The 286,473-nt window shown below is 50.3% G+C and overlaps 3 protein-coding genes across 19 annotated transcripts in view; all 3 read right to left on the minus strand.

The window, feature by feature from the left end:
* Nucleotides 1–210: 210 nt before the first annotated feature.
* On the minus strand, nucleotides 211–124,592 carry Fhad1 (forkhead associated phosphopeptide binding domain 1). 13 transcript variants are annotated; one of them, XM_006975497.4, is made up of 33 exons: nucleotides 124,434–124,592; nucleotides 120,910–121,016; nucleotides 110,389–110,595; nucleotides 97,013–97,274; nucleotides 90,167–90,276; nucleotides 87,205–87,459; nucleotides 80,255–80,378; nucleotides 78,253–78,383; nucleotides 76,305–76,394; nucleotides 74,016–74,120; nucleotides 68,040–68,147; nucleotides 65,726–65,809; nucleotides 64,465–64,617; nucleotides 61,753–61,948; nucleotides 53,595–53,665; nucleotides 52,548–52,688; nucleotides 46,168–46,275; nucleotides 43,136–43,243; nucleotides 42,057–42,161; nucleotides 35,159–35,332; nucleotides 32,784–33,009; nucleotides 31,064–31,148; nucleotides 28,610–28,716; nucleotides 26,735–26,894; nucleotides 26,297–26,423; nucleotides 20,399–20,528; nucleotides 19,639–19,766; nucleotides 16,042–16,137; nucleotides 15,397–15,617; nucleotides 14,344–14,509; nucleotides 9,636–9,701; nucleotides 7,045–7,098; nucleotides 211–1,180 (listed from the first exon to the last, which is right to left on the minus strand). In XM_006975497.4, exons 2-33 carry the CDS (start codon nucleotides 121,000–121,002, stop codon nucleotides 1,070–1,072), a joined length of 4,302 nt encoding a protein of 1,433 aa, XP_006975559.3. In that variant the 5' UTR covers nucleotides 121,003–121,016; nucleotides 124,434–124,592; the 3' UTR covers nucleotides 211–1,069. The 13 variants fall into 13 exon arrangements, 10 of the variants coding, with proteins under 10 accessions (XP_006975559.3, XP_076421725.1, XP_015849822.3 ...); XM_076565610.1 differs by having other exon boundaries at nucleotides 31,064–31,181; nucleotides 124,434–124,581; XM_015994336.3 differs by lacking the exon at nucleotides 46,168–46,275.
* Nucleotides 124,593–147,583: 22,991 nt separating this feature from the next.
* On the minus strand, nucleotides 147,584–203,400 carry Tmem51 (transmembrane protein 51). 3 transcript variants are annotated; one of them, XM_015994332.3, is made up of 4 exons: nucleotides 202,940–203,400; nucleotides 156,289–156,361; nucleotides 153,433–153,961; nucleotides 147,584–148,708 (listed from the first exon to the last, which is right to left on the minus strand). In XM_015994332.3, the coding sequence occupies exons 3-4, from the start codon at nucleotides 153,771–153,773 to the stop codon at nucleotides 148,297–148,299; spliced, it is 753 nt and encodes a 250-aa protein (XP_015849818.1). In that variant the 5' UTR covers nucleotides 153,774–153,961; nucleotides 156,289–156,361; nucleotides 202,940–203,400; the 3' UTR covers nucleotides 147,584–148,296. The 3 variants fall into 3 exon arrangements, with proteins under 3 accessions (XP_015849818.1, XP_042128196.1, XP_076421731.1); XM_042272262.2 differs by lacking the exon at nucleotides 202,940–203,400 and adding an exon at nucleotides 202,516–202,719; XM_076565616.1 differs by lacking the exons at nucleotides 156,289–156,361; nucleotides 202,940–203,400 and adding an exon at nucleotides 202,516–202,718.
* A 14,388-nt stretch (nucleotides 203,401–217,788) lies between these two features.
* Kazn (kazrin, periplakin interacting protein) overlaps nucleotides 217,789–286,473 on the minus strand; it is a 1,014,985-nt gene continuing 946,300 nt past the window's right edge. For all 3 annotated transcript variants that reach the window (XM_076565617.1, XM_076565620.1, XM_076565619.1), the window contains 13 exons: nucleotides 275,388–275,524; nucleotides 270,977–271,147; nucleotides 267,047–267,236; nucleotides 263,485–263,615; nucleotides 259,644–259,694; nucleotides 258,057–258,180; nucleotides 234,869–235,074; nucleotides 234,074–234,192; nucleotides 228,616–228,847; nucleotides 226,583–226,684; nucleotides 226,002–226,168; nucleotides 222,407–222,521; nucleotides 217,789–220,433 (listed from right to left, as the gene is read on the minus strand). In XM_076565617.1, the coding sequence (XP_076421732.1) occupies nucleotides 220,269–220,433; nucleotides 222,407–222,521; nucleotides 226,002–226,168; nucleotides 226,583–226,684; nucleotides 228,616–228,847; nucleotides 234,074–234,192; nucleotides 234,869–235,074; nucleotides 258,057–258,180; nucleotides 259,644–259,694; nucleotides 263,485–263,615; nucleotides 267,047–267,236; nucleotides 270,977–271,147; nucleotides 275,388–275,524 (1,910 nt within the window). In that variant the 3' untranslated portion in view covers nucleotides 217,789–220,268. The remainder of the gene's footprint in view (nucleotides 220,434–222,406; nucleotides 222,522–226,001; nucleotides 226,169–226,582; nucleotides 226,685–228,615; nucleotides 228,848–234,073; nucleotides 234,193–234,868; nucleotides 235,075–258,056; nucleotides 258,181–259,643; nucleotides 259,695–263,484; nucleotides 263,616–267,046; nucleotides 267,237–270,976; nucleotides 271,148–275,387; nucleotides 275,525–286,473) is intronic.

Below are 286,473 nucleotides of genomic sequence, written 5' to 3' on the forward strand. Positions count from 1 at the left end.
TGAACTGCAGTAGAGTAGAGAAATTGAGCTGAGCACAGCGAGTGAGCATGCATACACACATTTCTCTCTGCCCTTGGCTGTGGGTGTGACGTGACTGGCTGTTTGAAGTTCCTGCCTTGACACTGGCAAAATAACTTGAAACAAACCCTTTATCCCCTAGGCTGCTTTTTGGTCTGGGTATTTTTATCATCGCAACAGAAATGAAACTAGAACAGAATATGAAAATATTTTTATTGTGGCTTTTAAAAATAAACAACAACAACAATCAATCTATTTTGTGTCCTTTGGCTCCTTCTCCACCTAGGTGTGGCTGGCTGCAAGGCCAAGAAAGAATGTCAGTGAGGAGGTGGACAGAAGGCAGTACACTAGAGAAAAGAGTGTCTCTGTGAACACCATGGAAACACAGAATGTGTTCTTTGGTGACTGAGTCCTTGGTCTGTCCTGTAGCCAGAGACAGAGAAGACAAGGGTCACTTGGTCCAGCAGAATGGACAATGTGACAGAATTAGACAGCCAGCCTCTGAGGCCAGCTCTTGAGTTTGCCGGCTGAGAGACTGTAGGCAGGCCAGTCAGCCTCTCTGGGGTTTGACACCCAGCTCTGTGAAATGGAGGAATGAAGGGCTTGGGAAAAGAATTCTTTGAGAAGTGATTGAGAACTGCAAAGTGCTGTAGACATGTCAGTCAGGATTACAGAAGTGATGGAATTTATTGGCATTCTAAATTTATTATATTAAACTCAGATATAAATTCAGCTTCCCCTTTGCCTTGTGGCTCCAGTTGGGTCTCCTGGAGCTCCTGAGAGGGGCCGATGCTTGGGTACACTGTAACCCAAAAGTGAACCACACAACTGTGTCCACAAAACTAGGAGTCTGGGTTATAGACATATTCTTTATATACCTGCATGTATATACATTTATAGATATTTGAAAAAAATCTTCTCTCCACATAATCCAAAATACATTCTGTGCAAAATATCAAACCATCTTTAAAGTGCTATAAAAATCCCTCAGTTACTGGAGAGTCAAACCGACTCACTCAGGACCATCTGAGGCCCTCGGTCAGTGTGTTTCCTATTTCTTTCCACCCTGCTTAGCAAACGAAAGACTCTGGCTAGACCTGCATGCCTCCTTCTTTGTCTCTCTTTCTTGGCCCGTCTTCAGTGTGGCTTTCTTGGCTCCAACCTTCAATGAACAAAGAAGAACAGATACACAAAATTTGTCAGTACAGTCAGGGACCCAAATGAACTATGCATTTTTTGTAAAGATTTACCTTTTTTTTTAAAAAAAATTTCAAGACAGGGTTTTTCTGTGTAGCCTTGGCTGTTCTGGAACTCACTCTGTAGATCAGGCTGGCCTCGAACTCACAGAGATCCGCCTGCCTCTGCCTTCTGAGTGCTGGGATTAAAGGCATGGACACCACTGCCCAGCGGATTTACTTTATTTTTAAATTATGTGTATGTGTCTGTATGTGTATGAGCACATGCATGCTTGTTCAGGTGCCTGAGGAGTCCAGAGGCAGCAGATGGCTCCTGGAGCTGGAGTTACATGCGTGTGTGAGATGCCTGACGTGGGTGCTGGGAGTCAAACGCCACTCCTCTGCCAGAGCCGTACAAGCTCTCCGCCGGTGAGCCGGCAATGCCAGACCCTGTGCAGGTTTTGTTTGTGAGATAAAGTAGAATGCATACACAGGCAGCTCTGAACAGGGGGTGCAATGATCGGTCAGGGCCATGCTCCCCGAAGATAAGCCTCATGCTTGGATGCATCCTTGCCGCATGAGGACGGCTTTCCTCCTGCCTCAGTTTACATGGTATGTCTGAAAATGGGAGCTGTGTGATTGGAGTTGCTCCTCGGGGCGGGGTTTCCTACTCCTCGGGGCGGGGTTTCCTAATCCTCGGGGCGGGGTTTCTCCCCCTGAGCTGTCACAGGTCTAAAGGTGTCCTGTGGCTCTCATGGTTTGGTAAGAGAACAGGCCGACTCTTCAGGAGACCCTCGCTCCTTTCTGCCTCCTGACTCCCTCTGCAGAGGACACCATGGTAGCCACAGGCCTGGTGCTGCTCCCAGGCCACAGCTAGGCTTTTTGGATGATGATCTCCAAGGACTGGGGTTTATGGACCCTGAGGCATCATTCACTTGCTTCCTGTCACATGACTAGGAAGAGGTCTGCAGAGGAATGGGCAGTGAAGTGGAGTGTGTGTGTGTGTGTGTGTGTGTGTGTGTGTGTGTGTGTGTGTGTTGGTTTTTACAGGACACCCATCTCTGCTTCTATCTACACATCTCCCCTTTGTGGGTTGATGACCACAGTTCCAGAAACCCTCTCACACATGGTCCTCTGTGTTCTGTAGACACCTTGGCCTTTTGAACTCCTATCTAACAGGATTCATGCTTCCCGCTGTCTCCTACACATATGTGACTCCAGACATTAGTATACACATACATCCAAGGCAAAGGGGAGCTGGTTGATGTGGTGAGTTTCAGCTGTCCCTCTACAACACCCCCCCCCCAACCTCTGTCAGATGAAGACCAGGCTATGGGGCCTGTCTTCCTCAGAGACTTGTGGAGTCATTCTGGAAAGGCTTATTGTTTTTTAATTTAATTTATTAAATTAATTGATTTAATTTTTAAATTAATTTAATAAATCATTTTGTTTATTTGGGTGTGTATGCATGTGTGTACATGCATGTGCATGTCTGTGCATGCCATGCATACAGTCAGAGTACAATTTGCAGGAGTCTGTTGTCGCTACCTTGTGAGTATTGGGGACTAAACTCAGGTCATGAGGCTTGGTATCAAGTGCTGTAACATGCAAGGTGTCTCTCCAGTCTCTGGAAATGTCTTAACAGGAATGCTATGTCTTGATCTCTTTGTGCAAGGGACAGCTTTGAAATTAGCCGTAGAAGGCCCAGACCAGTGGCAGATGGGAGCCTTAAATGTTTGTTTTAAATGATTTTATTATTTTATGTGTGTGAGTGGTTTGGTTGCAAGGATGTATGTGGCCATGTGCATGCCTGGTGCCTGCTATGGTCAGAAGAGGGTGTTGAATGCCCTGGAACTGGAGTTACAGATGATTGTGAGCCACTGTGTGGGTGCTGGGAATCCAACCCAGGTCCTCCGCAAGAGCAAGTGCTCTTAACTGCTGATCTGACTCTCCAGCCCCTTGTTTTTTGTTTTCTTTTTTAAAGACAATATCTTATGTAGTCCAGGCTGGCCTTGAAATGGTGAGATAGCCCAGGCTAGCCTTGAATTCCTGATCCTCCTGCTTGTACCTCCCAAGTGCCAGGATTACAGACATGTGCTACCTACCATACCTGGCCCTTGAATATGTTCTGAGAGCCTGTGTTCAGAATCCGTTCAGGGGAGGAAAGCCTATACAGTAGGCCACTCAGCCACCACTGACCTGACACCAGGGAGGTGCAGTAGGTCACTCAGCCACCATTGACCTGAAACCCAGGGAAATGCAGTAGGCCACTCTGCCACCATTGACCTGACACCAGGGAGGTGCAGTAGGCCACTCAGCCACCATTGACCTGACACCAGGGAAATGCAGTAGGCCACTCAGTCACCATTGACCTGACACCAGGGAGGAAGAAACCAGACAGCAACCGAGATCCTCTTCCCTCTGCGAGGTCTTCCCTTCATGCTTCTTTCACCAGATTTTTCAATAAAACTGCCACCTGCAGATGGTTCCCAAATGTCACTGCCCCAACCTGTTGTGGCACCAGAGCCAGAAAGAAGCTTATCAAAAATAGACTCCCAGGTGCAGGTGGTGCCACCCCCGTGTCTGCCAAGAATAGGGGGAGAAAGGACGGTCTGGTGTCTATTTGACCCAACAAGAAGAGGCCCTGCAGAAGGCAGATGTGTCCATTGACCTGGGTAGAGGAGGCAGCTGCCAACTTTGGACCAGCCAATGCAAGCAGGAAGGGGTGGAGCCCTGGCAGAGCCCAGCCTGAGCTGGCCTCCAGACAGACAGGACCCAGTGTTCAGTTTGACATCTTTGGGATCACAGACCACATCCTAAAGGACAGATCCCAGTCTGCAACAGTGCCGCCAGGTGGAAATTATACTCTGGGTTGGCTTTTTCTGGCAAACCGCAAGGCCCAAGCTGTTCCCAAGCAGCCACGGGTGCCTTAGCCATCTCCCCACAGACCTCTGTGGCCTCAGACTGGGTGGGACCCCTTGAAGGAGGCTTTAGAGCTCTGCCCACCAACCTTTGCCTTCCCAGCACTTTGACCAGAGTAATTATTAGCACTTGCATTTACTTAACAAAAAAATAGTTCCAAGGCTAAGCCAGGAAGGCAAGGATTTTTATGAGTGTTCTGGTTTAGTTCCCTTGTGAACCCTTCATTCATTATCACCTCTTGCTGACACTGTGGATGTCTTTCCATAACCCCTCTCAAGTATATGAAAATGTATGATATTCATGTATATATATGTATTATGCATGTGCACACATGTATACATACATGTCAGTGCTAAGGAAGTTTGTATTTTAGATCTTTAGATCAGGGATACCCAGCCTGTGCAGGCACATGTGTGCATGCATGTGTGTGTGTTTGGTGTATGTGATTTATACATAAAGAACTCATTTTTGCTCCCTTGGAGGTGGCATTGCCCCTTTGGGGATGTACAATTAACCTCCACACTTGTCCTCACCTGCCACATCCCAGGTTCTCAGCTCATGTCTGTCACAGGGTAGAACCTGGTGGCTCACGCTTCCGACCCCATGCAAAGCAGTATGGTAGCCCAGCCTAAGCAATCAGCAAGTGGCTAGGAGATGTTTTAGACCATAGAAAACTTGAAACATGTCCACTTTGGTATATGGCCCACAAACAATGACAAAAGACTGTTGGCTGCAAAGGAACGAGAATCAGCCTATGACATTTTGGAGGGCAGAAGACAAAGCCGTGGGGCCTTGACAAGTGGAGCTTCTGAAGCTATGGGGGGACCTATGAGTGGGCAAGCCTAGAAGAGACTTCGCAGGCCCCGTCTCTTTCCCAGAGACCATGCTGTCTCTGTCTCCCTCAGAACTCCAGGCATGTTAGGGAGGGGACCCAGCAAAAATTTGCAAGAAGCCTGGATGGAGCAAAGCTTTCTGTGCCATTGAGTCCTAGACCCCAAAGCTTGAAGCGATGCCTTCATGGCTGGGAAATGAGATTGCTGCACTCCTAGCAGAAGTACACTTTGTCCCAAACTCTGCAGCCCAGAGGACGCCTGACATTCCTGGATCTCCATATCAGAGAAGCACGACGTTCCTGTGACATCTGGGCCCCCTAGATATCTTTGTCTGCTTACATCCTCAGGCAGTTCTCAGACAAAAACTAGCAGCCTCTCTCCCAGGTTTGTGGATGAAAGGCAAGTCTGCTCTTCACAGCAGGCAAAAGTCTCAGATCTAAGGGACCCCAGGATACTCTCTGTCCTCCCAACATCTACCTGTCTAGTGTTGGGATAAAGATATTGAAGAAGAGATTTTTTGATCTTTAATAATATTCCTTTTGGCCAGGCAGTGATGGCATACAGCTTTAATCCCAGCACTCGGGAGGCAGAGGCAGGTGGATCTCAGTGACTTTGAGGCCAGTCTGGTCTACAGAGCGAGATCCAGGACAGTTAGAGCTGTTACACAGAAAAACCGTGTCTTAAACAAAAAAGAACAAAAACAAAAGGCCTTTATGACCAAGCATGGTAGCATATGCCTCTACACTAGCAGACAGAGGCAGGCCAGATCTCTGTAAATTCAAGGCTAGCCAGGTATACATAGTGAGTTCTAGGTCAGCCAAAGGTATATAGTGAGAGCCTGGCTAAAAAAAAAAAGTTCCCTACATAGACTATATGCTTTTTCCAATGTTAATTTTGTTGTTTTAGACTATTGTAACCTTTCAGAGACCCGGGGCACAACAAGAGAGAGAAATTATGAGAGGGATAGGAGCATCTCATCCAAGGGTCTGAAGCTGCTCACCAGCAGAGATGCAAGAAGCTAGCACAATTAACCGATCTATAAAGGCTGCTGACCCGGAGTCCACAGTCCTCTCGTGCATAGACATTTAATGTTAAAGCAGCTAAAAGCCTGAGTGTGTCTGACCCTAGCTGGGTCTCATGCTTTCCCCAGACATTGCCTGCAACAGCAAGGCAGCCTACCTTCCTGCACCCCTGTAGGCTGGACTTCAGCCTTATCAACTGTAATCCTGTCTTTTGCCTCTCAGGGAACACCCACTGATAAGATCGTCAATTCAAACACCACCCCAAATCCTATATATGACTATCATAAAACATGGGGAGAGCCTTGACTCTCCCCCGAGGAGCCCACACCCACACTTGGGCATGTCTGACATAACCCTTGTGCTTAAGCTTATATGAAACTATCTGGAATAAAATCTAAAATCTCCAATTCTGCTTTATAAACTGGCCTGCCCTGAAATGCTTTTCGTTCATCACTGATGCTCTGAATCCCAGTTTAGCCTGAGTCGAGGTCCCTGAAGCTCTCAAAGGTGACAGTGTGAGTGTGTGTGTGTGTGTGTGTGTGTGTGTGTGTGTGTGTGTGTGTGTGTGTGAGCTATGGGGAGGCCAGGCTATATTGGGGAGTGCTATGCTTCCTTCATCTGTACCCCTGAAATGCTGACAAACTTATTTCCCTGTTCATGAACAGAGGAAGCAAGTCTACCCCCAGGCCTCCACAAGCTCGCCTCTGCTTTCGGCAAGGCAGAGTGCGGATTGGGGCAATTCCAGGAAGGGCTGGATCACAACTGCGATGGTTCGGTATATTTAAAATGTCAGCCTTGTTTTCCAGCTCTTACAAAAGAACATTTTAGGTGGTGTTCTCTCGGAATTTAAGAGAAATGCTTACCCAAACCGTGGTACACTCAAAGTCTCCCACCTGTGCTGGGCTCCACGGAGCTCTCTTCATTAACTGCGTGTGGGGGCACCTCAGTCTCTGAGCCTGATTCCCCCCTCTGTGGGCTAGGTTAACTCCTGCCCCAGAGGTGAATGAGATGTCATGGCGGTAGCAAACGCAGAAGTGAGGTAAGTGCTAACTGCTTCCTCTCTTTCTCACTCACCTGGAGACTTGACTTCTGCGTCTTGTTCTTGACCATGTCTACAAATATGCGTCTCTTTAATACAGAAAGGATAGTGACAACGTTTAGTTTAGACTGAAACTGCCTTTTGCCTCAAAGAGGAATGGGTTCTTCTCTATTTTAAAATGCTGCTCATTTGGAAGGTTGGGCCCATTTTGGGGGGCCAGGAAGTGACACATAGGCTTCCAAGAGGGGGTCCTACATAGCCATTTAGGGAGAGGGAGTTCCCAGAGAGCTCTGAACGCCCAGGGTCACAAAGACTGATGCCTTCAGAGCTCTGGATGGAAGAAAAGGAAGGGAGATTGGGTAAGCCATGAACCGGGAGCCTGGTCCTTCCTAAGGAGCTGGGGAGGTGATGGCGGATGGACTGTGGGTCTTGTGTTCTTGTCTCACAAGTTTCTCAGAGAAGCTAGAAATTCAGCCTATCGAGATATTACTTAAAAAATATAACAAACAACAACAAAACCCCCAGAGCCCCAAAACACCACCACCAAAACCTCAAAGCCAAACGCATCCCATGAGTCAGCTATTTGTGACGCTGCTCCTGAGCCTCCCGCCTCGGCAGTGAGCTGGTGTCAATACTCAGTGGTAGACTGCCAGAGAAAACGGTGCCCAAGTCCGTTCAAACTTCGTAATGAAATCACATCTCTATGAAAATATCTCTCCATCCAGTGTTTGGGACATACTTAGACTAAATTACTAGTTGTTGTTCCCCTGAATTCGAAAGGCAGAGGGTGTAGCTCTGTAGTAGGGCGTGTTCCCAGCAAGCAAGGGGTCCCCGGTTCTGTCCCCAACACCGAAGGAAGAACAAACAGGAAGTTGAGCTGTAACTGGGTGTCCTGTTTTACCTTCCCCTCCTACTCTGGCAGCCCCACGGGTCCTCCCCAACACCCACGGGGGGTGGGGGTGGGGTGGGGAGTGGCACTGTCTCTCGGGACAGGGAGAGTGAATGCTTGTCAGTCTCTGCCATCCTCTCAAAACAGCTGTCCCCAGAACTCTTTGAGGCCTGAATTTAGCTGACAGTTGCCCTCTGGGCATTTTGTATTTAGAAGGCCTTGAGCGTGCAGCTGTTCCATATTTATCACGTTGGGGCTGCAGAGATGGCTGTTAGCGCCGGCTGCTCTTCAGGGGCCTTGAGTGTGGTTCCCAGGGTCCATATCGGAGGTTTAGGCCTGTAACTCCAACTCCAAGATACATCCCATGCCTTCGGGCCTCCAAGGGCAATTGCACATGTTCTCATGCCACATACACACGTGCGTGCGCTTGAAAAAACGCACGTGCAGACACGCAGGTCACAAACCTGGCTTAGAGGGCCTACGCTTGGACAATGACCACCATCCAGAGTCTGCGGTATTATAAAGTGGCAATTCAAAACCTTCCTTTCCTTCCTTCCTTCCTTCCTTCCTTCCTTCCTTCCTTCCTTCCTTCCTTCCTTCCTTCCTTCCTTCCTTCCTTCCTCCTTCCCTCCCTCCCTCCCTTCCTCTCTCTCTTCCTTCCTTCCTTCCTTCCTTCCTTCCTTCCTTCCTTCCTTCCTTCCTTCCTTCCTTCCTTCCTTCCTTTCTTCCTCTCTCTCTCTCTTCCTTCCTTCCTTTCTTTTTTCTTTCTCTTTCTTCTCTCTCTCTCTCCCTCCCTCCCTTCCTTCCTTTGGGGATGGAACCCAGGGCTTTTTACACACTAGGCAAGGACTCTACCACTGACCTGCAGGCCCAGGCCTTGTCTGGGTACCTTCTTCTTTCCCCGTTTTCTCCTCTTTCTACAGCAGAACCCGTTACCCAATCCAAGTCCCACGAGTATGCTGGTATATAAAATATATGTAGTAAAGCCACGCTGGTTAATGTGGGGTTGGGGGTGCCAAGAGTCACCCCTTCCACAGGACCCAAGGACTCTGAGGAACCCTAGCTCACTGCTCCCATCAAGAGATGCTCTCAGGTGTGACTCAGTGGACACTATGTGCTGCTTTTTCACCAAGGCTGCTCTTAGGGATATGGCACGTCGTGTCACATGAGGCTCCCCTAGGGGAATACGCTGCATGATCCTTGTTCTGAGGACACCGGGAACAGCTCATGTACTGTATTTGGGGATCAGCGTGAACTGGAGACCAAGTTGGATGGATCTCTGTTTCCTGGCTGCCAGGAAGCCTGGACTAAGGCGAGAGCTGATGCCAGTGTCATGGCTGCTATAGTCAGGGACTTTCATCTCCATTCCGGGTCCCACCTTGTACCTACCCCCTTACCCTTTATCCTCAGGACAGAGGTCCCGGGATACCCCACTCTCTCCCTTTCTTCTTTTCTCATGTCTCCAAATCCCCAAGCCATTTAGAGATGTTTTGTGCCATCAGCCAAAAGTGCACTGGGATCTCCTACACCTTGGGACCCTGGGTTAGACACTTGCCTGTCTCCTAGGTCCTTTGCCAAAGTGCCAGTAGGCAGCGGGCAGGGTGAGGCTGGGAGGGAGGATGGGGAGGGGTGCCTGTGTCCCTGGGCAGTGTGGGCTGCTGTTCATAGCTGCAGGGTTATCATCCTTGCAAGGATGGGCTACTTTGCATGTGGCTGCCTGCTCTCGCCTCTCCATACCTGCTTCTCACTGTCTTTGAAGGGACAGCTGCAGGATGCGTTTCTTTCTTGATCTTCCACTCTGTCCTGAGTGAAAATACCAGGGGAGGGAGAGAATGTTTAGTCTGTCCTGTTCCAGTCTGGAGCATACCTAGGAGGGCTTCTGGGAGATGCTACAGTTCACTGCCCAACACTCTCTGAAGAGGCATGTGGGAGGATGGGACCCTTTTTCTTCAGCACTTTGCATCCACACTCTGCACCACTTACCTACGCTTCATTTTTCGGCCTTTCATCCCTGTGCTCTCAATCCATCCCCATCCAATGCATCTACTGACTTCTTCATACATTTGTTTATTTATTTAGTTTTTGTCTGTGGGAGCCATGAGCTCATGTGGAGGTTAGAGAATAACTCCAGAGAGTCTGTTCTGTCTTTCCACTTTATAGGTCCTGGGAATCTAACTTATGTAGTTAAACTGGGCAGCAGGTGTCTTTATCTGACAAGCCAACCTCACCTGCCCAACGTTTCTTGGTTTCTACTCCTTGGCCACAGTGGGACAGAGGCAAAGAGGATGTAGACAATATTTGGGCCCAAGCCAATCTTAGGAAGCAGTGAGTTAGACAGATAAGGGTGACGGTGGTGACCAAAAGCATCATTGGACATCCTGCTCGCTCAGGCTTTGTACCCACGCTCTTGTTGAACTCCGTGGGCCATGGCCTGATTATATTCTCACCCTGAGACAAGAAATCTAAGGTAATTACCTAGGAGGGGCTTGGGGCTCCAGCTAGCTGATACCACTCCTGAAAGCAGTCACCAAGCCCCCTGGGCTGGGATTTGACAGGCTGGAGCCTGGAAAGGAGTGAAGTTTTCTCCCCCGGCCAAGCAGCCAGTGATAGCAGCTGTTCTCACACTTCCAGCCCCGATGAAGGCCGGGAAAGGGCTCACAGGCTTCTCAGAGGGCAGCTCCCGAGCGTTTAAAAGCTTTCTATTGAAAATTCCCATCTGAGCCATTCACGGAAAGTATCTGCTCTTTCTTGGCCCGGGCCCCAGCTGCATTCACCAGCTAGAAAAGAATGCTTCACAAAGGAGCTGCCAGCTTTGTGGGAGCAGGAAAAGCCTCAGGGTTTGCTGGGCTCTCAGCTGTGGAGGGGGCAGGACCAGCCCCCACCGTCTGGAGTTGCCTGTCTCTCTCTCTAGTACTGAGTTTTCTGGGGTGCTGCTGGCCTTCTGCCATGTACCCCTCCTCACTATCCTGCAGAGTGGGTTCTGTGTGCCATCGCTGTTGTTGAGAAGCGTGAGACATGGGATGGTCACCTGCTTGTCACTAGGTCTCAGAGGTGGGCACAAAGCTCTATCGTTTGACTCCAAAGTTGACCTCTTAATTCTGAGACAGGTGCCTTAATCTGGGAATTCGGAAACTGGACAGGACTGAGCACGGCCAGGGGTGTTGTCATGGTCCTGTTGTCCACAGAGAGAGCTCTGAGGTCCCAGGCTCTGTGTGTGTCACACCATGGTTTTCTTAGCGTCTCACCACACAGTCAAAGGTGTTAGTGTACAGACAGTTAAGCCCCTCTCAGAAAGACAAATAGTGAATGTTCTCCCTCACACGCACTTCCTAGGTTTTCCATAGACACAGATTATAAAATTGTGTATGTACATAAGACAGGAGAGTAGGAGCAGAAATGTCGTAGGGTTGAGAAAAGGGAATATAGGAGAAAGTGAGTGTGTGTGTATAATGTGTAGTATATACATGAGATATATGTCCTCACATAACCCAGTGCCGTGCGCAAGGCCTATACATCAATGAAAAGTCAAGAAAAGAAAAAAAGAGTTAGTTTGGGGGCATGGCTTTTGATTCCGCAAAGTTCTGTATTGTGAGGAGGTGCTCAAACATTAAAATACATTGGTGTATGCATGTGCATGGGTATGTAGTGTGTGTGTGTGTGTGTGTGTGTGTGTGTGTGTGTGTGTGTGTGTGTATGTTTTGTGGAGGAACATGGTTCTGAAGCTCCAAACGAGAAATTTCCCTCCTCAGGGACCCAACCAGTCTATCTTTATGATATTACACAGGAGACTTTGAAAAATGTTAAGCCTCCTTGAGAAAAAAATTAAACACAAAATTTAAAGAACAATTGATTTTCCTTTAAGACTCTCTCCCTTAAAAACAGGGTTTCACCAGGCTGGCCTCAGACTCTTAGGGATCAACCTGTCCTGCCTCCTGAGCGCTGGGATGAAAGGGGTGTACCTCTACACCCCACCAACTATTCCTTCCTTCCTTCCTTCCTTCCTTCCTTCCTTCCTTCCTTCCTTCCTTCCTTCCTTCCTTCCTTCCTTCCTTCCTTCCTTCCTTCCTTCCTTCCTTCCTATGAAAATACCCTCCTAGGATGGACAGATGATTTAGAATTTCTTTTCCCCCAGCAAACAGGAGTTTCTGACAATATGTAGCATCACAGGCCTTATATGAGAACCAGAGCCCTAGAATGACACCCCCACCACCCTGGCAATCAGTGGGGTGAAGAGGTTACAGGGACTGTGAGGCAGAGGGCTTGATGGGAGTTCTGTGTCTGTTGCTGGGCTGCCAAGCATTGTGACCCTTTGTCAGGCTCAGGTCCCCTCTGAGCCTGCTGGCCCCGGATGAGCCCCTTGCAAGCTGTGGAACGCAGCAGGTGCAGGATGGAGTAGGCGCGCCCAGCCAGCAGGCACACGTGAGCCTGAGTGGAGCGTGACATTTATCGGCACAATGTGGCCATGCTGCAGCCCCATCTATTCCATACTGTAAAACCTGAGAATTTGCAAGGCCCCAGCCCTAGCTCTGCTGGGACCCCTGATGCAGGTTCAGCTGGGCCGTTTCAGGTCGTTCATGCAGGATGTCTGGTGCCAACGGGCCTGGGTGGCTGCATTGCGTATGAATGAGGCAGCTCATGAATAATGCATGAGACACTGATTATGCAAATCCTCAGGTTCTTAGATTCTCAGCCAGCACACCACAATGGGCTGCTTGGGGCCCTCTGAGGTCCTGTTCTATGGTTTTGAGTCTGTTCTCGAGGACCCGGGCTGCCAAATTCCAGGGGGCACCTTGGGAAGAAGTGGGCACCCTGGCAAGTCCAAACTCCTATCACTGCTTCAGCTGCCCTGAAGCGGCTCAGTGCGGAAGGCCCCGGCTTTCTGCCTGAGATAGCCCATGGCACACACATGCGGAGGTCTGTGATGTTTAATTCAGAGGGTGAGTGTGAACAGCAGTGTTTGGGGCTGCTTTCACTACTGGGCTGGGACTTGGCTTCTACAATGACCCCTGCCCCAGTAGGAGCTTCGTGGATGGGGAGGGACATCCTTTTCTCATGGCCTGGCCTCATCAGAGCACACACACACACACACACACACACACACACACACACACACACAGTCACATCCATATTGATGGACACAGAAGAGTCATGTGTATGCCTATGCCAACACAGACACAAACACTGTTACAGTCACACATTTACACACATATGCAAGCATGTCCATTGTCATGCATATTTGAGCACTTATGCACACAATCATATACATACAAACACTCATGCACATATATGTGCATATACATCCATGCATGCACACATAAACATGCAGCTTCAAAGTTGAAAAAGATTACAGTTACCACGGAGGTCCTGGGGGCCAGCCCAGCACACAGCACAGGGATCAGGGGAGATGCTTGGGGCATGGTGTAGCCCTATTTACCAGCCACTGTGTGAACCTAGCAAACCTCCCAACCCTCTGTTTTCACTTTTTTTTTTCTTCTTTTTGACAAGAGCTCATCTCATGTGGCTCGGGTGAGCCCCAAACTATGCACTCTGAACCCTCCTGAGTACTAGGCTCACAGGCAGGCACCACAACACCCAGTTTATGCAGTGCTGGGGATCCGAACCAGGGCCTTGTGAGTGCTAGGCAAGTTCTCAGCCAACTGAGCTTCATCCCATCCCCAGCCCTGGTCTCTCAACCCACCGAGGCTCCATTTCCTGATCTGTAAAAAAACCTTCCCCAGGAAGGCCCCTTAATGGCATTACTAAATGGCCATGTCTGCAAAGCACAGACCGAGCCCTGGGCCTATGGAAAGTCACAAAGAGATAGATGGTGGCAGGGATTAATTTCCTAGTCAGCCTGCTCTGAGACTGAGGTCTGTTCTGTCTCCCCAAGAGTAGAGGGGGCTGCTGAGATGGCTCAGTGGGTGAAGGCATCTACGGCCAAGGCTGACACCCTGAGTTTGATTCCCAGGACCCACATGCGGAAGGAGAGAACTGACTCCTGAGAACTGTCCTCGGACATCCACATGCATATTGTAGCACACGCACACTCATGCACGTGTGGGCAATGAAATAAACAGCTGTGATAAAAAAAACAATACAGATGGACACTGGGGGTCAGTGAGGTTAAGAGCCTGCTTAAGATCTCAAAGCAGGTGGTAGAGTGTAGAGTGCAGATCGAAACCAGGTCTGTCGACCATAAAGGCTATTCTGCTACCATCTGCATTGTGGGTCTCCCTGGGATTATTATATCATTCTTTTTTTTTTTTTTTTTTAATTTTGAGACGGAGTTTCCTGTGTAGCCCTGATTTCCTGGAACTCACTCTGTAGACCAGGCTGGCCTTGAACTCACAGAGACCCACCCATCTCTGCCTCCCGAGCTCTGGGATCAAAGGCGTGCGCCTCCATTCCCAGTTGTCCTGTCTTTCTAAGGGGCCGAGTGGCTCACCTTCTGCTGCTTGAGGGCCCTGTTGAGTCTCTTTTCCTGGTACAGCTGCTGCTCTGTGCGCTCCAGGGCCTCCTTCAGCAGCGCCTTCTCCTCGGCTTCTTTGTAGACATCGTCCTCCAGCTTCGCCACCTGCGTCTGGTACATCTGAATGGACACTTTGCTATGCCTGGGTGCATGGAGAGACAGAGTCCCTTTCCCCCTCACCGTCCCCATTGAAGGCCCTGGCCTCTCTAGATCCTTCCATATGGGGTTGACTTATGAGACCATGACAAAGCCTTGGGGACTAGAGAGTGCAGGACACATTGGACGTGGACAGCGTCGGATGGCTCAGGATGTGCTGCTGGCCTTTCCAAGGGCCCAGGGTGTGGGTGGGGACCTGCAAGTCTTCGGGTTCGGGAAATGATGGACCTTCAAAGCCGCACAAGTGCTAAGTCAAGGTTCACGTGTGTGTGTGTGTACACCCATTTATTTGTGTGAACGTGGGCATGCATGTGTGGGGGCTGGAGGACAAGCTCAGGTGTGGGTCCTTGCCTTTAACCTTGTTTAAGGCAGGATCTCTTTGTTGCTTTTCTGTTTTGTATACCAGAACAGTGAATCCCATTTCTGCCTCCCATCTTCCCATAGCAACACCAGAATTATAGGCATTCCTACTACTGCTTTTATGCGGAGCCTGGGGATTCAAACTCAGCTTCTTACAGCTGTGGGACAGATGCTTTTACCTACAAAATCACCTCCAGGCTTTTGTTATTTTGAGACAGGGGCGTATGTTGCCCAGGTAAGCTTTGAACTTGCTGTGTAGTAGAGGATGGCCTTGAACTCCTGTTCCTCCTGCCTCTACCTCCTGAGTGCTGGGGTTATAGACGTGAACAAGTTTTATGTGCTGCTGGGGATGGAACCCAGGGCTTCATGCATGCTGGGCTCCAGGAGGTCATGTCCCCCAACTGGTGTTTGTGCTTAACCTGAGTCCCGGCCTCCGCCTTGCCCCGGCCCCTGCCTTGCCCCGGCCCAGCAGCGTGTTGCTGTCCATGCTTAGGCGGGGAACCCGTGCGGTACCTGAGCTGCTCTAGTTCCCACTGGCACCCTCTCAGGAGTTCTTCTTTCCTCTGAAGCTGGTTCTTGAGCTGAGTGATCTTATCAAACACCAGGTCCAGGTCCTTCTGCCGGAGGTGGTTGACCGCCTCCCGCTCTTTGGGCGAGAGGTGCTTCAAGTTCACATGGCCCAACATGTCCTTGATATTCATCAGGCTGCCAAGCGTCCTGCTCATGTCCATGTACTGCAAGGAGATGGGTTGCCGGTAAGAGCAGCGCCCGAGGCTACATGGAGGCCATCAGGAGGCTGACGTCTGATTCCAGCTCATTCTTTGCAGCCGCAGGAATCAAACGAGCATGTTGGAAGCGACTGCAGTTAGGTTTCATTTCCCCCACAGCCATGAACAATAAGTCTTTTCCGGAACGGGTGGGAAACGACAAAAGAAATTAACATTCAGAAATTCTAACGATGGAGCTTTCAAGGAATTGGGCTATGTGCTGGTTCCTGGCCCATGCTGGGTAGCAGCGGGTCTTGCCGAGTTATTAGAACAACTCAGTGTGGCTCAGAGATTGAGACTTAGTAAAAGACCCTGTGGTTAACGGTGATGACATGTGGGGACCAATGCTGGGCAGAAAGGAAGGGGAAGGGAGGGGACGGCGCGCACACACCAGCTTCTCACTGAGTTCTAAGGCTTCTGTAGCATCTGTTCGCATCGACTTCTCGATGGCCAAGTTGGAGCCCGAGTTTAAAAGGCCATTCTGGGCCTGAAATAAAAGAGAAACGGATACTCTCTTGGCGTTCTGGTGTCGGTGTCAGGCACGGGGAAGCTAGGACCCTGCGTGACTTTGGAAGAGGGGCTCCACAGGCTTCTTATCTCTCTTCCTGACCATCTAGTCTGGATTCTTGGTCATCGGCTTTGTTATACGCCTGCCGGTTCCTCCTCTGATGCCTTCCCTCTAGAACAGGGTCTCAGCTGAGCCAAGTTTGCACCCCACTCTAGAATAGCGTCTCTCAGCTGGGTGAAGTTTGCCTCCCCACTCTAGAACAGCGTCTCTCGGCTGGGTGAAGTTTGCACCCCACTCTAGAATAGCAACTCTCAGCTGGGTGAAGTTTGCCCCCCCACTTTCCCAGGTTGTTAGTGACGTCTAGGCTCTCCTGAAGAGGACATACTACCGGCATCCAACAGGAGGATGATGAGGCTGCCACTGAGTGAGACAGTCCCCAGTCAAACTAGACGGGAGTCATCTGACCGCAAATATGCTGTGTGAGTGGAGAGAGAGGCCAGTGGCCAACCTTGGGCGCCATTTCTCAGGAGCTGTCTGTTTCCCATCTTGTTCTTTGATACAGTGTCTCTCACCAGGTCCTGAGCCTTGTTAACCCCCAGAAATCCTTCTGTCTTTACTTCTCCAGCATTGGGTTTGCAAGTGCATGCTATGGTGCTCAGCTCTTTTTTTTTTGGAGACAGGGTTTCACTGTGTACCTCTGGCTGGTCTGGACTTACTATGAGGACCAGGCTGGGCTAGAAATCACAGAGATCCACCTGCCTCTGCCTTGCAAGTGCTGGAATTAAAGGTGTGTGCCAGCATGTTTCCCTCTTTTTAATGTGTGTTCTGGGGATCAGACTCAAGTCATGTATGTGTGAGACAATTACTTTATCAATTAAGGTATCCCAGCCCTTGACCCAAAATATTGTGCCAACGTTGAGAAGCCCTGGCCAGAGCGACAAGCTCCATAGAGATGGGGACCATGCTGCTGTCTGTGTATACTCCACTCCTGTGCCTAGTGTGGCACTCACTGGTCACACAGGGGCACAAGATGTGCCTGAGGAATGAATGAATGAAGGCTACACAAGAATGATGTGTTCTCCTATTTTTGGGAGGAAATTCATTTTCATACAGCAGAAATGAGTTCTTCAGAAGATGTGGCTCAAATGTTCTCTGGGTGGGTGAGGCTCCCTTGGACCATTTCCTGAGATGATGTAGGCTGGGCCATCCATCTGTGCACTTACTATGCCCTGCATCAGTCAGCTGACCTCTGGAAGCTCTGGCTGGAAGCCTGGGACAGCACCCAGGCCAGGCAGAGAACATGGAGAGCCATGAGTAACTGTAAAAGACCTCATCAGGACCCAAGTGGACTTCAGTACCCAGCAGGTACATCATGGGCATCTCGGTGGCCCTCAGCATCTGCAGGTGCTGCCAAGTGACCCTGAAGACCAAAATAGCACCACCAAACCCTGACCATAAACCAGAAAGGTTTTACAGTGCTAAGTGTGGCTTGGCACAGTTATATATTGAGATAAGAAAAGACGTGTGTGTGTGTGTGTGTGTGTGTGTGTGTGTGTGTGTGTGTGTGTGTAGGCCAGAGGAAATTGGTTGTCCTGTTCTGTCACTCTTTACCAGCAGCCTAGCAAAGCCCCCGTGAGCCTCCTGCCTCCATCTCCCATAATGCTGGAGTTAGAGGTGGGTGTGCGCCATACCTGGCTTTTTCCTTGGGCACTGGGGATTTGAACTCAGATCCTCATGTTTGAAGAGCAAACCCATTGAGCGGTCTCCCCAGTCCTGACAAGGGGAGGGTCTTTGAGGATGACAGTAAATTAAGCAGAGTCCTCTGCACCCCTCTCCGGGACTCCCCCTTTTCATCCTTCTCTGTGGCCTGGCAGGGTGCCAGAAGAAGACAGCCAGGGACAGAGTACAGGCTCCCTCCTTCTGTATCGCTGTGACCTTGGATGAGGCACTTGGCTTCTGAAACCCTAATTCATAAACTGTCAAATAGGGACAGTGGACATGCTAAGGCCCAGCAAGGATTCACTGAGCAGGTGAAGGGCTCAGCTCAAGCCCAGCACAATCCACGGGGGCTTTTCTTCCTCCTTACTCTTATAATTCAAAAGGCTTGGAGGATCCTCCAACCTTGGAGGATCAAGGCTTTTAAAAACTGAGTCGGGCCTGGCGGTGGTGGCTCACGCCTTTAATCCCAGCACTCGGGAGGCAGAGCCAGGAGGATCTCTGTGAGTTCGAGGCCAGCCTGGGCTACCAAGTGAGTTCCAGGAGAGGCACAAAGCTACACAGAGAAACCCTGTCTCGAAAAACCAAAAAAAAAAAAAAAAAAAAAAAAAAAAAAACTGAGTCGGGAGGTCCCCTGCTGTGTAGAGGCAGTGGTGGGTCATGAGCAAGGGGAAGGCCTGTCTGGGAAGCACAGTCAGGCCATGAGATCCAGCTGACCTCCCATCTGGAGACTGTCCCTCCACACCCAACCCTGGAGACTGGGTGTGTGATTTTTATTAAGAAAACCAGCTCACTTCAAAGACCTTCTGCTCCAATGCTAATAAAAGCTCAGAAAGAGAATTAGATAGGATACTGGTTCACATAAGGTAACCTTGTTATTCATTCTAGAACCTTCCATGTGCTTCATTCCCAGTTGTGTCAGCTGGTATGTGGTCAGTGGGTCCTGTGATTGACACCGACCTGAGCTGTCCGTTGTCATGTGTCCATTAACTACTCAGTCTAACATCCTTTGGGTTATAAGGTCACTTCCAAAGTCACAATTACTCACTCCTGAGAATCTTGACATCTATGTGTCAAGATTCCTTGGATTATATTATTTAGGAATAACAGCTACCTATTATTTAGTCTAAATTCTGAGTCAGGCACTGGGGGGAAACATTCATAGAGTTATCTTGATTTTTGTTGTTGTTGTTGAGAGGGTCTGGTAGGCCTAAAATTTAGCATGTCCTCAAGTATGACCTGCACCCCTGCTCTTCCTGCCGATCCTCCTGAGTAGTCCTGGGATTACAGGTGTGTGTCGCCACACCTGGCAGCCTCGCTGGAGGACACACAGCATTCAGGCTGGACTCCGTTACAGGACCCTCTGGCCTCTCTCATCTCCACTTCCTTCCAACTGTATGTGTTCATGTCTTTCAGTTTAGAGGGAACAGCCGCCTTTGGCAAACTCATGGCATGGCCTCCTCCACCGGCCTGTTGGACATTTTCTGCAGGATGGGACATCTCATAGGAAGGGGACGAACCCTCTGTGCTTCAATGACCAATTTGGCCCAGAGTCAAAGCAATGACAAATATACTGTGCAGATGGAGGCCACTGTCTGTGCCAATATCTGATGACTCACTGGCGAGTGATGGAGACAGACACCTGCTCATCGGGGAGGCCCTGGCCCTGAACCTCCAACACACTGACTTGCAGCTCGGCTCACATCAGCCCTAATGCCCACCCTCTCATGCCAGTCACTGCAGAGGTAAATGATTTTTGGTTACCGATCGGATCTCTATTCTTGAGATTGGCGTCAGGTCAGGCTTTGCGTCTAATAATATTTTCTGTACATTTTTTTCCATTCTGAGGGTCTTTAGTTCTACGAACGATTCATTCACGTGGTCCTTATGATCTACAAAAGAAATAATTTAGACTCAGGAAGACATCATTTCACATCATCACTGCAGCTACGACTTACAGGACACTTACCACAGGACCGTTTTAATCCTCACGACCTCCCTGGCAGAAGAGGAAACCCAGGCCTAGAGAGATTAAATGATTTGCCGAAGTTCACACAGTCAGTGTAAGGCTTTGGCCACAAAGCTGTCACTGCAGAGGTGAACTTCACTTAAGGCCTTTCAGGCACAGAGATGAAGATGAGACTTGTACTGGGACACTTGGTGCCCAGTGCCTTGCTCAGCCCCCAGCTGCCCGTTCTGAGCCAATTCCAGCCTTTCTGAATGGGGTGCTCTAAGAGGCACCGCCGGGGCTCATCTTCAGGTCGCGTTAGACCATGACAAAGTTCCCACCAGGTCACAGCGAAATAAGGAGGAGGACAGTAGTGAGTTTTTCATGTCCTATTTATTTAACATCAGGGCCTGCGGTTGACTCTGAGGTGGGGGAGGGGACTGGCCCATCATTGTTAGTGTTATAATGTCCTTCCGATTACGAGATGATGGGGACATCCTGGCCAAGCAGCCAGTCCCCAGGGTGTCCACCAGGCTCTGGGGCCCCCAAGCTGGGACTAAGGAGCAGAGGACTTACTGGGAGAACGGCCCTTCTCCAGCTCTTTGATTCGTATCCGGAGTTCCGACAAGGCCTTTTTCTGCCGCTGAATGACTTCCTCGTGTCGAGACCCTTTGCACCTGGCCCCCAGGTCACTGAAGGACTGCTCCTGGAGACAGGGTGGTACAGACAGCAGCTCCATAAGGGTCCAGATATTTCCCTCAGATTCCCAGGGACATGAACAATTCCTGTTCAGCAGAAACCCTGTCATTCAGCACTTCTGGAAAATATCATAAGAGCTTCAGTAGAGAAGGGATTTAAACTTTTCATCACAAAAATCAAGTCCCATGTAGGAGGATTTCCAACTCTCCTTCCTACTTAGTGTCCTATAAATAAAGCATTCCCTTCTCTGCATCCTTTTATGTTTTTTCTAGTATTCTTTCATGTTTTCATCTCCATTTTTCTTCTTTTCTTTCTTTCCTTTTGAGACAGGGTCTCTCTGTGTAGCCCTGGCTCTCCTGGAACTTACTATGTAGAGTCAGGCTGGCCTTGAACTCAGAGATCCATCAGAGTCTCGAGTGCTGGGATTAAAGGTGTGTGTGTCAACACGTCCAACTTTGGGTCTCCATGTGTTAAAAGTCTGATCTTGTTCTGAATAGTAACTTTTTAAAAAGAATTATTTACTATTATTATTATTATTATTATTAATTTCCAGATAGGGTTTCTCTGCATAGTTTTTGGTGCCTGTCCTGGATCTCACTCTGTAGACCAGGTTGGCCTCGAACTCACAGAGATCCTCCTGCCTCTGCCTCCTGAGTGCTGGGATTAAAGGTGTGCACCACCATGCCCAGCAAGAATTATTTTTATTACTTCTAAAATTGTGTGTGTGTGTGTGTGTGTGTGTGAAGCCCAGAAGAGAGCATCAGGTCCCATGGAGGTGGTTGTGGGTGCTGGGAACAGAATTCAAGTCCTGTGCCAGAGCCACAGGTGAACTTAACTGTTAAGCCGTCTCTGCAGCCTCTCCAGTTCTACTCCAGGGGAGGGGATTTTACTGTTTTCTTTTCCTGTGGTGCTGAGGTTGGAACCCAGTTTTTGCTTTGTTGCTCAGCTGTATGCCCAGCCCCAGAAGAGCATATTAGATGAGACTTCCTTTTACAGGGGTAAGAAGGATGGTTTTCTCCTGTTTGCTTCAGGGGAACTGGACAGCCTGGCACTTGAGTGGTCTGGAGAGATCTCTCTCTGCGACTCCAGGATCTCTAGAGTGGCAGGTCCAGCAGAACTTTCTGTGACAACAGGATGTCCCATACCTGCCTCATACAGTATGATAACTCCTAACCCCATGGGACCGTTAGAGACTAGAGTGAGGTTTACCCAGGGCACAGACAAGGAAGGTCTTTGAAGGTCATGCTCCTTTTAAGGATGAATTCAGAAGAATTTAGGTTTTTTTTTTCCTCTAGAAAAATGAGGAGATGCACCCCAGTAACGCAGAGTGCTTCCCCAGCATACACAAAGCCCTGAGCTCCATCCCCAGCACGGTAGAAACTGAGTGAGGGGGCACATGTCTGCGATCCCAGCACCTGGGAGGACATGGAAGGATCGATCAGAAGTTCAAGGTCCTTCCTGGCTACATAGTGAGTCTGAGGCCAGGCTGGGTGACACAAGATCCTGTCTCGGTTCTCTCATCACTCATTCAATCATTCATTCATTTATGCCACACTTCGGACTGCTAAGCTTGCTCTAGGCTCCGAGGCTCCATCAGTGAGCGACTCTTGCTGTCCTGGATTTTGTGCCTCAGTGTGAGGAGACAGACAGTGGGGAGGGTAAACAGGGAGAGACGCAGTGAGCAGTGACGAAGGTTAAGCAGATAATTAAGTGGGGACCTGGGATGGGGTGCCGCAAGTGACTTTCAGTTGTCAGATAGTTGCTAGGGGAAGACCTCAGCCAAACCGGCAAGAATGGGAAGAGACTAACGATCTCTCTTCCATAACTATTTTTAAAATAGCAACTTTTGGTTCATTTTTAGATTACAGATATAGATAATGAAGATAACATATACATAAGATGAAGTGAACTAAAATTATTAAAATTTTATATAGTTAGGCAGCTCGGTCTCTATTTCTTTTTCTTTTTTCTTTTTTTAAAATGTTTTTCCTTTTGAAATTTTTCTTTGAGACAGGATCTCACGTGACCCAGGTTGCCCTCAAACTTTCTATGTCACCAAAGATGACCTTGATCTCCTGGTCCTCTTGTCTCCACCTCCTGTATGCTGGGATTTCAGGCATATACTGCCATGCTTAGTTTCTGTGCTATTACCGTCTAGGCTCAAGGCTTTGTGTGCTCTGTCAGCGCTCTGCCAACTGAGCCACATGCCCAGCCCCGGCTCTGTTCCTAGGTATATATGCATCTGTCTATCAAACCATCACTAGCAACCCATATTCTCATTCATATTCATTGCCTCCCCACCCCCTCCCCCCCACTCTAGACACTGTTCCAGGCACCTCCATCAAAGAGCCAAGCTAAGCTCTGCCGTGGATCTGAACTTGGTGCACCAGACAGATGATGAGCAGTTCGGCATATTAGACACCCTAGCATCAGCGAGTGAGAAATCCACCCACAGACAGAGCAGAGGCCAGGAAGAGAGAGTCATCTGTTCTTCCTCTGCTGACTCTGGTTGCTTCTTTAAGGCCAATAGGATGGTGGGTCCCAGGCTTGGTGCTGGGCACACTGGCTCCCTAGGGGGTCTTCAAGGCCCTCAGGCCCCTTCAAGGCCCAGCAATGCTGTCTGAGGCCCCCATGGGAATGTTCCCCTCCCTTCCACATTTCTGTCACACTATTACTCCCTGCCGACTCTGCTTCAGATTTCTCCTTGTGGAGGCCTCTTCCCGCCAGTCTGAGAGAACCTCTTTCCCAGGATGCTCTTGTCTATTGTCCTGGTCAGGTTTGTTTGTTTGTTTTTTGGTCACTGGACACAAACCATGGTCATTTGGGAAGAGGGAACCTCAATTAAGAAAATGCCTCTATCAGATCGGCCTGTGAGCAAGTCTGTGGGGGCATTTTCTAGATTAATGATTGATGTGGGAGGGTCCAGCCACTGCGGATAGTGCTACCCCTGGGCGGGTAGGTGGTTCTGGGGTGGATAAGAAAGCAGGGTGAGCAAGCCAGGAAGCAGCACCCCTCCACGGCCTGTGCGTCACTTCCAGCCTCCAGGCTCCTGTCTCGAGTTCCTGCCCCGACTTCCTCCATGATGAACTGTAAGCTGTAAGATGAAATGAACCTTCCTTCCCTGAGTTGTTTTTGGTCAGAGTGTTTATCACAGCGATAGAAAACTAGCTGGGACAGTCTCAAGTCCTGCCATAAGAGTTCCTCAAGTCACTTGACCCCGCCTCGTCACGAGGATATTTTATTCTATTCGAACTTTCTGTTTCCTCCTTTCCCACACACAGGCTCCATGAGGGCAAAGCATGCCTCCTGTGGAGACTGTGGTCCTCCCAGGCCTGAGCACGGTGCTCAGCATGTGCAAAGTCTGGAAGCAGTGAGGGGCCTTCCCCAGCTTCTGATCCTGCCAGGGCTGCCTGGTGGGGGAGGGGACCTAACTAGTCTGCTGTATTGCCCTGAAGCTGGACCACCTCAGGGCTTGCTTCTGTATAGGTCCCGTTCCTCTGCTGGAGGGCATCTGTCTGTCCTGGAAGGAGCCAGCTGAAGGCTCCCTCCCGGAGAGAAGCAGACAGATGCTGCGCTGGGCCGGAGGACAGGCTCAGCAGCCGGGCCAGACTCCCCTGGTCCTTCATGGGAGAGGAAGCACCATGTGACCCCTCCTCACCCTCCTCTGGGAACTCTCTTACTGAGAGAGGACACGGATTCTTTCTCACACAACTCTTGAGCCCTCTGACCCTCTCTGGCGCCGGAAACAGGAAGTAGCTTGGGTGAGGACCACTGTTCCAAGAAGGGATGCTTTTTGCCTTTTATCTTGTGTCCTCCTCCCCCATCAGCCTCAACTTTGAGACAGAAACTAAAAGTCACCATTCAGCAGGTCTCCCCATGGAACACATGTAGGGTGTGTGTGTGGGAGGGGGGGGTGCACGCGCGCGCGCGCACACACACTTGTGCTTGTGCACTGGTGTGTGTGGGGCACCCATGAACCTTCCCCTGTCTTTAGCACAAGGCCTGATACACAGCAGGTGCTCACAGTCGCTGTGGGTCAGGTCCTGCTTTGATGGCTCAGGATTCCAACAGGAGTGACTGACATTTCCTGCTGCCCAGTGGAGCCTCCAGACACCTGGGCCATTGCATTCCTCCTCCTCCTCCTCCTGGTTGCCCTGAGCAACGGGATCCCCTTCTATTAAAGTGCTCTGGACAGCACTCAGTGCCAGGGGCAGCTGGCTGGACCTCCAGCCCTTTCATCCTGGCTGTCTGAAGCCCTGGCTGGCTGCTGTCTGGCAGGGCTAGTGTCTTGGTTGACGTATTTGGCCTTGTTTCTTTTGCAGATGATTCATTATCTGGCTTCCCAAAGTGAAAAGAAAAGGTTGTCCTGGACTGGACTCTAGGAATCGGAGGCTTCAAGGAACCAGCATGCCCCATGATGATGGCAAATGCCACGGTACTGGGCATGGGGGCAGCGTGTGAATCAGCCTTGAGGACCACCTGATGGAGGCTGTTCTCACTCAGACATGTTTCCTGCAGGATGAGCATCTGGGACTTCCGGTCAGTCACACAGGGAGACCTTATCCAGCGATGCCATGGTCTCTGTGTGTGTGTGTGTGTGGAGGGTGGGGCGTGTCACATTAACCGCACGGTTCTCTGGGAAGGTCATTTGGTTCTGTGCCATACAATTTAGGAAGCCCCTTGGCCCCAGCAACTTCACAGCCAACAGGAGTTCTACATATGGGCAACTTAGACTAAATACAGCACCAGGTTAGGGGAGACACAGCTGAAATCCCCATCATCTGGGGACTGGCTGCTGGATGAAACGGACACAAAGTGGGATTCTAAGCAGCTGTTTACACAAACAAAGTGGATTTTTACAGACTTAGTTGACAAGATGTCATCAGATAGTGTTTGTGGGCTGGGGAGACGGGCTCAGTGGTTAAGAGCACTTTACAAGCATTAGGGAACTGAGTTCAGGATCTCCAGCACCCATTTAAAAAAGCTAAGCATGGCTGCATGCACCTGTAACCCCAAACTGGTGGGGACTAGGGGCAGGTGGGCATGGAAATAGGAGGATAATTGTAGCTTGCTCACCAGCTCTGCAGGAAAAATAAAATGATACACTCAAGGTTCAGCAAGGGACCCTGTCTCAAGTGTGGTAAGACAATAGAGCCAGAGAGTCAATAACTGATGCTGATGTCCTCTTTTGGTCTCCACACATGCGTATCTCACACACACACACACACACACACACACACACACACACACACACACACACACACACACGAGAGAGAGAGAGAGAGAGAGAGAGAGAGAGAGAGAGAGAGAGAGAGAGAGAGATTAATAAAAAAAGTAGCAGAAAATTTCCTACCAGATGTGTTTGTGGGTATGCATAAATAAAATGTATTTCCCAACCACTCTTTGAAGGGGGACTGTCACTCTCAGAGGAGGGAACTGGTGTATAGTGACCTCCTTAGGCCCACAGACTTTCTATGATGAGGGGCTGGGATTTGAACCCAGGACAACTTGATCCAAGGTGGACAGTCAACCGCTACCCAAACACTACTACAATTCATGATCGTAGAAAGACCTGGTTGTCTCAGAGGAGAGAACAGCTGGTACTGTCTCCACTGTTGACAGTGTAACCATGGAGACTGTGATCATGGGGCAGGACTCTGTCTTACTTTGTCGTTTCATGGGAATGAGCAATACTTTTAGAAGCCTTTAGCCCTTGGGTTTTTGATTGCCACCCAAAGCCTGGACTTGCCCGGAGCCCCAGTCACAGACACTGACCTCTTGGAAGCTGGAGAATGTATCTGGGTGAACTGGTTCTATCTGCAAAGAGATGTCACACTTCTGGTTCAGATTCCTAGGCTTCTGCTCCACGCTCAGGTGGGGTCTATGTTTCTCTTGGGAAGTCCTGGGGCAGAGAGGGACGTCATGGGTGTCAGGCAGCTCCGGTTTCACGGACCTTTGCCTCCCTCCGTAACCTGGAGGTAAAACTATTTTCACAGGCGACTGGAGACTTTCAGACTTCCTGTATTTAAGCTGAGCCCAGTCACCTGGGAGAATAATGCCCATTCCAGAACAAAGCACAGCCCTGTTTTCATCAATGAGTCTCTGAAGCAATGAAACACTCATTCACTCACCCAATTCAACCAGCATTTACTGAGCCCTCCCTCTGTGCCAGAGGCCTTGGGGTGGTCATGCCACACGGACCCCTTCCCACACCTGAGCGTCTCCCTGAGGACCTTCAGTTCCCTGTCTTTCTTCTCCACCAGGCCGTTGGTCTGGGCCACCTTCGCTTTGAGCATGCTCAGCTCTTTGTTCTGCTGCTGCACCAGGGCCACGTGTCGCTCCAGCTCCATCTTCTGCTTCTCATTCAGCTCCCCTGGGAGTGACAGGAAGTTGGTTTTCCACCTCAGACCTCTGTCATGGCCTATGTGGCAGCCCTATGAGAGCCGTGAGGCAGGTCTGTCCCAGGGTTCTCAGGGCGCTCAGGTGCCCCCAGGAGCTCTGCCAGAGCCTCAGCATGTGCCAGTGGGTGGCACAGTAAGGCCCTTGCTTCTGCCTCACTACAGGGTTACACCAGCAGCCGCTGTCAGGGCCCTACCCATGTCCCCCTGGTCTTTTAGGGCACTCTGGTCCATGTTCAGCTACCTGCTTCTGAGTCTTTTTGTTTATTTTTTTGTTTTCTGACAGGGTCTCATGGATTCTAGGCTGGTCTCCAACTCTTTATAGCCGACAATGACCTTCAGCCTTCTGACCTCCCCATCTCCACCTCCTCAGTGGCGGGATCACAGGTGTGTGACACCAGCCCACTTTCATTTAGTGCTGGGACTTGAACCCAGGGCCTCAATGTAGGCTAGGTAAGCACTCCAGCTGAACCACATACCCAGCTGCCTCTGTATCTTTTGGCCCAGGGGTGTTCTCAGGCCCCCGGAGTCTTCTGGGCTACACTGGGTACAACAGTGTTCCGTCCACACCTGGCACAGACAGCTGCCCCCGCCCCTAGCTCTCTCTGGCAGCATTAGTTCTGGGTCCCTCAGTGCCCTCTCGATCGACAGCCTACCACACTTCATTTTCTTTCCCTCTGCCTCAAGCTCTAGCTCACTGTCGGCGTTTACTGGGGTTATGGCGTGAACAGACAGGCTGTGGTGGAGGTCCAGGTTTAGAGTCCGCTGTTGGGAGAACCCACACTAAGACCTTTGCATTGCCTTAAGACTTCACTTGCAGATTACAGGGGAATTACCGTTGGCACCCCCACTTCACAGATTCGGACACCGCGGTTCAGAAAGGTAGAGTCTTGTCAAGGACCTAATGGGGATCAGGTTCTGGAATTGGGTTCTGACTCACTGTATTCTCTATTATTACTTTCCTTCCTATTGAAAACCATTGGGATGGCTTCAGGGAGGAAACAGGCCTGAGGGTTTGGGGATGTCAGAGGCTGGGTGAAACAGTCTCCCTCCCTCCCTCCTCCCCTCCCTCCCTCCTGCTCTCCTTTTTCCACCTCCCACTTCTGGAATCTAGTTTTGTTACCTCTCAAGTCCTATCTGCCTGGACTTTTTGTCCTGCCAGAGGCTGGGGATGGGAAAGAGAAGGAGTCGTTTGAAGCAAGAGGAAGGATGGAGAAGCACATGCAGGAGGGGCTGAGCCCGGCTGTGCGTCCGTCCATGCAGGAGGGTGTGTGTGACAGCCGGCTTTCTCTTCCCTACCCTGGGTGGCTGATGAGGAAGGGGGTGTGTGGTCTTTTTGCATGATGATGAGGAGGCTTGTGAAGCCCCTTCACACTGCACCCAGGCTCCTGCAAAGGGCCCAGCCCTGGGGGAACCTCACTACTGCCCTCCTAGGGGTGAGAATAAGCTGCAGCAGAAGATGATGTTGACCCTCAAGGTCCACCAGGTGAGTATAACCCGGGGTGACAGGTCACACAGGAAAGCAGGACGATGTTGACCCTCAAGGTCCACCAGGTGAGTGTGACCCAGAGTGACAGGTCACGCAGGAAAGCAGGTCCACAAGGGGCTTTGAGACCAAAGCTGCTAACTCTGCTGTCCCTTCCTTCCTGAGAGGGCCAGGGAGTCAAGTGACCCAGGAACTCATACCAACCTCTCAGGTCTGACATCCTGCCATGGGCTTCATTGAGGTCTGTCCTCAGCCTCATGATGACCTCCTGCTGAGACAGGATTTCCTTCTGAGCAGCTAGTAAGTCATCTCTGTAGTGAAAACACAAACAAACAAACAAAACAACAGGCCGAATCAGCTGTGTTCAACTTCTCTGGTGACTCCTGAGGGGGCTGAGAAGGGGCCCAGAGAAAAGGCTCCAAATGCCCAGGACCTTGGGACCCCAGCGCTGCTGGGGGACAGGCAGCCTTCAAATACTCGAAAAGAACATCATTTTGATGTACTCAGCACACTCTGAGAAAGAACAAAGGGTCTGGTTGGGCTGGGCTGAGGTCTACTGTGTCTCTAGTGAGGGTGTCATCTGGTCCTGCATGGGACCTGTCAGCATAGATAGGCCAGTGATTTTGTGGAAAGAGGGTGGCAGACCTCGGTGCGGGGGGATGGGGGGGTCGGGGTTCAGGACTTCCAGGAGGATGGGGAAGGAGAGGAGGAGACAACGAAAGCTTTGTTTGTTCCCTGGCATGCTGGGATCCTGGGCACTGGACCAGAATGAAGGAGGTGCAGGAATGGTAAGGACAGACGGCACGTTAGACTCCACAAGAACTGCTGTTCTCGTTGGAGGGGTGTTCCACAGGACAGGCACTCTTTAGGGACCACAGCATGTAGGCCTAAGGAGGCAAAAGTTAATGGAAGCTGGGTTGTGTTTTTGAGGGAGTACGAGGGACCTGGATGGGATACACACTTCTGTGTGCAGTTGTATTAGGGGAAGAATGTATGGAGTAGAAGGCAGTATTGAAGTCTGTCACTTGTCACTCTCTAGCGAGCTCAGAGGTTTTGGTGGCCCAGGCCCTTTACACACACACACACACACACACACACACACACACACACACACACACACACACACACACGTATGAGACAGAGGCACCCACTAAAAAATATTTTTAGGGTTGGGGATTGAGCTCAGTGGTAGAGTGCTTGCTTAGCAAGCACAAGTCCTTGGGTTCGATCCTCAGCTCAAAAAAAAAAGTTTATATATGTATATATATACACACACATAACATGGGTGTGGTGATATATTGTGTACCCTAATAAAATTTGCCAGAAGATCAGAGAACAGAACAAGCCACTAGATTAAACATAGAGGCCAGGCTGTGGTGGCACACACCTTTAATCCTAGCACTCAGGAGGCAGAGATCTGTCTGGAGTTCAAAACCACCCTGGACTACATGAGATTGACCCAGTCCAGGAGAGAAATAGAGCCAGGCAGTGGTGGCACACACCTTAATCCCAGTAATTTGGGAAGCATACATGTCATTAATCCCAGCACTAGAAAGGAAGTAATACGGTGGGCAGAGAAAGGTATGTACATAAGGCATGAGGAGACAGGAACCAAGGCTTTTGGGCTGAGAAAGGCTTTTCCGACTGAGGAGTCCTAGAGGTAAGAGGTGGTGGCTGTGGCTTGTTCCTTTGTCTCTCTGATCTTCAGGCTTATTTTATTAGGGTACACAATATATCACCACACATGGGTGCCTCCGTTTTTCTTGGATTGAAGATTTAACACCTCCTTGTTCACATACTGCTCTGCAGAAGCCTTCTGGATTATTCTCTTCATCGCTTGTTTAATTTTTGGTGGTACTAAATCCACCCCAGGGCCTCCCACGTGTAAGTACTCTATCACTGAGCTACATTCCAAGGCCCTGTTTTGTGTTTTGGAGTCATTCCATAGCCCGGGATGGCCTCCTGTGTATGCGCCTGAGCACTGGGATCACAGGTGTGTGCCATCACACCTGGACACGGATAGGCTTTGTTTTTTCAAAAACTGTTAGTTCCTTGAGGCTCCATAGACTCCTTGACTGTTAAGGTTGGAGAGGAGAATTCGTTAGTTAGGGTCACTTGGTGCAATCCTTTTTTTCCTCCTTATATTTTATTTATTTATTTTGTATGTGTGTATGGGCCATGCTGCGCTTGTGGGAGTCAGAGGACAGCTCCAGAGACTGTTCTCTTTCCACCATGTGGGTTCTGGGGATCGGATTGGGGTTGTCAGTCTTGGCAGCGAGTCCCCTTACCATCTCACAACCTTCCCAGAACTCTGCCCTGTAAGTGGTCTCCACTGGCAGCATGGATCATAAGAATGAGATCTTCCGGGGGTCGGGGTGGTAGTTCAGGGAGGAAAGCGAATCACAGCGCCTGCGCACAGTCACCAAGCTGCAGGCGCGCACCTCCTACAAATGTCGCCGCTCAGGGAGGCAGCCCAACTCCCCCAGGGCTGCAAGACCACCAGGGGTGGACTTGTGATCTGAGCAGACAGCTGCCTGGATCTCCCCACCACATCATCCTCACTTGCAACAGGAACTGGGAAATCTAAGCAACCTCGAGAACACAGACCTGGCCATGTTCCTGCTCCTCCAGTGCCCTGGGACCCTCCTTGGTACTCACATCAGGTGGTCACACGCTGCTTCTTTGGTACTGCTGTCCAGCGGGGGGATTTCTGCGGGCTCCTGGGGCACTTCCTCCTTTTGAACTGCATCAGAGGGATGTGTCAGCATCATCACAGCTGAGGATAACTCTGAACTTCTGATCCCCCTGCCTCCACCCCCCCCCCCCAGTGCTGAGATTACAGGCATGTATCACTGGATCCCATTTATGTGCTGACAGATTGAACCTAGAGTTTCCTGCATGAGAGGCCAAGACTGAACCAACTGAGCCATACCCCCAACTTTGCACACCCCTTGTCTCTTGACATGTGATCCCCGGGGCTCTCTCAGGACTCTGCTGGCAAGGCCATCACCAGAAGCAGAGCTTCCACCTTGAACCTAACCTCTGACTAAACTCCTTTCCTTACTTGCCCACTCATGGAACTGGGCCAGCAACAATGGAGAATGGGCTAATACGACGAAGAGCTCTTCCTGGCTACTGAGTGAGGCAGGGGTCACCAGCGACATTTACAGACAAGGAAGCAGTATGAGGATGAGTGGTCTGACGGCAATGGACCGGCCAAGCTTCAAGAGCTGCAGCCTTATTGGTGGGTCACACCACCTGCCCTTTTCTCTTTCTAGTGAAAAAAATCTTTAAAGAATTCATGGTTTCTGGCTTCCCATCTTCCCCGCTGACTCCTTAGTCCACTGTCCTCTGCTTTTCAACTTTTACTCAGTCGTTTACTCACTCAACAAACGCTTGTTTGATGCCTGCTTTATGGCGGACACTTATCTAAGGGCGGAAATGACAAAGACACTGTCACCCTCAGGACCCACTGAGTATCCTCACTCTTACCTGGATTCTGGCTTAGGAGACAGAGCCTGCTCTGCGTCCTTGTTTGGAGTGGGGGGGGGGGAGCTCGCTTACCCCAAGTCACTGTCAGGGCCCTAACTCGGTTACTCACAGGGATAGCGGTTGGCTTGTCTATCATGGATCTCCATGATAGGAAGTTGGGGCATCATAGATGTTCAAGTAAGAGCAGAACAGGAATGGTACACGAGGCAAGCCTGAGGTCACCTACGTGTCTCCCACCAGAGGCTAGCTCTCCTCTGGGAGGACTTTGGCTATGTCTGGAGACACTTGGCCATGTGTGTGTGTGGGGGGGGGGACTGAGGCCAGTTGTGGAGGTCAGGGATGTAGCTAAAGCAGGCACCCTGCCCCCAAGCAAAGCTTATCCAGCGCCAAACACCAACAGTGCTGACGCTGAGACCTAGGGCCTGAGGCCTCGGCTTCCAGAACTTTCCACCCAGAGCTTAGTGTCTGTCATGAGTGACCCAGGTCATTTAGGGTGAGTGAGCCGCATAACTCTGATTGCTGTTTTTAGCTTCTTTGGGTTTATTTTGTAGGAGGCCAGTCCTGGCTGCCCAGGAGAGCTGTTAGTAAGGTCACAGCGGCCAGTGGCACAGAGAGGGCCCCAGATTGATGTTTTCATGTGGAAAAGACAACTCCACTAATAGCTCTGGCTGCCCGTGTGCCTCACCGGCTCACTGGGTTAGCATAAAGGATGTCCTAACTCATTGTTGTTGCTTTGGTTCCCTTAGGCCTCGGAGGGCTTCTAGCATCATGTGCACTGAGGAGCAAAAGGGGCCAACATAGAGTGAGGGAGCTCTTAGATGGGGCCCAGCCTGCGGCCACGCAGGAGCTTCTAGACACCAGGTTTCTCCCACAGCTCCAGCCCTACCTGGCTCATTGTCTTTTAGTGTTGCGATCTCCCCATCTATTTTCCTGTGGTGCTGAGTCACTTGGTAGAGCCTTTCCTCAAGGTTCACGATGGTCTGCGAGTGCTGTTTGATCTGTTCTTTGTACTCCATGATTTCCTCCTCGAAGCCGTGCTTCTGGGATTCCCGTTCATCCTGCAGGGCCTTCATCGACTGCTGCTGCAGCCTCAGCCGATCCTCTGTCATGATCTGGGGGAGCATTGAGGGAGATGTAGCCTCAGGAGCAGGATTAGATGGCAGCCATCTTCCTCCTTTGCATGCACTGGTGCTAGATGGCATCCTACCAGAGAGCCTCTGCACACATGTTCCTGCGGGCATCCTTCTCCCTTTCCTCCCTGTATGGCTGACCTGTCTGTCTTCCAGGTCTCGGCTCCAGCTAACATTACCTCCTTCAAGGAATCTTCCTGGACATGTGTTCATGGATGAGTCCCAGGCAATTTCTATTTCATTTGTTTTCTTTTTCCCGAGACCTTTATCAGCACCTGAAATGGTCTTGGTTTCTTGTTTTCTTTCCCCTGAGAGTCCCTCAGCCCCACATAGCGGAAGCCTTGCCCACAGCATCTAGACACAGATGTTTGATGAGAATTAATGAACGGGGTGTGCGGATGCTGGAGAGATGGCTCAGCAGTTGAGAGCACTGGCTGCTCTTCCAGAGACCTGGATTCGATTCCCAGCACCCACATGGTGGCTCACAACCATCTGTAACTTCGGTTTCAGAGGGTCCAACACCCTTTTCTGCCCTCCATAGGAACCAGGCACACATGTAGTGCACAGATATAGGCAAAACACGCATACATATAAAATAAAAATAGATGCATCTTTAAGAAAAGAATTAGTGAGCCGGGCGGTGGTGGCGCACGCCTTTAATCCCAGAACGCAGGAGGCAGAGGCAGGCAGATTTCTGTGAGTTCAAGGCCAGCCTGGTCTATAGAGCTATTCCAGGACAGCCAGGGCTACACAGAGAAACCGGTCTTGAAAAACCAACAAAACAAAACAAAAAACTCAACCCAAACCAACCAAATCAAACCAAACAAAAACAAAAACAAGAATTAGTGAATGGTTAAACAGTTGGATGAGAAAAAAAAAAGAAAAGCAAGCTGATGTGTATTTCTTTGTATGTGTGTGTGTGTCCTGTGCGTGGAGGTCAGGACAACCTTAGTGACATCCACCCCTTGTACTGAGACGGGGTCTCTTCCTGACCAGGAACTTACCATGTAGGCTAGGCTGGTCACTGAGCCCCAGGATCTGACAGTCTCTGTCTCCCCACTGCTGGGATTACAAGCGTGCACGCAATTCTTATCAACTAAAATGACCAACAAGCCTCTTGGACAGAAAAGCAGACCCCCCACCTGTGACCACCCTCTGCTTTCTGAGCCCTTTTGACGCCTCCACCCCAGCCCCTCCAGCCCCGTCTTCCTCCCTGCTCTCCCTTCTTGTGGATATGCTCAACAGCGGCCTCCCGGCTCTCCGTAAGTGTGGATGTTTCGCAATCTCTCCAGATCCCCAAATTCATTTTATTTAGAGACGGTCCTAATCAGGTTGCCCTGCTGGTCTTTGAACTCACTTTGTTGCCCAGGCAGACCTTGAATGTGTGTTTCTTTTCCCTCAGCCTCCAGGGTAGCTGGGATTACAACCCTGTATCACCAGGTCCAGCAAGATGATCTTTCTCAACAGGGGTGATTTTTGCCTCTAAGGGACATTTGGTAGGGTCTTTCTCAGCTGGGGGTAGGGAGAATGCTGTTTACTGTCCACAAAGCACAGGACAGTCCCTGAGAAGAAAGGTGCCTGGCCCGGAATGTCAGCAGCCGGAGGCTGGGCAGGCCAGGTCTCAACCTTGCCCACCCCCCACCCCTGCATTCTCCTGCCACTGTGTCATAGTTAGGATTTCTATAGCTGTGCTGACATACCGCAGACAAAAGGGATTTGTGGAGGAGAGGGTTCATTTCAGCTCCCCACTCTGAGGTCACCCTCCACTGCTGAGGGAAGTCAGGGCAGGAACTCAAGCAGGGCAGGAACCTGGAGGCAGGAGCTGATGCAGAGGCCATGGAAGGGTGCTGCTTACTGGCTTGCTCCCCCTCGGCTTGCTCGGCCTGTTTTCCTATAGAGCCCAGGATGAGAGGCGGCACTGCCCACAATCGAGCGGGGCCCTTCCACATCAGTCATCAATCATCAACCAAGAAAATGCAACCTAGGCTTTCCCGCAGGTCAGTCTGGAGGGGGCATTTTCTCAACTGCAGTTCCCCTTTCCCAGATGGCGTGTGTGTCAGGTTGCTAGAATACGAGCTAGCACACGCTGCGGTTCCGTGGGGGGAAGCTCACCGTTTTCAGATCAACCCACCATCTTTGTCTTGGTTGTTTCGAGCTCGGCTAACGTTTCTTTTAACTTGAGGGCAAGGTTCTCGGCTTTGAGACTCTCGGCTGTCTTCATCTGCTGCGCCTCGCCTAGCAGGGCCAGGGCGTCGTTTAATTTAGTATTTAAGATGTCCTCCTTTTGCCCCTTTAATTCTATCTCCTAGAAAACCAGCAAACACCAAATTAGCAACGGAATTAAATATTTATTCCTCTCCCCTTACTCCCTGAGCCGTTGGCAAGGACACAGACTCCAGTCTGTTGTGCTTCTTAAGTCCAAAGCCCAAGGATTTTCTGGAAGGCTCCAAGTACTGCAGAACTCTTTTTTTTTTTTTTTTTTTTTTTTTTTTTTTTTTTTTATCATCAGCGGAGACCTGTCTCCTTGATTTCTGGTCTTTGAGCTCCATTCTGTCACCCGGAGCCTTTGACTCAGTTTTATTTCTCTTTTATGAGACAGCCCTTTAAATATTTGAGGAGGGTTGGCATGTCTCTCTCTAAATCTGTTTTCCAGGATAAATGTGCTAAGTGCCTTCACCCTTCACCACATGACCTGCCCTGGAGACACTCTGTTCCCCCCTGCACTCCAGGTCCCTGGCCGGAAAGATCCCAGTTGCCAAGTCCTTGGCATAGCTTATGCATCCCCTGGAAACCCCTTTATCAGCCATCTTTATCACAATCCTCCTGTCCCCTTGGAGACCCTCCTCCAAGGACTGGAGAATGGGCTCCTGCCAGGCCCTATCCTGAGATCTCAAACATTTTTTTTTTAATGTGGATGTGAGTATGCATGGGTGCACATGTATGTACAGGTGTGTGTGTGTGTGTGTGTGTGTGTGTGTGTGTGTGTGTGTGTGTGTGGCGAGCATGGAGGCCCCAGGACAACCTCAGGTGTCTTTTGACACAGGGGCTCTCTCTAGCCTGGAGCTTATCAATTAGGCTAGACTAACTGGGCAGCGGACATCAGGAATCTTTGTTTTTGCCTCCCAGAGCTCTCTCTCCCATGCCCGGCTTTTCGATGTGGTTTCTGGGGACTGAACTCCGCTCATCATGCTTGCTTGGCTGAGCTACTACCATAGCCCCATGAATATAATCTCGAGACACAGTCCTGGGTGCTCTCACAAACTGCTGTTGCTAGTGTGGATCAGCTTATCATTTCCGGGTGGGGGGAGGGGGAGGTCAAGTGGCAGCAGGGACTGTGAGCGAGGATGCTTACATCCTGGGGACCAGCAGTTACCCTCACGGACAGCACTTTCTCCCAAGGATGGAGAGCAGAACATGCAATTGTTCAGCCAAGCATCTTTTACTTGTGTATTTATTTGTTGTTGTTATTATTATAATTGTTTTTTTAATGACAAAGTTGCAACAGCCCAGGCTGGTTTTTGAACTCATGAGTCTGTGTCTTGGCCTCCTGAGTGCTGGAATTACAGGCACATGCCACCAATCATTTCCTATACCCAGGAAAAGTGGGAAACAACCCAAACCTAACAGAGGGAGGGACCAACAACCCAGGGTCTGTCCCACCCAGGGCAGATCCAGGACATTCTTCTGTGACATGGAGATGTTTGAGAAATACCTAATGGATCAAAATAGTTCCTGGAGCAGTAGGCACTATTCCACTATTTTGGTAAGGAGTTAGCATCACCCACGGTTATCACCCACAGCACAAAGGCATCCCAGACAGCATCACATCCGAATGTCAGCGGTGATAGCTCTGCTCTGCAGAAGCAGCGTCAATGTTGAGGCTCTTCTGAGCGATTTCCTGTATTTGTCAAATACTCTAGAGGGAATGGAGCTCATTTGTGATCAGAAAAGAAAACAGGCACCTTTTGGAAAAAGAAAAATGCAAGCACTACTGCTCCCAGGCTGTCCCTGCACTCCACTGGGAATCACTTCCTGATCTTTGTGTCCGAGGCTTTGTGAGGGGCTTGACATCACATTGAGGGACTTCATGGGACAACTGACTTTGCCTAAGAGGACGTAGATACGGAGCCGCTTGTCACCTGATGCTCATAGATTCCTCCAGGTGTCCCTGAAAACCTGCACCATGAAGCTGGCCAGTGTGCGGTGAACGGCTGTCAGCCATCTTTGCTCCATTATCCACAGATACTGTAAAGGCCCAGGTCGGCCATCTTTACTTCATGCTCATAGGTCTAGAGAAGACTCGGTGTTGGCCAGCTTTGCTCCACACCCACAGAGCTGGAGCTGTTTTTCTTTTATATTTTCTCTTTTATCTGTTTGCCTGTGACATCAACTTATTATTATTATTATTATTATTATTAATATTATTATTTTTGAGACAGGGTTTCTCTGTGTATCCCTGGCTGTCCTGGAACTCACTCTGTAGACCAGGCTGGCCTGGAACTCAGAGATCTGCCTGCCTCTGCCTTCTGAGTGCTGGCATTAAAGGTGTGCGCCACCTTGGCCAGCTTGACATCAACTTTTTGATTGCTCTATTGTGAATACAAATAAAATTGTGTGCAAATAAGCTCTAGGTCTGAGTAGGGTTATTTTCCTTTCTTTCTTTCTTTCTTTCTTTCTTTCTTTCTTTCTTTCTTTCTTTCTTTCTTTCTTTCTTTCTTTCTTTCTTTCTTTCTTTCTTTCTTCTTTCTCTCTCTCTCTCTCTCTCTCTCTCTCTCTCTCTCTCTCTCTCTCTCTCTCTCTTTCCTCCCTCCCTCCCTCCCTCCCTTCCTCCCTCCCTTCCTTTGAGATAGGGTCCCATGTAGCTCAGGCTGGTTTTGAATTCCCTCAGTGGCTAAGAATGACCTTGAAGTCCTGATTCTCCTACCTCTAATTCCCAAGTGCTAGGATAACAGGTGTGTGCCATCAAGCCAGGTTTATGAGCTCCTGGGGATGGACTCACGGCTTCAGGCATACCTAGCAAGCACTCTACCAGCTGAGCTAAATGCCCTGGTTATCTTTCTGAAAGTGGCTATTCTGACAGCCTTGGAGTCTTCTCCTTCCATGTATCTGCTAGTTTTTTTTTTTTTTTAAATCTTCCTTTTGAAAACAACGGATGGAGAGACAGTGCAGTGGTTAAGAGCACTGGCTGCTTTCCCAGAGGACCCGGGTTTGATTCGATTCCCAGCACTCATATGGTAGGTAGCTTGCAAACATCTGTAACTCCAGCAATGGCCTCTTCTGGCCTCTGCTGGCACGAGACACATATGGTGATATTTTATTTTTACTGAAATGTGATTTTAATTTTATGTTAATAAATAAAGTTGCCCTGGGGTCAGAGCTATTAGAGCCATAGCAAGAGCGTGGTGGTTAGAAGAGCTAGGTAGATTTCTGTGTGTTCAGGGATACAGCCAGTATTGGAGACATATGCCTTTAAGACCTGGAGGGCGGTACTTACAGGCAGTGATGAGGCAGTCATGTGGTTGGGTTTACAACCAATGAGAAGGCAGAACAGAAAGACTATTTAAAGACAGACAAACAGGAAGAAGCTCTCTCGGGGAAGCTAGGAGCACTGCAGGAGGTAAGATTTTAGCTCTGAGCTCTGACCTCTCAGCTTTCTCTTTTACATTGGCTTTGTGTTTCTTATTTTAATAAGACGATTGGTTACATCTACAGACACACATGCAGGTTAAACACCCATACACACATAAAAAATAAAATGACAAAAGAAAAATACCTACTCAGGCCAGGTGTGGTGGTGTCAGCCTATAATTTCAGCTACTTGAAAGGCTGAGAGGCAGGAGGATGGTAGAATTGAAGCCAACCTGGATTACATAGTGAGTTTGAGGTCAATTTGGGCAAGTTAGTGAGACCCCATTTCAAAAATAAAATAAAATAAAGAAGTTGGATGTGGCTCAGTGGAAGAGCACCTGGCCAGCTTGTGTGAGGTCCTGGGCTCCACTCCCCAGTAGCATAAAACAAAACAAGCCAGTTTGTCAGGTACCTGTGTGTCTCGGCTGGGCCACTGGCTGTCTTTCCATTGAGCTACCTGGATTCCTCAGATGGTTTAGAGATGAACCAGACCTGTGTCTGCAAGTCTTTCCTGTCCAATCCGGGAGATGCGTCTGCACACTGTTCTCTCTGCCCGGTGGAAGCTTTTAACCTGTCCATTTTCATTTTTGTTTCCTGGGTTTGGGGTGGGGGAGTTGGCCTGCAGAATACCTGCCAGAGCCACACTCGAGGGTTTGCGTGTGCTCTGTCCTGGTGCATGGTGGGTCCACACTCGAGGGTGTGCTCTGTCCTGGTGCATGGTGGTCCCCTCGGGGTGGGGCGTTACTGCTCCTCCTGATGTGATTGCTGCTACCCACCACCTGAGGTCTCCCTCAGTGGAGCTCTGGTGGGGTTGGCACCTGGAGGGACTTTGTCTCCATGTGCTTGTTTGACATTTTTGCTGTGGGCTCGAACCCAGGGTCTTGCACATGCTAGGCAAGCACTGTATCTTTGAACTCTAAGCTTTCTTTTTACTTTTGATTTTGAGACGGGGTCTTTCCAAGTTTCCAAGCCAGCCTTGAGCTCTCTGCAACCCAGACTGGACTTGAACTGCCTCAGCCTCCTGAGAGGCTGAGATTGCAGGCTTGCACTCACAGCCCTGCTGCGCGTGCTCTACCTTTGTGTGGTGACTGCACAGCCAGCAGGGGTTCCTTGCCCTGTGACTGCTGGAATAAAATTGTAGTTTATGTACTGATTCATGACATACTTACAAGATTTACTTTTTGCTGTGGGATGGTCTGTATGTCAAATTGCTCTGATTGGTCAATAAATAAAACACTGATTGGCCAGTGGCCAGGCAGGAAGTATAGGCGGGACTAACAGAGAGGAGAAAAGAAAGAACAGGAAGGCAGAAGTAGTCACTGCCAGCCACCGCCAGGACAAGCAGCCTGTGAAGATGCTGATAAGCCACGAGCCGCGTAGCAAGGTATAGATTTATGGAAATGGATTAATTTAAGATATAAGAACAGTTAGCAAGAAGCCTGCCATGGCCATACAGTTTGTAAGCAATATAAGTCTCTGTGTTTATTTGGTTGGGTCTAAGTGGCTGCGGGACTGGCGGGTGACAGAGATTTGTCCTGATGGTGGGCAAGGCAGGAAAACTCTAGTTACAACTTTTATTTCATGTGTGTGGGTATTTTATGTCTGTATACTACTTGTGTGCCTGGGGCCGGTAGAGGCCAGAAGAGGGCATTAGATCCCCTGGAACTGGAGTTATAGATGGTTTGAGCTGCCGTGTGAGTGACAGGAATCAAACCCAGAGTCTTTGTAAGAGCAGCCAGTGCTCTTAACTGCTGAGCCATCTCTCCAGCCCTGATATACACATATGTGTGATATGTATATGTATGTATATGTGTATACATATATATGTATATATGTGTTTCATTATATATATATATACATATATATATATATTACATTAGTCTCATTACTAGCCTATCTTCTCTAAACAGTTTAAATTCTCTTCTTCACCCACACTTACTGACTCATTCTCCAGCATTCCAGGGTGCATTATTTGGGAAATAAAGTAAAGAGACAGCTCCCATGGTCAGTTCTCAGTCTGAGCTCCAGGCACCCACATGGGACTGTGGCAGCCCTGAGTTCTTGGGCCTTGCTTGCCTTACTTTGCTGGATTCTGCCTCCTCTGGACACTCATCCATCAGTTAAGGCCTCCCATCTAAGTGGGGTCCAGAGCAGCTGTGCCATCCCCAGAGCTTTGTTGACATTGTTTCTCCTTTGGTGGTGGTGTTCCAAATGCTCCAGAGTCATTCTGGTAGCTTCTTAAAAACATAGATTCCAGTCGGGCAATGGTGGCACATGCCTTTAACCCTAGTACTTGGGAGGCAGAGGCAGGTGGATCTCTGTGAGTTCGAGGTCAGCCTGGTCTACAGAGGGAGCTCCAGGACAGCCAGGGCTACACAGAGAAACCCTGTCTCAAAAACAAAAACAAACAAAATACAGATTCCAGATCCACCCTATATCCAGGGCACTCAAAGCACATGCATGACAATGTGTGGGTGCCTGTGTTTAAAGAAAACCACACAGAATGCATGCACAGACACCTTCTTAGACCAGCAGGCCCTGAAGATCCTTTCAACGCATATTTATCTATTTAAATCTAACTCACAATTGCCAGGTTTGGTGTTGCTCACTTACTTTGACTAAGATATTGGCCAAGGTGTGTGTGTGTGTGTGTGTGTGTATATGTGCGCGCGCGCACGCGCGCGTGTGCACATGTGTCCTTTACATGATGGGAACCCAGGATGAGTGAATATCTGCAGTTTGTGAGATGTATGAAATCACTTCCTCTTTGCCCACCATGACAGAATTGTGGATCTTTTTTTTTTTTTTTTTTTTTTTTTGGTTTTTCGAGACAGGGTTTCTCTGTGTAGTTTTGTGCCTTTCCTGGAGCTCACTTGGTAGCCCAGGCTGGCCTCGAACTCACAGCGATCCGCCTGGCTCTGCCTCCCGAGTGCTGGGATTAAAGGCGTGCGCCACCACCGCCCGGCAGAATTGTGGATCTTAACAGATTTGGAAGGTCATGACTGCTGTGACAAGCTGTCAGGAAGGGACATGGAGATGACTGGATGTCCCCTCTCTGTCACCACTGCCTTACTCTACACAAAGCTGTAGTACAGTGGAAGAAGTGGGTGAAAAGGAAAGGTTTGGGATTTCTGGGTACGGAGCCTGCCCCCCGCAATTCTGAGCCAGGAACTTGTAACAGTCACACACTGCATGGGTCTGTCTGTGTGCTATGATCAACAGTTGTGTCTCACCACAGAATGAGATCGACCTGTTTCATATGTGGGAGCATCACGGTCCAGAGACAGCAAGTAACTTTCCTAAAGTCCCCCAGCAGAAGAAGGATTTGAACCCTGACTGCCTGGCTGCAGGGCCTGGCAGGTCCATGGGAGCAATGGGTCTCTCGTCCCTGAGACTCGTACCTCTTTTTGCTTGGTCAGGCGATTCTCCAGGTCCTGTATTCTCCTTTTTTCTTTCTCTAGGGTGTCCCGAATTTTGAGTCTCTCGTGGGTGATGCTCTCTGAGATCTGGAAGTCAAAGAGGGATTTCAGGGGGAGCAGAAGCAAGAGGGTAGTGGTTTGAGTAAGAGTACCCCCACACACACCCGCACCCCCACCCCATAGGCTCATGCAGGTGTGGCCTTGTTGGAGGAAGCGTGTCACTGGCTGTGGGCATTCCAGGCCCAGTCTCTCGCTCTCTGCCTTTGGATCAGGCTGTAACTCTCAGCTACTGCTCTAGCACCGTGGTGAGTGCCATGCTCCCGCCATGCCCTCCGCCCACATGATGATAACGGACTAACCCAATGAAACTGTAAGCAAGCCCTCAATTAAATGTTTTCTTTTTACAAGCGTTGCCTTGGTCATGGTGTCTCTTCACAGCCACGGAACAGTGACTAAGACAGAGGGCAGACTCACTGCAACGGGAAGCCAAGGAGAGTCACCATGGAACCAGTGACTCGGGGTCTGGGGCAAGAACTCAGGGAACAAGGTGCCTGCCGGGATGTGAGGTGAGAGGAAGTGATGAGGCTGGGGAGCAGGAAGCCGTGTCTCAGTTAGTCACAGGAGCATAAAGGAAGGAGGGGCTCCTCCTCTCTGGTTCCCAGGCTGGCATCAGTCCCACCCCGGGTGCTGACATTGTCTAACCTGGTAGGTGTTGGCACCAGGGCAGGTTCACCCTGGAAAGTCCCTGGCTTTCGGGAGGTGGAGCAGAGTGACAGTGCTGGGAACACGTTTCCTCCTCCAGCAGCCACAACCCCGGGCTGCTTCAGAGAAGAACGGTATGTACTTTACGTTCAGTGACTTTTGTCCCACAAAGAGATCATTTCGATTTCCATTTTTCCGAGGCCCTGGGTCTGAGCTCCAGGGATCCTCCCTGGCTGGCTAGTGAGTGGCAGGTGTTGGCCACTTCCCGGACAGGTGCTGCAGCAGGGTGACCCTGGGGCTGCTGGGCTGTCAGGCACACCTGGCTGGCTGTCCTCCCGGAGGGCCCTGGCTGCTCCTACCTCCTTCTGCTGGGTCAGCTGATTCTCCAGGTCTTGTACCTTCCTCCTTTCTGCCTCCAGCACTTCCCGCATTTTCCTTTTCTCATGAGCCACACTGTCCTCCAAGACCTGAAAGGCACGGCCAACAATACCAGCGTCCAAGCTAAGACGGATGTCACCCTCAGGATGACCTCACCCCCAGAGCACCCCTACCAGGAGCTGCTGCTAGGAACCCATTTTATAGACAAGGGAACCAGGGGCCGGAAGAGACGAGGGCTCAGGGCCACATGGTCTGTCATCAGGGAGGCCAGGGTCCTGAACAGAGCAAACACACAGGCTATGTGCAGAGGGTCTGGGAGGAGACCGGCAGGCGGAGGGGCCCAAGTTCTGAGGCAGAAGAGTCCCGCGGATGGTGGACTCTCCAACTAGGGAAGCAAGTTTCTGAAGAAAGGAGATTAGGGGATGAATGAGCCAGTCACCACCTCCTGGAAGGTTCACGAGCCTTGCAGGGACGCGCTGGGACCAGGGAAGAGCTCTGGGTTAGTATGCTGCGGTCCCTAGCCACAGAATTTCATCTGGTCCATTACTCTGCTAATGGACTCACTGCAGATTACACCCCCAGAGGATCGAGTCTGTGGTCCTGGCACAGTAACTGAGATCCCGAGAAAAGTGTGGCCTCGGCTTTCACAGGGCCTCCCTCCAGGGCCCAGCTGGGCATCAGGTGTTTGGAACTTGCAACGTGATTTCTACTGGACTCCATAAGAGGAGGGGATTAGCCTTTGGAAGGCATTTAATCTCGGGAGATGGCCAGGAGCTACACGGAGACAGTTTTATGTGGTTCGTGCCTCTGATCCCAGCACCTGGAGGTGGAGGAAGGATCAGGAGTTCAGAGGTCATCCTTGTCTGTATAGTGAGTTGGAGGCCAGCCTAAGCTAACAGATCCTTTGTCAAAACAAAACAAAACAACAACCAAAAACCAAAAACCAGAGCCAAAAACCCAAGAAACAAACAAATGAACAAAAGACCCCCCCACCCCCACCCCGAGGTGGCTCAATTCTTTCTGGGAAGAAACTACGACCAGGCCTTATCAGAGGTGACCTGACCCCCAAGGACTGGTTTAACCAACGCCAGCTCCCCTCTGTGTGATGCTTTTTTTTTTTTTTTAAAGGCAGGGTCTTATGCTGTAGCCCTGGTTGGTCTACAGTTCTGCATATAGACCAGGCTCACCTCAAACTCACAGAGATCCATCTGTCTCCGCTGTGTGAGTAGAGATTACAGCTGTGTATCACCACACCTGGCCCAGAGGCTTACATTTTTCTGACACACCCCGTCTGTCACCTTGGAATCTCTAAATTCAGGGGCCTGGCCAGCCCTTGTTGATTCCTGGATGCCATCTGACTTAAATGACTCCATGGAGACCCAACGTACCCACCAGCACCTCCTCACCCTGCCTGGAGACAGGACTCAAGGCAAACCTTGGTGACACTGTTTACAGAGTGCTGAGGAACTGCTGTGTGAGAAACCACATGTAAACATCTCCCTGGGTCACATCTGATTGTTTGGGTGGACTTGTATGTAGGGGGATACTTTCTCTCTCGTGGAGGGCAGGCAAGCACTCTACTTGAAGAAGGTGGGTTGTCAGGAAGCAGGGGTGGGAGGGAGGGCGCAGGGGGAGGGTGCGGGGGCATGCCCAAGCGCCGGGAGACCTGGCTGTAGTGATAACAATGACAGCTACCACAGATCAGTGACACTTCTGGGTCAAACGCTTGGCTGTGCTTTATCTCTAGCCTTCATGGCTCCCTTCCAAGAAGGGAGGTATTGATAGACTCAAACTCGCATCCTGTGTGGCTACAAAGCCTGTACCCTTCAGGACTGAGGGATTATCGAAGGCACCTGTGTCAACGGATCAGGGGTCTGAGACTGGCCACAGGCTAAATGCAAACTGACGATGTATCGGAGCTTTCCTGTGAGCCAGAGTCTGGGCACATCTACAGAAACAGCATCCCTCTTTCATGAGGGAGGGGAACACCCTTTCCCAGACTTCCGTGCCTGGAGGATGGTGTTTGGTTCTGGCTCCTGACTGGACTTTAGCAAGAGGACAGGTGGTGGACTGCAAACTTCAAAGCTTAGGAGAGCGCAGAAGCTCAGGGGACCACCCAGCTGCGGCTGCCGGGATCTATTCCAGACCCCCTTTTCTCCCCAAGAGGAAATGAAGGCCAGAGGTTTTTTTGACTTTTCAAGAGAGAATGGAGATCTGGGTTTTCAAATACATTTTCGGAGTCCGAAGTAAAACATTCTAGGTATAACAACACATCTGCAGACCCTGTCATCCAATGAACTACAGGTCGGTGGCTTCTGGAGCATAAAGCGGGCATGAGGAGGTGGTGCAAGCCAGGCTACTCCCATCCTGCTGTGCATGACAGGGGACCAGGGTGGAGTGGGATGGTGGCTGGGAAGGACATAGGAGCTGGTGCCTGGCTCTTCAGCATCTGGACTGTTATGGGAAGAGGAAGCCTGAGATGGGTTGATGGTGGCCACCTTTTGGCCAGAAAGAGCTTGACTCACCCCAGCCTAAGAAAGACTTCCTGCAAGCCCTGGGCATCCTTCTGCACAGGGCTGAAGAAAACTTCTGGGTACTGGTTCTGAAGATGGGTGAGTTTAGGATGTTGTTGAATCGTTCTCTCAAGATCCTGTCATTCTCCATTCCATGTTTCGGGGCAGACGTGTGTGAATGCTGCCCCACCCTGTCTCAGCCTGTACTTTATGCTGTCACCCATGAGACAGAGCCTTTGTGCAATAGCCTTCATCGGCCTCAAACTCACAGTGATCCTCTCAGCTTCCTAGTGTCAGGGTGATGGGCAGGAGCCACCATACCTGGCTTATCACGTCACATTTTTTTTTTCCTCAACTGGTCGGCAAGGCTACATCTCCATGGCTCTCTCCCAATTGTAGAGCCCAGGCCAGGACAAACAGCACAGAACAGCGCCCCCATGCCCCACCCTTCTTCCATCTCCCCACAATCCCTTTAGCAGACCTCCACCAGCTGGGTGTACCTCCTTTTGACAGGCCAAGTGGCTCTCCAGATCACAGACTCGACTTTGTGCCTTCTCCAGTGCCTCCTGTGCTCTGTGTTTCTCCCGAATGATGCTCTCCTCCAAAGCCTGCAAGCCAACCCCTGTTGTTGAGTCCACCTGTTGCCATGGCAGGAAGTAACCTCTCCCTGGGCTCTGCCTGGTTTGCTCTTCCGTCCTTAGCATGCCTCACGCGGGTCCGGGCAGAGGATCCAATGACTCAGTGGGCTCCAAAGAAGCAGGTCTGCGTGAGAACTTCAGAGGGACCCTGACAACTGCATGCCTTGAATGACAGTGCTGGATTGATGACTGAGCCTGGCATTTCTTTGGCCACTTAAAAAAAAAAAGTTCCCAGAGCATCCAGGATTCTTTGGAGGGAGGCTGAGGGATGAGCTAAAACTCGTGTATTTTTAGAGACAGAGTAGAGGAGGAAGGATCACTTAAAAGCCAGGACGGCGACGGGAGATGGCCCGGTCTGTCAGTAAAGCACTTGTTTCCAAAGCATAAGGAGCTGAGCTGATGCCCAGCATTCACTTAGAAACAGGTGTGGGGCTGGAGAGACTCCACAGCAGGTGAAATTCGCAAGTGAGAGAACCAGAGCTCAGGCACCCAGCACCCACATCAGTGCTGGGTGGGTGTGGCGGGCTGCCTGTAATTACAGAGCTCTGCAAGCAGAGAAGAGGGGGCCCTGGAGCACGCTGGAGTTAGCTGTCCTCTGAGCTCTGGGCTCCACTGAGAGACCCCGTCTCAATTGATAAGGTGGAGTGTGATCACGGAGGACTCTTGGGTTTCCACACTTCAGTGCACACACATGCATGTATTTGGACTCACATAGGCACTTGCAGTCACATACATATTACACCCCCACATGCATATGAATATGCATGACCACAGGCATATATACCACATACAGAGACACAGAAAAGAAAAAAAAATGCCAGGCGTGGTGGTGTGCCCTTGTAATCCCAGTCCTGCGGAGAAGGAGACAGGCAGATTCCTGGGGCTTACTGGCCAGATAGTCTAGCTTATCTGGCAAGTTCTAGGCCAGAGAGAGACCCTGTCTCAAAGAACAAGGAAGGGCTGGTAGGATAGTTCAGTGGGTAAAGAGGCTTGCTGGCCAAGCCTGACAACCTGAGTTTAGTATTTGAGAGCCACATGGAAGAAGAGAGCTGATTCCTGAAAGTTGTTTTATGACCTTCCAACATGAGCCATGACATGAGCATGTCTACACACACACACACACACACACCAGGACTAAGGCCCACAAAGTTTCTTTCAGATGAATCTCTGGGGTCCAGCTGGTTGGGAGCCAGGATGCACATGACAGTGGCAGTCTGTCTGGGTGGGGATGTCACTTTGTCCGGCTGGTACTCTGTCCGAGGTTTCTACGTTTAAGGGGTTTGAAGCAGCACTTCAAATGCCGTCTATCAGGAACAATTTTACAAGGGCTGAGAAGGAGCAGGCTGGTGACTTTGGGGGTGGGTGTCATGCTGGCTAAGGCCTCACATCCCCAAAGGGAAACAGCCAACCCCTAATTCAAACAACCTGCCACAGGGCTGGGAAGGGCTGGTGCTAAGTGGGGATGTCAGTCAGGAAGCAGGAGCAAGAAGGAGCATTTGGGAGGATTTTGAAGACGCTAGGTCCTTTCTGGGTTTACTTCTCTCTGTGGAATGAAAGGTTTGTTTTTTTATTTATTTTTCCTCTATCCAGTTGTTCTCCAAAAATCTACCACTGTGAATTTTGCTTCTGTGTTTTGAATCTGAAACACAGGTTCCTGCTGAACGTGTTTGGTCCCCACCTGTGCTGCCATCTTAGAAGGTTCTGGAAACTTTAGGACGTGGGGCCTAGTAGCAGAAAGTTGGTCAGCAGGGCGTCTATACTAGTCCCTCATCTTTTCTCCTTTCTCTACTTCCTGTCTACCATGAAGTGCAGAGTCCTCTCTGCCACATGCTCCTGACCCCATAATGTTCTGCAAAGTGCACAGGGTCCAGCAAACACACAAACCCTTCCTTCCTCTTAAAAAGCTAAACACAACTACCCTATGACCCAGCTTCTGAGTGAATCGAAGCCAGCGATGCCTGCACATCCATGTCTGTCGACTGTCGACGGACCGTTCGTAACATCCAAGACACGGAACAGGCTGGCCACCCCTCAGCAGGCAAACAGGCATGGAAAGAAAATGTGTCGCGATGCATAAAGTAGCCATAGGGGAGAATGGAATTGTAGTGTTTGCAGAGAAATGTGTGGCATTGGAAATCACCATGTTAAGTGAAAGAAACCAGACCCAGAAAGACCAACATCATGTTTTCTCTAATATGTGGGACTGATGAGGTAGGTCCAAGCTTTGGTCCACAGGTTACATGAGGAGCTATGAATCCAACACTAACTTATACCTTTACTTTAAGCATGGTGAGATTTTTTTTTTTTGAGACAGGATTTCTCTGTATAGCTTTGTGCCTCTCCTGGAACTCACTCTGTAGCCCAGGGTGGCCTTGGATTTACAGAGATCCGCCTGGCTCTGCCTCCTGAGTGCTGGGATTAAAGGCGTTCACCACCACTGCCCAGCTGAGGTTTTTTTTTTTTTTTTTTTTTTTGAGATAGGGTCTCCTATGTATTCCTGGCTAGCCTGGGTCCTATTATGTAGACCAGGTTAGCCTCTAGCCCCCAAAGATTTGCCTGCTTCTGCCTCCCAAGTGCTGGGATTAAAGGCGTGAGTCTCCATGTTCAACCCTATTTCATGGTTTTCCCACATCTGTGGAATGTAGATTGTAGAGTGTGACATGCAAGTCAAGGGGACTATTTGGGGGAGAGGGGGACTGAGGGGGAACATGCAAGGGTAATGGGGTGAACAGGGTCAAAGTAGAATGTTATATAGGTGCAAAAATATCATCATGAAACCCATTGTTGTGTACACAAATACTTTTTGAGGATCCTTCCTTCTTTAGGACTTTTTTTTTTTAATTTAAAAACCTCAGGCATTCTATCAGAGCAAGGAGAAGGCTGATAAACACAGCAGCCATCATTAATCTTGCCTTTGCAAAGGTCATGCACACGTTTCGGCTGTTGGTTCCCCCATTTTATGTTCTCCACTCCACAAAAGGCAGAAAGGGGGCTAGTGAGATGGTAAGGACGTCTACCGCAAAACCTGATGACCTGAGTTCAATTCCCAGAACTCACACTGTGGAAGAAGGGAACTGAATGCCACTGTCCTCAGCCTTACAGACACACAGACACACAGACACACAGGCACATACACACACAGACACACAGACACACAGACACACACAGACACACACAGACACACACACAGACACACAGACACACACACACAGACACACACACAGACAGACACACACACACACACACACACACACACACACACACACGCACGCACGCGCACACGCACTGAGTAACTAATAAAAAGAAAAGGCAGAAGAAAGGCAGAGGGAGGAGACAGAGATCCCAAAGGAGCTGGATGTGGACTGGAGGTTGGAGAGGGGTGGGGAGCAGGTACCTGTGACAGAGACGGACTGTCCCAGTCAGGGGTCACTGAACTGGAGCCAACAGAGGTGGCAATGCTGTGGAGGGCCTCGTCCTTCACTGAGGAGAGGAGATGGAGGCAGCAGGTAGGAAGAAGGGTACCCTGTGCCCGGCCTTCCACGCCCACCCTGACTGTGGCTACCAACTGTGGCTGTGCTTTGGAGTGTTACCAACCCCAGAGCCTGAGGTACATTCCCACAGTTGTCCTCAGAACCTAAGTGACCAAATGTGGCCAAGCCATGGGGTCACGAGCCACTGACCGAGGAGGAGAGCGAAGAAGGAATCAGAACGTACGGCAGGTCTTCAAGTGTGACCCAGGAGAATGATGAGAACTGGCTTCAGAAACACATTCTCTACCTTCTCCACAGTCTGACACAATAGGTCTTGGGTGTGGGCCCAGACTACTTTGTCTCAAATGCTTGTTTACTAGCACATATTAATTATGAATAATAATGGGTTTCATTGTAACATTTAAACACACGTATATAATGTATTTTGGTCGTATTCACCCCCATTCCCCTCTCTTTCCCCTCCGGGATTCTCTCGGATCCCTTTCCTCTTCTCAAGTACTCCCCATTGTACTTCGTACCCTCTGCTCTCTCTCTCTCCTCCCTCTTTCTCTCTTTCTTCCTCCCCCATCTCCCCCCTCCCCACTTCTCTTTCCTTGTGACTCAATTTGTGCCTTCAGATCTTGCTTACAGGAGCATGGGGGGGCGGGGCGGGGCACCTGCCACAGAAGAAATTCCTCTCTCTGTCCACTGGCTACACCACTGAAGAAACTCTCTTTTTCCTCTCTCTCTGTCTCTCTGTTTCTGTCTCTCTGTCTTTCCCATCAATCATTAATTGCCTAAGGATCCCCAGAGAGGGGCAGAGCCTTGTGTGCTGTGGTTGATATATTGTGCACCTCAATAAACTCATCTGCGGGTCAGAGAACAGAACAGCCACTATATTAAACATAGGTTTAAAAGGACCAAGCAGACGCTGTAACAGACTGTCAGTCTTCTCTCAGAGATCAGGCCTCAATCTCAGTTTCCCGAGACTTGAGCAAGCAGTTTCAGGGTGGGGGGCATGACTTAGTCCTTGTAGTAGCTCTCTTTCTGCACGTATTCTGACTGCTCAAGGTTCAGCCAGTTGTTTACTGTCTGGGACCCCTCACAAACTTAGAGCCACATGCATGGGTCAGTGTGAACATGCGAGGCCAGCCAGCCTCCATGGCAGTTCAAGGACAGAGCCTGGGACCTGTCCAAGACTGCCCCAAAATGGTAACTGAAACCCCCAATCAGTATATTCAAAGGTTACAAACCCTCACCCAATCATATGACGCCAAGGCTTGTACCACCCTGCTTGCGAGTTTTTCCCTTTACAAAACCCTCATCCTGAGAGCTCAGGGCCATCCTCATCTACCCGCTGTGTCAGATGTTGGACAAAGACCAAGTCTGGGCTTGCTTGTTATCAATAAACCCCTGTGTGTTTTGCATGAGATATCGGCTCTGTGGTGGTCTTGCTCGGGGGTCTCACAACATAGGCAGTGATAGCACACACCTTTAATCCTAGCATTCTAGAGGCAGAGACAGGCAGATCTCTGTGAGTTCAAAACCACACTGGAAACAGCCAGGCATGGTGACACATGCCTTTAATCCCATGAAGTGATGGCAGGAAGCAGAAAGGTATATAAGGGATGAGAACTAGGAACTAGAGCCTTTTTTTAAGCTTTTAGCTTTTAGCAGCAGTTCAGCTGAGATCCATTCAGATGAGGATTCAGAGGCTTTCAGTCTGAGGAAACAAAATCAGCTGAGGAATTGTCGAGGTGAGGTTGGCTGTGGCTTGTTCTGCTTTTCTGATCTTTCAGCAATCACCCCAATAATACCTGGCTCCAGGTTTGTTTTTATTAATAAGACCTTTTAAGATTCAGGCTACAGTGGGCTCCTTGTCCCTCCCTGACAGGACGTCTACAGGCCCAGTCTTGCACAGACTTTGTGAAGGTGACCACAGCTGTGAGTTCAGGTCTGTGACATAGACCATGTTTAATAAAACATCTGATCAGAGTTGCTTTCCTTGGGACATCTCTGGGAAAGCCTCAGGTACCCAACACTGTGTCTAGAATGCAGATCTGGGGTGTCACGACCCTCTAGGGGTTGTCAGAACTGTGACCTGGACTCTGCATCTCAAACAGACCCTCAGATGGTCCACTGCACCTTGGCGTGTAGACATCGCTGCAGGGCTTCTATTGGCCTGGGTTCTAGAAGGGTGAGCCACAGTTTGGGCCAGTTTGTTTTCCCAGCTACATATCTAGAGAAAAAAGGCTGGTGCGATCTGAAATCGGTTTTGCTTATACTTTGTCAGGCACAAACCAGGATCTGCAGTAATGACTCCTTTTGGTATAGTCAACTGTAATACAAAATAAATAGAGTAGCATTTCCCAAAATGTCAACATGCCTGCCTTTTCCAGTTGATCTTTCTGTGACTTCTTTTTCTTTTCAAAGATTTATTTATTTTTACTTGTATGGGTGTTCTGCCTGCACGTATGTGTACTATCTGTGTGTAGTACCCACAGAGGCCAGAAGAGGGCATTAGACCCCCAGGAACTGGAGTTACAGATGGTTATGAGCTGCCATGTGGGTGCTGGAAAGCAAACCCCAGCCCCCTGCAAGAGCAGCCAATGTTCTTAACCACTGAGCCATCTTTCCAGTTCATTGCTGTGGGTTTAGGACCCAATCATTCACCCCATGTAACTCACTTAGAACCAGTATACCAATCAGGAAGCACTTCAACCCAAAGTCCCCAGTGACCCAGGCTCAAAGGACTGCCACAGGCCACCTTACCTCCTTCTCTTCCGTCAGCTGCTGGATTCTGGCTTTCAGCTTCTCCTCTTGTTCCAGCTTCTCCTTGTTCAGCTTCTCCTTCTCGGCCAGGTGCTCCTGCTGCAGAGACTGCTGAGTTTCCTGAGAAGTGCTCATCTGGGCCTGCATGGAGAGAAAAGCCAAACGAATCCCACAGGGGAGAGACTGGAGTCCTTTTCCTATTTCCTTCCGAACTGTTTATCTTCCAGGGAGCAAAGGCCCCCATAAAAGTTCCTTAAGAACATGGCTGAACCACACTTGGTCTAGAGAGGTGACTGGTGAGGACAGCAGGAATGTTAAGATGTCACACTCTGGTTTTAGATAGAAATCCTCGCTCTAGTTAATTCTACGTGTGTCCCCACTCCGAACAGGAGGTGTCACTGTGCCTGCCTCTGACTCATGAGATGATGGGGGCTTTTAGTCCCGTGCATGGTGTGTAGTAGATGCTCAGTAAACAGGAGCCAGACTCATTGGAAGGCTCCTGCTTTTGATTCTTTATCCAAATAGCTGTGTGGCAGTCAGATTATCACCAACCTCTCGGAACACTGATGTCCACATCTGTAGAATGGGATGGATGAACTGCCGTTCATAGGCCATCTTTATGTGTGTGTGTGTGTGTGTTGGAGGGGGGGCACGTAGCATGTATGAGTAGGCATGCATGTGCCTGGCATTCATGTGGAGATGCGAGGACAACCTGACAGAGTCAGGTCCCAGGGATTGAACTCTGGCCATCAGGCTTGGCGGCAAGCATCCTGATCTGCTGAGCCACCTCACTGTCCCCCTTTTGGAGATTTTTTTTTTTTTTAAACAGAGGAAATCAAGCACTGTGGTTATCCCAGGAAGCCAGACAGGGGAAGGTGCTCTGTATTTGTCTATTCCTTTGTGGGCCATCTCAGACACTGGGCTCAATCCCTTTGTGCGAATGGAAAATCCTGTCACCAGCAGAGGGGTGGGGCTGACTCCCCCACAGCATGAAAACAAATTCAAATTCACAATTGGGAAGGGGGAGAAAAGAACTTAAAGAATCACCTGAAGTTCCTTGGTCTTGCTCATGATTTTCTTGTAATGTTCCAGAAGATATATTAGATACAGAGAGAACCCTTAAAAAGGGGGGCAGGAAGAGAGGTGGGCATCAATTTATCTCCTGTCACTTCCTCCCTCCCTCCCTCCCTCCCTCCCTCCCTCCCTCCCTCCCTCCCTCCCTCCCTCCCTCCCTCCCTCTCTCCCTCCCTCCCTTCTTCTCTGCCTTCCTCTGTATGTCTTCCTTTGTTTTTTGAGATGGGGTCTTGCCCCTTGGTGGTAGTGCACACCTTAATCCCAGCACTTGGAGGCTAGCCTGGTCTACAGAGCAAGTTCCAGGACAGCCAGGGCTACATAAGGAAACCCTATCTCAAAACACACACACACACACACACACACACACACACACACACACACACAGAGAGAGAGAGAGAGAGAGAGAGAGAGAGAGAGAGAGAGAGAGAGAAGAGAGAGAGAGAGAGAGAGAGAGAGAGAGAGAGAGAGAGAGAGAGAGAGAGAGAGAGAGAGAGGTGGTCTTGCTATGTAGCCCAGGCTGGTCTTGAACTTGTGACCTTTCTGCCTCAGCATTCTAACTGCTGACAGTACAGACATGCATCACCACACCCAACTATGCATGACTTATGGGATCTGCAGACAGGTGGACACAGGTACTCTGGCCCTCTCATCAAGACAGGACAAGCTGTCAAGCAACATTTTTTTAAAATGGTTGTTAGATGGGCCCATCACAGATCCCAAGTGTGGATGGCTCTGTTTTGGTAGAAACTAAAAACCTATCAATAAAGCATCTATTTGAAAGACATTTCCTGTATACAAATTGAGAGTGTGGTCTGAAGTGACGGGTCCAAGCTGACAGATTAGAAACACACAGGGACCATGGGTAGCATGCTAGAGAAGGGGAAGACAGGAGAGTGTGAGGGTCTCAGCAGAGGGGACATTTGTCTAGTGTGGGTGGGGTGGGAGGGAGGGCATTCTAGAACAGAAGCTGAGGCTGGCTGAGGGATGATGCCACCAACGGCTGGGTCCTCGTTCCTGGGGCCTGTGAGTACACGGAGAAAGGGACTTGACCAGTGTGCTTAGGTTAAGGATGCTGCGGTAGAGAATATTCAGGGTTATCTGTGTAGACTCAGCATCCTCACACGGACTCTTAACAAGGAGACAGAGGCAAGGTAACAACTGGTCTAGATTGTTGGCCTCTAGTGTAGTGGGAGAGCCCAAACATGTTCAAAGGGCAGTGGTGACCTGTTCGGGCAGCACACAGCAAAAAGATGAGAGGATGAAAATATATGGAGCACATCCCCCGTGTGCCTGGTGCTCTGGGAATCAATGAACGCCTCACCACAGCCGCAGCCTGTCATCGCCCCAAATGATGGATGAGCTTTGAGCTTTGGCCACTGGAAGGTCCAGGACTCAGTCAGTGTGACTGCAGGGTCTGAGTCACGAGCTGCTCAGCTACCGACTGAGCAGTGAGCTGCTCCGGGAAGAGCAGGTTTGCAGAATAAAAGCTGGGAGGGTTAGAGAGGCGCGGGCTGACAGGGCGGCTTTACCACAGTGTTGCTGCCATGGTAGACCGGCTCCTTCCTTGCATGAAGGCCGTCTTATGCCCTAGAGCGGTGGTTCTCAACCTTCCTAACGCTGCGACCCTTTAATACAGTTCCTCATGTGGTGACCCCCAACCATGCAATTATTTTGTTGCTACCTCATAACTGTAATTTTGCTATTGTTATGAATTGTAACGTAAATATCTGATCTGCAGGATATCTTATATATGACTCCACATACACAGGGGTCGAGACCCACAGGTTGAGAACCATTGCCATACAGGGTGTTTAGAAGCTTCCCTGGCCTCTGCCAGATGCCAGAAGGATCTCTCTTGGTCAGCCCATCATCAGAAGAATGAGGCCTCTAGACATGGCCAGATATCCGTGAGATGTTAGAGGTTCCTGATCATAGTTAGAGGCAGGGGACTTGCTTGTAGCTAAAGGCGAGCCCAGGTGGTCAAGGGTGATGTTCTGATCTAGATTGCAAGAAGCAGGCTGAGAGAAAGGATGAGGGACAATGGCTAGCTCTGAGACACCTGGAATCAACTACTGGAAGGCCCCCACAGGGAGCTAGTCAGGAACTGGACACCACCTGTGGCCAGCGCCAGTCTAGCCTGTCTGTCACTCAGCCACCCCCTGTGACCCAGGGCCAAATCACGGGTGGGATCTACAGAGGACCATGGGGAGAGGGAGTGCCAGATTGTGTCTCAAGATCCGATGGTGAAACGTTGGGATTTTACCTTTGGGGACAAGAGCGAGGTTTCATTATATTTTCAGTTACAAAAGCTTTAAGTGCTCATCACAAAAATCCAGAGATTACAGAAGCTGGTCATGGGAAGAGCTCATGGCTCTGTCTTCAGTGTTCCACACAGCGGCTGGCACCCAACAGCTGCTGAGGTGGGGGGTGCGGCTCAGTTGGTAGAGTGCTCACCCAGCATGCAGGAGGCGGCCCTGGGTTTGATTCCCAGCACCAGTGTAAACTGGATGTGGTGGTGCACACCTGTAATCCCAGCATTCAGGAGGCGGAGACGAGAGGACCAGAGGTTCAAGGTCATCCTCAGCTGCATATCAAGATGGAGGCCAGCCTGAGTCACATGAGATGCTGTCTCAAGAACAAAAACAATCACAAAGCCATTGGATGACTGAGTGAAAGTAAAGGGCGTCTGTGACCTGCCCCGTTGCCGTGACATTCCATAGTTTCGGTTGTGTGCCACCCCCAGACTTTTCTTTTGGTCAGCTGCTGACATTAAAAAAAAAAAAAAGAGGAACATAGTTTGCATATTGTTTTGCAACTTGTTTCTTTATTTCTTCTTTAGACAGGGTCTCACACCTGCTGCTCTTCCTGCTGAATGCTGGTCTAACTGCTGGGTCTTCCTTCCTCCCTCCCTCCCTCCCTCCCTCTCTTCCTTTCTTCCTCCCTCCCTCTCTTCCTTCCTTCCTCCCTCCCTCCTTCCATCCCTCCCTCCCTCCCTCCCTCCCTTCCTTCCTTCCTTTCTGTCTCCCTTCTCCTCCCCCCCTCCTTTTTTCTTTAAGAGTCTACATACTTATTACTGAACTAACCAGCTCACTCATGTAAAACAGATGAACAGCAGATCCCAGCCCCAGCTGAGCCTAAATCTCCAGTCATAGAAACTTGGAGTTGTGTCTGGTGACCAGATCGGCCTGGGCATTCAGCATGAACAGGCTTGCTGCTGTGAGTCCTTCACAGGGTCTCCTCCAGGGTCTTCTCCTGGAGTCGCGCCTGACCTTGTTACTAGTTTTCAGCCCATACCCTTGGGACAGTGGGATGAGTTTGCTTTGGTTTCTCGGCCAGGGATCCCTTGCTTCTGAATGTCTTGTGAGAATACTGAGGCAGGGGAGCATCTCAGTCACCTGACAGTCCACAATGGCAGCGATGAGGATGGCAGAGGCAGAGAGGAGAGGTTTTTTCTCTACTCTTTTCCCACTTAAAGGTACGGCATAGCTCAGCTCTTCTAGAAGCGTGGGTCCCCTCCCCACCCCCCAGTTGCAGAAATGGACACAGACAAGCGGGTTTGCAGAGATAGCTCTAAACAGTCCTTTCTTTCCCTTATCAAGGGAGCCTGAAAGACAAGTGGGGGCAGCTGACTTTCAAGGCTTCCCCTTCAATGTTTCCTGTCTTCCCAGCATTCCCTTTGTCAATCAGATAGGAAGCAGCGCTCCCTGGAAGCCGAGAAGCAAGACTTCTAGGCTCCCCCACACTAGGCAACCTTGACTGCCCTGGAGTTTATCTCAGGACTTATACACTTGCTCTGTTTTCTCTCTTGGAACGCTGTTGTAAAGGGATGTAGGAAGCATGGTGATTCGGAGCGGGGCTCTGAGGTCACAGGGACTTGGAGCAGGGAAGGACTCAAGGCCAAAGAGCTACACAGATGTCTTTTCTTTATAAACTGTCCAGACTCAGCTGTTCTGCTGTAGTAATGGAAATCTGGCTGAGACACTAGGGCATGACTCAAATATGGGTGGGATGAGGTTCACCCGGGAAATGACAGTGGAGACCCGTCCGTCTCTGTCTGGGGTCACAGCAGGACTTGTGCTGTAGGATGGAGGCAGGACCTGGTGCCCTGTTGGGCCTTCAGAGGAACTGGGGGGCCATGACAGAAAACACACTGACCTCAGTGCAAGTTCTGACTACTATATGCCCGTTTTTAACATTAGTGAAAATAAAGACAGCATTAATACCTGCCTCATGGAGCTGGCGGGAGGATGCAAAGCACATGGCTTATGAAACACCTAGCAAGGATTTAATGCCCAGGAGTGAAACACATATCACAGTGCTGAGTACCCAGCAGTAAACTACTTAGCACAGTGTTAAGTACCCAACAGTAAACCACTTAGCACAGTGTTAAGTACCCAGAAGTAAAACACTTAGCACAGTGTTAAGTATCCATCAGTAAAACACTTAGCACAGTACTAAGTACCCAGGAGGTGTCAGATGACCTACAACTCCCCTTTCTGGGCAGGGACTGTGACTACACAGGCTCTTGCACGTTAGTGGATGGCAGTGAGCAGACGGTAGATTAATCACAGGAACTGTTTCTGAGTGATGGCTTTCTTGTCTTCCAAATGACAAACATAAGCTCTGCCTCACAGAGCTGTTGTAAGGGTGAGCAGGGGTACACAAGGACATGTTGGGAAGGTTGTAGCAAGTGTGAGTGCTTGAAGATGACTACTATCCTCACCATCCTGTCACTATCGACATCACCACCACCATCATCATCACCACCATCATCACCATTATCACTATCATCACCATTACCACCATCACCATCACCACCATCACCATCACCACCACCATCACCATCACCACCATTATCACCATCACCATCATCATCACTACCACCACCATCACCATCATCTCCACCATCATCACCATTATCACCATCACCATCATCACCATCATCACTTTACCACAGCAACAGGAAAGTCACCAATACAGCCACGACTGTTGTTTTTAACTAAGTTTTAATCACTTGATTTTATCAACACTCAGGAGCCGGATTGGGGGGGGGGTGAAAGCCCGCTAGCTTAGAGAGGCAGAGAAAGCGCCCCGCTGATGTTCCTCCTCAGTCAGCGTCCCAGGACACTCCTTCTTCCCCCAACAACTCTCCTTAAACTTTATGTCCCCCCTTCCACTTCCTGTGCGTCTCTCTGTCTGTCCTCCCGACTCCCTCTTACTCTATGGTTTTTCCTGTCAATGGTTGCTCGCTCTGCCTTTTGATACACCGTTGACTTTATTTAATCCTGTTTACAACATTCCAGCAGAAAGCTCTTGGGTTAAAGGTGTGAACTAAAACAGGTTTTTCCAGGAAATAAAAAAATCTTGGGGTTCACAGTGTGATCAAATATCCTGCAACACACCACTACCTTCACCACCACCACCGCCTTCATCACCATCATCACCTTCACCACCATCATCACCATCACCTTCACCACCATCACCTTCATCACCACCACCACCTTCACTCCCAACATCACCTTCATCATCACCATCATCACCATCACCTTCACCATCACCATCATCACCTTCACCACCATCATCACCATCATCATCTTCACCACCATCATCACCTTCACCACCATCATCACCATCACCTTCATCATCACCATCATCTTTCTCACCTTCACACTACCCTCACCACCATCATCACCAGCACCACCCTCCCTCTTCCCCCCTCTCCCTCCCACTCCTCCTTGTGCAGATGGCTCTGTGCTGGAAACAGAGGTGGGGTGGAGAGAGCAGAGGCTCCCCAGCTCGCCTGTTCCTTTCGGTCTTTTGGACTCTCAATCTAACACCTCTCATGCCGAAAGAAAAGCCACTTTGCCATCCACTTCCTCTTCCCCACTGCTCCTCTTACCACTCTTGGTCTGTTCCTCTCAGCTTTGCAGAACCTAGTCACTGTAATCACGAAGCACAGCCAGTACCCCATCTCACCAGCGATCCACAGACCATCTCTCCAAAATAAATAAATAAAAATAAAAAAGCAAGCCGGGGATAAGGAGCACAGAGGAGCCCGCATCGGGGACTCTCCCACCCTATACCCTGCACACACAGTGTGTGAACAGAGGAGGGTTCTGCAGAGCCCAGCATGGCATTGCTCAGAGCTCAGGGCTGAATCCAGGGGGGAACAATGGCGGGTCTGAAAAGTGCTGCCCAAGGCCCGTCTTTTCCCAGCCTTTCTGGAACGGCTGCCTCGACAGCTTAACTTCACATCCATATTTCTTTACAGTAACAGATGGCTCCATTTACAGACACAGACAGCGATGACAGAAATGGTCTTGGGAGTGAGGAGGGGACAGTGTACACACAGCTTGGTGCAACTGTTACCGAGGGAGCGGTCGGGATCTGCTTCTTCTTGGTTCCAGCCTGGACCACCAGCTGGAAGCCTGGACCACCCTCCCCTGGCAACTCTGGCTGGCGAGCCACCGCTGGGTGGGAACACATCAGCTCCCTCACCCCTTGACCCAGCCCTCATCTCTCATTTCTGTGGACACACTTAGATAAATCAAGCTTATTCTAACTTTTGCTTTATTTTTTTTTTAAGAACTTTCTCCTGCCTTATGGATTACACTGGAGACACCCTGTCTGGGAGACGGCAGCATCAGAATGCAAACATCTCTCTAGTCTCATCATGGCTGTATGAACGCTGTATTTATGCAGCCTTTTTCGTAGCAATTTTTCAAGGAATGGCCACAATTTCCAAAATGTTGGTGCTACAGTGAGCATGTCCTCGGGAGCTCTCTCTACTCACTCTGTATTGACTTTTACATACCATCCACATCTGTGGCTTTATTCATTCATCATTCATCATCCACCCATCCACCCATCCATCCATCCATCCATCCATCCATCCATCCATCCATCCATCCATCCATTTGCCCATTCATTCACTGACCCACTTATCCATCATCTACCCATCATCCATTTACCTATTTATCCACCACCCATCCACCTACCTGCTATTTATCCACCCCTACACCTACTACCATCCATATATCATCCATCCTTTTATCTATCAACCATCTATTCCTCTACCCACAATCCACTTATCCATCCATCTACCCATCTACCATCCTTCCTATCTACCACACCCATCCTTCCTCCCTGCCTCCTCCGATCTGCCTTTTCTTCCCTCTCTCTCACTCACTCCTTTCTCCCTCCCATCTCTCTTCCACAGCCATTTAGGAACCTCTCCCAATGTGGCGGAACTCCCCGTGTATGGGATGAATCACTGGTCTCTATTTCCGGACAAGGCATCCAGGTGGAGCTGCCTCCCGAGCTCCATATCACCTTGAACCCATCCTTTCCCTCAAACCTAGGCTGCATCCAGCGTACCAGAGAGTTAGCGATCATGTAGATGTCTTTTGCCACTTGCTGACTATGTTCAATTCTACCACTTCCTAAAGACACCGGAATCTTTTCTCCCCTCCACCCCTACCCTGACTCTAGTGTGGCACTGTCACATTTAATGATAACTCACTCTGTAGACCAGGCTGACCTCACACTCACAGAGATCTGCCTGTCTCTGCCTCCAAAGTGCTGGAATTAAAGGTGCGGCCCCCATACCAGGTTATACTTAAAATGTTTTTTCTTTAAATGTTGTTTGTTTATTTAGTTTTATGTGTATGAGTGTTTTGCCTGAATGTAAACTTGTGTGCATGTGTGGTGCCTTTGGAGGTCAGGAAAAGGGACCAGATCCCCTGGAACTGGAGTTACAGATGGCTGTGAGCCACCATATAGATGTTGGGAATCAAAGCTTGGTCCTTTGCAAGAGCAGCCAGGGCTCTTAGCTGCTGAGACAGTTCTCCAGCCCCTCTACTTAAAAAAAAAATCAAGTTATATTTCATGTTGGTTATATATGAATGTTTATATGTAGCAATCAGAGGATAACTTTTGGGAAGCTGGCTCTTCCCTTCCGCCATGAGTCCTGGGGATTGAACTCACTCAGCTCACGTGGCTTTACCTGCTGAGCCATCCTGCCAGCCCGTATGATTCACAAATCCTTCCTCACCAACATGTTCTATTTCGGGAGGATTCATGGTGATATTTCAGACACATGGAACCGTATGTGAGAGAAAGGCCCAGGTACCTTTGTCAGAACCAGAGAGCTGGATGCTGAGGTCCCTAAGCAGCTGCTCTGTTTCCTCGAGCCAGGACAGGGAGACGCGCAGGATGTCCAGTGCAGCCCTCTGCAGCCCTGACACCGGTGGGCTGAGCTGCAGGTGCTGAAGGAGTCCCATTTCCCTCTTCAGGTCGCTGCTGCTGCAGGAATCCCTCATGCAGGCCTGGGAACAGACAGGTCATGGGCAGACAGACCCAGCGTCTATAAATGGCCCTGATGTGACTGACCTGCGAGGGACGAGATCTTGGACTCGGCGAGGAAGCAGGCATGGCCGTCCATCACTGCCCTGGCGTGTCCCAGTTTCATTCAGTTTCTTTTGGCAGCTTTTATTTTCCCCCATTTTAATTTGGTCTTGGTGAGTGTGTGTGTGTGTGTGTGTGTGTGTGTGTGTGTGTGTGTGTGTGTGTGTGTGTGTCCCTGAGACCGTGTCTCTCAGTGAACCATCAGCTCACCCTGTCAGCTAGGCTGACTAGTCAGGGAACTCTTGGGATGGCCTGTCTTTGCCCCCCAGTGCTGGGTTACAGGCACTTGCTATTTTACGTGGGTGCTGAGGATTTGAACTCAGGTCTTCACACTGGCACAACAAGCACTCTCGCCCACTGAGCCATCTCCCCAGCCCCCCCCCCCCAATTAGGACTTTTGATAGGCACAGGGATCTCCTTTTTAGGCTGTGTAATGCCAAACTGCCGCGTCAATCTGTCTGACGTGAGAACCAAATCTGGCTACTTCGAGTCATCAGAATTCCTGTCAAGATCAAGGCACAAGCTGGACAGAAAGTGCGGTTTCCTGACTTGTTTGAAAGAGTGCTGACAAGCCAACATTCGCACAAAACTCCCCAAATAGTAGCTTCTGATTGCAAGAGAAAGCAGAAGCAGCTGCGCGCTCTGACATGCTGAGGGTGGGGGCAGCAGGGGGCACCCCGGACCTTCGTCCTGCCTCTTCTAGAGGGGAAGGCAGTGAGCTGAAAATAGCCTTCCCTGCTGGGCCCAAAATGAAGATGTTGAGCAGAAACCTCTCTCTCTCTCTCTCTCTCTCTCTCTCTCTCTCTCTCTCTCTCTCTCTCTCTCTCTCTCTCTCTCTCTCGTTTGTGTGTGTGTGTGTGTGTGTGTGTGTGTATGTACATTCATGTGTGTACACATGTGGGTATGGAGGTCTGAGTCTCAGGTGTGGTTCCTCAGGAGCCATTTACTTTGTTTTGGGGTTGGGTTTTTTTTTTTTTTTTTTTGGTTTTTAGAGACAGGGTTTCTCTGTGTAGCTTTGCGCCTTTCCTGGAACTCTTTATGTAGACCAGGCTGGCCTCGAACTCACAGAGATCTGCCTGGCTCTGCCTCCCGAGTGCTGGGATTAAAGGCGTGCCCCACAGACATATCTGTCTCCACTGGTGCTGGGGTTACAGGCACTCACTGCCATGCTCAACTTTTTTATGTGACCCAGGGGTCAAACTCAGGTCCTTGCTCGCACAGCGACCATTTTACCGGAGCCGTCTCCCCAGCTGTGGCCGCCCGCTCTTTCTGTTTTTAAATTCCAGAGCAGGGGACTCCCCAGCGTTGGTACAGTCATCTCTTCCTATCTGCGGGGAATCAATTCGTTCCACGACACCGAGGTCAAAGTCGGAGGAAGGTTCAGATTCGTTCTAAGGGGCGTGGCATTTGTATCCTGCCCTCACACATCCTTCTGTACACTTTAAATGGGGCCTCGGCAACTTACAAGACCCAGCACAATGTACAGGCTAGGAGGAAAATGACGAGAAAAATGTCGGAGTGGAGAGGAAGTCCGGTGGTACAGTACTTGCCCACCGTGCACAGGGCCAAAGCGTTCATTCCTTGCACTACAAAAGCAAACTGCCCACCCAGAACAAATTCAAAACTTCTCTGGTACATGACTGACTTCTGGGGCATGTGTATGCAGACCAGAGGCCAATGTTGGGGTCTTCCTCAACAACTCCCCACTTTGCTTCAGGAAGCTTTTGATGTGTTTGAGATAAGGTCTCATGAAACCCAGGCTGGCTTCAACCTTGCTGTGTAGCTGAGAACGACCTTGATCGTGGAGCCTCCACCCCTCAAGGACTGGGATTATAGCCCTGCCTCAGTATGCCCAGTTTTATGTGGTGATGTGGATCCAACTCAGGGCTTCATGCATGTCAGGTCTTAGCTACACATCCCCTGCCCTGCTTATTGTTTGTCAGGGCCTCTCACTGAACCTAGAGCTAGCCTATTTGGCTAGATGGGGTGCCACATATGCTCCCAGAATCTTCCTGCACCTGCTTCCCCAAGCACTAGGGCTATAGGCATGTGTCATCCAGCTTTTTAATGTGGGTGCCAAGGATTCGAACTCAGGTCTTCATGCTTGTGCAAGCAAGCACATGACTGACTGAGCTATATTTTGAGTTTGATAAAGTAAACCTGAATGTGTTCAATGTGGGTGACACTCTTTTTCTTCATGTTTTTGATCCGAAGATGTGAAACGTTGGATACAGAGGGCTGACACCGCCTGAAAATACTCAGCCATCTCTTTCTGTCCATATCAACTTTCCCTGGGAGGCATTTTTGAGTCAAAGGTGGATTTAAAAAAGAATGTTTCTCCCCAACCTGCCCCAGAAATCAGGGCAATTTCTTGACAAGTAGCAGAGAGGGGGAGGGCTAGTGGCCGCCTGTGAGGCTAGAGGCTACCTGACAGTACCTGGCAGTTGTTGAGCAGAGTCCTCAGCTTCTCCACGCTCAGTGCGGTCTCCTCCCGTTTGGAGCTGCCCAGATGGGCATCCTTTTGCAGGGTCCATTTCCTCTGCTGGAAGCTGAGGCTGTCCTCGGTGACCTGGATGATCCTCTCTATCAGCTGGTCAGAGGACAGAGAGGAAGACGTCTCAGGGCAGCATGCTCTGTGAGGCAGTGGCCGCACAAGTCCTGCCTCAGTGGGCCGGAATGAAGGCCCTGAGAGGCTGGCTCTGAAGGAACAGGTGCTCTGTCACCTGGACACATTGCCCAGGAACTGGAGGTCTGTACTGCTACTCTGAATTTGTTCCAGATCTTCCACACTGGTAGCAATGACTCTTGATACTAAGCTGGGTGTTCTGTGTGCCTTCACAGGTCAGGTTCTCCTGTACCTGCCCGCCTGTGTTTCTCTCTCTCTCTCTCTCCCTCCCTCCTTCCCTCCCTCTCTGTGTGTGTGTGTGTGTAGAGTGCAGTACAGTGCACATATGTGTAGGTGCACCTTTGAGAGTATGCATTGTGTACGTATTTTGTGTGTCTGTGTCTGTGTGTGTGCATGTGGCCAGAGGACACATGCCTCATGTGCCACCCACCTTGTTTTGTTGAGACAGGGTATCTCACTGGCCTAGAACTTGCCAAGCAGGCTAACATTGGCTGGTGAGAGACCCCTAGCCCCCGGGATCTGCTTGCTATGCGTCCCTAGCACTGGGGTTACAAGCATCACACTACCCAGACCTCTGTGTTTTATTGTGTTTCAGGGATCGAACTCAGGTCCTCACACTTGCAAGGCACACACTTTACCAGCTGAACCGTCTCTCCAGCCTCCACCTGAGGCTTCTTATCTGCTCTTGGCCACAAAGGGCTGAAAGATAACAGGCAGCATGGCAGAGGCCTGTCCACACTGCTGTGGCTATCCTCCCCCTTTGGAAGGGATCAACCAAGGTATGTGGACCGACGCCAAGCCACCCCTCTGCTCACAGAGCATCAGTGTGTCTGGTGACCAGCCGTGACCGGCTGGACTTGATTTCCACTAGTAACATTTCAAGGGAGTTTAGCCAGCTTTCACTTCAAAAGCCAGGAAATCCCCTAAAAATCAAAACAAATCTTTATGGTGTAGCAACAGTGTGAAAAATATGTGTCACTAACAAAAACAGAAGCATATGCTCTCAGGGTCTGGCATCCAGATCCCCGGAGACAGAAGCGAACGAGTCACGTGGTCAGAGAGCCACACTAACCTGCTGGTCGGTGACGGGCTTGTCACGGAATGGCTTTGCTCTTCCAAAAGTAGCTTTGATGACCTGGCTTCTGAAGTGCTCTAGCTGTGGCACAAAGGGGGTGACAGGTCAGCGGGGGTTGTTGAGACAGAGGCAAGGCTCAGATGGCGTCCCCACCTCTGGGTCCAGGCCACATGCCTGAACAGTCGTTCAGAGTTACGAAGCACTGGGGTGCAGAGCCACAGACAGAACAGAACAGTCTGCTTCAAAGTACGTCTTAGTGCCCAGCCTGGCCGGGGCACATGGTCCCTGAACATGTCCCAGGCCCTCCAAAGAGCCCCTTGCTATTCAATTATCCAATGGGAAAGCCTGGGCCCGGGAGCTCCTTCTCATCATTGCTGGGCTGTGGAATAAATATGGAGGCTGTCAGCCCAAATAGTTTGTACCCAGCATTGGCAATGGGAGAGGAGAAAGCAACTCCTGTCCCCAGGGGCCTTGGACATCAACTGTCCCAAAGTCTCTGTCCATTGTAATTCATTTCTATGTCCCTAGAGTCACCACAGTGCAGGCACGGAATGGGCACTCGGAGGGTGTTTGCTGGGCACTCGGATATGGAAACATATAGGTCAGGCCTGTAGCTGGTACCCAGTGCCTCCCATGAGCTGGAGTTTTCAGCTTCGGGGAGAGGGGATCGCCCTGTGTGTAAAGTCAGAGCCTAGAGAATCCCAAGTCTAAGGTGCCTCCGACTCCATCAGGAAGCAGAGGTTAAGAAGCCTGGTTGAGAATTTACTCCCACGGCAGCCCATGACCTACATCTGTGGTCCACTGGACAGATGTGGGCATCAAAGACTATCATACATCCCCAAGCGGACATGGAAGGCCACCGGATGAAGCCAGAGTCCAGGAGTTCATAGACCTCCGGACTCCAGGAAACCAGACATGGAGACAGTAGCAAAGACCTTCAAGCCAAGAGCTCTGAACTTTCCTGGCCGAAGGAGGGGTCAAGCTGCCCAAGAAGTTGGTGATGTTGGGGAGGCCCTGCATTCCAGGGCCCCCTGGTGCCACTGAGGGACTGTCCATGGGAATGACTGCCTCCGGTGAGCGGGATATGGTGACAAGAGATTGGACGGTGTGCTGGGTGCTAGTGACCCTGGGCAGGGCCTTGAGGTAAGGGGACAGTGAGGAGGCCGGGAGGGAAGAGGAAGGCTGGTTCCCGCCCTCTGGAATCCAGCGTGGGGCTGAAATGAAGGGCTCTGAGCGCAGGCCATGCCCTCAGATCAGGTGCATTTTCAGGGGAGATGAAGGGGCACACAGACTGGCAAGTCTATGATGGGACAAGGGCCCGAGGACGTACTAGAGAAGTCACAGGTGTGATGGGTTATTTGATGAAGGGCTCTAACGGCTGTCCAATGATGAGTGCCACTTAATGGAGTAGGCCTCCGCATGTCCTGAGTGCGGGGCCATACCTGGTTACCCAACCTGGTTACAGTTTGGATGAGAGTAAGTAGAAATGGTTGTAGACTTGGTGCTGGGCAATAGAGAATTATGCTTCTTAGCCTTTTGGGGGTCGCTCCTAGCCCTTCTGAAACCCTGCTATGTGCTACGGTAGACCCTCCTCCCAGACACAGATGCACAAACACCTTGGAACACAAAGTGTCTTGAGCCAGGCGGGGTTTCAGCAGAGTTTCCCACAGAGAATCCTGGGTGGCTTAGGCCTCTGCTCTCAGCTTTTCCTTGGCTCTCCCCAAGCCCTGGGTAAAGTCTTGGGACATTTTCTATCTTTCACAGTGGGGCCCTGTGCAGAGGAAGGGCCCACTGACCATCTTGGACCAGAGCGATGGAAGATGGCCCTCCGTGCCCAGCCAGGCAAGGACTCTCTCACTACCCTGCCCGGGATCTTCTCTGTCTAGTGTGGACTTTGGACACTCAGGGCTTACTTATTAAAAAAGAAAGGCATTTCCTTAAGGCCGCTGTAAATCTGCTGGGGGCCCCTGGAGGGGGGGGGGAGATTGGGGTAAATGTCAGCAACTGAAAATATAGGGAGAAAGTTCTAGAAACACTCCAGAGAGGAAGAGAGGGTGGGGGGTGGGGGTGGTGAGTATGGGACAAGGGGACCCGGGGCAGGGTTGGCTGTCTGCCAGGGTCTTGGGTCATAGCACACTATTGAGTGAGAGCTGCCCAGCAGGAGAAGATGGACGGAATGGCCCCCTCTTCCTGCCTTAGGCATCACACCCCACTCTACCCCACCCCACCCTGACACCAAAAGTGGCTGCCAGGGTGGAGGAGACCCCCGGGGGCACATGGCCTGTCAAGGAGGGCTGTGGAAGGCTCCTACCTGGCCTACTGCCCTTTCCAAATTGATTTTAATGAGACTCTCTCTGTTCCCCATTTCTTGCAGCTGAAGCAATTTCCTTCTGGAATCTTCCTGAAGCTTCTCTTCAACCTGAAAGGATGATGAAAGCATGTGCTGTCTGCTGCTAACGTGGTCATGGGGTAGTCTGGGGAGACCCCTCTAGGATATCCGATGGCTGCTGGAGCTGGGGGTGGGGGGAAGGGTCAGCCCATGTGGCAGGGGTCAAAAGTGAGTTCCGTGTGGAAGCTTGCAAGGCACTGTCCCCTGGGGACCAGGCTTTACTCCCCAGGCTCAACCATGCTAGTCCTACCCCTGGCTTGAATCCAAGCACAGCCCCTAATAAGTCATGTGACTTCAGGGAGTTATTTTGCTGGTCTGTGAGTCGGTGATCCATGAGGGGTGGGGAAGTGTTACCAGGGCTGCCTCGAAGAGTTGACTGTGGGGTCAAGAGTGTTTGGAGTAGCCGTGGTATTTCCTAAGGGCTCTACGCGTCTGTTAGGGTTTGCTGTCACTTATAAAGCTGGAAGACAAACCACCCACCGTTATTCTGACACCCCAAGTGACCTGCCCACAGGGGGCTTGGTAAATACTGTTTTTAGGAATACTATCCTGACCACATCACCAGTGGGGACCACTTTGTCAGCCAAAGCAACACTTTGAAAGAGCTGGAACGTGCAGAAGGCATTTACAAGGGATGGGGGGACAGGAGCCTGATACTTACTCCCTCTCTGTAAGCCTGAGAGTGCTCAATGCTGCCCTCTGCTGGCCTTTGTGGGACACGGCTGCATCTCTATTCACACAGCTACTTTTTTCAAATGAGACGTTAATTAGACGGAATGGGCTTCCGGATGGCACGGACAAACGTATACAATTCATTCTGAACACACTTATTCCTCGTTATCCTCTCTCTTGCCCTCTCTCCTGGCAGCTCCTTCCTCTTCCTGACTTGACCCTTTCCCTTCATGCGGTCTAGCGTAGATTGGAGGTGGGGGAGGGGAGTGCTCCTCTCAAGGAAGGGGTTTCATGCTGAAGCAGCCTCACAAGCCTCTTACTGGGGTCTGGAGAGGGGTGCACAAATACCATACACCCAAAACCCTTCAGAACTTTCTTCAGAGCCCCGTGGGGCAGTGAAGAGCCTCTGAGACCAAGGCTGCTCGAGAAGCCTGCTCACAGCTGTGGTCTTCATCTCACTTTCCCCGAAGGTCTTCCTAGGTCTAAGAGGTCTGGACTTCCATGCCTGACCTTGGACCTGCTCTGTACTGCTCACCCTAGTGGCCTCCTCCCTGCTCCCCAGCCCAAAGCCCCAGAGCCAGCCTCAGCCACAGCCCAGCTCCACCCCGGCCCTCAAGTGTCCTGCCTGCCCTGCTCCTCCATCACTGGTACAGAGAAGGTGTTTAGGGGTGCATTTAGTCCTCAGAGGCTTATCAGGTCCCTATCCTGTACACAGCCTCAGGCTGGGCACTGGGGACCTTTGGCCTGAGATTCATGGTCTCCTTGCTTCCAGTTTAGTTCCTTCTAGTGCATTCTTTAGGATACTGCTGAGAGTCCCCCAGATGTGATTCATGGTGTCTGAGGCAGCTTCCTTCCATGAGGCCTGGATGACCTGGGCTGCCTGCTGCACTGCCCATTGGCCATGTCTGACTATATGTGACATGTGATTAAGGATGTTGGATGCATCCTTGCTCAGTGGAGGATGTGGATTTTCAATTGAATTTAAAAATAACATTTTATTTTTAAATATGAATGTGGAGGGACTGAATTTTAAAACGAATTTGATTTCAGTTTCAATAGTCACACAGGGCTAGTGGCTGTGCCATAGTGATGAGTCACCTCAATGAGGCTCTGGCTTGGTTTTTGCCCCTTTCTGAGCATATGATTTCACATGAGCTGTTCTGCTCTGGGATGCGTCCTCAGCCCTCACTCCCTCATTGTCACATGGACACCACGGCTCCCAGATCTGAGTGGGCTAAGTGAAAAGACAGAATGCCTGTTGCAATGCCAGATGCAGCTCCGTCTCCACCGTCATAACTAGTCACGAAGCCGGTGAGGCCAATGCCTGGGTCAGAGCCCTCCAGTAGCTCCTCTCTGCATTCAGTACACAGCCCAAGCTCCAAACTTAATGAAAAAACAAAACTAATAAAGCCATCAAGTCTAAGATGCAAGAAACCCACAGGAATGCGAACGGAGTCAGGAAAAATGAGCTCACCCCTGGAGCTGCGAGTCATTAGGGAATCTCCAAAATGGCAAGGGAAGACCCAATACATAAAAACCATCACACACAGTAAGAGCAATTACGTAACAGTTAGACGTACAGTCGGGAGACAATAGATCTCTAGACAGGAAATCACTGTCAACGGAGAAGTCAGTGCAATCAAAATATGTTCCCAGAAAGAAGGGTAAAATATCCACACACACACCCCACAAAGCATACATAACACACACACACACACACACACACACACACACACACACACACACACCTGAGAAACTTTGTCATCAGTACAGCCTAAATCCTTAAGGATGTGTTTTAGGCAGAAGAAGAAGGACCCTGGGTAGATACCCAGGATGTGGGGAAGGCGAAGCTCCTGTGGGTGGGAACACAGAATGTGCAAAAGCACTTGGGATGTCATATGAAGGGAGGTGTAGGCAGCGATGATTACAGTGTAAGTCTGTGTGTCACAAGTGATACCAAAGAGTTGATGTTGGTAGCCATTGTGTCATCCAGGACTGGGGAGAAATCATCTACAGACATTGGGTTTTGATAAGCTGAAAGTACATGTTTAGAATAACTGTGAAAAGATATCTAAAGAGTGAAAACTCAGTCAGTATTGGACTGTGGGAAGACACAATAGCTTTTGCGCTATTCTTACTGGACGGAGAGCCAAGTGAGAAAATGCCAAGTGAATACAGGGGGAAAATAAACCAGTGAAAATTATCAATGAGGAGGTGAGTAATGACGGTGCATGCCTTCAACGCCAGCACTTGGGAGACAGAGGCGGTGGTGGTGTCTATCTGTGAGTTCCAGGCCAGCCTGATCTACACATTGGGTTCCGGGACAACTAGGACTACATAGTGAGACCTTAGTTGGTTTGTTTGTTTGAAAGAAAAGTGAAAGAAGTGTAATACGAACAGGTGGTGCAATTGATAATGAGCAAAAATGTAAGTTTAAGGCACAATATACCAACAATTGCATTATTTATCAGTGGGTTAAAAGGCAGCATCTTGTCGGGGGACTGGAGAGATGGCTCAGTGGTTAAGAGCACTAGCCGCTTTTCCAGAGGACTGAGGTTCAACTCCCAGCACCTACAGCTCACAAGCATCTGTAACTCCAGTTCCAGGGGGTCCAAGTCCCTCTTCTGGACGCCTTGGGTACTGCACACACATGGTGCACAGACATATAAGCAGGCAAAACACCCATACACTTAAAATAATTATTTTAAGAATTAAAATAATACCCTGACTGAAGCAACATGAGGCAAGGAGGATTTATTTGGCTTAAGTGTCTAAGTTATAGTCCATCATGGAGGGAGGTCGAGGCAAGAACACAAGCTGCTAGCCACATCGTATCCACAGTAAAAAACAGAAAAAAAAAAATGCATGCTATCCACTGATATTTGGTACTCAGCTAGGGTTCTCTTTAAAAAAGTTTAAAAAAAGTGTGTGTGTGTGTGTGTGTGTGTGTGTGTGTGTGTGTGTGTGTGTGTGTGTTGGGGTGGGGTATGTGCACACAAGCTCAGGTGCCTTGGGGGACAGAGGTATTGGATATTCTTGGAGCTGGAGTCACAGGTGCCAGGAATTGAACCCAGGTCCTCTGAAAAAGCAACAAGCACTCTTTACCTCCAAGCCATCTCTCCAGCACCGAATCTCTCTAGCATCTTTTTATACAGTTCAGGGATCAACCTAGGGAATGATCTCACCCCTATTGGGCTGGTTCTTCTTATACCAATTAACAATCAAGATAACCCCTACAGACTAGCCCATTTAGATAATTCCTCAACAAAGGCTCTCTTCTCTGGTGAACCTAGGAGCTGGCAAATTGACAGTTAAAAGCTAACCATCACAATGGTCAAACCCGACCTAAAAGATACACGTAGAACACTGTGTTCTCTGCAGAATGCATGTTCTTCTTGTAGGCACATGTGAAGCAAGCATAGAGCACATGCAGACCACCAAGAGAACCTCAGTCAATACTGAGGGCTAAAATCACCAGGGCAAGACCTCTGTACACAATGTAATCTAGAAACCAATAACCAAAAGGCAGCCAAGACACCCTCATATATTAAATATTAGAAAATAACCCCAAATACCCCACATGCTAGAGAAGAAATAAGAGTGGGCACTGGAAAAGACTGGGTTCTGAGTTACAATGAAAAGCATCCTAGAACATGTGGGGTGCAGCTAAAGCCTCATTTAGAGGAAAATGTATGCCCCAGAAAGAAGCTTGGTTCTGTTACCATGACTACAATGATTTTGATGGAGAGATAAGTCAAAGTCAGCCCATTTTCACTGAAAAGATCTTTTACACAGTGAAGTTCATTGAGCCAGTGGCTCGGCACATTTCCAAATGTTTCCATTTTCATTGTCTTGGAATCGTTTTTTATCTGGATGCATTCTTTTCTGGGCAAATTTTACAGAGAGTTTCTTCTGGTCACTGAACGGCCTGATGACTTGAGTTCAGGTCTCAGCAGCAATGTTGGGCAGCCCACCACCACCTGAAACTCCAGCCCAGGGGACCTGACACCTCTCCTGGCTTCCAGGGCCACCTGAATATACGTGTGCATGTGCGTGTGTGTAGGACAGAGGTGTTTCTTTCTTTCCAATCTCATTTTCTTTATATTGTTTGAATTTCATACATGGATATAATGTTTTGATCAGATCCATCCCCTACTCCCTTCCCTCCAGTCCCTTCCCTATCCCCCACCCCCACTCTATTTTTTTCTTGTTTTATGTATATGAGTGCTTTCCTGTGCATGCCTAGTGCCTGCAGAAGTCAGGAGAGGATGTCAGATCCCTTGGAACTGGAGGTACAGATGGCTGTGAGCACCATATGAGTGCTGGGAACCGAGCACCATATGAGTGCTGGGTCCCTTGAAAGATCAGCCAGTGCTCATAATCACTGAGCCTTCTTTCCAGGCTCTGTTCTTTTCCCTCCTAACTTTATATGCTCTTTTGAAAAACCCACTGAGTCCATTTAGTGCTGCCAATATATGCATGGCTGTGAGGCCAGCTGCTGGGGCATGGACAGCATCTCAGGGCTTGCATCCTTGAGAAAACTGACTCTTTCCCCCCAGCGGCCCTCAGTTGCCAACAGCTCCTTAGCAAGGGGTGGGACCTCATGAGCCCCTCCCGCAGCCATGGGATTCTGGCTGATTCTGAGTGTCTTTATCATTCTCCACTTTTTTTTTTTTTTTTTTTTTTTTTTTTACAGTCTCTCACTGAACCTGGAGCTCATCGATTCTTCTAGATTGGTTAGCGGGTCCCTGGGATCTGCTTACCTCCATCCACCCCAGTGCTGGAGTTACAGATCTGTGCCACCACACATGGCTCTTACACAGGTTCCAGGGATCTAAACTCAGATCCCCACGCCTGCACAGCAGCCGCTTTCCCCAGAGCCATCTCCGCAGCCCTGAATTTTATTTTACTTTATTGGCTTTTAGTTTATTTAAAATATAAATAATCCTGTGTGGCTGCCACCCACTGAAATGGATGCCACATTTCCCAGGACAAGGAAGCAACATGAGACCTACTAGGATCTGCAGATGGGGGCGAGTCTCACTGAGATAAACCGGGAACCATTTTATTCTGTGCATCCTGCTCAGGGTTACTTCCTCCCACCGGTGAGCAGCGGCAGATGCGGGCATCGGCCACACGGAGGCGCTGTGCAGGTGGAGCAGGACGCTGCACCCAGAGCGCCCCACCTCCTCTGGTCACAGACGCAAGCTTCCCTGAACCACGCACCTTGATCTTTTCTCGCAGCGTCTTGGAGACGGTGTTCTGACTGGGACAGTTCTTCTTCAGTTCCTCTCTGAGCTTCTTCACTTCTTTCTCCATTTCTTGCATTTGCTGAAAATAAAATTCAACCATAGAGAAGTTAGGTTTCACTAGGCGTGGCACGAGTTACCTCCTGAATGGAAAGCTCCCCTTCCTGGGGACTTCCTTATCTGGAGCTCACTGAGGTGGGATCCTAGCCCCATTCCAGCTAAGCTCCTTCTCTGCTCTACACCTGCAGGCAAAGCAGATCTTCCCCCAGTTCCTCCCCAGTTAATATATTCAAAGTGCTCGATGAAGGAAAGGAATTTCTTTGGGGGGAAAAAAACTCTTCAGAAGGGTTTGGGAGAACGGCTCAGTGGCTGAGTGTTTGCTGTGCAAGCGTGAGATCTGAAGTTCGGATCCCCAGAATGCAAATAATAGCCTGATGGGTGTGGTAGCCGGCCTGTAATCCAGCATCAGAAGGCGGAGACAGGGCCTCTCAATCAAGTCCAGAGCAAGCTGGCTAGGGATAAGAGCCATATGGGGAGCTCTGGGTTTGATTGAGAGGTCCTGCCTCAGTGACTAAGGTGGAAGGGTGATGGATAATGATTCCTCACATCAGCCTCTGGTCTCCACAGGCATACACACATGTGTACCTCCTCCTACATGCGTCCACACATGCATGCCACGCGAACATGGAAAATGGGAAAAAGGCAATAAATAAAGTAAATAAATACCAGCACAAATCCTGAATTAAGTACACAAGAGAGCCATTAACTCACTAGAATCACTACTTTGTAAGTATATTTTTAGATTGACTGAGATAAGGTTTATCTGAAGGATAGGACAGTGCAGATTGTATCATTATTATTGTTGTTGTTGTTATATTTGAGGCAAAGAGAAGAGTTGTCCTCAGCATGTGGAAGAGCACATCTCCTCCTCCTGTCCAGAGAGCTGTGCCTCCTGCAGAATGGAAGCTATTTGGCCAGTGGGATGCAAGAAGGACTGACTGGGTGGTATAAGCAAAGGTCATATCTTCATTGCAGCTTTTTAAAGGTTTATTTTTGAGTGTGTGTGTGTGTGTGTGTGTGTGTGTGTGTGTGTGTGTGTATGTGTGTGTGTATGTGTGTGTGTGTGTGTGTATGTGTGTGTGTGTGTGTGTGTGTGTGTGTGTGTGTGTGTGTCCGTCTGTCCCTCTGCAGTTATTTGTCTGGCTGCCTTCTCTCTAAGGCAAATGATGGCCTTTCTCTTTGTTTCATTTTCACTCAGTGTTATAAAATCTCTGTCGTTAGAAACACAGAAGACCCTCGTGTTCACAGCACGGCCTGTGGCTGTGACCCCATTTAAGATGGTGGAATTTAGAGTTAGGTAAACACAGGTCCAGGGCAGGGGACTTGAATGAACTTCTGTTACAGCAGCAGGAGTGGCCTCCTGTCCCCATCCTTGTCCCTGCTCGGTCCCAGGGGAAACCCATGAGAAAGACAGAGCCACCTGGCCCGAGAACCCTGGAGAGAGTTCTGTGGAGAACCCTGGAGAGCTCTGTGGAGAACCCTGGAGAGAGCTCTGTGGAGAACCCCGGAGAGCTCTGTGGAGAACCCCGGAGAGCTCTGTGGAGAACCCCGGAGAGCTCTGTGGAGAACCCTGGAGGGAGCTCTGTGGAGAACCCTGGAGAGAGCTCTGTGGAGAACCCTGGAGAGAGCTCTGTGGAGAACCCTGGAGAGAGCTCTGTGGAGAACCCTGGAGAGAGCTCTGTGGAGAACCCTGGAGAGAGCTCTGTGGAGAACCCTGGAGAGAGCTCTGTGGAGAACCCTGGAGGGAGCTCTGTGGAGAACCCTGGAGAGAGCTCTGTGGAGAACCCTGGAGAGAGCTCTGTGGAGAACCCTGGAGAGAGCTCTGTGGAGAACCCTGGAGAGAGATCTGTGGAGAACCCTGGAGGGAGCTCTGTGGAGAACCCTGGAGAGAGCTCTGTGGAGAACCCCGGAGAGCTCTGTGGAGAACCCTGGAGGGAGCTCTGTGGAGAACCCTGGAGAGAGCTCTGTGGAGAACCCCGGAGAGCTCTGTGGAGAACCCTGGAGAGAGATCTGTGGAGAACCCTGCAGAGAGCTCTGTGGAGAACCCTGGAGGGAGCTCTGTGGAGAACCCTGGAGAGAGCTCTGTGGCTCCCTCCAAACAGCACAGAGCCAGAGCGTTATGCTTTGGGGAGGGCTGTGAGTCCCACCGAGAACGTCAAGGGCAGACTCTCAGAGGGGTGCTTATGGACGAGGACATCCAACTCACGCTTCTGCAGAATTTCAACTCTTTCTCCTGAGCCTCCCTGCTCTCCTTCTGAGCTTCTTCCTTCCTTAGCTCATCTTTCAGCTCTGAACACTGAGGAGAGAAAGAACAGCAAAGAAAGGCCAAGGCTGGTGGCGTGGAGGTGTCTGGGGGAGGGGCCTTCCCGGGGCCCCAGCAGGCCCTGAGCACTGTGCTGTTCCACTCCAATCACACACCCACGCTTAGCCGGGGAGACAGCTGGTGTCTGACAGGCACACAGATGCGTCAGCGGCCCTGGGTTCCTGCCTCTCTCGAGATCCGAGATCTAAATTCCTCTTCAGAAGCCAGCAATCCGAATCATGAGGAAAGCCCGTCTTTGAAGAGCTGGGTAAAGGAACATGTGTGGGACGCCACTGGGAACCTGGGTGGCTCTAAGGGCTGCATCTTGTTCCTTCTTAGGTTCTGACCATCTGGCCGTGGAGTGAAATGCAACACTCTTTTTGGAGGGGGACTGGGCAGCGGGCAGCAGGAGCATAAAGAGGTGCCCTTTGTCCCACCTTGTGATTCCACTTAAGAATCTGTTCAGTGTTAACTGTCAACTCCACACAACCTAGAGTCACTTGGGAATAGTGTGAGGAATTGTCTACATTAGGTGGCCTATGTGCATGTCTGTGGGGGATTGTTGTGATTCTTAATCGATGTAGGAAGACCCAGCCCATCGTGGGTGGCACCATTCCTTAGGCAAGAGGTCCTGAACAGTGTGAGACAGGAGTAAGCAAGTTGATGATAAGCAAGCGGGGATCTGTGGGATTATTCTCTCTCTGCCCTTGACTGTGGACATGATGCTTCAAGTCCCTGCCTTGACTTCCCCTCAGTGATGAACTATAGCCTAGAATTGTAAGACGAATAAATCCAATCAATCCTTTCTTTCTTGAGCTGCTTTTCCCCCCTTTTTTGGGGGTGAAGGGAGATCAAGATATTTTATCTGAGGAACAGAAATGAAACTAGAGCAGAATGCACTCTAAATCCAGTGGCTGGATGCTGTCAGTGAATCTGAAGGCTTGAGGACCTTCCTCACCGTGTTCTCAGTGTGGTGGTTTGAATGTGAAACATCCTCCATTGGCTCATGTGTTTGAACACTTGGTCCCCAGCAGGTGGCGCTGTTTTGAAAGGTTGTAGAACCTCCAGGAGGTGGAGCTTTTCTGGTAGAAATGTGTCAATGGGGGTGGGCTTTGAGATTTGACATCCCAGCCTCACTTCCTGTGTGTTCTCTGCTTCCTGAGGTTATCATGTGACTGTCACCCCAACTTAGGTCCTCATGCTTACATAGAAGGTACTTTATTTCTCCACCCTCCTAATATCTTTTGGAAACAGTCTCATGTAGCCCAGGCTAGCCTTGAACTCTTGATCTTCCAAGTGCTAGGATTACAGGCTTATACACCAAATGAACATAATGGACATGTGTATGAGTTAGAATCAACATCATGTTAATTCTGAGCCTGAGGCTCACTGTTCTTTGAAAAGCTGCAGGGAGGGGACTGGAGAGATGGCTCAATGGTTAAGAGCACTGGCTGTTCTTCCAGAGGACCCAGGTTCAATTCCCAGCACCTACATGGCAGCTCATAAACACCCTAATTCCAGCTCCAGGGGATCTTGCGCCCTCTTCTGGCCCCCACAGGTGCTGCACTCACATGCACACGCCCATGCACAGACACACATAATTAAAAAGAAAATAAATCTTAGAAAGAAAAGAAAAGCCATGGGGAACTTGGCTCTTGATGTTGGTCTTTCGAGGAGGACACTTTAGAATTTAGTCTCTGGGCAACTACTCCTTATGTCCCTGGACCCCACGATATGGGAGGAGGCTGTGACATCCAGAGTCAAGACCCAGGAGAAGTGAAGAGGGGCATGTCACATGACTACGTAGGTCCTTCTTACTGAGCACTGAGGGGACGGTGAGCCGGGTACTCACCCTGGAGCCCAGGGCTTCCAGCTGGTGCTCCTTTTCTCTGTTCTGGCTCTTCAGCTGGCTCACCTCCTCCTTCAGCTGCTGAACTTGCTCGTTCCGTGCGGACACGTCTTTCTGTAGAGATGTCACCATCCCTGTTTTAAACAAAGCAAGGACAGATACCAAAGACACAGTGAGGATGGCTGTCAGCCGCTGAGGACCCCAAGAGCTGGAATGGGCTCAGACCATGTGTGTGGCCGTTTCTTCCACACAGAATCGCTCCCCAGGGGAGGAGAGATGCTCCTCCTGCCAGATGCCAGGCTCAGCATTGATATCTGCCTTTCCTTACTCTCTCTCTCCACTGTTTTTTTTTTTTTTTTGAGATAGGGTCTCTCACTGAGCCCAGAGCTCATCAATTATCTAGACTGACTGGCCAATGAATCCCAGGGATCCTCATGTCCCCACCTCATCAGTGCTGAGATTAACAGTGTGCAACACCATGCCTGACTTTAAAAAAAATTTATTTATTTGTATTTTATGTACATTGGTGTTCTGCCTGCATGTATGTCTGTGTGAGGGTGTCAGATCCCCTGGAACAGGAGTTATAGACAGTTGTGAGCTAACATGTGGGTGCTGGGACTTGAACCCGGGTCCTCTGGAAGAACAACCAGCACTCCCAACCACTGAGCCATCTCTCCAGCCCCAGCAGGGTTCTCTCTCTCTCTCTCTGTCTCTCTCTCAATATATTTTTTAAAGATTTATTTACTATGTATACAGTGTTTTGCCTGCATGTATGCCTGCATGCCAGAAGAGGGCACCAGATCTCATTACAGATGGTTGTGAGCCACCATCTGGAAATTGAACTCAGGACCTCTGGAAGAACAGCCAGTGCTCTTAACCTCTGAGCCATCTCTCCAGCCCCTGTGCCTGACTTTTTACATGAGTTCTGGGGACTGAACTTGGGTCCTTTTGTTTGCCTGGCAAGCACCTTACTGACTGAGTTGTTTCCCCGGGCCTTTGTTCCAGAATTCTTGACACTCTTCCTTTTTTTCTCCTAATACCCCCGTTCTCTTCTGGTTTCTAGACACGTGTTCTCTGCTTCAAAGACCCCAACGGTTTCCCAGAACACTCAGAAGACAACCCCCTGTGGGATCTGGCTCTGCCTTCTCCTCTGACCCCATCTCTCTCACAATTTCTTTTTCCCTGAGACACACTCACCTGTTGCTCCTTCAACAGAGCTAGAGCTAGTTCCTACCCCAGGACCTTTGCACATGTGCTTGCGGCTAGCAATGCACTGTTCCCACAGGGCTCCTCCTGCAGACACACGCGGCATCCCTTTCCTTACTCCCGAAGCTCTTCACCACATGTTGCCCATTTCCTTTTCTTTACAGCACCATCCTATCCCTCAGACAGACTTGCTTACCTATCTATTTGCCCGTCATTGTCACCCTCCGCTATGTCCAAGCCTGGAGCGTAGAAATTGATGACTTGCTTAGGGTGGGCTCTCCTCCCAGAGTCCAGAACTAGACTCAGCAGTTGTTAGTAAATGTAATACAGGGGTGGATGGATGGGTGGATCCATGCTAATTAACTTCTGTGGCTGGCAAGGTGGCCTATAAGTTGACTGTCCCCTTCCCACATTCTTCAGCATTGAGCTACATTTGTTGATCAGTTGCAAACGGTTTTCACTTGGGCCAAGAGCCCATTCAAGGAAATGGTTCTCAGGACTACAGACCACTCAGTATCTTTGTTATCCCTGAAGAGATGGGTGCTAGCTAAGAGATGACATTCACTCAGATGTTGACTATGGCTGATTTTGAGGTAGACCTTGTACTAAGGCTAGTTGGCAAGCACACTTCTGGAAAAGACCCTCAGTCACCGACAGTATGGCCTGAAGGTTGCTAAGAACTCTGAGGCTCTGTCTAAGCTCAGGGAGAAGAGTGTGGTGGTTGATTGGTGATGTCTGCCAGGGCCACAAGAGTCAGTGGTGGGGGAGCATCTACTAAGCTGACTCCAGAAGAACTCACCTGAGGTGATGGCATGGTCTCTCTTTAAGTTCTCGCCTTCATTCTTTAGTAATGTGATTTCCGAGTTGCGCTCGGCCAGGGTCTGACTTAGCACCTGGCTATAGCCTTTTTGAAGGGCGTTGATCTGTGGGAAGAGGCAATGCATAGTCAGAGGACACTGGCCAGGTCCAAGACACATGGGCATTTCCCAAACCTGTGCAGAGATTCTGATCTGTCACATGATCTTGTTTCGGTGCTGACAAAAGTGCCACTGCCCTGCTACCCTGGGATACCTGTCCTCTTAATGTGCATTCTTGTGTCATTGGAACTCTCAGCCATAAATAGACCAGCCCCGGGGTTTCCCATCAGCCATCACTGGCTAGATGTCAAGCAGAGTTCAAGAGAGGGCACAGGTCGTAACCTTAATTTCCTCGGATGGCAATGGACATATTTCACAAATCTGTGTAGAAGATATGTCCAACCTGCAGTCCACAGACTGTGTGCACCCCAGATTAGCCATGGATGTGATCCAACACAAACCCAGAAACTTGTGGAAAACACTATGAGTTTTTAAAACAATTTTATTGGGGGGGCGTGGTCATGGGCATACCGTAGTGCACACGTGGAGGTCAAAGGAATTGGTGCTTTTTTCCCGGTGGGTCCCAGGGATTGAGCTCAGGTAGGTAAGGCTTTGGAGCAAGCACCTTCGCTAGCCTGTGACATTACTATTATTTTGAGAGTTTTCAAAATAGTGTAGTTCTTACACATGAATTTTGTCAAAGACACTGTTGAGTTGCAATGTCAAAAAACTGGTCACAGCTGGGCGGTGGTGGCACACGCCTTCAATCCCAGCACTCGGGAGGCAGAGGCAGGAGGATCTCTGTGAGTTCGAGGCCAGTCTGGTCTACAGAGCAAGATCCAGGACAGGCTCCAAAACAACGCAGAGAAACCCTGTCTTGAAAAAAACCAAAACAAAACAAGAAAGAAAGGAAGGAAGGAAGGAAGGAAGGAAGGAAGGAAGGAAGGAAGGAAGGAAGGAAGGAAGGAAGAAAAAGAAAGAAAGAAAGAAAGAAAGAAAGAAAGAAAGAAAGAAAGAAAGAAAGAAAGAAAGAAAGAAAGAAAGAAAGAAAGAAAGAAAGTTGGTCACACTTGCCGGTGCTCCAGACACACTCACAGATCTGGCTCCTTCCATGGAGCCTCATAGCACCCTGAAGGATGTCCCCATAGGGTTCCCACTTGAAATCAAAAATGGGAGAGCTGAGGTTGACTGCTTAGGGCTTCACAGCTGGCCTGTTGTGGGGCTTCACTCAAGCCCAGCCTACAGATGCCTGGCTCCCCATCTGTCACAGGCCACAGGAACTGGCGTCAGACGCTGTGGGGGCTGATGGTCCAGTTGGTAAAGCTCCTGCTACGTAAGGATGAGGACAGATCTCCAGAACCCACGTCACAGAGCCTGGTGCAGGGGTGTGTGCCGGGTGCCCCAGCACTGGGGGGCGAGGGGGGGGGTCCCTGGGGCTTATTGGCTAGCCAGTTTAGCTGGACCATGGCCTTCAGGCTAATTAAGAGATCCTGAAAGAAACAGAAGTGGAGAGCTATTAAGAAAGATACCTGAGATGGGCGTAGTGGTGCACACCTTTAATCCCAGCACTCAGGAGGTGGAGGCAGGTGGATCTCTGAATTTGAGGTCAGCCTGGTCTACAGAGTTGCAAGACAGCCAGGGCTCCACAGAGAAACCCTGTCTCAATAAATCTAATTGGGACGGGGCAGATGCCTGGCTTCAACCTTTGGCCTCTATATGTACACACCTGCATGCACACACAGATACCTGCACACAACCATATTCACACACACACACAGAGAGAGAGAGAGAGAGAGAGAGAGAGAGAGAGAGAGAGAGAGAGAGAGAGAGAGAAGAGAGAGAGAGCTGGAGTCTATACTATGTAGCCTATACTTGGGGGTGTGTATGACTGCCAACATCTGGTCCCTGCCATCTCCAGGCTGTGCTGCCATAAGAAAGGCCCTAGGTCCTGTCTTAGTTTTTTGTTTGTTTGAGACAGGGTTTCTCTGCATAACTCTGGCTGGCCTGGATCTCATTGTCCAGGCTGGCCTCAAACTCAGAGATCTGCCTGCCTCTGCTTCTCCCAAGTACTGGGACTAAAAGCGTGTGCCACCATGCCATGCCTGGTCCTGTCTCAGCTTTTAGCTCTGTGAGCGTGATCATGCTAGTCCCGACTTTTCAGGGCTGTGGAGAGATTTTTATAAGTTAATAGCCTTGAAAGTGCTCAGACAATACCCCGTGGACATATAGATATTAGCTATGATTATATGATTACATCCTGTGCTGTTTTGGATTTAGCTTCTGGTTGTTTTGAGGGAAGGAAGACAGACTATACTTTTGTGTGTGCTTGTGAATCCTGTCTAGACAAACTTAACTACCGGATGACTGCTGACCGTCACGCCCTGTCACAGGCCTGGCATGAAAATGACAAAGGGCAGGTCCTGCTCCGCCCAGATTGGGGGCGTGTCAGGTGGGGTGGGGTGCGGTGGGTGGGTGGAGTGGCGGGGTGGAGGTGGGGAGCCGTGCACGCTGCACCTGCATCTCACCACTAGATGGCTCCCACAGGACCGTGTTGGGCTTCCCTTTGCGCCTGATGGGAAATCCTTGGTAAAATCAACCACGGGATTTTTATTTAGCCATAAAGAAAAACAAAATTGCAGGAGATGGACGGACCTGGAAAATGTTATATTAAGTGAGGTAGCTTAGTCTGATCTCAGAAAGACAAACACCATTTGTTATCTCTCAAATGTGGGGATCTTAACTTCTAATTTTTTTTTGTATTTACTTATGTATATGAGTGTATGCCGGCATCGTTGTCTATACATCACATGTGTCCATGATGCCCTAGGAGGTCGGAAGAGGGCATCGGATCCCCTGGGACTGGAATTACAGGTTTTTGTGAGCTGCCACGTGGGTGCTGGGAACTGAACCTTGGTCCTCTGAGAGAACAGCCAGGGTTTATTAACCGCTGAGCCATCTCTTCAGCCTGCCTCTAATTTTTCCGTATGCACTGTCTATGTGGGAGTGGGGGAGGGCAAGAGGCCATGAGAGGGGAGCCGTTCCCTTAGGCAGGAAACAACCCTATAATTAAATCTCAATGAATGTTAAGTACACTTTATTTAAACCCCCCAAAGTCATGATTGGTTAGATTAAAGCAATCATGGGAAGACGTAAGTTCCTCATTAGGAATTGCTGTTCAGATGCGCTTGTTAGTAGTAAAGAATGCTACTGGAAGTATTGTGGTAGTTTCCTCACAATTTTACACATTGAACGACTTCCAGTCAGTTTTGGTTTTGTTTAGATCTTGGCGCCTTTTACCTTTCGTTAATTCTTATTATGCACATTTAAATCTCCTTCACTTTCACTAGTTCTTATTGTGTAAACTTAAATCTTCTAATAAAAATTTTAAATAATGGAAAAGACCTAGGGAGGGTAAATGCCTGTGTGTGTGTGTGTGTGTGTGTGTGTGTGTGTGTGTGTGTGTGTGTGTGTAGGGGGGCACAGGCTGTTCCCCTCACCATCCTTGGAGCTACACACCAGGATGTGTGCTTTGGAAACCATGGATGAAGAAAGCTCACCTCTTCCTGCTTACCGTAAAAGACACCTGCAGTGAAAAGTCAACGTTTCTACGGGGCTTCAGAGATGGCTTAATGGGTAAGAGAGCATGCTGCGCCAGCAGGAGGATCCGAGTTCAGGTCCCAGCACCCACATAACAAACAAACAGCACTGTGGGCACAGAAGCCTGTAAGCCCGGCCCTGTGGGGGACAGAGAGGTCCCTGGGGCTTGCTGGCTCCCAGTCTAGCTCCAGGCTGAGAGATCCTGCCTCATGGCAAGGAGACTGAGAGGGACAGGTGTGTGCACCTGTTCACATGAGCAGGCATACACTCCGCACATTCAAAACCAAAAGTCTTAGCCTAAATCTTTCTTGTGCAGGACACCAAAGGCATTCTCTGAAGATGAGCTTGGGGATGAGGGATGGGGAGGAGGCATGGGGAGGAGGGAGGGAAGGGATGCCACTAAGAGTTTAAGGCCATCTGACAGAAAATATTTCAATCAAGCCCCACAGCTTCAGGGTCTCAAATCGCAAACCGTTTTCAGACGTCTTCATAGCCTTCATTACCCAAATAAATATCCAGACTGTCTCTCATTGGCACGAACCCCAGGATGTTTATTGCCTGGTTAGGCTGCATAATAAAACGGGTATTGGATCATAAGGAAGTTAACAGTGCTGGGAAGAATGATTGCCTAGAGGTAATAACCAGCCTGCTAATTAGCACAGGCACAGGGAGGTGAGCGTGTTCTTGTGGTGTGGTGGCGGATGGAAGAGCTTTGAGAGCAAGTCGTCAGGCACATGCTTTCAGGGGACCCCCGATAACACATAAAGTAATCAGAGCCATTAATTAACCTGCTGTGCACCTTTGGCTTCTGCCCGAGGGTTCTGCTGGCAATAAAATAGTTCGGGAGCTAAAACATGAGCCGGCGGAACCGGATTTGGATTTAAATCCAGCACATCTTCGGGTTCAGGCCGGCTGTGACAAAATCAGCTTCAGGAAGGGAAGGTTTGTGTGAGCTCACACTTTGAGGGGACAGACCGCCCTGGTGACAGGAGCAGGAGGCAGCTGGTCACCCGGCATCTGCAGTCAGGAAGCAGGGAGAGATGGATGCTGGTGCCCAGCTGGCTTCCTCCTTTCTGTTCAGCCCTGGACTCCAGCCCGTGGGATGGTGCCGCCCTCAGTGAGGGTGGGTTTTCTCATCTAGTCCCTCACAGGCATGCCCAAAGGCTGGTCTCCTAGATGATTCTAGATCTGGGCCAGTGGACAATCATTATCTAGCATCACAGGTCTCTTTATAAAACACTGTCTTTTGGGCCAGTGAGAGGACTCAGTGATGCAAAGCTTTTTTTTTTTTTTTCCCACCGAGACCGATGACCTGCGGTTTACCCCTGGGATCAAACTCCTGCAAGTTGACATTTTGCCTCCGCATGCGTGCTGTGGTGAACACACGCACAGGTAAAAACCAAAATAAAACTCCCCTTTCAGTTACAACTGACGATAGAAGTGTGGCAAATGAGTGTGGTTGTTTCTAGATCGTTCCCAAGGGGGAAATCACTAGTTACTTGAAACATTGAAACAATGCTCCAATTGTGACCTGTGGCCACAGACACAGATAGGTGAGCACTGGTCCTAGCTGAGTTCTGTTGCTGTGGTAAACACTATGTCCAAAGGCAGCTTTGAGAGGAAAGGGTTTATTTTATTCTGCAGTTTATATCACTCAGCCTGCTTTCTTTCTTTTTCTTTTCTTTATTTCCTTTTTTTTTTTTTTTTTTTTTTTTTTTTTTTTTTTTGAGACAGGGTTTCTCTGCATAGCCCTGGTTGACCAGGCTGGCCTCAAACTCACAGAGCTCCACCTGCCTCTGCCTCCCGAGTGTTGGGATTAAAGGCGTGCGCCACCATGCCTGGCTCAGCCAGGACCACCAGCCCAGGGTTAGCACTGCCACCGTGTGGCGGGGGGCTCTCATGTCAATCATTAACAGTTTATGTACAAAACCAATGTGGCCACACATTATTTCTTTTAAATGTATTGTATGCATGCAGGTGTGTATGTAGGCATACGTATGCTGGCATGTTCACATGTGTGGGTAGACATGTGCATTTGGAGGTCAGTGGTCAGCCTCGGGCCTTATTTTTGGGGAGCCATTGACCACATTTTTTGAGAGGGCTTCTTACTGGCACCTGGGGCTTGCCTCTTGGATGGACTGGCTGACTGGAGAGTCTCAAGGCCTGCCTTTACCTCACCAGTGCTGGCGCTCCAAGTGCGGGCCACCATGCCTTGCTTCTTTTAAATATTTTTAACTAGAATTTTTTAAAGAATTTCATATATGAGTACTGTATTTACATCATTTCTACCTCTTCTATCCTCCTCCCACTCCTCCCGCATCCCACTCCCTCCTCCTCCCACTCCTCCCACATCCCACTCCCTCCTCCTCCAACTCCTCCCGCATCCCACTCCCTCTCAAATTCATGGCTTCTTCATCTTTAACTATTATTGTTACATCTAGGTATATATATTATATGTACTATAAATTATTGTTATACACACACACACACACACACACACACACACACACACACACACACCCTGCTAAGTCCATTTAGTGTTGCTCACAGGCACACGAGTTTCTGGCTGACCCACTCCATTGATTGCCTGTAGCTCTTCTTCTAAGGGTGGGGCCTTGTAGGAGTTCCCCACTGCTTGCCTTGCTTTTTCACACGGGCTAGGGGAACAGCTGAACCATCTATCTCCTCAGCCCAATTGCTGTTATTATAAAACAAGAATTTGGATCTAGGTTCCAGAGAACGGAAGCTGCCTGGTTACTGGGGACCTTCCAAGTGGGGAGTTTTCATTTGATGACACAGCCCGTTATGGAGCCAGGGGCCACCTTCAGGGTTTGAGGGGGTGTTGGAGTTGCATGAGTTGGGGATCCTCACTTGTGGGCTAACTGGCCGCAGCTCTTTCAGAATGGGGCAGGATGGGTGTGATGGGCAGTCATTAAGGCAAGAAAACCAGGCTTTGGGGTAGAAATGAGAAGCTGGGCTGAGGGTGTGGGGTCAACTAGGCAGAGCAGATCCGAGTCTGCAGTGCTCTGGCCCCAGCAGTGAGCTGTGCAAGCTCCAGGCAGCTCCTGAGCATCTCTGGAACCACCACAATCTCTTTGTGGGGTGTGTCAGAGGGCTGTGACAGATCTAAAAAATGTTCCCCAGGGCCCAACACGCTGTACTGGGAAGCAGGGCCCCTGGTGGCCTTCTGCCTCTTACCCTCCATGATGCCCCAGATGGCCCTCTTCCAGCTCCCCCCATCTGTACTCTGACGGTGGGGACTCTAGGCTCTGATGGGCTTGTTCCCGAGTCCTACCTGGCTTTTCATACTCTCAATCTCCTTCTGCCTGAGATCATCATCTTCATCCAGGCCCTGGAACTTGTGGACGCACCTGTCGCTCTGCCTGGCGGCGGCGGCGGCAGCAGCGGCGGCGGCTGTCTCTGATAGCCTTTGACTCAGCTCGGCCACCTCTCCCTGCAGGTTCATTATGACTGCGTCTTTATATTTGGACTCTATTTCAAAATCAGAGAGTCGGTTGACCTCTCTCCCCAGCAGCATGATGATCTCATCCTGTGAGGGGACAAGAGGGAGGCTTACCAGGGGTGTGGGTGGGTGGGAAGCTTGGCCTGTTTCTACAACAGGAAGGAAACAGGGGGTCACTCTGGGGAATGTGGGGGGTGGCTGGGTGGGTAGGCAGAAGGGCAAGGAGACATTTACAGACTACATCTCTTGGAAGGAAGGCCCCAGAGAGATTAGAGTTGGGTTAGAGCCACACACTTGTGCCTCGGTGCCTATAATGGAGCCTCTGAGGCACAGAAACCTCCTTTACCCAGAAAAAAATACTTTCACATGGTAAACCACAATTCCCCGGGAATGTCAGTGGGCAGGAAGTTTCTTTATAATCATTCTGTGCATTCCCTTACGAGGCCCGCATCCAGGATGTCGGAGGCCCAGCAAAGGTAATTAGATTCAATCCCAACACATTCTGACTGTATCAAAGGCATTAACTTAATACTTTTTATGTATTATGGAGGGGTCATTTTTTTCTTTCCTCTCTTCTAGAATCCTCTGCTTCCTCTGGAAGCCTCCATGAAAGTGTATTCAGGGAACCACTGAGGCTGTAACAGAATGCTGAACTCTGGCAGCTTGTGAAAACTCTGGGATGTGGGGACTGTTGGCAGAGTTTCCCACAGGTGGAGCCATGCACCATCTCCCTAGGGAAACAGAGGCCAAAGAATTTTCTCGGTTTCCCCAAAGCGAGAGACAGTACCCTGAACCCCTCAGAATGTCAGAAAGACCAGAAAAACAGAATCCTAGCTACATGCCTGGGGGCGGATGGCGTCACAGGCATGATGGAGTCTGCTGGTGCTGCCAGCTACTTCTGTGTGCTTTTCTCTGGGTTCTTGTGAACGCTTATGTTACAGCTTCTAACAGACTCTGTGTTCCTGGGGAAACCCTGCTTCATCCAAAGCGAGCCACCCAGGGCCTCTACACTCAGCATAGACTATGCTTGGCCATTATTCATGGCACAAACATTTACTGGGCACCTTCTGTGTGCCAGGTTCTGCACTGGACCCTAGATATAAGCAAACCTTTGGGTATGGTGTCCAGCAATGGCGTCTATCTTTCTGGTGAGGTCCCCTATGCCCTTCTTAAGGAGTGTCACCCAATCCTCCCACGTGGTCTTGGTAGTATTGAATGTCAATCAAGTACTTCACTCCTTGTTCCTCCTCCTCATGTCCCTGTGACCCAGGCTGGTCAACCACGTTTTCTCAGAGCTCCTTGTGTGTAGATTTTAAGATGGTGGTGGGGGTCCTGCTTCACTTTGGATCATGGACTTTAAGTCTAGAGGCTTGGGCTTGCCCATGACTATCCTGTCCAGCACAGGAAGCCAGTCTGCTGGAGAATGACAAACGGCAAGAACAGAGTAGAACGGGCACCAGCGAGTATCCCAGTCCCATCACTGAAGGGCCTAGATCCAGCCACGCCCGAAGCTTGCTAGCCTTTCAACTGTCCAGTGAGATTGGCTAATGCACATTTCCCCCCCCCCCCACTTGTCGACTGTCGTTCTTGAAGGTAGGTGCCTTGGGAAATCAGGGCATAAATGCTCAAAGTAGCAAAATCATTCTGTTTTTATTTTATTCCCAGTTTAACACCTGTGGTGGATTAAACACGGTGACAGCTACTTTGTGGCTTTTGTCACTGAGTGGTATTTCTACCATCCACCGAGTCTCAGCTAGCTCGTGACCCCCGTGGACAGATGGAAAGGAGCGGAAGTGATACAGCAAGTGAGCTCTGAGCAGGCTGAGTGGACAGACGGAAGGCAGTGGAAGTGGGACAGAGGAAGGGAGCTCTGAGTGAGCTGTCAAGGTACCGCGGTGTCTGCCCTGGCTTCCTAGGGACCTGGGGGCTGTGGAGCTGGGGACAGGCTGCATGCAGAGAGGTTGCCATTTCCCCCATGTAGTGGAGGACCCAGACCTATGGCTGCTACCACCTGATTGCAGTTGTGTGTAAGCTGCAAGGAAATGGCGGAGGACCATCGTGCAAGTCATGGGAGACCCGGGAAGGGCGGATGGCTGCTTTCAGCCATTAGATCTGGAGGTGGCTTGCTGCAGGGCGACAGACTAGTGACAGTGTCTGCAAGGTGGCTTCTCGTCTTACCACAGCACCTCCCAGTCTGGTCTCAGGACACCAACCTCAGAACTGCCTCCTGGTCCTAGCTACAACACTCTAAGGCTGTGATCAAAAGGAATCCCGTTTCCCTGTTTCCCACATGCAAGAACTCCTGGGGCTCAGGCCCTGGTCTGTAAGGAAAGTGAAGCATTGTTGGGCTGTGTTTTGTTGTTGCTGCTTTGTTTGGAGGCAGGTTCTCATGTAGCCGAGGCTGGCCTTGAGCTTATTATATAGCTCAGGATGACCTCGAGCCTCTCAGCTCCTTGGTGCCACCTCTGAGTGCTGGGATTACAGATGTGCATTGCCTGCCTGGCTTATGCTGTGTTGGGGACCAAAGCCAGGACCTTGTGCCTGGTGGGCGAGCCCTCTATCAGCTGGGCCACACCTCCCCAGGCTTCTGTTTTTGCTGTCAAGCTGTGGCTGATGATGTCATTAGCGTCTCAGCCTGGCTCGCAGCAGGTGCTCAATAAACTGTGGACACGATTGTCCATTAAATAAGAAGTGGTTCCTTGGACACAGGACACAGAGAGGAAGAGGTGACAAGTTATCTGTGGTCTCTGACAGTTAGAACACTGTGTCCCCCTCAACCCCCAAGCCCCCTCACCTTGTCTTGCTGGCCTAGGTCCTGGTCCATGAAGATCTCGGTGGGAGGCATCGTCCCGGAGAGTCCCTCGACCACGCATTGCTCTGACATTTCCATGGCGCTGGCCCACACTGTGTGACATCCACAGAGAACAAGGCACAGTGGGCTCCCAAGCTTGGAGGAGCCCCACACCCTGAGCTGTGGTCATGGTTTCCCCTTGAGGGTCACATCACTTTTCACTCGTTGAGAAGCCCTTGTTATATAGCCCAGGCTGCCCCAAACTCACCAAGTAGCACAGGGTGGCTCCAAATTCTCTGCAGTCTTCCGGCCTCAGCCTTCTGAATGCTGGGGTTACATGCATAACCCACTACACTTTGCTCTGTAAATTATTAGTCAAACAGGGTCTCTCTATGTATCTCTGGATCTCTCTCTCTCTGTAGACCAGGCTGGCCTCAAACTCACAAAGATCCACCTGGCTCTGCCTCCAGAGTGCTGGGATTAAAGGCGTGCACCACCATGCCCAATCTTTATGTTTGTGTGTATGCCTGTGTGTGCCTGTGGACATGTCTGTGGGAGGGTGAGTGTGCACATGAGTACAGGTGCATGTGGAGGTCAGAGGTCAACACTGGGCATGTTTCTACCTCCCTCCATCTTATTTTTTGAGACAGGGTCTCCCTGAACATGGAGGTCACTGTTTGGGGTATTCTGGCTGCCAGCGAGGTCCAGCAATCCTGTCTGCCTCCCCATTGCTGGGATTACAGATGTGGACTACCCTGCTTTTCATGGGTTCTGGGGACTGAACTCAGGTCTTCATGCTTTGGCAGGAGGCTCTTTACCCACCAAGCCATTTTCCCAGCCACTTCTCTGACTTTATTATTATTATTATTTTAAAGATTTATTTATTATGGATACAGTGTTCTGTCTCCATGTATCCCTGCAGGCCAGAAGAGGGCGCCAGATCTCATTACAGATGGTTGTGAGCCACCATGTGGTTGCTGGGAATTGAACTCAGGACCTCTGGGAGAGCAGCCAGTGCTCTTAACCTCCGAGCCATCTCTCCAGCCCTTCTCTGACTTTAAAAGCACAGAGCAGTGTGTGTGCTGAGAGGCAATGACATCGCTGTGGAAGGAAGGACTGGCCAGGAAAAGAGCCACCTCACCTCTCTTCTCCATCACTATGTGGCCTGTCAACCACTGAGGCATCCTCCTATGCTGCATTAAGACCTGGTGACTGTGAGTCATTAGACCTCTCTCTGCCTTTGTGTCCACATATATAATTCAGTGACTTTAACAGTCTCTATCACGGAGAGCTATGATGAGATTAAATGAGTAAGATGTAGAGTAAAGCCTGGCTCTGGGACCAAACTGGGCCTTGAAATGCACTGTGTAGCCCAGGCTGGCCTTGAACACATGGCAATCCTCCTGCCTCAGCATCCCAAGTGTTGGACTCACAGACACGAGTCACCATGCCCAATGCTTTGAATATTATATATTATATAAAAATAAGAAACATGTTTATTATTTTTAACTATATGTAGGCATGTGTGTCTGCATGTGGGTATATGCCCTTGAGTGCAGGCTTCTGAGGAGGCCGGAGATATTGTATCCTCTGGAGCTGGAGTTATATATGTTTATGAGCCGCCTGATGTAGGTGCTGGGAACTGAACTCCAGTCCTCTGTGAGAGCGGCCAGTGCTGAGCACCCCCTGAGCCATCTCTTCAGCTCCCTAATGCTTTTTAAAATGAATGTTTGGGGCTGGAGAGATGGCTCAGCAGTTAAGGACACTATCTGCTTTTGCTGCGGACCAAGGTTCAATTCCCAGCCCCCACATGGCATCTCAGAACCATTTCTAACTCCAGTTCCAGGGCGTCTGGTACCTTCTAGCCCTCTTCTGGCTTTCCTCAGGCACAGCACTCACGTGATACCCAGGCATACACCCTGGCAAAACATCCATGCACATCAAACCAAATCAATAAGTCTTTAGAAAGTTTTGAGCTGGGCAGTGGTGGTACACACCTTTAACCCCAGCACTTGGGAGACAGAGACAGGCAGAAGATTTCTGTGAGTTCAAGGCCAGCCTGTGAGTGAGTTCCAGGACAGCCCAGGCTACATAGTGAGACCCTTCCTCAAAAACAAACAAACCAGCAAATTTTTAAAAATAAAATTTTACTAGAATGTGGCTGGAATCATTCACTTTTGGTCCATCTACAGCTTCTGCTTTTTGCTCTACAAGGGCAAAGAAGAATAGTTTCAACATGAGCCATGTGGCCAGTGAGTCTAAACTATTTGCTATTGGCTTCTGTGGCTCTGTAATATAGTCAGTATACACTGGGTCTCAGGTGAGCCTGGAATCCCAGCTACCCACGAAGAGGCTGAGACACTGGAAAGGAAAAAAATGAGGTTTCTCCAGTGGAGTCTCAGTGGGTATACAAACCACCTGGTAGATTGTACCAGGCTTTTTCTTTTGGGCCACCAACCGGCTCCCAAATCATGACAGGGAGACTTAATATTGATTATGAGCCCTTGGCCTTATCTTATGCTTGTTTCTTGCTAGCTCTTAAAACTTAACCCATTTCTCTTCATCTACATTTTTGCCTCAGGGCTTTTTACCTTTCATTTCTGTATGTCTTACTTTTCCTGCTTCTTCCCTGTTTGTCTGTCTGTCTGTCTGGTGACTGCCTGTCTGGCTAATCCTGAGTATCTCCCTCTCTTTCTCTCTCATTCTTTTCATTAGTCTTCTCTTTCCTAGCCTAGATTTCTCCTCCTATTTATTCTCTCTGCCTGCCAGCCCTGCCTATCCTCTTTCCTGCCTAGCTGTTGGCCATTTATTAGACCAGTCAGGTGCCTTAGGCAGACAAGGTGAAACAAATCTTTACATAATTAAACAAATGCAGCATAAACAAATGTAATACATGTCTACATCATTAACCCAGGCAGCGGAAACAAGTGTAACATGCTGTGGGATGTTCTGTATGGCAAATGTGTTGCTCTGATTGGTCAATAAATAAAACACTGATTGGCCAATGGCTAGGTAGGAAGTATAGGCGGGACTAACAGAGAGGAGAAAAGAAAGATCAGGAAGGCAGAAGGAGACACTGCCAGCCACCGCCAGGACAAGCAGCATGTGAAGATCCCGGTAAGCCACGAACTATGTGGCAAGGTATAGATTTATGGAAATGGATTAATTTAAGCTATAAGAACAGTTAGTAAGAAGCCTGCCATGGCCATACAGTTTGTAAGCAATATAAGTCTCTGTGTTTACTTGGTTGGGTCTGAGTGACTGTGGGACTGGCAGGCGACAGAGATTTGTCCTGACCGTAGGCAAGGCAGGAAAACTCTAGCTACAGTAACACACCTTTGCCTAGTTAAAATAGTATTCCACAACAATGGATGACCAACACAAAACCAGCTCAGTGGTGGTTTTGGAGGATTTTTGTCTCACAGTGCTTTGTTTGGTTATTTTTTTCTTTTTCTTTTTAACCTTACAGGTCTTTTGGTTATATTTTATGGTTTCCAACTTTGTTTTCATGGCTTTTTTGTGTGTGCAAATGTGTGCCTGTCAGCATCTGCATCTGATTTTTATGATTGTCACTTGGCCCCGCCCCCTTCCCTCTTTGTTTTGTCCAATTCTGGTTTGTTTTTATTTGATCTAATTTTATTATTATTTTAGATGCCTGTTTGTATTCTAATGAGAGAGAGAAAGAGAAAGAAAGGGTGTGGAGTTTGGTGGATGGAGAAATGAGAAGGATCTGGGAGGAGCTGGGGGAGGGGAAACCATAATCAGAATATACTCTATGGGAAAAAAATCTATTTTCAGTAAAAACTTAAAATACCATCTATCTGCCTGTCTATCTATCTATCTATCTATCTATCTATCTATCTATCTATCTATCTATCTATCTATCTATCTGAGAGATATCACATCTCTATCTATCTATCTATCTATCTATCTATCTATCTATCTATCTATCTACAGAGAGAGAGAGAGACAGACAGACAGACAGACAGACAGAGATCACAAATTCAAAGTTAGCCTGGGCTACACAGCAAGTTCAAAGCCAGTCTAGGTAATTTAGTGAGACCTTGTCTCAAATGTAAGACAGTAAAATCGGTCTGGGGCTCGGCTTCAGTGACAGAGCACCTGACCAGCTGCATAAGGTCCTGGGTCCGAGTCCCAGCTCCTCAACAGCCACTGAACAACTGTGTCAAGTGAGCGCCCTGACTGCTGTACCTTCTTGCTGAGTTGAACTCCGCTCCTCTGGAAACAGAAGCCAAATAACCCTCTCTTCCCGAATTTCTTCGGTCACTTGAGAACAGCGACAGAGAAATAACTAACACATGTGGGAAGGAGTCTTGCCCACAACCATGTGGCAGCGTCACATTGGAGGCAGACTCGCCAGCCCCGATGAAGCCACAACTTCTACCTCATGAGCTGTGCTGAGCCACAGCCACGGGGTTGAGCAACCTCCAATCCCTGACCTACAGAGGCCATCACACACAAGTTCTTCATTCCCTGTGTGTGTGTGTTGGGCTGTTGGGTTTGGGGACAATTTGTTACATCACAGTTAATGACTGATACACATTATATGTGTGACCTCTATATTAAAAGACAAGATCTATTGAACTAGTCTATGGTGTACGTGCTAAAAACACTTAGGGGGAATATGTAGACATGTGCAATGTGCTTTGAAATGTGTAAGATAATAAGTTGGTTCAGTTAATGAAGGACAAGACAAATAGATTTAAAATAAATAATAAAGGGCTGGAGAGATGGCTCAGCAGTTAAGAGCACTGGCTGCTCTTCCAGAGGATCTGAATTCCTGTTGTAGTTCACAATAGTCTGTAACTTAAGTTCCAGGGCCTCTGACACCCTCTTCTGGCCTCCATGGGCACTGTGTACATGTGGTGCACAGACTTACATGCAGGAAAAACACCCAGACATATAAAATACATCAATATAAAGTAAAATGCAGACCTAAACAGAGCATTAGATAGAATTAGGTGAAAACTCTCTGCAAAATTCTTTCTGTTGTTAGCACTCAGGATGGAGCCCAGGGCCTCACACAGGAGGCAGACCTTCATCCCTTGAACTGTACACCCAGGCCTCTTCTTTTTTACTTGGAGGCAGGATCCTGCTAAGTTACCCAGAGTGGCCTTGAACCCTTGTAGCTCAAGTAGACACTGAACCTGTGATCATCTTGTAGGACCCACTCCGTATGTTTGAGTCCAAATGTTGGGGGATGACAGGCAGCTTCCAGAACCTGGGTGACTCATTTGATGATGGTGATGGTGAGGGTGACGTCCATCCTAGAGTCCATTTGCTTGCTCCCCAGTCCCAACATTTCACAGTGGTAATTATAATTTTAGATGGAGAAGGGTAACTAGGCGAAAGGTCATGATCAAAGTCAGGAGCAGAAGTGGAGAGCAAGAAAATGGGCTGTGGAGCTGAGGCAGGGAGGGCAAAGAATGAAACCTTGACCAAGCCACCCTGGAGGAAGCCTGGGGACCGATCTGCTCTGTTGCTAGAGCTACTGTGGCCAAGAGGACAGGAATGGACAGAATGTCCTATCCCAAAGCACCCTGAAACTTTTGAGAAGGGGTTGGGATAAGAGTGGGGTAGTTTCCTACTCTTACCCCAAGGCTGTGTGTTTCCGACACTGCAGAGCTGTGAGGGGGTAGTCATGGAGATGAGTGATAACAATATAGAAAATGTTACATTAGCCTACAGTGGATGTAGCTACCCTCTGGGGAAATCACTTTCTTTAATAAACTTCACTTTCTTCTCACCTGCACTGCAGTGACACATTTTCAACTTACCAGGGCAATCGGGGTTTCTGCTGCCAACACTCTGCTCATCTACAGCAAAGGGAATCAGGTAGATCCCCCTAAACTCTGCATCAGTGAGCTGCACAGGGGACAGCAGTGTGGACTGGGGCTCTGGGGCTGTCTGGGAGGCAAACAGGGCCTTGAAGGAGGATCCAGATGTTCCAAGAGCACAGCTGGATCCTAACTGTTTTCTTATGTAGGAACCCACTATGTAGACCAGGCTGGCCTTGAACTCACAGAGATCTGTCTGGTTTTGCATCCTGAGTTGTGATTAAAGGTGTGCACCACCATGCCCAGCTTGGTTTATTTAAGAAGGTTCTCATGTAGCTCAGGCTAGCCTTGATGCACCATGTAACCTAGGATGGCCTTAATCTCCTGACCCTCTATAAGCTACCATGCCCAGTTTTGTGCAATGCACGACTTCAAGGCCTTCATGCATACTAGGCAAACACTCTGCTGATTCCATCCCCAGCCTTCCCTCTTTATTTGAGTAATCGTGTTTTTTTTAATATTGTATTTATTTATTTTAAAGATTTATTTATCTATTATGTATACAGTGTTCTGCCTGCATATACACCTGCAGGTCAGAAGAGGGCATCAGATCTCATTACAGATGGTTGTGAGCCACCATGTGGTTGCTGGGAATTGAACTGAGGACCTCTGGAAGAGCAGCCAGTGTTCTTAACCGCTGAGCCATCTCGCCAGCCCCTGCCCCATCTCATTTATTTTTAACTCTGTGTGCACGTGTGTGTGCATCTGCATGTACACGTGCTTGTGCCCCGTAGCATGTGTGAGGAGGTCAGAGGGCAACTTGCAGGAGTTAGCTCTCTCCTTCTACCTTGTGGGTTCTGGGAATCAAATTCAGGTCGTCAGACTTGGTGGCAGGCCCCTTTACCTACCTGGCCCTTTTGCCTGCCTACCATTATGCTTTTTACCACCAGTTATAGTCCAGTTTTAGAGTCAGAGAAAAGTGAAAAACAAGGCCAATCTGTATTCATGGCTTTATCCTTGCCAGAAGCCATCCCCCAGAGCCAGTACATACCTTGCTTGATGACAGGGGATTTGGGGTCCATCATAAAGGAAAACATCTTCCCGCTGGCACTCATGGGCCGCTGGTGAGGGCCAGGCGGGGCCATGGTGGGCCTGGGGCAACCCTGTGACCAACTTCTATGCACTGTTGTTGGCGGGATGCCCTGGTGGAAGGGCATGTGGGGTGGCGAGGATGACTGGTGTGGTTGCTGTGTGGGCAGAGGTGGCTGCGGCCTTGGCCAAGGTGCTGGGCCCCTCATCCACGGGCAGGAGACCTGTAAGGCAGACAGGAGGCTCAGAGGAAGTGGCATTCAGGTACAGCATGGCTTGTCCTATGACCCAGCTGGCGAGTCACTCTCTCCAGGAAACCTTCTTGCACGCTCCTCAAGTTCAGGACAGTGACCTAGCTGTGGAAGCCTAGGTCGCCATCATACTCTGCCAAGAGCTCCCCATGTATTGGTTCATTTAATGCATTGATGTCAAGGACGTTGAGGCCGGGCAAGATCATGTAAAAATCTGATGCGAGAATCCAGCTGAGCTCAGGCCTCAACACATGCAGGTCTCCGTCTTCTCACGGACACTGACAGACACCTAACAGACTCCCAGGGGCCAAGGTCTCTCACCTGGAAGTGAGTTTACATCAAAGGGGTACATACACCCTGCTTCCACCTCTTCCCTGCTTCCTGCCCGGGAACCAGAGAGCCTGGCTGCAGGCGTGTGCTGTGAAACTTCCCATCTTCAGGAATGTGTAAAAAGAGACTTCGTTTTTTTGCCATGTGGGTTTGATTCCTCTCTTCAGAGGCCCCACCATGCTGTCAGACTCTGGTTCTGGGGCCTGAACTCTCCTTAGAGTCCATGTCATCCTGTTGTGTCTCTGACTGTCCACGGTGTTAGTAAACTATTCGAATACACACCATACCTGCAACGATCCATCTCAGTGCCCTCCCCTCTCCCAAGCCATTGATACAGCACCGAGCTGATGGGATGTCAGCCTTCAGGGACTAGGACCTCTCCCCTTCTCACTCACCCCTGTATCTGTAGCACCGACGATGGATACCAGGTATGTCATGTCGGGTGTATACAGGGGCATGGAAGGAAGGGTGAGCAGGCCACTGAGAGTCAGGTCAGCTCCAAGGACCCCCCCCCCCCCCCCGACCCAGACAATTCTTCCATCCACATTGTGGTCCCTCTATAGGTCCCAAGGCTGAGAACTCAGGGGTTGGTGTGGGGCGCTGCCTCATCCACCTTCATCCTCAACCTCCCGAACACCTGGTTCCAGCAGGTGCTTTATAGACACCTCAGATCCGGGACCCGATGAAGGTGTCTGGCTGCTTCAGTGGAGATGCTGGCAAGAGCCTTCCCCCAGGAGAGATGCCAGGATCTGTCCTCTCAGGAGAGTCCACGTAGTGTGGGGCTGACGCAGAACTTGTAATGAGGCTTCTCCCCCGTGCCTTGTCATTCGATGATGACGGCAACAGGGCTGTGGTCTGCTGCTCTGGGCTCACCTATTCCCACAGCAGCAGCCCTTGGATGAGTCACCCAGGCTCAGGGAACATTAGTTAGGGCTCCGGATCTCACGGCCTCTCTGTCTCTGTCTCTCTCTGTCTCTGTCTCTCATCCTGTCTCTCTGCCTGTCTATCATTCACCTCCTTCCCTCTGTGTTCTCTGTCTTTCTCTCTGTCTATTTTCTCTCTCTCCTCCCTCTCTTTCCTCCCCCTCCCCACTCTCTCTCCTCCCCCGGGAATGAATGCCCAGCACACTTTCCGAACGCCAAGCTCTGCTGAGAGCTTTGCGGCCCCAGTATTTCCAAGGCCGTCATTTCTCTTTTTGAGCAGTAGTCCCCTGAGGAGCAGACAGCCACTTCTAAACTGGAGCTTGATGAGATCTCTTCTGCCACGTCTCCATCAAAGGAAGGCTGTCTGTCCCCTGCTCAGGGGTCTGACTCGGTGAGAAGCAGGTCAAGGACCCTGGGCATCCTAGAATACTCTTAGAGCCAGTGAGGAGAAAAGTGTCCAGGGAAACTGAGTCGCCTAGGAATGCTATCGCACTGACCCACTTTGAGTCTGTTTTCAGGAAGGACACGTGGCTGAGTTCTGTTCCTGGCTGGGCCCTTTAGCCTCAGTTTTTTTCTAGACTGTTCTAACTGGATTAATAGATGCTTACTGAACATGTGGCCTGAATGCATCTCAGGCGAACCAACTTCAAGAGTACTGAATGATGAGGAACATCACCTCCCAGACCACAGGCAGGACCCACTCTCCATCTCTGGGTCCGGGTGGTTCTGGGCAATTTCCCCCTATTTTGTGTAAGGGACTAAGTAACCAGACAGTCACATCTCCTGATTTGACTATAAAGATTGGTTCAAGGAGCATGTGATCCAAGCAGAGCCGAGTAGACTAGGCTGGGCCCTAGGGTCTTCTGCTATGGCTGACTTTTCAGGCTTGAGAGTGCAGTAACCCTGAGGGAGGAGAGGGGAAGTGGGGCTCTTAAGAACTGTAAACAAACCAACCCCAGAGGACATGACAGGGGTGTGGTGGAGCACGCTTGTAACCTCAGAACTGGGAGGCAGGAAGAGCATGAATTTGAGGGCTATGTGCACAGAAATCCTCTCTCAAAGCACGCACAAAATTTACCCCATCTTAAGCATTTTGAAAAGCATCCTGTGAGTAGAGTTCCATACAGCATTCAGGTTGCTGTGTCTTATAAACCCGAGGTCCTCTTCTCACTCATCAGCTCCCTTTCCTGCCTCTTTCTTTTTTCTTTCTCTTTGGACCTGACTGCTCTGGGTACCTCACAGATACTGAGTCCCTTCCCCACTCAAACACGGGCTGATGTAAATGCTTTTAAAAAAAGATTTAAAAAATGATGTGTATATGTCTGTGTATGTGAGTTCAGGTGCCCATGGCAGTCAGAGGCATTGGATGTCCCAGAGTAGTATTGACGGTTGTAGGCACCAATGTGGGTCCTGGGGACTTAACAAGGGTCCTCTGAGGGAGCAGCACATATTCTTCACTGCTGGGCCATCTCTCCAGCCCCGAGCTAAGTCATGTTATGATTGGCTTATTCCTCTTAGCACATTGTCCTCAGGAGTTAAAGCATTTGCAGCAGGTGTCTGTGGTGGAGTCAGATGGGGTGCTCTGTGTTCCATGTTGTAAGACCCCAGAAAGGACCTTCCCCCCACATTCTAAGCAGCCAGCATACACACTGCTGAGGGCTTGTCTCCTCCCGGTCAGCTTTTAATCTAGATGAGACCTGGATGGCACCTCAGAAGGGATGTGAGGCTGAGTGGCCTTAGGATTATGCACCCCCAAATTTCAGGGAGATAGAGAGGACGATGAGGGGAAGTACCAGTGTGAGAGGAGAGATGCCCAACACCATAGATCTCAAAGACTTAGCTTGCACTGGACCCTGACTACACTTTGGGATGGATGGCAGTCTTTGTTCTTTTTAAAAAGTGTGTGTGAGAGAGAGAAAGAGAGAGAGAGAGAGAGAGAGAGAGAGAGAGTGTTTTCCTGTGTGAACGTGCATGGAGGTCAGAGGTTATCTTCCTCAATTGTGTCTCCATCTTAATTATTTTTTTGAGACAGGGTTTCATACTGAACCTTGCTCTTTTGGCTGTACAGATCCCCACAGCTCACTGGGCAGTCAGTCTAGTTGAAACAGTGAGCTCCAGGTGCAGGGAATGACCCTGTCTAAGGTCAAGAGTGATGGAGGAAGACACCCAATGTCAGCGTCTGGCCTCCACACGAGTGAGTGCACCCGTACACACATGCATATACCACACCCACTCACACTCCGCCCCACCCCAAGACAGTGACAGATAAAACATTAACAATGAAGAGGATACGTGTCATATCTGCAGCCACAACATGTTCTTCCAGTGTGTGGAAGCTAGTATCCGATTCAGCAGAGCCGTCTATTAGGAGTTGGGGTTGTTGGTGGACATGTGAGGTCCCCCCCCCCCCCCCCCGTCACATCTTACTTCACTTCTGCATTACTTATAAACATAAGCATGGATCCCACCAAGAGTTAGGTTACAAACTCACTCATGTGTCAGTTGTCACCATGAGCTGGGGTAGGGATCTGAGTGTTCAGCCAAAAACCAATGGCGACATTTGTTGAGACTTGGTGCCATCCAGGAGTCACAATAGCAAGCATCTGTGTAACTACTGCTTGTAAGGGACACGCTGTTCAGTCTATCAGTAACTTCCGCGCTACCCATGCTGGCCTCACTTTCCCCCAGAGCTACTGATTAAACACTGACTGACAGACGCCCGGCTGAGCCCGGTGCCTGGCATCCTGCCTGGCACTCACTGATGGTGTCTGCTGGCCCAGCTGGACTCACACTTGGCCAAACAGAGTGGTGCAAGCAAGAGTTCTGGCTGATTCTGGGGCAGGGGCTGGGAGGCGACACACTGAGCCCCGGCATCTTGCAATAGCAGAAAACAGGGACGCCCTGAGGGACGAAACAAAAGGAGCTGAGAAAACAGTGTAGGTGTGTTGCAGGGACAAGCACCCCACCCGAGAGAAACATCCAATGGCCAAGGCTAGACCAGTTTGAGTGCCAGAAAGACACAGGGGCTGGGGAGATGGGCTCAGTTGGTAAAGGGCTTGCTGTGTGTAAACACAAGGGCCTAAGTTCAACCCTAACATCCACGTGAAAAGCCAGATGTGCTGGCTCACACCTGCAATCTTAGCACCGAGAAAGAAGGGTCCCTGGGACTCCCTGCCCAGCCAGTCTAGTCCGCCCAGTGAGCTCCAGGCTAGGGAGACACCCTGTCTCAAAATAAGGGAGTTGGCATTCTAAGGATTAACACCAAAGATTGTCCTCTGGCTTCCACACACACCCACACATGTTCTGAAGCCACACACCCTCGCCATCAAAATAAAGGACAGCCAATTGTAAAGCAAAGTATAAAATAAATAGACACAAGCCTGTCCTGCTATATAACAATTGAGTAAAATAACCAGCTGGGGGAGAGGAGGAGGCTTCCTTGAAGAGGAACTCAGGTAGGTGGAAACCTCTGAATAGGAATTCCCCGTGGGACGCTCCTCCGTGGGGGTCCACAGGTCCCCATGGAGGCTGAGCTATGTCTAGTGACTTGCTACTTGCTTCTCAAGAGGAGAAACTGACTCCACCACAGAGAAAGCTGGCAGGCACTGTCCTCATCAGTGAGAAGGAGACACCCATGGGAGTCAGCAGACAACGGGTGCCCTCGAGAGAATCGGGCAATGAGGACATTTCATCTTGGTGGGTCAGGGCCTTAAAAGCCTTGACCCTGGTGCTCTCGGACTAGGGGACGGTCTCCAGGATGCCTGGCCAGGACTCCTCAGGACCACCAAGGAGAGACGAGAATATAGCAAGGGGGTGTGGTGGCTGAATGCAGCATAGGTCCTGGCTGGGATGCGGGTCCTGAGTGCAGTTATAGTAATGAATCAGAGTGGGTCCTCTCTTTGTTCGGACAGTTACTGGTGACGGGGCAGCTGGAAGCAGTGTTGTTAGGAACTCCAATACCATGACAACCTCTCTGTAAATCCAAAACTATGTCGAAATAAGGCTAGTGTGTGTGTGTGTGTGTGTGTGTGTGTGTGTGTGTGTGTGTGTGTGTGTGTGTGTATAGGCCAGAAGACAACTTTGGGTGTTGTTCCTCAGGACCCATCCACTTAGTTCTTTTTTTTTTTTTTTTTTTTTTTTTGAGACAGCCTCTCATTGGCCTGGATCTTGCAGCGGAGGCCAGGCTGTCTGGCTTGGGAGCCCCAGGGAATGACCCGTCTCCACTGCTTCAGAGCTGGGAATGCAAACCTGTTACCCTGAGGATTCTGGGGATCAAATTCAGTTCTTCGTTTTGTCTTGACGGGATCACTCTACTCTCTATGTAGCCTTGGCTGGCCTAGAACTCCCTACGTAGACCAGGCTGGTTTCAGACTCACAGGCTACCCGCCTCGGCTTCTTGAGTGCTGGGATTGAAGGCGTGCACCACCACACAGGGCTGGGATTCAGCTCTCCACGTTTGCAAAGCAAATATTTTATCAACTGAGATAGCCGCAGGTTTTTTTGTTTTGTTTTTCTTTTTTTTTTTATCTTTAAGCTACAAGACCAAAAAAATAAAAATAAAAATAAAAATAAAGCACCAATTCTCCCTGCAATGGCGACCGTAGCTCACCTAAACGGAGGAGTCCTTGGGTCACTGGCAAGGGCCACTACTTTGATTTTGTTCTCACAACTACACAACTCCAAGAGCTGGAGGGACATACAGGGAGGCAGAGGGTGGAGTACACCCCACAGCCCCCTACCCTCCTGCCAGCATGTGCTCCCCAGCAACAAGCCTGGCTGCCAGGTAGGTTGGACTCCAAAAGTGCAGATTCCACACTAAACAGCAGAGGGTGCTGTTTAGTACCTGGGCAAACAGCCTTCCTGGGGTGGGTCTATAATTTCAAATGGGGTAATAATTCTAAACTCCACCCCTCAAGGAAACATTATGGTGGGATTTGCAATCTGAGACACCAAGATTATACTTTGCATAACCCAGAGGTGCCAAATTATATCTTTAAACTTTAGAGTTTAAAAAAGTGGACGACTGCCAGGCGGTGGTGGCGCACGCTTGTAATCCCAGCACTTGGGAGGCAGAGGCAGGTGGATCTCTGTAAGTTCGAGGCCAGCCTGGTCTACAGAGCTAGTCCAGGACAGGCTCCAAAGCTACAGAGAAACCCTGTCTCAAAACCCCCTCCCCTGCCCCCAAAGTGGACGCCTTTGGTTTTTCTTATTCCCAAAGCCTTTCTTTTGGCCATCTTCTCCCTGCATCTGGCTCATCGTGTTTTCTCATCTTTGTAAATCTTCAGGCTGAAGCCTTTCCCTTCCCTTTCAAGTCTGAATTCCCTTCCAGGTCAGTCCACTAAATGAGGGGAAAAAATCAGATAGGAAAAACCCTATACTTTTGTAAATGATATCCCTACCTGTAGCCTTTACCTCAGTTCACCTTGCCAGACTCAGTGAACATGGGCACCACTGCCACCTGAGAGAGTTAAAGCAGTCTTGTAGGGGCAGCTGGGTTAAGCATGTGACCACAGAAAAGACAAGAAGCCAGGGGATGATCACCAGGGCTCTGCACCCTCTCTCTGGTCCCCCAGTCCCAGCCTGATGCCATCTGTGTAGTCTGCAGGCAGTACCACACCTTGCCCGAGGCTGCCAACTGTCCCAGGCCCTCCCTTTCTGGTCTCTGGAACTTTCCTTTGATATAAAAGGCCCTGGCCCCAGGATTCCATATGCATCAGCAGGTCTCCCAGAAGCTGTCAATCTCAGTGCAGAGGAAAGCACAGGGTGGGCTGAGGACGACATTGGTCCTGATCGTTTCCACCAGCCCTCCAGTCCTGTCACTCCATCCTGGTGCAGATGCCATGGCCTTCTGCAAACGCCACCTCCCTGGGATAGATGGCGCCTGCATGGGAGCCTCCGGCCAGGCACCTGCTTCCTTCAGCATCCTCCTTGGAGGAGGCTTTTGCAGTGGAGAAAGTGGTCCCTTTCATCTCTGGATCCTGATAGGGACGCTCTGCTCAGCCAGTAGGAACCCTTCTTATCGGAGCATCCGTGTCTTCCCATGGTGCATCCTTCAGCCCATCTTCTGGGAGAGAGATCTTTCCTTCTCTCAATTCTGTGCATTTGTGTGGTGTATGTATGCACACACTTGCTCTTTTAGTTCTTCAGTTTTTCATGTGTGTATGGTGCTCACACGTGTGTGCATGCCTGTACGTGTGTTTGTGAGTGCACACACGGAGGCCAGAGTTCAACATCAGGTGTCCTTTACAATTACCCTCCTCCTCATTTTTAAGCATAGTCTCTTGCTGAACCTAGTGCTCATGGGTTCGGCTATCCAGACTGGCCTCCACGCCCCGCTTTTATATGTGAATACTGGGGACCAAACTCACTTCTTCAGGGCTGGGGAGAAGGCTCAGTAGTCAAAGCACTCGCCACACAAGTGTGAGGACTGGAGTCTGAATTCCCAGAACCCATGTAATGCTGGGTGGTCATGGTGGCCCACTGTAGCTCCAGCCTTGGAAGGTAGAGTAGCTGGCTACTGAGAGTTGCCCTATCTGTGAGCTCTGGGTTTGATTGAGAGACCCTGCTTCAATGAATAAGGAGAAAGCACCACTGAGGATGATTTCTGACATCAACCTAGGGCTTCCACAAGCACACGGGTGCACCCCCCACCACACACACACACATATATATATATAGGCTTACACATGTGCAAACATGCTTGCCCACATGAAAAATGTAGAGATATCAAAGACTGAACTCCTGCTTGCCAGGCAGCACTAGCACTGTCTTCCCAGCCCCTCCCTCTCAGTTCTGAGTCCAGGTAATCCCTGCAGAGCTCATCTCCTCCATGCCGAGAAAATGCCTATGAGAGGATTTGGCCAATCAGAGCATCCATGCCTCTGGCATCAGTGAAAAGTTGCAGATAGGCACATAACCTAAGACAAATCAATGAAAAAAAACCTGGTGCTGTAGCTGCTGGCGGAGACCTCGCTCCAGGTGAGCCCAGTGCAGAATCTGCCTGAGATAGTGAGCTATTGAAACTGGAGGAGACCGATTCCCAAGCATCATTTGAGCACCTGGATCCAGCCAGGCCTGAAGCAGATGCTTTACCGTCACAAGGTTTTGTTTGGTTTGGCTCCATTTGGTCCGGGTTCCTGACACCTGATAACAATAACATTTCCTGGACATAATCTCACTGACACTTTATACAAGTGCAGCTACGTGCCTACAGTCAAAGGCGCGCTACAAGTTCCGACAGCTCAAATAGAAGCCTCCATGCTGCACTCAGGCGGGAAACTTCCAAGTAAAGCAGTGGCTCAGAGGAGAAGAGATTTAGACTAAGACAGGCAGTGAGAAATTAGAGAAACGGGAAATAAAAGGCCCTTCAGCTACAGCCACCAACCCCACTGCCAGGTACGGGTGCCAATCCCACAGCCAGCTACAGCCGTGGTTCTCATCCTTCCTAACGAAGTTCCAGCCCTTTACTACAGTTCCTCATGTTGTGGTGACCTCCCCCCACCCCCAACCATAAAATTACTTTCGTTGCTACTTCATAACTTTTTTTTTTAAATTTTCCTACTGTTATGAATTGTAATGTAAGCATCTGTGTTTTCCGAGGGTCCTTTGGGGTCATGACCCACATGTTGAGAAACACTGAGCTCTAGACAGCTACAGAGCACAAACCCACTTTCCTGCTTTAGAAGTTATACCATGGAAACATTCCAAAGTTCTCAAGAAAACTTTCCAGACAAAGGAATGAGCGCCTCTTATAACCCGCCAGTGTTCACGCATTGGATATTAACGATCCAGGGTATTTACCAGTTACCTCAATGGGGCTAGATTGTGATGTATGCAAATGTGCACATTTGCAAATGTATATCCCCAGTTGCTGTTTTAAAGAAACAGTGGAAAGAATGTTCAAAGTCTGTTTTTCTTTTTCTCACTTCTCAGTTAGCGAAGTCAATTATTAACTGGCACGCCCTTGGTAACAGCAGGGTTCAGCATGCGCGACTCCCTCCTCTCTCTGCCTGCTTTTAAATTCTTCTGTGGAAAACTGAGTCAAGCAGGAGGAAGCCTGGCAGAGCATGGCCAGTGGAGGTTGGTGAACTCATAGCAAGGCAGGTGGTATTTTTTACTTTGCCCATGGATCAGGAAAGTAAACAAAGTCAGCACCCACATGAACAGGCAAGACCTTGTCCCAATAAAAGAGTGGTTCTCAACCTTTCTAATGCTTCAGCCCTTTGATACAGTTCCTCATGCTGTGCTGACCCCAGATAAAACTATTTTCATTGCTACGTTATAACTGTAATTTTGTTACTGTTATGAATCATAATGTGAATGTCTGTGTTTTCCAATGGTTTTAGGTAACCCCTGTGAAAAGGTTGTTTGCCCTCCCACAGGCGCGCGCACGCACGCGCGCGCGCACACACACACACACACACACACACACACACACACACACAACACTCATGCATGCATGAGCCCTTACACACACGCAAATAAAAATAAAATAAAAATCTTTTAAAAAAATGAAATAGACAAATGTAGGCAGCAAAGGACAAGCCAAGGCCCAGGTAACGTGACCTGTGGAGATGCACCCACCTGGTCCCTCAGCCAATGAGGAAAGGGAGGAGAGGGCTTACGCTGGGGTTGTACTAAGTGTTCTCTGCGCTCGGTCAGGTGTCGGCCATGCTGGCCTAATGTCGGGACCTGCAAAGTTGTAAAATATACTTCCTTGCTTTCAGTAGTCTGAGTCAGTGCTCTTATCATGGAGCGGGGAGGGGACACATTTCTCACGCTTGGGGACAGGAGTTTGATGACCTGTCCCCTCTGGTTAAGAGGGCAGGAGTTATCATTAAGCAAAACTGGGTCCAGCTTTTTGTCCTTTTTGTCTTGACAAGTGGTGAGTGTGTGACTGTGAGCTTCAGCTATTAGTGGTGACTACCTGCATGGCAAACACTGAATGAGAGACTGTCCATGAAGTGCCGGGTCCCCTTCCCGGTGTTCACCACTCCTTAACACTGGCTACCGGCACCACTGTCATTATCAACCAAGGAAGGAAGAGAACGACCAGGGTTGCCGGGACTGTAGCAGCGCTCTGGGCAGAAGCCGCGGCAGAAGAGGAAGCCTGTGATTCGAGGGTGGTTGCTTCCATCATAGAGGCGTCCCTCTCCATCCTGTGCCATGCCGTGTCAGCCCTGGCAGCACAGGCTGCTGCAGGCTGGGGGGGGGGGCGTGGTAGGGATGTGGTGAGGGGTGTGGCTTGAGCTCTCACATCACCAGAGCGCACTGGGTTCTGGCCAAGTCCTTCTGGACAGAGCCCGGGAGATCTGGCCATGACTGAGAGGAAACCTGGGGGCTTGGTGGGTAATGTGCTTGCCGCACGCAAGCTTGAGGAGCCCGGTTCATGTCCCCAGAACCCGTGTGAAGCCTGATGCGGTAGTGTGCATCTGTAATCCCAGAGCTCCAAAGGTGAGTGAGACAGGGTGGGAAACAGGATTTCCCGAAGTCCATGGGCCAGCTGGGAAAGCTGAGTCCTTGTAGGCCTTATCTATACCAGCATTGGGAGGGGGGGTCCTTATGCATCTACAGAAACCCAAAAGGAGACAAAAGAGCCTATGACTCACATGGATCTGCTTGGCAGAGATTAGAAACAGAAGCCCAGAGGTTAACTACGGGCTGGGGGTGTGGTTCAGTTAGTGGAGTGCTTCTCTAGCATGAAGTAAGCCCTGGGTTGTGTCCCTAGCACCACATAAACCATGTGTGGTGGTGCACACCTGTAACCCCAGCACTTGACAAGTAGAGGAAAGAGGATCAGAAGTTTAAAGACATCCTTGGCTACATAATGAGTTCAAGGTCAGCCTGGGCATCAAATGTAAGACACAACAAACAGAAGGTCCCTCAAATGTCGGATGAGAGTCATGAGATGCTCTCACCATATCCCTCGGTCCTTTCTGTTTGTTTATTTTTGTAGCCCACAGGCCCGGGTCTTCAGACAAACAGAAAGTGAATTCACTGAAAGTAGCCGAGCTACCTGGCCCATCATTCATCCTGTGAAAGAGAACCTAGGATGCTGTGGAACAATCCTTCTGTACACTGTGAATATGTATTACTCTCATTGTAAAGAGCTGACTGGCCAACAGCCAGGCAGGAAAAGGTTAAGTGGGATTTGTGAACAAAAAGAGAGGGTGGGGTAGAAAAGGCAGAGTCGGCTAGGAGAAGCAGAGAGAGGCAAGATGAACAAGCTGTGCTGAAAAGAAGGTACCGCCACGTGGCAGGGCATAGATAAGAACTATGGGTTAAATTTAAGTTGTGAGAGCCAGTTAGTAACCAGCCTAAGCTGTCAGCCGAGCATTTATAATTAATGTTAAGTCTCCGTGTGGTCTGTGAGGTGTTATCTAGAGTACTTAAGGGGATGGGAAGACACACACTGAATGTGGCAGCACCATCCCATGGACTGCGTAAAAAGTAGAAATCGAGCGGAGCACCAGCATTCACCTCTCTCTGCTTCCTGACCGTGGGTGCCATGTGCAGCTGTCTACACTCCTGTCACCCTCATGGACTGTGTAGCCTTGACCTGTGAGCCAAAATAAATCCTGCTTGTGCCAGGTATTTTATTACAACAAGACAAATAACTAATACACACCAGGCAGTTGCTTTTTACAGAGTCAGAGGTATAATGATGGTCTGAGTGACTGGGGGTGTGTGCATGGGGGAGGGGGCGTTAGTATTTGAGGGGCATGGAGTTTCAGTTCCGCAAGCTGGTTCTATGATTGGATGCAAAACAGAGAGAGTTGACGTAAAGCAAGCAGACTTACCCCCATGAATGTGGCTAAGATGGTAAATTCCATGTCAAATGTATTTTACCACAATTTCAGAAAAAAAATCAAAACGGACAATCAAAGGAGTCAGGGACGTCACAGGCTTCGCACGGGGACGTGGGAAGGAAGCATTTAGAAAGCAGACTGTGTGAAGGCTGACTCAGAATTTACTTGATTCTGTTGAGGAGTCCACACAACAGCTAGGTGAAGTTCATATTGAGTAACCCACACCTGGCTGGAGCTGCTGATGGCAGATGGCAGGCAAATGACCTCCACACCACGAGGAGGTCAGGGTGGTGACGTTCACTGCCTGTTGTGGTTGTAGCCATAATTTTACAGGAGTACTCACACATCAAAACCACCAATCCCACCCTCAAAGCACATGTAGTTCATTGTAGATCAAATTCACCATACTGAAGCGCGGTTTTTAGACAACAGTGGCGGACAGGGCAGATGGCTCAGTGGGTAAAGGTGATTGCGGCCAAGCCCGATAACCGACAGCTCCCTGAGGACGGTGCCTGCGTGAGTTTTGAGTTCACTTTCACTTGAAAAAAGATTATAATTTAGCATGTGACCTCAGACCCATTTCTGATCTGGGCCAGAACAACACCTGGCACGTGTCCATCACCTTCTTCGACATGGATTTATAGTTTATAGATATACCCTCTCAGTATCAGGTGCCACAGAAAAGACTCTGTCCTACGGAGGATCCGTGCTGGGTCAGAGAGAAGCAGCCGAGCTGAGCAGCCTGGAAGGGAGGCGCCCATCTCCGTGTCAAAACCACCCAGCTGTTTCCAGCCTCTCCTGAACAGCTCATGTAATTCAAGGAAGTGCCCACCAGGGGGCGCTGACACGCCTCCCCCCCCAAAAGGTACCAGAACTGGGCCTGGGTGGAGTCTCGTTGCTATGCTACCTGTGTTTGGCGTGGGGTTGCAGAGTGCTCCCTGTGGCTGTACTTGAGACCAGGACTGCACGCATGCGCCAGTCCAGCGCCCCCCCCCCCCCCCCCGACCACGCAGAGGCTGGGCTCACCTGGGGCGGGCTCTCAATGACCAGCTCGTAGGTCAGCCCCATGGAGCCAAACCGCAGAATGTCCCCAGGGATCAGCTTCACCGCCACGTTCTGGATGTGGCATTCGTTGACAAATGTGCCGTTGCGGGAGTTAAAGTCCTGAAGGACAAAGCTGCCCTCGGCCTCGTTGAATTCGATGAGCGCATGGTGGTTGTCGATGTCTGAGGACTGAGAGAGAGAAAAACAGTCAGGGCCGGGGAAATGAAAATCACAACATCCTTGATACTAGCTGCTCGTGGGCAGCCAGAAGGGGATGACATGGAGCCTCCTTGCTGGGTCCTCATCAGTCCTCATCTGTGTGTGCTTGCGCGTGTACGTATGCGTGCATGTATGTACAGTTGTGCACATGCGTGTGGAGGCTGAGATCAACACTGGGTGGTGGTGTGCTGTAGCTTACACCAAGGTAAAACTTCCTGGAGGGAAGGTACTTAAGACACCAGATGTTAAAACAACAGAATGTTCTTCTAAGGGAGTGGTTCTCAACCTTCCTAACGCTGTGACCCTCTAATACAGTTCCTCATGTTGTGGGGATCCCCAACCATAAAACTGTTCTTGTTGCTACTTCATAACTGTATTTGCTACTGTTATGAATTGGAATGCAAATATCTGTGTTTTCTGATGGTCTTATGTTTCAGGGTCATTTGACACACCCTCCCAAAAGAGGCTGTGACCCACAGGTTGAGACCCACTGTTCTAAGGAGCGGTGAAACAGTCCATCCTGCTGGGAAGCTCTTTAAGCTGGGGAAGTCAACAACTCGAAGGCATCATTCAGGAAGTTCCAGGAACTGAGCAGATGCACTAGGTCCCTCCCTCTCCAAGCTTATGTAAGCAGTAAGGCTTGCCGAGGACAGACAGACAGACAGACAGACAGACAGACAGACAGACAAGTTGAGCTTCCTGGAAGAAGCAGAGATACCCAGAAAGGGTATCCAGAAAGGACACTGCAACCTGTTAAACTACCTGCAGGCTGTGCAGAGTGCTCCAGGTTCCCAGCTTTTGTGAGCTGTCACCCATGCTGGGGTGGGCCTTGGTGATGCAGCTGTCTTTGGGTCATTTCTGCTTCTGTAGTGACCCCTCACCTATATTCCTGTAAGTGACCCCAGTAAAACTCACTGGTTCACCAAGTTGAACTTTGGTGGTGTCTGTATTTTGGTCTGTCGTTAGTTCCCTGTCTGAGGTGCGTAGACACTTGTTCAAGTCTCCCCAGGAACAGTGTCACACGGCAGGTATCCTCACCATGTCTTGCTTTAACTTTCCAGACAGTGTCTCTCACTGTATCATTGCGTTGGACAGACTGACTGGCAGCCACCTCATGGCTCCTCCCATCTACACATCCCGAGTCCTGGGCTTCCAGACAACCCGGCTTTTCATGTGGGAGCTGAGAATCTAAGCTCAGGCCATTTCCTAGTTTGCTTCTATGTTGCTGAGATGAACACTGACCAAAAACAACTCGGGGGAAGAAAGGTTTATTTGGCTCACAGTTCCAGTTCATCACTGACAGAAGTCAGGGCAGGAACCTGGAGGCAGGAACTGAATCAGAAGCCATGGTGCTGTTCACTGGCTTGCTCTCAGGCTCATGTTCGAATATCCTTGTTAAACGATCCAGGCCTATCTGCCCAGGGTTGATACCACCCAGAGAGGGCTGGGCCCTCCCGCATCAACCAGCACTCAAGGAAATGCCCCACAGACATGTCCACAGGCCGATCTGATGGGGGCCATTCTTCAGTATGTGAAGTTGACAACCAGGGTCAGTCAGAACAGGGTTCCAGCCCCACTGACATTTTCAGAGCAGAGGGGATTCACGGATCTGTTACTACCCTCTGCTCTGTGGCAAAGTGTGGTACGTACACATGGTGCACTATTTATCTGTGGACAGTCCTGGTTTACCCAAGTGGGACTGAGTCACAGGAGTTGGGGGGTGGGGTACTTTCAAAAGCAGAGGAGATAGCTCTTAGGTGACGTGCTTGCTTGCTTTGTAAGTATGAGATTATCCCCATGTAAAAAGACAGGCATGGTTGCTCATGCTTGGCCTACTTGGTGAGCTTTGGGCCACTGAGAAACATTATTTTTTTTTAAAAAAAAAAAAAGTGTGTGTGTGTGTACCTGAACAATAATGCCTGAAGTTGTCATCTGATCCCCACACACACACATGTACGTGTGCATACACGTGCACACACACTGAAATTCACCCACTTGAGTGTGAGCCCGCACACACACACTGAAATCAGACCAGCCTTTCAGTAGCTGGATCTAGAGAGCGGTCTGAAGAGGAATCACAGGCAACCAGCCTCTGTTGCTGGTTTTAAAGATGAAAGGGGGCCAGAAACCACGGAATGTGGGAAGCTTCCAGAACCTGAGTATGTCCTCCAACTGACAGCCAGCAAGGAAAAGAGGGTTTCATCTCAGTAACTGCAAGGAACTGAATTCTTCCAAAAGCCTGAATGGGCTGGGAGGCACGACATCTCCAGACGTCAGGGAGGACCCTGGGTCTGTCCACATTTTGATTTTGGCTTTGAGTGACCCAGAACAGAGACTGAATCCACCCAAATTTCTGACCCGAGAGCTGTGAGATAATAAATACATTGTTGGAAACAGAAAGTTAACGAGTGAAATGTTCTGCTCTAACTTAGCTGCCAGTGGCGGTCCCCACCACTTCCTAGCAATGTGGTCTCGTGACACAGCCACCACACAGGTCCCCCATTGCACATGCTCAGAACTAGTGACTGAAGGAGACGCAGAGCTTGCCTGTATCCTGTACCTTACTGGGGCAGAGCCGACGCATCTACTTCACCACCAAAAACCCATCAGCCAGTTTCCCATTCATTCTGCCTGCTCAAGAGTCTCTCTCAAATGCCAAGCTGCGAAGCCCTTTGTGGGGAGGCTCCGTCTTCCAGTTATGTTCCATAGCAGATGCTTAGCCTTGCTCGTTCACTGTACCAAGGCTCTCCGGACCTTGACTTGCTGTCTTAGGGTTTCTACTGCTGTGAAGAGACACCATGACCGTGGCAACTCTTATGAAGGAAAAACATTTAATTGGGGTGGCTTACGTTTCTAGAAGTTTAGTTCATTACCATCATGATGGGACAGGGGGTGTGCAGGCAGACAGGGTGCTGGAGAAGTAGCCGAGTATCCTACATCTTGGCTTACGGGCAACAGGAAGCGGTCTGAGACAGTGGATGTGGCTTGAGCATACAGGAGCCCTCAAAGCCTGCCTCCACAGTGACACACTTCCTTCAACAAGACCACGCCTACTCCAACAAGGCCACACCTCCTATTAGTGCCCCTCCCTTTGGGGGCCATTTTCTTTCAAACCACCACACTTGCCAAGCCAGAACGTTGGTCACTGAATCCAGATCCTCACACTAGCTACCAGATGGCCTTTCTAGCCCCACTCTGACAGGCTTTGTTTACTCTGAGAACCTGTCCTTTGTACCCCAGGTAGGACTCAATGGCTACCCTAGTAGTACAGCCTCAAGGCACTCCTAGGGAAAACATGCTGTTACCCTAGTTCCCCAGCAGGGGGCGCCAGCCCAACGTGTTGCCTCAAAGGAGGGTCACATGAGCCTCTCAGCTTCCCTGTTTAACTGTTAGCTCTCATTGAGGATTCCACTGCTTTAGGTGGCTGCCTTATTGTCTCTGTGAGCCCCCAGGATTTTTAGGTGTTCCCCAAGCCACACGGGAAAGCGTAGAGTCAGTCTCACGTCTGAAACCACTCCTGACTGACTGTGTGGTTTAGGCCTTTCTAAGACCCATTTACACACTCTGGTGTGAAAGATGGTAATAACAATAATAGTAGTTTTTATTCCATAGGGTGGCATTGTGTGTGTGCTGTTTACCTTATTTTATGGCACAGGGCCTCTTGCTGGCCTGGAACTTGCCAGTCTGGCTTGGCTGGACAGCCAGGGAGCACCAGGGATCCCCCTCAGTTCCTCCTCTATGGGAGCAGATTCTTAGACTCACCTTCAAAAGGTTTGCTTCCTAAGGGATTCTAGATAAGGTCTGCCAAGGTGACCATGAGATCAGTCACAGGAATAAGGGAGGTGGAGGAGAGGCTGCTGCTGGAATAGAAGAGGCTAGCCGGGATGCAGTGAGCGGAGGAATCTGAAAGTTAGGAGCCTGCATTTAATAAGCATGCTCATAAGCATGTCGGCCACTGGATGGGGACATTTCTTCATTCAAAAAGAACTGAAGTCCTTTCTCGGCAGAGCCTGAATAACAGTCATGTTCACCAGGTGCAGCAGTGTGCACCTGTCATGGAAGTTATGTGTGTGACGGAGGCAGGAGGATCGCTTTGAGTCCAGGAGTTTATGACCAGCCTGGGCAACGTATCTCGTAAACTAAGAAAGAGGTGTTGGGGAGATGGCCCAGCGGGTACCCTGCTTACCATGTAAGCATGAGAACCTGGCTTTTGATTCCCACTGTAAATGCCAGGCATGGCGGGGGCATCTGTAACCCTCTAGCCATGGGGGTATGTGGGAGGTGAAGACAGGTGGGTCCCAGGAACCTAGTCCAGATTCAGTGAAAAGCTGTCTCAGAATTAAAGTTGGGGCTGAAGAGATGGCCCATTGGTTAAGGGTGTTGGCTGCTTCTTTCAGAGATCACTGAAATTCACTTTCCAGAGATGTGAAATTCCACATCAGGGAGCTCACAACCTGCTGCAACTCAGCTCTGAGGGCTCCCACACCCTCATCTGGCCTCGGCAGGCAGCCACACAGCCACACAGCCTCTCAGCCACACAGCCACACAGCCACACAGCCTCTCAACCACACAGCCACACACACAGTCTCACAGCCACACAGCCTCACAGCCACACAACCACACAGCCACACAGCCACACAGCCACACAACCACACAGCCACACAGCCACACAGCCACACAGCCACACAGCCTCTCAGCCACACAGCCACACACACAGTCTCACAGCCACACAGCCTCACAGCCACACAACCACACAGCCACACAGTCTCACAGCCACACAGTCTCACAGCCACACAGCCACACACACACACAGCCACACAGCCACACACACACACAGCCACACAGCCACACACACACACAGCCACACAGCCACACAGCCTCACAGCCTCACAGCCTCTCAGCCACACAGCCTCACAGCCACACAGCCACACACACACACACACACACACACACACACACACACACACACACAGAAGCCATCAGTAACCACCTCCAATATTAAACTGCACAATTACACTACTCCACTCAGGAGGGTTTAGCACCGAGCTGAGCTGCGTTAAGTCAGGGAGTGGAGTCTGAGTCACACTGCAGACAGAGCGGCCATTGGAAAGTTGGTCCCTCTCTTGCTGGGAGCCCTTCAGTGCCTCTCTCCCCTTGCTCTCCCGGTCTGGACCAGAACCCTAGTCGCCACCTGAGGAGTCCCAGCTGCCTCTCAGCCCTTCCCAGTCTCCCCGCGGGACCCACGGCCTTTCTCAGTACTGTGGGCTCACCACATGTCCTCTGGCTTCAGGGCCTTTGCACGTGGAATTCCCTGGCTCCCTGTGGGTGGTTGTGTCCTCCTTGACCTTCCCCGCCTTCCCTTTAGAGCCCTGACGCTGACATGTGACTATTAGCACGTCTGTGGGCACTCAAGGCTGCATCTGCTTCCAGGTTGCAGGACCACGTGACTCCGCCCTAGGTGCTGTCAAGCCAGGTAAATATTTGTGAAATGAGTGTGTGCTGATAACAGTGGAGACCAGGCTGCCCAAGGTGGGCTTCCTGCTGCCACAAAGGAGCCAAAGTCTGCACAGGGGGCAAAGAAAAGTCTGGAAGGCAAACCCTAGAGATCAGCCTTGGTTGTACCTAAGTCGTACGGTTATATTTGGCTTTTCCCTCTCATACTTCACTTTGTTTAGTGTTTTTTTTTTTTTTTGAGACAGTCTCACTATGGAGCCCTTCACTGGGCTGGTAATTGCTATGCAGACCTGGCTGGCCTTGAACTCATAGAAATCTAACTGCCTCTGCTTCCCAAGTGCTCGATGTAAATGCCCATGCCACCATGCTTGGCTACTTTCCATGATTTTAAGTACTGAGCTCCCTTTCATTATCAGAAAATTTAATGTCAAAATACAATGGCATCTACCCCCAATTTGAGGTTGGGTTTACTAATAAAAAGAAATCTTGGGGAGTAGGTCCCCCATCCTTTAGAATTGACCTGAGCAAATAAAACTATTTATTTATTTATTGTAAGATTTTTTTAAGATCACATTTATTTATTAATTTGGGGGTGTACCCATGCCATGGTGCACATGCGGAGGTCGGAGGACACATTGCAGGAACTGGTTTTTTCCTTCCACCATGTGGGTCCCAGCATCAGACACAGGTGGCCGGACTTGGCGGCAAGGCCTTTACCCACCGAGCCCCACCAGCTCCACTTTATCCAGTGGGGCGACTTCTGAAATTTTTATTTTTATTTGTGTGTGTGTGTGTGTGTGTGTGTGTGTGTGTGTGTGTGTGTATGTGTGTGTGTATGTGTGTGTGTGTGTATGTGTGTGTGTATGTGTATATGTGTGTGTGTATGTATGTGTGTGTGTGTATGTGTGTGTGTGTGTGCGCGTGCGCGTGCTGGGTGTTGGATCCCGGAGCTGGAGTTCCAGGCGGTTGTGAGCCTCACGTGGATTGGGTTCTCTATTAGCAGCCTGCTCTCTTAACTATGGAGCCGCCGCCCCACCCTGCTGACTTCCATTTGAAGGAGGCCAAGGACAGTAGGTGGCCAATTATTTTTATATCAAATGCCACTCAATTGCTGCCCGTATAATAATGATTCTCATTAGTTCCCTTTTCCAAACAGCTTTCAGGCTCCATAGGTGCCCTCCTCTCCCCCAGCGCTCCTGAGAATTCCTCTTAGCCTCATTTTATGAGACCATAATGATGATCACGGTGTTATTTACTTAACATTGTATGCCAGGCATTCGGATGCCTCTCCTCATTCAGACAACACCAGAATCCAGAGAGGTACATAGTTTACAGATGGGAACATAAGCTTGAAGCCTCATAGTCAGAAAATGACAGAAAGAGGTTCAGGTCCAACTCTGCCTGCCTATGCCTTTTCAAACCATAATGATTATTTAGTCTTATAGTAGGATCCAAAAAGAGAGATCAGTGGGGCTGGTGAAATGGCCCGGCAGGGAAAAGTGCTTGCCATTAGGAGAGCTGGCCCTGAGGTCGTAAGTGCAGGAGAACTGTCCCTGACCCTCATCAGCTGCAGCACTCGGGAGAGTGGCCCTTGCACGTGGACTGGGGAACACAGTAGAGCTGGCCCTGGAGGTGTAGGTGTGGGAGAGCCGGCCCCAAGGGTGTGGAAGCTGGAGAACTGGCCCTGCCCCTTGCTCGCCAGGGCAATGCTGGAGAGCTTGTCCTGGTGCTGAAGACAGGGGAGAGCTGGCGGGTTGACCAACCCAGCAACTACCCAGGCCCAGAACCAGAGTTAAGTGCTGGCGCACCCCAACGTCCACCCTGTCTGTGATCTGCTGGAGCACAGGTGGGGGAAAGGGAGATCCTGCAGACCCAGGGCCACAGGATCTCTACGACACGGGGCAGCAAGGGGATGTCCAGGGAGAGTCCCAGTGAGGCAGAGACCAGGGACCTCGAACCAAACTAATGATTCTTTGTGATGAATGCCTGTACACAAAGATGTGTGGATAAAGGGGTTTCCTGCGTGACTCGCTGTGTCACGCTGCAGCTTCCATGACGAGATTTTCCCTTTCTTTCTTTCCTTTTCTTTTTTATCTTAAATTTTATTTTGTTTTATTGGGGGGGGTGTTGCAGGGGCAGAGGGTGGATGTGAGGGGACAGGAGATGGGTGGGACTGGGATGCATGATGTGAAAGACACAAAGAATAAATAAAAAGATAGTTTAAAAAAATGTTTGCCATGCTAGCCTGGGCGGATGAGTCCAATTCCTGCCACCCTTGTAAAGGTGGAAGGAGAGAATCCCCTCTACAGTGTTGTCCTCTGACTGCCACAAGCCACTGCCACATGCCACTTCCCATGGCGCTCTCTCTCTCTCTCTCTCTCTCTCTCTCTCTCTCTCTCTCTCTCTCTCTCACACACACACACACACACACACACACACACACACACACACACACACACACGTTCACACACATAAATAATAGACAAAACAGAAAAAATTAAATAGATTCCTGTTTTTACCTTGGCTAACAGGAAATAAAGTGACCTAAAGTCTCTCTCTATGTCTCTGTCTGTGAACTCTCGGATACTGTGCACTCACACAAGGTTCTCTGTTGTTTCCATCAGGTATTTTGTCCTGGCATCCAGAAGAGTAAGTACCACAGGGAATATGCTGAGCTTTTTTTTGTGTGTGTGTGTGTGTGTGTGTGTGTGTGTGTGTGTGTGTGCTTTTTTGAGACAGGGTTTCTCTGTGTAGCTTTGGTGCCTGTCCTGGATCTCACTCTGTAGCCCAGGCTGGCCTCGAACTCACAGAGATCCGCCTGCCTCTGCCTCCCGAGTGCTGGGATTAAAGGCGTGCGCCACCGCTGCCCAGCTGCTGAGCTACTTTTTAAATTGGTCGAATTTGTTCTAAGACTAGGCGAACTTTCCAGAAACGCTAGACTATAGCTAACCTGCTATGTAATGGCGGGATGCTGAATGTCCTCTCTCTAGAATCAGAAATGAGGCAAATACGGAGATTTATGGGGCTCTTGTCCCTCGTACTGAACACTTAAAATAAAACAGCCGTGAATAGCACTCACCGCTGGAGGGGGGTGCAGGACCATCTTCCCCTACAATGCTGGCGGAGATGGCCACCGCACAGCCACTTTGGACAAGTGTGGTGGTGTCTCTAGGTACTAAACAGACCCTGCTCTGTGACCCTGCCGTCACATTCTCAGGTGTTCATGCCCACTCACAAACTGTGTACAGCAATGTGCTGGGTAGATACTTTGTAAATTTGGCACAATCTGTAATCATCTCAGAAGTGAAGCCTCAATTAAGAAAATGCCTCCATCAGATTGGCCTTTGGACAAGCCTGTGAGGCATTCTCTCAATTAATGGTTAATGTGGGAGGGGCCAGCAACATCACCTAGGCACGTGGTCCTGGGGGTGTTTAAGAGAATAAGTTAGTAAGCCATGTCCTCTGTGACCTCGGCTCCAGTCCCTGTCCTGAGTTCCCGAGTTGGCGTCCCTCAGTGATGAGTTATGATCAGAACTTGTAAACCAAATAAACTCTTTCCTCACATTGCTTCTGGTCATGGTGTTTATCACAGCAGTGGACAGCAAACTGAAATGGGCAGTTATCTGTAAACCGCCCCAAACTAGAGATAATCACAATATCCTCTACACAAATGGTTAAACTAACAGCTGCATGTCCATACCACGGAATACTACCCAGCAGTAAAAAAGAAACAAGATAGCAATCTAAATACATCCGAAACAAACCCCTAGCTCTAAAGGCCATACCCCGTATGATGTTATTGATGTAACTTTCTTCAAATAACAGATTTATCAACATGGAGAAGAGGAGACTGGTTTCAGGGCTCAGGGATGGTGGGAGAGGCCGCTGTAACTATGAAGTGGGGTCTAGATCTATGATGGGGCAGATGTTTTGCATTTCGGCTTCTGCAGACGAATCTGCACCCGTGATAAAACCATGGCCACCTGCTCTCCACAGGCCACCCTGTGTGTCCCCCACACATATGTCCAGGACCATGACCCATGTCCTGGCCTGTTGTGTCACACAAGTGTGTCACTGGGGAAACAGAGTGAGGTGCACACTCAAGCTCCCTCCACTACCTTTAGAACCCTCTGTGACTCTTCACCTGTTTCAAAAGAAGGATTATTAAAGAGGTGTGGTACAGAGTTGGGGGGCAGTGCCCCTGCTCTCCTGCTGTAGGAGGCCCCATCCCTAGCTCTCTGCCCTTCCACACACATTTTAACCTGCTTGAATATTTAAAGAGACTCGGAACCTCTGTTTTGATTATTCATTTCTTCCACTTCCTTGGCTGTCAGTGAACCGAGGCTTTGGACCAAACCACAGCCCATCAGAGAATGAAGTAGATCAAAGGAGGCTGCGGCTAAGCCCAAGGCTTCACCTCAGAGCTTCCTGAACTCCACGGTCCCCTCCAAGGCAGGCTAAGAAAAGGGAAAGGCCTTGGGTGAGGGGGCTTTGGAAAGAGAGAGGCCTCCCTTGGCACAGGACAGGGGAGGGTAGTTCAATGCACCTGCCCCATGCACACCTTAAATGCACCCAGAAGGCTGCTTTGGACAGGGCACAACTTGGGACCTGTGAGGATGTGTTCAGCAAGAGGCAGAAGGCCCGTCACTTTCAGGTGATACTCAGTCCCCCCCCCCAGAAGATTCCTGCACCTGATTGTGTATTCTTGGTGGCTCAAGGGCCTAGGTGGCTACTTGCTGGATGTAGCCAATTGGGCTTTGAGAGCCTTGCATCCATCCCACACTAAAGAGCGCTGGAGTAGCATGGGGCAGGGGTGGGTCGTGTTCTTACCTGTAAGACGAGGTCCGAATCCGTATGCTTGCCGATTGTGGTGCTTTTATTTAGGACAAAAAAGCCATCTGCGCTCTTCAAATAGGCTTTCATTCTCTCTGATTTCCCTGCAGAAGGGATCAGAAAGGCTTTGATTAGGGAAACACATTAGCCAGACTGGGATGGATAGGGTCTCCCTAGAGTCATCGTGACCCGAGGGAAAGGTCTGTCGAGACAGGGAGTGGCCAGGTGCTGACAAGGCCATGCCTTTGGAAGGTCATCTCGCCTAATAGTGATCACTAACAGAGAAGAATTGAAATCTGATAATCAAACTCAAAATTTTCAAAAATATATTTCTTTACCTTATGTGAATGTGTGTGTGTGTGTGTGTGTGTGTGTGTGTGTGTGTGTGTGTGTGTGCGCATGCGTGCTCAAGTGTATGAATGTTCACCAAGTGCATTCAGAAACACGCAGAAGTCAGGAGAGGGTACCAGATCCCCTGAGATTGGAGTTACAAGTGGTTGTGAAGTGGGGGAGGTGCTGGAGAGATGGCTCAGCAGTTAAGAGTACTGGCTGCTCTTCCAGAGGTCCTGAGTTCAATTCCCAGCAACCATGGGGTGGCTCACAACCATCTGTAATGAGATCTAGTGCCCTCTTCTGGTGTGCAGGCATACATGCAGATAGAGCACTCATATATATTAAATAAATAAACAAATATTAAAAAAACAAAAACAAGTGGTTGTGATCTGCCATGTGCGTGCTGGGAACTGGACCTGGGTTCTCTGTAAGAGCAGTTCAGTAAGAACTCTTAACCACTGAGCCATCTCTTCAGCTCCCGATGAAAAAACAAAGCTCTAAATAACCTAAGCACAACCTGAATGCTGTGGATGATGGCTGCCCACCTAGTTATCCATGACACCCACTGCTCATGTTGATTAGCTATGACCCAGCACTTACTAGTGCAGATACTGTGGGTGAGTTACTCTCTCCTAGGCTGCCTGGCACACAACAAACGCTGTTATCATTGACGCTAATTTGGGCTTCTCAAACTCCAGTTCAGAGACCCACACACTCCCACTGAGTTTAACCCAGCAGGCTGGCCCCTGAAAAATCAGGCATCAATTAATACTTTCTTTGTAAATCACTGAATTTCTCCATATATTGAGTTAGGAAAGAGGGTGATTTCATTTTTAACTTTAAAACACCCTCCCTCCCTCTCTCTGTCTTTATCTCCTCTCTCTCTCTCTGTCTCTGTCTCTGTGTGTGTGTGTGTGTGTGTGTGTGTGTGTGTGTGTGCGCGCGCACGCAGAGGTGTCCATATACCTCAGTAAATATATGGAGATCATAGGACAACTTGCAGGAGTCAGCTCCCTCCCTCTGTGGGTGGGTGATGGGAATCAAACTCAGGTCCTCACGCTGGCTCGGCAAGGACTTTTACCTGCTGAGCCAAGGACTGATTTCTAAAGATACAGTAGGAAGACGCAAGATTCTATGTGATCAGGAGTCTGCACAGATTTTCCCCAACATTTTGTTATGGAAATGCCAACTATACAGAGATCTTTAAAGTAGACAGCGAGCTGGGTGTGGTGGTACACGTCTGTAATCCAGCATTGTGGAAGCAGAGACAGGAGGATTGTGAGTTTGAGGGTGGGCTAGAGTACATAGAAAGAAAATCAAACGGAGCCAGAAAGATGGCTGAACCCTGGCTTCTCAGGGTTGTAAAGGGCTCAGGTTTGATTATCCAGCATCTGCGTGGTGGCTCGTGGCCATTCATAACCCCAGTTCCAGGGGATCTGATGCCCTCTTCAGACCTTCGTGGGCACTGAGTGGACACAGTGCACACACACACTTGCAGGCAAAACCCCACGCACATTAAAAGAAGAAAAGAAAGGAGTACAAATTCCTATGAGCTCGCCAGATTCTGTAATCAATAGTTTGCTATTAATGTTATTATCACAATTAGGTTTGGGGTTTGGAGACAAGTTCTCCAGGTAGCCCAGGCTGGTCTGAAACTCACTGTATAGCTGAGATTGACTTTGAACTCATTTTCCCATCTCTACCTCCCAGGCACTAGGATTACAGGTGTGTACCACCATGCTCAGCTTGCTGTGCCTTCTTTCCCACCTACCCATCCATTCATATTTCTACCCATCCATTCATATTTCTATCCATCCATTCGTATTTCTACCCATCCATTCATATTTCTACCCATCCATTCATGTTTCTACCCATCCATTCATATTTCTACCCATCCATTCATATTTCTACCCATCCATCCGTATTTCTATCTCACAATGCACTCCAAAGTAAGTTCTGCACAGTTTAAAAACAAACACTGAACATTCCTAAAACATTGATGATAATGCATCTTTTTGTTTGAATTCTAACTGCGCTCCATCCAGGTGCCCAGGACACATCTCAACACTAGCTCTAAGAGCAACAGTCCTCATTTTCTTTTCAAGTGAGAACCTTCTGGAAAACAGAGTTATGTCACTGGGGATAGAAACAAAAAAAAACCCTGTAGCTGTGATGGTGAGGACACTCAGGTCTCTTCTCCATCAATACCCTGTACTGAGTCTAATCAAGGCTAGGCATTCAAGGATGACCTCGAACTCCTGATTCTTCTGCCTTCACCTTCTGGGAGCTGTGTTCCCAGACATGCACCACCACACCCATCTGCATGATGGAACCCGGAGTGGATGCAGGATAGCCAAGGCAAGGGGCGGGGGTCTCTGGTCTAGGAGTCTCCTGTCTCCTGCCTGCGTTCCCTCACTTGTTAGTGTCTCTCACTTGTTAGCTTGCTTGTAGAGTGAAATCCTGGGGCCCTCTGCCATCCTGGCGGTTTTGGTCACTACTCCGTCTCCAGTGCCCAGAGCTGCCACGCCACACAGATCGAGGAGTTCAGTAAATACTTACTGAATGAGAGGACAAAACAATATCTCCAAGGAAGGTCAGCCTCTACCTTTCCCTTCCCACTTCAGTGTCAATCCTAGATGGGATTTTGGAAGCTCAGACTATTTCTTCCACTTCCTCTGAAGACATCGTTTCTACATCTTAGTCCGGCCCTGTGCAGTCCCTCACCTGCCTGATAATACTGTAGCCATTTGAACGTGCTAAACTGTGGTTTGGTCTCTCTTGATACCCCGCCAAGAGCCGATCAGCTTCCATCACACAGGGGTCAGAGACTGGTTAGAAATGGGCTATGGCGTGAACATTCTGTGAAGGCTACTCAGCCTGGGAGCCAGCTGTCTACTTTCCTCCGAGTTACAGCTGGGCATGTGAGGTCAGGCAAGGGGATCTCTGTGACTGCTGATGGATGACCGCCTAAGTCAGAGAGTTCTCCTCCTAATCCAGCTGCACCAGGTGGACATCCTAGTCCCCATCAAGATGCCTCTGGGGACAGGGTGTGACTGCACTTAGGGAGGAAAGGTTGGTGTCTGGGCAGCTGCCCTGAAATTAGAGCCTGGATTGGAGAGTTTGGGGCGAGGACACGCCTCCCCCCATCACCACTGCTCTCTGCCAGTCATCCTTGGAATCGCACTTACCCGTCAGGAGGAGGAAACTAGAGCTCAGTCCTCCTCCAAGAGCCCTGCGGGTTGGGAGCGGCTTGACAGCTCCAGGGCGAGGCGGCCTGCCGCGCTCTGCGGAGTCTCCCTCCTGGCCCCGCACCCCGCGCGCCTGCCCGGCCTGTGTACGTGCGTCTCCATGGCAACGCGGCGGGCTGGGTCAGCAGGTGAGGGGCGTGGCCTTTGTGGGGGCGTGGCCGCGCTCTGAGCACCTACTCTGTGTGTGTGTGTGTGTGTGAGAGAGAGAGACTGTGTGTGTGACTGTGTGTGTGTGTGTGTGTGTGTGTGTGTGTGTGTGTGTGTGTGTGTGTGTGTGTGTGTACGAGCACGAGCGCGCGTGTGAGCACGAGCACGACCAGGGTGGGGTTCAGGTATGACTATGTATTCCAGGCAACCCGAGAACACCTCATTTCACAGATGGAGACACTGAGCTCAGAGGCCCCACAAGCTTTTGTAAAAGAGTGATTTAGCCCAGAGGATTTGTTTTTATTCCCTCTGTGGAGGGGTGTGGTGTGACAGGTGGGTTGGGAGGCTGGAGAATCTTGGGGGTCAGCACCCAGTCTCATCCAGACACAAGCCCTCTGGGGTGAGGATGGTGTTCGGTTTGAAGTGAGCTAACCAGACAGAACCAGTATTCTTTCTTTGTGCTAGGGACAGGCTGTTTCAGACCTCACAGTCCTCCCATCCACATCCCTGCTTCTCTGTGACAAGGGGCACTTAGCCATTCTTAGTCTGTCTCTCCATGAAGTGCCTGGGGCCCTGTACACATTAACCTGACTGGCCTGTCCAGTGAGCACAGCACCAGGGATGTCTTGGGGAGACTGGCTTCTATGTGCACAGGTAAGTAAATACCACCAGTAAAGACCTGTTTGTACTACTGGACTCAGGGAAACCAAGAGCACTGTGAGGGGGAACTGCCCAGGGTCAACTCTCTGCATCCTGTGTGGCTGCCAGAGCATCCCCGAGGAGGGAATTCTGAGCTTCCAGCTGAACCAACTTTCAGAGTCCTTAGAATAGAAGATGCCCAAGCCTGATCAATCTTCCTCCTTGATGGGCATGAATTTCTCCAGCCTGATTCCATACAGTCCACGTTCACTTGAGAAACAACAAAAACCATTTTGATTGCATAGTGCTTCCTGGGTGGAGTGAGGGCCTTCCCCTTAACAATGGTGGGCACCTTAATTAGGGTTTCTATTGCTGAAACAAAGCACCATGACTAAAAAGCAAGTTAGGGAGGAAAAGGTTTATTCAGCTTACACTTCTGTATTGCTGTTTATTACTAAAGGAAGTCAGGACAGGAACTCAAACAAGGCAGGGCCTGGAGGCAGGAGCTGATGCAGAGGCCATGCAGAGGTGCTGCTTACTAGCTTGCTTCCCATGGCTTGCTCATCCTGCTCTCTTATAGAACCCAGGACCACCAGCCCAGAGATGGTGCCACCCACAATGGGCTGGGTCCTCCCCCATCAATCACTAATTAAGAAAATGCCTTACAGCCAGATCTTACGGAGGCATTTTAGCAATTGGGGTTCTTTCCTCTCTCATGACTCTAGTTTGTGTGTCAAGTTGAATTAAGACTAGCCAGCACATCGGGGTATTGAGAATACTGCTTTGAAAAAAATATCCAAGACTTTGGTGCCTACAATCACACTTCGGTTGAGTTCTGGGTAGCTTGGGAGCAGGAGCAGGGGACACACAGAAACACTCAGGGAGTGACTGCTGCAGTGAGGTACTGGAAATGTCAGCGAGTCTCATAATTCAATCACTGTCCTTTTGACAGAGACATGAAGCTTGGAGACACAGAAGAGGCCCGTGGCCACACCCACTAGACAGTTGAGCAGGGTCTGTGGCCTGACTTATGGTTTATCATGGCCTGACAGACTTATGTGTCGAGTAGGAGTCACATTTTGCACTGGGATCTTTCCTGGACTAGAGACATTATACGGAATGTGATCCCCACTCTCATGCTTGGCAGTGGCCCTTGGGCTGCAGCTGTCTGTCACACACTCACTGAGAGAAGTGGACTGCTCTGTGCCCAGTGCTCAGCAGGTTAAGTGGATCCAGACATTTCAGCTTCCAATCGTCTCTCTCTCTCTCTCTCTCTCTCTCTCTCTCTCTCTCTCTCTCTCTCTGCATATGTTCATGTGTGTGCATCATGTGGATGTCTGTGCAGGCATGCCTATCTGTCTTTGTACATGCGGAAGCCAGAAGACAATTTTGTCATTTTTCAAGGAAGATCTGTACTATTTTTTTTTTGAGACAGGGTGTGGTAGTTTGAATGTAATTGGCCCCCACAAGCTCATACATAGGGAGTGGCATTATTAGGAGGTGTGGTTTTGTTGGTGTAGGTGTGGTCTTGTTGGAGGAAGTGTTTCACACTGTGGAGGAGGGCTTTGAGGTCTCATATGCTCAAGATACCACCCAGCACTCAGACTACTTCCTGTTGCCTGCAAGATGTAGGACTCTCAGCTACTTCTCCAGCACCATGTCTGCCTGTACTCTGCCATATCCCGCCATAATGATAATGGACTGAACCGCTGAACTGTAGGCAAGCCACCCCAATTAAATGCTTTTCTTTACAAGAGTTTCTGTGCATGGTGTCTCTTCACAGAAACAGACACTCTAACTAAGACACAGGGTCACTCACTATCCCGGAGTTCACCAGGAAAGCAGCCAGTGAGGCCCAGGGACCTCTCTGTCTACACTTCCCAGTATTGGTATCACAAGCACACGTCACCATGCTTACGAACTGAGATTAGAGATCATGACCCTATGCTTACTTATCACTTCCCTGAGCTGTCTCCTGAGTTGGACATTTTCTTTTTTTTTTTTTTTTTTTCCATCACAGGCAATTTATTTTGTTCTATTCATTCATAGTTAATACAGAAAATACTTGGAAACATTTCCATATAATGTTTGACACAGAAATCATTAAATAGGAGTATACAATGTTGACAGGAGGCAGTACATTTATAATTTATAACCCCAAATATATTTATAAATTAGAAATGGAAAGATCTACAAATGAAATTATGAAGGTTCACCAAAGTCACTTAATCTGTCAGTTTCTCATTCATTTTTATGTCTTAATAATATTCTATTGTATGAATAAGCCACATTTTATTTCTCTCCAGTATTTGATAGCTATTTGAGTTGTTTTAACTTTTTTACTATTAGCAACACACTGCTGTAAACCTTCATGTACATGTTTCATAGGTGCACATTTTCAGTAGTTTGAGGTTATATTCCTAAGGGTAGAATTGTTGAGTAACAGAGTAACAATGTTTTGCATTTTGACCAACCACCAAACTGTTTTGCCAAAGTGGCACACCATTTTACAATCTCACCAAACCCTTGTTTTTAAGGCTCTGATTTTTGTACAAAAGCATTCAATCATTCTGTCAGACCAAACCAGGAAAAGTAAGCTATAGTTCAGAACTGTTCTATTCCATTTACTATGCAAAGCCATTCTTGGCTTTTGCAACTCTCAGCCCTTTTGAGTATTCTTGCAGTGTTCACCTTTTCCTCCACCACTTTTTTTTTCTTCTTTTTTTCTGGTTTATTTCTATCTATTACAAATATATAAAGAATCCTCCATCAACGCTGCTGATAGCAGCAGAACCTTGAGAAATATACTTTGGTTTGCCTCAGAAAAGGAACACATATTGCACTGTAAAGTTTATAAAATTGGTGCAAAACATTGTGATAATGTTACAATACCAGTTTTAAGAGTTCAGTGACTAATGGGGAGCCTATGGGATACATGAAGAACTGTGAAAGCGATCTCACTTAGCCAGCTGTACACGTAGACTGTAAATCTACATTCAGATCATTTCTGAACTAAGACTATCATCTCAGTTTATCTGTTGAGATCAACCAGGAAACCCTAGAATATACCTTGATTTTTGCAAAAAACAAAATAGGGGAAGGGGTTTCTTCAGCATTTCAGTCCACGAGTAACAGTATCCTAACAGGCAAAGTGTTCTCTCACTGTCAACATAGAATGACCTGCAGCTAGAGGTCAACTTGGGCTTTAATTTGCATTAGCACTTACATGCATAGTAGTCCAAGTTGTTGACCTCATGACTTTAAAAAGTAACTCTAAAAAAGTAAAATGGCCCTTCTTGGAAGACTAAAGAAAGACATCCAGCCACAGTTGTAAAAAGTCTCATCAAAACAATATACCCTTTTATGAATTATGCCTCAATTAATAAAAAAAAAGTAGCCCCAAATAAGAAGCAGCTCTGAAAAAGAAAATATAACTTAGGATATTTGAAAAAAACAAGGTGAATACAGGTTCAAAAATAATTAAGATACATTTTCTTAAGGCTACCTAGAATTAGGCTTTAAAGAATTCTACTGTTTCAAGTTTACCACTAGTTACTAGATACCTGTTTACAAACAAGATGTTCACCTTTTTTGTTCCTTTATCAAGAGAAAAATCAACCTTCAGACTATGAGGGTGGTGATGGGGAGGGACTAGAAAACAAGATTCAAACAATCCCATGCAAATATCACATTTTTCAAATGGAAGAACTCTAAACTGCACTAGAAATTCCAATCACTAAGACACTTTCCATTGAAATGATTTAAGTACAACTACATGACACCAAGGTTTAGGCCTAATATAGGCCTGACAACCAAGTCCTTGTTTTCTGGAAGAAAGGCCTCAAAAGTCCCACTCAATTCCACATAACAATACTTCAAAGATCAATTAGGTTTTCCTTTCCTTAATATTTTTGTTTTTGACTTCTAATCTTAAAGACTAGATTAAAACTTAGCTCATTTTCCAGAAGGCATTGCTTCCCTTTGCTCTATGAAAGAGTCCACCAAGACCTCTTCCTCAAAACCATCTAGCCCCCAGCCTCCAGCCTGTGCTTGTGATGCATCTTTCTCAACATCCTGAAAAGGTAATGTAGGTAAAATATGCTCATAAACATTAAAACTAGTTGTTAGAAAGACGTAACTAGCTTTATAATTTAAGTTTTAAAGCATAAATACTTGCAGCTTAATCTGCACTGACAATGATTATTGAAGCCTAGAATTCAACATTTACAAATTCTCATTCACACACACAAAACACACTATTATCACACAACTTGTGTCTTGAGAGAATCCTCTGCTTTTTAAATCTTTGGCCTCCCAGTCAATCCCAAGTTCAACCAACTTTTCTGAGTTCTGGTAGTTACCTGGACCACTGAGGCATTGCCACAAGACTTCTTCTCTTTTGAAACATCCTTTTTCTCTAGATATTAGGATAGCTACACCAGCTTGTTTCTTCTGTGGTGTATGTTGGTGTGGGATTATCTATTGCTTGATTTTTCATGGATGTGTTTAGCTTCTTTGGGTTGAATTTTCCCTTCTAGTGCTTTCTGTAGGGCTGGGTTTGTAGACAGGTATTGATTAAATCTGGTTTTATCCTGGAATATTTTGTTTACTCCGCCTATGGTGATTAAGAGTTTTGCTGGGTATAATAGTCTGGGTTGGCATCCGTGGTCTCTTAGTGTCTGCATGAGATTTGTCCATGATCTTCTAGCTTTCATAGTCTCTATTGAGTAGTCTGGTGTTATTCTGATGGGTTTACCTTTATATGTTACTTGGTCTTTTTCCTTTGCGGCTCTTAATATTTTTTCTTTGTTCTGTGTGTTTAGTGTTTTGATTATTATGTGGCGAGGGGACTTTTTTTTTTGATCTAGCCTATTCTGTGTTCTGTAAGCTTCTTGTATCTTCATAGGTATTTCTTTCTCTAGGTTAGGAAAGTTTTCTTCTATGATCTTGTTGAATATATTTTCTGTGCCTTTGAGTTGGTATTCTTCTCCTTCTTCTATCCCTATTATTCTTAGGTTTGGTCTTTTCATGGTGTCCCAAATTTCCTGGATGTTTTGTGTTACGACTTTTTTGTCTTTAGTGTTTTCTTTGACTGACGAATCTATTTTCTCTATCGTGTCTTCAGTGTCAGAGATTCTCTGTTCCATCTCTTGCAATCGGTTGGTTATGCTTGTTTCTGTAGTTCCTGTTCGTTTAGTCAGGATTTCTATTTCCAGCATTCCCTCAGCATGTGTTTTCTTTATTGTCTCAAATTCATTTTTCAGATCTTGGAATGTTTCTTTCATCTGTTTAATTGCTTTTTCTTGGCTTGATTTGATTTCTTCCCATTTTTTGTTCGTTTTTTCTTCCATTTCTTTAAGGAAGTTTTTTATTTCCTCTTTAATGGAGTTTTTCATTTCCTCTTTAAGGGAAGTTTTTATTTCCTCTTTAAGAGAGTTTTTCATTTCCTCTTTAAGGAAAGTTTTTATTTCCTCTTTAAGGTAGTTTTTCATTTCCTCTTTAAGGAAAGTTTTTATTTCCTCATTGAGGGAATGTTTTATTTCTTCTTTAAGGGCCTCTATCATCTTCTTAAAGTCATTTTTAGGGTTGATCTCTTCTGTTTCTTCTGTCATGGTATGTTTAGGTCTTACAGGTGTAGAATCACTAGGTTCTGATGTTGCCATATAGGTCTTTATGTTGTTGCCTGTATTTTTGCACTGGCGTCTACTCATCTTTTCCTCTGTGCAGTGCAGGTGGTGTCTGTGTCTGAGAGTGCCTCTCTTGTTCTAATTTTTAGTCTTGGTTTAGTAGGGGTTCTTGGTTAAATTCGAGTTGGACATTTTCAATTTATGACAAGCATGTTGGGTCATAACCTGTCTGTAAAGCAGGGGACATCTGTAGACAAGTGTACCTGGAGCAGTTCCTACTCTTAGGGACCACAACTGACAGCCGTCACAACCTGCTCACTACCTAATTCCCTAATTCTGGGCAGATGGAGCTCCCATCTGCCCCAAAGAGCCAGGCAGAGACAAAGTATAAGGAGAAGGGTCACGAGCTCAAAGGAGCCATCTCAGGTCTGTCCCCCATCCCACCCCCTGTATTCTGGGAGTCCAACTTTTCTCTTGCACCTTCAGCTCCCACAGAATCTCATTCCTTACCTGCCACCTTCCCCTGGCTGCCCTGAGAGACCTCCAGATGTTTCTCCTTCTGCTCTTGCGTTCCAGAAGGCGGTGAATGCTGGCTTTGGCTCCAGCAAGGAGAGGTGGGGGGCTCCATGGTTGGCTCAAAGGAAGCTACCAGTTCTGTAACCCAGTCTAGAAGTCCCCTCGCAGACCTGCAGTGAAGCCGACCTCCTAGATGGTTCTAGAGCCTGTCAAGTCAATAATCAACATTAACCATCACATTTGGGCAGTAGATCCTAAACCTGACCCCAGATCAGGATCACCAAATTCCCGGGCCACTGTGCTAACAGGCAGGTTGTGTGGAACTCGATGATAAACCACACAAAGGTCTTTCTGTTCGCACAGCATCCCGGGTACTCAGAGCAACATCTGGTGAGTACTAAATTCACTATCCTTTTTTTCACTTAAGTGAGTGAGGTTAGGTATGAATGGACTGACCAAGGACCCTGGAGAGGGTGGGAGCCACTGAGATGGGAGGAGAATGGTACCCCAAGCTGGGTGTACAGTTCTGGAGAGCCCAGAGCTTTTTGTTGTTTGTAATAACAGTTGTGCTATGTTTAAGCATTTTATTTATTTTTTTTGGGGGGGGGGCAGTGGCGTGTGTGCCACAGTGCCCGGGTGCGGAGGTCAGAGGGCAGTCCAGGGGAGTCAGTTCTCTCCTCCCATTACATGGGACCCTGGGATTGAACTCGGGTCATCAGGCTTGACACGAGGCACCTCCAACTGAGCCATCTCATCAGCCCGAGGCTGGAGCTTTTCCCGGCTTCTCCTCTGCCTTAGCAAGTGGTGATGGTCACCTTAGCTGCTTGTCATTCACAGAAGCTGTGGGTCCCAGGGAAGGAGACGTGGGGACTGTATACCAGGGAGATTAAGAAGTGAGAACAGATAACTCAGGGCTGACTCATAAATGACACCTGACTCCCTGCCCACGTGGACCCACAGTGGCTCTCTGAGTCACGTCTCATGAAGGCGCTCTTGTCTCTGTTAGTTGTACAGAAAATTCTAGAAGGCCTTGGTGGATAGGTGTCTCTGTCAGTGGCAGAGCCCTACCATGTGAGAAAGCTTCCTCCAGTCACTGGCTGGAGGTGATCTCATCTCCTACTTCTCAGCTCCTGGAGGACTTCTCGCATTTCACAGGGTGTTCCCAGCATGCTTTAGTCAACTCAGAAGTGCAGATGGGGGGCATAAGGTGGCTGTTTTGGATGGTTCCTGGCTCTAACTTTTCCTTCCCTTCCTGAGCAGGTTGGCATTCGCCTCTCTGGTCATTTTTTTTCTCCTCAGGTTTCCTCTGAATCATTTCATTTGGACCGATGACATCCGGCCTCCTCCCCACACTCCGCATAGACTCTCTATCTGGGAACAATTGCTCTTTTCTTTCCAAGCCCTCGTCCACCCTCATCTGTTACCCCGTCTTCTCATCTTTTCTGGGAATGGATTGTTGTTCAGAAACTTAAGCCTCACAGATCTCCCCTCTAACCCGGGTCTGAATATAGACCAGTCAAGAGCTGAGAGACAGGAATGTTCCCAGTGACTAGGATCCAGCAGGAGCACGGTTTGCTCTGTGGAGCTCAGAAGGAACTGAGGGAGAGAAGGGGAGCTGTGGCCTTGTTCTTACATGACTCCTAGCACTCGTGTGTTGAAGGCTTGATCTCCAGTCCATGGTGCTATTGAGATGTTTCGGGAACTTTAGGAAGTGTGAGGAGGCGGGTCATCGAGCTCTTGGGAGGGGGGAGTCTCTCCCTCTATCTCCCTCCCCTCCCCCTCCTTCTCCGTCCCAGGCACCATAAGCTGTGCAAACTAGCTTTGCCGCACCCAGACCTGGTGCTCTGCCGCCTAACAAGCCAGAAACACGGGGCCAAGCCACCGTGGATTGACAGGTGTAAACCATGGGCCCACACAAGCCTTTCCTTGTTTGTGAGTTGATCATCTCGGGTGTTTTCTAACAGTGAGGGAAATCTGAGAAACACAGGCAGGGACAGGCTTCTGCCTGGGGTGGGTCTGAGGGGGTCAGAAGAGGAGCCTTTGACCCCAGTCTTGAAGAACGGACAGGATTTCAGGATGTGGAGAAGGAGAGAACAGGGAGGTGGAGGAAGGGCTGAGGGGACAAAGGGTGAGACACAGGCTGAGTGTGGCAGACGTGGTTAGTCAGGTTGAGACTGTGAAGATGAGCCCTGGTCAGTTCTCATTTGCTGGTTTTCGTACTGATCCAAAAACGTTCTGCAGCTTGATGGAGCCCAACGCCAGCAGGAACTGGGCCAGCATGGGAGCAGACTCATTGGCCACTGTAAACGGAAGTCATCAGATCTGTGCTGGCTGGTCTTATGTCAGCTTGACATCAAAACCAGAGTCGTCTGAAAGAAGGGAAACTCGATTGGGAAAATGCCTCCATAAGATCTGGCTGTAGGGCATTTTCTTAATTAGTGATTGATGGTGGGCCTAGCCCATTGTGGGTGGGGTCATTCCTAGGCTGGTAATCCTGGGTTCTACAAGAAAGCAGGGTGAACAAGCCAGTAAGCTGCACCCCTCCATGGCCTCTGCATCAAATCCTGCCTCCGGGTTCCTGCCCTGTTTGAGTTTCTGTCCTGACTTCCTTCAATGATGAACAGCAATGTCAAAGTGTAAGCCAAATAAACCCTTTCCTCCCTACTCGCTTTTTGTTTATGATGTTTCATCACAGCAACAGAAACCCTAACTAAAGACAAGTTCCTACTGCTCGTTAGCTCTCAGCAATGGTTCTGACCCCAGACGGAATTTCTGAAGAGTAGTCACAACAGGGTAGCCAGAGCTCCAGCCATTGCATCCACTCAGCTTTGAATGCCAAAGGGAATAATGAGGTTGCCCTGCTAACTGCTTCTCAGCTTCTCTGGTGGGTCACATGCCATCCGTACAACTGAGATGGAATTTTGTCTGCCACAAAGAGACTGAGAGTCTGGGCTGAGACTGGAAAGAGCATAAGGACCGGAGTTCGAATCCCCAGCACCTGTGTAAAAATCTGGGTGTGGTGAAGGAGGTAGCCTCAGAGAAAGAACTGTAACACTGTGGTGCTTACACCAAGGCCAATGTGGGCAATCCATTTCCTTCCTTCCTTCCTTCTTTCCTTCCTTCCTTCCTTCCTTCCTTCCTTCCTTCCTTCCTTCCTTCCTTCCTTCCTTCCTTCCTTCCGTCCTCCTTTCTTTTCGTTTTTAAGATTTATTCATTTTATGCCTGAGTGCTATCTGCACGTACACCTTTATGTCAGAGAGGGCATCAGATCCCACTAGAGATGGTTTTGAGTCACCAGGTGGTTGCTGGGAATTGAACCCAGGGCCTCTGGAAGAGCAGCCAGTGCTCTTAACCACTGAGCCATCTCTCCAGCCCAAATCATTTTCATTTACTTTGAAAATCTGGATTTATAGATTTTTAAATTTATATTTGTGTGGTGAGGTGGGATGCACAGGCCAGAGAATATTCAGGTGTCCTCTTCAATCCCTTTCTGCCTTATTCCTTTGATATGAGGTCTCTCCTTGAATCTGGAGTTCCCTGGAGGCTAGACTGGAGGCCAGGGAGTCCCAGCTGCTCCCCTGCCTCTGTCCCACTCCCCAGTCACTGGAGTTACAGGTGCACTCAGCCACACTGGACACTTTTTATTTTTTTTTCATGGGCACTGGGGATTCAAACTCGGGTCCTCATGCTTGGACAGCCAGTGCTCTTACCCGCTGAGCCGTCTCCCCATCCCGGGATGTATCGATTTCTCCCGCTTGGAAACCCAGATCATCTACTGGACTTTTCCCCTGTGTACAGAGCAATAGTCTGCTCCTGCCATGGAGAGGCTGCCCTTCTGCACACATCCACTACAATGTACACATTGGAATTTCTTCTCTGAGTTCTGCAGGCACCGGAGGTTTTACCTCTCAATTAACTTGATTATCTAGAATGATCCTTTTCTCCCCCAAAAGTGGACATGTCCAAAGCACAAATATCCCATGGTTCTCCCTGGGGACTCTCATGGCCCTGAGTCCAAATGCCTGGGGCCCCACAAGCCCCTGGGTCTAAATGCCTGGGGACCCACAAGCCCTTGGGTCTAAATGCCTGGGGCCCCACAAGCCCCTGGGTCTAAATGCCTGGGGATCCACAAGCCCCTGGGGTCAAATGTCTGGCTTGATCCCCCCCCCCATACTTATTTTATTGTGATAGTGGGGCTTGAACTCAGGATATACCAGGCAAGGCTCTCCTCTGTCCTTCAGTCCCAGCTCTCACCATTATTGGTATGTGACCATTATTGGTATTTTCCTTACAGGGCCCTTGGGTGCTGTTTCCAGAATATGAAAAACTGATTTAAAGTCCTCTTCTTCCCCAGTGGGTGGAGCTCTTTGAAGAATGTTGGTTTAATATGGTCACTTATTTTAATTTATTAATTTTGTGCTGTGTGTATATGTGTGTGCTGTTTATAATATGTGTATGAATGTGTAGTGTTGTTTGTGTGTGTGAATGTGCATGTATATTGTATGTGTGTGTAAGAGTATGTATAGTGAGTGTGGTGTGTGTATATATGTATTTGAGTGTGTATATGTATGTAGTATATGTAGTATGTATGAGTGTGTGGCATATGTGTAATGTATGTATATGTGTGAATGTATGTGTGGTGTGTGTGTGTATGTAGTGTGTGAGGGAGTATGCATATATGTGTGTGAGTGGGTATAAGTACTGTGTATGTAGTGTGTATATGTAGTATGTGTTTGTACATATCTGTGTTTGGGACTGTTTACCTGCAAAGACATTGGTTTTTATTGCAAAGCTTTTGAAGTTTAATGAAAGTAAAGAGTCTAGCCCTGTGTGCCCATTATCCATCTTCCACATTTTCCCAGCTTGCCTAATCTCTCTTTTTATTTTATTTTATTATTTTTCTAGGGTAATTTAAAGCCAGTTGGGCCACTTCATTCACAGACACTTCCTCACCGAGAGAATCTCTATTTTTCCACTCTGTTCCCCTGTGAATTGTCACATCTAACCAAGCTAATGATGACTGGTGAGCACCCGACTTCTGGCTGTTTCCCGATTCTCTTGGATGTTCTCTAACCGCTGGTTTTTTAGTACCATAATCTCAAAGCCACACTTGGCTGCTGTGGCTCTGAAACCTCTTTATTCTACAGCAGCGCTCTCGCCCCCCCACCCCCACCCCTTTGAGAAAGAGGCTGGCCTCAAACTCCCGATGTCCCTTTCTGCGCATCCTGAGGGGGTCAGGTTGTCCACTTGCCTCTCCCTTTGAGGCCATTGACTTGCTAGAGAACCCGGGTCTTGGTCTTTGTTGTGATTTGAATGAGGAATGTCCCCCATAGACTCCTGTATCTAAACACCTGGTCCCTGCTGGTGGTGCTGTTTGGAGAGGTTATGGAACCCTTGGGAGGTGGAACCTTGCTGGAAAAGGGGGTGGGCTTTGAGATTATCTAGCCTGGTCTCACTTCCCGACTCCCAGGCCAGCCTCATGATCCTCCTGCCATGACACCATGAAGGGCTGGCTGTATGGTAACCCTTTCTCTGCTAAGCTGTCTCCGTCAGGGCATTCCATCTGTCACTGCAGAAAGGAACAATGCAGCCGAGTAGATGGCTCCACCCTGGACTCGGCTGCTCCTGGGGGCTTCAGTGCTTCCTCCTCTTGCACAGTTGTTAGGTCAGAAGCCTGCTTACACTCAGCCCTCTTACTGTTAGCAGCTCTTCCCAGCCAGGCCGTGGGATTCCACAGCCCATCCTGAGCACAGAGATACCTGGTTTGTGCAGTTGCAGTTGGTGAGAGACAGGGGTCTGGTATCCATGTCCTACATACGGGTATTATCGTGCATCTAGCTTTGTTGTTTTAAAAATACATTTATCAACAAAACAGCAACAACCAATCATTTCCGGGTGTGGTGGTGCACACCTTTAATCCTAGCACTTGGAGGGCAGAGGCAGGCAGATCTCTATGAGTTTGAGGCTAGCCTGGTCTACAAAGCAAATTCAAGGACAGCAAGGGCTCTGTTGCACAGAGAAACTCTGTCTTGAAAACCAAACCAAATTCAAACCAAAATATATTTATGTATCTTGTCTGTTTATTTATGTGTGTTGTTTTATTTCTATTTCTGTGAAGAATGCCGTTGAGGTTTCTGTAAAGGTGAACTGTCATAGATGGCTGCCGGTAGTCTGGACAGTTTAAAGTACTGACATTTCCCATCCACAAACGTGGGGTGTCTGTCCATTGTTTGTCTCTCAGCTTGTTCCATCAGCATTTTGTAATTTTCACCATAGGAATCATTCACTTCCTTGGTGACATTGCCTTCTAGGTGTTTTATCTTGTGTTGCTTTTGTGAATGGGATCATTTTCTTGACATCTCTCCCAGCATCTAGTTGTTGGTATATGAAGGAGCTGCTGGGTTATGCTGACTTGCATCCTGAAGTTGCCTTTATTATTATTATTATTATTATTATTATTATTATTATTATTACCTGAGATAAGGTTTCAAGTAATAGGGATAGGCTGACTGTTGTGACAAGGGGGTAAATACAAGACAGACACACAGACATAGACATATGTGCAGAAAAGCTGGGATCGGGTGGGCCATGCACTCTGATGGAGGTACACCACCAACAGCAACAGAAACTCGGAGTTTACTGCACACATCTGAATGGAGGAAGCAGTTTATTCACACAGATGAATGGGGGCTGGTTTAGCTAGCCCCAGCAGGAGGACTCTGCACGGGACCAGTCTAGGGCTGGAAACTTCCCAGAGGAAGAAGCTGTGGTCGACAGTTTCTGTTCACTCTGGGTTCAGCTGAAGGTCAGTCATTTGTGACATCTATACTAGGACCCGAGGAAGGCTTTGCTATCCCCTGGGCCTCACCTGGGGAAGGCTTTGCCATTCCCGTGGGTCTGAGGCATTGGGTCCTTAACATGGCCGTGACCATGTCAACAATCCACTCAGTGTTTCGTCTGCTCCTTACACACTCACTCAGGGCTTCCTTCACCCTCTACAGTCTCATGTAGCTCAGGTTAGCTTCAGACTCACCAGGTAGCCAAGGATAACCTTGAACTTCTGGTCCTCCTGTGTCTGTCTCCTGGGTGTAGAAAATTACAGACATCCACTACTTTGCCTAGTTTATGAGATGCTGGGACTGAATCCAGGCTTCATGTGACTAGACAAGCCCTGTATGTACTGAACTACACTCTCAACCCTAGTTAGTCAACTAAAAAGTTCTCTGTGTGCTAGACAAGCCCTGTATGTACTGAACTACACCCTCAACCCTAGTTAGTCAACTAAAAAGTTCTCTGTGTGCTAGACAAGCCCTGTATGTACTGAACTACACACCCTCAACCCTAGTTAGTCAACTAAAAAGTTCTCTGTGTGCTAGACAAGCCCTGTATGTACTGAACTACACCCTCAACCCTAGTTAGTCAACTAAAAAGTTCTCTTCCACTTTTATTTATTGGGTGTTGGGACAGGGTAAGGTGGGCAGAGAGCAGTGTGCAGAAGTACACGAGGAGGTCAGAGGACCACCTGTGGGAGTTGGCTCTCCCCCGCCACCACATCGGTTCCCGGGATCACACTCAGGACGTCAGGCTTGGCAGCAAGCACCTTCACCTGCTCAGCCACCTTGACAACCGGTTATTCTATTTTTAATGAGGCCAAAGTTTATAAATGGGATCAGTCTGAACAGACTGATCTGTCTGGAGTAAGGTCCTCATCAACTCTGTTTTTCGTCTTTCAAGAACCTAGTTTTCATTTTAAATAGTGGCAAAATACACATAATATAACACTTTCTGCTTTATCCATCTTAAGAATTTATTTTTGCTATTTTTTTAATTACCTGTGTACGTGGGTGCACACGTGAATTCTCGGGTGCGCACGTGTGTGTGTGTTTGTGTGTAGGTATGCACAGGTTAGTGCAGGTGTCCATGGAGTCAGGAGGGTGTTGGATTTGTTGGAGCTGAAGTTACAGGTGGTTGTGAACGACCCAACATGGGTGCTGAGAACTGAACTTGGGTCCTTCAGAAGAATAGCAAGTGTTCTTAACTCTGAGCTGTCTCTCTAGCCTCTGCTTTACCCATTAAAGCACGCATTTTACATTAAAGCATGCATTTTACAAGGGTGAAGTGTCTTTGTCAGCTGTGCAGCCAATCCCCAGAAGACTGCCGTCTTGTAAAACTGAAAGCACACCCCTTGAACACGGGTTTCTTTCTCTTCCTCCCAGGCTCTACACAGACATCCACTTTCTGTTTCCATGAGCTTGGCTCCTGTTTAATCCTCATGGAAACATGTGTCTCTGTGCCTGTCTTTAAGTTTTATTTTTTTTCTTTGTATGGGATGTGTCAGGGGATGTATGTGTGTGCTGCGTGCACAGAAGTGTGCAAGAGGCCAGAGCAGGGCGGCGGGTGTCCTCTTCTATTGCTTGAGACAGTGCCTCTCACTGAACAGGAAACTTTCTGTTTTGGTTAGGTTGTCTGGCCAGTGAGCTCTGGTGATGGCTTGTCTCCACTACTCTGCAGTGTTGTGGTCACAGGCATGTGAAGCATGCCTGGCTTTTTACATGAGTGATGAGGGTTTGAACTCAGGTCCTCACACTTGCAGATCAAGCGCTCTTTTGACCCATCGAGCTGTCTCCCAGCCCTCTGGGTCTCACTGAGTTCACTTGGCACAAAGTCCCCAAGTTTTATCATGGCGTCGGATGATCAGAATTTCCTCTTGTTTTAAGGTGGGCAACGCTCCATGATACACTTTGTTTATTCATTCACCCATCAGTTTCCTTTAAGGGCTATTCTTCCTTTGTTGATTTTTAACTAGAATTTTTCTGTAAGTAGTTTTTCTTCCACTGTTTATCATAAAATGCAATTTGTAGCACAACCTAGAATTACTTGGGAGCAGTCTTTACGAGGGATTGTGTACACTGGGTTGGCCTGTAGGAAAGCTCATAGTGGGGTGTCTTAAGTAAACTGATGTGGAAAGATCCAGCCTACTGTGGGCAGCACCATTCCCTAGGCAGGGGCCCTGAGCTGTATGCCAGTGGAGAAATTGAGCTGAGCACAGCAAGCCAGCCAGCCAGCATGCATTAACCCCTCTCTGCTCTTGACTGTGGGTGTGATGTGTTTCAAGTTCCTGCCTTGACTTCCCCGAGATTATGGATGCTACCCTGGAACTGTGAGCTACAATAAACCCTTTCTCCCCTAAGTTGCTTTTTTTTTTTTTGTTTTGTTTTATTTTTTTGTTGAGACCGGGTTTCTCTGTGTAGCTTTGGAACCTGTCCTGGATCTCGCTCTGTAGACCAGGCTGGCCTCCAACTCACAGAGATCCACCTGCCTCTGTCTCCCAAGTGCTGAGATTAAAGGCATGTGCCACCACGGCCTGGCAAGTTGCTTTGTTTTCATAGTATTTTATCACTGCCACAGGAATGAAACAGCAGGAATTATGTAGATGTACTTCACCCATGGAAGCCACGGGTAGATCTGATGCTCACAAGGTGCCCCTCTTACAGTTCCATGGGTGGGGGTGTTTCCTGTGTCCTTTGTTTTCCCAGGTGGAACCCACTGAGTATTTACCTGTAACTGCTGATATTTGCACAGTGTGGTGTGGCCTCCAGAAAAGATCTTTATCTCTGTTCTACTTTCCTACACAAGGAAGTTGGGCAAGATGAACTGTGTGGAGCCCTTCCTACTCAAGGCCCTGCTTTCAGGATCCTCTTTACACTTGACTCGCTCCTTTGATTTTCTGTCTTGTGACCTAGTGTTGTTTTCAAAATTGCATTGTAAGAACACGGAAATCACTGCTCAGTTAGAGTCATTTTTCCCTCCCTAATTTTTCCATGTGGTTTTTCAACCCAGGGATATTTTCCTCTCCAGTGATATTGGACAGATTCTGGAAACATTTTGGACTGGCACATGTTAGTCTTCTTTCCATTGCTGTGATAAAATGCCCAAGACAATCAACTTCAATGGAGGAAAGCTGATTGAGGCTGGTCCTTTCAGAGGTGTTGGTCCATGACGGCTTGACCCCATTGCTTTGGAGCCTATGGTAACATGGGTCATCATGTAGGAACATGTGATAGAAGAGACAGCTCATCTCAGGTGGCCAGGAAGCAGAGAGAGGGAGAGAGAGAGAGAGAGAGAGAGAGAGAGAGAGAGAGAGAGAGAGAGAGAGAGAGAGAAGAGGGCCAGGCTCTCGATCCCTGTTGAGGGCACACTCCTGTATTTATTATTTTTCTCCTTGCTGTGGCCAAAATACCTGATAGAGATAGCTTAAAGAAGGAAGGATTTATTGCGCCTCATGTTTTGAGGGTGCAGTCAGTCCATCATGACAGGGAAGGCATGGCGCAGGAGTGTAGGGCAGCTGCTCACATATCCACAGCCAGGAAGCAGAGAGATGGATGCTGGTCCTCACCTTTTTTATGTACTCTGGCATCCCAGCTGATGGGATGCTGCTGCCCACATTCAGGGTGGATCTTCTCACCTTAATTAGCCCACTCTGACTTGCTTACAGTTTTTCCCTGAGGTTTTTCTCCTAGATGGTTCTAGATTCTGTCTATTTGGCAATTAGTATTAACCCTCATGGTGGACGTAACCTCAAAAGACCTATGGCTGTGACCTACTTCTGCCAGCTGGGTCTCATCTTCTGACTTCACACCCTTCAAACAGTGACACAAGTCAAGGACCCAACAGTTAAAACAGGAGCCTGTGGGAGGTATTTTAGATCCAAACCATGACACCCCAGTGACCTGTTGTCCTTCAGCTAGGCTCCAACTTTTTCAAGGATCCACCATCTTCCGGTGGTACCACAGGCTGCTTCATAAATCTCTGTGGACAGCTCAGATCCAAATAGTAACAGCCTACTTGGAAGGTGCTCTTGGCATCTCACGAGTAGAGGCTGAGGGTGCTGCTGGCCATGCTACAGTGAACACCCTATATCAGTTCATCCAACCCCAAATGAGATAAGGCCAGTGTGAAACACTTCGAGCAGATAAAATTGTATTCATCTAGTTCAATGTTCACTCAATGAAAGGGTGTATAAAATGTACTCATCTGCTGCCAGGGATGGTGGTGGTGGTGGTGGTGGGTGTGACTCAGTGGGAAGAGTGCTTACCTAGCATGCACCAAAACCTAGGCTTGATCCCTGGCATGGCATAACTGAGTAAGGTGGCATGATTATGTCTGTAACCCCAGCACTCATGAAGTGGAGGCAGGTGGATCAGAAATTCAAGGTCACCCTCAGCTACTTAGCAAGTTCAAGACCAGCCTGGGATATATGAGACCCTGTCTCAGAGTATTCCAGTCTTCATAAAGTAGACCCATGGGACAGCCTGTCTCCAGCATATTTATGGAATGCACCATTGACGTTCCTCCACAGCCTCGACTTTTGTCCTATTTCTGGCTCTGCCTTGGCCTCCCGAGACCTTTCTATTATTGGCTTGAGGAAAAGATTAATGGACAATTTTTACTGCTTTCAGCAAATGGAAACATTTTAAGTCCTAGAATGTTTTTTTTTAACTTGGAAAATAAATATAAAAATCGAGTCTTCAAATTTGTGGTTGCAGTTGTGGGTTGTCTTTTTGCATTTTGATTGATGAAATGGATGCTTTTAATTGACAGCATTATCTTTAAAAGCTCACTTATTATCGTGTGTGTGCATGATATGCATGGGTGAGGGACATGCCACAGCTTGCATTTGCAGCTCAGGGGACAACCTCTGTGGATGCCAGGTGTGCGGGCTAATTTTATGTCAACTTGACATAGGCTAGATTCATCTACTAGGAGGAAACTCCAATTGAGAAAATGTCTCCATAAGATCGGGCCTGGAGGGCATTTTCTTAATTAGTGATCAATGTGGGAGGGCCCAGCCCATGGTGGGCGGTCCCATCTCTGGGCTGGTGGTCCTGGGTTCTATAAGAAAGCAGGATGAGCAAGCCATATGGAACAAGCCAGTAAACAGCACTTCTCCATGGCCTCTGCGTCAGCTCCTGCCTCCAGGTTCCTGTCCTGTTAGAGTTCCTGTCCTGACTTCCTTCGTTTGTGGACTATGGAGAGGGAAGTGAGAGCCAAACAACCCCTTTCCTCTCCAGCTTGCTTCTCAGTCATGGTGTGTCATCACAGCAATAGTGACCCAAACTAAGACACTGGGATTGAACTCAGGTCACCTTTACAAGCTGAGCCGTCGCACTGGCCCCGTGTTTCTGTTAGAACTTTTTCTTAGTTCATTTACTCATTGGTTCAATGTGCGCACATGCATGTGTGCATGCTTGCTATAGCACCTGTGTGGCGGTCAGAGGACAATGTGGAGGAGTTGGGGACAGAACTCAAATCACCAGGCTTGCACTGCGCACACCTTTACCTGCTGAGCCATCTTGTCTCCCTCAGCATTAAAAGGATTGTCTTCCTCCCACAGCGTCTCCTGGAAGACGTGCATTTCAGTAACCATTTCTCCGCTGCCTTTGTGTGGGTTCTGATGCTGAAATGAACTGACTCTTGGCCAAGGCTTTCATAGTGTACTTGTGCCTAAAAAAAAAACCACCAACAAAATAGCTTGGAGACTCGTACTTGGGATCTGATTTTTAAAACAAACAAGAAATTTTCAGAAATAAAAAAAAATGCAGCTCTTGCTCTCTCTCACTTAATTTTGAAAGAGGCAGAAAACTGGATGTCACAGGTGGCTTTATGCCCTAGCTTGTATCAGATCCTCCTCGTTTCCATGCAAACACTAGCCACACGGCTTATCAGATTTTATTCAAGAAGTAAAAGTCTGCAGTCTCTTCAGCATAGTATTTTTCTCACGGATGCTGGTGACTTTATTCGGCTGGGCACAGTCATTGGGAGTATGTTCAGATATGATAGCCCAAGGACAGATACGAAGAGCGAACATTTGTCTGGTTCTGAAGTCTCACACAGTTCCCGAATTCTCCACAGTACCGAGGCTTATCTCTGGATGCCATACTGACTTATCTGATGTTTTCTTTCTGTCTTCTTCCTGAGAAGATCTACAACTCGGAAAAGGCACACCATGATTTCTGTTTCCAAATTTTTATTCTGGTCGTTTTATTTTGTTACATGCATTGACTCCGAGCATGCTGATAAATAATCTACAAATTCTCAGAGTGTGTTTGACTTTGTAGGCACACTGGCCATTATCTTTCCCATATCTTTTATAGAATGCTAATAAATTCCAGGTTAGGACAACTGTGGAAAGTTCTGTTAAAGGCAAGCTGGGGACAGACGCAGAGAGGAAGCAAGGGACCAGAAGTTTGCTCCTATGATGCCGCAGGGAGTTACATCTGAAGTCTAGAATGCAGAGAAATAGGAAAATTGGCTTTGTAAAAGCTACTTAAAAAAAAAGAAAACTCTCAAGTGACGCACTCAGACTGATCTCTAAGGATAACAGTTTCTTTTTAAAAGAATCCTTTTTGTTTATTATTTCATTTGTGCACAGGCACACACATGCCATGGTGGATATGTGGGGAACCAAAGAATAACTTACAGGAACGGACTTCCTCGTCCTAAATGAGAGGGACCGGATGATGACTGATGGGATCTCAGAGAGGAAGGGTCTCCAGAGGACTGTCTTGAGGGCCAAGGTGAGAGACGCAGGGGAGGCTGCTCTGCAATGAAGCTGACTGCAGAAGGAAGCCGCCTCTGGTGAGCTGAGGACCCTCAGTCCTTGTCCCTGGGGGAGCCGGGAGTGCCATAAAAGATGCTGTGTCTTCCTGCCTGCCTGCCAATCTGAGCTTAAACCCCTCAACATGGCGTGGAAGGAGAGAACTCACGTCTGCAAGTTTTTCTTCTCACTCCCACATGTTCACTGTGGTGTGCACACACACACATGCGCTCTCTCACACACATTCATGCATATGCACAAGTAAATGTATTTTTTAAAAATAAGCCTCATAAGGTGCTCGGAGGTTACAGTACTTCACGGTGGGAAGTCACAGCCGTCGGCTAGTCCCAGTGCGCCTGCTGTCAATACAGCAACCATGGCTTGCGTGCTGATGCTCGGCTCCTGTTCTCCATTTGCACAGTCGGGGACCAAAGTCCCAGGGTGAAGGAGCCTCATCCAGCCCAGCTTCTGGTTGGGTTTCTCAAGTTCCTTCAGCTGTAATCTGCAGCTAGAGTTTTCCTGCCTTGCCCTGAGTCAGGACAAATCTCTGTCACCCGCCAGTCCCACAGCCGCTCAGACCCAACCAAGTAAACACAGAGACTTATATTGCTTACAAACTGTATGGCCGTGGCAGGCTTCTTGCTAACTGTTCTTATAGCGTAAATTAATCCATTTCCATAAATCTATACCTTGCCACGTGGCTCATGGCTTATCGGCATCTTCACATGCTGCTTTGTCATGGTGGCGGCTGGCAGTGTCTCTTTCCTCCACCTTCCACTTCCCAGAATTCTCCTTTCTCCTTGTCCCACCTATACTTCCTGCCTGGCCACTGGCCAATCAGTGTTTTATTTATACAGAATGATATCCACAGCAGTAACCTGAAAGTATGGAGGTCACTTGGCACTCACAAGACTGCTGATGTTACTCCTATCATGGCTTGGGGATACAGCTGGATGGATTTTGGTTTTTTTTTTTTTTTTTTTTTTGGTTTGTTTTTTCGAGACAGGGGTTCTCTGTGTAGCCCTGGCTGTCCTGGATCTCACTCTGTAGACCAGGCTGGCTTCGAACTCACAGAGATCCACCTGCCTCTGCCTCCCGAGTGCTGGGATTAAAGACGTGCGCCACTGTCTGCCTGCTGGATGGGTTTTAAAGCATCTTGGATGGGGTCCCTCCCTGCTGTTCCACAGTCCTGGGTCCACTGAGGCCCAAGAACACCTGGGCAACTTCTTGAGTTTTCTCCCTGATCTCTGCCTTCTTCAGTTTGCCTTAAGAACAAAAAATGTGGCAGGAAGATGGCTGGGGACGGCGTTCAGAGGCATAGCCTTGTCTGTCATGTGCTGGGTGTGGGGTGGTGGTGGTGGTGTGTGTGTGGTGTGTGTGTGTGTGTGTGTGTGTGTGTGTGTGTGTGTGTGTATTAGATCCTTTGCCCCCAAAGAAAAAAAAGACAAGAAGAAATGAAAAAGGATGAGACTTTTCTTTTGCTTTCATCTTTTTCCTTTTTTTTTTTTCCAGAGCTAAGGACCAAACCCAGGGCCTTGTGATTGCTAGGCAAGTGCTCTACCACTGAGCTAAATCCCCAACCTGTGCTTTTATCTTTTTAGTCTTCCTCCACCCATTTCTTTTTAAAAATTAAAAAAAAAACCCTAAAACCCCTTTTCTTTCTGTCTCTGTCTTTTTCTCTCTCTTTCTCACACATATGTTTTGAGACAGGGTCTCATGTAGCTCAGGCTAGCCTTGAACTCACAGAGGATGACCTTGAATTTTTGATCCTCCTGCCTCCAGCTCCTGAGTGCCAGGATTACTAGTGTGCACCACCAACCTAGTTTATGTGCTGCTGGGGATCGAACTCAAGGCTTCCTGCATTTGAGGCAAGTCCCCTACCCACTGACCCACATCTCCAGCTCAGACTTTTCACAGACCTGAACCTTTTAATATCATCCCATCTCACTTGGGCTAAGCCTGTGATTTCCCTTCTAGCTTCCTGGAGCTTGTGAAACATTCAGAGCCCAACCACTTTCTCTTCCTCAGATTCCAAGGTGCCCGTAGCTCCCAGGAGGCTGCTCCAAGCCACTGATAACAGAAGGAGTCCTTTGAACTCGGGTCTCTCTTCCAGGCTTTCTTCCAGGGCCAGGATCAGGACTCCAAAGTTTCTGTTCCCTTCCCTAATAGTGTGTGGTCCCTGGGGTGTTTCACAGTGGTGTGTACTGCACTGTAGACACTGTGTCCTAGAGGACCTATCTACCTCCGGTCAGTTCTGGGGGTAGGTGACAGGCTGAGCTCCTTCCTGGGCTACCTGGGGTCGGGATGGCAGGCTACTCTCAATTGCCAGTCTCAGCTTCTGAAGCCAGATGGTCTGAGCTCAGAACTACTTGTTAGTGGTGCAATACAGGGTGCCTGCATGAATCTAGGATTGTGAGTTAATCCGCACCAGACTTGGGTACAGGGGACATGGGATAACACCTCTGGTCCCTAGAACACAGCTCCCTGTGAATTAAGTGTCCATGTTGACTGGTTGTTATTATTGGTGTTATTTATTCCTGCTAAAATGACTCAATGGTCAGGTGTGCTACATATAAAACACTTTATTATAAAATGCCCAGCCGCATGGCATTTGAGAAGACATGGAGCAGTGAGGAACAGTGACTTTTCCTCTCTGGCCTTTCATCACCCATGAGAGACCAGTGTACCGAATCAGACAACCACCTCATGTGTCACGGTGCTGAAGGTCATCAGGCCATAGACCCTCAAAGAACCGACAGCAGCAGGGGCCCCTAGGGGCCTCCCGGACAACTCACCCCCACACGGTCATCATTTTATTCATAAGACAGTTCTGTGTCCTTTGGGCCAAAGCTGAGCCATGTTCTCCGCCTGTTTGAAGCTCCGGTGAAGAAAGCGAGCACAACACTTGGTTTCTTTTTGAAACACAGCAACTGTGGTGAAAGCGGAAGGAGACAACCTGGGTTTACGTCAGTCCCTGGGGATCCTGTCCCAGCTCAGAAGAGGACTGTGTCACCAATGATCCCGGGCTGGGAAGGAAGATGGAGGGGATGCCAAGGCCACGCACCTTGTGGTGGTCCAGCTCATCACAAGCCTCAGCATCCCTCTGATGCACCTGCTACGTGAGGCCCTGTGACCCATCCTTAGTAAAGCCCTCTACCCAGAATCCCCGTCACAGTGGCTAAGTGTGCCCTGACCCCTCGTCTGGGGCTGAAGTGGCTTCGACGCAGTCTGTTGGTGTGGAGGGTGAGATGGGAGGGAGTGAAGTCAGAGGGGTCCGTCAGTCGGGAGGCCGGGCATCGGGGGCCTTGGCCTGGACCTCATCGTACTGTGGTGGTGGAGTCAAAGGCTCGATAGAGGGCGGAGGAATGTTCTTGTCTGGGAGGTTGATCCTGAAGTCTTTGAGGTGAAGCTTTTCAGATTTAATCCTTCGAACCTTGAGTGGCTTCAGGCGTTTGGCCAGCTTGGAGTTCTGCCTGTCGGGAGCATGCCCTGGGCTGGCCTCTGTCTCGGCCCTAGTGCCCGTGGGAGTCGTCTCGTCAAGCCCCGTGAGCGACTCATAGGAGGGGAGAGAGATGCTTAGTCTTGGGTTCTGCTCCTGCCCCCTGGTTTCCGAGTAGCCTGTGTTCATCACTTCCTCGTAGCTGGGTACGTAGTACCGTGAAGAGGCCTCCTCCTCCTCTTCCTCCTGGCTGCAGGATGACAAACACAGAGTGTCAGCGCACACTCAAGTCACTGAAAGGCCACCAAAGGTGGACTCAGGGTTGCCTGTGTGCACTAGGTCTGCACATACCAATTCTGCAAACCACATGTGGGCTCTAGAAGTAATCAGTAAGTATCGTGGCATAGAGGATTCAAGTTCCCATTTCTAACTGCACTAAAAGTATGGACTTTTATTATGCCCATTTTACAGATGGGAGGAATGAATACATCAAGGTTGTGATCGTTAATGCAATTGCCAACTGGGCAGGATCCAGAAGCGCCTAAGAGAGAAACCCTTGGGCCTGCCCCGAGGGGATTCTAGATTAGGTTAGCTGAGTGGGAAGAGCTACCCTGACTGTGGGTGGCACCATCCCATGGGCTGGGGTCTGAATAACAGGGAGAAATTGATCTGAGCACCAGCACCCCTCTCTTCCTGCTTCCTGACCGTGGAAGTCATGTGACCTGCTGCCTCATGCTCCTGCGACTCTTCCCTGCTAGGATAGACTGGGCCCTCAAGTCTGAGCCCAGACAAACCCTTCCTTCCTGAAGTTGATCTTGTGAGGTGTTTGACAAAGGAGCCTACACAGAGATCAAGGGACCTGGTCTCCGATTCAGGAAATTAGATGGCAGGAGACAAAGGCCTTACTGAACTACTACGTGGTGTTGTTTGGGTGTGAACTTGGCTTTAAGCCTTTCACGCTTCGTAACATACGGGATGGAATATTTATCCCAATGTCTAGCTCAGTTCTTTGGCCAAAGGTGCAGGTGCTTAAAACACTGTGGATGTGAACTGCGATGGTGTCCCCAAATAGAGAAGGAACATCTCTCCCACATTATTCTTTACTCTTGCGCCTTTCCTGGATCTTGCTCTGTAGACCAGGATGGCCTTGAACTCACAAAGATCCGCCTGCCTCTGCCTCCCAAGTGCCGGGATTAAAGGCATTCTTTACTTTTTTATGGCCCCACATTCACGGAACTCACCTGCGCAAGTGGCAGGGGTAGGGAATTATGGGTAACTGATTCTCTTCTATTCTGTATTTTCCATGTTTTCTAGACTAAGCCTGTGTGACGGTTAAGTCTGTGTGACGACCATGGAATGGCAGAAGACCTTCCCAGAAGAGACACACATCTGAATCCTGGAAGATGTCCTCCCCAAGGTCTCAGGCCTCATCCCTTCCATGACAGGCCTCGATAGAACAAAGGTGGCTGGGAGGAATTCTGCCCCTTTCCTGACTCACTGTGGAACTGGGATAGCTCCACTCTTTCATGCCCTGGACCAAGGATGGCCCCCAAGGAGTCCCCTGGATCTCAGGTTCTTGGGTTAAGGCTGAATGGCACCCCTAAGAAACCTCCCTGGCTTCCAGCTTGCAGACAGGAGATGAGGGGACTTCCTGATCTCTATAAATCCATGATCTAATTCCTTATAATAGATCTCTGTCCCTCCTTTTTTGGGGACAAGGTCTCAAGTAGCCCAGGTTAGCTTTGAACTCCCCACGGAGCAGAGGATGACCTTGAACTTCTGAACTTCTTGCCTCTGTCTCCAAAGTGCTGGGATTACAGGTGTGCACAACCAATTTATGTGGTCCTAGGGGGTGAACCCAGGGCATCAGGAATGTTAGGCAAGTACTCTACGAACTGAGCCACATCTCCAGATTCTCTTTCTCTCTCTTTTTGGTTTTTTGAGACAGGCTTTTTCTGTGTAGTTTTGATACCTGTCCTGGGTCTCACTCTGGAGACTAGGCTGGCCTCGAACTCACAGAGATCCACCTGGCTCTGCCTCCTGAGTGCTGGGATTAAAGGTATGCACTACTGCCATCTGGCCCCAGCTTCTCCTCTTAATTACAGTTACAGTCATGCACCACTTACGCTATCACACTTGCCTCAACAGGGGACAGCAGACGGGGTGCTGGTCTCACAGGCTGTATCACCTAGTGACACCATAGCTGTCTTAGTTTGTACAAAACTGACCCTGATCCCACAGTTCTCAGAATGTGTCCCTGTCATTCAGCAATGGTAGCTGGCTCTGTTTTTTTTGACTGACACTAACATGACTATATATGTATTTCTTTTTTCTGTAGTGGGGATGGGACCCTGCACCTCACCCATGCTAGGCAAGTGCTCTACCACTGTGGTGCACTCCTAGCCTGCATGTATATTTTCATGGCCAGAAAATGAGGCCAGGGTATGGTTTAATCCCAGTACTAGGGAGGAAGAGGCAGGTGGATCTCTGTGAGTTTGAGGCCAGCCTGGTCTACAGAGTGAGATCCAGGCTAGTCAGGGCTACATAGTATCTCAAAAAGCCAAGAGGAAAAAAGAAAGAAGGAAAGAGAGAGAGAGAGAGAGAGAGAGAGAGAGAGAGAGAGAGAGAGAGAGAGAGAAAGAGAGAAAGAAAGAGAAAGGAAAAAGGAAATCAGGCCACTATTTCTGACACAGAGCAATCTCCCTCCTTGCTGCATAGACAATCCAAGGGAAGAAAAGAGAAACATTGCAAATTCTATCTGCAGTCTCTAAAACAAAACCAAAAAACCCGATCCTTCCACCAGAGGCATCATGGTGAATAAATACTGTGGCCACCGACTGTCTGCCACGGACCCCCTCTAGCCCCACCCACAGTGTCTGATGTGCCGAGGCCTCCCCGAAGGCTACAAGCTCTATAATGTTTCTTTCTCAGTGTTGTGAGATTGCTCCCCGTTAGACACAGGCTAGTTGTGGCTGGAAGAATTTCAGGGACGGGTATGTCCTGAGGCCACTTGATAGATGGACAATCAGGTTGTTTCTCAGTTCTCCTATTTAATTTAATTTTTCATCCCTCTGTCTGTCTCTCTGTCTGTCTGTCTGTCTATCTTCTGTTTGTTCATGTGCTTGTGTCATGGTGCACATATGAAGGTCAGAGGCAATTTTCATGTGGGTTCCAGGGATCAAATTTAGGTTGTCGGACTTGTCCCCAGGCTCCTTTACCCACTGAACCGCTTTGGTGGCCCCATCACGTCCATAGCACACCATCTTTGCGATTCTCTGATGCCAGAGGCCGCCTGTCTCGGCTGGCACAGGTGAGAGAGGGTGCTTGGGGCAGAAAGTGTCTTTTTGTTTGTACCCCAGATCAATGAGATCGAACACCTATGAAGTCATGGTTTATAGCCTTTGTCTACTTTCTGACCAGTATGTTCATCTTTTGTGTTTATTCGCAAGGGCTCTTTTGTGATGGAGGGAGGGGTTCACCTTCAGTGCCATATTGGGATGTGGAGTCACCTAGGAGACACACCTCTGAGATACCCGTGAGGGTTGTAGGGAGTGGATGAACCCCGAGTCAATGTGCCTTGTTGACAGGAGCAGGACCGTGTCAAGGATGTCAGTGTCCCAGACCTGTAGGCATGGCAAGGCCTTCTTCTTGGTCTACAGTCCACCAGCAGGAGCAGAAAGCCCCAGACGACTTCAGCGTAAGGCTACTTACTCCCCTACAGAGAACCCCTAACGTGGTGAGTTTCCTGGCTTCGCTCGTGACCCTTCATCTGAGTACACCACCCACCAGATCCCAGCTTTAATTTTGTCATTTCTTTATTCCCTGTGGTCCCAGTCAGGTCAAGTCCAAAGACATGCAGGATGAGGCCAAGGTGTTTCCAAAGAGGAAACTGACTTCAGGGTGAGCAACGCCATCCATGGGCTGGGTGTGGACGAGATGGGGGAAAGGAGAAAGTGAGCTCAACACCAGCCTTCATCTCTCTCTGCCTCCCAAGCTCCCACATAATGTAACCAGCCACCCCAGGCTGTTGGAGCCACACCTTCCCCTCTGTGATGGACTCTAGCCTCAAACTGAGAGCCAGATAAACCCTTCCTTAAGCCGACTCTGCGTACTTGGTCAGAGCGTTGAGAGGAACATCAAGTACAGGTGCTGTGCTGACTACGTATCCTTGTCAGCTTGACACAACCTGGAATCAGCTGGGGACGGGCCTCTGAGAATGTGTGTGTGTGTGTGTGTGTGTGTGTGTGTGTGTGTGTGTGTGTGTGTGTGTGTGAGAGAGGGTTATCTTGATCACGTCAATGGAGGTGGGAAGATGTACCCTGACTATGGGTGGTAGCATTTCATAGACTGGGGCTGAGACTGACTCAAAAGGAGAGATGGAGTTGAGCGCAGGTCTGCACCATTAACTCATTGCTCTTCGTTCTTGACAGTGGGGGTGATGGGACCAGCTGCTTCAAGTTCCTGCCATCTTGGTTCCCCCAAAATGATGGACAGTGACCTGGAACTGTGAACTACATCAATCCTTTTCCCCCTCAAGTTGCTTTCGTGGAGTGTTTTTAATCACAGCCATGGAAATGAACCTTAAGAGAGATGCCAACTTTTATCACATATCCCCCCATATCTATCATCTATCTTTTAAATATGCTGGTGGTATTTTGGGCCAAGTGAAATATTGTGTCTTGACCTTTTCAAATCCAAGCAGACACACACAGCACCTGGGACAGAGAGACAAACAAGCAACCTAGAGCCCTGGTCCCCACTGGCCCCGCCAGTTTCTGTGGGACACCTTGTAATCCACCTAAGCCACAGGATTTGGGAAGCCAGCAGCTAGTAAGCACAAAGGTATTTGTAAAATGGTATGAGGCACCTTCCTGGAAGAGAGTGGAAATACAGACTCATAAAGTTCTTTCTCAGTGAGCCTGTGTGCAAGTGCGTCCCTACCCTAGCTGGAGGGAGCAGTCAGGCATGTCTCACCTGTCTTCCTCCTGGGTGGGAGGCACAGCTCCCGCTTGTTGTTGGATGCGGGCCAGCTCCTCGCTCTGCCGCAGCTTCCTCTTGTCCCGGATGCTCAGGCAGATGGACAGCAGCAGCAGCATCACGCCAGCGCCGACCAGCACGTAGGCCACCGAGAAAGTCTTGCTCTTGAGGATGCCACCACCTCCCTCCGTCTTGTTGCCCTGAGCTGTTGGCTTATCTGCAGCGCTGAAACCAGGGACCAGGTTCCACATGGCCATGATGACCCCGAGGACCAGCATCCCCAGGCCGATGGCTGTCAGTGCATAGTGTGAGCCGTTGGCCTTGGACTGGGCCATCATGGCAGCAGAGAGGGGCAAGACTCGGCTCAAAGAGAGAAAAATAAATTAAAAAACAGTAGTGCGACAGACACTCCTTCCACGCAGCAAAGAACCTCTCCTATGCCACAGTAAAAAATCATCAGCAGACACTCAAGTGATGGCTCTCTTCAAATGCCAGGCATCTGGGGTGGACTGGGCGGATGAGATGTCTGAGAGAAGAGAGAGAATGGGAGATTATCAGCTCTGATTTGGGGAGGTTCTATGTGAAGGAGGTACCAGGCAGGGCTCAGCTACCAGGCTCCACCCTGGCCTTACCTCTAATACATTCCAGATGTTCCAGCCACCACCCCTAGGCTAAAAGGGAAAACCAGATCTGTCCCTGCAGGAGGCCAGCGAGGTCAGTGCTCAGAGTAGCCAAAACATGCTGTGAGGTTTAATGAAGTGTGGTCTGATCTCATCTCTCCTAGGAGAGCTTGGGGGTGGGTGGGTAGAGAGATGGCATCTCTGGGCCATGGTCAGTCACATCATGGTCACCCTGGGGTGTGTGTGGGGGACTGCAGCAGTTAATGATGAGTCCCATCCAGTCATCCTGCTGGGGTCAGCATACTACCCTTACTGGCTCCCTATTGTCTTGGAGGAGAAAATCTGTCTTCTTAGAATGATGTGCATGACCTCCTTAGCCCTAGCTTTACCACCTTGGTCTGCAGCCCCTCCTAGGATCTCTGCAGTACCAGGTTACCCTTCCAGGTATTTGAGTATGCCCCACGAGCTACTGGGGTGGGCCTTTCCTTCCCATTGGCCTCTTCATTGTCTCTCCACACAACAGGTTCTCAACTGAGTGTGCTCATGTCCGATGAAATGCATGGAGCGTGTAGGCTTGCCCAGGAAGATGAGCGGTACCACCTTCCCCCACCTCCAAAAGGAGGCAGAGGTCTGTACATGCTTCATCTTCTGTGTTCAGGAGAACACAAAACCAAACCAAACAGCCAACCAATCAAACAAACAAACCCCTCTTCCGGTGAAGCAGCTCAGATTCCAGAACCCCCGGTAGCTGAGGGAGCCTAGAGGCAAGGCATCAGAGCTGTAGTTTAGGATAGACTTGGAGATCACGAGGAGGCGAGGGCAAGGCCCCAGTCTGCCCACCCCTCAGTCAGGGGATGGGGTGGGCAGGAAACATTGCCGAGCAGGATCGCGCAGTCGGCGCTTAGATGGAGAGGCCTTGTTTTCAGTCTGCATTCTTTCCGACCTTTCTGAAAGCACAGCTGATCGGGGAGTCTGCAATGTGATGCCGCCAAGATGTTTTCTTGTTAAACTTTCACCTTCATCTGAAACTCTCCGCTTTGTTAAAAATCACTCTAAAAATATCTAGGACAACATCCTCTCTCAGCTTGAAGTCCTCTGTGCCTTCTTTTTTTCCCACCCAGTAAATATTTGTGGTGCATCTGGCTACCTGAGGGCTGCATGGAGAAGGAAGGTGAAGACACTCCAGAAGCTGAGGTGAGAAATGGAGGAAAGTGTGTGACCCTCAGAGCTGGGCAGCAGGGTTCCAAGCTCCGGCTGGGGCTTCTGGAAGCTTCAAAGAAGGACAGTTTCATGGGTGTGACAGGGCCACATACAGAATTCACTGTTGTGTGCATGGGCATAGGTGTGTATGCATGTGTATGCATGGCTATGTACAAACAGGCACACATGCGTGTGTGTGAATGCATGACCGGGGTGTGTGTGAAGTACACACGCAGGTTTACATGTGCAGGTGTTACATAAGCACATGCTGTGTGCCTTATGAGCACAGGGATGTGGAAGGCGTGTGTGTGTGTGTGTGTGTGTGTGTGTGTGTGTGTGTGTGTTCACGGTGAATAGAGTACAGACAGCTGCAGCAGGAACAGAGGGGCCGGCCTGTCATACATACAGGATGCTTGTTTTGTGTTTTGAGACAAGGTCTCATGTAGCCCACTCAGGCCTCCTATTTATTATACAGTGCAGGATGACCTTGAACTTGTGATCCTCTGTCTTCTCCTCCCAAGGGCTGGGATTACGGGCATGTAGCACCACTTCTGACTTATGTGGTGCTGGGGCTGGAAGGCCTCACACATGCTGGGCAAGCACTCAACTGTCTGGGCTACACGCTAGCGGGATTTAAGTCCAATGGCAGCAACCTTCAGAACCCATGGTCTCCAACCCACGGGCCCCTGGGAAACTCAGGTTCCCACTGGCCTGCTGTTTGTCTTATATCTGGCTTGTGACCACTCATGGCCCTGTGGTATATTTAGTCCAGTTTGCTTTCCCTGGCAGAATATACACAGAAGCTAATTTTATGCTTAGACGATTTGGGCCACATAGCCTTCAGCATGTCCTTAACGAGCAGCGACCTGGGGTGGGGGCAGAGAGGGGTGTTTGGCTCTGACGAGCTGCTCTCTAGACCCCAGAGCTGGACCTGCCCATCACTGTTCATGTTTGAGGCAGCCTGGCGGCACAGGGATGATGCTGTGTGGGTTTTTAAAATGCACTGTTAGCACAGGGAACAGGGTTCACCTACCTGGGGCTTCTGGGGAGACTCTGGGCAGACTCCTGCACGGCTGTCATGCTAAAACCTTCGGCTGTGGATCCACCTGTGAAAACAAGAGACGGGACGTTCTAAGGAAGCCATGGGCATTTTGATTCTGTGAGGTACCCAATACGAGACACCTCTTGGGAGTTGGGAGCTTGAGGTGGGCTTATATAAAAAGAAGGACCAAAAGAAGACAATGGGGACTGGGGGCTGGGGAGACGGCTCAGTCGGTGAAGTGTTTGCTGTATGAGTGTGAGGACCTGAGTTCAAATCCCCAGGACCCAGGTAAAAAGCCAGGCACCACCATGAGTGTCTGTAAGTCTAGGACCTGGAGGGTGGAGATGGCGGGATCACTGGGGTTTGTTGACGGCAAGCATAGCTCCGGGTTCAGTGTCTCAAGGGAATGAGGTGGACAGTGCTAGAGCAGGACACCTGCCACCCTCCTCTGGCCTTCACACCACATACATAGGCATGCACAACTGCACGCGTGTGTGCACACAACACAACACACACACACACACACACACACACACACACACACACACACAGAGTCAAAATGCTATAGAACTCCACTGGGCTACAGAATGATGACAGTCCACGGGCCACGCTGATCCCCAATCCTTCCATGCTCTTCTCCAGGCTAACCATGACTCCAGAGAAGAAAACAGAAACACATCTGGGTCACTGCATGAGGGATGGGTGAGCACCATAGCGAAACCACTGAGGGTCATGTCCAAGAGGAAGATGAAAGGCCACTCCGACGTGACAGCCTGAATCCCAGCCTCTGCTCAGTTTCCAGGTAACATTCCTCCCATGGATGGATGCCACCATCTCAGTCTGTGACAGTCTCATTTTGGCTCTCCTTGGCTCCCTGGTCCCCGGCATCTGAGTCTCAATTTCGAGAAAGGCAGCTTTTGTCTGCCTTGCTATAATGCCTGGCTCCCAACACACCGAGCCAGGAATGCAACAGGCCCTTAATAAATACATGTAGGCTGTGGAAATGAATACCTAGCAGGTTTAAGTGTTGAGCCCATCAATGAGGGGACCTCCAGGCCCAGGTAAGCACTGACTGGCAAGGATTCCTAAGGTCTAACTCAGGAATCACAGGATACCCACATCTTGTTCTCATATGCAAATGATATCCCTGTAACCAGAATGAAGGTGATTGCCACTGGGGCCCGAGAGGTGATCTTATCACATTCCCCGGAGGGTCTGAGGTTGCAGTAGCTCAGCTCTCTGGTCCTCCCCAGGAGAGACCAGCCTCCCTCAGCTGGGGGAGGACATCTCTGCTCCAATACCAGAGTGTTCCCTCGGCCTAGCTGAGGCCAGAGTGGGTCAGGGCTGCTTATTCTCAGCTGGACCCAGTTTCCATGGACTCCAACTTCCAGACAAACAGTAAAATGAAAGCAGACAATAAGGACTGGGGGCTGGCTCAGTGGTAGGGCCCCTGCCTCCCTCCATCCCATTCCCAGCACTGTAAATTCAAAACAACAGCGGGCACTGAACGCAGAGTTCTGGCTGCAGCGGGGCAGAGAGCCCAGGCTGGTCTCCCGGGCCTTGCTTGGCCACTCTGCGGTCTAGTAGCTAGGAGGTAAATTCTATCAGGAGGCTCCTTGGCGCTTCCATCAGCTTCACTGGGAGGAGGGCTTGCCAGACCAAAGTGGCCTGCTGCTGCATCTCGAGAGGCTCCTGGCCACTGCCCTGCATCACCTCTGCCTGCCACAGTTGGGAAAGGGATCTCGTTCTGGGGACACCGGCTGAGGACTTCCAGCGGGACCTGCTAAGTTCAGTCCACGGTTGCTTTGGGCGCCAAGCTGCCGCTGGTATCGGGGTCCTTCTGCCTGTCAGGGAATTTTGGACTCCCTCCCCCCAGGACTAAGAGTCAAAGGTATCAGGTGCCTGTTTCAACACCACAGGAGATGCTTGTGATTAGGCACCTGGGAAAATGAGTCGAGGAGACCAGAGAGAGGGAGGGAGAGAGCAGAGGGCAGCTGGGCGGGCACGAGCAAGCCTCTGAACATCCTGTGAGGAAGAGACTGGAGGTCTTAGTGATGCTCCTGGCTTTCCGGCTCAGTGAGAGTCAGGCACCCGTGGGCACTCATCCAGTATTTCCAGCTGCTGAATGTGTGATGAGCCCCGCCATCCCAGAGTCTCTGTCCTGGGTCACACAGCTCGGGAGACTCACAATCAAATCTGGCTGAGTCCTGAGCCAAGGCTGAGTCCCCAGGGCCACTCCCTGGGCTAGGCAGACAGGTTCTGCAGTCTGTCAGCACAAAAGCACGGAGCGTAACAGGCAAACATTGCTGTGACTTGGAAGAGTTTGATTCAGATAATTCCTGGGCCCATTCTGTGTGTAGGGGCTTACACCGGCCCAGGACATTTGTTCACAGCCCATCAGAAAGACCAGTGACTCCCTCATAGGGGGAAAGCTCATGTGTGAGCGACAGCAAGATGCTTGCCTGGCACCCGAACACTTGGGAAGCTGAGATGTGAGGATCACTGTAAGTTCCAGGCCAGTCTGGGCTATGGTGTGAAACCCTGACCTCCCCGCACCCCTAACCGGGTTATAGGAGAACTACATGAGTTCTTTCCCAGCGACTTGCTTATTGACCCTAGGCATCTCTTCAGATCCAATGGCCTCAAGACTGACACACTGGGCAACCAGCTTTTAACACAAGACCCTTTAAAGGATAAACTCAAGAAATATCCAAACCATAGCAACCATTTGAACGCTATTAGTTTGGTTTTATAAAGAAAGATGCTCAGATTCAGAGAGACAAAGCAACTTTTCTAAAGCCACACAGCCAGTACAGAGCTGGGGGAGGGGGTGAAGTATACTTCATCTAACACCTTGTGATTCTCACCCCAGGTAGCACCTCTAAAAGGGATGAGAGATGAGCAGGGAGAGGAAAAACCAGCTCTTCAGCATCTTGAGCTGTCTAAGTTCCTGTGAGGGGGTCTGGGTTGGAAACGGGGCAGTCTCCATGAGTGATTTCATAGAACAGAAAAGTGGGCATCTCCCAGAATGCACCACTTAGCCTTGCCAGGAAGAGAGGCAGCTTCCCTCCCAGGCTCCTGGCACAAGGTGCTGGTGAACTTTATGAGCCGACGTCGCCAGGTCCCTCACTAATTCACTTAGGTGTCTGACAATTGAAGACATCAAGTCTGCCCTGCAGCGCCTGGGGTGCTGTCCACAGCAGGCAGGTTAGGGAACCCATGGGAATTTGTCTCAGGCTTTTATGTTAGCAAATGACTGAAGTATGGCCCTACGGACAAGACTGGCACCAGGGACCCATCCCATGAGTCCCGGGAGCATTCTGTGTTCCCTGGGAACCATTACATTGGCGGCCTGTCTTCTTCAGTGGGGACTGAGCTCGTGGACACAGAGCAGCATCCAGGCCTCTACACTGTCCACTCGAGATGACACTGACACTTGGAACCGACTCTGATTGAATCCATTGGCCTCTCGGAGATGAGCCATCACTGGCCTGCCACCCTGGCAAAGGTGGATGGCCATGGCTGGGCCAAGTACCTCACGCATATGCAGCCGAGCCTGTTACCTCATCATGAATTTACAGGAGGCGCTGCCCCAACTCTGCTCATCTATGGAGGAGGGGCACAGGGCACACAGAGGCTGAGACACTTGTCCTGGGCCTCCCCACTGAAGAGCTGCAACCCTGTCCACAGGCCTCTCTTGGGCCTTCCTCACTTCTGGGGGCAAAAGCCTGGGCATTTTCTTAGAGGGAGAAACAGAGAACAGACAGAACAGAGTTTGGCCTCCAAGGGCTCAGCCGTCTTCTGGATATGGGGGGAGGGGGGTGAGGCTGAGCTGTTCCCAAGAGCAGGGCTGACACCTTCTGAGGCACTGGTCAGATCTGAGAAGGAGGATGGGGGCTGGCAGGGAGGCAACACACACTATTTAACTGAAGGTCCTCATCCTCATGACCCCAGGGATCCCCTGCTGAGAGCATCTGTTCTGGGCACATGGCAGCTTCAGAGGACAACTGCATCCTTCACTTCCTCCAGATCACGTCACTCAGAGGAGTAGAGGATGGCAGGAAGGAGTCTAATGAAATCCTGAGTTTCTGTCCACCTCACAGAGGCCCAGGCGGAGGCAGGCATAATGGAGGCCATGTCAGAACGGGCAGAGGGGATCTGGGTGTATCTCAGATGGTGGCTACACTGCTCAGTACTGTGTTTCTTAGAGTTTGGAAGGTGGCACATGGTAGCCCAGACACATGGGAGCTCCAAGAGAGCCATGGGATTTTTTTTCTTTTGTTTAAAGACAATGTCTTTCTTATGTAGCCCAAAGCAGGCCCCGGCTTGCTATGTAGCCAAGGATGACCTTGAACTCCTGATCTTCCTGTCTCACCTTTGGGGTGCTAGGGTTTCAGGGGTGCACCACTGTGCCCAGTTTATATGGTGCTGGAGGTTGAACCTAGAGCTTCATACATGCCTGACAAGCATTCTACAACTGAGCCACATCCCCAGAAATCCCTGGGATCCCAGACTTTATGTGGCCAAAGCACTTTTTAGTCCTGATTGAGCCAAGGACCTGAGACAGGCAGATTTCTCTGGACAGGTGAGTCCGACTGAATTACATATATCTTCATAAGACAGAGGTGAAGAGGTAAAAGGAGGAGGTGGCGTGTGGGTGGTGTCATGGGGTACACGGAGGGGTACAGGAAACTTCTAGAAACAAGAAAAAAAAACTGGTTCTACTCTGAGCCTGAGAAAGGAGCCTGCCCTACTGGTTAACGTCAACAGTCGACATTGACTTGGACTTCTGAACTCTGAGAACCAAAAGAGAGTGTGTGTTCAGCTGGCACCTTGGGGGACTTTCTTCCAGCAGTCACAGGATGTGGCTATGAACAGTGTCCCTATACCTGCCACCATAATGCCTCCCATTCCACAGCAGTGTCACTGGGACCACACAACGCCGTCCTCCAGATACACGACTTCTTGGTGACTTCCTGGAGCCTTTTTAGGCCCCGGCAAGTGGCCTGCCCTCTGGGTTTACACTTTAACCCAGGCTCTGCCATAACCCGGGAGAACTTGTGTCCTGACTCCCATGTGGGGCAAAGGCGTGAGGGAGAAAAGCGCTCTGGCACCTCATCCACAGCCACTCTGATTTCTCAAGTTCAGATCTGGGCTTCCAGACTCCTGGGCGCAAGTCTGGGGGGTTGGGGTTGGGGGCGTGGCTCAGGTGGTAACGAAACTGGCTTGCTTAGCATGCATGGAGCCGTGGATTCGAACCCCAGTTCCATATCAACCAGGCATGGTGACTCTTCGTGTAATTAGGGACTGGGGAGATGGAAGCAGGAGGACCAGGAGCTTAAGGTCATTTCTCAGCTAAGTAGTAAGTTCAAGGTTAGCTTGGGCTACTTAAGAATAAACAAAACAAGCCGGGCGGTGGTGGCGCACGCCTTTAATCCCAGCACTTGGGAGGCAGAGCCAGGCGGATCTCTGTGAGTTCGAGGCCAGCCTGGTCTACCAAGTGAGTTCCAGGAAAGGCGCAAAGCTACACAGAGAAACCCTGTCTCGAAAAAACCAAAAAAAAAAAAAAAAAAAAAAAAAAAAAAAAAAAAAAAAGAATAAACAAAACAAAGATCCCAGCACAGGAGCGAGTTTGACCCTAAGTCACATGAGAGAAGGGGTTCTAGCTGGCTGGGGTTGTCCGTGAGGGCCAGCCCTCCGTGATCCTTGGCTATTTCTACACAGGAGGACACACTTGGGAGATATTTGTCCTCCACTATCTGGACTTTGGCTTTTTTTTTTTTTAGTTCCATGGTGGGGGCAGTTTGAAAACCTTCCAAAGGTATTTTTGTCCCGAACAGAGCCCATGAGAGTCTTCCACAACTTTCTCCCTTTGGAGCCTCAGACTTCCCTTTTTCCCTGGAGCAGTGGACCCCAGCTACTTCTCCCAGATGAGGCTTTTCCTGTCTGATGCTCAGGCAGCCACCTGGTGAGTCAGGTTCCAACTTTTCCTGCTCACTAGAGCGTTGGAGCGGGCTCACTCAGGGGTCCGTCAGGCGCTGTATGGCTGTTTCACAGGTACTCATTTTTTATGACCTATTCATTATCATTTGAATATTGCTATTTTATTCATGCCATCTATTATTATTTTATTCATTATGTATTTACTTTTATCAACAACTCGTTATATCTCTAGTATAATCATACTTTGAGTTATAAGTCATAACTGTGTTCAAATTTTCCAGACCTCCATGATGAATTTTTAAGAATAATTTCCCTTTAATCCCAGCACTTGGGAGGCAGAGGCAGGTGGATCTTTGTGAGTTCGAGGCCAGCCTGGTCTACAGAGCGAGATCCAGGAAAGGGGCAAAGCTACACAGAGAAACTCTGTCTTGAAAAATAAAAAAAATAAATAAAAAAAAGAAGAATTTCAAAGAAAACTTGAAGTTCAGACATCTGCTCAAGGCCACACAGTGAATGGCCCAGCAGGTTTGAAGCTTATACCCCAACCATTGAACACCTCCCTGATACCCAACCACAGCTCCTTCCCAGAAGCCCTTGCCAGGTCAGGAGGTAAAATTCCTTTCCCCTTGAGTCGTTTCCAGCATGAGTCACTCTGTCCCCACAGCTCTGGTCCTTTCTGGCTGTGGTTTAAGTAACCGGTGCTGGGTTGTTTAATTATAAACCTGGTAGCAGGCTGAGGTGAGCGCCAGAGGGAGCTGGGAGAGTCATGGCTGGGACTAGCCTGCTTGGTCACCATGGCCAGGTACACACAGGGACTTCCCCCAAACCAAGGTGCTGACTGGGTTGCTTTCTCTCAGGCCACTTCTCCTTGGTTGTCCCTCTGTGTGTGCCCATGTTCTCTGCTCCTGTTTTGTTTTGTTTGTGACAGGGTCTCAAGGAGCCCAGGCTAGCCTTAAACTCACTAGGTAGCTGAAGATGACCTTGAATTCCTAATCTTCCTGCCTCCACCTCCCAAGTGCTGGGACGACAGACATGTGCCATCATGCCAGGCTTGGCCTCTCTGTATAAAGACAATGGTTTTGTTGAAGGAAGAGGGATATTCATGTGACTATGTCAGCCCAGTCACCACTTCAAAGGCCCTGTTCCCAAACACAGTTCCATTCTGAGGCCCTGGACGACTTCAGCGCAGACATGAAGGCACTCGGTCAGCTAGAGCCCCCCCTGCAGGGGCTTGCTCCCCTTGACTCCGCACCCCTTCCCCACTGGCTGACAACCTCCAAGGCCAATGCCCTTCCTACCTCACCTTCTGCCCCTTCTGGAAGCTCTGGAAGGGTGCCTGCTACATACTCCCTCTCCACGCCCTCTCTTGCCCCCCCACCCCCTGTGGAGGCCCACAAGGGTTTTCTAGTGAGATCCAAGCTTGCTTCGCCCAGCAGAGCTGCATTAGAGAATTACTTGACCATGTGCATGGTTACTCAGTGATTGGAAGGGTCTACATTTGGCTAGGGGGAGGTCTTTTGCTGCACCCCTTGGCCTTCCTATAAATATCCCTTTAGAAGAGACAGAAGGGACGGGTGGAAAATGATCCAGGCTCCCTTGATCTTGATTTTCAGTATGAACACAAACCGTGTAAATGGAAACAGGAGTGGGGTAAACCAGAAAGGCAGCATGGGAATTGTAGTTTGTTCATAACAGCATGACGCTATAGAGAAAGGCAGCTTGGGAAATGTAGTCCTTAACAGTGTAACACTATAGAGAAAGGCAGTTTGGGAAATGAAGTCTATTAACAGAGATGCTAATACTACACTGCATTGTATGCATGGTTACTAGGTGATTTGATGGGTCTGCACTTGGCTGTTCTAGGGAGAGGTCTTTTGCTCCACCCCTTGGCATTCCTATAAATAGCCCTTTAGAAGAGACAGAAAGAGCCAGTGGATAATGATCCATGCCCTCCCAAGGCTATCCTGTGTTTCTGTCTGTTTCTCTCCCCTCTGTCTGTCTATCTAATATCTCTTAGTCCTCAAGCATATCTAATATCTCCTCAAGAGTACTCTGTTGTAGAATGTGGGAGCCAGTCGCCCAGCTGGGCTCCCACAGGCCTTCCAACTTCCCACCCTCCCTTCCCCCATCCCACCCCTCTGCTTTCCAGAGAATGACGTCTCCAGCTGTGAGTGACTGTTTTACACAGTACAGACCAAGGCACAGACAGAGCTTGGGGGAGGCAGAACCAATAGCCCCTCCCAGCCTGTTGCTGGCCCATGCTCCAGACCCCTGCCGCCACTTGTTTTGTGTTCTCTACGGTCAGACTGCATATCTCACAGCATAGCAAGGCAGCCTTATCTCCCCAGGTGCCTGGCAGAACTCCTGAGCTGGAGAGTGGGGCAGGGGCCCCGCTGGCTGCCTGCCCCTCCTCAGCCAGAAGGATCCAGCAGGCCCTAGGAGGCCTGTGCAGCCCAGCTCACCTCGAAGCGGGGAGCCGGCTCATTTTGTCCCCTTTCCTGAGTCAGAGGGGGTTGGAGAAGAGATGGTGGGTGACATTGCCCCCTGCTGGGATTCTCATGTGGTCAGGGGATTGCTTCCTATGTCTCCTCTCCCCTTCCTCCGCGGTAAGAAAACTGACACTCAGCTCCCCAGGGCTCCCCAGAACACAGACAGCATTACTCAGCCTCCTAGGAAGGGGGTGCTTCATATGACTGAGTTTTGGCTAATGAGATCCAAGCAGCAGTGGGCCTGGTGGGGTGTGGGGAGTGCGGGGGTGGGGTAGTGGTGGTGGTGGTGGGGGTGCACTCGTGAAGCATTCTTCAATGAAAAAGATACATTTCCTCTTTCCTCCTGGTTGTAATGTGGAAGTGATGGCTGGAGCTCAGGCAGCCATGCTGGGTGGTAAGGGGTGGCAGAGGTAATGAATGACGGAGAGAAAAGATAGAAGGAGCCTGGGTCCCTGATGACCACAGCGCTGTCATTTCAACCCTAGACACCTGCCCTGTGGAGTCTATTTACATGAAGGAAACAGAAATCACTTTTTAAAACTCTTGATTTTTTTCTTTGTCATGATTTGCTTAGTCTGCCTCCACCCAAGAAATGATAATATGGTATTATCATCATTTATGATAGATAAGTCAAAGATTTACCCACATGAGTTTATTTGATTATCCTGAGCCATGTGGAACTGTCCTGTTTCGTAGGGCCTTTCTCCAAACAGACTTTAAAAGGGGTCCAATACCCCTACCGCCTAGCATTCATGTGGGCTTTTCATTTTTTATTTTGTTATTTCATGTGTATGGGTGTTTTGCCTGCAGGCATATCTGTGCACCACATGTGAGCCCGGTGCCTGAGGAAGCCAGAAGAGGGCACTGAATCTTCCAGAACTGGAGTTACAGGCAGCTGTAAACCATGATGTGGTATTGCGAATGAAACCCAGGTCCTCTGCAAGAGTAGCAAGCGCTCTTAACCTCTGAGCCCTCTCCCAGGCCTGCTGTTCTGGCTTTGTTCCTGGGGGTAGGCAGGTCATACAGCCTTCTTCTGACCAGTTACGATACGGCCAAGGGGATGAGATCAAGGAGGTTGTGTGGGTGGCATCACGACCAAAGGAACTGTCTGCTGCTCAGTGCCTTTGCTTTGGTGAAGCAAGTGTCTATCTGGAGAGGAAATTCACTTAGCAAGGGATCAGAGGAAGAAAGCCCCGAAGACCACAGCCTTCTTCCCACACCCGTGTCTAGTTCCAACAACCAGGTGTGCATGGAAGTGGACTTCTTCCCAAGATGCCCTGTCAGATGAACATAAAACCTTGGTCCACAAGGCCCTAATCACAGCCCAGCAGAGGTTAGGCCTGGCCAAGCCAGACCTTAAGCCCCTCAGACTGTGATAAAATGTAAATGTTGGCTAATCAGCCTGAGGCACGTGGCCGCCTGCAGGAGTGGGGCCCCTTAGGTACCCGGCAATGACTTGTCTGTGGGCTGGGTAAAGGCCGGGGAGGCCAGCAAACTGGGGTGAGGTAGGCCAAGGAGCTTGATAACGTGGGAGCAGAGGCTGGTGGTGGCTGGGGACAGATGCCAGAAAGGAAGATATGTGGTTTTATAGCTCTGCAGGTGGTGGCCTCAGGGGCATGAACATCCGGAAAAGAGAGGACCAAAGCAGTTACTGCCACGGACTCTGGACGAAGCTTGGTTTTTTTCACCTCACCACCAGGTGTTTTCTGTGCCTCTTTTTTTTTTATTTTTGGTTTTCTGAGACAGGGTTTCTCTGTGTAGCTCTGACTGTCCTTGAATTCACTCCGTAGACCAGGCTGGCCTGGAACTCAGAGATTCACCTACCTCTGCCTCCCGAGTGCTGGGATTAAAGGCGTCCAGCACTACTGTCTGGCCTCTCTGTGCCTCTTAAAGCTTCAGCTTTCTCATCTTTAAAATGATAGCAATGATGCTTCCCAGGGCTGGAGAAACGGTTCAACAGTTAAGATGCATACCCCTCTACCAGAAGACCTCAGTTTGGATCCTAGCACCCACATCAGGCAGCTCACAAACACCTGTAGCTCCACCTCCAGGAGATCTGAACGCACACAGGCACAACTTTCCAGAAGCAAGGATGCAGGCAGCCCTTGAGAGCCTCCCTTCCAAATCTGGGGATTCAGTCAACCACAAATGAAGAGCATTGCAGGCTTTAGGGACAGGACTGAGCAGGGCCTGGTGACACAGGCCTGTAATCAGAGCTACTGGGTGAGGCTGAGGCAGGCAAGTTCAAGGCCAACCTGGGCAACTTACTGAGTCCTGTCTCAAAATAAAAAAATAAAAAGATCCAGGTGGTGATGGTGTACACCTTTAATCCCAGCACTTGGGAGGATCTTTGAGTCCGAGGCCAGCCTGGTCTGCAAAGTAAGTTCCAGGACAGCTAGGGCTAGGGTTATATAGAGAAACCCTGTCTTAAAAAAACAAAACAAAACAAAACAAAAAGTAAAAGAGGGCTGAGGATGTAGCGCACTGGTAGGGCACTTGCCTAGTATGCACAAGGCTCCAAGTTCAATCCCCAGGATTGCAGAGCTAGGGGTAGATTTGTCCTGCACCTGTGCAGTGGGTTTCTCCTTGTCATCGTCCCCTGAACGAGGCTCAGCACTATTTACAGTCTTTACCGTGGGTCAGGCATCCCGAGTCATCCCGAGGGGATAGAATGTGTGTGGGAGGATGTATCAGGCTCAGAGCAAACAAGACAGGAGGGATGTGAGTGAGCATCCTACAGGAGGATGTGAGTGAGCATCCCTACAGGAGGGATGTGAGTGAGCATCCTTACAGGAGGATGTGAGTGAGCATCCTTACAGGAGGGATGTGAGTGAGCATCCTTACAGGAGGATGTGAGTGAGCATCCCTACAGGAGGGATGTGAGTGAGCATCCTTACAGGAGGATGTGAGTGAGCATCCTTACAGGAGGATGTGAGTGAGCACCCTTACAGGAGGGATGTGAGTGAGCATCCTTACAGGAGGGATGTGAGTGAGCATCCTTACAGGAGGGATGTGAGTGAGCATCCTTACAGGAGGGATGTGAGTGAGCACCCTTACAGGAGGGATGTGAGTGAGCACCCTTACAGGAGGGATGTGAGTGAGCACCCTTACAGGAGGGATGTGAGTGAGCATCCTTACAGGAGGGATGTGAGGGAGCATCTCTACAGGAGGGATGTGAGTGAGCATCCTTACAGGAGGGATGTGAGTGAGCATCTCTACAGGAGGGATGTGAGTGAGCATCCCTACAGGAGGGATGTGAGTGAGCACCCTTACAGGAGGATGTGAGTGAGCATCCCTACAGGAGGGATGTGAGTGAGCATCCTTACAGGAGGGATGTGAGTGAGCATCCCTACAGGAGGATGTGAGTGAGCACCCTTGATTTTGGATCTGATACCAGTCCCCTGTGGTTACCATGGATGATGGTATACAGAAAGTGTGTCCCCTGACTTCCCCTCCAAGTCTCACCATGACCGCCACAGTGGCCTTGGCCAATGACTGGTGAAAACCTTCCCATCACAGCCAGCTTGAGCTACCACAAGGTTTCTGTGCTCAGGGTAGAAAGGAATACACACGGTGGCTCTCTGAGAACCGTAACACTGCTGTTCTGTCCCTGCTTCATATTTAAGTGGACAGAGTCCTGTGTCTCTTAGCCACCATGTACAAGGCCCTGAGGTTCCCTCCAGAATTAACAGTCAGCATCTCTTAGATGTATGTTAGCAGTGTCCAGGGTTTCTCCTGCAAGCCACACCTCTGAGAAGGCCCAGGGTACAGGGATGAGGCACAACATAGCAGTAGCCTCTAGCTGAGGACCAGGAGAGGGGAGGCACTGTGGTGACACTCAGCAGGGTCTCCAGAGGCCAGGTGGGATGTTCTGTGCCAGGGACATACTGTCCCCACAGTGAAAACAGGACAATCATAGGATTCTCCCAACTCCCTGCCACTGAGAAGGTCTGCTGTGTCCTGTGGCTGCCAGGACAGACATCTAGTAACGTAGCAGTTTAAAGCAACACTAATCTATTTTCCTTGAGTTCCAGAAGCCTACACTCAGGGCAGGGCCACCTTCCCAGTGAAACCCACACTCTAGCCTTTCACAGCCTCCTGATGTTGCCAGCATCCTCTGGCTTCTGCCCTTTCCTCCATCTTCCAAGCGTACTCTGGGCACCCTGGCTCTCCCTGTTCGATTCTCTCTTCTATGAAGACTCTGGGACTGCCAGAGCTGACTAGATGAGCCAGGGGTACCTCCTCCCTTCAAGATCTATGACAGATTCACATGTACAAAGGCCCCATCACCACACAGGCATGTCTAGCCCATGGCCTGCAAGCTGCATTTGGTCCAACATAAAATTATAAACTTACTTTAAATATTGTAAGATGCTTTGAACTCAACTGCGTGGTCCTCAAGAGTGAACTCTGTAGATGACACCACCGTGTCACCAGCTTGAAGGCTAACAGAGATGTGGTTCTGGGATGAGGATGTAGCCTTCTGGGGAGAGTCAGGGGGTGTTATTTAGGCAGCCCAAATGGCCCTAGGTACACCTTGATGTATTATCCTTCAGCTAAGCATCATGAAGCTACAGTTCTGGGGGTCCCTGGTATACTGCATATAGTGTACTTCAGAATACAAATAAAGGGTCACACACTCTATGGGGGAGGGGACTTTTGTTCCCAAAGCAAACATCTTCAAAGTCATCATAATGGCCAGCATGTACTGATGCTGTCACCAGCCCAGACCATCACCTTCACCCTCAGGATTAAATGAAGGCACTGTGGCTATCACCCCCACACCACTGAAGTGTACTCCAAGACACAGAACCCCCATAGTCTGCTCAAAAAAACCTTGTTAATAAGTAGCCGAGCTCAGCTGCCAACGAGAGTCGAAGTTCAGAGTCCACTCCACCTTGCTGCCCCACCTCTCACGTGTTCTGTGTTCATGCCCTACACATTTCCCCCAAACCTTCTATCCTCAGCTCCCATGAACAACTAACTGCCTTGGTCAATGTCAGAAGCAGAAGTTTGTCAGTGACAGAGACAGAGAGCGATAAGGGCTTGATACACAACATACAACAATAAAAATGAATGCCAGTGACGGAGATCAGCTGCCTTGAGGCAGGGGTCCAAGCTGGATGCTGACTGGGTTTGCCATCATGCTCAGGATCCCCTAACTGGGGGCTCGTGCTCACGGGGCTGCCGACCCAGGAGTCTGCCCTCACCGAGCTACACCAGCACAGGCCCAGGGCTCCCTCCCGCCTGCTCTGGACACTGGACGCAGCCTTTGGTCCTCTGTTCTCATTCTTTTGGGTTGGGAACACCACCACCATCACCTCGCCCCTTCAGGGTGTTTAGATCTCAATCCAAGGAAACAGAAGTCCAAATGTTCTGGCAGACAATGGAAATCCCAAAAGGTGGAGTGTGGGAATCATCAAGGAGCAGGACTGCTCCCAGAACCCAGAGGGAACATCCAGGCTGAGTGACCACAGCCAGAGTGATAAAAGCCCAGCTGTTGTTACCTGACTGCCCCTGTACATCGGGCGGGTGTGGTGCTGTCTGGTGAGGTGGGTCCTGGGGGTCATAAAGCTAAACTGCCGCCATCTGCCTCCTGGCTCCCCCTATCACACACTCAACACACACCTACAGAACACCCATAAACTTGGGAATCCAGGTGCTGGGGACCCAGTGATGAGCATCTCAGAGCAACCCAGGGCCCAGCACCACATGAAACTTCAAACAGGAAAACCTCAGACTGGCAAACAGAGCTGACATCTGTCATCAGAAAATAAGCCACTGTAGGGACACTTTAAATATGCCTCTTTTCTCCAGAGAATGTGGAGCTGTCCAAGCTTGTCACACAAAGGATGCCCTGGGTGGGTCTCTGAAGTCTAGGGGACTGCCACCCCAGGCTGGGGGAGCAGGCTGCTCAGTGCTGTCCCCTGATCCTGTGAGCATCCACTATCCCTGTCTACTCCGGGTTCTAAAAGTAGGCACGGCCAGCCTGGCCAATCAGTTTCTCTAGTTCCCCTGAGGGTGTGGCCTTTGCCGGGTCAGAGCCCAGGAGACCCAACTGATTCTCTGTTCTGGAGACCTTCCGGGTTCACAGAAAGAGTGGGGTCTGGAGACACTGGGGACCAACATGTCACCCCAAGGGGATGGACTGCCACTCCTACAGGGATGCCCAGTGGACACAATGACAGCTGAGGCCATGTAGGGATGAGCCAGAGAGGACACCACCCGGACACAGAATCCCTCGAGACCTGCAGCGGATTCCACTATGTGACCTAAATAAGGACAACAAAGCAAAGCCAACATAATCCAGCTGCTTGGAGCTTGGACTCTCCCGGCAGCTGTCCCCACTGTCCCTACAATGTCCTTTCTGCTTGCACAAATGACTGTTAATTAAGGTCACTGTGACGATGAGCAGGGAGGGACACCAGAGCTGGGAGCAGGCATACAGTCAGGCCCCAGTCCGACTGCACAGCCAGCCCACAGGCCTTGCTCTGAGTCACCCAGATGTGAGGCCTGGAGGTTGCCAGTTGGAAACGGAGAAGAAGCAGGCCTGTCCGTCAAACAGCATTGCCGAGGCTAGCGATACACCTAGAGGCAGAGACACACAGGAGAGAGGAAAGGAGGTAAACTGAGGCTGGGGGTGTAGCTCAGCATGATTACTTAGCATATGAAGACCTGGGTTCAATCCCCAGAACCGCATGAACTCAGTGCACCCCAGCCGTGCCTGCCTGGAATCTAGGCAGGAAGTGAAAGTAAGGATGATCCAAAATTCAAGGTCATTCTCAGTCACACAGCCAGTTTGGGGTCAGCCTGGGCTACACCAGACTCTGTCTAAAAATAAACGAATGGACGAATGGACAAGTACATAAGGTAATTTGAAGAGGACATGGGAGTATGGCCTGGAGGGGTGCTGGTGGGTGACAAATGTAGGTGCTGAGGACATCCTGAGCCTATTGTACGCAGCCTGCCTTTCCAGAGCTAGACGTGTGCACCTTGGGACCGTGAGGAACTGCTCTACCCTTGCAGCACACCATGGTGGCTCCCTCTAACCTGTCACTTAATGTTACTCCTGGGGCTGGAGATGACTCAGTGAGTAGCACACTTACTGCCTCTTCAGAGGACCCGGGTTCAGGTCCAACACCCACTCTGGGCGGCTCACAACCACCTGTAACACTCCCTCCAGGGGATCCTATGCCTTCTTCTGGTCTCTGCGGGTACACACACACACACACACACACACACACACACACACACACACACACACACAGATAAACCTTTAAATGTCATCCCTTTACATCCGGGTTTCCAAGCTAAACATCTGCAGTTGTTATTGTTATTATTATTACACAATTCCTTTTCAGTGCTGGACATGAAACTCGGGGCTTGTGCTTTCCTGACAAGCACTTCCTCCCCCTGAGCCCCGCCTCCAGCCTCCATGCTGTGTCATCCTCTAAGATTTTCTAATTGACACTCATTTATTCGTGAGTAGGTACGTGTATGAATGCATGTGTGTGGGGGTCAGACAACAACCGTGGAAATCAGGTTTCTCCCACCGTGTAGGTCTCTGGGTTTGAACTTAGGATGTCAGGTTTGGCGGGAAGCACCTTCATCCACTGAGCCATCTCACTGGCCCATGCCACATCACTCCAGCCCTTCCCCTCCTCAGTGTTTATCTGCCTTCCGGCTCTCTCCACCTCCACCAGGCCAGCTCTAGGCAGGAAGGTATAAGACCACACGGCAGACACTCAGGAGGCACTAGGCACACAGTGTCACAGTGATAGCCCAGCACATCTGCCGCAGGCGCTGGGTGGCAGCCAGTGATCTGTGCAGGGTCACGCTCACCGCGCTCACCGGCTTCGCAGCTCTGAGCCGAGACAGGGATTGAGTTTAAGGATCTCCATTTTGCAGATGAGGTAACAGAGGAGTGGTCAGGGCCCAGGGATGGTGAGAAGCAGAGGAGGGGTGCTACCGGGGGTGGGCGGGTAAGCAAAGTGTGCCATGGCTGTGGCTGTACTTCTGCCCCACCCTGCATGGCACAGCTAATCCAAACAGCACGTTACACACTTGAGGGGCGCTCAACCCTGAAATGAGTTCATGCTAAGAGCTTCTGAAACAGAGATTTACTTTTAGTGTGTGTGTGTGTGTGTGTGTGTGTGTGTGTGTGTATGCGCGCTCATGGGTGTGCCACAGCGTACACGGGGAAGTCAGAGGTCACCTTTCAGGAGCTGGTGCGCTCCTTCTATCATGTGGATACTGGGGATTGAACTCAGGTCCTCAGGCTTGGCAGCAAGCCTCTTTACCCAGTAAACCATCTCTCTAGCCACAAAAGAAGAATTTTTCTGAGAGATTAACCAGCCCTTTGTGTGTGTCTAGGGCAACGACATCTTTGTTTTCTGCGTGTGTCTAAACAAGATCTGTTCATCCATATGCTCCCCAAGACGACTGACAGAAATGACTTCACCTCCAAACTCAGGACAAATCTAACATGGGAGCTGCTGATGTCCACAGACAGTGGGTAGTTCTGTGTCCCTCGGGGTGGGGGCATCACACCTCACCCCTCTCCAGCCACACAGCTCGTCAGCAAGGTACCCAGAGCTTGAACTACTCAATGCGAAGTCCAGTAGTGCTGATGAGCAGAGGACCTGGACAGTGTCACCTCTTAACAGCTTATGAAGTGGGTGCCAGTACTGTGCCCATTTGACGGAGGCTGCATCCCAGAGGTCACCCCAGCCAAGGCTCAGCAAGGAACCGACTCCAGAAGGGACACTCTGCAGTGTATTCCAATCTGCCTGCAGCTAGTGGTGGCATGTTTTTAATTAACGAAGCCAACCTTGTATAGGGGTTTCATGCAGGCAGCATGGTGACAGGCCATCTTGGGCTTTTGTTTCCAACCCAGAGGGACCAGAACAGTTTGGGGAACTCACAAAAAAGAGGTTTTGGGGAGGTGGGGAGAAAGAAAATGGAAGGAAAGAGGAAGGCTGGACAGGAGGAAGGAGGAGAAGGAGGGAAGAAGGGATGAGGAGGGAGAGGAGAGAAAGCATATCCCATAGTGGAAAGCATATCTTCATTGACAGCTTGACACGTGTTCCAACACACTTTTCTGGTCCCAAGCATTTTGGTGGCTATAGTAATTATAAGAAGAACATCTTGCCTTTACAAGATGCTTCCTAGGCAAAGGTTCTCTCTCTCTCTCTCTCTCTCTCTCTCTCTCTCTCTCTCTCTCTCTCTCTCTCTCTCTGTGTGTGTGTTTATGGCGGGGTGGTGGTGATATTGTGACCTTCTTTATACAGATGAGGAGCCAAGGCTCAGAGAGGTTAAGCAGCTTGCACAAAGGTGCACAGCTAATTATGGAGATACATGGTGGGGGTGAGGGGCTGAGAGACCCTAAGAGCCCCCTTTAGGCCACTCTCTTGAGTTGAAGCTTTCATATTAAACCACCAAAACAATCGGCGCTCCACTTGTAGCACAGGCCCCTCCAGACACAGCCTCTGCTATTACGGTCATGATCATTTGACCCGCAGCCTGGCAGACAGAACCCAGAGAGGGCCTGTCTAGTCCTGCCTGATACCTTGTGCCTGGAGGATATCCGCAGCTGTGTGGCAAGTCCCACCCTCTGCCTGCCTGGCACACAGGCCCTGTGATGCAGGGCACACAGCCAGAAGCTGCCCGGTGACTGAGGGTGCCTTGTCTGAGGCTTAGCACAGGACTCTCGGAAGACCAGGAGACAGTCCTGGGGTCGCCTCTGACCTAATTAGACTTAGGCTTAAAAATAGACTCAGCAAGTGGCTGACATCCTCAAACGCTCAGCTGTGTGGACTTGGCTACCAGCCTGGTGATACCCACTCAGGCTGGGCATCTGGCGGTCTGTGGTGTTTGTGGGAGGCTAGAGAACCCGCCCCAGACCTGCTGACTGTGAGTGCCAGGGCTGGGATGAGGGCTCTGCTTATCACATTTGCTTAAGATATAATTTATCCAAAGTGAAAGGCATGCTGCAGTGTGCAGGTGGGTGAGTGGTTTTAAGTGTGGTTGAGGTCTTTTGTCTTGATGGGTTATTTGTTTTTGCAGTGCTCGGGATGGAGCCAGGGTTTTGAACATGCTAGGTAAGAGCTCTGTCACTGAGCCACATACCTAGCCCTTAAATACACACACACACACACACACACACACACACACACACACACACACACACACACACACTGCATGGATCCCTCTGGGGCTGAAGTTACAGGTAGTTGCCGGGAACCATACGCTCCAAGAACAGTAACCACTCTTCACTCTTAATTACCCAGCAATCTCTCTTGCCTCCTCCTCTGCCTCAGAGCTCTGGGTGACAGATGTGGGCCACCCAGTTTAGATGAGTTTTAAGGTTTTTTTTCTTTTTTCTTTAAAAAAAAAACAACAAAAAACAGAGTCTCCTGTAGCCCAGGCCCTGTCTCCAATCCCCGAGTGCTGGGATTACAGGCACACATCAGCACACACATTCTGTGTAGTGCTGGGAATGGAACCCAGGGCTTTGTGCACACTGGGCAAGCCTCTCTACCAGCTGAGCCACAGGCACCGCCCATGGATGAGTCTTGACAGCCATATCTATATATATGAGAGCACCATATATAGATGAGAGAGAGAAACAGACACTTCTCTGGCCCTCGGGAGCTCCTCTGTGTCCCCTCACAGTTGGCCTCTGTCCCTGCACTAGAAGTCAGTCTACACGGGGTGAGACAGCACACGTTCCTGTGAGGAGCATCATCTCTCGCCCATGGGGTGCCATGCACTACAGTAAGTACCACTTGGTCCTGATGAGCCCATCCTGTCTCTGTCCCACAGACTGTGCACCTGCTCACAGCTGTTGGACATCTGCTCACAGCTGTCGCACACCTGCTCACAGCTGTCGCACACCTGCTCACAGCTGTCACACACCTGCTCACAGCTGTCGCACACCTGCTCACAGCTGTCGCACACCTGCTCACAGCTGTCACACACCTGCTCACAGCTGTCGCACACCTGCTCACAGCTGTCGCACACCTGCTCACAGCCGTTGCACACCTGCTGCTTTCTCCATCGGCAGCTGCTTTACATGAACGTGGCACTGCAGGCCTTGACAAACACCCAGGATGGGCTCACTGGGTCACAAAGAAAAGCATGTCTTTAAATGGTCTCTCCAGGGGCTGCAGCTGCCCCCATGGGCTGGGATCCTCCAGCCTGCTGTCTGTTCATTCTCTATTCAGATGAGACACCTCTGAGGGTCTGGGTCTCCTCTGGGTCACAGCAGAATCACTTTTGCTGATGAATGGTCCTGGGTCACGTCACGCTACATTCTGTTTCCTTTGGCTCTGAAAGCTGAGCCGATCTGGATGGTTTGTTCTGACTAATGATGAGCTGTTCTCACTGGGGCTAAAAGCCATCAAGATGATGGAGACAGGAGCATTCCAGAAGCCAGGGCTCCCCAGGGTTTAGGCTTTCCCTGACAGTCTAAACATCAAATGCATTGTTAAAGTGTCTAGTTCTCAACTCTTCCTCTGTACCCATCAGTGGCTTCCAGGGGACCAATGGCGGCAGCAGAGAAACCAGAGCTTAGAACAGATGGCAGCAGGGTCCAGACGTGTCCCCTGGCCTTTCCTCATGATGGTTGATCTCCATCATCCACCTGACTGGGTTTGGAATCACCTAGGAGACACACCAGAGAGATTTAACTGAGGAGGAAAGACCCACTGAATGTGGGTGGCATCATCCCTGGGCTGGGATCCTAATAAAAGGGAGAAGGCGAGCTGAGCACCAGTATTTCCCTCTCTGCCTCCTGACTGCAGATGCGATGAGACCTGCCGCCTGCTTCTCTGGCAGCCCTATCGATTACAGATCACACCCCTCCCCCCAGCTAGGCACCAGTGTAAACCCTTCTGTCCTTATTTCTGTCAGGTGTTTTGTTACAGCAGCATGAAAAGTAATACATTGCTTCACCTTGCTGATCGTCAGTTTCCCTGTCTGTGGAATGGGTGCATTATCAGGGCTAGCCCTTACCGTTGCAGTATGGAGTGGATGAGAGGAGGTTTCAATAGTCAGGACAGCAGATGGGGGTGGGGGAGCAGAGGGAGTGGTAATTTAAGCCTCTGCTATTATCTGAGGTTTTCTCTGAGAGGCAGTGAAATTGGGGCGCATGCCAGATTCCTGATGCTCACCAAGCCTTGGAACATGGCCCCCACCAGTGTGGATCCGTGAGGAGCCTCATGAGTTGGCTGGGCATGGAGAACAGACGCAGATGGTGCGCGAGGGATAGGAAGGAAGTTAGGACCGGGCCAGAGAAATCCGGGGTCAAATAAAAGGGACTGGTGTATTTTTATTCCTGCCTTTTGGCTCTGTTCTACAACAACCTTCCCCTACACCTGCCCACCTAGCCGGGCTCCAGCCAGGCCAGAGGGGTCTCTGGCCACAAAGACCTCACAGGGCCGGATGGTTACTTCAGCAGAGACCCAGCACCCTTTGTGAGGGAGGTGTTCTAGGCCAGGGAAAGGGCTGTACTTCTGCACTTCAAAGGAGGCATTGGAGAAGCTCTCTCAGGCTTCTCCTTAGTCTCCACCTCTTTCCTGCAGTGTGCATCCTCTCTCAGGTCTCAGCTTCCACCCACCTCCTCTGAGCTGATCTGAATGGCCTGTGTACTTAGCTCTCCACCACTCCACCATGGCTCCGCCCAAGAGCCAGGGCAGCTCAGCTCTGAGACCCCGGGGATGTGGCCCAGCGCTGGAGGTCTGTGTTAGTTACGTCTCCAGTTGCTGAGATAAATACTCCACAAAAGCAACTTAAAGAGCGAAATGTGTTTTTTGTTTTTTTTTTTTTGTTTGTTTGTTTGTTTGTTTGTTTTTTTTTTTGGGTTTTTTTGGCACATAGTTCAAAGGCACAGTCTATCATGACAGGGAAGGCATGGTGTCAGGAATGTGGGGTGGCTGATCACACGTCATCCACAGTCAGGAAGCAGGGAGAGATGAATGCTGGGACTCAGCTCGCTCTCTCCTTCCTATTCAGTCCAGGATCCCAGCCCAGGGGTGGCTCTTCTGACCTAAATTAACCCAATCTAGAAACACCCTCAGACACAGCTCCTAGGCAATTCTACACCCTGACAAACAGACGATATTAACTGTCATAAGGGTACTTATGAAAATAAAGTGTGTCGCAGCAGGTACCTGGGCCTCTGGATGCTGTGACAGTTCTGATGAGGTAGACAGCAGACACAGGCTCTGAAGGGAAGTCGCCCTGAGCTATCCAGGGAGTGTTATGTCTCAGGTGACTGGCTGAGCAACAGCAGATGTCCATTTAGGCATGAGATGGCTCCTCTGCCTTCTCTCCTCTGGGCCAAGTTCACCTCCACAAACAGGTCACCGGACACTAGTGTGGGAGTGGTTTGTTCAGTGTTCAGGGGCTATATTTTGTAGGGAGCCGCCATTCTAAGATGGCGCTGGCTTCCTGGTAGCCTAGCTGTAAACAACTCCATATTTGGCTATGATGCACGAGTATGGTAATTGGCCTTATGTCCTCAGCCTATCCCGTGGCTCCCCGTGCTTGCCTTCTGGCGGGACCCAATCACAGGACAGCACGTTTGCCTGATTCCCTATATAAGCAGCTGCAGTTTAGTCCTTGCCGCCCCTCACCTCCCGCTCTCCCTTAATCAAGAGGCGCTCCAATAAAGTGTGTTCTGAGAAGGATCCTCGCATGGTGGTCGTTCTTCCTCGCTGGCCGAGGAGCTCGCCGCAACTGGTGCCGAAACCCGGGACGGGGACGGGACACCAGGTGAGGGGTCGAAGAGGATTCAGAACTCAGCACACGGAGCGGTGACGTCGGTAAGTTCTCCAGGAACGGTGACGTCGGTAGGTTCGCCAGGAAAGGCGGTGACGTCGGTAGGTTCGCCAGGAAAGGCGGTGACGTCGGTAGGTTCGCCAGGAAAGGCGGTGACGTCGGTAGGTTCGCCAGGAACGGCGGTGACGTCGGTAAGTTCTCCAGGTATGCTGATTGCTGGGATAAATCCGTTTGTGCTTGCTTTTGTGTTCATTCCTATGACAATTGTTGTTCTTCTTTGCTGTTTTGTACATGCATGTCTCAAGGAAGAACGCAATGTGGAAATCATTAGAAAGGGACGCAAGGCATTAATTAAGCACCAGGATAGTCTATCAGAATCAGACTTTAAAGGGGAGAACTTAAGTAGGCCTAAAAAGAAGAAAGAAAGGAATGAAGAAAAGGAAGAAAATTCAGAAAAGAAAGGGGATCCTTTGTATCTAGTACTAGAGAGATTTGCAAAACTTGATTTCTCTGATAATGAATTAGATTCAGATGAGGAGGAAAATTCAGAGAAAGCCACCGCTGAATATGAGGAAGAGAAATACGGGTGGCGGTGGCGGCCTCCTCCTTATAATGTTTCTGCTGGGGTGAATGTGGAACCAATGGGGCCTTCGGGACCACATCCACCCCCGGCAACACCTTCGTATCCGCAAACAGGTGGAGGTTGTCATTTTATCAGGAGAGACACCTGGGCGCGGCTAGCGTCCGCGTTTCCAGTCTTTGAAGATCCGCAAACAACAGATATCACACATTACTTGTTATTCTAATCATTCTCAGAGATGTTATGGGGAATCCTTGTGCTGGCTGGGGGCCAGGTGCTAGGCATCACCTTTGCAGTGGAGGTTCAAACTGCTGCAGCTGGTCCCTGTCTCCAGAGATGCAGGCTTGGCCATTTCAGCCTCTTCAGGTGGAAGGAGTTGATGGCTCCAAACCATCCTTCATACCTCTACTTCCCTAAATGCACAGTTGAAAGGTGGCCTTATGGTACTTAACCAGTGCATTGACTGGGTACAAGAACAAGTTGACATCCTTTGGCAGCTGGCCCAATTGGGCTGTGAGTGGAGAATGCCTGGTTTGTGTGTCACTAGTGTACAATTCCAAAATGGTTCCCGAGCAGCGAATTTGTCTAAATAATTGTCCAGTTATCTTTTAGGAAATTGGTCCGGAGAATGTGAAGAGACCTTGGAGAAACTGAGAGTGGCGGTGGTGACCATCAACTCCACACGGGTGGACCTCAGCCTGGCAGAGGGACTGTCCTCCTGGATTGCTTCTACCTTTCCCTGTTTAGAATGGGTGGGGGTAGGGTATATTTTTGGCATGCTGCCTTGGAGGAAGAGTGTTTTGTCTGTGGTTGGTCTGCCGTTTGCGAGCACGTACAAAAAAGGACAAGGTCATTATCACTCAAGCATCAGCCGCTTTGGAGTGTGGCTCCTCCCCCCAGATCTGGCTTTACCTAATATCCACACAGCCTTTGCACCCCCAGGACTGGTTAGTCCATTGCACTTGGGAAGGTATGTGGACAGCTTTCACATACTTGTATTGAGCACAGGATGCCAGGCTCGTGCACTGCACTTGAAGTGTAGGACATTTTCCTTCCTTCAAGGAGAGCAAGTCTGACTGCATATGGAGTCACATAGCCTTTGCACCCTTAGGACTGGTTAGTCCATTGCACACGGGAAGGTATGTGGACAATTGTTACATGCATAGCCTTTGCACCCCAGGGACTGGTTGGTCCATTGCACTCGGGAAGGTATGCAGGCAATTAGGCACAGTTAACTCATCCTCGATCGGTCAACACATCATGAGGTGGGGACCTGATTGGATGAAATACTTGTGTTGCAGAAATCAGACCTATACTCTCTCCTGCGGCTTAATTAATAAAGAGGGGGGAGATGTAGGGAGCCGCCATTCTAAGATGGCGCTGGCTTCCTGGTAGCCTAGCTGTAAACAACTCCATATTTGGCTATGATGCACGAGTATGGTAATTGGCCTTATGTCCTCAGCCTATCCCGTGGCTCCCCGTGCTTGCCTTCTGGCGGGACCCAATCACAGGACAGCACGTTTGCCTGATTCCCTATATAAGCAGCTGCAGTTTAGTCCTTGCCGCCCCTCACCTCCCGCTCTCCCTTAATCAAGAGGCGCTCCAATAAAGTGTGTTCTGAGAAGGATCCTCGCATGGTGGTCGTTCTTCCTCGCTGGCCGAGGAGCTCGCCGCAATATTTTTTTTTATACAGAACTTTATTTTTAATTTTTAAAAGTATTTAGTGTGTGTGTGTGTGTGTGTGTGTGTGTGTATGCACACATGCATGCTTACCAAGATGTGCACGTGGAGGTCAGAGGACACTGCTGACCTCACGAGTCAGCTAGCTCTCTCTTCCAGCATGTGGTTCCTGGCGGCTTGAACTCAGTCATCAGACTCAGAGGCGAATGCCTTTACCCACTGAGCCATCTCATTTCATCAGCCACCAGCAATGCCAGCGAAGACACTCATCCTGAAAAACCTGCTCGGGCCAAGTTCTAAACAATTACTGCCACCGGCCAAGGTAGTCAATGTCCTTGTGCTTAACTCTTGGTCCTAATCACGTGCGTGCAGGCTGCCAGCCTGCTCCCGACTCCTTTCAAACATTGCCTTCTCAGCCATGAAGAAGGCACACAGTCCCTCCTCAGGGTTATGAGCACACTGGAACCCTCCCTGCCCCCCGTGGTGGACCCAAACATCTCAGCAAACCTGACCACAGTGGCTGCAGCGCAGTGACAGAATGGTGACCGTCTGAGCATCTTTGGAGTTTGTGCTGTTTAAGACTGGTGCCACATGTGGTTGACACATGCCCGCAATCCCAGCACTTCAGAGGTGGGGGCAGGAGAATCAGTAGTTCAAGGCCAGCTTTGACTACTGTTTGAGGCCATCCTGGGCTACTCGAGACAGACAGACAGTCACACACACACACACACACACACACACACACACACACCACCAGCAACAACAACCACCACCACCACCTCAAAAACTCAAAAGCAAGCACTCCAGAGGTCTCGCCACACAGTCATTTTTATTTCATGATCGGACAAAATGATGTTGTCCCGTAAAGGATGGGGTATAGAAACAGTTAGTTGTCCCCAGGTTTTGGATGTCCTAGGGACACTGTACTTCCTGGGTGTCACTGCACAGTGACACTTCCACCTGTGATGCTGAGCAGGGGACGCCAAAGATGAAGGCAAGTGCTGTGGGAGGGTCTGTATGTTAAATGTGTTGCTCTGGTTGGTTAATAAATAAAACACTGATTGGCCAGTAGCCAGGCAGGAAGTATAGGTGGGATAATGAGAGAGGAGAATTCTGGGAAGTGGAAAGCTGACACAGAGACGCTGCCAGCCTCCGCCATGAGAAGATGTTAAGATACGGGTAAGCCATGAGCTATGTGGCAACTTATAGATTAATAGAAATGGGTTAATTTAAGATATAAGAGCAGCTAGAAAGAAGCCTGAGCCATTAGGCCATACAGCTTGTAAGCAATATAAGTCTCTGTGTTTACTTGGTTGGGTCTGAGCAGCTGCGGGACTGGCGGGTGAGAGAGATTTGTCCTGACCGTGGGCCAGGCAGGACCAGGAAAACTCTAGCTACAGGCAAGGCTGAGTGAAATGGACAGGATGCTGGTTCCTTCCATCTGAGCCCCTGGGTTTCAGATGAGGAAGCCAGGGCCTGAGGGGATCAGGTGTCTCAACAAAGCAAAAATCTGAGACTCGAGGCTGAGGCTACATGTGATGGGGGGGGGGGGCTGTGACCTTCAGGGCTGGCAGGGTCAATGTTTTCATCTGAGTGTGCACAGGGCCCAGCTACGGGGCACAGCAGGGGCTTTGCTGAAGATCACATCCAGCTAGGGGTTGAATCCCAGGCATCTACGGCACCAACCCTAGCTAGTGTACTTTAGGCTACCTCTCACCAGGGTACCAATCAGCAAACGAAAACAACTCCTCTCCAGTCCCAAACAGAACAAAGTGCTGAACTGAAGCACAGGTCATACTCAGAGGGGCCACTCCATCCCAGTCCCCATGAGGCACAGTTCAGGCCTCCTCCCTCCTGTGAAGCAATCTCCTTTGGCAAGCAGTGTATTCCCAGGACCAGCTGTTGGTCTGTGACCATCCATGTCCCTCCCACAGCCACCTCTAGCCCTGCCTGCTCCACCTCTCCTCGGGGCAAGGGCACAGCATGGTCTGGTGACCTGCACTTGGATGCTGAGTGACTCTGGGCACCCTCTCGCTTCCTTTCTCCACCCTCAGTACATACATACACCCTCATCTCAGATCGGCAGCCCTGGCACGGTACCTGCCCCTGCCCCCCATAAGCTTATTTGGCCTGGGAGGTGTGGGGTGTTTATCTCAAGTACTGTGGGATAGACACACATGGGGACACACAGGTACACATTCAACATGGTGATGTCCTACCTGCCCCAGTACCCGGGGTGAGTCACAGTTTTGCCCAAGGAAGGGGTCTAGCTTCCACTTTGCCACAGTCACCACCACTCCCTGTTGCCACATGTCCGGCCTGACTTCATCTTCCTGGAAGGATCTTTCTGGGAATGTGAATTCATCATTCCTGCCTCTTTGCACACTCCATCGTCTTCTAAATGCATCTTCACAAAGTCTTTTCTGGGGTCCTCCTTGCCCCAACTGACTCCCACATCATCATACCAGATTTGCTCAGCCTTTGTCAGCTCCCAGGCCTGGTCATGCCAACCCTCCAGCCTGTGCCATCGGAGAGGTCCCTCACAGCCCGCACAGAAAGGTCTAACTTCAGGAGTCAGGACGACCCATCTCACCTCAGTCCTACATCACTGCCCCTCGGATGCTCACTTCGAGCAGAGCACTGGACCCGACATTAACAGCGCCAGTGTGGGTAGGCATGAGCTCTCTCCCAGGAAGATCAGTGCAAGACCTGGGCACATTCAGGGTACAGGACAGCCCACCTGTGCGCTTGGCCTTCTCTCCCCGATAACCAGGAAGGCCTCGCCTCCTCCTATGTTTGGCTTCTCTTTTTCTCTCTCAAGTCTCCCGCTTGGCCAGAGAGAAGGGGCTGTAATGGGCACTCTCAACTGTCACATTGAGAAACACCTGGGAGATTAGTGCCACAGACCCCAGGGATTGTCTGTGTTTCCAGAGAGGGTTAACTAATTGGGGCGGGCATCCTGAAAGTGGGTGATGTCACACAGTCTTAGGGCCCGATGGAAGAACGGGGTGGGGGGTAGGGTGGTGGGCGGGAAAGTTCTTCTTCCTCTGTCTATCTGATCTATCTGTCTGGTTTGTCTGTCTCATCTATCTATCTATGTATCTATGTATCTATCTATGTATCTATCTATGTATCTATGTATCTATCTATCTATCTATCTATCATCTATCTATCTATCTATCTATCTATCTATCTATCTATCTATCTATCTATCCATCCATCCCCTCCTCCTAGTGCTTCAGGCCTGGGTGAGGCAGCTCATCATGGCAGGAGCACGTGGCAGAGGAGACAGACAGCTCATATAGCAGCCAGGAAGTAACATCAGAGAAGGAGGAGGAGCTTGGGGCCCAACATCCCCTTCAAGGGCTTGTCCCCAATGACTTAACTTCCTCCCACAAGGCCCCACCTCTTAAATGTTCCACCACCTCCTAGTAGTGCTATAGGCCACAGACAAAGCCTTCAACACACGGGCCTTGGAGAGGTGCTTAAGATATAAGCCTTGCAGGCTTCCTCCTTGTTCTCTCTTTCTCCTCTCTCTGTGCGTGCGTGCGTGCATGTGCACGCGCGCGTTCCTATGTTTGCAGATGTCAGAGGTCAATCTCAGGTGTCATTTTTGGGGCAACTGTCCACCTCTTATTTTTTGAGGCAGGGTCTCTCACTAGAATCTAAGGCTCTCCAAGTAGACAATACTGGCTGGCCAAGGAGCTCTAGAGACCTGCCTGACTCTGCCTTCCCAGCACTGGAATCACATGGTCAAGCCACCATACCTGGCTTTTCACACGTGTGCTGGGGAATTCAACTCAGGTCCTTGTGCTGCTCACACTGAGCCACTGAGTCATCTCCCCAGCCTCCTTCCTGGTCACTGGCCACTAGACTAACCTTCCCTTGGCCACCTCCAAGCAGCTGAAGAGCAGCTTTTTCCTCATAGCTGCTTGTGTGCATCTTGGGAGCGACAGCTTTCTCCATAGTCACAGCAAAGTCAGTTCTTTCCTTATGCTTTCAGCTGGCCGGGGACACGGCTGTGATCCGCTGGGGAGCAAGTCTAAGGAACCCGTCCAAATTGCTCCTTTGGAGACTAGCTTCCCTGGCCAACACAGATACAGCAACGTCACAGAAAATCACAGAATAAGTGCCAAAAATAAGAAGTCAGAGACCTCCAACATGGAGGGGAGGTCATCCCCGAGTCTCAGTTTGCAGCTGGCCATGGTGGGCCACACCTGTCATCCCAGGACTGGGGAGGTGGAGGCAGGAAGAACAGGAGTTCAGGGTCAGCCTGGGCTACATAGTGAGTTCATGGCCAAACAACACAAACCACTAAAATCTGAAACAAAACTGCTTTTAGATACAGCAGGGCTGAGTGTTGAAGGATCTAGACAGGGAACTTATTTTTTTACGACAGAGTTTGTAGGATTTGCCTAAAGAAGAAACAAGCAAGCGATATTTATATGAAATAATGCCTGGAATGTGAACTGGGGGATGGGAGGAGCAAGTCTGGCTTTCACGATGTTGGGGAAACAATCTGTGTAAACACAGGGTCAAGGCCAAATCTGGCTCCTAAGAGCACGGCGAAGACTGCTTGGTCTGACATTAACCCCGGCACTTCTCGGCAAAGTTGTACACTGTCGACTGCATGGTATTTCACACATCAGAAGCTTAACACGTGTAGCATCCTTCATCCCCACAGCTTCAGTGAGGAAGGCAGGCATCACACCCATTTTACAGATAAGTAAAAAGTACCAGGCCAGAGAGGGTGAGTCACTTGCTCAAGACCACAAAACTCGCAAGTGTCAGAATCAGAATTATAACCCCCATCATCTTGGCTCACAGCGCTCTGTTTTCCATGGCATCAGGATCCTCAAGCTTGGGGTAGGTGGAGCAGGGCATAGCTCAGATGGCAGAGGCTTGCCTAGCACACACGGAGCCCAGGGTGCAAGCCCAGCATTGTGTAAACCTGGAGTGGTAGTGCACGCCTGTAATTCCAGCACTCAGAAGCTTGAGGCAGATCCCTCTCGGCTACATAGTGGTGGATTCGGGGCCAGCCTGGCTACAAAAGACCTTGTCTGAAGAGAGGGAGGGGGAAGTAGTTAAGTTTAAAAGGGGAAGGTCAGCTAGAGAGCTTGACAGCAATACTTTGGCCTCCCATTGACGTCTGACCGAGAACCACAGGTCAAACCTGTTTCTATAAAGTTCCTTAAAGAATGACGGGCCAGGCAAGGATCTTGGCAGAAAGTTACAGGGATGGATCACATCTGGACCAGCCAGCCAGTCCTGCTTTGAGAACTGGGGACCCACAGAAAAGCCCTTCAAGCCACCCTTGGGCTCAGGTAGGTGGCTTACGGGATACAGGACCTCGGGCTCCCAGATCCCCTTCCTGTCGGGTTCTTGGTGAGAACTGGCCAAAGGGACTGCATGGCCACGTGGGAAGGTGCCTGTGAGGCATCAGCCCTCATGATCTCCAGGGTGTCCAAGCCCAGTCGTGGACAAACAGGTCACGGGTCCCCAAGTCCACCGTGGGAACCTTGGCTGAGTACAGGTAGTGGGAAATGGCTGGCACAGGGTGCTCCACCAGACTCCCTGAATGGCACTTCCAAAAGGCTGCCCTGGCTTCTCCAATGTCAAAGACTCCACCCCAACAACCCTCTCACTCTCTCTTATGCCTCCCACATATTTGAATATGACCTTGCTCCCATCCCTGATCCCAGCTTCCCTGAATGACTCTTAATGACCTCACCTTCCTCTCTGGCCAGCAGGCCTTTCCACCTAAGGCCTAGGAGACTTCCCGGAAGGGCAGCCTGCTTCAGTAGGCCCCTTGGGAATGGACACAGGTGTGGGTGTTTAAAAAACCGGCATGCACCCCTGTGTGAGATAACTGAAAGACAAAGGTTTGCATGCAAATGAAGTAGAATAAGTACACTGGCCAGTGAGATGGATCAGTAGGCTGCCAAGCCCCAGGACCCGAGTTTGCTCAGGGGTGAGAAGCGACCCTGGCAAATTGTCCTCTAAACACCACTTGAGCAGCAAACACACACAAAATAAATAAAAATGTAATCCAAACATTTTCTTAAAGAAAGAAGCCACACTTACAAGGTCATATGAGATGTGACTCTGTTTAAATGATTTGTCCAGATAGACACTGGGTTAGTGGTGGCTGGCAGCCACCAACACTATTGGGGTGGGAGGATGGGGTTTCCTCTTCAATGGAGGGGAGATTTGTTATTGAATTTGGGGTCTCACACATGCTAGGCAAGCACTCTACCACCGAGATGCATCCTCAGCCTCTTCGCATTTTTATGTTTGAGACAAGCTCTCACTATATAGCCCTGTCTGGCTTGGAACTCCATATGTAGACCAGGCTGGCCTCAAACTAACAGAGATCCCCCTGCCTCTGCTTCCTAGATGCTAGGGTTAAAGGTGTGCGCCACCATACCTGGCCCTTTTTGCTTTTAAACTTGAGACAGGGGTCTCACTAAACTGCCCAGGCTGCTGCCCTTGGACTTGATCGGCTCAGCTTCAGCATCCTGAGCAGCTAGGATCACAGGCCTTTGCCGCCGCACCAGCAGTGGAAACAGGGCTTCACTGGGTGGGGGGGGGTGTGAGGAAAAGATCTTGGGTTGATGACGAGGAGACTACCTGGGTTTATGAATATACTAAATGACACCGAATCAGTTCCTTTAAAATGTCGGTTTGATGTCATGTGAATCTCTGAGCTGTGATATGACATCTGTGTGAGTACTGGCTGAGACTTCCCCCTATGGCTCCCCAGTACAGGAACAATGCATCCTCAGCCCCACCCCGGGCAGGTGGCAGTATCACTCCTCCCATGTGACAAAAGTGGACTCAGACTGTCTGACTCCATCATTCTGAGTTGTCACTGTGTCAGAACACCAAACTGCTTCTTTGTGCAGCAGACAGAAACCAGATGTCAGTCAGAGCAGGCCTTGAGGACACAGGAAAGTAGGATCCTGGCCTCTTTGTTCCACAGTGACCAGAGGCTGAGAAGAGTGAACACCGAGGCGGAGCTGGATGGCTCTTGGGCCCACAACACCAACCCCATGGGCTGCTAGGTGTGGCTGGTTTGGATTAGGAATAGGCTCCCCTCTGGGCGGTGGTGGCACACGCCTTTAATCCCAGCACTCGGGAGGCAGAGCCAGATCGTGGATCTCTGTGAGTTCAAGGCCAGCCTGGGCTACAGAGTGAGATCCAAGACAGGCACCAAAACTACACCTGTCTTGAAAACAACAACAACAAAAAAAAGGAAGGAAGGAAGGAAGGAAGGAAGGAAGGAAGGAAGGAAGGAAGGAAGGAAGGAAGGAAGGAAGGAAGGAAGGAAGGAAGGAAGAAAAAAAGGAATAGGAGGTTTGCAAAGCAGTTGTGAAGTCTGGGGGTGTAGCTCAGTCATAGAGGACTGCCTGCCTGGCCTGGATGAGGCCCTGGGTTCAGTCCTCAGCACTGCAAGAACTGGGCATAGCGGTGCACACGGCACTCTCGGCCCTGAGGCTGACGCAGGAGAAGCAGAAGGTCAAGGCCATCCCCAGCTTCTCAGTGGATTAGAATCCAACCTGCTCTACATGCGGTCTGCCTTCTAAAACTGCGACGGTAAGAGCAGCCATACTTAACTAAACTTACATTTTTTTCTTACTCAGAGCTGGTGAGCTGGCTCAGCAGGTAAAGGCACTTGGCTCCGAACCTGAAGACTTGAGTTCCATCCCAGGAACCCTCATGGTGCCAAGAGAGAACCAACTCCTGCAAGCTGTCCTCTGGCCTCCACACGCTGCCATGGCATGTGTACATGCCCATTCTCACACGCATACACACAATGAACGAATGTAGCAAAACCCAATTGAGCAAGCCAACGAAGAGCACAGAGTCTAGATGTTGACCGACTGAGCAGAGTCCCTGAAGTACTTCCCAGCTGCCAGCCCCATTACCAACAGTGAAGTAAACCCGGGAACCTCCCTGGCCTCCCTAGCTTTCAGGGGAATCTAAAAATAACTCAAGGTCAGAGGCCACAGGTGGCTGAGCACTGTCCTGGTCTCTGGCCGGCTTTGCTCAGATGCCACCCTGGTATGCGGGTCATCATGACAATAGTCACCTAGGTTCCTTTTTTTTAGAAACTTGAAAGTTGCTTTTGCTGAAACCCCTGGCCTGCCCTGGGGTTCAGCATGTGAACTGTTGAGGTCACAAAGCAAAAACTGCCCCTTGGCTCATGCTGACATTGCCATGTAAACACAAGTGTCCTGCAGAGCCCCGAAGCTTGCTTCCAAAAGTGCGGAGCATTGTCTATCTGGTCACCTCCTCCAAGCCATGAATCACCTCACTTTTTTTTTTTTCCAAGACAGGGTTTCTCCATGTAGTTTTGGTGCCTGTCCTGGATCTTGCTCTGTAGACAGGCTGGCCTCGAACTCACAGAGATCCATTCACCTAGCTCTGCCTCCCGAGTGCTGGGATTAAAGGCCTGTGCCACTGCCGCCTGGCGTATCACCCCACTTCTTTATCTCAGAAATCTTCATAAACTCCATACTCTGGTAGATGGTATTACTATGTAGCCTAGGCTGGCCACCCTTCACTACCTTGAGAAGAGGCATACCACATGGCAGGAATATGATTAGCCAACCCCTTAGACATGAAAATACTGAAGGTAAGGAAACATGAGTCCCTGAACGAACATGTGGAGCCAAGAACCCCCATCCCTATTTAAATTACAACTATTCAAATTGTGACCTAAGTAACTGGAGCCCTGGAGATCTGGGATTGTTTGCATCATAGCTGAGTCCTCCTGCCTCAGTTTCCCCACCAGCCATGAGATTGCTCCGAGCATTAAATAGCTCCACATAGACCAGGATGATTGGAAAGATGTTCCCCACTCTGCTCCAGATATCAGTCCTGTTAAGGACAGTCCCCAAACATCCGTGGCTTTCATCACGACCCGGATGTGCCTCTGTCCCCCAGGAATTTCCCTAGCTTCTTTTTGAATAGTGCTCAGCCTGCAAGTTTACAGGAAGCCTCTCCAGGTTCCCGGTAACCAGCTCATCCCGGGTGAGGGAACACATGTGCTCTTGGCAGCCTGCAGCCTCTCCACACTAGTGAGTCAGTTCCAGGGGGAGGATGGCTGAGGAAGCCTGTGAACTTCATCTCTAAGGCAGCCGCAGGAGTTTCCCCCACCCATGACAAAGCATCAACTGCCTCGCTGGCTGGCAATCAGAGAAGTCCAAACCAACGGTAAAGTCCACAGGTCACCCCCAGCGCAATGGCTACCTGCTTCTCCATGTGTAAGCTCGCTCCACAGACCTCCCTGCCTGGTTCCGACCTTTCTTTTCTTTGATGCACAGACCCTTTGGAATATCTGCTGAAAACTACTGACCTGCCTTTCTATAATACAGATGTCTGGGCATAAAATTTCAAGTGGTTATCGGGTCCTTAATGGCGTTATGACCTGAATATGAGTTAGCATATGCTTAAAATGACTCAACTGTTTTGCCACTCTCCTGACAACTGCAATACTTTATTGCTTTGATAATCAGGAGATCAAGTAAACGCAACATTTAAAGGTGTCACTAAATGGAGAGATGATTTCTAGAAGGGCGTGTGAGGAATCAGGAACCTTGAGTACCTCCGGCATGCGCCCCGAAATAAAAAGGGATTTTAGTATTAGTGCTAGATATCCTCTGACACTGATTGTGTCTTGTGTACACAACACTTTTATAATTAAACAGAGTTAGCAAAACATTGTTTAAGAACTATATACAAGCTATTGTTACTTCCAGGGCTGTGATGGGAAGGGAGGGGTCAGCAATGAAGAGGCAGCCAGATTCCTGTCCAGCAGGGAGTTGGGGAACCACGTCAGCTGGTGGGGGGCAGGCACACAAAGACTTGAGACCAGGCACAATTCCAGAGCGTTGCTGCTGGGTCATCTCTGTGGGCCTTAAATTTACATGTGGGACGGGACCGTGCTGGCAGTATGTCATTAGCCATGTTGGGGACTGGAGGGACGGGCCAAACCCATGCACGTTTGTCACCTGAAGAGGCAGGAGATTTTAGGAGGGTGTTTGTTCACTACCCTGCTTCTTTCGGTATCTGCACCCTCATTTCCAAAGCCCCTGAAGGGGGACTGAAGTTTGAATGCTAAAGGAGCCAGCAGGAATATTCACAAAGCCCTGAACCCAAGGCCACCCTACCCAGTAGTAACCTATGCAGAACATATGCAGAACAACATAGAGAGAGTTTTAAAAAGAAAACATTTTCTCTTTAAGCACCATAGAAACGATGACGATGGTTGTTTATTAAATGCCAATTAGAAAATCTAGAGCAGCAGAAAGAAAATGCAAACCTAATTACACCATCATCCTTAATTCCAAGATCTGTGAGGGTCCCCAGACTTTCTTGTATCCTGTGAAAACAAACTCACTTTTTATTTCCTCCCATAATAGGATCTTATTACAACATGGTTTGAGACCTAATATTTATAGTGGGATAGTTTTAGTCCTTTTTTGGGGGAGGGGCTTTGCACACACTTACCAAACCCTCTACCAGTGAACTAGAACCCCGTTGCTTAGGGATCTAATTCTTCAACCTCTGATACCTAGTGATTAACATTTCTGCCATGAGCATAGGAAAGTACCCTCTTAGAGTTTTTCCTTCTTCCTTCCCTCCTTCCCAGTTTTGAGACCGGGTCTCATGTAGCCCAGTCTGGTCTCAAACTCATGATGTTCTTGAGGATGACCTCGAACTCCTGACCCTTCAGCCTCCACTTCCTCAGCCGTGGATGATATGTATACTCTACCACACTTGGTTCATGTAGCACTGAGAATGAAACCTAGGGCTTAGTTCATGCCAGACAAGCACTCTACCCACGGAGCCACATTCCAAGCCCCAACATTATCTGCCACTTAAGATTCTTACTGTGTTTATTTACTGTTTGTGCACACACATGCATGTGTATACGTGAGTGTGTAAAGGGCACAATGTGTGTGGTGGTCAGAGAAACAACTTGCAGGAGTTGGTTCTCTCAACTGCGAGTCTCTGGGAACAAATGCAGGCCACAGGCTTGGGTGCAAGTTCCTTTACCCACTGAGCCATCCTACCTGCCCATTAACTTAACATTTTAAAACACTTTCTGTTTCTTATGTGGCGATGGGATGGTCTGAATTGGCATGCCCTTGAATACAGTCAGGCAGAATGCTGTTCCACTTTTCCCCCCCCCCCGTGCCCACTGGGCAGGAACAATTCATCTTTATCCCATCCCTGGGCAGGGACCTTCAGCTTTTCTCTGCTGCCGACCCAGAAAGCTTCTGTGAGTGTTTAGAAAACAAAACCTTTCAGGCGTGTGCTGAGAACACTGCCCCAGTTTACCAACTGGTCTGTCAAAATGCTTTAACTTTAGAACCCTAATCTATCAACCATTCCCTGTATAATTTTGCCTTTTACCGCCACATTAAAAAGCCCCTTCCCAAAGGGGGCTGCAATAACTTGGCAGACCCTCACTTACCCAGTGATCAAGGGCCATCAGGGCTGATAACGCCGTATGATACAGTGTGTGTATGTGTGTGTGGGGGGACCTCTCCCATGCAGGAACTAGAAAGGCCCTGTCTAGTTTTGGGAAAACAACAGGTAAACTCAATTTGAAGGGCAAAGGACACTAAGCTGACCAGCACGTGTCCAGGCTTTCAAGGTCAGGGAATTCAAGGAAAAAAAAATCTGAAAACTCTCAAGGGCCAGAAGACACTTAGGTGATGTGACAACCTACACTGTACTGTTTTAGATTGGATGCCAGAGCAGAAAATGGCACTGGGAAGGCCAGAGCCATCCAAATAAATCCCATAGCTTCAGTGGTAATAATATAGTGACTTATATTTGGTCAGAGCAGCCGCCCCCTGTATCCATGGGAACTGCATCCTAGGATTCAACCAACTGCATACTGCTGGGTCTGTATTGAACATGTAAATGATTTTTCCTGTCATTCATTATCCCATAAACACCACAGTTTAGGAATCCTACAATACTTATATTGTGGTTGGCATTATAAATATCTAAAGAGTCATTCATGGGGGCATAAGCCTCCAATCCCAGCTCTCAGGAGGCAGAGGCATGAGGATTGCAAGTTCCAGACCAGCCTGGGCTGTATGAAAAGACCCTGTTTGTTTTCCCTTTGCCGTAATAAACTATCCTAACAAAGGCAATGGAAGGGAGAAGGGGTTGATTCTGACCAATAGTTTCAGGATACAGTCCATCATGGTGGGGAGATCACAGGGGCAGAGGCAAAGTCGCTGATCGCTGATCGTATCACATCTACAACCAGGGAGCAGAGATGGGGTAGTGCAGTCTGGTGCTCAGCTCTCTCTCTCCTGAGAGAGAGCGCGAGAGAGCGTGAGAGAGAGAGAGAGAGAGAGAGAGAGAGAGAGAGAGAGAGAGAGAGAGAGAGAGAGAGTTGAATCCAGTCTCCAGGATACACACAACAGAAACCAACCCCTTCTGCCCCTTCTGACTGTTGCCCGGCTTTCACATGCACTCTATGATAGATACGCATCTTGTGTATGCCCACACATGAGTGCACACACACATGAGAAGGAGGGAGGGAGGGGGAGAGAGAGAGGGAGAGAGGAAAGCGGCTCCTTGGGACCAAGGCCTGGGGTTGAGAGAGCCTGGCAGCGGTGGACATAGTTGGGAGGCTGGAGCACAGGGCAGGGCGTCTCTGAAGAGGTCGGTTCTGAGAGCAGACTGCTGGCGAACAGGAAGATGTTGGTTCAGCTCTGTATGAAGCTCTTGCTTACTAATTTGATCTGTTTGCTTTCTAATTCACTGACTCCTCCCTGCTCCCCAATAAGGTGTAGTCCCCACGAGGGCAAGAGCTGCCTCTCTTGTGTGCTCCGCACCCCAAAGTCAAGAATCACACTGAGTACAGAGCCATGTTTCCAAAATAATTCTGACTTCAATTTTTTCTTGTGATAAAATTCTGCTGGACAATCCATTTGTTCTTTATGATATAAACTTTATTTTTCTACCAAGTTTTTTTTTTTTTTTTTTTTTTTTTAAGCTATTGAGAGGGTGCGCACCTGTGGAGGTCAGAGGACAACACTGTGGAGTGGATTCTCTCCTTCCATCTTTACACGGGTTTCTGGGGATCAAACTTGGGTTGTCAGGATTTCTTGGTAATCACATCACCTGCTGAGCCATCTTAACAGCCTTGTTACAAAGTTTTAAGTGTGCAGCTTGGTGCATTAAGGGCACTCCTGTCGTAGGCCAGCCCTCACCAACAGCACATCCATCCATATAGCTCTTCATTTTGTAAAAACCACACCAGTCCCCCCAGCACGTGGTAGCTCACTGTCCCCCTCCCTTCGTCCCTGGAAACCAGCCATCCACTCTACGTCCTTCACTACTCTAGGGATCTGAACTCAGGTCCTCAAGCTTGTACGGCAAGCTCTACCCACTGAGCACGCCCGTCTAGTTTGGCCTTTTTCTCCTAACATTAAGTCCACAGGTAGCATGTGCCAGATGTCCTTCCATTTGAAGGCTGAAGGCTATTCCAAGTCTGTGTATGGGCCACGTCCTGTCTATCCATCCACCAGTGGATGCTCCTTCCGCATCCTAGCTCTCACAAACACAGCTATGAGGACAGCGTGCCAATGTCTCTCCTGAGCCCAATTCTTCTGAGCACAGACCCAGAAGTAGAGCGGTTGGATCGCAAGGCAGCTCTATTCTAATTTTTTTTTTGAGGAACTGCCACCACTAAAATAACTTCTAGGAGGAAATTCTGTAGTCCCCCCCCCCCCCGCCCCAGCTCTAGGGGCCCCTGTGAACTTAACTCTCCTACATGAGGGACTTTACACAGGTTGCTACATCCACCAGAAGCGCTCGCTGCCACCTGAACTTCGTTCCCTTTCCCAGTTCAACTCAGACTCAACTATTTAAAAGTCCTTTCCCTCAGGCTGAGGAATGTAGCCCACTCGGTAGCCTGCTTGTCTAGCACACGTGAGGCCCTGGGTTCGATTCCCAGCGTTGCAGTAAGTATATGTGCTGGGCAGATCTCTAATCCCTGAACTCCAGTAGTAGTTTAGGAGTTCAAGGTTATCCTTAGCTACATGGTTCTAGGCTAGCCTGTACAACATGAGATGCTATCTCTAAAACACAATAAAACTCTTTCCTGCACTCTGAGTTTGAGTTAACGTCTCCTTCCTGGGCCTGGGTCCACTGGTCCGATTCCAGCTGTATGGTACATTCCCCACAGTCTCCCTCGGGATCTCTGGGGGCAGAAGCCACCTCTTTGTTGAACAGGCTCAGTAACTAAGGACTACAACAGTGCATTTGTTTGTCCATTTGTTTATGCAAATATTTTTACATATGCCTAGGTCCAAGACACAGCCATTTGCACTCCTAACCCTCTGAAAACAAGTGTTACCCAGAGGCAGCTCCAACCCATAATTACCAACCCAGCCTGCAGTTCATGGTGCTATGGACCCGAAGCCTCATCAGAGATTTATTTATTTATTTTATGTCTATGAGTGCTCTATCTACCTGTATGACTTTATGCTAGAAGGGGACACCCAATCTCACCATAGATGGTTGTGAGCCACCATGTGGTTGCTGGGAACTGAACTCAGGACCTCTGGAAGAGCAGCCAGTGCTCTTAAGCACTGAGCCGTCTCTGCAGCCCCCCTTCTCTTCTTTTTGATATTCTCTTTTCTTTTTTGAGACAAAGTCTCATATAAACGAGGCTGGCCTCAAACTTATCAAGTTGCTCAACATGACTTTGAACTCCTGATCCACCTGTCTCTACCACTTGAGTGCTAGGATTACAGGCGTGCTGGGATTACCCTCCACACCCAGTTTATACGGTGCTGAGACTCGAACTTTGTGCATGCTGGACGTGCACTCCTCCAGTGCAGAAGCAGCCAGTGCCTTTAACCATCTCTCCATCATCTCTCCATCATCTCCCCATCTGATGAAGGGATGCTTTATAGCAGCATTATAAGCAGGGTTGCTGCCAGGTAGCAATGGGCTTTCCTAAAGAGTGTTCCTAGTGCGTGCGTGCACAGTGCGGCCGTCAGCCAGCACAGTCTGCTGTGGATGTGGGTCCAGGCCAGCTCACTACCTCACACTCGACTGCCTAGCCTCCTTTGGAATGCTGCCACAGTCTCCACTTGGAAACACTCATCAGGGTGAGGCCCGGTGCCCACCCACCCCTTGCCTCTGTTTCTTCTAAGAGGCAGCAGGATCTCAGTGAGTTGAGGCCAGCCTGGTCTACAGAGTGAATTTCAGGACATCCAGGACTGTTATAAAGAGAAACCTGTCTTGAAAAACCAAAAACCAAAAACCAAAACAAAACAAAAAAAAATTGAGGAGGAGGCTGTGTAAAAAGCAGCTTTCCACTTTGTGATGTGTTTTACTTTTAAGGTCTCTGAATTCTTTCAAGGGACAGTTTGCACTCAGGGTGTACACAGAATGCTTGCAAGCAGTTCCCCCTTCCTGCTGGCCCTGCCTCCCACCCCTGAGTTCTGTCCTTGCAAACCCCTGAGCTGCTTCTGGGAACTATCCAAGGAATCCTGAGTTCCCAGGATCACAGCATTAAAAACCCAGTGGCCCGAAGCAGGACTCCCCAAAACTCTTACCGCAGAGACAAACATGTGCTGTTTGACTCAGAGTACACTCACATACTGACTTCCCATAGGCCCAAGAGATGCTCAGCAGGTAAAGGTATGTGTGGTGAAGCCAAGCCTAATGACTTGTGTTTGTTAGACCCACAAGGCAGAAGGAGAGAACCAGCTCCTGCAAACTGTCCTCTGATTTCGTCGGGCACACCTAGGCACAAGTGTACCCCAGCTTACATCCACACCCACACATGCACACACACAAAATAGTAAATGTGATTTTAAAAATTGATAAACACACACCAGGTGTGGTGGCGCATGCCTTTAATCCTGGGACTAGGGAGGCAGAGGCAGGAGGATCTCTCTGGGAGTTTGAGGCCAGCCTGGACTACATAGGGAGTCCCAGGACAGCCAGAGCTACATGGTGAGAACTTGTTTCAAAATACCCAAATAATAGAAAAAATGTCTAATAAAAATATTCTCCATGGGCCAGTGAAATGACTCAGTAGGTAAAGTTTCTTGCTACTGAGTCCATTGACCTGAGTTTGATCCTTGGGACCCACACGGTAGAAGGAGAGAGTCAGCTCCTGAAAGTCATCCCTTGACCTCCACGTACAGCCATGACCTGCACATGGTTCAAACTCCCCTCAGACAGACACAAAAGCAAATGTTTTAAAAAAATTATGCACATGGGTTTCTAGCCTTTCTTCTCTCTTATGTTTAAAAAAAACAGGGCAAGAACACTTAACCAACTGTCAAACCCACTGATAAGATACTACATAAACCCATGGCACATACTTGCCATCCTAGAACCACAGAGGTGGAGGCAGGGGGATCAGGAGTTCAAGGTCATCTTTGGCTATATAGTTAGTGAAGACCAGCCTGAAATACAAGGTCCCGCGTCTCAAAAAACCAAATCAAACCCAAGCAAACAAATAAAAGAGCTTGCCCATAGTCTGTAAACGTTAGCCTGGAAGATGCCCATTGTCCACCCAGGGATGGACTCTATCAATACTAACATTGTTCTGTCCCAGAAGTCTGTCCCCCAAGAGGAGACCCTCCCTGCATCACGTGCCTAGGAAGCAAATTCTCTGCACATTTTATTTTGCCTTTGATTCTTTAAAAAAAAAATATTTTAAAATAAGTATGTGTGTATGAGTATCGTGTGTATGTGTGTGTGTGTGTGTGTTTGTACACCACAGCACATGTGCAGGGGCCAGAAGAGGGCTCCATGTAGCCTCCTCTAGCACACCCTGCCTTATTCCTTTGTGGTAGCAGTTCTCAACTTGTGGGTCACAAACAACCTTTCACAGGGGTCACATATCAGATATCCTGCATATCAGATATTTACATTAAAATTCATAACAGTAGCAAATCGCAGTTATGAAGTAGAAATGAAAATGCTTGTATGGTTGGGGGTCGGCACAACGTGAGGAACTGTATTAAAGGGTTGCAGCATTAGGAAGGTTGAGAACCACTGCTTTGAGGCAAGGTCTCTCCCTGAACCTTGGGCTCTCGTTTCTTCAGCCAGACTGAAAGCCAGTAAACCCCAGGGCCCGCCCAGCCCCCATGCTCTACAGACCTGGGGTGACAGGCCATGGAGAGATGCCCAGCTGGGACCTGAACTCATGACTGTAGAACAGGTGCTTTAGTCACTGAGACATTCTCTCCAGTCTGCGCTCTTGCTACCTCCCAGGAAGAAGGGCTGAAATGAACAAGCCCAAATTAGTGCCTAGACTGGGGAAGCTGTGGGGCCGGGGTGGTAGCACTGGTCGGCTTAAAATGGACATGAGTGAAATCAGACTCTTCCTCTGTGTGACCTTGGGCTCCCACCGGTCCCATCCAGATGCCAGCCTCCTCTTTCTAAGAACCTCATGAGACTCGGACATCTTAAACACAGTCCTCTCTCTAACACTCACAGTGATACAGAAGCACGGACCCCGAAGCCCCATGCTCCTCGAACTGTGTTAGAGGATTTGGGTCAAGGCAGCGTCCTGGCTGAACTGATCCTAAAGTCCATCAGGTGGAAGCACATGAGTCTAGCATGCCAGAACCTGTGGGGGAACTAGTCCTTTCGGAGCGTAACACCTCAGAACGCAAAACTAGATGTCACACCACAGAGCAAACTCAGTCAGGCCCACAGCCAGTGTTGCTGGGCCTGTGACACTGCCCTTTCCTGTCTTTATGAGGGATATGTGTGTTTGCTGTCCAGAGGCGCAGTAGTTTCTCTAGTCTGCAGTTGCAGAGACGCCTTCACGGCTCAGTGGGTAAGGCAGTCTCAGACACGTATCGCCAACGTCTCCCTCCAGACGACGATGAGCAGACAGGTCCTGAAAATATCCACCCCCTCCCACGTCTTTCAGGCTCCCACCCTTAACTCCTTCTCAACACAGCACTGTGGAAGGGTGCAGCACAGAGGGAAAGTGGGCTTCTGGGGACGGGATCACCCCGTTTTTGTTCCCAGCTTCAATTCTCTCCCCATAAGAATCACTCACAAGGTCTGAGGGTGTGGCTCACCCAACGTGCACGAGGCCCTGGCTCCCAGCCCCAGCACCACAGAAACTGGGTGAGGTGTTGGATGTCTGTGAGCCTTGCACCCAGGAGGTGAGGCAGGAGGATCAGAAGTCATCCTCAGCTACATGTGGAGGGCAAAGCCAGCTTGTGCTGCATGAGCCCCTGTCCCTTAAACTAACAAACATACAGAAGGACCCTCAAGACAAGACAGACCAGTGAGAGGGCTCAGCAGGTAAAGGTGCTTGCTGCCAAGTTCTGTGACCTGAGTTCCTATCCCCAGCACCGAAGATAGAAGATAACTGACTCCCAAAAGTCGGCCTCTGACCTCCTATGCACATGCTTCGGCATGCACACACCTGCATATACACACTAATAGTAGATAAAATAAAATAAAAAGGAATCATCCTAGAGAGAATTGGGAAAGCCAAGGTCTGGTCCTGGCTTTGATCTCAGGCTTGTCCTTTCCCTCCCTTGGGCCTCAGTTTCACCATTTGTAAGAATAGCAGATTGCATTTCTGAAGCTAAGTCCCCTGCTGGTTCCAACATCCTAGGTCCAAAAGTGACCAGCATGCAAATGTGAGGGCGGCTGAGCCTGTAAATCTAGGCCAACAGGAACCCGAGGAAACAGCTGAACAGCAGAAGGCGTGCACCAGGGCTAACCAGCCATTCTGAGATAGGATGGGGCTTGAGAAAGGGGAATGAGGAGTCAACCCAAGGTACGGTGGCTGGGATAGGTTAGCCTAGACCCACCTGTCAGATCTCTGGCCCCGGTCTTGGGCCATCTGGAAGTGGTCAAGGCAGCCTGGCCTGTGGCAGGGGAAGGAAAACCAAACAAGAATTCCCAGGAGAGGAGGCCCGGCGCCAAGGCCTGGAGGAAAAAAAAAAAAAAATACACTGCCAGGCCAGGCTAGGCTGCACCACCTGCCCAGGCTGGGGAGAAGCAGAACTCAATGGAACATCCAGAAAGACCCAGCCGCTAAGAAGTCATCCAATCTGACCCCCACACGGCCACGCCCCCTAGAATCACATGAAGAACCCCAGAAGGGAGTTCTGGGCTTCCGTGTGCCTCCACTTATGAAGGTCTCTGGCCCTTGCGAGTTACATGGGTCACATGAAAGTGGTGGGTGGTCAGCCGGAAGCTCCCCTCCTCCCGCTACACTGCAGGATCCCCCTGTGACCTCCAGGCAATCAGACTTTGGACAAGGAGGGCGTTCTTGAGGCTGCAAAGTGCAGGACGTACTCCCCTGCACACCAGAGCACTGACCATAAAAGTGAAAGGAAGCAGCACCCAGACAGATTCCACACAGCCCACTGGGACGGCGCTGGGACTTTCCCAGCGTCTCTCACTCCCTAGAATCCCGCCCTAGAATCTCTTTTTGATCTGCAGTTGCAACAGGAGGAGTCCAGAGCCCAAGCCTTCCTCCACTCCTCTAGCCCAAGAGATGAGAGAGGGCTGGCTGCTAGCCTCGGAACAGGGAAGGGCAAAAAGCGCAGGAACATGATGGTGTAAATCTGCAGCCTCCCCCCCCCCCCCCGAGGGCAAGCTGCCCACAGCACGTCAGCAGAAGCCACCTCTTCTGTCCCAGAGTAGATGGAGAAAGCCCTGAGCCTGGGATATCTGGAACCTAAGCAACAGCTAGAGAGCCCAGGGCCCTGCCAACATCCTGGGAACTCATGGACTCTCTGGTAGGAAAGAGGACAACCATTTGGGCCCCCCACGGAGCCCAGGAATCCTGCCCTGGATCATCAAGTCACATGTGAAGGTCACAAGTTAATCCTGCCTCCTGCATGGTCTCCTACCCAGTGCCCCTCTGTGTCCCTGCCGCCCAGCTCATAGCCAGTTTTCCTGCTCCCAGCTGTCTTTTTAAATTAAGTTTGAGAAAGTCTGGCTGCTGCTGCTGTGTCTTATTCGGTGCTGGGGGTGGAACCCAGGGCCTCACGGGACAAGCAAGCACTCTACCACTGAGACCCGCCCCCCACGCAAGAATTATCTTAACCTTGTGACCAGATGACTCCCCTGCCCCAAGACCTAGAATGGAATGTGTCTACCCTGTCCACCTTAGGCGGCTCCTGGGCCACGGAAAATGCTCAGTCTATCTCTGCCCACCTCGGTGGGATGCTCCAATGTAATCCTTGCCTGCTTAGTCCGACTCGTCACGGACCCCCAGGCCTTTAACTCGCCCCTCAGCCCTCCTACAAACCCACCCTCACTACACGAATGGCACCCCATCCAGCACATCTCCATACTTACGGACCTCCATGTCATTGCTTCTGCTGTCTCAGCAGCTCTGATACCTTCCTCTCCTGTCTCCCAAGGGATGCCAGTGTCCTCACGACTACACCAGTTCTTTCTTTTTGTTTTTTTCCCAAGCTTCCTAATATAACAAACTACAAAGTATGTGCCACCCATGCCTCGTCGCTGTCTAGGGGCCCAGAACTCCCATCTCAGAGGGGGTGACTACCCACCCTCCATCACACAACCAACCGGAGTACAGTGGGATGTAGAGTCGGCCTCCTCTAGGGCCCTTGCTGTATCTACCGCTGATGCCCTTGGTTTCCTGATTGGGCAGGCCCGGCCTTGGGTGATACCCGACGACTAACTGGTTCACCACCAGCCTCTCTTTCTCTCTACTCATCTCTTTCTTTCGGTCTGGGTTCTCGGAACCTTTGCTAACTTCTGAGGGAGATGTTTGGAAGGGAGGAACTACCCTCCCCGCCCCCGCCCCCCCCCCCACCTTGAGCAGGTCTCAGTGGGGACGCTGTTTGACCCTTCTATTAAGAGGCCAACCTTCAAGTTAGCCTTCAAAACAAAAGCAAGAGGAGGCCCTGGAGGGGACAGGTGAGGACCCTTTCACCTGCAAGCTTGCTCAGTGTCACCTAGGCTCTGCCCCTTCACTCTTCCATCCCTAAGTTCCTAGATTGGCCAAGGACCCGGCTCAGGGCCATGCGCATCAACAAAGGAGCAAAATACCACCTTGCAGGGTCCCCCATAGCGGCTTCCAGGGCAGATTTCCTGTTCCTGTCCTTTGGCTTAGAAAACTTCTCAAAGTAGCCAATGGGGTAGCCAACTTGTTGTTCCCTCCTCAAATGCACCCCCAACACTCACAAACTTACTCTCTCATAGGTATTGTATGTCTCTCCCTTGAGCTCTGTAACTTACCTACAGAGCCCTCGGTCAGTCGGGCAGGAATGCCTAGCCTCAGCCTAGGGCTCTGTCATTCCTATTTCACTGGTAAAGAAACCAAGGATCCTGGAGGACCCCTGGCTCTCCACCCCTCGATTGCTTCTACAAGCACGAATCTTAATCCGGTAACAGACAGAAACAAGAGTAGATGGTGTCCACCCCCACATACAAGGACAGGGGCTCATGAGAGCAGCAAAATGCCCTATCCAAGTTCCTTCCTCTCAAAAGCACCAGTGCCCAGGTGCCTCTGTCCCAGGCCCAGGCAGATGGCACCTGTCCCCGCCAACAGCCCCCCCCCCCCAAGCAAAAGCCGGAGCGATGCCGAGAGGCCGGAGTACCCCACACTGGCCGGGTGCGGGGCTCGAAGTCCCCTGGGGAACAGGTTCTGAATGATGCTCCGGGAGCATAGACACCCGACTGGGGCCCCACAGGACAACCCCCGATGCGAGGGCGCAGACTCACCCGGGAGGCGCGGATCGCACTGGGTCTCTGCCTGGTGGCCCGGGGCTGGGGGTTCGGCGACACCCCCACCCCAGGCAATCATGGGCCGCGGAGCCGGAGTTGGGGAGCACGGCGTGGAGAGGGCACGCAGCCCGGGGACTGCGGTGGGGATTAGCCTGCACGGCCTGAAGCGCCGAGAGCTGGAGGGAGGGACCGAGGGCGCCTGCAGGAGGCGCCGCCCACCTGCCCACCCTGCGCCCTGCGCCACCGGGCGGGGACCGGGACCCTGGGGCGGAGCAGGCTGGAGGGCCTGGCACTGCGCAGCGCCGTACAGCGTCCTGGACCTCGCACTCTGCGGCGGGGGGATAGCTGTCTAGAGGGACACTTGCGGGGTAATGAGTGCTGGGAGTCCCTACTCGGAGACCTCACCTGGCGGTTAACTCACCTTCTTGTGCTCGCAGGCGGCCGCCTCCTCTTCACCCGCAGTTCCCGGCCGCCCAGCCCAGTGATGGGCGGAGGAGGGAAGGAGGAAGGAAGCGAGATTTTCCCAGGCTCTCAGCTCACGCCGTTGGCCAGCTCCCCACTCCCGGGTCTCCCGGACGCTCTCCGGATCTCTACTTTGAGCCCCAGCTAGGGAGTGTCCACCGTAAGGGGCGCGTTCCCAGCTTGGCAGAAAACTTTCCAGCGAATCACAGGCTGGCTTCTCCCTCCGCCTGGAGCGGGGGAGGGTCCTCCGAACAGAGAGCCGTCTCACCTGCCTGGAAGTTTGCCTGGGAACCCCGCGACTCCAAGCACGGATCTGCGTCCCCTGCCAGCTCTGAATTCCGACATGGGTCAGGCCAGGGTCCCCTTCGTGGGTGCGCGTCCAACTCTTTGAAGTTCAAGGCCTGATAAGTCCTTGGGCAGCCCGGTGTCAAAGAAGCTGGCTGGGGACAAAAGGCGCCTCCTGCTGGGGATGACTGCTTTCTGGACAAGCTCCACAGCTTGGCTGCAGCCAAGTTTACTTGGAATTCCTGGGTACTCCCAGTCCGCAAATTCACCGTGCTGTATACTTCCGGAGTCCAATCACACACTGTACACTGCTACTTCTAACTTGTAGTAACAGCTAGCAAGAGATTAATTTGGGGATGCCTTGTGATTTAGGAGGTGCAAAAGGCATTTTTTTTTTTTTTTTAAACAGAGGCTTGGAGCGCAAGAGTAGGTGCTATATCTCACTTCCTTACTCTGAACTCGGCCTGGGTAGCCCCCCCAATCATTTTCCCTCAACCCCCCACAAACCTGCAGATAGTTATTGATTACACCCAATGCCCAGGCCTCTAGGTTACATTTCATTCTGACAGACCCGAGGCAGGTCATTCAGACAGTCTCATAGGTAGAAGCAAGGAATACTGGTACTTTTCCATGCTGGGATCCAGCCCCAGACCCGCCCTACTCTGCATCTCATCCAGCTGGGCGGGTCTGACTATCTCGGAAACCCATCTTCCTAGTGGGGAGAGGCCAAGAACTTCATGAAAAAGCTGAGCTTCGAGCAAAGCCCAGAGAGTGGCAAAGGAAGTGTGCTTCGCTCCTCCGCCTCCCCTGTTCGACATTGTCTCCATGTGCTTCTGTGCCTGCATCTTCCCGCACAGGAGCTGCCGGCCAATTCACCCCACTACCTGTTAGCTCACAAGTCAGCTCACCAGGGCCAGAGACATGTGGCCTTAGCGGAAAAGATCCAAAGACAGGAATCTCAAACAGTGGCTTTCTATTACCTGCTGTGCCGTGAACCAGGCTTTTTCTTTTGGGCCACCAACCAGCTCCCAAATCAGGACACAGAGACTTATTAGTAGTTTTGAATGTTCAGCCTTAGCTTAGGCTCATTTCTGGTTAGCTCTTTTCACTTAAATTAAACTGTCCCTCTTTATCTACCTTTTGCCTGGGAACTTTTTTTTTAAACTTCTTTCTATATATCTTACTTTCACTGTTTCTCTATGTCTGTCTGTCTGGCATCTGCCTGGCTTCTTGCCCTGGGTGTGTCCCTCTTTCTTTCCTTCTTCTCTTGTTCCTCCACTTCTTTAGCCCAGATTTCTCCTCCTATTTATTCTCTCTGCCCACCAGCCCTGCCTATCCTTTCTCTGCCTAGCTATTGGTGGTTCAGCTCTTTATTAAACTAGTCAGGTGCCTTAGGCAGGCAAGGTGAAACAAATGCAACACATCTGTACATGAATAAATGCAGCATAAACAAATGTAGCACACCTTTACACAGGTAAAGTAACATTCTGCAGCATAAACAAATGCAACACATCTTTACACAGGTAAAGTAATATTCTGCAGCATAAACGAATGTAGCACACCTTTACACAGTTAAAGTAACATTCTGCAGCATAAACAAATGTAGCACACCTTTACACAGGTAAAGTAACATTCTGCAGCATAAACAAATGTAGCACACCTTTACACAGGTAAAGTAACATTCTGCAGCATAAACAAATGCAACACATCTTTGCCTAGTTAAATAATATTCTCTAACAGTGCTATCTAGTTTATGTCAACTTGACACAAGCCGTGAGGAACAAGCCGATAAGCAGCACCCTCCATGGCCTCTGCATCAGTTCCTGTCTCCAGGTTCCTGTCCTGTTGGAGTTCCTGTCCTGACTTCCTTCTGTGATGAATAGTGATGTAGGAGCACAAGCCAAATGCCACCCCCAGCTTGCTTTTGGTCACAGTGTTTCATCACAGAAATAGTAACCCAAACTAAGACATCTGTTATCACAGGAGAGCAGGGCCGGGGTTGGATGATGGTTACTATCTACTGAACCTTGGGCTGCAAACATCCAACCTTCACACAACACTAGAAGGAAGACCCTTGTTCTGGCTTTTCAGGGGAGGCCACTAAAAATGAAGCAAGTTATGTACTTGGATCTGCCAGCATCGAGGGAGTCGGGATTTGAACGAAGGGTCTCAGTAGGACCCTGGCTCTGAATAGCTATGTCAAGAGTTTCTGAGTGCTGACAGAAAAATGTTCCCCCTAAAGATGTTCACATTCACTCTCCAGAATCCAATGCCTTAGATGGCAGAGGAGACTGCAGGTGTGATCAAGTTGTGAGTCACGTGATCGGGATTCATCCAAAGTGGTCACAAGGGCTTTTATAAGTGGAAGGTAGGAGGGCCAGTCATATCAGAGATGTGACAGTGGATGTAGGTATCAGATAAAGCTTTTGAAAAGGGGCTATTAGCCAAGGAATGTTAGCATCCTGTAAGAGCTGGAAAAGGTAAGAGTAGATTATGCGGGAGAAAGCCCAGGAGGTTACCATGTGCTGTTCTGACACATTGATTTCAGCCTGGGAGAAGCTGGTACCTGACCTCCAGAACGTTGCTCTAAGCCATGTATCAGTTCCTGGCAGTTTGTTACAGCAGCCGCTGGGAACGAATACATCTAGCACTTTCAGCTGCATAGGCCAATGCTGATTTCACCAGCCCTTCTGCTGACTGTCCATTGTAAAGCTCTTCTCTCAAGAGGCACCAGGAGATATCCTGAATCCCAGATTTAGAAAGAGGGTAAGATTTCATCAGAGCTGTCTTTTTTTTTTTTTTTTTTTTTTTGCTTCTCTGCCATTTGTGAACTGTGTGGCCTTGGGAAAGTGTCTTCTCCTCTCTGGGCCTCAGTTTCTTTCTTTAGATGTAAAAACAATGATGCTGGCTGGACACATGGGGGACATATGCCTATGACCTCAGAACCTGAGATGCTGAGGCAGGAGGATTGCACATTTGAGGCCACCTTGGGCAACCTTCTTTTGTTACCAGTGAGGATTGAAACGTGGGCCTCATGCATATGGGCTGACTATTTTACCATCAAACTACATCTCCAACCCTAGTTGACTAACTTAATAAGACTTTCTCCAAAACAATAAACTAATTAGCTTAATTAAGTAATCCTTGAAATAGGGGCTGAAAATGTAGCTCAGTGGTTAGAGTGTTTGCTCTGCCTGCGTTCCCCAGCAGGGCCTTAACCTCCGTGGGGTGGCACATCTTGTAATCCCAGCTCTGAGGAGGCAGAGGCAGGGCAATCAAAACTGCAAGGTCATCCTCGGGCCAGCCTGGGCCAATTGGTACCCTGTCTTTCGATGATGATGGCCATGATGAATGTACAGCCTGTGTATGGATAGCCTTGGGTCCTATCCTCAGCACATACAGCACAAAAACAAAGTAAAAATAGTGATGCTAAAAATACCCCCCCTTGCAGGATCAATATGAGGATCAGATGCAGCAGAATGTGACGGAGTGAATGTGTGAGTCCCTGTGTCGTCTGAGCTGCAGCTGTTGGGGACGCTGACCTGCCTGATCCTGAACACAGGGCTCTTTGGAGTAGACCTGTCTAACAGGGCCCTTCCTGAACCCTGGCTGAGTGGGCAAGCGATACTTAAAAATCAAAGTCTAGCTGGGCTTGGTGGTACATGCCTGAAGTCCTGGCATTTGGGAGCAGAGGCCTCAGGAGGATCAGAGGTTCAAGGTCAGTCTTTTTACATAACAAATTTAAGGATAGCTCTTTGTGAGATTCGGTCTCAACACACACACACACACACACACACACACACACACACACACACACACCAACAAACCAAGCAACCAGCCAAACAACAACAACAACAATAAAAAACCTTTATTATTTTTTTTAAAAAACCATACATCAGCCAAGTAGGTGGCCCACACCTTTAATCCCAGTGCTCAGGAGACAGAGGCAGGCAGATCTCTGTGAGTTTGAGGCCAGTCTGGTCTATAAAGTGAGCGAGTTCCAAGACAGCCAGAACTGATACAGAGAAACCCTGGCGGGGGGGGGGGGGGGGGGGAAGAGCCATACATAAACAAATTTTAAGAGTCAGTGACTAGACCTTTTTCTGATCATGTGTAAGTGGAAAGAAAAATATGTCTTCAAGAAAAAAATGTATTCATAGGCCAGCAAGGTGGGTAAAAAGCACTTGCTGGGCAAGCTGACGACCTGAGTTCAATTCCCAGACCCCAGAGAAGAGGGAAAGACAGATCTGAGTCGACAACATTGTTTTCTGACCGCCATGAGCACTGTAGCATCAGTATGCCCCCCCCCACACACTCACATAACAGTAATAATTGTTTTATGTACTCATAACCAGCAGGATGGTTCAGTGGGTAAAACACATTGACCAAATTTATCCTAGGAACCCCTATGGCAGAAGGGGAGACAGACCCCCAAAAGTTATCTTCTGACCTCCACATGTGTGTATATGAGCATAGACACATAAATAAATAAACACAATTAAGAATGTTTACTATGTTTATAATATTGAAGAGTTGGTCAGGAGTCAGCTGTTAGCCCTATGCCTTCTATTGCTGGCTGTGGCTTCTGCCATCTGTCACTGTTTTCCCTCCTAGGTTCCTGTTTTCCATATCTACATTTTTTTTTTTTAAAAACAGAAATCATTGTGTACTCAGACTTCCCTCAAACTCACGATCCTCCTGCCTCAGCCTTCTGAGTGTAGATTCCCAATTACTCTTACGAGGGGCTCATTGCTACGCCCAGGAAGAGCTGAACCCAGACCTCTTTGCTGCTTCCCACGGTCAGCAGTAAGTCACGTATGTGTGCCACCTGGCCTCAGGCTGGACCATCCCTCCTGTTCACCAGGAAGTGACGCGTCTTGCGTGCAGGCTTCAAGAGTGACATAGTTGTCCAACCTCTCTGAAGGCTGAGTCAGCTCCTGGTAGCAGACACACTGTGTTCACACGGTGCCATGCACAATCAGAGAGTGGGACCTTTTGTTTAAAGGAAACAGTTTTTGCCTTATTTCCTGAAAAAATTTTTTTTTTAATTTCAGAAATACCTTCTCTGCCTACTCTCCCAGTGTCACTGGCCAGTGGGGGATAAGCCAGATAGCTGGGAACAGAGCCTGGGAAGACATCCCAACATTTGGTACAACTTCTCTTGTCCTGTTCTGTCTTTCTAAGACAAGGTCTTATTATGTAACCCTGGATTACATAATAATACATAACCCTGTAACAGCTCGCTATGTAGACCAGGCTGGCCTGGAATGTGTGCAGTGCCTCCCATTTTTGCCTCTGAATGCTGGGATCCCAGGCGTGTACTACCATGCCTGCCAGGCCACCATTTTTGAGACATTTTACAGAACCAGTGGCTCCATCTCTTACCCCCAGATGTGTGTGCCTGGGCGCGCAGAAACGCCCTTCCCTACCTCATTCGTCCTTGAAGTCAATGGTCCGCACTGCTAAGCTGAGGATGTGTGGTGTGGGTTTTAACCCATTCCCACTACTCTCAGCATCAAGTCCAGCTTCCCCAGCAAGGACATGCTAGACCTCTCACTTCTCAGCAGGGTGTGATGGTGAGCCTTGAGATTTATCACCTTGGGTCACAAACCGGGCCATCTCCTCTTCTGGTGGCTTTCTTCACTAGCGATACAGTTCTTGGATGTTCCTGTCAGGTTCCTTGGCGTGCTTTATTGGCAGGGCCCCTAATGGTGGCTGTGACTCTTGGGCACTGGGGGTCACAAGGACGCCTCACATAGACACGGAGGCTCTGCAGCAGGAAGGTGGCTACAGCACTGGCTGCCAGTGTTAGGCCACTGCTGCCACACCTCGGCTTGCTCCTAGTGCAGAGGGAGTGAGACTGAGAAGCCACATGCTGGCTGTGGTCTGCCAGCCCCTAGGGCATTGCAGGATTCTCGATTTTTCCTGATTTTTTTCCTCTGGCTTGAGGTTTAAGTTAGTCTGAGGAGCTTCTGGTTAGTTTTTGCCAACTTGACACTAGCTAGAGTAATCTGGAAAGAGAGCCTCGATTTAGGGATTGCCTCATCAAATTGGCCTGTGGGCATGTCTATGGGGCATTTTCTTGATTAATGATGCATGTGGGAGAGCCTAGACCACTCTGAGGACTGCCATCCCTGGGCAGGTGGTTCTGTGTGCTATAAGAAAGAAGGGTGAGCAAGGCGTGGGCAGCAAGCCAGTAAGCAGCGTTCCTCCATGGCCTCTGCTTCAGTTCCTGCCTCCAGGCTGCCGGCCTTGAGCTTCCGCCCTGGCTTCCCTTGACTGTCGCTGCGAGCTGAAAAAATCCTTTCCTCTCCTAATTGGTTTGGTCAGTGTTTTACTGCAGTAAGAGAGAAGCAAACTAGACAGAAGGCTTTCCACTTTTTGAACCAAAAGGACCTGAAAAGAATCACATTGAAGCCTGGACCTGTAGTGGGGAGGGACCAGCAGTGGGGAGGGGCCCACAGTGGGGCGGGGCCCGCAGTGGGGCGGGGCCCGCAGTGGGGCGGGGCCTGCAGTGGGAGGGACCCCCAGTGTAAAGGCAGCACTGGAGGGCAGGCCCAGATGCTGTGCAGCTCCTGCTGCCAGTTGGTAAGTGCTTTGAAATCACTAGGGGCGGCGTGAGAATCCCCTGTGACCTAGACATGGAAGAAATAAACTCAACCCTTAGGCAGAGAAATGGCAATTAATATCCACTCTGAGGCTGAAAGGCTGCTTGCTGCGTATCATACACAACCCTGTAAAAAATGGAGCATTGTGGTGGTGGATGCTTAGAAGCACAAGGCTGTGGATGTGGAGACAGAGGATGCCTGGGGCTTGCTTAATCTGTGAGCCTCAGGTCCTAGTGAGAGACTACCTTAAAAAAAATACAGTGGATGACTCCTGAAGAATAACACCAAAGGTTGACCCCAGCCTCCATATGTGCACATACACCTGCACACATGTGCAGATGTACATACATACAAACACACACACGCGCACACACACAAACTGTTCACCTTAGCAGCCAACACCCACAAAGCGTGCAGTGTATTTATGTCCCTCCACACACTGAGTGCAGACCCATTTATCCTTCTTAGCCACGAAAGGAAGGAAGTCACCAGCTGAGCCCACCTTACAGATCAGAAACAGACACAGCAGGACCAAGTGGCTTGACGAGGTGCACATGTCTGCTCTGTGTTAGGGTCTGAGTGGGACTCCAGGTGGTCCATTGACAGTGTCCTGTTGGCCCAAGACTTCTAGGCATGTACAGGGCAAGTGCTTTACCACTGAGCCACACCCAGCCCTGCAAATGCTTCATGCTTTTTAATTTTAAATTTCAAAATTATTGGTATTAGATGAAGAATCTGCTTCTTTGATCATTGGGAGTAGAAGAGAGCCAGGAGGGTTTTTTTATTGCATTCTTTTCTGCTTGCTTATTTTTTTACATTAATTAATTAATTCATTGGTGTGTGTGTGTGTGTGTGTGTGTGTGTGTGTGTGTGTGCGCGTGCGCGCGCGCGCATGTCTGCATGTGTGTTGAACCTAGGGCCCTGCATATGCTACACAAACACTCTATCACAGCACCACATATGCTGGGTGTGGCAGGACATGACTGTAATCCCAGCACTTGGTAGGTGGGGGCAAGAGGATCAGAAGTTCAGTGTCATCCTCAGCTACATAGTGAGTTCAAGGTCAGCCCGAGAAGCACCAAATCCTGTCTCAAGAAGAGGAAGAAAGGAAAGAAGGAAGGAAGGAGGAAGGAAGGGAGGGAGCAAGCTGAGCATCAGCATTTCGACTTCTCTCTTCTTCCTAGCTGCGGTGGTTTGAATGAAAATAGCCCCCATAGGCTCATGTTTGAATGCTTGGTCCCCAGTTGGAACTGTTTGGGAAGGATTAGGAGGTGTGGCCTTGTAGGAGGAGGTGTGTCACTGGGGGTGGGCTTTGAGGTTTCAGAAGCCCACACCACCCTTAGTTATCTCTTTCTCTGCCTCAATGTTGTATCTCCAGATGTGAGCTCTCAGCTACTGTTCCAGTGCCTGCCTGCCTGCCTGTCACCATGCTCCCCACCATGATGGTCATGGACACATCCCTTGAAACTATAAGCTCCAAATACATTTTTTCTTGTAATAGGTTTCCTTGGTCATGGTGTCTCATCAGAGCAATAGAACAGTAGCTAAGGTACCAGCTGTGGATGCAACATGGCCAGCTGTCTCACACGGCTGCCACCAGGCCTCCCTTGCCGTGAGAGGTTGTACATCAAACTATGAGAGAAAAGAAACTCCTCCTTCCTCTCTTCTTCCACTTTCTTTCTCAGGTATTTATTCACAGCATGTAAAAAATAAAACAGAGCTCAGGCTGGCTTTGAACTTACGATATTCCTCCCTCAACCTTCCTGGTAGCGGGGATTATGTAATAGGCAAGTACTTTACCCACTGACCCTTCTCACTGGCCCTAGGTATTGAACCTTTAGGGTTCATCATACTTGGGGAGCTGGCTATCTGAATGAGCAAGAGGTTAGCACCCTGAGAAGACACAGCCCTATTTTTGATTTCCAGACTGAGTTTTTAAAGGAAAGACACAAAGGTCATTGGTCAGTCTGGAGCTGTCTGTCCCTCTGGTCAGGTGGTCATTCTTATTCCTGGGCCTCGTGCGTCCATACCACTCTCCTTATCATTCCTGCACGTCTACCTCGTAATTGTCTCTGGGCGTCCAGACTCGGACACTCTTTGGAAGCCTGGGTCTGGTCAGTGTCTGCCAGGATCAGCCCTGATGTCCTCCGGGCGCCATCTAGGCTGGATGGTCTCCTCAGAACAAGCAAGCCACGAACAGTGTGCCCTTGCTGACCTACTGATGATATATACATGCCAATTCCTTTGTCCCTGCTACACAGAAACGCCCCTCCCATTGCCCTGAATTTATAGGCTTGTAGTTGTCTCACTCTCAGGCTATCTCAGAGTTCACCATATTCCCCACCCTTCCCTACATGACACCCAGATTGATTTACTCTTTAGTGTGTGTGTGTGTGTGTGTGTATACATATTTGCAGTGTATGTGTGCTTGTGTGTGCATACATGTGACAGCTAGAGGTTCAGAAGTGTTTTGACCATGAAGATCAACTGTGTTGGTCTGGAGATGTATAGCTCGGTTGACAGAGCCGAACCCGGAGCTCAGCCCCTTACGCACTTAACATCTACCTCCCTACCCCACTCCCCACCGCTCCATCCCCGCACAATCTAAGGCGTATCTTTGATTTCCAGGCATAATTCCTGTGGGGTCCTCTCCCAGAAGAGCCCCAAAGACTGTTGGGCCAGCTTTTTCTTAAGGCCCGCCTCTGAAGGTGCCTGATTGGCTGGTGAGGCCTCAGTGGCTTGTGTTCAGAGTGGGTGTGCCCCTGGAACACCATCCTAGGAGGGCCGCCAGCCAGTGCAGACCTGCTCTCTGGAGGAAGGCAAGGGCCAGAAGGCAGAGATGAAACCCGAGGCTGAGTCACTGAGCAAATCGAGTTACTTCGGGCGCTCGCTGGCTGCTGACAGGTCTAAGTCAGCAGCTGGCCTAGCGAGCAGGGTGAAGTCATTTTTCAAAAAATCCAGTGATCAATCACTCACAACCTCGAACTCTGCCCTGGGGTTTGGGTAGACCTCGCTGTCACTCCACCCTGCTAGCGGCCCCAGGCTTGGCAGTTAGGGACCCCCTGGCTTCTGTCCTTTTTAGCACCTGGCCAGGAAGGCCTTTCTCCCTCCCCCTGGGTGGGCAGGAGACCCTGCTAAGCATGTCCCACCAGTCCTCTGCCTCTGCTGGCTTTGCTCATGGGGACGGCAGCCACCAGCTCACTAAGAGGACTGAGAGTTGACCCAGCCTGAGACAGAGACAGCCCCGCCTGTAGGTTTCCTCAGGGGTGGGGTGGGGTGGGGTGGGACAGCACTGAGCTACTCATTCTCTATTTGGTCAGAAAGGGGAAAGTTTGGAGTTTTTCTTTTTGTAACTTAAAGTTTATTTTGCTAATTGACATTTTAAAAAATTTTCTTTCTTTCTTCTTTTAGAGGTTGAACCTATGGCCTCCATTATGCCGGGCAACTCTGGATCATGGATCTTCATCCCTGGCCCTCTTTTTGGTGTTTCTATTTCTTTATTTAGAAGCAGGGTCTCATGTAGCTGAGGATGACTTTGAACTCCTGATACTTCTGCTTCTACCTCCCTAGTGCTAAAATTACAGGTGCAATAATACACCTGCTTCGTGCTTTACAGAGGGTGGAAGCCAAGACTCCATGCCAACTAGACAAGCAATCTACCGGGTTAGCTACCCTACCCCGCCCCCACTGCTCACCAGGCCACCTACCTGCCCTGGAGTTTATAATCCTCCCTCTCAAATATCTGGGGTTCACCCCCAGCCAGCCTAGGATCAACATTTTCTTGCTAGAGGATGAATGATTTCTTCCTCCTCGAATTGCCTTTACACACTGATCCTGGGTCTCTAGCACGGGTGTTTAGAGTTGTAGGTGCAGGAGGCAATTGCTAGCTTGTTACAGGGGTGCATGGCCCCACAAGGCCAGCATCAGGGGGTTAAGCCCTACCTTTGTGGGGTGCTGACGGGGTCCAGATCCTTAGGTAAATTGTTTAGCCCCTTGGGGCCTTGGCATCCTTCTCTGTAAGATGGAGTTGGTGGCAGTCGGTTGAACTGATGTCCGTGAAGTTCGGACAGCAATGCTAGTTCATGGTAAGTTGCTTTATAAACACGAGTTCTTATTGTGGACCTCGGAGACAAGCTCCCAACATGACCACAGATGCCCCGGATGGAGGAGAGGTGGTGAGATGGGCCCCTGCTCAACAGTGCAGGTAGCCAGTCTCAGCTCACCTGTGACGCGAAGGCCAAGGTCAGAGTCCTGGACATTAAATCCAGCTGTCTTGTCGCTACGGACACCGGAGAACCACAGTGGGGCTCTGTGGGATTCACCCAGAAGGCTACCAAGCCAGATCTGGACTTCCCATCTGCTTGGGGGCAGAGGATGGAGAAGGGGGCACCGAGAGGCCCTGGCACTCAGGAAGAGGTTGGAGGTGACCCGAGCTAAAAGCAGCTGTGGCCGGTGTGTCCTGGCTTATCAGGACCCAGCTGTTGACAAGGGGAAGCAGTGGCCACATATGCTGAGTTAGTGACCCTGTGGCTGCAGGGGACGTGGGAAGTGTTGCCCAACTCTGTAAAAATGCCCCGAGGCTGGACTGCATTCCCACTGTCCTCCTCTGGGTCCTCTGACTTGCTTAAAAACATTTGTTCATTTAGGGGAAGGAGGGTGTCAGCTCCTTTCGCCAGATGTGTTCTGGACACTGAACTCAAGTCACGCTTTGGAGGCAACTGTCTTTACCTGCTGAGCCATCTCACTGGCCTGCCTTGATGACTCCTCCGCCCGCAGCCCCCCACCATGGGACCTTCTGCTAGAATGGGATGGGGTTTGGGGTCCTGGGTCTTGATTCACCCTGAAGCTAGAGTCTACATTTTGCCTGCCTTACTAAAGATGAGCGTCTTGCCTTCTGTTGGGAAACAAAAGACATTTCTCCACCAAGAGCCCATCCACTGGGTCTTCTGTAAGAGGCAAGAACTTCGGGGGGCCCAGCCTTGGTGAATTTTGCTGGACTGCAGTTCTGAAGGGTACTGGAGGGTGCTGCACCTCCTGAGGTGAACTCAACGGGTCAGGACTGGTAAGGGATGTGTCCCGCCATCTAGTGGCGGCCATTGGGATTGAAAGCTGCCGTGACCCTAAGAAGGTCATCCCAGGGCAGCTGCAAGCCAAGCTCTTGGCTGTGCCCTCGAGTTACCCACCCTGTTCCTATTGCAGCAGAAACCGAGACCTGCAGATACACATTTCAATTTTCATATGGAGATCCCAGTCCCTGCTTCTGAATTCTTTATGGAAACAGAAATCCTGGAGGCCCTTTGGAGGGGGCAGTGAGGAGATGTAGGGTGGCCACTGCTGAACATCTGACTACTGCCTTTGGTATCTTGAATAGCAAACTCTGGTCCATGTTTCTATGAAAGAGAATCCAGAGTTGTCTGTCTTCTCCCTCTCCCACGTCACCCGCAACGTAGATGCAGATCTTGCTGTGCAGTGGGGAGACTGAGGGTGTGCAAGGGTGTGCATGGGTGTGCATGGGTGTGTGGAGATAATGAATTGCTTGGGAGGAGTTGAAGGAAGGGGTGGGAATCCCTTTTTCTTTGGGTTTAAACTCAGAAGATGAGGGGAGACTGATCTGGGGTACCTCAGTCAAGTGACTGAAATCCAATGTGAGTTGTGGGGAACTGTTATGGGCTGGGCCATATCCTCCTAATCTAGGTGTTGGTATCTTAATCCCAGCACCTAGGACTGTAACAGTACTTGGAGATTAAGTGAAAATGAGGATGTTGGTGTGTGTGTGTGGGGGGGGCGTCTAGTGCAATGTGACCTGTGTGTCTATAAACAGATGGTGTTATCATACATGTGAATACAAAGGAATAGCCATGAAGAACACAGGGAGGAGGTGGTCAACAACTGGCCAAGGAGAGAGGCCTCAGAAGGAGCCAGCCCTGGGCTGTAGGTGTAGCTTGTCTCCTGATAGTTCTATGGAGGTTTTTGAAGTGGTCACACTGGCTTAGACAGGCTAGGGTTTCTAATCCACCAGGTGTGGGGCCAGTGTTTGCTGTTTTTTTTTTTTTTTTCCCCAGCTCTCAAGATGAGTGAAACTAGGGACCAGTCCTCCCTCAGTTTCCAGGGATGGCGGTGGGTGCCTGGGACCCACTGTGGTTACTCAGCTGCGAGAATGAGGCCTTAACAGAAACAGCAATTCCCCGTTGCCTGCCGGCATCCTCCCAAGGCTTTAAATCACCCGTAGATGACTGACACCCGTCAACACTACTTGCTGCACAGATAGAACTCAAATATCAGACTGTTTAGGGAGTGCGGACAGGGCAATGGTCTACACGTTTGTTATGAATGCAGTTGTTTTTCTGTGTATTTCTGTCGTGCTGGGTTGAATTCTCCAGTGGCAGCCTGCTGATGTGGGGACTGGCTGTTCCATGAAGCCCTGAGTTGTTCTGATGTGATGGCAGGGGCTTTCCTCTTGACTGAAGATCCCTTCCCCTCCAGGCAGGAGTAAGACAGCCAGGCCCCAGGGGAGAGGAGTGAGCCTCAGTCCTGGCAGTTCACAGAGGTCCCAGGACAGAACTGAGGATGTGGGGACCCCTACCCAAAGACTCAGGGTGACCCTCAATGCCAATTCGATAGTAGTGCTGTGCTGATGTCTTGGGCCAGAAAATACTCCACCACCTTGACTCTCTAGTGTCCCTCCACACCCCAGATTTCTTCATTTTTTGTCTCTGTGGGGAAGGGCAATTATTTCTACCCAAGTTCCAGCTGTATGTTGGTCTGCCTATTTCATCCCCACAGTGATCTCGTCTGGTAGGGACTGCACTTCTCAACTGGGAAAATTGAGGCATAGGTGGTTTATATACATCCACTTGGGACCATTCCTAATGAAGAGAGCTCGAACCTCAATGTGAACTTTTTCCAGGTCTGAGCTCTACCCACAGGGCCACACAGCCCCTGTCTAGGACCACCTGGCCACGTAGATCTTTACAATACAATTCCCCAGAGCAGAAGAGATTTCATTATTGGCAGATCTGAAAGCTCTACCCACCCCCCTCCTACCCAGAAGACAATTGCTCTGTAAATGACAGGCTTAGAGGACAAAGACAGCCTATCAGCCCACGAGTGCCTGACACAGACAAAGTACATAAATGGTCTGATTCAGTAAAAGGTCCCGAACACCAACCTCACACCACACTCGCAGCAAACCCATCTCATTAAAACGGAACAAAAACATGCCAGGTATGGTAGCACATGCCTGTAACCCCAGCACTGAGATAGCTAAGATAGGATTGTTGTCAATTTAGAGGCTAGCCTGGGCTATAGAATGAGTATCAGGTCAGCCTGGGCTAGACCAAGACCCTAACCCCAAAAGCAAACAAAACATTAGCAGAAGACAAACAGGACGCTTGGGGCACTTGCCTAGGGTCACCAGGTCCTCTGGAGCAGAGCCTGGTGGCAGGAGGTAAAGCTTGTAACCAGGCTACCTCCTGTATCTTCTAGTTCTTCATCTCCTGCCCCTAAGCACCTGCTTCAGAGGGCACACGCCACCTGACCTTAGTGTCAAGCCAGAAGCCTCTCATCTGGGAGACACAGACAGGATGAGCTGGGCTAGGCTGGTGGTTTCTGTCAGGGCCACTGAGAGTCCTGGGTAGAACTCACAGTCTAGCCCCATCTATGATGACAAGGTCTTGGCTGGGAAGGTCCCTCTGTCTGTTGTGACCTGGGCACCTGTGTGTGATCCCTGGACCCACAGCATTGCCTGGAAACTGTTGACTCTCAGACCTACCCATCTGTAGTGAGAGCGTCTACACTCTTAACCCTTCTGAGACCCTCAGCCTTTCTAATAAGCACCCCCATCAGTTTCAGGGGCTCCTAGTCTCCCTTCTCTGAGAAGATGCTGGGACAATAAAGGAGAAAGCCAACAAGAAAAGAGGGGTGGCCTCAGGCCGAGTATTTATTGTTACAGTGTTAGAATTCCTTGGGGAAGGTGTGGGACTCTGCCATTCATGGCTCATTTGCTTTACATTTACAAACCTTTCCTGGGTCAGGGACATTGTCACATCCACACTGGTGGCCTCTCCTAGAGTGAGACCCAGAAGTTGCCACCACCCAGGAGGCACCTTTCCCCACAGCTTGTGAATAGATCATTGGAATAAGAGGCTTTCTGGGAAGGGGTGTCATGGTCCCAGCAGGGCTGTCTCTCCCCCAGGCTCCTGCAGTGAACTCCAAAGTCACATCTGCCAAGACCCCACCCATCTTCATGACCACAGTTATTTTTTGGGGGTTGGGGTGTTCCTGATCTAAGTGCCCCATGCTGGCCAGGCTTAAGAGAAATCCCTTCTCTCCACTTCTGTATTTAGCAGTCACATGACAAGCTCCTGTATCGAAGAGTCAAGACAGAGAATCTGCTGGAAGTGACCGCTGGGTGTGGATGGAGACTGGCAGAGGCACCAGGGGCAGAAGCCCAGAGTCCACCGGGAAGGAGCCTTCTGATGCCATAGGACTCCCAGCCCTTAGGAAGAGGGTGTAACTAGACCTTCCCCTCCAAGGAGCCAGCATAACTGGCAACTCTTCCAGAGAGGTTGTCGATATATTCCTGGGCCCAGAGTCTCTGTCACCCTTTAGGGACACAGTTTGAGAGTGACAGTTGATCTCAGTTAGAAGAGGGCTTCCTTCTCCTTGCTGGGCTATGGGCTCAGTAGCTTCTGGATTCCAGGGGTGGGAATGCATATTATAAACACTCCGGGTGCAGGACCTGAGCAAAGCTGGGTTATAGATACCCCAGAGGTTCACCCTGCACATTCTGGCATCTGATGTGTGTTCATCGGAGGTTGACATGCAGACAGAAAGGGTCCTCCCAATCCCAAGACCTCTGGATTTGGATTGTGAGGAAGACTGTGCCCATGGGATCATTAACGAGATGTCTTCAACACGGGGACCAGCAACTCTCAAGTTCATGGGCTGTGTGTGGTCCTCCTACAAGGGGACACTCTTTATATCACTGTGGAAGGCTTTGGTGGCTCACAGGCTGCCCCCGCTGTCAGCTTTGGGAATCTGAACCTTTCTTGGACTCCTGGTGCAAATGTCCTCTGAGAGGCTTGGTGCAGAGTGACAGCGCACAGCTGTGTTCCAGTCTCCCTAGTGTCAGTAGGCAAAGTCTCTGCTCAGTCGGCTTGGGCCTGGCTGCTGCACCCAGGACTGCAGACTGTGGTGGCGGCCCTCCCAGGCCTCGCTGGGGGCTTGTTTTCAATATAAACACTCTGCACCCCCCCTTGCCTATTAACAGAGTGAACTTGTCCAGTGTCTGCAAATGTTGTGGATGAAAGTGACTAAGCACGCCTCCCTATCCCTTCCGGTTGTTTCCTGAGAGATTCAAAGCCTGGGACCAAGGTTAGCGCATGTTAATCCTCACAGCTTCCCTGGGAGGAACCGGAAGTATTATAGGTAAGACACTGAGGCACTGAGAGGTGAGGCTACTGGGAGCAAAATAGTGGCCGATCAAGAAAGGGGCTGGCTGGGAGCTCCTTCCTTGGACAACCCAGTGACCCAGAGATTTGCACCTCTGTTAGGTCATGGGTGAGCACATCTGTCTCTGGTGACATCATGACAGAGGTTTGTTGGGTTAATGACAGGCACTCTCCCATTTTTGTGCCCATGCTTGGAATGGCTGTTTGGGACAGAGCTCAGTAACCTGCAAACCACCCCGCCCCCCCCCCCCCCCACACACACACAAACACACACTCTTGAAGTCCCATTCATTCTGGTGACAGGATGTCCGCATCCTTTGGGGCTGCTGCTGCCAGGCCCCTCTGACCCTGCAGAGATCCCCTCCTGCTCCCAACATGTCCACCTCATGATGTAGTGCTCCCAAAGTGGAAGGAACGCCCATGCTATTTTGCATCCTTCCAGAGCAAGTGACCAGGTGAGAGTTTACATCCTCTGCCCAGTGGGTGGAAGGGTGGCATTCACCACCTGGCCACTTCCGGCTGGCTTTGCAACTGGTTCTCAATACCCTTGGCTCTGCCAAGGCTGGTTTTTTTTTCGGGGGGGGGGGTTGGGTTCCTGCTCCTCCCAGCAGGGTGGAGCCCTGACACTCTTTCCCCTTCTTGGAAGTTCAGCGTAAAGTGCCAGGAGTACTGGGCTAGTTCCTTGAACCACAGCGCTGGGGCCACCTGCTGGGTCATGGCTGGGTGATGTGTCCTCAGGGCCTGTCTTCAGAGAAACAAGACACCTAGGTGGGCATTCTCTGTCCTTGGTGCCCACTGGAAATGGTGGCCGTCTCTGGGAATTCCGTCCTGGCACCGCATCCGCCCTCAGCCCCAGGTCTCTCTGTACAGTTGGGGGTGGGCAGCCCCGGGCCACTGGGCTATTCCTCCCTTTGCCCTTCCAGAGTTGAGTCACACGGCTCTCTTACACGTTGGTGACCTCCAGGCTGTTGTATCCCTCCAAGCGACACTGTTCAGGCCTGCCTTGGAGGTCATCATCCGCACAGTCCTCATTCTCGAGAGAGCCATAGTCATCGTGAAAATCCGGTTCTTTGCTGCTGAAGCCCCTTCCTATCTTCCCCAGGGGCAGCTGAGGAGAGAGACACACACCAAAGGACAGAGGAAGAGAGAGATGAGAACTGCGCGGCCAGGCATCTCCGATCTAATTACTACGTGACCTTCAGCATCTCCCTGGACCTCTCTGGGCTCCTCCATTATTAGTACCATCCCTGCTGCCCAGACACATGGAAGGGATTTGGGGAATTTCCATGAGGAATCAACGTTTGAATTTCTAGCTAGAGATTCAAGTAGTTACCCAGGGTGACTCCGGGCTAATGATCCGACAGTCGCCCTGCTCCTTCCTGTTGAGAGCAGACAGATGGGACAGTACCTGTGAATATGTATAAGCACAGGTATGAGGCAGTACTCCATGCTCAGTCCAGAAGGAATATTCTAGCACCACCTGGTACGGCCACAAGTATGAGCTTGCAGCTTGCAGATGGGCGTTAGTGTCCCTGTTCTGTGTCTCTGGCTGTGGAACCTGAGCTGAGTCACTGCCCGTCTCTGAGCCTTGATTTCCTCAGCTACAAGACGGGAAAAGTGACAGAGACCTGGGTGGATCGTTGGGAGGAGCAGAAATCTGTAAGACACCGGGGGTGGGGGGCTGGGGGACTCAGAGCAGGTGACCTGTGGGAACTGCCCCCCGACACAGTGGACTCTTGATGGAGCCTCTAGTTGTGAGTTGTTTTGGTCCCACAGCACTTTGCAGTTATGTGCTCCACTGCCTGTCTTTCTAGACCAGCACCTCCACTTGAAAAGCCATTCTCCTGCGAGGACTTTTCAGTTGGGGCCTTCTGACTTCCCCACTGTGAGTCTGCTTTGGGCAGCACATGTAATCTATCTATGCAGGACCATGAAAAGAGAATTATTTTTCTTGTATTCCCCTCCCTCCCAACAAATTTTCACTCCTTTGGAATGAAGATACTTGAAACTGGACACAAGCCCTACAACCTCAACAGGTCACACACCTTTAATCCCAGCACCCTGGAAGCTGGCTGGGGAGTTCCAGGTCAGATCCGGCCACATCGTGAGATGCAGCTCAAAAAACAAAAGGGGCTGGGCTGGTGAGATGGCTTAGGAGGCAATGGTGTTTGATGCCAAGATTGATGGTCTGAGTTCAGTCCCTGGCACCCACATTGGTGGTAGAAGAGAACTGACCCCAGCAAGTTGTCCTCAGACCTCTACATGCATGCTGTGGCATGTACACATGAGTTTCATGTGTTTGTGCACAAGCACACACATATAATAGAAATATTTACAAGAGCAGATAAAACATGAAAGCGAGGAAGGCTGGTTGGGATGTAGTTCAGTGCTGGAGTGCTTGCCTAGCACACACAACGCCCTAGGGTCGACTCCCAGCACCATAAAGCCAAAGCCAAACCGAAGGCGGCCAGTCCAGGATAGACAAAGTGCCCTCAAAGGCCAGTGGGAAGCTGTTCCTGAACTGCAACTCCTATGCTCAACTGAGGTCCAGGTGCCGCCAAGTGAAGGGGAAGACATGAGTGTGGCGACCGTGATGCTGATTATACTAGGTTCTGTTTGGTCTCTGCCCAGCTGCCCCTGTTCCCTGCTGCCCCAGTGGGTGTGCCGGGGGTTCCTTGCTGGCCATGGAGTTCACCTGCCCCTGTTCCCTGCTGCCCCAGTGGGTGTGCCAGGGGTTCCTTGTTGGCTATGGAGTTCAGAACCTAAGTCGGAGGTTTTCAGAGTCTAGGGCTCCCTGATCCCTCCGGGCAGCTAGCTGTGTGAGGTGTTCTGCACCCCTGGGACCATTTTGCTTCAGGAGGCCAGGATGAGGGGATCCTACAGTCTGTAGCCACCCTTCCATAGACTCTGCCTTGTATGGATACTTGTCACTGAGCATTGTTTTAAGCAAGGGCCCGGATACGTGATGGCTCTCCTGCGTGCACCTGTAACCTGAGGCTGCTCCAAGTTCAAAGGTGACAAAGGAGCCCTAGGTCCACCCAGGAGAGGATGCCTGGCTCTCGGGACAGGAAGGCAACTTACCCGGCCAGATCTGGACTTGCTGTTGCTGCTGCTGTCCTCTTTCCCAGCTCTGGTGATGCTGGAGGCCCTGCCAGGGGGTGTCCCAAAGCGCTCAGACTCCCGGATGCCTGTGGAGCTGGGACATTTCACAGGTTGTAAGTTAGTCAGCTTGTAAGAGAGTCAACCCACTGCCATTGTCCCCAGTCCACATTCCGACTGCTTAGGAGCACTGGCTGCTCTTTCAGAGACAGGATCGGGGTTCCGTTCCCAGCACCCACATGGTGGCTTACAGTTGTTTATAACTCCAGTTCCAGAGGATCTGATGCCCTTTTCTGGCCTTCATGGGCACCACATGTGGGCACCAGGCATGCATGTGGTGCATACACACAGGCAAAACACTGGTTCTCATAAAAAAAATAAAATAAAATAAAATAGCCGTGGATACAGCTCAGTAATAGAGTGCTTGCTTGTCTAGACTATGCAGGGCCCTGGGTTCTACCTCCAGAACTGGTTAAAAATAAACATCCATGATCCTTTCTCATGGAGTGTGAATGTGTGTGTGTGTGAGAGAGAGAGGGGGGAGAGAGGGAGAGGGAGAGGGAGGGAGGGAGGAAGGGAGGGGGGGAGAGAGAGACAGAGACAGAGACAGAGACAGAGACAGAGACAGACTGGGGGACAAATGAAGCAGAGAAGAGACAGCACCTTGATGATGACATATTCTGACATTACTGTGAAGGACTATTGTGTCCACCCAGCCTGGGATGCTATCCAGGTTGGAGCCCTGATACTGATCTTAATGACTAGGAATGTTTCTCCAGCTGGAATCTTCCCACTCAAGATTTGCACCATGGGAGGACCACCCTGGGAGGAGCCAAAGGGTCAGCACCACCATCCCCCACCCTGCTTCTCCTCTCTGAAAGCTAAGGCAGTGACAGGGAAGGAGGGCAGAGGGCAGAGGCCTTCCCTGTGTGGCTCACTGCAGAACTGCCCAGGTAATATCAAATCTAGGACCCTTCTCAAGCATCTCACCACGCCCTCTGGTGGAGGGCTCTCTTGACCACTGAGGTGGTCTCTGAACTCCTTAGGAACTCTTGGGGTTCGGTGTCTCCTCAGCTGACTGAAGGTTCATGGAAGGGTCTCAGCAAAGCCTCCTGAATCCCAGCTCGGGGACCTTGTCTCACGAGCCAAGTGTGATAGGTGGGGGCAGCATCATGGACAGAGGTGACAGAAAGCTGCGGGGCTCCAGTTGAAGGCCACACTGCCTCTCCGTCCCTGGCCCATCGGCCCCCAAGCCCTGGAGCAAGTTCACTTCCTTCTGATCCAGAGGCAGGAATCCCACAACTTTCCTGCAGCTCCCAAGGAGTCGGCAGCCCAGCCAATCATGAGGAGCCACCCTCCTGCTCTCCCTCCAGACCTCCTTAGTGAACCCTAGATAGTTCAGAGACACCTGCTATCCCCCATAGTCAAGCTCTAAGCAGTCCCACCATTGTCTACTGGTGCCTGGTCCAAGCTGCCCCTCCGGGGCTCTGAGTATTTTAAGCCTGTTAAAATTTGGGGTTAGGGAAAGGGAGGTGATTCTAAGAAGAAAAGCCTTCCCTCCTGACTCAAGAAGAAATAGAAAGTCTAGGGCTGCAGAGATGGCTTAGTGGTTAAAAGTATGCATTGTCCTTCTCAAGGACCTCAGTTCGGGTCCCAGCACCCACCCTTGGTATCAGCACTCACACGCACATATCCCTACATACACACTGCACACACACACACACACACACACACACACACACACACACACACACACACGATTAAAAAAATACATCTTTAAAAAAAGAAATATAAAATCTAGATAAATCCCTAGCAAGTAGAGCTTGAATTGGTGACCACAGAGAAAGCCTAGAAACAGATGGCTTCCCGAATGACAGACATCTGCCCTACAACCCTTCCCAAAAAACAGAAGAAGAGGGAACACCTCCCTCTGCACCCTGATAGGCCAGGACTGCACCAACACCAAAATCCAGACAGAAGGCCTGAGAAGCAGGATGACTACAGGCCAGGTATGGTGGTGCATTCCTGCAATTCCAGCACTTGGGGAAGTTGAGGCAGGAGGATGCATGACTCAAGGCCAGCCTGGGCTACATAGTGAGTTGAAGGTCAGCTTGGGTTACATAATGAGACCCTGTCTCAAAGTCACCAACAGTAACCTGCTCCCCTGAAATCCCCCCCAGACAAAACAAGCTGGCTCTCCCCCCCCCCCCCCCCCCGAGAAGCCCACATGCCTGCTGTTGGGTGTGTATTTTATTTTATGTATTATTTATTTTTATTTTATGTGTATTGGTGTTTTCCCTGCATGTCTGTGTGAGGGTGTTGGATCCCCTGGAACTTACAGACAGTTGTGAACTGCTAGGTGGTGCTGGAAATTGAACCCAGGTCCTTGAGAAGAGCAGACAGTGCTCTTAACCACTGAGCCCCCTTTGAGTGTGTCTTATTTCCTTCCAAAGTGCCTCTCATTCTCTTAACCTTCATGCTTAAAAAAAGTCTTTTAAGCCAGGAGGTGGTGGTGCACGCCTTTAATCCCAGCACTTAGGAGGCAGAGCCAGGCAGATATCTCTGTGAGTTCAAGGCCAGCCTGGTCTACAGAGTGAGATCCAGGAAAGGTACAAAGCTACACAGAGAAACCCTGTCTCGAAAAACAAAAAACAAAAAACAAAAAAAAAAAAAAAAAAAAAAGTCTTTTAGTAAATTCCAACTCTTCTTCAAAGGAAACAAACAACAAAAATCCAAAGCCCAAACCAAATCAAACCTGTATAGATCAGTAAGCCTTATGAATATAAATGCAAAAACCTCCCATCCCACCAATCAGATTGAACAACAGAAGGGACTGGATACTCTGAGCAAGTGAGACCTCGCCCAGGAACACAAGGTTGGCTCGACACATGGACAGAAATGTAGTTCACAGTATCCATATAACACAAGACCAAGCAGGATGTTGCTGCTGGGTGGCCTTGGGAAGCAGTGGCCCTTAGAACTAGTTTGCTACCTGTGACAGGATGCTAGGATGAAATATGTCCCCCGTAAGCGCTGGACAAGCGCTGGTCCATGCCCTAGTGTGACCCCCGAGTACCACTTGTGAGGGCAGCATCCACAGAGAGGGTCTGGGCTGTCTGTATGTTCATTCTGATCCAGGGGATCCAGGGTAGGTGGGTGGCCATGCTCTGCTCCCTTGGACCAGAAGCACGGTTTATATGTCAAATCCTGCCTCTAAACCTTTGTCTCCATGGCTACACCTGGCAGAATGGCCACCTTGTTCTATGAAATCAGTGCACATTGTCCTCAGCTCAAGTCACACCTCACTCGGCCTTTCTCACTCACAGCTGCTCACTCTCCCTATTCTAAACGTCCCAGCAGTGCGTATTTATTAACTCATACATTCAGGACCCAACACTCCTCTTTCTAGTATCTGGCCTTCTCAGAGCCTCAGCTTCCTGACCAGCTTGGTGCAAGGACAGGTGGCACTCAGCCAGGCAAGGACCAAGGCTGTGACAACACCATTTGCTTCCTCACCCTGTGCCCCGCATCCCTCGGTCTGTGCCCCGTACCTCGCGCCTGTGCCCTTCACACTCACTTGGCCGGGTGGAAGATGGAGCTCATCTCCTCTGCCAAGTGTCTTCGGAGGATGTGCTTTCCGCTGGGGATGCCTAGGGCGGTGGCCATGGCCTCGGCATTGAAGGTGGGCTCCAGCACCAGCACAGCACCATGGACACCGCTGTTGGTCAGGTTGTCCGCATACTCCTGAGGGCGGAAGCGTGAGGCTGGGTGGTCTTGGGAACCAACTGTGCTAAAGCAGAGATATGACCCCAACCACAAGGGTTTCACCTATGGGGGTCAACTGATTTGAGAGTGAATGGGACCTGTTCCTTATCCTCAGAGCTGTAAACATAGGGGTCTTATGTCACTGACACTGGCTGGACCCTGGCAGGAGCCATAGATGGTTATGGAAAAAGTATTGCGAAGAACTGTCCAGTGATGAGAGCACTCAACAGGGGCCCTTGTGTAGCACTGAGGACCCCTCCAGTGACAGAAAGTGTGACCTTGTCAGGCTGAGTGATGGTGCCCCCTACCTTACATCAAAGTGGACATTGATTTGCATGTCATTTGCACAGGCTGGAGAATCAGCCCCCTGCCTCCACCACCATCGCCCCTCACCTTCAGGTCGATATCGCGCACCCACTTGAGCACCCGCTGGTTGGTCCAGACCACAGGGTCTGTGTTCTGTGTTTCGCAGCGGGCTCGGCGCTCCTGGAGGACCTGGGAGATGGGGAACAGGGAGTCAGCTGAGGGGATGAGGGACACACAGAGGTCACATGCGGAAGGACGTTCCCTGAGTGGGGACCTCAGAGGGCAAGTGTGATGAGGGCCACCCACAGCTGCCTGAGCCACACCATCCGTGTTGTGAGAAACAGAAGGAGCTGCCTCCCAGGATGCAGGGGATCAGGTGTGTGGGTTGGATAGAGACCCACAGTCTGTCTGCTCAATGTCCCCCAGGCCTGTGGCAGCTCTGTCCCAGCGATGGGAACAGTGATGGACATTTGTGGAGACCCTGCTTATGGCAGGGAGGTTCTTGGGGTTTGTGCATCCTGGTTTAAAATACCATCTTTAGGGTCCTGAGGATGACTCAGCTTTCTGTCCTTTCACAAGTCGCTCTAGGGGACTGATTCCCAGGCCAAGAGCTCCAGAGGCATGCCCTCTGTGGCAGTTTAAAAAGAATGCCCCCCCCCTAGGCTCATGTATTTGAATCTCTGGTTCCCATTGGTGGAAGTGTTTAGGAAGGATTAGGACTTGGGACTTTATTGGAGAAGGTGTGTCACTGAGAGTGAGCTTTGAGGTGTCAGAAGCCTGTGGCATTCCCAGTCTCTCTTTCTCTGCCTCTGCTTGTGGATCAGGTGTGAGCTCTGAGCTGCTGCTGCAGCACCATGCTCACCCACCTGCTACCACGCTTCCTGCTGTGGGAAATGCACTCACCCTCTGAAGCTGTGAGTGAGCCCCCAACAAAATGATTTCTTTTATAAGTTGCCTCCATCATGGTGTCTCTTCACAGCAACAGAACAGCAGCTAAGACCCCCTCTCTAGGACTTCCGACCCAAAGTCGCCCTCACTTTCCCTATCTCAGTGAGTCCTGCTCCATGTCACTATCAGAACACCCCATGTCTACCCTCTTCATCACACTGGGGCTCCTAGAGGTCAAGGCCTGGCCCCCATCTTCTCCTTCTGCCCAGCCATGCTGTGGGTGACAGGACCACAAGGCTAACGGCCTTCTCTGTGTTCCTCTCTCAACACCGAGCTACTTAGGCTCTGACATGGCTCTAGATAAAGTCAACCACAAGGACCCAAGCCTGAGGACCAGCCTCTCAGCGACCTTCCCCAGGGGACTTGGAGGGGCCTGAGGCTGGGGCTCTGTGCTCTCTGGCTTTGCAGAGTTTGGAATCAAGGGGCATCAGAACTGGCACAACAGTCAGGGCTCTGGTCCCGTCCCCCGTCCCAAGCCCACCGGCACTCATTCTGTTCTCCTGCTGCTACAGAGCTGGATCTGGGCCTTGGTCACCATGGTTCTCTCTGCTGCATTGTCTTCCTTGATCATCAGTTGCTGATTTTTTAATCTTTGTTTAATTCCACAACCTCAGACTCTCCTGATCTCCAAGAAGGTGTTTCTCAGAGCTTTTGGAGAGCCCTGAGTGTCCTCCTCAGGGTTGAAGTCCTTACAGACTTCAGTGGTTCTCCCTGAGGAGCAATGGATTCTGAGGTTGAGGGTTCCCTCGGTCCCCTCAAGTAAGGAGTTGCTAGAAGGGGGAGAGAGGAAGGGATGGGTGGATGGATGGATGGGGGTTAGTGGGATGGAAAGTGGATAGGTGGATAGATGGGGAGTAGACTGACTGTGGGTTAAGTATATGGGTGGGTGGGTGGGTAAAGGGTTGGATGGATGAACAATGGGTAGGTGGATAGATGGGGGTGTAGATGGGCAATGGGTGGGCAGGTGGATGGAGGGATGGATGGGTAAACAGATGGGTGGATGTGTGAATGGGTGGATAGATGAGTGAATGATTGGGTGGGTAGATTGATGGATGAATAAGTGAATGGATAGATGGATCAGTGTGTGGATGGGTGAATGGTTGGACAGAAATTGCATGTGGAGATGGGTTGTGGGGGAGTCCTGCCCCAGCCCCACCCCTTATAATCCTCACCTCCCTGCTGAAGTTCACTTGGTACAGCAGCTCGATCCCCAGCAAGATGCTGACTTGGTGGAACTTCTTGGAGACGTTCAGGTGCTTCTCTAGGTCCCGCTTCATCAGGGAGTTCAGCATCCTCCCATCGACCAGGTGGTTCTGGAAGGCCTGGGAATACTGGGACAGGCCGATGTCGTTCAGCCAAGCCTTGGCCACCCAGTGATGGTCCAGGTCGGCAGCTTTGGACAGACTGAGGAGACACAGAAGAAGTGGGGGTGAGGAAAGTGTCAGAGGCAGGGGCAGGTGGAAATGGTGCCAGAGATGGGGAGAGGGGACAAAAGACAGGACAGGGAGTAGACAGGAAAGCCAGAGATCAGCGGGGAAAGGGATGGAGTAGAGAGATAGAGGAAAGAAGAGAAGAATGGAGTGATCAGAGACGTGGAGAGAGAGAGACTGAGACAGAGAAAGAGATTCAGACACCCACAGAAAGAGCGACTAAGACAGAGACAGACAGACAGACAGACAGACAGACAGACAGACACACATTCAGGCAGAGGTGGGTAGGGAGGGAGAGAGCAAGGCAGAGAGACAGACAGAACTAGAGAGCAGCAGAGGTTCACAGGAACAAATGAATACCCCTGGACCACATTCAGATTGAAACTGAAAGGGGCGGTGTCAGGAGAAGGGTTACCTGCAGAAAGTGTCCCTCAGGGGGACCCATCCTTGCTTTGACCCACCCTCTTACCCTAGGGATCTGCAGGACTCCTCAAAGTCCCAGGATGACCACCCCCCTCCTTGTCCACCTGTCTGTTATCCTCTGGTGCCCTTTCCTGTTTGGAGGAGGATGAGAAGTCTTCTTGGATCCACACATAGTGTTCCAGGGCTTCTGTTCCAAGACAGGCGTGTGGCTCAGCCCTTCCCCCATTGGCTCATCTCTGAGTCAGAGAAACCCAGATCACCCTATCCCCGGGATGCTGTCGCTACCTTGCTGCCACACCTCAGACTTGCGCAGGACAGAACCTCAGAAACATGCACATTGTAGGTACACACACACACACACACACACACACACACACACACACACACACACACAAAGCTTTAAAAGCTTTATTCACTATTTTAGGTGTATGTGTGGGTGTGCCTGTGTAAGTTCATGCACACCATGTGTGTGTAGGTGTCCTTGGAGGCCAGAGGGTGTCTACTTGTCTGGAATTGGAATGGAGGTACTGGTTGTGAGCTGCCTGGTGTGCGTTCTGCAAAAAGGCTTTGCTGAAGGATAGGGAAACGCCTGGCAAGGCGGGTCTCTAGATGTCATTCCTCTGACTGCCACACGGTGGCAGCCTCACAGAAGGAATGAGGTCCCCACAACATACCTACCTGCAGAGGAACTTGAAAAATGACCTAGTGCTGGCAGGTAAGAAAGAGCACAACGTTGTCTAGGTGGGAGCCAGGAGCAAACACGAGGGGAACACTCAGTGGAAGGGAACACAGTTGGCTTACAAAGGGGTGCTGCCCTTCTCTGGGGCAGCTGGAGAGAGCTGGCATGCCCAATGCTGTTCCTGTTTCAGATGCTTTCCTGTCCCTTTACCCCAACACCCGCTGAGCATCTTCTGAGCCTGCACTCAAGGTGCTGACAGGGCTCTCTCCTCCGTCCCCCAGGGGCTGTCTGTCCTCTAAGATTGTCCCCGCCTTCAATCCTGCCGTTCTGGTTACTGCCCTCACAGCACTCAATGCCCGGTGCATTTAAGTACAAAGGGATTTATCCACTGGTTTATTGTCCCTCCTCCCTAACTTAGGGTACAGGAGTGGTGGTCAGGACACCATGTTCTCTGACATAATGGGTGTGGGGCTGATTGGCAGACACTCACTAACGACTTGTTGGCAGGATGTCTGCATGGGTCCTGGCTCCCTCTCCCTCCCTCTGCCCAACCTCCTGGAACTGCTTTCCCAAGCAGAACCTTGTCCTCTGTCTCCAGGCCTGTTGCCCACCATTCCCTCTTTATCATCTCCTCCAGGCTCCACTGGGCTGTCTAGTCTCCCAGACACCTTTCAGGAACTCCCCCCAGGACCAGGATCCTTTCTCTTGCCAAAGGTCGCAGATCCCCATGTGTACCTGGCGTGTTGGGGTTAACTACAGCTTGTAGGCCAACTCCCTCTCTAGACCGTCCTGGCGAGGCCCAGGCCAGCTCACTCAGCCCCCCCTGCAGAGTGAATGCTGCCTGGCATGTCTCATAACTAACTGTTCAAGGCCAGGGGAGGGACTGGGCTGCACTCTGCCCTGATGTGGCTCCTACGCCAGAACATTCCAGCCCAAGATAATCTTCCTTCTGGGATGATGGTTCCAGTGCAGAGCTCGTTCGCCCACCATGGCTGGCCTACTTTGGCACAGAGGGCCCTTGCCCAGCCCCAGCCCTCATGGCCATCATGGCTCTGAATTTGAGGCTCCTGGCAGGGTTGTCACCGATGGGAATAAGGGAAGAGTGCCCCGTCCCCCATCCTTCTGAAGTCAATGGTGCCACAATGTTGGGGTTGGTGGCCAGGAGGCACACCTGGCCTGACCTCCTCAGCTGTGGCTGACTTGTAGCCAGCAGTGTCCCTCTACAAGCTCCCAAAGAACGTGCATTTGACCTTCAAAACGCCTCTACACTGAAGTTCAGTCACGCTTGCCCGGCTGCTGCTCGGAGCTGACCTAGGGACTCAAGTCTGGCTTCCAAAGGAACCCAGTTGCTGTTTCATTAACAGCTGTCCGTACCTCTTCCTCAGGTGGAGCTAGGCCGGACCCCGTGGTCTGATGACAGGCATGTCATGGAGAGACCATCTGGTTATATTGGGAGACTGTTCTGGGTTTGGGAACATGCAACCCCAAGACTCAGTTTCCTCTGTAAAAATGGAGATAGCCACACTTGCTGCATGGAGTGGTGGGGACTGAAGGGGTTGGAGAACAGGAATCCCTAAGCCCAGCTCCACAGCCAACAGTAGGAGGTGACAGTGTTTTTACCACACTGGTAACATAGGAGGTGGGAAGACAATGTCCTTACAGCCAGCTCTGCGGGGGGGGGGGGGGGGGGGGGGACTTTTTCATGTTATCTGTCTGCACTTGATTCTTTTTTTTTTTTTTTTTTTTTTTTTTTGGTTTTTTGAGACAGGGTTTCTCTGTGTAGCTTTGCGCCTTTCCTGGAACTCACTTGGTAGCCCAGGCTGGCCTCGAACTCACAAAGATCCGCCTGCCTCTGCCTCCCGAGTGCTGGGATTAAAGGCGTGCGCCACCACCGCCCGGCTTGCACTTGATTCTTTATCTCTAAGAGGGGGGTAATTATGTCTGAGGCATGGATGGAATGGGTGAGTGGAATTGTATTTGTAAAGAGACAGGTAACGGTTTGGCAAGGGGCGGGTGTTGGGCCCGGAGTGGCCACGTCCATTATCACAGTTGACCGATTTGAGAAACCCACCCCGGGACTCTGACCCCAGAGTCCATGAGCTTTTAAAAGTTCTGTGGCTGAGTCAGAGGACTCCAGACGCAAAGATGTAGCCTTGTACAGCTCATCTGGGGAAGGATCAGCCTGTACTGGATTCCTAAAAGGGTCCAGTCCTTAGCTTCTGGTTAAATCTTCCCTCTTTACTTCACAGGGAAGGAAACTGAATCCCAGAGAAGGCAGAGCGACCTGGCATAGGAATCTCACAGTAAGGGCTCTCTTCATGGGGCCTGGGCTGTCTAATGTGGGGGGGACCCCTTGTTCCTTGGGACCATCCTGCTCTAACTCTCCCCTGCACACATGGCTGTGCTTTTGAACCACACCTTTCTGAGCTCCTGAGGGGACTAGTGTGTGACCCTTACAACCACATGTCTATGTGATGGCGTCTGAAGTGGGGCCATGGGAGGCGTTAGGGTTACCTGGCGTCACTGGCGGTAAATGATACTGCTGCCCCGTGTGAGGACCCTGTAAGAAGGCTGCCATGTATAACCAGGGGGTACCCCTGCTGGAGCCTGGCCCCCCTGGACCTTGCTCCCCTAGACTTGTAGCTTTCAGGGCTGGGAGAAATAGCTGTCTGTTGTTTATGCCACCCAGTTGGTAGCATTTTGTTATGGCAACCCAAGCTGATGGGAAGAGCCATGCCTTGGGGATAGTGGTGGACACTTGGGCAGTAGCAGGGACTTCTGAGAGCTGAAGCCAGCAGCCGCATGTGCTTGAGGAACGTAGGCAGCGTGGAGGAAACCTCTAGGATGTGGGGCATGGTGTGAGCGGGAGGGGGTTTCTAGCTCCAGTGGTCAGGATGGATGATGTGCAGGGACTTTGGGGTCTAGAGAAAGGAAGTGGTCTGGAGGTGGCTGGGAAGGTGCTTCTGCAGCCGGAGTTCTCAGGAGGGAGGATCCAGCAGGGTCGAAGGTGCCTCCCACACCACCCCGTCAGCCCTTCCCTCCTAGCCTGACATCTCTGCTGCTGGCTCCGAGATGCCAGCTTTCTGACTCCTTCTCAGTAATCCTTGCCATCTTGGCATAGCACCAGGGCCCCTCTCCTGTCACATAGGATTGTGTGCACTCCTCAGCCCCTTCTCTCTGTCTCTGTTTGTCTCTGTCTCTGTCTCTCTGTCTGTCTCTGTCTGTCTCTGTCTCTCTGTCTCTATCTCTCTGTCTCTGTCTGTCTCTGTCTCTCTGTCTCTCTGTCTCTCTCTGTCTCTGTCTCTCTCTTTCTCTCGCTGTTAATCCCCAAAGCATCTTCTGCAGTTAGTAGCACACACCATCGGGTTTGATTAATTAACTGTACAGAAACGAAGGGAAACCAGCGAAGGAGATAATTATGCAAAACAGACCATGTCAGGTTTACAAAACTGGCCCCTCCCCACTCTGAGCTCCAGGGACCGGGTGTTGGGGGGAGGGGGGCTTCTTCCCTTTGCATAAGAGTTGTTCAAAAGGTGGAACCCCAGGAAGTCAAGAGAGTAGGGAAGGAGAGGGTGGGGCTGGGTAGGGGTGGTATGGGGGGGGGGGCGGTGCTCCAGCACGGACAGCCTGGAGGGAAGGGCTGCCAGCCACCATCAGGTACATCTGCTAAGGGAGGCCTGGACCTCTGTAAGAGGTCTCTGCTCCTCTGTAAGAGACTTCCACGAGGCTATCCAGCCCCTTCATCTCCTCGGTCTACCTCTGTCTTCCCCCCTGCTTCATTCCTTCACTCTGGGATGGATAGACCTGAGCTTTGAGTAGGTGAGGCAGACCTGTTGGGTGTGTGTGGCCTGGTCCCCGCCAGCTGGGCAGGCGGAAGTGCTGGGAGCCAGCCACTCTCCTGACTCCTGCCCTGGGGTGGAGGTATGTCACGCGTGCCCCCTCCTGTGTGTCCATTTCTCTTAGGGGGCAGGGCACACCTTGGCCATCTTTGCTACACCCAGTATCCTGAAACGTGGTGTGACCCAGTGCCCTGCTTGCCTGGGTGACAGGGAGGCTCAGCTTAGAAAGCCCTTGCCTTTCCAGGTCTCAGAGGCTCACCTGCGGCCAGCTTCGGCGTCGCGGTAGTCCTCGATCGCCAAGCGGAGCTTGCGTCTGTGCAGGGAGCTGCACACACCCAGCCCCAACTCCAGGTCCTCGTCGCTCAGGCTGAGAAGCACCTGCTTTCAAGAGATGGACTTAGTGCCCGAAGTTGAGAGGTGGAGCAAGGAGTAGGGGGGGCCTGGCCGTGGCCCCCGGAACCCCAGGTGGGGACGCAGAAGCAGGTGGAGCTCTGAGTTTGAGGCCAGCCTGGTCTACAGAGTGTGTTCCAGGACAGCCAGGGCTACACAGAGAAACCGTATCTCAAAAAACCAAAAATAAATAAACAAAAGCCTGTTTCTAGGAGCTGTGGGATGTCTAATGTGGAGTCCCAACTCCCGTGGGACCATCTTGCTTCATCTCTCTCCTCTTGCCTGGCTGTGCCTTTCTGTCACCCCCTGCTGGGCTCCTGGAGGTCCTGGGCTTAGCTACTCTTATGGACCATTGGGTGGGATACTATTTGGACCAAGATGGGTGGGACCACCACCTAGGCTAAGAACCCCCCAGTCCAGCCCTGTCCTTCTGCCAGCTAAGGAGAGGTTGGTCCCATTTTAAGGGCAAGGTGGCTTGACTACAAAGGGCTGTGATCCTCTCTAGGAAGACTGGTTTACTGGTGACCTGGGCCTGCAATAAGTTGGCCAATTTCTAGACTGTATCTCCTCTTGTCCCCAGGATAGAATGGAGACAGTCATTCCTGGGAGGGGATAGCACTCACGGGAAGGTCCAGGGGCATCCTCCAGGGCCCGAGCTGCCTACCTTGCCGCTCTTGACATTCTCTGCACAGGCCTTGACGTACATGGGCATGGCCATCACCACCTCCAGCCAGGCCTGCACTGTGCCAGCCTTCCAGTGGGACATAGGCGTGGTCCTCACCAGCTCCACGTGTTGTAGACGGTCCATCTGCTCCTCTCCCTCAGACAGGCTGAGGCTGTGCCGTGTGGGGCTGCACTGGCTGTCGGAGTCTGCAACACATGAGTACACAGAGCCTTGCTGTGGGGAGGAGCCAAATTCTTGGTGGGAGTGGGGGGACTCCAAGGCACAAAACCAAAGTGGCTCTCCCGGCAGTTTGCCCATTCTCCTACTGGATGGCCTCACATCCGGGCACACACAGGAAACACTGATAGGTCTCAGAGGTCATTAAAGAAGAGGAAGAGGGAGAAATAAAGTTGGGAGGGGGGTATGTGTAGTGTGTGTGGGGAGACAGTTGAATGGGGGAGGGGGGAGGCGAATATGATCAGTAGATGTATGACATTGTCAAAGAAGTCAATCAACCAAAACAGCTCTGGTTGGCCACCCAACCCCCGTTACAAAGTCCTCTCTGCTCCCCGCAAGGAGGAAGAGACATGATATTCCAGAAAGAATAAATCTAACGCAAAAATGTAAATCTCCCAATGCCGCCCCTAGACAGCAGCTGTTCGTATTTAGTTAAATGGTCTCCAGGAGACACAAACGCCCCCGCCCGCAGACACCCGCATGATGGCTCTGTTCTGCTAGAGGCTTTTGGTCAGACACTGTGCAGGACATTGTTCCTTCTCAGTAGAGAATTTCAGTGCAATCTTTTGAACAGTGTCAGAAGGACATTCACGGCTTATTTTACTCTGCATAGGCTTGGGGGTGGAGGAGGGGAGTGGGGGTTGTTTCCAGTTTGACCACATTATAGATACAGAGTGGCAGCGAGCACTTTGGGTAACCAGGTGATTTGTTTTCTTGGGATAGATGGGACGCGGGCTCCATCCATTAACCCATGGAAGCCTGTGCCTGGAGTAGCCTCAAACACAGAAGGAAAGGAATCCCCAAACAGGCTGGTACAGTGCTTCTGTTGCAAATGTGAAGACTTGAGTTTGATTCCCTGAACCCACATAAACAGGAAAAATGGATGGGGCTGGCCAGAGGGCTCAGTGGGCGAAGGCGCCTGCTGTCCAAGCATGACGACCTGAGTTTAACCCATGCAAAAGTGGAAGGAGACAGCTGCTCCGGTTACCCTCAGCCTCTGTCTCTTCAGGGACATTGTAGATATGCATCTCCCCACACATACACACACGAATTGTGATTACTGTTGCTAGAGAGCTTCTCTCCAGGCTCCACCAAGCCCTGCAGTCCCACAATCCACATATAAAATAATCACTCAGACACTTATATTACTTATAAACTGTATGGCCGTGACAGGCTTCTTGTTAACTGTTCTTATATCTTAAATTAACCCATTTTTATAAATCTATACCTTGCCACGTGGCTGGTGGCTTGCCAGCGTCTTTACATGCTGCTTGTCCTGGCGGTGGCTGCAGTATCTTTCCCCCCTTCTTCCTGTTTCCCCAATTCTCCTCTCTCTTTGTCCCGCCTATATTTCCTGCCTGGTCACTGGCCATCAGTGTTTTATTTATATAGAGTGATATCCACAGCAGATTACATATAATGATGGGGTGGCGAGCCATTCTTGTAACCCCAGGGCTGTGGACAGTGGTGACAGGTGGACCCCTAGGACATTCTGACCAAATAGCCAAGCTCCTAGGAGATCATAGTCCAGCAAGAGATGCTCTCTCAGGATGGCACCTGAGGCAGGAAAGCTGAAGTTGTTCTCTGGTCTCATACACCTGTATGCACACACAGGAACACACACCTGCACCCATACATACACACACATGCACAAATGTGTGTGTGTGCACCTGAATGTGAGTGTGTACCTGCATACACATATGTGAACACTTATGAACACACACGCACACAAAATATATGAGATGTATAATGTTAAACTACACATGGTGATGCATGTCTGTAAGCCCAGTGCAGGAAGATCAGGAGTTCAAGACATTTACGTAGATATGTATGTGTGTGTGTGTGTGTGTACACATACAGTACAACATGGGTAAATGTTAAAAGTCTTTATCTATGGAGGATCAATAACATTGTTGATAACTGCATGAGTGTGTGTGTGTATGTGTGTGTGTTTGTACACACACAGTACAGCATGGGTAAATGTTAAAAGTCTTTATCCATGGAAGATCAATGACGTTGTTGATAACTGCATAAATGTGTGTGTGTGTGTGTGTGTGTGTGTGTGTGTGTGTGTGTGTGTGTGTACTATTCAGGCTTTCTGCACTGACTGTCTAGGATGAGAATCTCTTATCCAAAATGCCTGGAACTGGAAGTGTTTTAGATTCCGGATTTTATTATTTTCTCTAATTCTGGGATATTTGCATATGTGTAAAGACATGTATTGGGGGGAACCCAGGTCTAAACACGAAGTTCATTCATGGTTCCTGTGCATCTTATGATGATAACTTCACACAATATTGTACGTAAAACACACTTTTGTGTTGCAAAATTTTGTTTTTAAAGACTTATTTTTATCATTTTTAAAATTATGTCTGTATGGGTATGTGCATGTGAGTGCTGTGCTGGGGGAGGCCAGAAGAGGTGTCATACCCCCTGTGCCTGAGTTACAGGCAGTTGTGAGCCACCTGATGTGGGTTCTGGGAACAAAGCCAAATCCTCTGTAAGAGCATCCAGTGTTCTAAAATGATGAGCTATCTCTTCAGCCCCATGTCATAGGATTTCCTCAAGGGTGTCATGTTAGTGCTCAAAAAGTTTTATATTTTAGAGCATTTCACGTTCTTAGTACTGTGTTCCCCAAAATATTGTGTACCCTAATAAACTTATCTGGGGCCAGAGAACAGAACAGCCACTAGATACAGAGGCCAGAAAATGGTGGCACACACGCCTTTAGTCCTATCACTTGGGAGGCAGAGATCCATTCGGATCTCTGAGTTTAAAGCCACACTGGAAACAGCCAGGCATGGTGACTCACGCCTTTAATGCCAAGAAGTAAGCCTTTAATCCCAGGAAGTGAGGGCAGAAAGCAGAAAGGTATATAAGGCATGAAAACCAGGAACTAAGCTGGTTAAGCTTTTAAGCTTTTGAGCAGCAGTTCAGCTGAGATCCATTCGAATGAGGACTCAGAGGCTTCCAGTCTGAGGAAACAGGATAAGCTGAGGAACTGGCGAGGTGAGGTAGCTGTGGCTTGTTCTGTTTCTCTGATCTTCCAGCGTTCACCCCAATACCTGGCTCTGGGTTTGTTTTTATTAATAAGAACTTTTAAGATTCCTGCTACATTCTGGATTTTTGAGTGCAGTGATCCACTGGAGGCACTGGCACAGGGCAGTCAGGCCCTGTTACCGACTTTGGGGGAAAATAAGAGGTGATGTGCGGTCTCAGTAGTCAATCAAAATCCCAGGCCCTTGCTGTCCTCGGCCACCAGGCCTTGGTGTTGTGCAGACTTCCTGAAGCCTCGGTTACTCTCTGTATTAAATGAGTGTAACAGTGTTATCCTAGGTGGGCAGGCGTCTTCCACCTCTGACTGTGATGACATCATAGGACCTCCCTCGGGGACAGCTGACACTGGTAGCTAGGACCTCTCCCTGGGACTTGGGCACATTTGGAATTCAGCAGGTGCCCTGGTCTCATACATTGCTTAGATAAGATGCATTTTTGTTGTTGTGATTCAACCCAGGTGCCAAGGAAGGGATTCTAGTGAGCTGGGTTAGACCCTGGTCTGGGGCAGAGGTGTTGGGAGGTGAGGGGTGGAGCTGAGGATTTGTGCCTGGTGAAGGGGTCTGGGTTTGGGGTGGTGGGGTGAGAATGGTGGGGTGAGAAAAGAGAAGGCAAGAAGCGGGTAAGGGGGGGGGGGCTGAGCACAATAATACCAGCCCTCTAGAAAGACATAGCAAACCTCAAAAGGTGAACAGGAGGAAGAGAGAGGGAGGCAGAGTGGGAGGCGGGGAGGAATGACTGACTGTGAACACAGATGAAAAACATCCTGTGTGTGCCTTTGTGTGTGCGTGTGCTCATGCGCACCTGTGTGTGCATGATCGTGTGTGTGCTCCTCTGTGTTTGTGTGCAGATCCTCTGTAGACATCAGGTGTGTGTGTGTGGGGGGGGTGTAGGTGTGTGCACGAGTGCGCAAGCATGCATATGCATTCACTCGTGCGAGTGTGTGGGAGTTGATCTTCCTCACACCTCCAGCTGCATATGGAGCACAGGGTAGAGAGCACAAGCTCCCACCGTCAACTCACACACTCCCGTTTAGGTGCAGTCAGCCCCCAACCCCCACCTCCTGCCTTCTGCCCCAAGTCTGAACTGTAAAGTGGAGGATGTGGCAGGGGAGGTGTCTTTAGGGTCATAAAGCCTCAACTAAACTGTCGTTCCCCAAATGCTGACCTGATGTATCAGTTTCCACACCTGCGCGTCCGTCAATTCTGGGTTTATTTCCCCTCCTTCTCAGCCCTGAGAGTAGAAATAGGTCACATTTACAGCCTGGCTGCTCAGCCAAAGGGCTGGAGCCAGAGGATTGGGGATTTGCTATCACTGCCAATATGCTCGCACACGCTCGTGAAACACACACACACACACACACACACACACACACACACACACACACACACACACACACACACACACCCCTCACAAGATACTAAGGATACTGGCAATGCTGATCCCAGTCTTGCTGCAGAGGCCTCCCAGGAGGCCACAGGCCCTATGGAAGCTACTGTAGGTACCAAACACAGGGATGGGCACAGCATTGCATCCAGCCCCTTGTACGAGTTTCTAAAAAGCATGTGCATGGCTCACCAGTAGCCCTTTTGTTTTGAAAGTTTGAGGCCCTTTGTCCCATCCCCAGCCTGGGAGAGTGGGGGAGAAAAAGTCCTGGTCTAATATTCCTTTTGTGGGACCATAGCCATGCCCTTCAGCCCTGATTTTGCTCACATTGAGGACCTGGGTATCTGTGGCAGAGATCATCTGGCCCACAAAGGCCCAAATAATCATGTCTGGTTCACTGCACAAAGCCCTTGGGAGAATGTCCTGCCTGCCCTGGAGGTTGAAGGTCAACATTGGAACTCTGTTCTCTATTGTCTCATTCAGTTCTTCCCTCCCTGGTGGGTTGGAAACTTCGCTCTCCAAGTCTCTGTTTTTCATGTAATTGTCCTCAGGGTATGATCCCTGAGACATCAACATCAACATCACCTGATAACAGGCTAGAGATAAAAGTTTTAGGACCTCTTGTCTCCTGGAGCAGCGACTCTAGGGGTAGCCCAGCTTCCACAGATGTCCCGGTCCTTGGGAGGCGCACTCCAGCGGCACATCCATTGCTCTCACACTGACCATGCAGAGTCAGCTGACCAAGACGTACAGCTCATCCACCGTCGTTTTAATGTCTCATCTCAGATAGTCAGAATGGACACCAAGGATTCCCAACACCCCTTGCTTCTACAGTGCTACAGCTACTTTTAATCCTGAAGACCTCAGTCATGGGACACTGTGATCAGGATTACCTTACACTGATATGTGTTTGCTTGAGATAATTCACTTAAAGCTTATCAGGTTTTTGTTTATCACTGCTTGTTGTCTGGGATTCAATCTTCTGACTACCCCAAGGAAGTTGTGGTGGTGCATGCCTATAATCCCAGCACTCAGAAGGCAGAGACAGGCAGAGTTCTGTGAGTTTGAGGCCAGCCTGGTCTAAAAATGAGTTCCAGGACAGCCAGGGCTACATAGTGAGACCCTGTTTCAGGAAAAAAAAAAAAAGAAGAAAAAGAAGAAAAGAAGAGGAAGAAGAAATCTCCCTTGATTCAAAGTGTTTGGGAGGAGAGTGGGAAGCTCTCAAGACTTGTTTAATCCGAAGACAACTTGTCTCAACTCCCAGGAGTGCACAGTGAGGGGTTCCCACACTGTGTTGCTGCACGTTGGATCCATGGCTCCTTTAATCTCCCATCCTGTTGGGTAGAAGTCAGGGCAGTCTCGATGTTGGCTTCTGCTGACTGCTTTGAAGGTTTCTCATGGTCTTCTGTGTATCTCATTACAATGAGGCTAGATATGAGTTTATCTATCTATCTATCTATCTATCTATCTATCTATCTATCTATCTATCTATCTATCTGTATTCATCATCTATCAATTATCTTATCTATCCTATCTACCTATCTAATTATCTATAATTTATCTTATCTATCTTAACATCTATCTATCTATACTTACCAAATTATCTTATCTATCTGTATCTATCTCTATCATCTCATCTATCAATCAATTATCCTATCTATCATCTATCTATCTATCTATCTATCTATCTATCTGTCTGTCTGTCTGTCTGTCTGTCTGTCTGCCTGCCTGCCTGTCTATCATCTCATCTATCAATCAGTTATTCTATCTATCTATCTATCTATCTATCTATCTATCTATCTATCTATCTATCTATCTATCATCTATCTATCTATCTATCTATCTATCTATCTATCTATCTATCAATCATCCTATCTGTCTGTCTGTCTATCATCTCTCTCTTTGTGTCTGGGAGGGAGGCCCACACCTGTCAGGATGCACATGTGGAGGTCAGAGAACAACCTTGGGTATCAGTCTTTGCCTTCCGCCTCACTAGAGACTGTCTTTTCTGGTTCAGCACTGTGCAGTACAGGCTGGCCTGGAAGCTTCTGGGACTCTCCTGTCTGCCTCCTGTCTCACCTTAGGAGTGCTGGGATTACAGATTCATGCTAACCTGTCCACTTCATGTGGGTTCTGGAACTCTGAGCGCCATCGCTCATCCTTGACATGAGTTTCACTCACTGAGCTGACTCCCCAACCTCACTTTCTTTAATTTCTTAATCAATTCTGAGTCATATAGATTCTGCTTTCTGGGTCAATGGGCTCCATTTGGTCATAGTCTCAAGACTCATTTCTTTATGTTACCTTTGCTCCATTCTCCTGGTTCCCTCCTTCTGGATTTCAGTGAGACATAACTTGGCCTTTTAAATTCTCTTTCTCACTTTTTTGCTTAGCACAGTCAGTAGAACCCATTCATGTAAGGGTAGAAATGGGATGGGGTTGGCAGTACCCAACATGCCACCGTGAAATTTGAAATACAGCTAGCGCAGCTGAAGAAGTGAGTTTTAATTCTATTTAATTTTAATTAACTAATTAATTAAAATGCAAATTTAGACAGTAGTGTGCAGCTAGTGGCTGTTGTATTAGACCAGACAGCTGGAATTTCCTCATCATTGTTTATCGCCATATGGCCTAACCCCCATCAGAGAGTGACTTTTAAAGCATAGCCCAGGTTAGCCTAGAACTCATGATCATCTTGCTTCTGCCTCTTCAGCATATCCTACAGACTCAACTCCTTGTCTCTTTGCATTTTTAGGAGGTCATTTCCTTAAAGCTATTTTCCATTTTAAAAATTCTCTCTTTAGCTATTTAATCTGCAGTTTAACTGTTTATTCAGTTTTGGTATTATCAACTGTACTATTTCTAAAATGTTCAGAGTGTGTCTTCCTCTCTCCTGACCAAGGTGGCTATCTCTCCTATACCATGCACCGTCCATTCTGTTCTGGTTTGGTCTGCAGATGTCGCTGGTGTGGGGCCGTTCCTCTGTCCTGCCATGAAATGACATCTCTGGTCAGTCTACTCGATTTTTCTGAGAGAGTGTCTCATGTAGCCAAGAATGGCCTCAAATTCACTATATAGCTAAGGGTGACCTTGAACCTCAGGACTTCCTGCCTCTACTTTCCAAGTGCCCAGATAACAGGCATGTGCCACCACACTTATGCAGTACTGGAGAGGAAACTCAGGGTCTTGTGCTGAGAAGCACTCTACCAACTAAATGACACCCCTGCTCCGGTCTCCTGACTCTTTATGACCTGGGCTGACTCCTGGTGAGGCGCAACATGTGTGCTTATCAGTGGAGAACTCTGGGAAGCGTGACAGAAACTGCAAGAATTGGGATGGTCCTCAAGGTGAAGCAGCCTGCTCTGAGGCTGGGGAATTGCTGCTGGCTCTGCCTTTTGAGCTAGGGAGCCAGGAACCCTGCCATGAGTGAGAATGAGAGACAGAGACAGACAGGCAGGCAGGAGGACAGACACACAGACACACAGACACACAGACACACATGAGAGACTGAAGTACAGAGGGTTCAAGATAAAGCCCTTGTTCTCATGTTCTCTGACTGCAGAGGGAGAGGCCAGCTGGCTGCTGTCCTAGCCCAAGAAGATGACGTCCCTGCCCTAACAGGAGCCATGGACAACTGTGGGAAAGGTTTAGGTTCTCAAATTGTTGATCCTGCTGTTCCCTGGGCCTGGGGGTGGCAAGCTCCTTTCCAACCTTTGGAGCTCTGTTTACATGCTGTTGCTGTCAGGGAATCCTCCCCTGGTCACTACTACCATCACCACACGCATACAAGCTCTTACTAACTCAGGACATTTTCTGACACTGCCCCTCTCACCTTGGATTAATTTAACCTGTGAAATTGGACCACTGGACCAGCATCCATGTTTCCCTGTTACCTACGCTTCCATAGGGGAAGGAACTTGGCCTGGTGGGGCCCTGGGTGTCTCTGGCACCTAGCAAGGTACTAAACCAAAGCAAACGTTTAACAGCCGACTCTCATGCTTCTAGAAAGTGTGGCAGCTTTCAAAAAGCACCTTCTTGCCTGTTTTGTGGTGTTAAGTAGGTCGCTGGGGGTGGGGGTGGGGTGGGGTGGGATGGGATGCTCTCAAGGCATTCTGCCTGGAGGACTAAGAGAAGGGACCAGGAAGGGAGGAGGAGCAGTGGGTTGCTCTCCCACCAGCCACCTCCACTCTCCTAGGCCATAGCCTGCGGCTGGCCCTTCCCTCATGACTGCTGTGTGTTCTTTGTCCGTTCTCTTTGCCTGTGGAAAGGTCTGTCCACCTGAAATGACTGACATTGAGGTCACAGTCATTCTTTGCCCCAGGGCTGTCCTGTGCATTGAGAAGACTGAGCCATGTACCTGAACTGTATCCACAGGTACCAGCAAGCAGGATGTACACACCACTAGAGTAGCCTGTACTGCCCCTGGGCCTCAGATCTCAGATCAGCCTTACCTATCAGTCACCCTGGCTTAGGTCCAAGACCCTGTCCTTGGCAAGTGACAAGGAATACACCTCCATTTTGGAAGTTCGTCTTGTGATCTAATTTGTTACGGAAGTTTATTTTCCTACTGCTTGTAGTACACCCTCATCCGTTATCCTGAGATTCCCACATCCATGTCTCTTTGCTGACACGTTTCCTAGGCAACCCTGCTCCAACACAGGTGGGTATGAGAGGTGGATCTCATGAGAAGTGAGGATCTTTGAGCAGAGGATCTGGACAGAGACTGTGTGAGACCGAGGCTGCCAGGCTGTGGAGAGCGGAGTCGAGGTGATAGGGATGAGGGTCTGGGAGGCTCTGGACCCCTACTTAGAAGTCATATGTTTCTGCTCGCCTACCTGTGACCTTCATCTTGTAGCTGCTCTACCACCCTCCAGACAACTCATGACTCTGGGCTTAGGTTAGCCAGCCACTATTAGCAGCTGTCACTCTGATGGCCCACGTGCCCACTGGGACACGGGAGCCACCGCTGAGCCCTTGGGGACATCCCCTTTGCTAGGATTATCTTGTTTGTTGTCCAGTTTTGAGAAAGTTCATCTGTGAAATGAGCTTTCTAGGCTGGCCTTGAACTCCTGATCCTCCCAAGTGCTGGGATCCTGGGTGTGCATGACAGTATCTGATTCCTCTGGGACCATTTGGCCATTTAATGTAAACTGTCACACAGCCCGAACCCCCCTCAAAATGCTTCACAACTAACGGCCCCAGAGCTCCATAGACTAGCACTAAGTTCTGTTGTCAATGGCGTCAAGGCTGGGCAGGCTTGCAAGCCTGGAGCTGGGCAGTGGCTAGTCAGTTTCCTCCCTGGTGTTGAAAGCTTCGACGAGGTCGGGGCTGCACAGTTCTTACCACCTGGATACTACAGGAAGGTGCCGAGGGAAGATGAACATCTGTTTTGACCTGTCCCATACTGATTCCTCCACAGTCCCTGGTGTGCCCGCAGCCAGGGCTGATGCCATGGCATGTTCACTCTTGGGGCTGGCTGGAGCCCTTTTAGAATCCATGAATGCATTCACCCAGAGCCACAGCCTGGGGCCAGGGATGCCAGGAAGCTTCTGCCCACCTTGCAAAGGCCTTCTCCGTCCTTCCACCTGTCCTGCCCCCGCCCCCAAGCTGCCTCTTCCAATAGAAGCTCAGTGGTGAATGAGCCGAAACTTCCTGTTCTAATGCAATCGTGTCTGCCTGAAAGGAGGTGGGGTGCAATAGTGTGCTGCACCCCAAGTCTCAGCCCTAGCTTGTTCTGTCTTCTTGGGTTACTGTGTTGCCTCTCTGAGTCTCAGTTTCCCCATAGTCCAAGCGGAGACAACACTATTCAATTCAAGGACTTTAGTGAAGTCGGCCTTAAAGTGGAAGACCTTAATGAAGATGACTGATGTTACCTCTTAATTTATATCTGTGGTGGCACAGGCCTTCCATCTCAGCACTCAGGAGACAAAGGCAAGTGGATCTCTGTGAGTTCGAGGTCAGCCTGGTCTATAGAGAGAGTTTCAGAACATCCAGGGCTATAGAAAGAAACCCTGTCCAAAAAAAAAAAAAAAACAAAAACAAAAACCAAAAACATAGGAAACAACAAAACATTATATCTACACCGTTGTTCCCCAGCCCTAAGCCTGGCACACTGGCAGTACTCAGAGACACTTTCCATGTGACTGAAGGAGTGTATATGAAGTGCCTAGCACAGCCTGGGACAGTAGGCACTCAGTGTCATAGCACACTGTCTTCGGCCAGCTTTCCTCATTTATCTCTGTCGGAAGGCGGGGTCTTTCTTTACCCTCCTGCTGACAGCCTGTTCAAAGTCCTGCCTTATAGCAGCTATCCATGACGACGGGCAGACATCCTTCTGGGGGCTCTGGGACAGTATGGAGCCCATTTTACCAGGCCCATTGGCTACTTGGTCTCCGAGTTCCCTGGACTCTGGAAGACAAAGTGAAAGGTGACTATATTCTTAGGCTACAGGAAGGTGGCCCCAGTCTCAGGAAGAGAATGGCCTGAGGGCTGTTCTCAGGAAGGCCTTCTGTCCCCTCCACTCCATTGGCTGGACATTCACACTGCTGAGGGTTAGGAAACGAATGTGGGCCGGGCGGTGGTGGCGCACGCCTTTAATCCCAGCACTCGGGAGGCAGAGCCAGGCGGATCTCTGTGAGTTCGAGGCCAGCCTAGGCTACCAAGTGAGTCCCAGGAAAGGCGCAAAGCTACACAGAGAAACCCTGTCTCGAAAAACCAAAAAAAAAAAAAAAAAAAGGAAACGAATGTGGCCGCCCAGGAGAAAAGGGCAGGAGGGTCCCCAGCCGAACAGAGCTGGGCACCTGTGGCCCCAAGGCTCTGCCAACAGGAGGGAGCCTGGACCCAGGGAGCTGAGCACACAGACCACCCAGCCTAGAGGCAACAAAGCTGAGGACCAGGATGTGAACTGGGGCCTTGGATCTCTTTCCTTGGCTGGAGGTCAAAGTTTGCAGACTAATTGTTAACGGTCCTGCATTGCATCTGTGCCCTCCTTCAAGGTCAAGAGCTCTGGAAACATCTGGCCAGCATCCTCCTCAGGTTTCCCAGGGTGAGTAAGGCCTCTTCCTTTACATGGGCCAGACGCTCTCAATGACGCAGACTTGCCTGTCTGCTGGGTCTCCCCAGGCAGTTTGAAGCACGGATGACATGAAGCAGATGTATACGCAGTATAACACTGGCATGGGGCCAGCTCACGGAGGTGGGCCTGAGTCCTTGTCACCCACACTACGTTTTGCAGTATAGCCTATCAGAACTGTCCTGAAGATACAGATGTGAGCAATTTGGGCCAGTTTCACCAAGGCCCACAATCCATTGCTTCTTCCTGAGAGGTAGACTCCGATCTCCGGAAGGCCACTGCACTGGGGTTAGGGCCGGGGAGCCCACAGGACCCTGGCCATGGCGGAGCCCAGCCTTAGTTACCAGCCCTGGGTTTGCTTTCCCTGGGCCTCCTGCAGCCCCGAGACAGGCTGCTGTGACGTTAGGCCCTTTCTCCATGTAACTTTGTAACTTTCCCATCTCCTCCTCAGAGGAGGGATGGAGGCTCCAGGACTGGGCACCTGGCTGAGAGTCACACTGCTCTAAGCACTGGCTCCAGAGCTGGAATGGGCTCACAACCCTTTCTGCAGCAGGGGGATACTTGTCAATTCTGCTAGCTCAGCTGTCACGAAATGTGCATTTCCTGCACACACAGGCCGGAGGGAAGGAAGTGGGGATTATCTCACATAGCTACTGCAACCCATGATCTCATCCGTCTGTCCCTCCATTCTCTAGGACAGTGGTCCTCAACTTTCCTAATCCTGCGACCCTTTAATACAGTTCCTCATATTGTGGTGACCCCCCCGACCATAAAATTATTTTCGTTGCTACTTCATAACTGTTATGTTGCTGTTATGAACCATAATGTAAATATCTGTGTTTCCTGATGGTCTTAGGTAACCCCTGTGAAAGGGTTATTGGACCCCCAAGGGGTCACGACCCACAGGTTGAGAACCACTGTCCTAGTGACTCTTTATGTCCCTTTGTCTTCTCTGTCTTTGTGACTCTGACCCCTGCAGTGTCCCCTCCCTGCCTTCTCCCCTCCCTGACCCTTACGGTGTCCTGATAATCTGTTCCAAGTCACCTCCAGAGACACCAGCTTCCTATCAAGGAAGGATGCTGGCCCTGTCTGGAAGCGGGGCCAACTTGAATGGGAATCCAGCATGCCTATCCCATCGCAGGGACAACAATTAGGCAGCTGGGACTCCTACAAGGTACCAAAAGATGCTAGAGGGCAAGAGAGCTGGGCCCTGTAAAACAGACTCAGCACCTCTTACAGCTGGACAGTAAACAGCAGCATAAGAACGCACCCCCTGGTCCCAGACATTTAACTAATTGTTGGGGATCCTTATGTCTCTGTAGGCATGGCTCAGAATATCTAGCTGCCTAACCTGGCGCCTGGCTCACCTGTTTTTTGTTTGTTTGTTTGTTTGTAAGAGACAGGGTCTCATGTAGCCCATGCTGGTCTCAAACTTACAATGTAGCTGAGGTTGACCTTGATCCTGATCTTGCCTCTCCCACCTGTGTGCTGGGATTACAGGTGTATGCCACCACACTCAGTCTTGTGGGGTGATGAGGATGAAACTGAGGCCTTCACCCATGCCAAGCAGGCATGCTACCACTGGTGCTACCTACCACTGGCACTACCCACCATTGGCACTACCTATCACTGGCACTACAGCTGCAGCTCTATTTTGCTTGTCAAGGTGCTGGAATTACAGTTGTATGCCCCATGCCTGGGTTTCACCCCACTTCTTAAGTGCACTGGTCCAGCAGACATGGACCTTAGGGGCTTCTATGCCTAGGCAATGCCAGAAAGAACATGCTTAGACATCCCCAAAGAGCCCCTGACTCAGCACCTCATGGCACAGAGTACTGGACTCAAAGGTGCCAGATGACATGATGTGCCCCATTGTTTCTCAGAGTATGACCCACCCAGCTAGATGAAAAGACCTGGTTCTGGGTTCAGCTAATCAATGGATGAGAGAATGTAAAATATTTTTTTTTCTGCATGGCAGAACCTGTGAGGGCCTTCATGAGTGAATATGCTCTGTTAAGATCTGCAGTATAGATCCTCAAACTTATTGATCAAGATTTTTCTTTTCCTCCCAGCTGAATATTATAACACAGCTCAAGGCACAGGTCTGAGAATGGGAAGCCCTGGATCCCAGCACTGGGTTAGACAGACACGAGCACTTGCTTTGGCTATGGTTAAGTCCCTTCTATCTGTTATAGGAGGGGCAGATAGAGGTCACCTGGGTAGCCGGAACAGTTGCTGTACTCACCCTGTGCAGGGGGGCATCCTGCCTATCTGACAGCTGGTGACCTGGTGAACCAAGGCCGTCGCTGTCTGAGCTGAATCTCCTGTGTGGACATCATCCCTGCAGAAGTCTTGGACACTGAATCTTATTCTGCCCACTGTGCAGCTGAAGAAATTGAGGCCCAACGAGCTGAATAACTTGTCGAAAATGACTAGCTAGTGAGAGTGGGAACCGAGTTCAGACCCAGAAGCAGCGCTCTGAACTCTGCCTCCCCCCATCTGCCTGGGAAAGATAGCCATAAACTGTGAAGGGGCTGTGACTTGGGAACAGGGTTGCTTAACAGTTTTGCTGGGGGTCATCCAGGATCTAGGTTCACAGCTTCGTGGGGGAAGGTCTCTAGCCTCACCTTGCTAGCTTTCAGAAGCAACTAGCTCCATTCCCATTATTTCCTGGGGTAAAGGAAGAACCTACCCATCTGTGTCTGGTGGGGAGAAGGACTGAGTAGACAAGCTGGGCCTATGGGGGGTGGTCTTTGTAGGGCCTTCCTTCTCTTCCTATCCTGGAAACAGCCTGCAGGCCCTGAGGAACATACAGGGGTACCCATCCCAGCTTATGCATTGTCTTAATGCCACAGAGCCTTCATTCAAATGACATCATATGTTAAAGGTTCAGGAAGCCAGAACTTGGGGTTGGAAGGCAGTGTGTGGACCGGGGGTGTGGTCCAGAGTAGGCTGCAGGCAAGCCTTATACACCAGTCCAGGGACTTCTGAGATGATGGGCCACGGATCGCTAACTTCTGCCTGGCATGTCTTTTAAGAAAACCTCAGGCCCAGAGAGGGAAACAACTTGCCCATTGTCACAGACTCTGAGATCAAGCTGGGCAAGGGGTGATGGGTATCTGGACTGGGGAAGATCCAGCCTCCTTAGCAGCCTGAGGCAGGTGTGGCCAGGCACCTGTTGGCACCTCTGTAGGAGATCCATGTCTAACTGCTCCCCCAACCCTCCCACCAAACTGTTGTTTGGTGTTTAATATTCACAGGCTGGTGTCCATGTGGCACCACAGCTCCTGGCTACCTGATGCTCAGAACAGACGCTGGTAGGCCACAGAAGAGGGGTCGGCCACAGTGGATGGCGAGCTTAGAACTTGGACTTAACTCAGGTCTTCCGTCCCCTGCCTCCCATCCCATGGCTGAACTCTTCTAGCTACACTGAGGACTTTCTCTGCTGCAGGCTTCTGAGGCTGGCTGCAGGCAGCAGACACATTGTGCCAGCTGGCTGGCTCTGCTCAGAAGGGCCCCTCGAGGCTCTTAACAGAGTTCTGTCTGGAGTAAGCTGGGGTCCTGTGGCTTGTGGCTCCCCAGACTTCCCTGTGGTGACCATGTCAGGCTCTGCAGGATGTCACACAGGCATGCTGCTGCCCCCTCGGCCTCTACCCTAGCACCAGACTCCAACTAAGGCCACCCTGGAGAGCATGTTCAGGATGGGCCTAAATCCTGGGGTCTCGACCCCAGGCCTTCCAATTCAGCAGGTGTGGGGTGAGGCCAGGGAATCTGTGCCCTAGAACCAACTACAGATCTACCTGTGTCCCCCAAACTTCTAACTGTTCTGTTTCCGTCACTTATAATGTCACGGGACCCCCTTACAGAAGGGTGGTGTCTGACTTAGACACAGGTTCTGACTGGAGATGTTTTACAGCCCAGCCTGCTAATCATTCAGCTGCTCTAAGAGCCCTTTACTAGACCTCTGAGGAATCCCCCAGGCTTCCCTGGAACACAATTTACAAATTTCCTTCCTACTTAGGACTCATCTTCTTTGGACTGAGAAACCGACAACATAGAGGTGATCAGAATTGGTCTTACCCTCCTGGTGAAACTTTCTGGAGTTTTCTGAGGCTTTCTGTTGATTGGCTGGCCCTGGTGGGGACCTTAAGGTCAGGGGGGGTTCACTTGAAACCACATGGCAACATCTCTAAGAGCTGACTCTTAGCAGCCAGACAAGGTTTTGCTCTTCCTAGCTGTGTGACTCTGGGCAATAACTTGACCTCTCTGTGCCTCGGCGACCCCATTGTGTTTCTCTCGGAGAGCGGAAAGAACTCATAGTGAACAAAAGAGAGACCTCACCCCTAGACCAGGCTAGCCCTGGCTACTGGCACATCTCCTTACAAAAGCCACATCCTGGGTGACCCCGAGTCTCTGTTTCAAGGACACAGCCTTGGGTAGTGCTTCTCCACATGGTAGCCACAAGCAGCGTCTCCCTCGATGCTGGAGAGGCAGGATGCTGCTGGGGCTGATGACTTCAACAGCCAAGGCCTAAGCCTCCCTATTGCGGAGCAGAGGAGCTGGGTGGCTGCTTCTTCAGCGTAACCCTGGAGATGAACTTGCACTTGGGATTGGCAGCTGGAGAGATTTGAGTTCTCACAACCCCGTGCCCTGCGTCCCCCCTTGGAACCAGCCTTGGGTTAGTCCCAATAGTTGGTTCCAGGGCATAGATACCCTGGCCCCATCCCACGCTGAGCCCCCTTTCCTACTTTCCACTGAACTTAAGCCCACATTACAACCGGAGGGGGGCGGGGCACGAATCATGGTTTTTAAAAGCTTTGGCTCTCACCTCTGAACTCGGAAGTTTTCTCCTGTCCCGCCAGGCCCCACTGAGGTCCAGACAAATCTCTCTCACCTGCGGTCCACAGCTGCTCGGACCCAGGTAAACACATAGAGGCTTATATTACTTACAAACTGTATGGCCTAATGGCTCAGGTTTCTCCATAACTTATAACTTAACCTTATAAGTTAACTTAACCTGTTTCTATTAATCTATGTATTGCCACGTGTTCTGTGGCTTTACCCGCGTCCCATTACATGTCGCTCCCTGGGCGGCTGGCTCACATCTCTCTTTGCCTCTTGCTTTTCTTCTTCCTGTCTCTTTCCTTTCCCGCCTGCCTCTAAGCTGCCTTGCCATAGGCCAAAGCTACTTATTTATTAACCAATAGGGACAACATAAATTCACAGGGTACAGAAAGACATCCCACAGCAAGGGGGTGGCTACACTCACTTTACAGACAAGCTTGCTGGGGCCCATGGGCTACACACTTGAAGTCAGGGGTGAAGGCAGAACTGGGAGTCAAGGCATAGGATGTGGCCTGGGACCTACTGGGCACTACAAGGGTCCTCACTTCCCAAAGACACATCTTTCATCTGAGCTGGGGCACTGCATACAATTTGATGCCCCAGTACTGTGGCCTTCAACTGCTGTGTCTTAGTGACATCAGCCCATGTCCTGGTGATGCATTTAGAAAGCAATTAGGAAATTCCCAAACCCCAAACTACTAGAATAGGGGTAGTCCTGATGTACTCCCAGTGTGTGTGTGTGTGTGTGTGTGTGTGTGTGTGTGTGTGTGTGTGTGTGTTGTGTGTTGTGTTAGACAGGGTCTAGTGCGGCCCAGGCTTGCCTCAACTCCTAAGTAACCAAGGATGACCTTGATCTTCTGATCCTTTTGCCTCCATGTTCCAAGCACTATTATGGAACCCATACTAGGCGGGCACTCTATTAGACCCCTGAGAAACATCCCACAGCCCTGGTCCTGCTTCTCAAACACTAATTCTCTGGGGACCTTGTTCTCTGAGATGCTGTGTACAGCTAGCTGTACAGGACACAGTCTAACACATCTGGGCCTCAGGACACCATGCAAGGGTGCCTGAGGAAGCCATCACCACACCCCAGCTGCCATCACAGAGGCAGAAACCCCAACTTGCTGTGGAGCATGCCATGACTTTGATATCTAAAGAAAATCTACTATACAAATATTATAGTTTTCTCTCCTTTTTTTTTTTTCCTTCAGTTTTTGAGTTTTTTTCTGTGTAGCCCTGGCTGTGCTGGAACTCGCTTTGTAGATCAGGCTGGCTTCAAACTCAGAACTCAGAGATCTGTCTGCTTCTGCCTCCTGAATGCAGTGCATCGCCACCCAGCCATTGGGGCTATTTTTACTGCTCACAAGGAACTACTGTTTTATAGTGCAGACTTCTTTAGCCACCCTTTAAGAGTTTTTATCCATTGGAAAACAGGATGGAGGAACCACACCTAGTGGGGTCCAAGTTGAAAGAACTTAAGACTTGTCATTAAGGGGGATGTGGGGGGAATGAGTGCCTCTGTGAGGTCTCTTTTGTTAAAATGTAAGTTGGGGGCATTCAAAATCCATATTGTTTGAAAGCCAGGCCTGATGGAGCATGCTTATAATACCAGCTACCAGAAAGTATGAGGCAGGAGGATCTCAAGTTGAAGACCAGCCTGGGTAACTTACTGAGTCCCTGTCTAACACGCAAGAGCACCTCATTTCAATCTCCCGTACTTCCCCCATCCCTAAAGGCCAAGGGTCCACAGTGCAGCCAGCCCTCACCTGGGTTCCCAGAGCCAATGGCAGTGGGTAAGTGTCACAGAGTGTCAGGGGTGGGGCTGCTCAGGGCCACTTGCTGATTCATCTGTTAGGGCTGAGGTGCCATATGCCTCCCCCTGCTGGAGTAGAGCTGGTTCTCAGGTCTTCATAGCTCAGATATGGGAACATTGTACTATAACAACAAAGCAGGACCAGGCTGGGTCAGAGGCCCTTGTGCGTGTGTGTGGGATTAGGGTGGGGCCTTCAAGCCAGGTCTGAGCAGAAAGGCACCCCAGATGACAGGAATACCTATAGGTTCTGTGTGGGGGCCCACAGAGGCTCCATAGCAAGACCTTATTCAAGGTCAGGCAGTCTGAGCTTGCTTTGCCCAGCAGGGCTGCATAATGGGATGATTTGGCCAAAGGTGCGGTTACCAGGTGTTTTGAAGAGTCTATACTTGTTGGTCCTTTATACCTCGACCTTGAAAGGGGGAGTCTTTTGCTCCTCCCCTTGCTCATGTATAAAAACCCATCATGATTAAACTTGGGACTACTGGGTATTGACCCAGGGCCCTCCCAAAGCTATCCTGTGTCTCTGTCTTTCTAGTCGTCTCCACCTATATTTCTATCTAATACTTCCTCAATTCCTCTCTCCTCCCTCCAAGAACCCTTCGACAGGTCGAAGCTGGCCTCCTACAGTCCTGGCCCCTCCCAGTTCCACATGCTGGGGTATAGGCAGACTCCCCAGGCTCGAAGCCTGGGGTTCTATGCCCAGCACTGCACAAACCAGGCATGCTAGTGCACACCTACAATCCCCACACATGGATGTTACCTAACCTTAGATCCCCCACTGGTGACACAGGACGTGGGTTAACCGAGTTAATCCGTGGCGAGCATACAACACAGAGCCTGGCCCGTGGCAAATGCTAATGAATGTTAGATGTTATTGTTGTTACTATTATTGGTTACACTGGTGGGAGCCTGGTAGTATGAGTGGGAGAGCATGCAGAAAGGCTACTGAGGATAGCCCTGAAGGTTGAGTACTGCACAAGCCAGGGGATCAATCACTCAGTAGCCCAGAGAATGGTACCTTCTTAAGGAACAGCATAAAACCTGCATAGTAAGAACCCTGGCTTTGGGCGCCCTGGGTGACCCCACTCGAATTTCAGACTAGCAGGTGCCACTTGGAAGGGATTCTTTTATTAAGGAGGTCCTGATGGGCACTGTAGCTCAGTGGTAGGGTGTTTCTCTAGCACGAGTCCCCACAAGAGAAAAACTCAAAGGACAGAGTAAAGTAGAACTTTTGAGTCAGTGTGGTCACACTCTTGAGTGGTGGGCTTTGACCAAATCACTCCTTTCTGAGCTTAAATTTCCCCCATTTTTTTAAAAACCAGTTTTGAGAGACCAGGCTAGTTCTGGGATAGTAAATAAACTTCATCCTTGCAAATCTGTACTCCAAATACTGATACTTGAAGCTCTGTAAAGTGAGAAGTCTAAGGCTACTCTTGGATGGGTAGGAAGGACTCTGATTGATTAGTAATGTCTGCACGGGGTCAGGCACAGACTACCGGGTCACAAGTCTGAACATACCTGCCTTGCTTAAATTAGCCTTATGGTGGATTCTCAATCCTGGCTGCTGGTTAGAATTACTGGAAGAATAAAAGCCTTTGGTTCCAGGGATATGGCTGGCCATTGAGAACTCTGGTGGCCAAAGTTCCTTATGGCCGCTAGCTTTCCTGACCCTGTGACTTCACTGACTTGGGGTCCTGCATTTTGCACCTTGGAGCATGGTTTCTCTTTGGAGTGCCATGTTTTCTGCCAGCAGAGCTGGAAGGGGCATTCAAGTGCATCCTCCCATCAGTCTTGCTTCTGAGCACAAACAGAAACTGAGGGCGTCGGTTACAATCAGGATGTAGAGTTACTATGATGGGCTCTTCCCAAGACATATGGAAAACCAGAGTTTTGCATCTGGGGGGATCTTGTGAAGCTGAGAAAAAAGCTTCGTCTACTCTGCCTTGGACCCTGCGGTCTTTTTCGAACCACTCTGGTTGCCCGAGGTAGGAACTTGGGATGAAGAGGTCTGCGGAGGCTCAAGGAAAGGCAGCACACCTCAAAATCAAACACAGCGCTGACCTCCGGATGGAGTGTGAGGGGAGGGGGGGGGCGAAGAAAGCTGGCGGGGGGCCTCTGAGCTCCAGGGAATGGGGGATCCTGGGCCTGGAGGTGCTGCATGAGGATGTGGGCAACCCCGGATATTGACTGCACCTCCAAATTAGGAGAGGTGACACAGGCAAGGTGTTCTGGGAGTCCACCTGGCTTGGCCCCCTTCAGGGGACTTAGCATCCGGCCAGCTTTCCTCGGTCCCTCCTGTCACCCAGCCTGGGAATTTCCTGGTGGTCATGCAAGCTGAGCCTCCTGGGGGACACGGCTGGCTCCCCTTGGAGCAACGTAGAAACAATCAAATCACATAGAATTCCGTCATATTTTAAAATAAGCTTTATTTAGATTTTTTTTAATATTTTATATTTTGCATCCATGCCTTCGAGAAACCTCTCCCACGGGAAAAGGTCGTTCTCATCTATAGTTACCCATAACTCATTCGCTATTTGACGTGGTTCTCTCAAAGAAATCATTCTTAATAACTCTTAGGACGATCTCCTAATTTCCAAAAACTGAAATGAAAAGGAATGACTAAGTCATTACCAGGAGTGGTTGCAATCTTATTTTCTTGTAAGTAAGAGGGGAGGGGAAATCATAAAAAACAAATAAAATAAAATAAAATACAAAAATTCAATGTGGAGGGGGGAGTGTTTCCTAAGATCTCCCCCGATGCCAGCTCTGGCCTCTCTCCCTCGCCATCAGGCTGGGTTAATCAGCTGAGCTGAAAGAGAGGCAGGGAAGCGCACTGGGTGTCCCTGCCTGCTCTCACAGCCTCCGAGCTAGGTTGGGAGGGAAGAGCGGACCTGGTGGGGGCTTTTTGGCTTGTTTTAGAGGCTTTGGGCACAAGATCCTATACATTCCAGGTGCTCCATCCAGCACGAACAATCTCTTTTTAAGAATTGAGAACGCTGCTGTTAGTGGGAGCCACAGAGGCCACGAGGGTGTGGACTGAGCTGTTAGTGGTTAAGGATCAGTAGAAATGGGGCAAGAGAAAGGGGAAACTGAGTTTTAGGGTGGGGCAGAACTGGCTGGAAACTCTGGGTTCTCCATGCCCCGATAAAGCCCTGTGGGGCAATGCTGCTCCCCAAACAGCCATAGGCATCTGCCAGCCCTCATGGGATGAGCCTGCGTGAGCTGCTGATAGAAATGGAGGACAGGGCTCCGGGGATTCTCAGAGTCCATGTGTGGCTGAAGAAATCAACTGGAAAAGAGGGCAGAGGGCTCACCCGCCAGGTATTCTCCCCAACAGCCCTTCCCAGAAGGTGGGCATCTTCTCTGTTGACATCTGCCTGGCCCATGTGCAGAATAAACTAAGGATAGAGAGGCACTCGAGTGAGTGAGTGCATGCGTGCGCATGTGTGCCACCGGAGGCCTCTTACCCAGCTGACTCAGGCCCAGAGGTCTGGTCAGACCCTATGGATGTGCCCCAGGCTGTCATTCCCTGGACTCAATCAACATGGCTCCAAAGACAGGCCCAAGAGAAGAGGAACGTGATCACTAGCCTCTGCTCACTGAAGTCACGTTCTGTATGTCAGATAAATAAATATATATAGAGAGAATATATATAGAGGAAGGCCAGAGCAGAAGGTGGGAGTCCTCTCATGCAGGGGCAGCAGCCGGGAGAGACAGAAAAAAGAGAAAAGAGAATAAGCAAGCTGGCCATCTGAGGTCCCCAGTTCTAGCCACCCTAATTCTACCTTGCACAGTGTCTGCAGCGGCATGAACACAGAATAGACAAGTCAGCAGAAATGCCCGCCTCCCGCCCACCCCGTGGAAAAATATACATTCCGATATTCACGTAATAATTTAGATAGAATACGTTTTCTGCATTTGTGCAAATAAATTAAATGCAACAGTTTTCTTTCTCTCTTTTTGTTCCATAAAGAAAGAAACAGCAACACAATTTAAAAACAGGCAGGCCATTAAAAAGAGCCTGTGTGACCCCCCTATAAACACTGTAGCCCAGCCAAGGCTTCTCGGTTGGACTCACGAGTCTCTGCGGAGTGACCTTACCCTGACAACGATGACGGGGTGTTTGGGTGGTTAAAGTGACTTGGGCACACCCCGAGAACAGGGTCTGGTCCCACACGTTCACACCAAGGGGTTGGGAGGAGGGGGGGACATGGAAAGCAGACCACATCCTTGGCGACATGGGCTGCAGTAGCGGCTGGACGAGGGACTTTACGAGCACAAAGTGCACACTACTTTTGTTATTTACAAATACACAGCAGTCCTTCAAGTGTTCAAGTTTCATAAAAAGGAGGAGGGTGGAGAGAGGGGGAAATTAAAAACAAAAATACAACGGATTAAACAAACAAACAAACAAAAAACCCCCCAAACATCGAAAAACAAAACAAACAAGAAAAACAAACACAACTGTATCGCTCGGAGACAACAGAGGTGACAGAGTCACACACAGTCTGTGGTATGTACATCGATTACAGAGGTGGCGACGCGGAGTGGGGCAGGGGTCACATTTGTGTTTCTGCCTGTCCTAGGCGCTCGGCTACACACACCCGTGCGGGTGAGTGTACCCGTGCACACGCACCCCACACAGGCCCCGCGCCCCCATGCACACACACTCGCACGCTCCATGGCTCATCCACACACAGACACGCCCGCGGACACTGGGCGAAGGGTGGTGGGTTATCACCAGTCTGCGTCCTCCTCTATGTAATAATCAGGGGCGGTACCATCAAAGAGGCCCGGGTCGAGGGACTTCCGTTGCTTCCCTCTGGCGAAGACTCGAGAGATGGAGCCGAATCCCATCTTCTCTTTCTTCTTTTTCCGTTTTTGGTCTTCAAGATCCTCTAGTGACTGAGGCGGCAGAGGGGAGAAGAACAAAGGTAAACTTAGCTTGCTGGACGGAAGGGCAGGGAGGAGGCTTTCCTAACTCACGGTCCAGGTCGAGGTGAGTGATGGAGAGCATGAGTAAGAAGCTGGGCTCTGGGGCTGGAATCCAGGGTCCCTTGTCCCCTGGGCAAACTGAGGTTAGTTTAAAAGCCTCTCATTGACAGTACCAGAACCCACTCAAGACTGTCCTGAGTACTTCGCTGATGTAAGGCGAAGAAAGACACTTCGGATGGATCCTGGCTCGGCCACCATGTTGGAGCTGCTCCAGCTGCTTGGACTATTACTATCACTTAAGTTTGCAGACTGAAGGAACACACCCATGAACTTGACCACTGCCTGTGGTCACTCCGATGCAGGGTGCACAGGCTGTGTGCAGAGCTGACGCATCAACACATGCTGAATGTGGGACAGGGCCAGCCTAGGAACTCTGACAGTGATCTCCTAACTGGGGGTTTGGGGTAGCACCTGCTGAGAGCTTCACAAATGGCCAAATGCTTTATGCAATGACATGTGGTTGGTATTCTCTACAGAAAGGGTAGGGCATAAACTAGACTTAAGGCTCCCAGAACACTTTAGAATGACTTGGAATGCAGCCTCTACCTCCAATCTGGCCTTGAATAGCCACTGGGTGGGGCCTAGGAATTGGCAATCAAGATGTATTCAGTGTTGTTCTCCAGGGGAACCCTATGCAGATGGATGGTGCAGAGCCAGAAAATGGGAAACATCATAACATGAGAGATGCTGCCTTCAAGTTCTTCCCTGTGCATCTTTCTCACACTGACAACAAGAAGGGGTAGACTTGGCAGCAGCCAGGGGCCCAAAGTGCCCACTGTCTGTGGCTCACCTTTAAAGAATGAAGCAGATGGTAATTCAGAGGCATTGATGCAGGGAAAGAGGCTGAGCACAGCAGGAGGATACAGGATGTGTGGTGTACACAGTGGGTCTACAGGGCAGGCAGAGCACATGCCAACCTGGCTCGGGTGCCAGCACCCGTGTGAACCAGAGGGGTTCAATTCCTCTCTATCTCGGGAGTTCAAAACTGGCATGGGGGTAACTGAAGGTTCGGAGCAACGAGGCTGGAAGAGTGTTGGGGGGATTCCTCCAGGCAGGGGGAGGTTAGGTGGGACTTCTGGGGAGAGGGCTCAGAGAGGAAGAAGGGTGGAGTGGCCAGCCAGACGCGGAGGGGGCAGGATGGGCAGTTCAAAGTAAAGGAAGTGTGCCGCACGAAAGCACGTAGATTAAAAAAATATGGGTTAATTTAAGTTGTAAGAACTAGTTAGCAACAAGCCTCAGCTAAGGCCGAGCTTTCATAATTCATAAGAAGTCTCCATGTCGTTGTTTGTGAGCTGGCGACCCAAAGGAAAATCCGTCCACAGAAGAGGGTCAAGCTGGGGTGGAGGGAGGGCTGCCAGGGAAGCTGTACCCACCTGTACAATAGGACTGTGCAGGCTCTTCTGAACCGGGCCGGGACTGTCGCCCTGTAGCCAAAGGAGAAGAAGATGAAGCGGCGGACACGTGACACGTGAGAGCACAGGTGGCCCATGAGGAGGGGGACGGGGTGGGGGTGGGGGGCGGCGTCCTCCCTGGAAGGAAGCCACCAACTCCTCCAGGGCTGCCCTGCCCTTACAGTGGAAATCCTTACCCTCCTGCACTTCCACAGATCCGACTGATGGGGCCCCGGGGCTCATCAGACATCAAGTCAGGGGACCTGATGGGCTCTCCTGCATGCTCTGCCCTTTCAACCCTTAATCCTTTGAGGCTTAAGTTCCTGCCTTAATTGGTCCATGTGTTCAATTAAGTATTTTTTTTTTAAATAAAGACATCAACTTTAATGGAAAAAGCACCTGAACGGGAGGGAGGAGTTGAGATCAGTGATAGATGCTTGCTAGCAAGCCCTATGTTCTACTCACTGAAAAGGAAAAGAAAAAAAAAAAGTATAACAACAAATTAAACAATTGACTCAGGAGACCACATGGTCACTAAAATACCCTAAAATACAGCAACTCCCTTCTTTTGTGGAGGGGCTGCCAGGAACTGTTAGTAAGGTGTAGGTATAAGCAGGGCTCCACGGACAATCTCTTACAGAGCTAATAACAAATAGAGCTGGGACTCAAATCTGGGGTGCCTGATTTCTCCCAGCTCTGTGCTTTTTCCAGGCAGGGTGTCACAGCAAGTACACACTGGGTCCTGACTGCCTGGGAACCTGCTCACACAGGTCCAAACTCCTTTCAAATTCTTTCTTGGGAACATCAGATAGCCTGTGGGTAGGTAAGAGATTTCTATGGGGCATCAACTATGTTCCAGTAGGTAGGACATTTGCATGGGTTGCCAACTATGTTCCAAATGGGTAGGAAAGGGACTCTTAGTAGACTGCGAATGTGTAAAAGTTTTTACTACATCTGTGAATCATGTCTGCCCTACCTGGGAGCAGACAGCCCATTGCGATTACAAAAGGCATTACTAGGGAGACTCTTGGTGGTTGTTTCTGGAATTGCAGGCATGGAATTGCCCATGAAGAAATAAACAGACCAATGAATGTCTCTTAACATCCAATTTTCCCTCCGGGTGGTGGTGAGACAGACATGTCTTTAATCCCAGCACTTGGGAGGTAGAGGCAGGTGTATCTCAGTTAGTTTGAGGCCAGCCTGGTCTACAGAGTGAGTTCCAGGACAGCCAGGACTGGTACACAGAGAAACCCTGTCTGGAAAACCAAACCAAACCAAATCAAACCAAACCAAACAACAAACAAACAAACAAACAAACAAACAAACAAACAAACAAGTCATCCAATTTTCCTATGCTGAGTCCTCATTTCTGCTCTACTTAGTGGTCAGAGTGTGAGGTGTTCTTTAGTCCAGTCTGGGTTGATTTTATTGGTACCAGGTCAGATCCCTGAGGACAGGGCGCTACCTGGAGCCGTTTTCTGGCTTTTTAACTTACCTACGTGCACACCTGTTGAGATGGGGACTAGAGGGGTTTTGGAGAGACCTGTCAAACGGCAGTGCAGACTGTGGTCCAGACTGTGGTCCAGACTCAAGGTGTGCAAACAAAACCCACTCTGCAGGCAGCTGCGACAGCTCCTCTGGGAAGCAGCGTCTTTTCTAAATATATATGAGATGCCTCAGGCAGCAGGTATGTGCCGAGGCTGGGAAGAGGCTGGTCTGTGTCAAATGCAGTTCCGGGAGTCCTCCTGTGGGTGGATCTGTCGGCAGTATTTCTGTCCCTGAGGTCACCAGGAGAAGGTCAGCATGGACCTTAGGAAGGTGCTCCTGTTTGGGGGGGTGCGTATCTGCCAGAGTATCTGCTAAAGACTGAGAATCTCCACCTGCGTGGTAGGGGTAGGGCACTGTCCACTATGATCCTTTCAGTTGAAAAATGGATGACAGAGACCTCGGAGTGGTCCTCCTTGCTCTCTCGGTCTGTCAGCCTCATCCCCAAGACTGTGGACAAGAGAAGTCACACTGCTTCATCACAGCCTCTGGAAAAGAAGGGACCCTAGCCCTGCCATGGGCAATGTGTAGCCTCTGGGCCGGTAATCCCAAGGCCACCCAAGCAGGCTGGGATGCCTCTTTCAAGTTTGGTCTTAGCGATTTTGTGTATGTGTGTACGCACATGTGGGTTTATGTGAGTATGTGAGTGTGCGTGTAGCCCAGAGGCCAACCTTAGTGTCATTCCTCAGGAGCCGTATTCTGGGACAGGGTCTTTCACTGGCCTGAGCTCACTGAGTAATGGGGCTGGTTGGCCAGAGAGGCCCAGGGATCCTCCTGTCTCAGCCTCCTCAGTGTTGGGATTAAAAGTGCACACCACTGCGCCTGGTTCTTTATGTGGATTCTGGGGACTGCACTCCGCTCTCTCTGTTTGCCCAGCACACACTTCAACAACTGAGCCATCTCATCTCCTCAGCCCTTGTAGTCGTAGCCACTTTAATAATAAACACTTTTCATGCTCACTGTGGATGGGGAAAAAGGTCCCCTCACTTGTACCCAGGAAAGTCGCTGTTTTTTATAACCTTATGGACTTGTTTATGGGTTCTCATAGCACGTCCCTCTCCTGAGTATCCTGAACAAATAATCACATAGTCAGCAAGTTCTGTTGGTTAATAAAGCAATAGTAACTTGAGTTTCTGAAAATGCCTCCTGGGGCTGGCGAGATGGCTCAGTGGTTAAGGGCACTTGCTACTCTTGCAGAGGACCTGGGTTCAGTTCCTGACACCCACGTGGTGGCTCACAAACCACCTGGAACTCCAGTTCCAGGGGAAGCTGATGCCCTCTCCTGGCCTCCATGGGACCATGCACACACACAGTGGTATACTGACACACACATGCAGGCAGAACACTCATGCATATAAAATAAAAATAAAAAAAATAAATCAGAAAGAAAGAAAAAGCCTTCTTAGGCATCTGAAGATACTTCGGTGTGGCATCTCTATCATTAGGACATGGCAGGGAAGCCCTCTGGGTTATCAACTATGTTTATGGGACAAAAATTCCAAGTGGTCCCCACCTCTGACCTTCCACGCCTCTTAGAGGCTGAGATGGTTTTCAGCATCCACTGATGCTGGGGCCATGGGCATGGGAGCCTGCAGTGCAGTGGCTATGGTTTCAGAGTGTCTTCCAAAGGTCTGTTGTATTGGAAACCTTGTTCCCAGGGTGCTGATGTGGGAAGTGATGGCACCTTTATAAGTAGAGCCTAGCAGGAATCACTTCTTTTATCAGTTTCCCAGCCTCAGTCATTCTGTTACAGTAAATGAAAAAATGGACTAAGAGAGCCCACCTGGAGGAATAGTGCCTCTTAGCTGCTGGGGTCAGCATTCAATTACAATTTTTTTTGACTAAAAAAGTAAGACCACTTCACAGGACCTCTCTGCCGAGGACAAACATGTCCCCAACTACTGGGATCTTAAAATTAAATCACAGCCATCTGTTTCGTTCCAGGGTGAAAGACGTGAACGGGTGCTACAGGGGACAGGTGGTCCTGTAGTCAGGCCCAAGGTCCCAGAGAGGGCCCAAGATGGGGTGCACCGGGCGGGGTTCCAGGCTGCGCAGACCCTCCTCACCCTCCCGGACACAGGAGGAAACAGGCCTCATTTCTTTCTCTCCCCACATCCACTGCTTCTCGCAAAAGGAAAGAACAGAACGGGAAATGCCTTCGCCACGGCGTTCCCTGGGTGGACGAGAGGAAAGAGCGGGCACATCTTTATCCCACCCCGTGGCCCCGCCGTTTCTGGGCAGGGCCCAAGCGCCCAGGCCCTGCTGCTGCTGGCCTTACGTTGCAGAGGGAGTGTGTCCGGTGTCGTGGGGAGTTGATGTCGCTCGGTGTCGATGACCGGTCACCCTCAGCAGCAGAGGCGTCGGAGATGACGGAAGGCTGCCTTGAGTGGCAGGGGCTCACCCTGACCGCTGGAAAACAGGGACCGCCGGTGAGTGAGCGACACAGGAGAGACAACCCGACACACCCATTTTATGGACAACAATGCTGAGTCAGAGCGAAGGTGCATGTGGTGGCGGGCTCTTCCCTTCTGCACCACAGACCTGCTTGTTCTTGGGGGTGGCTGCTGGGGAGACCCTCCTCCTTCCTTTCGATCCAGTTCAGCTCCTCCTCACCTGAGGGAGGTGAGAGTCTATGAAGTCTCACCTGAATGGCTATGCAGCCCTATCCACAGCTCAACAGCAGAGTTCCAGACAAGAACCCTGCAGGCCACGGCCAACTCCTTTCTTTCCCCAGGGCCTGTGAAACACAGCCAAGTCCATCTGCTCTCCTAGCCCATGGCAACTGCCATCTGTTCCCTTGAAGACCAGGGTGGCCTCCCTGCCTCCACTCCTCACAGTGAAGCCAGAACACACTCCTCCTCCTGACCTATGAAGCCTGGTGTGTGTAAACCCTGTGCACTTCAGCAGCCAGGGCTCAGTCACTCACTCCCTGAGACACTTGTGCATGCACGTGGAGGCCAAAGACTGACAGATGTCTTTCCCTATCACTTGCCCCTTTTTAAATTTCACTTTTATTTATGTGTGTGGTGTGTGCTTGCTTGTGTGTATGTGCACCATGTCTATGCAGTACCAGTGGGGGCCAGAAGAGGGCATCAAACCCCAGTGGAACTGGAGTCACAGGTGGTGAGCCTCTGTGTGGATGCTGGGAACTGAACCCAGGTTCTCTGCAAGAACAGCCATTGCTCTTAACTGCTGAGCCATCCCTCCAGCCCTCTCTACCTTACTTTTGGAGACAGGGTCTCTCACGGAACCTGCAGCTCACTGAATCATCTAGACTGGCTGGCCAGTGAACCCTGGGACCCCCTCAGTCTTTGTTTCCTTAGGGTTGGGATTCCAGGTGAGCACTGCCATGGCCAGCTTCTTACCTTCTGAGGACTGAACTCAAATCCTCATGCTTCTGCATCCGGAACTTTACCAAGTGAGTCACTCTCCCAGTTCCCTTTGCTGGTCTTATTGCCGGACTTTATTTACACATGCATTGCTTGTCTGGTGCCGAGTACACCATGTGGTCCTTATATGCATTCACTTCCTGGACTTTCAGTGTCTGGTTCTTTGGAGGCATTTAATAAACTGTGGTGGACCTAAGGGTCTTGCCCAGATGCCATAGCTAAGAAGCCCACTGGGCCCTACTGTAGATCTCTCCCACATCAGTGCCAGCACCACACAGAGGGAACATTGTTACCTGGGCATCCACTCTATGCAAGCATTTCTGACAGACAGTCCTTGCTACCAATGACCATGTGGCCCAATGGGGAAGCTGCTGGTTGGTGGCTCTGAATCAGTTCTAATCTAGGTGAGTTCCTTTACAGGTTGTACAGTACTGGGCATGCTCCTCACCCTCTCTGAGCCAATTCAATTATCTGAACCTGTGCTGGGTTTTTTTTTTTTTTTTGTGCCAACTTGACACACGCTAGAGTCATCTGGGAAGAGGGAGTCTCAACTGAGAAATTGCCTCTTTTGGATTGGCCTGTAGGCAAGTGTGTGTGTTGGGGGGGGGGACATCATTTTTTTGAATGATGATTGATGTGGAAGGGCCTGGCTCACTGTGGGTGGTGCCACCCCTGGGCTGGGTGTTAATAAGGAAGCAAGCTGAGCAAGCCATGAGGAGCAAGCCAGGGAGCAGCATCCCTCCATGGTCTCTGCTTCCATCCCTGCCTCCAGGTTCCTGCCTTGAGTTCCCGCCCTGACTGCTCGACATGAAGCTAGAAGCTCTCAGATGGAACAACCCTTTCCTCTCCGAGTTTCTTCTGTCATGGAGCTCACCCCAGCAACACAAAGCAGACAGGAACAGGGCTGGGGACAGCCCCTCTGCAGAGCAGCGGCGTGAGACACGTGGTGTGTGCAGCAGGAAAGGGGAAAGGAGCCGTGTGCCAAATGCCCTCCCAGCGGTGGCCTGGTGTGGAGGTGGGTGACCCCCACCAGGTAAATACCGAGTTACAGAATCACAGGCGGTCCCGGGGAGCGGGCCTGGAAGCATCTGAGAAGACATGTTTAATCAAAACCTCCGGCAAGGGCAGCAGAGGAGGAAGGGCCCGGAGGGTGGACCCCGTGGCCTGGCTAACCACAACTCCTGGTCAGCCCCACCAAGCCAAGGCCTGGGGCCACAGGAGCAGGGACCCAAAGCACCACCATTCCATTAGTTCCTGAATTGTTGCATACACTGCCCACCCACCTTCAACAGCACCTCTGCCTCCTGCCACCAAGGCGGACCAGAGGCTGGAGGGCCAGCTGCACACCCTGCCCAGGCTCAGCATCCCTGCCTAGGGGCAGAGCTGAACTTATGTTTGGTAAGGTCTTTAGTTCTGACATAGCTTCAAAGGCCCTGCAGTATCCCCCGGGGTATCGGGGTTGGGGGAGGGGAGGACACGGAGTATTCTTGCTTGGGTCAGCAAAGAGCAGCTCCTGTCTTCTCCATTCAGTGGAGGCAGGCTCAGAGTCTGTTTACAGAAGGGGGTCTGAAGCCCTGTGTATCCCCTGTCAGCGCTGACAGCAAGGGGCAGCTAATATTTACCAAGGCCCTGACTTGAGAATTCTGTACACTTTACCTTTCTGGCAGTCCGGCGGGGCAGAGGATCAGCAAACAGACACATAACACATACTGTGCATTAAGAATCCAGCATCCCTCATACCAAAGGACCAGATGACCCTTGTATCAGGTCAGAGGTCACATCCTTTGAAAGTAGCGGAGCCAGGGTACGGTCTCAGCAGTGTGAACCTGTGCCTGTGACCCCTCCCTCTACGGTTCAACTGCCTTACCCTACACGCTCCATCTACAGGCAGCCCAGGACCTGTGCAGCTGTCTGTGGCCTCGTGTGAGCAGCTGGAGGGTCAGCTTTACTACATCCCCTAGGGGAACCCTTAAGAGTCAGGTGGCTCCCACTGGTGCACAATGGGATGGCAGGAGTGTGTACCACAGACAGTGGGAATGGATGCTGGTGCTCTGCTAAGTACCCGCAGCAAACACGTGTGACATTTATACCTCCTCTACATAATCTACGGACTAGCTACGGCTGTCAGTCAAGGAGCTCAGTACCCTCCCCTGATGAAGGATGCCTGGGTGACCCAGACCGACGAATCAGAACACTGGCTCTCTTAGACACTGTGATTCGTTCAGGGGTGGCCATGTAACCCAGGCTGGCCAGTCAGGGTAATTAGTTTTACTTCTCCTTAGGCACAGTTGAACCTCTGGACACAGCTATACCCGAAGCCCATCTCTTAGTGGGCTGAGTTAGGAGAGTGTCCTGTGATGCCCCAGGCTGATGAAGTGTGAACCAAGAGTCGCCTTTCCCACTGGGCCCAGGGCCCTCCCTTATTGCTGGACCAGGCTGGGCAGGACTCACCTTGCCGGTCTGCAGGGTGGGGAGGGTGGGAGTGATAGAGCGTCTGCTGGCTCTGACGGATGGCTGCCGTCAACGGGAGGTCGGCCTGAACCACCCACTCCTGGTTGCCATTGAGCACCGTCTCGCCAGGCATGGCGAGTGAATGCCGCTTGGGAACATCCTTGGTCAGGGTGGCTAAGGACTGCTTGGCCTGGAGCAAAAGCGGGAGACAGGGAGAAGAAAATGTAAGCAGGGGGGACCTCTCATGCAGTTGCCTGGCACTTCCTACCACCGTGGCAAGAAAGCCAAGAATTCAGCTTCCACACCAGTGGGCCACCATCCGTGTGGTGCACACCAGGCACCTGTAATATAGGTCTCACCGGCACTCACCAGGGTCTCCCCTTCAGCTGTCATTAAGAGCAAAGTGAGACCCCCACTCCCCTTATTGGGGAGAAGGAAGCAAGCACACACTCATCACTTCTGGGTTCTCCAAGGACAAGAATTCTTGGTGGGTGCATGTGTGTGTGTGTGCGCGTGCGTGTGTGTGTGTGTGTGTGTGTGTGTGTGTGTGTGTGTGTGTGTGTGCATGTGTGTACATGTGTGTGCCGGTTGCAGGTCAATGTTAGGTGTTGTTTCGCAGGAGCCTTGTTTTTTTTTTTTTTTTTTTTTTTTTTTTGAAACACAGTCTCACTGAAGCTGGCTAGCAAGTCCCAGGGATCCCGTCTCCACCTTTTAACATGTGTTCTAAAGAACTGAACTCCAGTGCTCATGCTTGAGGTGCAAGCACCTTGTCAAGAGAGCCACCCCGACCCCAGCCGGGATTGTGACGGGCCTAAGAACATGGGGTAGGGGGTGTGTTCTTGGGTAAAGCTTGTAAAATGCAGGTCTGAGATCGGGTTTGGGAGACGTGAAGGTCACAGGCAGGAAAGCGGCTAAACACCCCATGATGCACAGGACAGCTGCACCACACGTATCCAGCATCTGTCGGCAACAGAAAAGGTGGGCCGCCATGCGGAACGCACACAGTAAATACTAGTTCAGAAGAGGTGAGCTGGTGGACGGCTGGTATAATCTGGGCTCCAAGGGACAAGCCCATATTGGGGGTACTGCCACAATCATGGCGCTACATGTGGGGTTGGGAGTAGCGAGATTACCTCTGCAAAGGTCTCTCTCTGTCCTGCCTCAGAGACCTCTTAGCTTGGAGTGATCTCCTACTCCACCCAGGTAAGTGGGGTTTTATCAGACAGGATCTTAAGTTTGTTGAGTAGGAAAAGGAGCATGCACTAGACATGGAACATGCATACTCTTTCGGTTAACTGTTTTCTACGACAGCTCTCTAGGATCCTGCAGGCCAGAGGAGGCTAATGAGGAAGGGAAGGAGACAGGGAAAGGCCCATCATACTCCCCCCGCCCCTTTTTTTTTTGGTTTTTCGAGATAGGGTTTCTCTGTGTCATTTCGGTGCCTGTTCTGTAGACCAGGCTGGCCTCGAACTCACAGAGATCCGCCTGGCTCTGCCTCTCGAGTGCTGGGATTAAAGGCGTGCGCCACCACAGCCCGGCATGCTTTCCCCTTTTGCAAATATCCCAGGCACATACACAGAGTGCAGAGGACCACCCAAACGAACCCATAGAACCAGCCGTAGAACAAGAAGAGGCCCAGATGTGATGCCTTCCCATTCCCACTTGCTTTCTCCCCCGGGTGAAGGACCTCACCTCTGGCTGGGTCAGGAGCGGGCCCTCTGTGTGGAGCAGAATATCACTACCTGACAAGTGAGAGATCCCTTAGGGCTCCCACGCCTAGATCTCTTAGCACTAGACCCAAGAGCCTCTCACGCTGTCCATGCAGGTCTTGAACTCTCTGAGAAAGATTTCCAGAGAAGAGAAAGAAAGGCGATCTCCTGGGTAGAGGTGAGCTGCAGAGGAGGCAGGCATGAGCTCACTCAGGCTGCGTGGACCATCTGCCACCAGCAGTCGACACAGCATGTCTGACTAATCACTTCCACTACACACAACTCAATGCTGGGAGCTTCTCTTGAGCTCTGACCCCCCTCACCCCCACCCCACTTCTCTCTGGGCCTCCATCGTCCCTTGAGTACCCCAACCTGGAGCATTGAGCTCTTGGGGATTTCTAAGCTGGGATGAACATGCTTGCATGACCCAAGTTCAGGGAGAGCTGGGCTTGACCTCTGCTGCTCCGATGTGAACGTCCCTTGACCCACTGCACTGGTGGGTCCTGACTTCCTCCCAGAATTCCGTGCACTTCTGCTAGGCAGAGCAGCTCTGTTGCCTACAATCTCTGCAACTTGTGCTCTGGGAGAGGGCTCCCTGTGTCCGCCTTGACCTCAGAGAAGAAAGGTCTGGGGCTGTTCACAGCACAGTCTGAAGCCTGTCACGTGATGAAGGGGATGTGCAGTCAGAAGGACACCTGGAGGAGACGGGGCCACCACCGGTCCGTGTAAAGCACTTCCCTCTGCCTCTAGGAAGGTATTTCCTGTAATGATGCTCCAAGCCTGCAGCAGCAGAGGGTCTGAAGGGGGTCAGAGGGGGAGGAGCTGAGAGTTTTGGTCAGAGCGAAGCAGGCTGTGTGTCAGTATGTTGGGAGCAGAAGACAGAGGGGCTACTTCCTAGTATAGGGAACACCAGGGAACCCATAAGATACTGAAGCCAGGGCTCAAAGCACCAATAGTGCTTCATCTATCTGTCTACAGGGACTTGGGTGATCTGGGTACACAGGGTCTTTCCCACCCACCCTGCTCAGGGCTGCAACAAGTATCAACAAGAGACAAGTGGAGGCAGTCTTCCTGCCTGGACGGCCCTCACCACTAGGGGTCAGCATTGCACAAGGCAGCGGCCTTGTTCAGGGGGCCTCACTCTAATTTTGCAATCTTGCCGTCACCATACACAGATGCCATGGTAGCTGTTTCCTTGTGTTTCGTTTACATCCTCCCCGAAGCCCTACGGGGCATATGCAGGGATCCCTACGTAGAATGGAGGCGGAAGAGGTCAAACATCCCAACCGAGGTCTGTAACTGCATTAGCTAGTGACGGCACCCTGCAGGGTAATATATCCCACTACTAAAGAGTCACACAAAGGGGCGGGGGAGGGGGTGGCTCACTGGGTAAAGAGGCTTGCTGTCAAGCCTGATGATCTGAGTTCAATTCCAGGACCCACATGGTAGAAGGAGAGAACCAACTCCAACAAATTGTCCTCTGATCTCAATCTCTCTCTCTCTCTCTCTCTCTCTCTCTCTCTCTCTCTCACACACACACACACACACACACACAAATGTAATTAGAACAAATAAAAAGAGTCAGCAGGAGTCATCACACGGTCAGACCCCCGGACCTGCTCTGATGCCCACACACGAGCCACAGGCCTTTTTGAAACATGCCTCCTTGTTTCAACGGCTATCAGTGGTTTCACATCATTAAAGACAACAACAAATCCATCTTTTTTTCACTCGATGACCTAAGAAAGACAATTTTGCTATAAATACATTTGGACCAAAAGCCTTTAAATACCCTGCATAAAAAAATAGTTGATACACACATAGGTATATGTTACACACACATATATAAATGTATGTGTGCATAGATAGGCAGATATTACCATTTGTAATCCTAGAATCAGAGATGTTATTATCTTTTTATGTATCTCTTCCTAGATATTTCCCCAAGCAATTATGATTATTTTGAATCAAAATCTGTCCTCTCATCGCCCCACTCTTTAGCAGCTGCTTGGGGAGTGTGTGGTCAGGGGAGGCCTTGGAGGCCTCCTAGGGTCCCTATGCTCCTGGGTTCGAGGACGTCGGCAACTCATGAGTGAACTGTAGCCCTTAGCCTCCTGACCGCCTTCTCCCCCAGGGGCTCAGGTAGCCCAGGTTGCTCCTCAGTTGCCGACCTCAGAGCTCTGGCAATAGCCGGGGCCGCCCCTGTGGACAGCGAGCTCACCATGGCTAGCTCGGCTTCCAGCTCCTTCATGCGGTTGTCCTTGAGGTCCAGCTGGGAGCGCAGGGCGGCGGCGTGGTCCGTGGCCTCCTTGGCCTGCCGACGAAGCTCCCACTTTTCCCGCTCCAGGAGGTCCTTCTCCTTGGCCAGCGCTTTGACGGCATCTTCACTCTCCTGTGGCGGGGATGAGAGAGAGGGGCGGGCTGCAGGGTGGGTGGCACAGGGGTGGAAGGCTCATGGGGTGGGCAGGGAGGTGGGGAGCCCCCGGCACACGGCTGGAATGGACTCCCTTAGAGAGCTCTTTCCCCATGAGTAAACCCGGGGGTCTCTATAGGGAAAAGGGGGCGGAGCGAAACATGGTGTTTTTCAATGATGGAACAACTTCATGTGGGGAAAACAAAGTGAGATCTGATAAAGGAGGGATGAGGGATGAAAGAGTTTGTTTTTTAAGGTGTTTTGTGGGGTTTTGTTTTTGTTTTTGTTTTTTTTTTGAGACAGGGTTTCTCCATGTAGTTTTGGTGCCTGTCCTGGATCTTGCTCTGTAGATCAGGCTGGCCTTGAACTCACAGAGATCCGCCTGGCTCTGCTGGGATTAAAGGCATGAGGCAATGCTGCCCCGCCAGGCATTTTGTGTTTTGAGTCAGGGTCTCTATGTTGCCCAGGCTAGCCTCCAACTCTCTCTGTGGTCGAGGACAATCTTGAACTTCTGATTCTCCTGCCTCCAATTCCCAAGAGCTGGCCCAGTTTCTGTGGTGCTGGGGATGGAACCCAGGGCCTCACACACGCTGGGCAATAATCACTCTGCCAGCTGCACATTCCCAACTCCTGGGGCTGTTGTTCCCCATCTATCCTGTATGCATTCTGGGATGTCCCTGTGACCTGAAGTTTCACCCCAAAGCTTCTTTCTCACTCCCTAGGATCCCTACTTACACCTCCTCTTCCAAGAAGCCTTCCTTGATCACCTGCTTAGGGTGACCACCTAGTGCCCTCTCCAGCCAGTCCTTCCTCATACCTGACCCTCACTCCACCAAGGCAGACACAGCCAGACAAAGCTGTTTGTATGATCCAGAGTGGAGCTGACCTGGGAGGTGGCTGGTGATCCAGAGTTAGGAGAAAGACCCATAGGACCCTTGGCATCCTTTTCACCTCTGAGTTTTCGCTTGTTCTGCTGGTTGTGAGCAGAGGAGGGCCCTGGGCTAGGTGAAAAGGGTCTGTGGATGTTTTGAAGAACTGGAGCCATGTCTCCACAACATTGTTCCCAGGGAGAGGCCAGCAGGCTCTGCATGCATGCTTGCATTTGAACCTCACACTCACCATTGAGGTAGAAACTCCAATTATTATTCCTGTTTCACAGAGGGGTAAACTGAGGCTCAGAGGAGAAACGCCCTCAGCCCACTGCTGATCACAGAGGCAGGAAAGAGACCCATAGCATCCCTTCTCTGGCGATCTGAAACTTGATGGGGCCTAGGGGCTATGGGTGGCTGGACCGCACAAGGGCAGGACAAGGCTAGGACAATTAAGGCCTTGCAGGCCAGATCAGGGGCCTGAGGTGGGCAGTGGTGGGAGGCTACAGGGGACAGAAGGGGGTGGTGAGGTGGTGGCCGCAGAGGACTGCCCTGTGTCTAGCTCTGATCTGGCTGCCTGGCCTGCGATGAGGACACCTCCAGCTGGCTTTGTGGACAGTCCCCAGCTGCACTCAGGGGACAGGGCGGTGTGTCTCTGGCACAGCTTTCTGGGATGTCGTAATTCTGAGAATTTTCTGGTGAGGCCAAGCCCTGTGTTTGTCAGCAGCTTCGAGTCCCTGCTGTGCCCACCTGCTCCAGCTGGGGTCTGTGGGGGTCCCAGAGCCAGTGGGCCCTGAGAGGTTGAGAGCCTGCAGCCCAGTGACTGGGGATCCAGAGAGTTCTATTAATACTGTTCAGTTGGTTCCTACATAAGATGCAAATCATGTTTGTCAGATAAAACCAGGGCTTCAGCTTCTACGTAGTATCTCTAAGTATGTGGTAGAGAGCCTGCCTCGAATCCCCCAGTGAGGGGCTGAGGTGCCAGTTCTGTGGTAGAGCGCCTGCCCAGCCCACATAAGGGAGGTTCTGAGTTCATCCGGAACACCACAAAAATGAATAATCGATCTCGATCAGTCACCAGACCCTTCAAGCGTCTTAATCTTGCTGTCTGCAAAGTGGGCCTGGGCTGTCAGTGACTCAAGGTCATTCAGACGCCACTCCTCTGGCTTTCCTATCCTGAAGGTACACAGGGGGCAGCAGCTGGACACAGAGCAGGCAGGTGGCACCTGGACCTGGTGCTCAGAGCCATTTGACCAGAGAGGAAGAGATTTGCATGCCAGGGAAGTGACAGCGAGAGTCACCGGCAGGCACGTGATGATGGTGTCAATTCCAATCCGGCCTCTGCCAACTGGCCCCTAACTGCAGCTCAGACGTGGCTGGACCCACGGTGCTGTCTGCCACCACTGCATTGTAGGGCCACTCCACCGTCCTGTCCCCAAAGCTGCCGGCTGAACTATTAGGTGTAAATCAGGGATGCCTGTCACAGGATCCTGTTCTGCAGGCTGGTTTCCCCAGCGGGTGGCACTCTCTGGGGAGTGTGACACCTTCAGGAAGTGGGGACAGGCAGGCAGCAGCAGGACCCTGGAGGTGAGCCTCGGAAGGTTCCATTGCTGCCCCTGCTCCTGCTACAGCACTCGGCTTCTGGTGTGCTTTCCTCCAGCCTTTCTACTGTTTCCGGGTCAGCCATGATGTGAGCGCCTCCATCGCACGCTCCCACTGCCACTAACTCCCTGACAGTCCCCCCACCACCACCCCGCCCCGCCCCCGCCACTACACGCTCCCACTGCCATTAACTCCCTGACAGCCCAGCCCCCCCAACCCCCGATGGTCTGAAACTGTGAGCCTAAATAAGTCCTTTCCTCAAGCTGTTCCTGCCAGGCATTGGGGACACAGTGACACACAGGGAACACATATATGACCGAACGTTTCTACTTTCAGGCCCATGAACTCAATAGCAGGCCTGCCCACATGACATGTGGAGGTCAGAAGTCACAACTCACATCAGGTGAGTTCCAGGAATTGAACTCGGGTCATCAGGCTTGGCAGCAAGTGCCTTTACCCGCTGAGCCATCTTGCTGGCCCAGTTTTTCTGACCTGCACGACAGTAGGCGAAAACACCTCACCACAGCGGCTCACAAAGGCCCCTGAGTGGGGCCTGACTTACACCCTGGAGGCATCTACTGCACACACTATACAAGTCTTTGCGGACCCAAATCCCCCAGTCATGCACAATCCACGAGCTCCTCCTCATCCCATGGAGCCCAGGGTGGTGAATCTTGACTGTCAATTAGACAGGATCTAGACTCGCCCAAGAGATAGGTCTCTAGGTGGATCTGTGAAGGGGTTTCTAGAAGGGGTTAACTGAGGTGGGAATTCCTACCCTGAGCGTGGGCAGCACCACCCTATGAGCTAGAGCTCCAAACTGAATAAAAAGGAGAACATGAGCGAAGCATCCATCTCTCTTTGCTTCCTGACTGCAGATGCGACATGACCAGCTGTATGACCTCTCTCCCACCAGCATGGATTCTATCTTCCAACCAGGATCCAAAACAAACCCCTCTCCCCTGGAACTGGTATGAAAACGCTGGTCAGGCATTTCGTCACAATGAGAAAAAGTAAGTAATATAGAACCCAGCTCCTGTGCCGCCTCCTCAGGCAGCCTTCTGAGCTCCCTCTCTGCAGGCGGATGCCCTGCTGTCTCCCACTGCTCCTGGTTACCTCCTCACACTTCTGTGATGGTGTTATGGAGGATGCATAGCTCATCGGGCTGGGTGCTGAGTGCTCAGTACCTCGGTCCTCACAACAGTCCTGCACCTTCCACAGAAGGGGAAACTGAGGCTCTAGGGTGAATGGGAGGTTCAAGGGTATGCCCAGAGGAGCAGGGAACTGAAACAGCTGGATTCCCAAGTCCACAATATCCAGGCCTGTCCACCTAGGGACAGAGGGCCCAGTTGGGAGCTGGGCTGGTTTTCTTGGAGTATCCAGATTGGAAGCACACAGCAGAGCCTCCAAGAGTGCTCTGGGATTCAAGGCAGAGACCATACTTGGTCAAGAGAAGAGAGGAGGACTGTGTATGTCTGAGTGGGGAGGGCAGGGCCCAGAGAGGTCAGGGGCCGGAGAGGGCAGGGGCTGGAGAGGGCAGGGGCCGGAGAGGGCAGGGGCCAGAGAGGGCAGGGGCCGGAGAGGGCAGGGGCCGGAGGGGCAGGGGCTGGAGAGGGCAGGGGCCGGAGAGGGCAGGGGCCGGAGAGAGCAGGGGCCAGAGAGGGCAGGGGCCGGAGGGGAAGGGGCCAGAGAGGGCAGGGGCCAGAGAGGGCAGGGGCCGGAGGGGCAGGGGTGGAAGAGGCGCTGACCTTACGGTGCTGCTCATAGTTGCGGATGAAGTCCCGCAGCTGCTCCTCTCGGCTCTCCAGAGTGGCGTACAGCTGCTGCATTTGGCTTACCAAGTCCGTCTTCTCTCCCTTTAAGCGCTTCCGGTCGGCTTTCATGGCTGTGGACAGGAGAGAGCATCAGTTAGCTCCTGCTGCCCTAGCTGTTCCTCTGGGTGCCTTTGGCCAGGTGAGGAAATGGGGTTCACCCACTCTGTGTCCCTCCTGGACCCCCCCCCCCCCGCCCCACTGCAGTGTCCCAGAATTGGGACCCAGGCCTGCTCTGTGAATGGCCCTTTCTCATCTCTGATTTGACGATCTACAACGGAAGCCCTGCTAGGCTGCATGGCGGCGACAGGGGCCCCTATGAGGGGAGGTGGCAACCCTATGGTTGAAATGAGCCCCAGGGTCAGCCCCCACCCCCACCCCGAGCCCACAGAACAGCTCAGTCCCATCCGAGACTCTCTTGTCAGCCCCACCTGATTTTTAATATCTAAGGGTTTTAATGACACACAAGACAAGACACCAAACAGCATGGGCCACACAGGCCTGGACTCTGTCAAATTAAAGACTCTGTGCCCCACAGGGAGACATGGAGAACAGGAGAAGACAGCCCACAGAAGGGAGAAAATACCTGCAAATTGCATATCCAATAAGAGACATCTATAATATAAAAATATAAATCCCAAGCCGGGCCGTGGTCGCGCACGCCTTTAATCCCAGAACTCAGGAGGCAGAGGCAGGTGGATCTCTGTGAGTTCGAGGCCAGACTGGTCTACAGAGCGAGTTCCAGGAAAGGCGTCAAAGCTACAAAGAGAAACCTTATCTCATCTTGAAAAACATGTACACAGACAGACAGACAGACAGACAGACAGACAGACACACACACACACACACACACACACACACCATATCCCAAGCCAGCAAAATGGCTCAGCTGGTAAATGTACCCATGGTCAAGCCTAACAACCTGGGTTTAATCACCAGAACCCACATGGTGGAAGGACAGAGCTGAATCCCATAAACTGTCTTCTGACCTCCACATGTGCCCTGTAATGTATACGTGATGTGTGTACATACACACACAAACACAGACACACACACTAAATTAAATGCAATAAAAAATGTAAAAAATAAATTCTCACAACTCAACAATAAAAAGACAACTGCTGGGGCTGGAGAGAGGGCTCAGTGGTTAAGGGCACTTGCTGCTCTTGGAGAGGACTGAAGTTCATTTCCCAGCACCCACCAGGCAGCTCACAACTACCTCCAATTCCAGTGGCAGGATTTCTGATGCCCTCTTCTGGCCTCTGTGAGTACTGCACTCATGTGCACTTATTTACACACACACACACACACACACACACACACACACACACACACACACACAGCCACAGCCACATAAGTTTTTAATTTTTTCTTAAAGATACCTGTGAGGGTCGATTTTGATTGTCAACATGATAGCAATGAGAAATGTCTGGGAGATTACTGAGCACACACTGGGTGTGTATGTGAGGGCATTTTCAGAGGCCATTAGATCCTGAGGGCACTGACTTTATCAGTGGCTGGATTCACAGTCTGAATAGAGTGTCGGGAGTGGGCAGGGCTGTGGAAGCCAGGGCCTATGTGGAGGAGGTGGGTTGCTCAGATCAGGCCCCCATTGGCCCTGGCCACTTCCTGCCACCCCCTGCTTCTCTACTGTCTCGAGGTGAACAGGTAGGCTCTGCCATGCCCATGCTGCCATAGTTTCTATCTTATGCTGGCCCCAAAACAACGAAGCTTGCCAAGCATGTACTGAAACCCCAAACACCACAAATCAAAGGAAAGCTTCCTTCCCTTAAAATGGTTTCTCTTACGTTGTTCATTACAAAGCCTAACACAACTCATTTATATACTAAAAAAGAAAACAAGAGAAGACATCCCACTTTTAAAAAGAGGTAAAGAATCTTTATATAGCCGCCCAAGAAATGACTGGGAAGTACAGAATGAAATGTAAATTAAAGCCAAAAGGAGGGCCACTTTACCCTCTGGATGGGCTAAAATTCAACAGACAATAATGAGTGTTGACTAGACCTGGGAGAAACTGGATCCCTAGTACATCCTCACACATGCTGGGCCACACACGATGCAGATGCCTTGGAAAACAGCCTGGCACTTTCTCAAAAGACCAAACATACACTCACCATATGGCCATCGCTTTCACTACCAGAAATATACCAAAGATAAAGAAAACCACCAGTCTGGCGACAGAGCTCAGCTGGCAAAATGCTCACCTAGCACAACCAGGTCCTGTATCCCCTGCATTTCATGGACCAGACATGGTGGCTGGACATGGTGATCCATGCCTGTAACCCCAGCACTCAAGAAGGTAGAGTCAGGAGAAATGGTAGTTCAGGTCAACCTCGGCTACACAGCAAGTTTGAGGCTAGTCTGATCTAGAAAGTTGACCTCAAAATGAAAGAGAAGAGAAGGGAAGGGAAGGGAAAGGGGGGGGGGGGGGAGAGAGAGAGAGAGAGAGAGAGAGAGAGAGAGAGAGAGAGAGAGAGAGAGAGACCAAAACCAGATGTAAAATCCTATATACAGCTGGGCAGTGGTGGCGCATGCCTTTAATCCCAGCACTCGAGAGGCAGAGGCAGGAGGATCTCTTTGAGTTCGAGGCCAGCATGGGCTACAGAGTGAGTTCCAGGAAAGGCGCAAAGCTACACAGAGAAACCCTGTCTTGAAAAACTAAAAAAAAAAAAAATCCTATATACAGGGTCTGGAGAGATGACACACACGTTAAGAGCATGCACTGCTCTTGTGGAGGACCAGAGTTTGGCTCTCAGCACCTACATCAGCCGCCTCACAACTGCCTCTAACTCCAGCTCCAGTGAATCTGGCGCCCTCTTCTGACCATCATGGAAACCTTCACTCATGTGAACATACCCACCCACACATATACATGATTAAAAATAAATATTTAAGAATTGTATATAAGCAAGTGTTAGTCATAATAAGCAAAATCCAAATGTTCAGCCAGGGATGGCGAATGACAAAATGGGACCCATCAACATAGCAAAGCATGATTTAACAATGAAACGCTAGGCCAAAACAGCCGTTGGCAGCCAGTCATTGACAGCTACAAAATTTGAGTCCACTTACACAAAATGTCCCCAAGAGGAAACCCACGGAGACAGAGCAGAGAAGCTGATGGAGAAGACAGAGGTGGGGTGATTACAAAGGGCGGAGGCTTTTTCTGAGGTGAGGCGATTCTAGAGCTCAGCTGTCTGGGGTTCCAACTCGGACTGTGTTAAAAATCACAGCTCCATGAAGTTCAAGCGGGTGAATTGGGACATATGAATTCAATCTCAAAACTGTTCGACGAAATCAAACCAAACAAGTGTCACGTGCTCCGAGGAAAAGGCAAAGCAGTGTCGCCGTCCCCCACCCCTCCCCGCTCCCGCAGATTCTGTGCCCCCAACACTAGCACCAGGGTGGATGGAGCAACCTGACAAGGTCGGCTGGAACTGAAGGGTCTCCCCAGTGCCCCTACAGTTCCATGCTATCCCCTGCATAGGACAGCAGAGAAAGGTTTCTGAGGGTCACCATGGAGGTGGCAGAGGCAGGGTGAAGTAAATCCTGGGTTCTGGAAGCTTCCAACGTGAGAAGGCCCAGGGTGATTAAGTCTTTTGTCCAAAGGCGAATAGCCATGTGTAACTCCAAAGCCCATACAGTTCACCTTATGTCATCCTGCCCCCTAGTGAGCCTCCCCAGATATGAGTGGTCTCCTATGGCACGGTTGGCAGAGGACCGTGGTATGTGGCAGGCAGGGTCTACCCACCCTATCATCTTCTTCTGCACACACAATTCTGCAGGCTCAGCCTGTGTGCATGAAGGAATTAGGGACAGGGGTCAGGCCCAGGAACCAAGAACCCTAGCTCCTGGGGCTGGCAACCAACGTAAGCTAATACCTTCCAGCCCTCCTGCTCTTTGCCCTCTTCCCCTGGGTAGAACAGGTGGAAGGTGGGGCCTCTGGGGCCAGGCCACTGCACACAGAGAGCCACGGGGAACCCCACGCAGTGGGGACTCCAGGGCTGGTCGGCATTCACAATTCCAGCTTTGAGCCTCCTGGTGCATCCTGCTGGCTCTGTCCTCTCCACAGCCAGCTTGGCTGCAGAGCGGCTGAGGTCACCAGGACTAGGCTCCCAGACCTACTGAGCTGAAAGCTGGCAGGGTGGAGCTGAGGACACGGCTGGGCCAGCTCTGTGCCCTGCCTCCAACACGGTGTAGCCTGTTGCCGGGAACCTGGCTTTAAGATGCTCCAACATCCAGGAAGGCAAGACAGTTTAGCAAATATAGGTGCTCGCCACCAAGTCTGACGACCTGAGTTGGAACCCTGGCCACACACGGTGGGAGAGAACTGACTCCTGAAAGCTCTCTTCTGACTCCTTGCACACACGCTACAAATAAATAAACAAAACGACACACAAACAAAGACTCCAAGATGTGACAAAGTCACCTAGTCGGCAAGCAGCCTACAGACAGGCCGGGGCCAGCACCACAGGGCATCCCCACCTGCCACCGGCTGGCACTGCAGATGCATTTTTACGGAGGTGGGTGGATGAGTCCTCTTATCCCATCTCAGAGAGGCCATTCTGGCCATGCAGTCAGGTAGGGCAGAGCTGGGGCACCGTGGAGCAGGGGCAGTGTCCTTGAGGCCTTGGTTGGTACCCTCAACCCTTGCCACCTTTGTCCTTTGGTTAGAAACTGAACCTCTAGGATTCTGATTTGCCCCATCATAAGCTTTATCCAAGCCTACTGTGGTGGCACAAGTATTTAATCCCAGCACTCGAGAGGCAGAGGCAGGCAGGATCTCTGTGAGCTCAAGGGCAGCCTGGTCTACAGAATGAGTTCCAGCCAGAGCTGCACACAGAGAAACCCTGTCTTGGAAAACAACAACACAAAACAAAAAAAAGCTTCATCCAGCAAGAACCAGCCTTTCTTCTCAGCTGCTTGCAGACCCACCAGGTCAGGATGCCTTGAGAGAGGACAGCATGGCCCAGTGTCTGAGGGGCTCCCCATGATGTGCAGCCCAAGGCATTCCCAACTCACAGGATGTGGGCACCTGCTCTGAGGTACCACTTCTGGTCCCGCCTCACAAATGCTCCTGCAGCATCTGGGCCCCACCCAACCCCGGGCTGCATCCTGGACCGAGAGTCTAAGAAAGCTTAACCTTTGGGAATGAAGTTCACGTTAAAGCCAACCTAACCTACTGACATGAACTCCTTTCTGTGGTGGGATACCCTGACAAAAGCAACTTAGGCCTGGTGGTGGTGGCGTACACCTTTAATCCCAGCACTTGGGAGGCAGAGGCAGGTGGATCTCTGTGAGTTCGAGGCCAGCCTTGTCTACAGAGCAAGTTCCAAGACAGCCAGGACAGTTACACAGAGAAACCCTGTCTCAAAAATCATGAAAGGAAGAAAGAAAGAAAGAAAGAAAGAAAGAAAGAAAGAAAGAAAGGAAGGAAGGAAGGAAGGAAGGAAGGAAGGAAGGAAGGAAGGAAGGGAGAAAGGGAGAAAGGGAGAAAGGGAGAAAGGGAGAAAGGGAGAAAGAAAGAAAGAAAGAAAGAAAGAAAGAAAGAAAGAAAGAAAGAAAGAAAGAAAGAAAGAAAGAAAGAAAGATAGATAGATTTAGGAAAGGGTTCACTTTAGCTTATGGTTCCAGAGGGGCAGAGTCCATCATGGAAACAGGCAGAGAAAGTATGGCAGCAGGAAGGGGGGAGAGAGAGAGAGAGAGAGAGAGAGAGAGAGAGAGAGAGAGAGAGAGAGAGAGAGAGAGAGAGACAGAGACAGAGAGAGACAGAGAGAGAGACAGAGAGAGAACAGAAAGTGGAACTCTCAAGGCCCATCCCCAGTGATGTACTTCCCCCAGCAAGGTGCTACCTCCTAAAGATTCCATAACCTCCCTAAACAAATACGTGAGCCTATGGGAGTCCTTTCTCACTCAAACCACCGGATGCCACTGAAACTGTAAGCACAGAGACCAGTGTCTGTCCAGTCAACACATGGCTTTCTAAAGCACACATGGACAGAGCTAAGACTGTGGTCCCTTGGCTCTGTCATTTCCCATGTCATCTTTCCTTGCCCTGCTCGAGGAAACCGGCAGGGAGGCCCGGGGAGCCCCTGGGATGCTACACCAGCTCAAGGTAAGGAGGTGGGCATGGTACCCATCAAGGCAGCAGACAGCAGATGCACTGTCAACACAGCACACAGCAAAGTGACCAGACCAGAGGTGGGCACTGCCTCGGCAACGCATCCCCATCAGCATCCTCCACCACAGGTGCCCAAGAAAGCCTTTAAATCACCCCATCCATGATCTGCTGGAGGACGTGAAGGGGCACGTCCTGCAGATCCAAAGCTGCAGGCTCTCCAGCACACAGGGCAACAACAGAATATCCAAGAGGAGTCCTGGTGAGAGCCCAGCATTGACAGTGTAGAAGCCAGTGGCCTCGGACCAGACCAGTGACTCTGCAACGAACACTTGCAAGTAAAGATATATGGACAAAAGGGTGCACTGTGTGATTCACTGTGCCACACTACAGCTTCCAGGATGAAATTTTTCTTTTTTGTTCTTCTCTTAAATTTTATTTAATTTTTTTTTGGGGGTGGGGTAGATATGAAGGGACAGGGAGATGAATGGGATTGAGATGCATGATGTGAAAAACACAAAGAATAAATAAATAGTAAGTAAGTACTTAAATAAATAAATAAATAAATAAATAAATAAATAAATAAAGCGACCCTGGGAATGGTGACAGGGCTCTCCCTCCCTTCTTCCCTCCCTCCCTCGCTAGCTGCTTTCTCTTTCTCTCCAGGTGAGCTGTCTGTCTGAGGCTTGCCTCTCTCCGAGGTGAGTCTCCTGATGTGGCAGCTGGCCAGTGTTCTGTATTCCCAGAAACTGGCTTCACCCAGGCAGGTCTCATTCCAGCGACCAGGCCACTGGAACCACTGCCATGGTGACAGGGGATGGTATGCCCTTTCGGCCTTGCAGGGTCACAGTGTGAGCAGGATCTGACTCCAGGGAATGTGAAGATTCTGGGGTGGGAGGGTGAGTGTGTACAGAGGAACTTTGAAGTTCCAGAAGCCCTGGGGCAAGTCACTCGGCCTCCTGAGCTTTGCTTTACTAGATAGACACTAGAATGATTCTGGAGCTGGAGAGACGGCTCAGCAGCTAAGAGTACAAACACTGTGACAAAGGACGGGCACCAGCCTTCTGGCCTCCACGGGCACCTGCACCCACACGTACATGCACACGCACGCACTCAACACACAAGTCAAAATAAAAGTGTGTGTGTGTGTGTATATATATATATATATATATATATATATATCCCAAAGCAAACATCTATTGATTCCTGTGCTGTGACACTGGGGAAGTGCCGGGTGCCATGCTAAGGCCATGTGGGTTCTTGTCACCTTTCAATTGCCTTGTGATGGCATCACACATTACAGACTGGGGACTTGGCCGTGCATGAATCGTCAAAGCCCACCCACTCCCAGCACCTAACCTCCTATCCCCTCTGCTCGGAGCCTCTGAGGTCACCCACCCAAACCAGTCCCACGGCACACTGGGGACAACACACTGTCCCTATCTGTTGTTCTGGCCATGGGGCTCTGGGTGGGGCTGAAGCTGGCTGACTTGTTTTGGGACAGAACCCCAGGCTTCATGTGCGTGCTCTACCACTGAGCTAAGCCCCAGCTGAGCCTGTTTCGTGGAGGAGGAAACAGAGGCCCCAGTGTTGGAGACACACACACACACACACACACACACACACACACACAGAGAGAGAGAGAGAGAGAGAGAGAGAGAGAGAGAGAGAGAGAGAGAGAGAGAGAGAGAGAGAGATTGAGCAAGAGAAATAGGTCCTGGACTCAAACCAAGGACACCTTGACCTTCAGCCTCTCTTCACTCACCATTACGAACACACACATCATTGTGGACAGTACAATCCTCTGCATCTTCCCACAGACCAGAGGATGATTCATGATTCCCAAGTGCTGTCCGGATGCTCTCATTCTGAGATGTGGCCCCCCTCACCATTTGGCCTCTCAAGGGGCTCTCTGAGGTTTCCCTTAAATGCAATCTGACATTCCACGGTGTGCCCCATTACTGCCCTGTGGCTGCCGGAGGGATGTGTGTGTGTGTGTGTGTGTGTGTGTGTGTGTGTGTGTGTGTGTGTGTGTGTGTGTGAACAGCTCATGTGGAATCCCTTCCCACGGTCTGGCTTCCACTAGCCTGAGCTCAGAAGCCTCTGGTCTCCTTGGAATCCCCGAGGTGAAGTGGGAGGCTGCAGCAGGTAACTGGCCACAGCCAGCAGGGGGTAGGCTTGCTTTCCCATCCGCGGCCAAGCAGACTCCGGTAAGTGAGGGTGGTCAGGCAGAGGGTGGAGGTGGAGTGCTGTGGGATGTAAGCCTTTGAATAAAATACCCACCAGCACGGGAGTTACTGAATCCTTCCAGTTGGACTTCCTGTTACTGTTGGGAGATCTGAGGCCCAGAGAGGGAAAGAGAATGTTGGATGTCACACAATGAGCCATCCCAGGTCTCCAGATGCTTAGGCCAACATGGCTGGGTTAGAAGCACTATTTAAAAATCTTCTACATGTCATTAAGCCTCCCTCTTCTCATCTATAGATTTGACTTTCTCTGGGTGATATGTAGGATGCACACCTAGAACATCTGGGGAGAGATAAGTACTGGATCCCTGGTGTTGGGTTCTTCCACCACTAAAGCAATAAGCCAAATCAAACCGAATTAATAAATCCAGGTTTAATAAACAGGGCAGTGCAAAGCAGAGCACTCCTGGGTGGCTCTCAGGAAGGCAGGAGACAGAACAGGAGAGCACACGTGGCAGATCTACGGGCCAGGTCTTAAATAACCGGTAGGCGTGGTCCTGGGCATCTGGGGGTGGGGTGGGGTGGGGTGGGGTGGTGGAGAAGCCACCAATGGTGGGCTTTATGGAATGGGCCACCCTCCAAGCTGGATATTCCAAACAGGGAGAACCCCAGAATCAGGGATGTCCCTGGATTCCAGGCTTCTCTGCCTTATTAGGCTCTGGGTGATGGGAAAGCAGGAATTTAGATGAACACTGCAGGGTCTAGGCATGAGGAGAACTAGTCTTCTCAGCTCCACCCATCCCCATCTACTGGTGGAAATTGAAACCACCCCCATTGCCCAAGACTCCCTTGGGCATCTGAGTCCCTAAACTTGGCAGGTGCCCTGTCCAGGATTTTCCCAGCATCACATCAATGCAAGGTCCTGTGTCTGGCCTCCCAGATGGCCATCCCCACCCACCCCTCACCACTCTCTCTTCTAGCAAATTCCATTTTTCTTCTTCCTTTTGATGCAACATGTTCCCAAGGGCTACCCACCTTCATTGGAGCATTTGAGAGACTCCTATGACACATGCGACCAACAGACTAGTCCCTCCCACATTCCACTCACAGTGGTGAGCAGGTGATGGGGACATGGGACAGACAGCGACAGGAAGACAATGACTTGGGAAAGAGTAGAAGGCTCTGTGCTATGATTTCCACACATCTCAGGCTGCTTCTCTTTGGTCCTCAGCTCAGGAACTCAAGGCCACCATATCCTGGTTGGGATAGAAGATCATCCTCAGGCCCCTGCCAAGACCTATCTATCATCAGGAGAGGGTGGGGGACCTAGAATCCTGTTCCTAGATTCCACAGAAAGCAGCCTTACCCTAATTGCACGGGGTAACACCACACACCCCGACTTTCCATGGGAATTCCAAATTCCCAATTCTTACTATTTTTAAGGTCTTAAATGTCCCTTTACAACACAGGGTAAGTTCAAGACTTCCTTGAGGGCTGGAGAGATGGCTCAGTGGTTAAGAGCAGTGGCTGCTCTTCCAGGGGACCTGAGTTCAACTCCCAGCACCCACATCATGGCTCACGGCCATCCATTATAAGATCTGGTGCCCTCTTCTGGCGAGCAGGAAGACACACAGGGAGAACGCTGTATACATAATAAATAAATTCTTATTTGAAGGAAAAAAAAAGACTTCCTTGAACTTGAGGGGTCTGGTTCTGCAGACACCAGCTGTGTGACCCTGGAGAAGTCCCTATGCTCCCTGTGCGGAACGGGGGGACTTTGGAGCGCATGGAGCTCATGGCTGCAGGTGCCGGTGGTGAGTGGCTCTGCCTGGCTGGGTCTAACCACCCCAGGGGTAAGGATGTAGCTGTCGGGAGCTGACTAGGTGGCCCTGGGAAGGAGAGGTTTAATTAGAGGTGCCAGAGCTCATGATGGGAGCAGTCTTGGAGCTTCAGATGAGAGCAGGGGCAGACTCCTAAGTGAGAACTTGAACCGGGAAGGCCAGGCCAGCCAAGGAAAAGGTTAGGGACAGGCAAGCTGCTCACCCTCCTCACACCAGGAAGCCCTGGCGGGTGGCGCTTCCTCCCCTTCCCCAGAGGTCATCAGCAGGGGGGAAGTGGGGGGTGGGGCATTCAGGGAGGTGTTTGTTTTCCAGGCTTTGGAGGGGAGTCCAGGAAAGTCCTCCTAAAAATAGCAAGCCGGTAGGTTGAAGGGGGGGGGGGGAGCACCAACATTCCTTAGACTTGAAGAGGGAATTTCTGGAAACAACATTGGCCACCAGCTTCCCTCCCCAGCCCCGCCCCCGCAGTCAGCAGCATCCTTAAAGGGTGACATTTGTGTGTGAGGCCATTAGCAAACAAGACAATGGCTTGGACTCAGTCCTGAGAGGGATGACCAGGGCATCAGGATGCAAAACAACACGCTGCGTGGCCTCAGGAACTCAGTCTAACACTCTCTGGGCTTTGCCCCTCAGAAGAGGCCCTGGAGGGGGGGCACCCAGTGATTTGGGGACTGCCTTCATTACTGCTGTTCCTCACGGGAGACTCAGCAAGGCTCTACAAAGTTCCATGCAGTAACAGCCAAGCTGCAAGCAAGCACAGAAGGGAAGAGCATGGTTTTGGAACACAAGTATTAAAGAGCAGACCCCAGGACAGATGGCCTGGGTTCGAACCCCAGCTCTGCCATGGGTTACTGGGACCC

Source organism: Peromyscus maniculatus, chromosome 2 (assembly GCF_049852395.1).
Source record: "Peromyscus maniculatus bairdii isolate BWxNUB_F1_BW_parent chromosome 2, HU_Pman_BW_mat_3.1, whole genome shotgun sequence".
Classification (NCBI taxonomy): domain Eukaryota; kingdom Metazoa; phylum Chordata; class Mammalia; order Rodentia; family Cricetidae; genus Peromyscus; species Peromyscus maniculatus.

Coding starts and splice junctions, on each gene's coding strand:
- Tmem51 (XM_015994332.3), bottom strand. CDS start 153,773: ATGATGGCCCAGTCCAAGGCCAACGGCTCACACTATGCACTGACAGCC. Junction 148,709..153,432: donor CCCACCCAGGAGGAAGACAG/GTGAGACATGCC, acceptor GTCATCCTGCAG/CCAGGAGGAAGAGGAGGAGG.
- Fhad1 (XM_076565610.1), bottom strand. CDS start 121,002: ATGAAAGCCTATTTGAAGAGCGCAGATGGCTTTTTTGTCCTAAATAAA. Junction 64,618..65,725: donor AGCCCGTCACCGACCAGCAG/GTTAGTGTGGCT, acceptor TCCTCTGACCAG/CTGATAGAGAGGATCATCCA. Junction 33,010..35,158: donor AAACAACCAAGACAAAGATG/GTGGGTTGATCT, acceptor ATGCTCCCCCAG/ATCATGACAGAGGATCGGCT.